The sequence below is a fragment of the Astyanax mexicanus genome, chromosome 3, assembly GCF_023375975.1.
Source record: "Astyanax mexicanus isolate ESR-SI-001 chromosome 3, AstMex3_surface, whole genome shotgun sequence".
In the NCBI taxonomy this organism is placed as follows: domain Eukaryota; kingdom Metazoa; phylum Chordata; class Actinopteri; order Characiformes; family Acestrorhamphidae; genus Astyanax; species Astyanax mexicanus.
Window position 1 is genome coordinate 60,418,339 of NC_064410.1, and position 248,264 is coordinate 60,666,602.

General features: G+C 37.9%; 5 protein-coding genes across 7 annotated transcripts; 2 read left to right on the forward strand and 3 right to left on the reverse strand.

Annotated features, from left to right (window-relative positions):
* Window positions 1-68,699: 68,699 nt before the first annotated feature.
* On the forward strand, window positions 68,700-168,989 carry mrtfbb (myocardin related transcription factor Bb). 3 transcript variants are annotated; one of them, XM_049475947.1, is made up of 17 exons: window positions 68,700-68,831; window positions 95,973-96,046; window positions 109,369-109,600; window positions 124,829-124,894; window positions 128,958-129,013; window positions 131,561-131,636; window positions 132,780-132,941; window positions 133,942-134,117; window positions 136,896-137,039; window positions 141,698-141,948; window positions 150,491-150,635; window positions 152,994-153,731; window positions 155,351-155,476; window positions 158,190-158,336; window positions 160,117-160,254; window positions 161,131-161,191; window positions 162,136-168,989. In XM_049475947.1, exons 3-17 carry the CDS (start codon window positions 109,456-109,458, stop codon window positions 162,579-162,581), a joined length of 2,877 nt encoding a protein of 958 aa, XP_049331904.1. In that variant the 5' UTR covers window positions 68,700-68,831; window positions 95,973-96,046; window positions 109,369-109,455; the 3' UTR covers window positions 162,582-168,989. The 3 variants fall into 3 exon arrangements, with proteins under 3 accessions (XP_049331904.1, XP_049331905.1, XP_049331906.1); XM_049475948.1 differs by having other exon boundaries at window positions 160,120-160,254; XM_049475949.1 differs by lacking the exons at window positions 68,700-68,831; window positions 95,973-96,046; window positions 109,369-109,600 and adding an exon at window positions 116,902-117,079.
* A 1,644-nt stretch (window positions 168,990-170,633) lies between these two features.
* On the reverse strand, window positions 170,634-183,459 carry LOC111191514 (cell death-inducing p53-target protein 1-like). The gene is made up of 5 exons (XM_022666665.2): window positions 181,632-183,459; window positions 177,044-177,166; window positions 175,801-175,890; window positions 174,904-175,051; window positions 170,634-172,181 (listed from the first exon to the last, which is right to left on the reverse strand). The coding sequence occupies exons 1-5, from the start codon at window positions 181,771-181,773 to the stop codon at window positions 172,073-172,075; spliced, it is 612 nt and encodes a 203-aa protein (XP_022522386.1). The 5' UTR covers window positions 181,774-183,459; the 3' UTR covers window positions 170,634-172,072.
* An 82-nt stretch (window positions 183,460-183,541) lies between these two features.
* On the reverse strand, window positions 183,542-192,590 carry snrnp25 (small nuclear ribonucleoprotein 25). The gene is made up of 7 exons (XM_022666667.2): window positions 192,488-192,590; window positions 190,958-191,202; window positions 189,969-190,059; window positions 189,728-189,833; window positions 188,739-188,813; window positions 186,108-186,180; window positions 183,542-183,995 (listed from the first exon to the last, which is right to left on the reverse strand). The coding sequence occupies exons 1-6, from the start codon at window positions 192,570-192,572 to the stop codon at window positions 186,123-186,125; spliced, it is 660 nt and encodes a 219-aa protein (XP_022522388.1). The 5' UTR covers window positions 192,573-192,590; the 3' UTR covers window positions 183,542-183,995; window positions 186,108-186,122.
* Window positions 192,591-192,718: 128 nt separating this feature from the next.
* polr3k (polymerase (RNA) III (DNA directed) polypeptide K) lies at window positions 192,719-195,924 on the forward strand. The gene is made up of 3 exons (XM_007238047.4): window positions 192,719-192,980; window positions 194,388-194,475; window positions 195,552-195,924. The coding sequence occupies exons 1-3, from the start codon at window positions 192,870-192,872 to the stop codon at window positions 195,677-195,679; spliced, it is 327 nt and encodes a 108-aa protein (XP_007238109.1). The 5' UTR covers window positions 192,719-192,869; the 3' UTR covers window positions 195,680-195,924.
* Window positions 195,925-200,278: 4,354 nt separating this feature from the next.
* On the reverse strand, window positions 200,279-227,844 carry cdip1 (cell death-inducing p53 target 1). Its single transcript, XM_022666674.2, has 6 exons — window positions 227,706-227,844; window positions 219,817-219,882; window positions 218,288-218,458; window positions 214,985-215,152; window positions 212,240-212,513; window positions 200,279-207,235 (listed from the first exon to the last, which is right to left on the reverse strand). The coding sequence occupies exons 3-6, from the start codon at window positions 218,370-218,372 to the stop codon at window positions 207,124-207,126; spliced, it is 639 nt and encodes a 212-aa protein (XP_022522395.1). The 5' UTR covers window positions 218,373-218,458; window positions 219,817-219,882; window positions 227,706-227,844; the 3' UTR covers window positions 200,279-207,123.
* Window positions 227,845-248,264: the final 20,420 nt, after the last annotated feature.

Consider the following 248,264-nt stretch of genomic DNA (forward strand, 5'->3'; position numbering starts at 1 on the left):
TACTGAAATCTGTTCTTTCATCAGAACCGTCTCTGTCATCTGCCCTTCTCTGAAGCGTGCAAAATTCTGCCAGCTCGTAAATAAAACTGTCTAAATGTTGTTATTCTCTTAAAGGTGACCTCGAATGTTAATTTGAAGGTGTTTATTTAGGTATTGTTCATTAATATGGTTCCAGTATGTGGCAAAGTGACAAACTGGGAACATCAAACAGAGGTCATTACCGTAATTTCCGGACTATAAGCTGCTACTTTTTAAAAAAATCTGCTGCTTATTCAGTTTCTGAATCAAATTATCTGATTTTGCTTTTTATATACACAGGAGTTGGACATTAAAACTGAAACACCTGGTTTTAGAGGACAATAATTTATTGTGGTGACGGACAGTTCTGGTGAAAACAGGAGAGTTGAGGTGCACATTGAATTCTGCGTGATTTGATCAGCCATGGTTTTATGTTTTTTGGATACAATCCGGGTTAGCACCCGAACATCCCTTTCAGACAGCTTCCTCTTACAGCGTCCACAGTTAATCCTGTTGGATGTGGTTGGTCCTTCTTGGTGGTAAGCTGACATTACCCTGGATACCGTGGCTCTTGATGCATCACAAAGACTTGCTGTCTTGGTCACAGATGCTCCAGCAAGACGTGCACCAACAATTTGTCCTCTTTTGAACTCTGGTATGTCACCCATAATGTTATAGTGTGCATAGCAATATTTAGAGCAGAACTGTGCTCTTACCCTGCTAATTGAACCTTCACACTCTTACTGCTCTTACTGGTGCAATAATGTGCAATTAATGAAGATTGATCACCAGGCTGCTCCAATTTAGACATGAAACCTCCCACACTAAAATGGCGACACGTGTTTCAGTTTCATCGTCCAACCCCTGTATATGATTGAATAAAATGGACATTGTTGTTTTATTCTATAAACTGCAGAACTATAAACTTCTCCTATATTCTAAATAAAAATGTCATTTAGAGCATGCATTTGCAGAAAATGAGAAATGGCTGGAATAACAAAAAAAGATGTAGAGCTTTCAGACCTTAAATAACGCAAAGAAAACAAGTTCATATTTATAAAGTTTTAAGAGTTCAGAAATCAATATTTGGTGGAATAACCCTGGTTGGTTTTTAATCACAGTTTTCATGCATCTTGGCATCATGTTCTCCTCCACCAGTTTTACACACTGCCCTTCCTGGTGCCAAAAATATGAGCCCTGAAATTTTTAGGAAAGTTATGCCAGACTTGGGGAGCTTATAACACTCAAATACTCAAATACAAACTTTTCATCTGGTAAAACATACTCCACATACTAAACCTTGAGGAAAGCCTTCCTAGAAGAGATGAAGCTGCTGTAACTGTAAAAGGTAGAACAATATCGTATTAAACCCTACGACACTCCCGCTCCCCCAGTTACTGATTGTTTTCACCTGGCCTGTCTAGTGTATATACCCCTCAGTTTTCTTTCCCTTTCCTTCTCTCTTTGCTGGATTTACAGTGTATATTCTGTGTATGTCTACTCTCTGCTATGTTCTTAATATTTGCTGTCCCACTGTTTCTGACCCTGCCTGTCCCTTACTACTCCTGTAAGCCTAGCTCCTTTGGTAATAAACTGTGTGATTGGTATCTGTGAGTGCGTGTCGTGTGTCTGGCCAGCCTGACACCTCTGGATTAAGACTGGAATGTCTCTTAATCTCACATGCTTGCAAAGCCAGACAAGCGAATACGTCAGGCAATATAGTGTAATACAGTATATATGGACAGTTATGGAGAGGGATGATGATGATATAGTGATATAATGTGATGTGGGGTAGCGCAGCTGTGTTTACAGTGTGTCATCTTTTCATGAGTGTGTGGATTTACAGTAGCTGGGTCAGATATTCACCCCCATCTGTCTTCCCTGTGGATCAGTAATGCAGACTGATGAATCCTCCTCACCACACAGCAGAGCAGTGACACATCTGATTCATTAGTGTGTCAGAAAGGTGAACTACAACACCGGTGCCTTATCATCTCCCTGTAGTGCTTTATAACCTTATAACAAGTATGTGTGTGTGTGTAAATACCGTATTTTTCAGACTATAAGGTGCACCGGATTATACAATGCATTAAGCGACACTGTTAAAGATGGCGAAATCAAAGTGAACAAGGGTGTAGCCATCTTTCTCTTATCATGGGGAAGCTGGGGGAAGTGTCTAAGTAAACAAAACTGTAATTCTTAAAAAAAATAAAAATGATTAATTGAGCGCTGGATGTTAATCTACACAGATTTCTCTCCTGAAAACTGTTTATTTGGGTGAGTAAAGCTCTTCTGTTTATTTACAGTAAGCTTAGATTTCCAATATTTTGTCTAAGGGTGAGTTTTCAGAGAAGTTTCTCCAGCACTAAGGCTGGGTGCAGCAGCATTAGCATTAGCTGCTAACCGCAGCGCTAGCTGCCTGATAGAGCTAGACTGAGGAAGTCTGAGTGTTCCAGTAACCCAGGGTGCTATCAGCTAGTGGTTCGTTCCATGTAGCTTGTAGCTACAGTCCAATATACTCGCTTCTGAATGAAAGGGTGAAAAGCTAGCGCTGTGGTTAGCGGCTTGGTGCTGGAGAAACTTCACTCAGAACTCTTATAACCTTTATAACTCAGTACTTTAGCTGAGTGGCTTTACTGCTCCTTAATGACTCCTAAACTGACTGGTACCAGATTATAAGACACACTGACCATTTTTGTGAAAATTAAAGGATTTTAAGTGCACCTATAGTCCAAAAAATACTAGACTCTCTAGACTGTCAGCTTTAACTCAACCAGCATGGCAAGCTGCATCATCTTGCCTCAATTTTACTAATCACCACAGTCTGTTATAACGGGTCAACATCAATATAATGTGCCTTTATTAGATAGATAGATAGATAGATAGATAGATAGATAGATAGATAGATAGATAGATAGATAGATAGATAGATAGATAGATAGATAGATAGATACTTTAACTTCTACAGACAAAACAGAATCTTAAAATAAATGAAAGTTTCAAGGCAATATTATTAGTTTTTTATTATTATTTATTCAGTCTTACTTTAAATTTTCATCTTCATACTTTATTTTAAGTAATCTGAATCAAAATAACCTTAGAAAGTAATGTTTCAAGTCATTTTGGGACTTTTATGACCACAACTTTTGGGACCACAACTGTCACGGAGTGACCCAGGCAGGTAGACGAGGAAAGCGGACACAAGTGCAGGTAAGGGCGAAATAAATAAATAATTTATTAAATAAATAACAAAGAAACAAGGAAACGAGGAACAAGTAAACATGAAACAAAGAAACACAAATAACCAATAACAAACGAGCGATGATAATAATAAACAAACAGGGAATATATATATATATATATATATATATATATATATATATATATATATATATAAGGGAAATAAACTAGAAAATAAATAAGGAAATAAACTATAAACGTGAAAACAAGAAATAAACGAGAATGACTAAGGAAAATGACTAAGGTTATATACAGGGAACATAGAGCTAAACAAGAAACTAAACTAGACAAGGAGAACTAAACTAAGCAGGGCAAAGGAGAAAACAATGGAAATAAACAGGAAACCAGAAATATACACGAGATAAACAGAGGTAAACACAGAGCAAGGACTTGGGCTATGAAACGCAGTGAAACAACAGAGAGACAAAACAACAGGGGAAGGTGCAAAGACCGACGGAGGACAAGGTGGCAGAGGAGGGCTATTTATAGTAACATAAAACACACTAGAATTGGAAACACCTGGGGAAGGGGCGGAGCTACAAATGAGAAACACATGGTGGAAATATACTGACAGGAGACACAGAGGAGTACAGGTCACGTGAGGAAAACACACAGAGACATGAGACAGGGCTAAGACATGACAACAACTTTTATGGAGATGTGGATTTCATTTTCCAGCAGGACTTGGCACGCTGCCCACACTGCCAAAAGTACCAATTGGTCTTATACAATATTCAAATTTTCTGAGACACTGATTTTTTGGGATTTCATTGGCTGTGATCCATAATCATCAATAGATCACTCTGTGTTTAATACATCTATATAATATGAGTTTCACATTTGGAACTGGATTACTGAAATAAAGTCACTTAAATGGTGTACCACTATTCTGTCTAGTTTTTTGCCAATGGATTTTTTTGTGGTATATCTGGCTCTGACTGGGTAGACATATAAATGACAGGAAATAAAATGTAAAATATGATTTCTGGGTAATCAGAAGTCTTCTAAATACTATGAATAGGCAAAAAAAATAAAAACCTGTACCTTTGTTAAGTTCTGAGTGAGTAAAATCCTGAAAGCACAGTATTCAGGGTATAATGACTCTGGTATGGAGCTGAGGCTGAATTGGCTCTGTAACCAGGGCCTCACTTTCTCTTCTTGCTTCTGATTGTAATTCACTGAGTGCAGCGTTTTAGTGGGATTGACTGGAACAGCCCCACTGTAGCCGAGTTTCGCTGTTACTCAGCAGCAGAAATGACAGTCGCATTAGTCGCCGGCAGTTTCAGCAGAAGCAGATGTTTTCATTCCCATTTTTTATAAGAAAAAGCCCTCTGCCGTGCTTTCCATGTTTTGCGACGGCCGCTGAGAGAGCGCTGGAACTGCATCAAGTGATTACTTCAATCTTGCTCTGATTAAAGTTGCCGTAATGCTGCTGCTGCCGCCATGCTAATTTTATTTAGCTGCAGCTAACAACTGAAGGACGCTGTGCTGCCCACTACTAAAGTTCTGCTCAGTTTATGAACATAAACCTGCAAATCACAGAATAAATTAACCTCTGACATCTGATATAAACTCCACAGTGAAACATATTGGAGTTCTTTGCCATAGTCAGAAATTACTGTCACTTTAAGACATTGTATTCCACAAATATCCTACAAAGAACTGCCAGTTATTTATGACCACCAAGTAAACTGTAAGTCTGAGCCCTAGAAGTCAAGAAGCATTTATGCATTATGCCCAGCTTTCCAGGGAGGACTCAGTTATGGGGGCGTGGCCAACTGAGCACAGGTACTTTCTTTTCTAACTGCCAGTCTAACTGCAGCATTCACAATTTCGGGCAACAAGAGGAGCAAGTGATTTTGTTTCTGGTAATACGGTAAAACGTATGACAGGGTTGAGTGTGACAAAGGATGCTTCTGGTGGTTTATTCTCAGTCTAGCAGTGACTTTTTATTATTTGATATTTGCTGAGTGTGACCGCATTGAGTGTGACATGGTTGAGTGTAACTGGGTTGAGTGTGACAGATTTGAAAGTGACTGGGTTGAGTATGACAGGGTTAAGTGTGCAGGGGTTGAGTGTTACTGGGTTGAATGTGGGGGGGTTGAGTGTGACGAGTTGACTGTGACAGGTTGAGAGTAACCGGGTTGAGTGTGACAGGGTTGAGTTGTTAAGAAACTCCAGCATCACTGCTGCATCTGATCCAATGTTTTTGAGCAGTTGAGTTTGATGGGATTGGGTGTGACTGGGTTAAATGTGGTACGGTTGAGTGTGACAGAGTTGAGTATGGCAGGGTTGAATGTGACAAGGTTGAGTGTGACAGGAATTGAATGTGACAGGGTTGAGTATGACAGCTTTGACTGTGACAAGGTTGAGTGTGACAGGAGTTGAATGTGACAGGGTTGAGTGTGACAGCTTTGACTGTGACAGGTTGAGTGTAACTGGTGCACTGCTGCATCTGATCCAATGATTTTGAGCAGTTGAGTTTAATGGGGTTGAATGTGACTGCGTTGAGTGTGACTGTGCTACAATATGACAGGATTGAATGTGTCAGGGGTTGAATGTGACAGGGTTGAGTGTGACAGCTTTGACTGTGACAGGTTGAGTGTAACTGGTGCACTGCTACATCTAATCCAATGTTTTTGAGCAGTTGAGTTTGATGGGATTGGGTGTGACTGGGTTAAATGTGGTACGGTTGAGTGTGACAGAGTTGAGTATGGCAGGGTTGAATGTGACAAGGTTGAGTGTGACAGGAATTGAATGTGACACGGTTGAGTATGACAGCTTTGACTGTGACAAGGTTGAGTGTGACAGGAGTTGAATGTGACAGGGTTGAGTGTGACAGCTTTGACTGTGACAGGTTGAGTGTAACTGGTGCACTGCTGCATCTGATCCAATGATTTTGAGCAGTTGAGTTTAATGGAGTTGAATGTGACTGCGTTGAGTGTGACTGTGCTACAATATGACAGGATTGAATGTGTCAGGGGTTGAATGTGACAGGGTTGAGTGTGACAGCTTTGACTGTGACAGGTTGAGTGTAACTGGTGCACTGCTACATCTAATCCAATGTTTTTGAGCAGTTGAGTTTGATGGGATTGGGTGTGACTGGGTTAAATGTGGTACGGTTGAGTGTGACAGAGTTGAGTATGGCAGGGTTGAATGTGACAAGGTTGAGTGTGACAGGAATTGAATGTGACAGGGTTGAGTATGACAGCTTTGACTGTGACAAGGTTGAGTGTGACAGGAGTTGAATGTGACAGGATTGAGTGTGACAGCTTTGACTGTGACAGGTTGAGTGTAACTGGTGCACTGCTGCATCTGATCCAATGATTTTGAGCAGTTGAGTTTAATGGGGTTGAATGTGACTGCGTTGAGTGTGACTGTGCTACAATATGACAGGATTGAATGTGTCAGGGGTTGAATGTGACAGGGTTGAGTGTGACAGCTTTGACTGTGACAGGTTGAGTGTAACTGGTGCACTGCTACATCTAATCCAATGTTTTTGAGCAGTTGAGTTTGATGGGATTGGGTGTGACTGGGTTAAATGTGGTACGGTTGAGTGTGACAGAGTTGAGTATGGCAGGGTTGAATGTGACAAGGTTGAGTGTGACAGGAATTGAATGTGACAGGGTTGAGTATGACAGCTTTGACTGTGACAAGGTTGAGTGTGACAGGAGTTGAATGTGACAGGGTTGAGTGTGACAGCTTTGACTGTGACAGGTTGAGTGTAACTGGTGCACTGCTGCATCTGATCCAATGATTTTGAGCAGTTGAGTTTTATGGGGTTGAATGTGACTGCGTTGAGTGTGACTGTGCTACAATATGACAGGATTGAATGTGTCAGGGGTTGAATGTGAGAGGGTTGAGTGTGACAAGGTTGAGTGTGGCAGAGTTGAGTGTGGCAGAGGATACTGTTGGTAGGCTATTCTTGGTCCAGCAGTAACACTAAGGTGTTTAAAAACTCCAGCAACACTGCTGCATCTGATCCACTCACTGTACCAGCACACAATCTTAGGGTGTTTTCACACCAGCACTATTTGGTCCGGTTAAAACGAACTCTGGTCCGTTTGTAACTTTAGTGCGGTTTGATTGAGCAGGTGTGAAAACAGTAATCACACTCGGGTTCAGATCAAAATAATCGAGACCAGCTAGAGGAGGTGATCTTGGTCACTTTCAAACACTGTGTTTGAAAGCGCAGCATTTCAGAGTTTAGTGTTAAAGCACAGATAAACAAACTGGAACACAGAATCTTCTCGCTATATTAACTTTTTTTGTATATTTATATTTACTCCCACCCCAGACAGCTCTGACCAATCAGAGGACACAGACTGCTCGAGTGGTTTATTGCTGCGCATTTTGGTGCATTTAGGTTTTTATGCCTGTGTGAAACCAAACCAAACAGAGGGAGAAACGCTTCAAATAAAGGACCATCAACTAATCAACTAATTCGGACCAGAAAAACAAACTACAGGTGTAAAAACACCCTTAATTTATATACTATCTGCTAGCAGTGCTGCTGCTGCTCTGCTGATGTTCTTCAGGATAAGGTTTCTTAACGTGTTAAAGAAACTCGCGGTAATGAGTGTTCTGAGGAGAGCAGGATGTCTGTAGAACAGCCAGGCCCTTTCCTGAAGAGCGTGTGATACAAACTTTAAGCAAACTCTTCAGCGCTTTGTTTCTTTTATTGCTGCACCTCGTAAATCCTTTGCTGCAGAGCCAGTTATTTTGTAAAAAGGCGTAATTGCTGTGTTCCTCTGCCGTAACTGGGTTTGTGCATGTTGAGTTTTTCCAGGGCAGAATTGAAAGGGATCAGTGGGCCCACGGGGATCTGGATGGTCCACCATCTGTCTGCAGCCAGTCCTTCATCGCTCTTAGTTTCCGGAGCCAGAACTCCAGGCAGCGGTTCTGAAAGACTCGGAGCTAATCCGGACCCATCCAGAGGACAGCGCTTCCCAGGTGCCGGGCCACTACTGACAGACACATCAGTCAGGGATTTGGCCCGATCCTCCGTCTCTCTCTCCTCCTGTCTGTCTTTGATTTGCTGCTTTATGTGGGAATTGTTCTCTGACATGTTGTTTCCTGAGTGTGTCTTCTCCAGACATGCATTTACATGCTTGGAAAAACTGAATGTAATGCATGTCAACCCTGGTGAATATATATATATATATATATATATATATATATATATATATATATATATATATATATATACTTAATTGTACTTAAAACATATTGAGAAATATATTTATGTATTTATGTACTTGTAATGTAATTCATTATACTTCTAAAATACTTATTAGTGTGTTAAAAAAACAACTGTTACAGTAGTTCACTTAAAATACAATGTATCATGTAATGTTTTAACTTTTTAGAAAGTAAATCAAATTACTACATTTAAAATGACCAAATTTAAAGTAAATTTGTAACACGCTAAAAATTGTATATTACAGTTATATAATATATATATATATATATTAAAATACATTTTTATACCCAACGAAATATACACTAGAAGTGTGCTACTTACAAAAAGACAGGAACAAGAAGCATATATATTTGTACTCGAATGTAAATAGATCACATATATTTAACATTCAAATTTCTAATCTAATATACCTGGTGTATAATAAATAGTGATACAGTTGTAATACTCATACATAGTAAATGTTTAAAATAAATTTTATATATATTTAAAATAGTTCCTTTTTAGTACAGTTAAGTACACTTAGCACAATTTAAGTCAGACTTTTGTACTATTTTTATACTGTAATTAAAGTATAATAAGTACAAAAAAGTTGTTCTATTTTATCACTCTTTAAATATACTAATTAATAATAATGTGGCTACAAGAACACCTTAGTGCACTATAGCATAATAATAATGCTTATTATAATTTAATCTACTTTTTTTACTAGGGCAAATTTGAATTAAACTGCAATTATTTACACATTTGTGACCTGCTAGGTTAAAAATCAAGCAGAAACAGAAACAGAAAGTTCTCCATGTCAGATCGCCCAGTTCTAAAAGGTCTCTCTTTAGCTGACAGCGTTTCTCTGAGTCAGGATTGAAATACACTACACTGATCTGCTGGTGAAATTCTCACGAGGTTTCCAGAGCTGCAGGAGAAACAGGTGAACAGCTCTGTTCCATCCAAGTTCATCCAAGTACAGCAGGTTACTTTAGGAAAGTATAAGAGTAAAGATATACGTCTTATTTTAGGTACTCTACGAATATAGATACATAGATAAGGAAAAAATGTAGTAACTTAAAAGTGTTAAACAACCAAAATACTCTGTGAAGCATTTAGATAACTCTCATGAACTTATCCTGTGCAACAGAGGAAACTCTTGCTCTCTCTCTCTCTCCAGGGGTGGTCCTGATGAGTGTCAGTTTCATCATAAAATCTTTGCGACTGCACCTGAGGATACAGTCAATGTTCTTTAAATGAAGTATTCAAAACATTACTCAAATATTCACTATTCACTGTATACCTGTAACTCTACCTCTTCACTACTTTACTTTAACTGATGCTCTCAAACACTTTATTAAGAGACAAGAAATTCAAGTAATTAACTCTGGATGAGTTCAGCACAGCTGTTAACTGAAAGCCTGAATTCCAGGAGACTCTACCTCATAAAACTGACTGAGAAAATCCAGCAGAGATGTTCAAAACTGTCTGTATCTAATCAAGAAGTGCTACTTTAAATAATCTAAAATATAAAACATATTCTGGTTTGTTTAACTCTTTTTTGTTAAACCCAATATTTCCATGGGCCTTTTTTAATGACCTATATGATCTGGTCAATTGCAAAAAAATATACCTTGCGTGGCTCAAAATGCGCAAAAGTGCACAACGTGAAACAAACCAACCATTCTGTCAGTTCTCATTCCCTTTAAGAGCCAGGAGCGCTCGGACTTTGGCGCGTTTGTATCTTAACAGCGTGGCACTTTTGTGCGTCTCAGTAAAGAATACTGACCTGGGCATTCTGGGAATAGACTCTGACTGTAGACTGTTGTCAGGGTTTTAATCAGTCAAAGGAGCTCCTGTTTTTTTCCACCAACAAAATATATAGAAACACACCAGAAATGTACCTGAACACACCTCACTTCCAGACCACCACACCACACCAATCAGTGTAGATTTATTGCTAAACTCTGGTGCTATTTTAATAGCGTAAACGCAAGGTGTGAAAATAGACTGTTAACGGGGCGTAAGATAACAACGAGCATCACGACGCCCTTGTGTAGGGTGTACAATAGGGCTTTTTGTGTTTTTCTTCATAGTATGGTTGCCTTTAGTAGTAATCTACAATGCAGAACATTTAAAAAAAAAAAGAATTTAAGGTGTATCCAAACTTTAGACTGGTACTATAGAGGAAACCTAGAGTCACTGAGAGTAATTTGTCAGTTTTTAACAAAGAACCTTCAAGTCCCATCAGTCTTTCCTCAATCAGAACAATAGGTAAAGCCCCTGGACTGTCCATCAGCTCATTTATCTTACAAGGTTGCATCAGACTCAAGCACTTCTGAGCTTTGCTTTAACAAGTCAAGGTTAGATGATTGACAGGGCACTGTCAGTTGGGAGGAGCATTATCTGTGTTAATCATAGATCAGTCAAGATCACCCCATATCTGCTGGTGACGCAGGAAAACTGTAGCAGGGTTAATTTTATCAGTAATAAAACCAGAATTATCAGTAGAAAACCATAATTGAGCGCACCTGAATGTAAGTCACACACACAAATTAAAAATATGCGTGCATGTACAGGCCATACCTGACTATAAGCCGCATTTTTTTATTAAGTAGGCTATGTACACAAATAATGTTACATATATAAAAAAATACAGTAGCCTACCAGGAAAGGTCACGAGAGTAATGTCGTAATATTAAAAAGGGAAAACTTCCAGTTTAAGAAGCTTGGAGGGAAAGGAGCATTTTTCGCTCATGATCTGTTACAGGGCTGCTGTGATTATCATCAGTTAAGGCAGTTCTATAAATGCCTCATATAAGACCTGCTTTATATCGCAAACCCAATACAGATGGATGTTTGACCCTCAGGTTCTCCTGTCTCCTGTCCAGCCAGAGTGATGGACGTTTGCCCATCACCCACCACATATCAGCTGCCCATCATCCAGTTTATTTTACCTGCCTTGACTAGCTCCTCACTCTCCACTACTGATTACATTACATTACATACAACTGCTTCTACTGCTGGTGTGGATATCCACTTGAATAGAAACTGGTAGTACAGGGTATACAGCTCTGGAAAAAATGAAGAGACCACTTACGTTTCTGAACCAGTTTCTCTGACTCATATCAGAGATATCATATCATATATTTGTTGCCTCCTTATTTCCACACCTCTACACCTTCATTCCACCTTCTTGAACTTCTTTTTCTCTCATTCTCTAGCCTCCTGGCTTTCTGAAGATGTTTCTGAAGATGTAATGTCCTGCTGTTTACCCTCACCTAACCTCACCTTTGCTTCCTGTCTTCACGCCAGGCGCTCCAAACTTCTAGTAGGAGGCGACCAAATAATGGGGGAGGTCACCAAACGCTGTCTCTGCTCATCTCTTTTCCACATGTCAGTGATATTTCCAACGGCCCAGAATTACTCCCCCATGCTGACACTTCACAGCTCCATTACTATCCACCCCCAACCCCCCATCCCCTCCTCCACCCCTCCGCCTCCCGAAGCCGCTCGCATTAGCTGACCTTTCCGGCTTCTCCAACTGCGACAATGGACCTGTCTTGTCTGGCAGGGCTCTTGATCTGGCGAGAAAGGACTGGCTGGTGACACCTCCCATTCAGTGTGCTGTTCCTGAGCTCATCTCAGGATTCCTGCTTTGTGACAGATTATTAACATCAGCAGGCGGTGATGGATTCGCTGTCTAGCGAGGGTCGGGTGCTTCTTTTTCATGGCCAAATCTCAGGCATCAATCAGGAAACTTGTTGAAAGGAAACACCTCCTACATTTTGTTTCCCCTGAGTGGATTCTGGAACGCGTCTCGATGCCCGGCGGCCGGTAATGCCAGGCGTGATGCGGCCGCGGCTGTGCGAGAGTGGAATTAGCCCCACTGAGCTAATTTCCTCACTGTAATGGAAGCCTCAGATTTCATTTAGCAGCGTGAGATCCCGTCTCTGACAGGAGCGCTGGATTTTATATAAGCCTGATGTGGGAGGATCATCCTCGCTCCAAACCCCGGGCCTGGAGGCGGCCATTTGTGAGCCTCTCCACTGGCTGTTATCGCGCAGGGGGGTGGTTGGGGCGTTGGGGGTGTGATGGAATTGCTTTCACCCGTGATCACCCGGTTCATATTCCAATTCTCTCGCGTGAAATTGTTTCCTGTTTCTCTTTGGGTTCACCTGACCTGCTTATCGCCGGCGCTCGGCGGATGGAGAGCGGTTGCTTTGAGTCGCATCGCTGAGCTCTTTCCTCCATTTGCGGAGGCCGTAAACTGCTTTATCACGACAACGCCGAGCTGTCTTTTCCCAAGAACTCGAAGCCTTAAGGGTTCATCTTCTTATAGCTGACTGCCTGGGACTGTGGAACGCTCAGGGTTTGGGATTTTAACAATAGAGCATCAGTAGAAACACAGATTTGGACCATTATGAACATTTTAACCATAATAACAACGTTTTCCCCTAGACCAACTGTTTGTCGGGGTGTAAAATAGCAATGAGCATCGTGATGGGACATGCCTTGCACTGGATGTAAGCTAGATGTAAAAAAAAAACTCCTTTACTTTTGATTTAAAAGAAATTAAGCATTCCTATGCTTAATTAATGTTAATGTTAATATTAATGTTTGCACTAAAATACAGCAAAGACTGCAGCTTCTTCGTAGGCTGAAGGTTTTTGGAGTTAATCAGAGAGTGCTGCTTCTTTTCTATAGCTCCGCAATTGAAAGCATCCTACGGTATGGCATCTCAACCTGGTTTGGAAAGCTGAGTGTACAGTTGAGAGCCCAGATCACTAGGCTAACACAGAGAGCTATGAAAATCATAGGAGTCGGGCAGCATATCTCACTTCAGTCTGTCTTTGATGAAACAGTCCTTAGGCAGGCTCAAAAAATCATCTCAGATCCATCACATATTCTCTACCCCAAGTATCAGCTTCTTCCTTCAGGTAGACGTTTTAGAGTCCCTAAGTGTAGGCGTAACCGCTTTAAGAACTCCTTCGTTCCTCTGTCCATTAGAGGTGGGCGGATCGATCCAAATATCGATAATATCGATACCAACGCTGGTATTGGTATTGAGCAATACTCGTGTAAAAATATCGATATTCATGCTTTTTTCTCTGCCGCACGCACTGACTGCTGCGCACAAGGATTCACCACAGTCTACTCTCCGGTCTCTTGTTGTTGCACATGCATCACATGGCTCAGCAAAGCCAGCCAAACCCCCACGCAGGTAGGCTCAGCCTGGCCCCGCCCACTCAGCGCTCTCCTCGAGTCGACAGGCCTCTACCTCAGGAGATTAGTGTTGAGTGATATTTTTTTACACTCTGTTTATTTAAGAAAACTTGCATTTGAATTGCACTGAAAGGAAGACAATTCCTTATTTTTTATTGTTTTTCCAAATGACAATTCTATTAAAAAAAAGAAACAAAGAAAGAAAGAACTAGAAAAGATGTCTAGTGAGGGGAGAATTTTTATTTTATTTTTTAATATTTTTTTACTTTATATTTAAACTTTGTTTTGTTACTGTTCCATTGTTTCTAAACAAAAAATGTTGATTGTGATACTAAAGTATTTTGTTATCACTTACAATGTTTGGTGAAATTATATCCTAGGTTTTTGGATCATTTGGATCTATAAAGCTTAAATATTAAAAAGTATCGGTATCAGTATCGATATCGGCAATACTAGCCCTGCGTTTACTTGGTATCGGATCGATACCAAAATTCCCGGTATCGCCCACCTCTACTGTCCATCAAAGCCTTCAATGATAATCATATTATAGGTCATTCTATGTAACTGTTCTGAATGTTGAGAGTTTATATTGTACTGTGAACTTAGTGTGTATATGTGTCAACTCTAAATTATATTTGTAACAGCAGATGTTTTGTGTCTGTCCAGGACAAATTTCCTTCTGGACAATAAAGTCTTATCGTATCGTCGTATCGTATCATATCGTATTGCTCGACTCATTATAAAATTGTGAGACAATACAAATAACTAATCGCTTAACATTATGTCCAGCAGGAAGTGGCAAAGATAATATGTAAGGCATCATTAAGGCATCATCGGAAATGCTACAAAATCCAGTGAACAAAATGTTGCCTAGCTAACTACCTTCCATTACCAGATCAGGAGAATCTCTCACTATCTTTAATAAACTCCTGAAGACAGAGCTCTTCAAAGAGCACTTACTCTCCTAACACCTCTAACTAACTACCTTCTACTACCAGATCAGGAGTATCTCTCACTATATTTAATAAACTCTTGAAGACAGAGCTCTTCAAAGATCACTTACTCTCCTAACACCTCTAACTAACTACCTTCTACTACCAGATCAGGAGTATCTCTCACTATATTTAATAAACTCTTGAAGACAGAGCTCTTCAAAGATCACTTACTCTCCTAACACCTCTAACTAACTACCTTCCACTACCAGATCAGGAGAATCTCTCACTATCTTTAATAAACTCCTGAAGACTGAACTCTTCAAAGAGCACCTACTCTCCTAACACCTCTAACTAACTACCTTCTACTACCAGATCAGGAGAATCTCTCACTATCTTTAATAAACTCCTGAAGACTGAGCTCTCCAAAGAGCTCTTACTCTCCTAACACCTCTAACTAACTACCTTCTACTACCAGATCAGGAGTATCTCTCACTATATTTAATAAACTCTTGAAGACAGAGCTCTTCAAAGATCACTTACTCTCCTAACACCTCTAACTAACTACCTTCCACTACCAGATCAGGAGAATCTCTCACTATCTTTAATAAACTCCTGAAGACAGAGCTCTTCAAAGAGCACTTACTCTCCTAACACCTCTAACACACTACCTTCTACTACCAGATCAGGAGAATCTCTCACTATCTTTAATAATAAACTCCTGAAGACAGAGCTCTTCAAAGAGCACTTACTCTCCTAACACCTCTAACTAACTACCTTCTACTACCAGATCAGGAGAATCTCTCACTATCTTTAAGAAACTCCTGAAGACAGAGCTCTTCAAAGAGCACTTACTCTCCTAACACCTCTAACTAACTACCTTCCACTACCAGATCAGGAGAATCTCTCACTATCTTTAATAAACTCCTGAAGACAGAGCTCTTCAAAGAGCACTTACTCTCCTAACACCTCTAACTAACTACCTTCTACTACCAGATCAGGAGAATCTCTCACTATCTTTAATAAACTCCTGAAGACTGAGCTCTTCAAAGAGCACTTACTCTCCTAACACCTCTAACTAACTACCTTCTACTACCAGATCAGGAGAATCTCTCACTATCTTTAATAAACTCCTGAAGACTGAGCTCTTCAAAGAGCACTTAGGCTGTGTTCACATTATCAGCCTATAGTGACTCAAATCAGAGTTTTTGCTCAGTGTGGCTCATATCTGATTTTTTATGGCTGTGTGAACGTGCCAAATCCGATTTTTTTCAAATCAGATTTGAGTCACTTTCATATGTGGTCCGATCCATGGACATGTGACATGAATGTGAACGGTCAAATCTGAATTCATGCGTCTTTTTGCTTTTACTCATTAGCATTAGCATTAGCGCTATGTGCTTCTCTCTCGTACCCACACTGCATCTCTTGGTGCAGCTGTGCAGCTATAGCTGCAAAAAAACAGCAAAAGCAAACCACCTGGCCTTTTTTCACCTCCTGGACCTGAGCTTCAGTACTTCGGAGCAGCTGTTTCCTGTTTCTCCACTCCAGCAAAAGATGCTCCACATATGAGCTGCTAACAAACTCATCCATTTCCCTTTATAAAGCTACAAGTCTCTCGTCTCTCTGATATGAGGGTTTTTGTTGTTGGTGAAGAAGGAGACGTTTATACAGGTATCAGTGTGCAGCATGTTCGTTCACATTACACACAGATACAGATCACTTACATTTACAGTGAATGTGAACCATCAAGATGCCTCTTAATGTGTTTGAGTAAAGTTGTGAAGAGGTAGAGTTACAGGTATACAGTGAATAGTGAATATTTGAGTAATGTTCTAATCCAGATTATGAGAAGCAAGAAGTATTCAGTGTGCACATGTGAGGCGTTTCAGGGACAATCTAAAAAGAAGAATTTCAGTAATGATGAAACTGGCTCTCATTAGGACCGGCGCAGCAAAGTAAGAGCAAGAGTTCCCTCTGTTGCACACACACTAAGAAAAGTGAGTACAGATTTGTACTTTAAAGAGTACAAAGCTTGTCGCTGGGGCTGTACCTTATATTGAGGTACAAAAAAGGACCTTACAGTGAAAGTCAATTTTTGTACCCATGGTTTTTGTGCCAATAAAGATTATAAACATTATCATCAACTGAATAAAGCTCAAAAACTTGATGATCCAAAATTGTCTGGCTTTCAAATAAAAAATGTGCAATTAAAATATATATTTTTTATTAGTGCAGTGAAACAGAATACTGAATATACCTGAATGTGTCTGGTTAAATGGTACAAATTTGTACTTATAGCTGTTAGAAATTACTTTGTACTTCAGAGGGAACAAATCTGACCCTGTAAAGACCAATATTGTACCTTTGAGGGAACAATTATGAAGAGTGTACCTTTGAGTACAAAAAAGTACTTATATTGTACCTCTGTTTTTTAGAGTGCAGGTAACAGCCCCCCAGATGATAGGAGAAAGACTATTACACTATTTTTAAGTTACTACATGATTCCTTATGTGTTCCTTTATAGTCTTCATAGTCACTTCAATATTTATTTACTATATAGGAAAAAAACAAAATAATAAATGTACATCTTCATCAATGCTTCCTATTTTAGCCCATTATCTTCTGTACGGATTCAACTCCCAGCATCTCATCGTTGTAAAATACATATCTATTAAAAAGTGCAGTGTAGTATCTAAATGTGTATTTACTACAATATATTTCCTGCCTGAATCGTTGTGTCAACAAGCTTTCTGTGAGGGAGCTGTTTTCTCCTTAATTTCATCGAGTGCAGAGTAATTAAAGACTATTAAATGATGAGGCAATCTGGATGCAGAAGCAGATGAACAGGTTTTGAAGCCTGTTTCCATGTGCACACAAGCTGTTCTATGAGCCGGGATCACCCGCTGTGAGAAATATGGAATATGTGTGTAGAATTCAGAGCTTTACTTTACTTCTGTTTCTACAGGGCATGAAGGAATTGCTTTATCGGTATGATTACTGAGCATTTCATTAGGAACACTGTTCACTGATTCCAGATCAGGCTTACATATATTCTTTATCATGGAAGCAGCATATGGACTATATTTGTAAAAAAACTAAACAAAGAATTTATTTTCTTCATCTTTTGGAGCTACTCGGCAGATACTCCTACTGTTCTATACTGCTGTTATTTTGAGTGTTCTGCAGTACTGTAATGCTGTGTGGTACAATTGCTTGTCCTTATCTGAAAAGTCTGGACTGAAACGCTTGATCAAAGTTTGCTCAAAAATTGTGGGTCAGCGTTTAGAAGGTCTGTATGAGACCGCTTATCATAACAACACAATGTGGTTAGCTAAAAACATTCTTTCTGATGCTAATCATGTTCTGAACAGCGAATATGTACTTCTCCCATCGGGACGACGATACAGTGTTCCGCGGTTTAATAAAGTCAGACTGAAGCACTCTTTCGTGCACCAGTCAATCCTTAAATTGAACCGGGAGCCTAATCTATAATCATACAAGATCTTTATGAAGCGAGATGATGCGAGCGAACTATGTATTTAATGTACCCCCTTTTCTTTTTTTTCCCCTTTTATAATGGTTGTTTGTGCCCTTATATGTTGTGTTGTTAATGTATGATGTTGTAACGGAGCTACTGTTTTTATGCAAAACAAATTTCAGATCATGGATCTGATAATAAAGTATTATCTAATCTATCTAATCTAATCTAATTTATACAGCTGGTTATATTTCAATCAACCTTTATTTTAAACTCGGAAGTACATTGAGGGTGACCCTCGTTTTCAATGTAGCCGAGCAAATACAATAGTGATTGAAAAAGCAAAATTAAAAGCAAATATTTCATATTTATGAAACAGAAGAATAAAACTGAAACTAAAAAAATAAAACTATTTAGTAATAAGAATAAAATTAAAATATATATATATATATATATATATATATATATATATATAACAGTATTACTGATAAAACATAATTTAAAAAATAAAATATTAAAATAAAATAATTATAAGAAAGTAAATACAAAAACAAAAATAATAAAATAAATAAAAATAAATAAATATATAAATAAATAAATTATAGAAAATAAATAAAAGGAATATAAATATATATATATATATATATATATATATATATATATATATATAAAATAAAAATAAAAATAAATAAGAGAACTAAAACATGTGAAGTAAAATAAATAATTAAGATTGAGTAAAACAGGTACAGGCTGTCTGAAGGTGGTTAGATATTAAAAGTTTAAAATGATTGAGTGACACCAGTGAGCTGAGTTTTAGTGTTTCCTGTAGTGAGTTCCAGCTCGCCGGTGCACTGTAGCTAAAAGCAGATTTTCCCAGTTCAGTAAAAACTCTCGGTACCTGGCAGCTGATCCAACCACTGGAGCGAGTCTGATAATTACTGTTATTAAAATTTATCAATGAAGTGATGTATTCTGGCATATGACCGGAGAGTGTTTTATAAATTAAAATTAACCAGTGCATTTCCCTTCGTGCAGCTAATGGAGGCCAACCAACTTTTCTGTACAGATCACAGTGATGAGTTCTATAAGGGTCGCCAGTGATGAACCTTAGAGCAGAGTGATATACTGGATCCAATAATTTGAGGGAACTGGCGGAGGCATATTTATAAATGACATCACCATAGTCTAGAACAGATAAAAGGGTTGCCTCAACAATTGTTTTCCTAGCGTGCATGGGGAAACAAGCTTTATTTCTATATAAATAACCCAGCTTCTGTCTACATTTACTGACTAGTTTATTAATGTGAGGTTTAAAAGTGAGTTTCTCATCCAGCCATATGCCGAGATATTTATATTCTGTAACTCTTTCAATGGTGGATCCTGCCAGGGTAGTAAAATTTACACAATTAACATCACTATTAATTAATTTATTTTACTCAACTCGTTCATTATTTATAGGGCATTCCCTTTACCTAGTAGTGTAGGAGGAAAGTGCCGGATCTTCAGCTCTGATACATCAACTATTAGATGCCTGTTCTGAGATTCTCTCAGACTCCGGCTGCTGATGGAAAGTACTATGATTTGGGATTTGAACCATTAATCCCTAGATCATAGTGCCAACGCCTTTTTCCAGCGTTTTTAAAGCTTTTTCACTGGTGCAGACTAAAATCATGAGAGTCTGTGACGATGGAAATGAACTGAGATTTATTGGAAATGAATTTTAAAAATTTCATTTTCCAAAGTCTTTCTCTATAGTAAAGCTGTAGTTTTGGAACAGATGGAGTTACTGCTGTTACTCTCTACTGCAGCAGCATTTACACACTTACACACTTACAGCACGTTCACACTTTCATCATCATAATAACTAGAAAAAGACACAGATAAAACACAGAGAACTCTGTAACTATTCAAAGTAGTGTCATGCAGCCCGACTCTCCTTCCACACCGCCGGACTCCATTTCCCAGAATCCTTTGGATTATGACGTTACCGTCAGTCGCTCTCCTTCGCCCAATCACGTTACGCTCCGACGCTCAGACTCACCTGTGTTCTGAGGAAGTTCCGGGTTATGCTGATCATGTTTATGTATTTAAGGCAGCACTATGTAAACATTCTTCGCGAGGTATTGTCGACTTTTGTTGCATACTAAGCGGTTCTTCTATGTTTTTCTTGTGTGATCTCTCGTTACGACCCTGGTTTTTGGTTTATTGGTTTATGTCTCTGGATTTGCCCCTTTTGGATTTAATGCTTGGCTGGACTGTCTTTTGGTTTCGAACACGGACTGTTTATACGACTACGTCTTTTGTATCTGGTGAGGTTATTGTTTGTTTGGCTCTATTGTTTATAACACCTGGTTATCAGCCTGTAAATAAACCAGTCTGTTCATTTTACTCGGTTCGCGTCTCTCCCCTCTATCAGGCGTTACAAGTAGAAGTTCTTTCTTTTCTTTAGAGAAATTACAGATGAAGTCAGAGAGCGGTGAGTACTGTTTCCTACACCTTCAAATAAAGACTCTTAGAAACTGGAGAAACAAAAATCTGCTACAGGAAGACGTCTGGCTGACCCACATGGAAACAGCAGCTTTAGACTTTAGCTCAGATTAACATGATTAAGAACTGAGACTCAGTTTCAGCAGAGAAGAGAAGAATTAGAATTACACTGAAAAAAATGATGAGTAAAATTTACTTAAAAAAAGTTTTGCAACTTTCTGCATTTGATTTATTTTTTTAATTTCATATAAATTTTAGTATCTTCAACTCAGATTCAAGACTTAAATGTTACACAGAGTAAATACATGAACTGAACTTCAGTCAAGCCTTTCTATTAGTAAACTTTACTTCATTTATTTTTACTGAATCAATCCTTTCTTTTAGTAAACTTTACTTCATTTATTTTTACTGAATCAAGCCTTTCTATTAGTAAACTTTACTTCATTTATTTTTACTGAATCAATCCTTTCTTTTATTAAACTTTACTTCATTTATTTTTACTGAATCAATCCTTCCTTTTAGTAAACTTTACTTCATTTATTTTTACTGGATCAATCCTTTCTTTTAGTAAACTTTACTTCATTTATTTTTACTGAATCAATCCTTTCTTTTATTAAACTTTACTTCATTTATTTTTACTGAATCAATCCTTCCTTTTAGTAAACTTTACTTCATTTATTTTTACTGAATCAATCCTTTCTTTTAGTAAACTTTACTTTATTTATTTTTATTGAATCAATCCTTTCTTTTAGTAAACTTTATTTAATTAATTTTTACTGAATCAATCCTTTCTTTTAGTAAACTTTATTTAATTAATTTTTACTGAATCAATCCTTTCTTTTAGTAAACTTTACTTTATTTATTTTTACTGAATCAATCCTTTCTTTTAGTAAACTTTACTTCATTTATTTTTACTGAATCAATCCTTTCTTTTAGTAAACTTTACTTCATTTCTACATACAATATTACCTAATTAAATTATTTAATTTATACAATTTTACTCAAATAATTTATGATACATATTATATTATAATTCCTGAAATGTAAATATTTTAGTTAAAACACACATATTACACTGTCTCAACACATGGATGGCAAGTAATACGTTCTTTATACTAGTAAACTAAACTATACTATACTATAATATACTTTGGTAAACTAATAATAATGTATTACATGCCATTCATGTGTTGAGACAGTGAGACTTGGTCTGTTTACAAAATAAGTCTTTGAGATTATGTAAATATTTGAATGTGTGTTTTAACTAAAATTATCTATAATTATTTTGTATCAATTAAGTAATTGTAATTAGGTAATATTGTATGCAGAAATTAAGTAAACGTTACTAAAAGAAAGGATTGATTCAGCAAAAATAAATTAAGTTTACGATAAGATTGATTAAAAGATTGACTGAAGTTCTGTTCACTTATTAACTTATTCTATGTAGCATTTAAGTCTTGAAACCGAACTTTTTTAAAGTCAATTTTATGCATTTTTTTGTTCAGTGTAGAGTTAGTCTGACAGGAGAAGCATTGCAGCACTGCAGCTACTGGACTACTAAACAATATGGGGGTGTTCTAAAACTTTTGACTGCTAGTGAATGTACATTTTTTTTTTTGTAAAGCCTCCAATATAATTTGATTTGTGACACTAAGCTTTAAATAGAGATATATAAGGCGTAACCAGAGGGTACTGTGATGTGTCATAGCAGTCCGACTAAACCCACCTTCCTGGATCCAGGCCAGATGAATCAGTTCTGGATCTTCTGCAGCTCTGTGCTCCCTCTATCTGTGGAGCTGAAAGAGTTAATATTCTTTAACAGACTTACAGTTAGTGCTCTACCGTACACTCTGCATAAGGTGCATTGTGATGCTCATTGCTATCTTACACCCTATTAACAGTCTTTTTTCTATTATTATTCTGGAAGTGAGGTGTGTTCAGGTAAATTTCTGGCATGTTTCTATCTTGGTGCGCCACTGACTGATTAAAACCCTGACAACAGTCAACAGTCAGCCGTTCAGTACTATCTTAGCCCTATCTTAACTTAACAGCAATAAATATACCTAAAGTTTACCTTCACTTGTCTCCTACTGAGACATGCAAAAACGCTGCGCTGTTAAGATACGAACGCGCCAAAGTCAGAGCTCATCTGCCTCTTAAAAGGAATGGTGAACAAGTGACACACTTATTGGTTTATTTCACATTACACCCAGAATTAACCACACCCATGATTAATTAAGAGAGAATTGAGTACATGACTTACATGCACTTTGTGTTTTGAGCCACGCAGGGTGTACTTTTCCTCTCGTTATGATAGCAAAGACACACTGCAAAGCACACAATGCTTATTAATTAGGTTATAAAGCACTAATAAGCAGTTATAACACACAAATTGTAAGGGCAACAGAGGCCTGCCATGTACAAAAGAGTGATTCCACATTCATTTATACTGTCTTTTCCATCAGTCATCATTAACATTTCTGTTTAATTTAATTATAATAATATATTAAATAACTAAACTGACTTTCTAGATTTTATATTTTATTAGATATGTTTAAAAAAGTCACTGTTGCTTTTTCTTTTTGTGTGCTTATTAATGCTTAAAAAATATTTACAACTTAATTTATAACCAATAATACATTTATAAATATGTATAAAATATTTATATTTATAAAGGAGCCTTATTTTAAAGTTAAAACCTTAACCCTCCTGTTATGTTGATTTGTCTGGAACATCAATGGTGTTTTCTGCGTCAATTTGATCAGTGCATGTTTAATTATCCAATTAATATCCAAATTAATAATTATCCAAAATAATAATTATTAAAAAAAATCCAAACAAGCAGTGTGAATATTTTATTACTCACTACATTGCAATGGTGTTCCTTACCGCTAACAGGTAATGATTCAATCAGGATAATTTACTCATTTTTCAAAAAAAAAGAAAAAAGAAAAAATGAATGTTTACATTTTTTAAATGTTTCACTATTTTATTACTTTTGAAAAAACAACATATTAGACACAAAAGCTTTACGTGACATTAAAACAGAACATTGATTTTTTTTTTTACTTTTTGTTTATTGCAGTTATATGTTATATGTTAATTACACTAATTATTCAAGCAGAAGAAGTTTTATACTGAAAAAAAAAAACTTTTAACTATTTTTCCTAGATCTTCAAACTTTAAAACAAGCCAATTTGACCCGTAACAGAACAGGAGAGTTAAAGGACCAAAAGATTAGATTCTGCTTTATTCTAACCTCAAGCGGACGTACAGCGAGTTACCAAACCTGCTTTAGAACAGATCCTGTTCATCGAGCTAATGCTGCCTGATGCTTTTCTCTTCAATTAAGACTGAGTGCTCTTTATGCACCGCAAACATGATTAGATCATCCTAATAACACAATGCATCACTGACACTACATGTACCTGATCATACAAAGCTGAAAAAACAGGCCTTTTTATTTTGCTGCCGTCAGAAACTCTTAGTTTGAAGAAGAGAAAAACACTTGAAAAGGAAAATGAATCACATCACTCACAACTGTATTGTTGCTCTGATTGAAAAAAAGAAAAGGAAAAAAATAAAATTTTAAGTGCTGACTGATCAGAGCTGGGACTCCCGAAGAATCTCCAAATCACAAAGATGATTCTGAAGGTCAGAACAATACAAAATAGAACATATAGAGATAATACAATAGAATATATACATAAAATATACACTACCTTTATTGTTTAGTAGCTGTGCTGTTTTTTATTTTATCTTCATCTTATCAATGTCTTTATTACTGCACTTTTTCTCCTGTCAGACTAACTCTAATTCTACCAATTCTAATTCTCTTCTCTGCTGAATCTGAGACTCAGTCCTTAATCATGTTAATCTGAGCTAAAGGCTAAAGCTGTTGCCATGTGGGTCAGCCAGACGTCTTCCTGTAGCAGTTTTCTCCAATAAATATATATATATATTTATATTTTAAGTTTTCAATTATTTTGTATTCTGTATTTTGTATCATTTTCACTAATTGACTGGCGATAAAGAGCTTAAATATAAATTATATTATGTTGCCAATGGTAAAATATGGCTTTATGACAAATATAAATGTTTATAATTTAACATAGTGTACTTTTTTAACATAGGCACTCTGATCGGGAGATCTCTGGTTCCAATCCCGGTCATGCAGCTTGCCCTCAGCTGGAGCCCTGAGAGAGCACAGTTGGCCTTGCTCTCTCTGGGTGGGTACAGTACAGTAGATGGCGCTCTTTCTTTCCCCTCATCACTCCTAGGGTGATGTGGATCAGCACAAGGCTGCGTCTGTGAGCTGATGTATCAGAACCTGAGTGATGCTACTCGACAATCAACAGTTGAACAGTTCAAAAAGAGGCGGAGTCTGACTTCACACGTGTCGGAGGAGGTTGCCAGGTTCGCGTTTTTCCTCCGAATTGGGCTTGTTTAAAAATCCAGTTGCGGGTGAAAATTCAGGGGTGGTGTGGTGCGTTTTTTTTGGGCTACTAAATGAAACATGGTCAAAAAAACACGGCGGGCAAACGTGTAGAAGTGAACCCTAAAATCCTCAATGTAACCAGAAATCACAAGGCGATAAAAAAATGATGTTAAAGAGGAGAGATTAGTGTTCAGGAGGGGCAAGAACAGAAATAAGTAAGTAAAAGTCAGTTATTTCTTTTTTGCTAATTATGTTGCTATTAAATGTTCTTGACTCGGATATGAAACTGTTATAAAATATCTAATAAAACACTAATGTTTACACAATATTATTAATTACTTATATAGATAAATAGTAATGATAATAAATCCCTTATAAACAAAATACTAAGTCATGCACTCATTTTTTGTTTTGCCATTTGTTTCAAACATGTGAGGACATATATTTAGTTTTATCTAGTTTAAGCGTCTAAGAGCGGGTTTTAGACTGACTTTAGGGTTGGATATTTTTGTTGGACCTGGCCACCCTGGTCCTGAGCCTTTATAACATCAAACAGATTGAACACATTTAATGATAATTTAGAAATAATAAGAAATAAAATAGTAAAAAAATAAATAAATTAATAATAAGGATAATAAAAATATATATGTAAAACAGAAAATTCTAAAAACCATAAAAAAAAATTTGACTTAAAAATAAAAAATGTAAAAAATATAAAATAAGTAAATAGATAGTAGTAGAAGTAAAGTAAAATATTAAAAATGATAAGTGATTAAATGAGTAATAGAACTAAGAACAAGAATGAAAATACAAAATATTAAAATGAAATAAAAAATAAAAGTAATAATAAATAAACAAAAAATAAATGAATAATATAAAAAAAAAAATATATATATATATATATATAAGAGAAAAGATAAACTAATAAAAAAATAAAAAAAAAAAAAAAAAAACTGGTGCTATACTGTAGCTAAAAGCAGATTTTCCCAGTTCACTAAAAACTCTTGGTACCTGACAGGTGATCCAGCCACTGGAGCGAGTCTGATATGCATTATTATGAAGTGAGATCAGTGAAGAGATATAAGATGGCAAATGGCCAGAGAGTGATTTATAGATAAAAATTAGCCAATGAGATTCTCTTCGTGCAGCTAGTGAGGACCAACCAACTCTATCGTCTATCATCATGAGCCATCACTCATGATGAGGTTACAGCATTGTTCTATAGGGGAATCTACTAAATGACTGTAACAGGGACTAACAGGGAGATCAGTCAGCCAATCAGATCATGCGAACCTCACGGCGCTGGCGTTTTTGTTGTGAAGTGTTTCTTTAACAATGCGAGGTGGCTGGCGTTGGAGGGCTGCTACGCTCTCGCGTGTTCTGCTGTTGCGCAACCCAAGGCTGTGAAGCAGTAGGAGGCTGGGCCGGGCGCGAGTGTAGGGGATGATTGAGATGACGACTGCTCTGTTTCGCTAAAGAGAGACGGGTGCTGAGAGACGGGTGCTCAGCGTGCGTGACACATCCTGGGCGTGAGTGGGTGTTCGGCCCACGTGGCCCCGTGAGTGGAGAGTCTCTGCAACAGGCTTTTGTTCCTCTGAGTGCCGGGATCTTTGATAACAACAGCACTCGCCCATTGTTTCCACAGGCTGAATTGTCTCCTCGCTGAAGCTGCAGTGAAGGCAGTTCCTTAACAGCGTCGGCGAGGTGTGGGTTTGGGTATTCAGGAGAGGCAGCGCAGCGGGAATTCGCCTGCAGACTAATCCTCACTCTGCTTCTGATCATTTAGAGATTCTGCTCCTGATTTTGTACCGTTTTTGGTCACGACCAGTGATGGTATAGTTAATTAAAAAAAGTAATCAGATTACTGATTACCGATTACTTAGTTACTTTTTAAATCAAGGAATCTGTAAAGTAGAGGGGGGGAGAGAGAGGGGGGGCTCGCTGTGTGTGTGTGTGTGTCTGTGTGTGAGGTGGAAAGAGAGGGAGGCTCACTGTGTGTGTGTGTGTGTGTGTGTGTGTGTGTGTGTGTGTGTGTGTGTGTGTGTGAGGTGGAGAGAGAGGGGGGGCTCGCTGTGTGTGTGTGTGTGTGTGTGTGTGTCTGTGTGTGAGGTGGAAAGAGAGGGAGGCTCGCTGTGTGTGTGTGTCTGTGAGGTGGAGAGAGAGGGGGGCTCACAGTTTCTGTTTGTGTGTGTGTGTGTGAGGTGGAGAGAGAGGGGGGGCTCGCTGTGTGTGTGTGTGTGTGAGAGTGGAAGTGAGAGAGGGGGGCTCGCTGTGTGTGTGTGTGTGTGTGTGTGTGAGGTGGAGAGAGAGGGGGGCTCACAGTTTGTGTTTGTGTGTGTGTGTGTGAGGTGTAAGTTTAGTGAGAGGGGGGTCACTGTGTGTGTGTGTGTGTGTGTGTGAGGTGGAGAGAGAGGGGGGCTCACAGTTTGTGTTTGTGTGTGTGTGTGTGTGAGGTGTAAGTTTAGTGAGAGGGGGGTCACTGTGTGTGTGTGTGTGTGTGTGTGTGTAAGGGGGGCATTGTGTGTGTATGTGAGGTGGAGAGAGAGGGGGGCTCACAGTTTGTGTTTGTGTGTGTGTGAGGTGTAAGTTTAGTGAGAGGGGGGTCACTGTGTGTGTGTGTGTGTGTGTAAGGGGGGCATTGTGTGTGTATGTGAGGTGGAGAGAGAGGGGGGCTCACAGGACTTTAAGTATTTAGCAAAAGTCTATATACTTTTATAATATACAATTTTTTTACTTTTTAACAATATTAAATTACTTTTTACAGTTTTTAGTTTATTTGTTTTCATTAAAGGCCCTGTACAATACAGTACAATATATATAATTTATCACAGCTATTTCAGGTTATATTAATTATGAACAAGAAATAACCTTAAAAATGGTACTGAAGAATTTACTTACCTACTGTTGTTGTTTTCTGTTATTTGATTGTACTGATCGGGTAAACCCGAGTGAGATGGGTTCCTCTGACTTGGTTTCAGAGTCTTGGTTTCTCTTGAAGTTTCTTCCTCTTAATATAAGGGAGTTTTTCCAAAATAATTGGCATCTCTGTGGTGCTGCTCATAAGAGGCGTGGACCTGTTATTCTCTGTAAAGCGGCTTTGTGACAATTTCTGTTGTAAAAAGCGCTATAGAAATAAAATTGAATTGAATCGAATAGCAGATGCCATCCCAAGCATAGGACACTGACAGTTTTGTACCACATGTTTGTAAGACTGCATGGATTTAATGTAAAAAATGAACTGTGTGATTGGAATATGCATTTTTATTGGCTCACACATTCTAACACTATATTTACTCCCCTTTCTCCAACATTATAATGACGCTTTGTAAGGCTGGTAGATGAGGCAGGGTTGTCATGGTGACGTCTGGAAATGGTCTAAAGGACCATCAAAGAGAAGGTCGAGCAGGGAAGCCCGTTGTGAAATGCACTTCATGAACAGCGTTCAGATAAAAACTCATTTGTGCTCCACTGAGACAAAGGGCCCTATCTTACACCCTGCACAATGCACGTCACCATGCTCATTGCTATCTTACACCCCACCAACAGTCTATTTTCAGCCTATTTTACAGCCTACCTTCAGCCTGTGTCTTTTAAATAGACACAGTACTTGTGAATACTGGGGTCCTAGCATTAATGTCATAAAAAAGACAAAACAAATTTAATGAGAAGAGGGATGTTTAAACTTTTAACTGGTACTGTACAGGTGCATCTTTAAAAATTAGAATATCATTGAAAAGTTACTTTATTGCAGTAATTAATTTAAAAATGTAAAACAAATATATTATATATAAGTGTTTAATTATTTTATTGTTGATGATGATTATGGCTTACAGCCAATAAAAACCCAAAAATCAGTGTCAGGTCTTTTGTCTGTCTGGTTCTCATGTCTGTGTTATTCTCAGGTCTGTGTTTCATTCCCAGTGTTTTTCCACTCACCTGTGTTCATTTTTAGCTCCGCCCCTTCGTCCCAGGTGTTTCCTGTTTCCTGTGTGTGTGCACCTCTATTTAAGGTCCGTGTTCCATTTCCCCGGTGTCGATCCTTGTACGTTTATCGTCTGTCAGTGCTCCATGTTTTCCCGAGTTTCCTCAGTCCTGTTTTTTCAATAAATCCCTTTTGTTTGCATATCCGCCTCTGCGTCCTCCCTGCACCCGCACCTGACAATCAGTGTCTCAGAAAATTTGAATATTATATGAGACCAACTGGTGCTTTTGGCAGTGTGGGCAGTGTACCAAGTCCTGCTAGAAAAAGAAATCTGCAAAGGTTGTCAGTAGCAGAGGGAAGCATGAAGTGCTGTAAGATTTTGTGGGAAAACAAAACTGCACTGAATTTAGACTTGATAATAAAACACAGTGGATCAACACCAGCAGATGACAGACATGTCTCTCCAAACCATCACTGATCATCAGTAAATTTTACATTTCATTTAAAGGAAATCAAGGGAGCAGAGTCTGGAGGAAGAGTGGTAGAAACTTTTCTAGTTAGTCTTTTGTTGTTTGTTTTCTTTATTGTCTTAGTATTTGACTGTTTCGTTGTGTATACATGTACTTCTGTATATGTGGCTTAGTTTTTTATTGCCCATATCAGTATAAATATATATACAGAGGTTGGACAATGAAACTGAAACACCTGTCATAATTTTAGTCTGGGGTTTTAGGTTTCCTGGCTAAATTGGAGCAGCCTGGTGGTCAATCTTCATTAATTGCACATTGCACCAGTGAGAGCAGTAAGAAGATGAAGGTTCAATTAGTAGAGTAAGAGCACAGTTTTTGAATTCAAAAGAGGACAAATTGTTGGTGCACGTCTTGCTGGAGCATCTGTGACCAAGACAGCAAGTCTTTGTGATTCATCAAGAGCCACAGTATCCAGGATAATGTCAGAATACCACCAAGAAGGACCAACCACATCCAACAGGATTAACTGTGGACGCTGTAAGAGGAAGCTGTCTGAAAGGGATGTTCGGGTGCTAACCGGGATTGTATCCATAAAATCTAAAACCACGGCTGCCCTCAATGCACCTCAACTCCACCAGAACTGTCCGTCAGGACAATAAATTATTGTGGTCTAAAACCAAGTGTATATGTATATATGGTTCTCCCTTGCTTATGAATAGCATTACTATCCAACACTTCCTTTCTTTGATGATAAGTGTAACTGCATTCTACTGTATTAAAATACTAAAAACCTCACTTCAGTAGTCCTTCAGCTCTAAAGGGCAAATTCCAAAAACTACAGCGTTACAGCATGATCACATCACAAAGCCAGTCTATCAGAGTGACCTATATTTCCTTAGCAACTGCCTGTTTCCCAGCATCCCGCAGAAAGTACCCATACTCCCCCTGTACTCCTCACACAGCGACCATTAGCAGAGAGAGTACTGCTAATCTGCGGTATTGCCATCTCAAAATGCTTCAAAATCCAGTCAAAACCAGGGTTTGACTTCAGGTCATAGAAGAGCTGTTCTTACAGCAACGATTCCCTGGATTTCAGACTCTCTGTGATGCTCTGAGTGATTCATCCTCTTATTACAACAGTTAGAGAGCGATCGCACGGGTTTATCCCACCCTAAACACCACAGCAGCCCCCCAGCACCCACAGAGAGGGCTGGATTTGGACTCGATTGCCAGTCAGGAAGGTAGTTCAGGGCTGGGAGGCTGTACGGGGTGTAGTTTCAGCCATTGTTTGAGCAGAAGATCCAGCTGAAAGCCTCCAAACTCTGAGTCAGAAATCTAATTCTGCTCTGAATCAGAAGAGCTTATAGATGATTAGATATCGCCCGTTATAATCAGTCCTCCATCAGATAGACTCATCAAGAGTTCAGGCCTTTTTTCGGCTTTGTACGTCACCGACAAGATAAAAAAACATTATGATATTAATTAAGAAAAGACATTAAGAAAGTTTAACCCGTAGTTTAACCCATGCTGAGTATAACATGGGAATACCCTGGTTACAATACGGGAAGATTCTGGTTGGCAGCCTTAGTTGCCATGTAGAATGTAGAAATTGGCCTAAACCTCCTGTGCCAGCAGGTATAATATGGCAATCAGACTGCATTATATGTGCCAACACTTGTTGGTTGCTGAGTATAATATGGCAATCCTTCCATCTTCCCAATCTTTCCAATTTTTTTATGGAAAGAAGTGGCCCAAACCACCTGTGTCAACTCTCTGATTGCTGAATATAATACAAGATTTGGTCCAAAACTCCTGTTCCAACACTCTGGTTGCTGAGTATAGTATGGAAAGAATTGGCCCAAACCACCTGTGCCAACACCCTGGTTGCCAAATAGAATATAGGAGTTGGCCCAAACCACCTGTGCCTACACCCTGGTTGCTTGGTATTATTAAGAAAGAAAAATTGCCCAAACCAAATGTGCCAACACTCTGGTTGGCGTGTTTGATATGGCAATCAGCCTGAAAACACTTTTGCCAACTCTCTGGTTGCCGAGAATAGCGTGGGTAGAATCGGTCCAAACCACCTGAGCCAACACCCTGGTTTTGAAGTAGAATATAGGTGTTTGCCCAAACCACCTGTGACAACATTCTGGTTGCCGAGTATAATATAGGAATTAGCCCAAACCACCTGTGCCAACACCCTGGTTGATGAGTATAATATGGGAATTGGCCCAAATCTTGCCAAATCTCTAGTTGCCATGGATAAAATGTGAAGAACTGGACCAAACCACGTGTGCCAGCTTTCTGGTTGCTGAGTATAATATGGCAATCAGCCTGCAACACTTTTGCTAAATCTCTGGTTGCAGTATATAACATGGGAAGAAATAGACAAACCACCTCAGCCAACACCCTGGTTGCCAAGTATTATTTGAGAAAGATTGGCCTGAACCAAATGTGCCAACACCCTGGTTACCAAGTAGATTATAAAAGTTGGCCCAAACCACCTGTGCCAACACTCTGGTTGCTGAGTATAGTACGGGAAGACCCTGGTTATAATACGGAAAATTCTGGTTGCCAGCCATGGTTGCCAAGTAGAATGTAGGAATTGGCTTAAACCACCGGGGTCTACAGGTATAATATGGCAATGGGCAATCTTTTGTGGGACGAAATGGCCCAAATCACCTGAGCCAACACTCTGGTTGCTGAGAATAGTATGGGAAGACACTGGTTACAATATGGAAGATCCTGGTTGCCAAGTAGAACGTAGGAATTGGCTTTAACCACCTGGGTCAACAGGTATAGTATGGCAATGGGCAATCTTTTGTGGGAAGAAATGGCCCAAATCACATGTGCCAACACTCTGGTTACTGAGTATAATATGGGATTTAGCCCAAACCACCTGTGCCAACACCCTGGTTGCTGAGTATTATTTGAGAAAGATTGGCCCAAACCAAATGTGCTAACACTCTAGTTGCTGAGTATAATAGGGGAATGGGCCCAAACCACCTGTGTCAACTCTCTGATTGCTGAGTATAATATAAAAATTGGCCCAAATCACCTGTGCCTACACTCTGGTTGATGAGTGTAATATGAGAATTGGCCCAAACCTTGCCAGATCTCTAGTTGCCATGGATAAAATGGGAAGAATTGGACCAAACCACGTGTGCCAACACTTCTGCATAGTATATTATAGGAATTGGCTCAAACCACCAATGCCAACACCTCAGTAACTGAGTATAATATAGAAATAATTGGCCTAAACTGCCTGTGCCACACTTCAGTATACTTGATAACACCCTGGATTTTTAATATCCTCTTTGGTTTAATATCCTGTAAGACACTGTACTGTATATTAAGTGTCCAGGTCAATAACGAAGGTTAGGACAGTGCTCTGAGGACTGGCTGTGTGAAATGATCCTGATTTCTCTTCTGGACAGAATGGAGCATACTGTGAGATGCTCATGGCGATGCTCACCTTCACTTGACCTGATCTGCCTAATATGTAGCTATTACCATTTTTCGTTTGGTCCAGAGGGGATGTCCAGGCCTATTTTTACAGCAGGTCTGGGTCAAGAGGGCTGAAAAAGCCACCTGCCTGAGAAAAAGGAACATTTACTGAGACTGAGATGTTCTGTTCCCTTTTACTTTTTTGTTCTTTATGTACTAGTGCATCTCAAAAAATCTGAATCTCATTAAAAAGTTACTTTATTTCAGGAACTATATATTATATAGATGTATTACACACAGTGATTTATTTTAAGAGTTTATTTCTTTTCTTGTTGATGATTATGTCCAATAAAAACTCAAAAATCAGTCTCAGAAAACGTAAGACCAATTGGTACTTTTGGCAGTGTGGGCAGTGTGCCAAGTGCTGCTGGAAAATGAAATCTGCATCTCTATAAAAGTTGTCAGATTTCCAGATTTCCACTGATGCTAGCCCGACAGCTCTACACTGAGGAACCCTGAGTGTTACAGTAACCCAATATACTTACCTGAATGGCAAAATAGATAACTAGCGCTTAGCGGAGTTAGCGGAGTTAATGCTAATTAGAGCTTAGATTCTCTGCCCGAACCCAACCTGAGGCCCGACCCGATTTCCTCCCCACTTTACTTTCCTCGGGCTGGTTTGGGCCAGGTTTAAGAAAATAGTCTGTGATGTAGAATCAACCTGTTTTTTTTTTTAAATACAGTAAACGTTGCACAAGTAAGAATATTATAATCATGCAGCTCTAGGGCAAAAGCACTTGACTTACAGCGCTGTGTGTATCTGTTCTTAATAAACATTTTTCTTGAATAACAGGTCTATGCTTCTTCAGTGTTGCAATGCTAATTAACACCATTCTGAACAGATTTTGGTCATTCAAACAGCCCCAAAATGTTTTTTTTTTTTTTTTAAAGCTATACTTACTAAACAAAAATGTGGGGTTTAAATCGGACTCAGGCTCATAATGAGAGTTTCTGACTCAGGCCGGATTGTTTGGGCCCGATCTAAGCTCTAATGCTAATGCTGCTCCAGCAGTGATACCCTGGGTTGGGAGCAAGCTACAGTCCAGTATACTCACCTCTGAGTGGTGAAAGAGCTAACTAGCTTAGCGAGGTTAGCAGCTAATGCTAACGCTACTCCAGGCTTAAGTCTCGGTGCTGCAGAACTAAACTGTAGAACTAAACTATAACGCCTTACAACCTGACTTGTAGAATTCACACATAAGATTTTTATGAAATTAAATAATAAATTAAGAAAAAATACGGTACATTATTTAAATAATCAACAAATGTATCCCAATACATTTTTTGCAAGTGGTGTTTTAATAAATTCACAGATGCCCACAGTAACCAGAGTGCATCGTGCCCGCGGGCGCTGTTCAGATTAAAAGCGTCACTTTGCTCTAAAACTTCTGAATCTGAGTTTCTGAAAGTGGAGCAGGTCACACTTAAGCATGCAGCTCTCACGTTCTCACATTCTCACGCTCTCGCGTGCTCTCAGCGTGTTCTGAGAGGGGAACTTGCAGCGACAGCGCTGCCATTCGCTTCTATATTGATAGACTTTCTTCTTGCTTGAAAAGAATGGCACCTGCAGGTGTTTCCTCACGTCTGTCAGTCAGGCCTCACCTGAGCTCCTCCCGGGGGGGCGGCACATCTGCACTGCATTAGAACAGGAGCAGAGCGAGACGCTGAGCGAGACGCTGAGCGAGACTCAGGAGACTCTGTGTTGGAGAGTGTGTGTGTGTTGTGGAGAGTGTGTGTGTTGTGGTGGAGAGTGTGTGTTGTGGCACAGCGCTGACACACAGGACAGGGTGCTGGCACCTCTCCCAGACTAATATGACTCACAGGAGCAGCAGATGCTTCAACAGGCTCCCGGTTCGACCAGCCCGAGACTAAAGACGAGTGGAGCGCTCCTCAGCGTGGGCTCACCTGCTAAACCTGGACCTCTGGACTGCTAACAGCTTGGGTGGGATGTTTAACCCTTAAAATGAGGGATAAGGGGTTAATATAAGGGTTAATAAAGGTTAATCGTAAGGGTTTTGAGTGGTCCAGTGGAATAAGACGATGAATCTGCTGGTTCGAATCCTAAGTCAGGCTGTTGCCATCAGCAGCCAGAGTCCGAGAGAGAACAAATCATGGGAGTGATTTTCACACGTGTATCGGTATACACTTTTCCTTCGCTTTCACTTCGCAAGTAAAGTAAATTTTTAGCTTATATATTCTCTTTATTTTTCTCCACTTATGTATGTAACCATTCTTCTAGGAAGACTCCTCCTATAGCTGTGTATGTCCACTAGAGGTGGGCAGATCGATCCAAATATCGATAATATCGATACCAACGCTGGTATTGGTATTGAGCATTACTCGTGTAAAAATATCGATATTCAAGCTTTTTTCTCTGCCGCACGCACTGACTGCTGCGCACGAGATTCACCACAGTCAACTCTCTGGTCTCTTGTTGCTGCACATGCGTCACATGACTCAGCAAAGCCATCCAAACCGCCACGCAGGTAGGCTCAGCCTGGCCCCGCCCACTCAGCGCTCTCCTCGAGTCGACAGGCCTCTACCTCAGGAGATTAGTGTTGGGTGATATTTTTTTACACTCTGTTTATTTAAGAAAAACTTGCATTTGAATTGCACTGAAAGGAAGACAATTCCTTATTTTTTATTGTTTTTCCAAATGACAATTCTATTAAAAAAAAGAAACAAAGAAACAAAGAACTAGAAAAGATGTCTAGTGAGGGGAGAATTTTTATTTCTTTTTTTTATATTTTTTTATTTTATTTTTAAACTTTGTTTTGTTACTGTTCCATTGTTTCTAAACAAAAAATGTTGATTGTGATACTAACGTATTTTGTTATCACTTACAATGTTTGGTGAAATTATATCCTAGGTTTTTGGATCATTTGGATCTATAAAGCTTAAATATTAAAAAGTATCGGTATCAGTATCGATATCGGCAATACTGGCCCTGCGTTTACTTGGTATCGGATCGATACCAAAATTCCCGCTATCGCCCACCTCTAATGTCCACCAATATTAACTTGTGTTATAATTCAGTCTTTTATTTTTACTGAAAAAGCCTATAGTAGTTCTGTCAGTGTTTTATCAACAACTGAAAGACAAAACAAATTACACATATTAGTATATTTCAACAATATGTATTGTTTTAAATAGGCCTGTCACAATAACTACATTATCAACCTATCATTAAATAAATGGAAACACCCTCAATAATTTAACATATCGAGTCTAATAATGTGAATCTGTATTTTCACCTTGTTTCAAAATGCTATATGTATTCTATTTTAATTTATTTATATTAGATTTATGCCTGCCTGTCATGATAATAATTACATAAATGATAAATCGTACAGTATATGGAGAAATGTTTGCTGAACTTGGCCAAAATATCAGCTTTTTTTAAAAACAGTAGTTTTATTTTATTTAATATTATTACTGTATCAGACTTTATTATGTTGGGGTAAAACTGATGGAGGAAGTTGCCAAAGCTTTTTGTCCTCTGGGGGTTGCCGTAGTTTGAGGTAGGGTTGTTTTGGGAGTAGTTTAGCGCGCCTGCGAGTGAGGGAGTTTTTTTCTTGCTGAGGAGTTCTGATCAGGTGGAGTAAAGTGGAATATTTTGCACTCTTGTCTCGGTTGTTTTTCTTTAATTAAAGTAATTTAAAGTAACACAGCTCGGTTACATTACTGTTAATATGTTTTATAACTGTAGTATTTTAATGTTTTTTTTTTCTGTTGCGCACCATCTGTATTAGCTTTTCTCGCTTTATTCTCTCACTTCTCAATGCCTGCTTCGTCTGCGTGGCTCCGCCCTCTCGCATCTGCACAGATCTGATTGGCTGAGGAGAGCGTTTGATCTTACAGCACACGTGATTGGTCTGTGAGTTTACTGCGCTGTAAAGCACGTAAACCATAAAGACTATAAACGTTCGGCCGCTTTAAATAAACACGGTCAGAATTAAATCCTCTCAGTAGTTTATCGGTTTGGGTCCGGATTGGACAACGTCTGGGTCCGGACCCGGACCGCGGTCCGCCTATTAGTGACCCCTGGTCTAGAATATGTTTAATTAAGTGTTTCAGATGTATACCATATCACCCTATATAAGCAGGTCCCCAAGCCTGAGGAGGGGGAGAGAGCAGGAACATTGAATGAGCAACTGGTATTACACTTAAAGCAGTGTCTGCGGTGTCTTCTTCCTCATCTTCAAACATCTTCACAGCAAAGAGACAGCGATAAACAACACAAGTAACAGGAGAGGTTCGTATTATTGGGGATAATTGGATAAGCAGCCTTCCAAATCGGGCAGAAATGGGCTAAATTATACATATTATATTAAACATACAGCATTATACAGCAAATATTTTAAAGTGTATGTTACCTTAATGTATGGTGTAAGTTCTCTGTATGAACCAGTGCATACAATTTATAATAAACCTTATGTATATATATATATATATATATATATATATATATATATATATATATATATATATTTAAACAACACTGTTTCCTTTTGTTTATGGCAGTTAGGTAGATTAGGGATTAATTATGCTTGTGTTGTATATTATTATGCTTGAGTATAATAAATAATAAAATTAGAATTAGTTTTATGCTAAATGGATGTCCAGAACTGCAGCAGCTCAAAACTAAAACTTCCCTTCAAAGCAGACAGTTAAAAGTCTTTTAATGTTATGAAACTACAAGGTAAATGTCAGAAAGTTACTTCACTGTTACTCTCTTGTTCCTGTTTCTCCTCAATTCTTTATTTGTTCCTACATTTAACCCAAAGAACCCTACAGACGGATTTTCCGTCCAAAAAATCGCACCTTGTGTTCTCAGCTTAATTACTCAGGAATCCCTTCACACATAAACATAATCCATATATGGTTAGAAAGGGCGGAGCTTACTCTTTCTAAAAAAAGTGATCACATCCCAGTGCAGTAAAGCTAAATCTACAAGAAACCCATTGAGAAAAAAACACCTAAAAAAGTGAAAAATCTCCTTCCCCAACCAATATTATTCACCTTTAGTGCTTCAAACATATTTATATGATGTTTCAAAACAAATAATATACATTTTTATTTATTTAGACTAAAAAGTTTACAGTGTTGTATATACTGTAGTTTTCATTGTGTATCCTGATTAATTAAAATACTGAAAGGCATAGGCTGCTCTGAGTGTCAGGTTTTTAGTATCTACATGTATCCTAGAGGTGTGATTATTGATTATCAAGAGAAATAAATCCGCCTGATGCTGTTTCTCCATGTATTTTATCAAAGTAATAATTAATAAGTCATGTAATGAACTCAATTCATCAATATTCTTACGCTTTCAACTCATATAAACTCTAGTCTAACCATTTTTGAAAAGAAATCTATTATATTTCATTTACATTTTAAATGATGATATTTTTGAGCAGCCGTGTGTCTTCTGGAGTAAAAGAGATCAGGGCATGTGTCTGTCTGATATAATTACTGTTAACGGAGAAAAAACACATCAAAACAGCCTAGAGTTCAAAGGGTTAAGTATTTTGCATGTACTTGTTCATACAAAAAAGTTAAATCATACGTTAAGAGACGTAAAAGATCTATAAAACGTGAGCTGTATTATAAAAGTGTTAAAGCATATTTAAAAGAATGGATGACACACAAAAAATAGTATCTTATCCCGGCCTTCCCATCACGAGTCCCCTCACTCAGACCTCTGCTGGATCTCCTCTGGGTCCGCTGGCTCTAAATAGCCCAGCGGATCGAACTCGCTGTGATTCGAGTTACACGCCAAAAGAGACCCGAGTCTTCTGGCACGCCGGCGTTACCCAGCAATGCCCTCGAAGGGCGGCTGAAGGCAGGGCTCGGATGTCGCGGGACCGTCTCTGGAGGAGCGCGACTGACAGCTATACTACCTAATAAACTATCGTCTGTTTTTTTTTTTTTTTTTAACTTTGCTCTGGATAAAAACAGCCGGAGGCGCCGTTTCAGAACATTCTGCCTGGATCCAATACTCACAATGACTCAATGCATTATGGTGCAAATGATGGTGCAAATGAGTGGGGGGGTCAGAGAGTGCAGCGTCGCTCTGAGAGCGTCGGGGGATTGGGGGGGTGCTTTTTATTTAGCAAATGTTTAATAGAAGAACAGAGTAATACAGAGGGCCTAGTGAAAGCTACACTGAAAAAAAATTGGAGTATGATTTACTTAAAAAAAGTTAGGAAACCTTTTACACGTAAAAACAGCAAGTAAATTTAAGAGCATATTGTGGTAGGCCCCTGGGGTTAGGGGCGTGACCACTGTGACCCGGAAGGAGGAAGCACACAGAGATACACAGACACGGGGAGTAAATGAACTCAAAACATACCTTTATTGGCTTTTAACGCCCTCCACCACACCCAAAAACAACTCAAAAGAACATACTATGGCCCAATGGGGCTCTAGAGTTTCATAGTCTCTTTTTAAAGTGCTGACTACGAGTCCGTGCAGCCTCAGCCCTCCGCTCCCCAGTCAAAAAGTCCCCAAATGAAGGCGGAGGCTGAGTATATATGCCTGTCTCAACTGGCGGCTCAATCAGCCCTCATGCGGGCCAGCTGAGACAGGCATGGCTTTGCGCTCTGGCGTGGGGCGGACCCACAACTCCCCCGCCTCCTCACGCCACAATATATTCAAGTAATATTCACTCATAATTCTAAGTGTATTTAACTACAAATTTTTCAGTAAATGTTACTTTGCAACAATTCAATATACAATTAGATTTTACTCAGTGTATCATAGGAGATTTTACTACAACAATGCAGCGCCACATTCTCCCATGACTTTTATGGTTTACTAAATAGTACTAAATAGCACTGAGTTAAAACTACTTAAGTGTTCAATTTGTCCTTTTTAAAAAATGATCTGTTTAGTCTAATAATTAATTTATTTATTCACATAACTTCATTTTAAGTTAACCATAGGTATTCTCAACATATTTAGTATATTATTATTTAACTGCCAATACTGACAGTACAATACTGGAGCAGTAAAGGAGTAAACTGGGTAAAGAGTGAACTCTGTAGCTCAGAGTCAGCATACTGTGATCACTAGAAACACAGAATAAAGTTAATGAGCTCTTACAGCCTATAACACTGAGGCCTGGCAATCAACATGTATATTATAATTACTGCACGCCCAGGATAAGGTAGATTTGGGCAACAGACAACACAAAGATGGTAAGTAAGGGAGAGGCCACGCCCAATATGCAAATTTATGGTTTTCAGTTTTGCTTCTCACAAAAAGAAAGAATTACAAAAACTTTGTACATTTTACTTTGGCATTTAGACTGAAATTTACAAATGTATTTGACGACAAACAATTACAAAGAAACCCCCAGTAGTGCATATAATTATATATGAAATTCTTAAGTAACGAGACCGTACTCGATTATTCTTGTAGATATTACTTAAATACACTTGATTAAATTTACAAAGTCAAAAAATCATTTTTTACAGTGTAGCATATGATTAATTATCTTGCTTTTTAACGATTCAATGGTTTTATTAAATAGATTTTTTTTGTATTGATTTTTAAATGCTTTAAAATACTTCTCAAACGTCAAGGTTTAAGGTCAGTAGCTTTATTAGTAACTAAATTAGCATTACTCTCATAAACAGTGCTAAGAGAAAACACAATATTTACATTAAAGCTTTAACTTTGTGAAATTCACAAGATCATATAATCATTATGCCGAGCACCCTAACTGAGGCTTAGGGCACTATTTTAGTGATCTATAGGGGAGTCATCAACCCTGTGCATCGTGGAGCTTGATTAAGGGCGGGTCAGTGTGTCTTTGCTATCGTAACGACGGGAAAAGTACACCTTGCATGGGTTGAAAACACACAAAAGGCAAGTAGTAATTTTGTTTAATACTAATTAATCTTGTGTGTGTTTTGGGCATAATGTGAAATAAACCATCATTGTGTTTAATCATTGTGTCTCCTGCCTCACATTCCCTTTAAGAGCCAGGTCCGCTCTCACTCTGACTTTGGCAAATTGCTATTTTAATGGCACACCTATCTGGACATGGTCAACGCTTTCTTTAGCAGAGGATACTGATCTGTTCGTTCACACTCATTCATTCTGTTTATTGTTGATGTAGCAGAAGTTGGGTTTGTGCACTGCTGCTGCATGTTTTATTGGGGATGCACTTGTGTTGAGAATTCACTGCCAAGATAGCAATGAACGTCTGACTGTTGACGTTGTCTGTCTAAGTTGTATTCAGTCAGTGGTGCACCTGAAATTTACCTGAACACTCTTCATCTCGAATATTGCTTCTCTTCAGCACGGACAAGATAAGAAAGTTGGTCAGAGTTGATGGGAAGATGGATGGAGATAAATACAGGGCAATCCTGGAAGAAGAAAAAAAAACCTGGTGGAGTCTGCAAAAAGACTTGGAAAAAGATTCACCTTCCAGTAAGACGATGACCCTTAACATACAGCCAGAGCTACAGAGCTACAGTGGAACAGTTTAAAACAAAACATATTCATGTGTTAAAATGGCTCAACCAAAGCTGATCATTCAATGCGTTTTCTTTATTTTCATGACTATTTACATTGTAGATTCTCACTGAAGCATCAAAACTATGAATGAACACATGGGGAGTTTTATGTACTTAATAAAAAATGAGCTGAACCTCCACAGTCACCGGACCTGAACCCAATCCAGATACAGGTTTGGGGTGAGCTGGAGCACAGAGTGAAGAAGGCAAAGGAGCAACAAGTGCTAATAAACACCTCTGGGAACTCCTTCCTTTCCTTCAAGACTGTTGGAAAACTATTCATTTCAGGTGGCCACCTGTTGAAGCTCATTGAGAGAATGATGCCATTGAGAGAGTGTGCAAAGCAGTAATCAGAGCAAAGGGAGGCTATAATATAGGCTAGAATATAAAACATGTTCTCAGTTATTTCACCTTTTTTTGTTAAGTACATAAAACTCCACATGTGTTCATTCATAGTTTTGATGCTTCAGTGAGAATCTACAATGTAAATAGTCATGAAAATAAAGAAAACGCATAGAAAAACTTTTGGCCTGTACTGTATATATGTTTGTGGTTGTAATGTGACAAAATATGGAAAAGTTTACAGGGTATGAACACTTTATATTCACAATCACTGTTGCTATTTAAACGATGCAGGCGGAAGGTGAGGAAATAGACTGTTGTATGGGTGTAAGATAGCAATGAGCATCACTATGTTATTTTCTTTTGGTCGTTCTCTTTTCTGGTTCCGTTTGATTATTTCCTTGCTCCATTTCCTTGTGTTACACTATACACATCATGCCTCATGGTGCCTCCATCTTGAATTCTGGATTCCACTTTTATCGTAGAACCGACAGCTTCCGCCCTGCCTCTCTCTCTCTCTCTCTCTCTCTCTCTCTCTCTCTCTCTCTCTCTCTCTCTCTCTCTCTCTCTCTTTCTCCGCAGCCAGAGTTGAAGATCAAGGCCAGGCCTCTCCTTTGGTCAGGGATCATCATTCACAGGTTTGTTTTGACTTTGAAATTCAGGTCTCGTAAAAAAAAAAAAAAAAAAAAAAAAGTCTGTGTTTGGTCTTGTTGGGCGTCTCGGGTGGCTTTAATGAGGTGGCGACACTACCACTACATTTCAGAACGGCGTTCCTGTCAGCCGCTGACAGCATAGTCAACCATTCCCCCATCTGTCTCCAGACTGGCAGTGCCCCTGATTTATATTTCCAGCCATTTTTTAGCCCTTATTTTGAACACGGCTGCCGTCTGCGCAGTATTTCACCTCGCCGTGCCTTGTCTATTTGTTTTCCTCCCATTTTCCGCTCCGTGTAAATTTACTTTCCCCGCTCATTTATCTCCCGGCTGCTGGCTGCGCACCGTATTTCTCACGTTGTGTTGGCCTGGTCTGACAAGCCTGTTATACTCGCCGAAACAATAGTCTATAGCTCCCTCATAAATTTCTTTTACAACGACCTAAAAAAAACTAAAAATGCTTGTGTGTTTTGCTGCGTTTATTTAACGTCGTGTATAATTTTCTTCGTATTCTAATGGCTCATCCTGCTGGAACGTGGGTATTGCAAATCAGCATAGCGGTTGAAGAGCGTTAAAGGAGAACTCTGGTGCCAAAAAAATACTTTTGCTGTAGTAAAACCTGATAAAAAAATACTTATCTTAGTTTAACAGCTCACCTCCGCTCTCCTACAGCTTTCTGAGATACAGTAATTTTGTGCTTTTTGCCCAGAACTCAGAACATTTTGGGGCATATTTTCCCCAATAAATCTTGCTATTTACACCGTTATCCAGTAGCTCAGAGTAGCTCTACACCTCTAGAATCTGGAGAGCCTTGGCATTTAAAACAAGGCATTAATAACTTTTTTTTATTTATTTTATTTCTAATTTTTCCCATTTTCTCCCCAATTTACACGGCCAATTACCCAACCCACTCATTAGGACTCCCCCTATCACTAGTGATGCCCCAACACACCAGGAGGGTGAAGACTAGCACATGCTTCCTCTGATACATGTGAAGTCAGCCACCGCTTCTTTTCAAGCTGCTGCTGATGCAGCATTACCGAGCAGCATCACAGCGCTAACGCTCAGAGGAAAGCGCAGCAACTCAGTTGTGATACATCAGCTCACAGACGCCCTGTGCTGCAGACATCACCATAGGAGTGATGTGGGGAGAGAGCGCCATCTACCCACCCGGAGGGAGCAGGGCCAATTGTGCTCCCTCTGAGCGCCGGCAGCTTGATGGTAAAGCTGCATGAGTGCGGGTTCAAACCTGCGACCTCCCGCTCATAGTGGCAGCGCTTTAGACCGCTGGACCACTCGGCGCCAGCATTAATAACTTTAAAAGTGCAGAAGAAGCTTATTATAAAACACTGATTACATCCCATAGTGCTAAAGTGACAGTAAAATTATAATACATTTAATGAGTATTAAAACTGTATCACTATTATATTGGGAATGTATTAAGAATTGACGTTAAATATATGTGATCTATTTACATCATAATTAATCATACAGAACAAATATGCTTCCTGTTCCTGTCTTTTGCAATTTGCACACTTCTAGTACACTTTGTTGACTATAAAAATATATTTTAATATACTGTACTACAATTTGTAGTGTATTACACATTTACTTTAAATGTAGTAATTTAATTTACTTTCTAAAACTTTTTGAAAAGTATGATCAAAGTTTACTTTTAAACATGTGATGAAACATAATATTAATCTACTTTTAATATATTTTAAGTAAGTAAATAAATATTTAGACATTTCTCAATATGTTTTAAGTACAATTAAGTTTATTTTGTTCAGTATGCAGCGTCTGGTTCTGCTGGACGGTGGGTACTGCAGATCAGTGGAGCGGTTGAGGAGCGTTTATAGCCGTTAGTGAGGAATAGCCGTTAAGTTGTATTAATCTCAGTAAGTCAGGCATGTCTGGGTTGTGGCCGCTGTTGCTCGATTGTTGCAACACCTCAAAGGTGAGCTTCAGCTCTGCCCGAGAGCTCTGAGCCCCGACCCAAAACCAACGTACACTGCTTCTGCTTCAGTCTGAATACTGAGTGATACAATAACGCTCATTAGAGATCCATCATTCACTGTTTCAATGTTTCTTCTGAAACAAAGGGTATTAAAAAGAGTTTATCTTTCTTTTGTTAGTAACACAAAAGTAACGCAATAGTTACTTTTACTGGTCACTAGTTACTTTTATAGTGGAGTAACTCAGTTAATAACTAGAGGTTAGATCGGGCCCAAAAAATCCGACCCGACTCAGCCCGAGCCTGTGCACGTTCCGCCAGAGCCCGACCCGACCCGAACCATAAACTGCCATTATGAGCCCCACCCGACCCGAACCATAAACTGCCATTATGAGCCCCACCCGACCCGAACCATAAACTGTCATTATGAGCCCCACCCGACCCGAACCATAAACTGCCATTATGAGCCCGACCCGACCCGAACCATAAACTGCCATTATGAGCCCCACCCGACCCGAACCATAAACTGCCATTATGAGCCCCACCCGACCCGAACCATAAACTGCCATTATGAGCCCCACCCGACCCGAACCATAAACTGCCATTATGAGCCCGACCCGACCCGAATCATAAACTGCCATTATGAGCCCGACCCGACCCGAATCATAAACTGTCTGTTTTCGGGCTGTTTGAATGAGCGAAATATGATCAGAATTATGTTAATTAACACTGTAACATAGAAGCATAGAACTATTATTTAATTAAAATGATTTTTAAGAACAGCTAAACACAGTGCTGCAGGTCAAACACGGAGGAGTTCACGTGCGAGAGAGAGAGAGAGACAGAGAGACACAGAGAGAGAGAGAGAGATTTGCGTGTTCTGATGTGAGCTACTCACAGGTAAAGGTTCTCTTTTATCTCCTCGTGCTCATATTCTAGTCCCATACATAATTCTGCAGCTCCCTCAGTGTTTCTGTCGTATTTTGCGGCTAGCGCGAGCGCTTACAACTAACACCACGGACCGCGAGGTGCCGCCGCGCTTGTGCCGAATTGTGCCGCTGCTGAATCCGACTCCCGCTTCGCGGACAAAATCGGCTGTACAACTGCGGGAGTGAAAACAGCACTTATAAATAAATTAGTTTAGTTTCACTTTCAGTTTTCGTTGTTTTATTTAAAAATTAAAATATAATTAAAAAACAGATGCCTACATCTCAGACAATTTTCTGGAGCCCGACCCGACCCGGCCCGAGGAATGTGGTGGGAAATCTCGGCCCAAATCGGGCCTCGGGTCAGGTCGGGTTCGGGCAGAGAATCTAAGCTCTATTAGTAACTCAGTTACTTTTTTGGAGAATTAACTAATATCTATAACTAATTACTTTTTCAAAGTAACGTGCCCAACACTGCACACATCAGATCACATGATAATTCACAAAATATCAGTTTTGATGTGTTTTATGTGGAGTTAAAAGTGCCCCAGCTTTTAAAACGCCTTATTTATATATATTTCTGTGTCAGTGCCAGTTGGTATTAAGAGGAATAAGTGCATTGAAATTGAAAAGCAAACTTTACTGTGAAAAAACGTAAATGCAGTCCACACAATGCATTGCTTTTCCTCAGTAACATGCAGAATAAGTGCCAAAATGAAACGCAAAACCACTATAACATTACATTTCACTGCACTTGATCTCTTTATTGAAAAACAAAACAGAAGAATTTACATTTTCAAAACCAAACGCTGAATTTGTGTCAGAATTGCACTTAAAATACTATTCCACTGTGTGGCGCTGCTACGAATGTTCAAAAGCAAATCACAGAGCACAGGATTGCAGTTCGTCTAGGACAGGGGTCAGCAACCCGCGGCTCCGGCTCATGTTGTTTTTTTTGTTATTATATTTTTCAAGAATTCAAAGGGCCGTATTGTACACCCTGGGCAAGTCGCGTTGTGATGCTTGTTGCTAACTTACACCCTGTTGACAGTCTTGCAGACACGTCGTTAAAATAGCTTCTGGTTTATCCACTGACTGATTAAAACCCTGACAACAGTCAACAAAATACCACATATCACCACCACCCCACTCCCACAACACGCAACACTTCTAGACCACAGAAAAAAAAAACCTCGCCCAGAGCCTTCAGGAAGCAAAAATAAAATATCAGAAATGTGCAGAGTAACAATTAATTACTATTAGTTATATTTTTTTCTGATATTTATAAGGATTTATAATAATAGAATGCTAAAATAGGGCCCAAAAAGTATTTGTGACTCCCAGTGTTTTCTTTTGCGTGGAAACGGGTCCAAATGGCTCTTTGGGTGTTAAAGGTTGCCGACCCTTGGTCTAGGAGCAGCACGGAATTTATGCCAAAATGAAATGTAGTCAATGTCTAATCAGAAGCCAATACTGAAATAGGGGCCGGGTGTAGGAACCATGAGTTTGAAACTAAGCTATGTTGGAGAAAGATTTCTAAAAGTTGCTGTATGTTCTCACTATTTGCATTGGTATGGTGTGCCATCAGTATCGACTCTCTCTCTCTAGTATCGACTCTCTCTCTCTCTCACCGACAAAGGTTGCTAGGAACCTGGGTGTTATGGTTGATGACCAACTCTCCTTCACGCACCATGTGGCCTCAGTTGCTCGGTCCTGCCGCTTTGCGCTCTATAACATCCGAAAAATTAGACCGTTCCTGACGCAACAGGCCACCCAACTCCTGGTGCAAGCGGTCGTCATCTCACGCCTCGACTACTGCAATGCCCTGCTAACTGGCCTCCCGGCCTGTGTAGTAAAACCACTCCAGATGATCCAGAATGCAGCAGCACGTCTGGTCTTCAACCAGCCAAAACGGGCACATGTCACCCCGCTGCTCATTGAGCTCCACTGGCTACCAGTTGATGCTCGCATCAAATTCAAAGCTCTTACAATCGCCTACAAGGTGATGTCAGAACAGGCTCCTTCCTACCTGCACTCACTCCTGAAGGCTTACGCTACCTCCCGGCCGCTGCGCTCCTCCAATGAACGTCGCCTCGCTTTGCCAAACATTCACACAAAGCAATCCAGACTGTTCTCATACAGAGTTCCCCAATGGTGGAACAAACTACCTTCCACTACCAGATCAGGAGAATCTCTCACTATCTTTAATAAACTCCTGAAGACAGAGCTCTTCAAAGAGCACTTACTCCCCTAACACCTCTAACTAACTACCTTCTACTACCAGATCAGGAGAATCTCTCGCTATCTTTAAGAAACTCCTGAAGACAGAGCTCTTCAAAGAGCACTTACTCTCCTAACACCTCTAACACACTAACTACTTCTAACCTCATTTCCTTCTTCCTCTCCTTCACTCCTCTATCCTATTATTCCCCTTTGTCCTCCTTTTATCCCTATCCAAAGATGTTTTTCCTTTAAACTTATTTTACATTGTACTTGACTATTGTAAGTCGCTTTGGACAAAAGCGTCTGCCAAATGTAATGTAATCTACAAGCTTGTTTCTGGTTGCAAATGAACCCCAAAGAATAAACCTTTTTTCTCATCTATATTTTGATTTTTAGTAGGAGAATTTTTTTTTTTTTTTTGCCATATCGCCTAGCTTTGGCTGGAGGAAGAAGTTAGGGTAAGTGATGAAGCTACATAACCCTTTAAACTGATATTTTTAGAGGAACACTGAAAACAGAGGATTATGAGAATCACTGGCAAGATGGCAGCGGCACAAGCCACCACAGAAACCCACAATTAAAGTATTTAACTTGTTAAACATTATGATAACCCCTAGCAAAATTACCATAGTTTAATGCGTAGTTTCAGTGTTTTATGAAAACATTCTTCATAACAAGCATCAAAAATAGCCTCAATACTCAATTAATTAATTAAAATAAAATATTTATAAAGGGCCATTGCTCCAATGGGTGTCATTTCTGTCCTTAGGAAATAACATGTATAAATGTGCACACAAAATAACTTTAAAATACATTTTATTATTAAGCATAGTGTGTATTGTACATTCACCTAATTGCAAAAGTAAGATATGTAATTAAAAACATAAATAAAAAGTATCTAAAACACTGAAAAGTTGCATTAGTTACCTGTCCCCACTCTCTAACTATAAACTTTACCGTTAAATATATTAATTACAATCCTTCAGATATGTATATATTTTTTTTGCATTGTTGTGTGACTCCAAATCTTATCTATGATTTAATATATATATATATTTTATAATAAATTCATAATATTTAAGTTAAAATATCCATTTTAGTTGTGTCTCTGGGTTTTACTCAGTCCTGTTTCCGTAAAACATTACCCTGATCATCTGAAACATGTGGAACATTCTACAACAGGAAGTCACATCTACAACAGGAAGTGACATCAGCTGGTTCTTCTAAAGATCAGGGGAAGACCAAAATTCCTAAAGTTCCCTCATTAGTTTTTAAGTATATTTGATCTTATTGTAACTTTGATTTAGGAATTCATTCTTATATCCTATTTGTTTTTTTGTTTTTTTTTTTATTTGGGGAAAATCACTGGAATTCGTCCTCACGCTATTAGCATATCTGCCTTTTATCTGTTTTTTAATTTTACATTACATTGGCAGACACTTTTGTCCAAAGCGACTCAAAATAGAGAAGTATATATTTTTTTAAATGTTTTTTTTTTTCATGTTTTTGCTAATTCTATGCTGAAAACGAATTCCTGTTACTTTCATTCCTGTTACTCAAAACATAAAAAAGTAACAGGACTGAGTGCCAGTAACAGGAGTGATTTTTTTTTTGTCATAAATATCAATTACTTGAACATGCAGTCAAACATTTCTTTAAAATAAAGACTTTCTTGAGAGAAAATCAAAGGAATCAGTGGAATTGCTTTTAAAAACATGTTTTTTAAACATCACATGAGTTTTGTAACCATATTCAGATTAGAAACGAAGATTAGATTAGAAATGAAGTACATGTTTTGAGTTAAATATATGTGTTATTAGATTCAGAGTTGAAAAAACATTTTATTTGCACTAGCCAGCCCCAGTTAGCAGCGCTAGCCAGGCGCAGTTAGCAGCGCTAGCCAGACGCAGTTAGCAGCACTAGCCAGACGCAGTTAGCAGTGCTAGCCAGACGCAGTTAGCAGTGCTAGCCAGACGCAATTAGCAGCACTAGCCAGACGCAGTTAGCAGGGCTAGCCAGCCCCAGTTAGCAGCGCTAGCCAGACGTAGTTAGCAGTGCTAGCCAGACGCAGTTAGCAGTGCTAGCCAGACGCAATTAGCAGCACTAGCCAGCCTCAGTTAGCAGTACTAGCCAGACGCAATTAGCAGCACTAGCCAGACGCAGTTAGCAGGGCTAGCCAGACGCAGTTAGCAGCACTAGCCAGACGCAGTTAGCAGGGCTAGCCAGACGCAGTTAGCAGCACTAGCCAGACGCAGTTAGCAGTGCTAGCCAGACGCAGTTAGCAGTGCTAGCCAGACACAATTAGCAGCACTAGCCAGACGCAGTTAGCAGCACTAGCCAGACGCAGTTAGCAGCACTAGCCAGACGCAGTTAGCAGCGCTAGCCAGACGCAGTTAGCAGCACTAGCCAGACGCAGTTAACATGTTTAAAAAACATTTTATTTGCACTAGCCAGCCCCAGTTAGCACCACTAGCCAGCCTCAGTTAGCAGTACTAGCCAGACACAGTTAGCAGCGCTAGCCAGACGCAGTTAGCAGGGCTAGCCAGCCCCAGTTAGCAGCGCTAGCCAGACGTAGTTAGCAGTGCTAGCCAGACGCAATTAACAGCACTAGCCAGACGCAGTTAGCAGGGCTAGCCAGACGCAGTTAGCAGCACTAGCCAGACGCAGTTAGCAGTGCTAGCCAGACACAATTAGCAGCACTAGCCAGACGCAGTTAGCAGCACTAGCCAGACGCAGTTAGCAGCACTAGCCAGACGCAGTTAGCAGCGCTAGCCAGACGCAGTTAGCAGCACCAGCCAGACGCAGTTAACATGTTTAAAAAACATTTTATTTGCACTAGCCAGCCCCAGTTAGCACCGCTAGCCAGCCTCAGTTAGCAGTACTAGCCAGACACAGTTAGCAGCGCTAGCCAGCCGCAGTTAGCAGCGCTAGCCAGACGCAGTTAGCAGCACTAGCCAGCCCCAGTTAGCAGCGCTAGCCAGCCTCAGTTAGCAGCGCTAGCCAGACGCAGTTAGCAGCGCTAGCCAGACGCAGTTAGCAGCACTAGCCAGAAGCAGTTAGCAGTACTAGCCAGACGCAGTTAGCAGCACTAGCCAGCCGCAGTTAGCAGCGCTAGCCAGACGCAGTTAGCAGCACTAGCCAGCCCCAGTTAGCAGCGCTAGCCAGCCTCAGTTAGCAGCGCTAGCCAGACGCAGTTAGCAGCGCTAGCCAGACGCAGTTAGCAGCGCTAGCCAGACGCAGTTAGCAGCGCTAGCCAGACGCAGTTAGCAGTACTAGCCAGACACAGTTAGCAGCACTAGCAAGCCCCAGTTAGCAGTGCTTGCCAGCCCCAGTTAGCAGCGCTAGCCAGCCCCAGTTAGCAGCGCTAGCCAGCCCCAGTTAGCAGCGCTAGCCAGCCCCAGTTAGCAGTGCTTGCCAGCCCCAGTTAGCAGCGCTAGCCAGCCCCAGTTAGCAGCGCTAGCCAGCCGCGGTTAGCAGCGCTAACTCCCTTATACACTTGAGTGGCTTTACTACTCCTTACAACCTGACCGGTAGAATTCATAGATAAGGCTCACTGATGATTTTTGGGCAAATTAAAGGATTTTAGATGCGCCTTATAGTCTGAAAAATACGGTAATATGAATAACCAATGAATTACTAACAAAAACTTGAATGTTTTTCACTGCTGTGGTACAGATTTGAGAACCACTGTTCTAGAACATCACAGATTCTGACGCTTGTCCGTTTTTTTCCTGTTTTAACGCATCACCTTCAAGAACTGACTGTTCACTCGCTGCCTAACATGTTCAGCTCTTGACAGGAGCCACTGTAGATTAGGGTAATCAGTGTTATTCACTCCACCTGTCAGTGGTGGTAATGTTATGGCTGGCTGGCGTTTATACTGTCAGAATAAGAAATGATATTAATTAGATCTGCTCTCGGAGAGGCAGCTGTGTTTCTGAGGCAGTGTGAACGCTAAGTCTCAGGTACTTGGTGAAAAATGCACCCTCACCTGTCATAGGAAGCGGAGCTAATTACCCACAGTAAGGGGGGAAGGAAGAAATGACATATCTGCGTTTGAGAAACTGGTAATTTACCTCTATGATTTAAAGGAAAATCTTCCAGAGATGAATTTGCCTGATTCAAATTGATGCTACAAGACCTGGGCTGATGGCGGGACCTATTCCAAAAACTTCAACTTCTATAGTTCAAAAATTTTGTCTACATTAAAAGCTCACTTCCTGGTTGAACTGGTGATTTTCCAGAGTTGTTTCTAGAGCCTAGAGCCTGAAGCCAGTATAAGGTACAGGTACATCTCAAAAAATATATCATTTAAAAGTGACTTTATTTCAGTAATTTAGTTTGAAAATGTGAAACTCATGAATTATATAGATGTATTACATACAGAGTGATCTATTTTAAGAGTTTATTTATTTTATTGTTGATTGTTGATAATGGCTTACAGCCAATGAAAACCCAAAATATTAGTACCTCAGAAAATTAGAATATTATTGGTACTTTTGACAGTGTGGGCTGTGTGTCAACTCCTGCTGGAAAATGAAACCCGTATCTTCATAAAAGTTGTCAGTAGCAGAGGGAAGCATGAAGTGCTGTAAGATTTTGTGGGAAAACAAAACTGCACTGACTTTAGACTTGATAATAAAACACAGTGGATCAACACCAGCAGATGACAGACATGACTCTCCAAACCATCACTGATCATCAGTAAATTTTACATTTCATTTAAAGTAAATCAAGGGAGCAGAGTCTGGAGGAAGAGTGTAGAGAGACACAGTCCAAACTGCTCGAGGTCTAGTGTGAAGTTTCCACCAATCAGTGATGGTTTGGAGAGACATGTCATCTGCTGGTGTTGATCCACTGTGTTTTATTATCAAGTCTAAAGAAATCTTACAACTGCTGTCAATTTTAAAGGAGATGCGTAATTCATTTTCATCTATCTATCTATCTATCTATCTATCTATCTATCTATCTATCTATCTATCTATCTATCTATCTATCTATCTATCTATCTATATATCTATCTATCTATCTATCTATCTATCTATCTATCTATCTATCTGAGTAGAACATTAAGCAAGCCAATTAAAAATGTACAGTAGCTTAGCCCCACCCACTCCATCAGAAAAAAAAACAGCAACTCAGACATTAGGGCATAGCAGCACTAGAGCCAACAAAGCAAAGTAAGAGCTAATTTTCACTATTTTTTTGTTAATGTTTAAACAATGTTAATGTTACTGTTTATGGATGATCAAATCCAAAGCAGGCATCCAAAGCAAGGGACATTAAAAATACAACTAAATATTTTAGATAAGTGGATTTTATTTTAATTTCTCCCTTAACTTCACTGGAACATAATTCAAGTCTGAAAGGGATAATGTTTGGCAATATTGTGTGATTAAGTTTCTGTCATTTAACTGTTAGTAAACATGATTCAGTAATCTGAATGAAATGAGAGATAACTGGTTGTGATCAAATACACACACTGCAAAACATCCATTGGCAAAAACTAGACAAAATATATATAAATTGATATATATATGCTTATATTAAGCAAATAAATCTGCCAATTGTTACGCCCTCGCTATGTTTTCCTGTGTTTTCCCCGTTTCCTAGTGTGTTTCTCTTGTACTTTTCCATTACATGTGTGTAATTTGTAGCTCCGCCCCTCGTTACCTGTTTCCCCAGGTGTTCATTGTTTCATGTTTAGTATAAATAGTACTTGTTAGTCTACGTTTGCTGTCGGTCTTTGCACCTTCCTCTGTCGTTTTGTCTCGCCACGTTAGCTATTGTTTATTCACGGTTTCGTCACGCTCTGCTTATTTCTTGTATATTTCTAGTCACGTTTAGTTCTTGTTTGTTTCTTTGTTTATTTTGTATATATTTACGTATTATTCCTTTGTATATATTCCCTTACCTTGTTTTGTTATTATCTGTTTAGTTTAGCTTAGTTCTTTGTTGGTTTTCCCTGTTTGTTTATGTATATAGATATTTTCGTTATTCCCCTGTTTTGTTTACTTGTTTATTTGTTATTTAATAAAGTTATGTCTTACCCGCTTAAACGTCCGCCTCCCGTCTCACCTCGCGTTACACCAATGGGGTAAGCAGATTTTGCTTAGTAAGATTTCTTTAAAAACAAGCAATCACAAAGTCTTACAATGAGTAAAGTAAGACTTAAATCACAATTAGACTCAGAACAAGCTTTAGAACAACTTGAATCCTGATTTTGTATGCTTATTTTCAGTTCAAATTACTTAAAATGAGGTGAAAATAACTAGATAAGACTGATTAGGATAATTATTCAAAATATAAGCAAAATAATCTAACACTTAAGACAAAAAGTCTTAACAGAGAAGGAAAAAATATTTATTGTGTTAAACTTAAAAAAAAAAAAAAACTCCTTTGCTAAGATGTAGTTTTTTTCAGTGCAGGCACATTACAGGTGGCATACGGGCACGTTGGCATCTCTCGGCACCCAGTGAAGTGTTGGGTGGAGCTGTTGGGTATCATGGTGAGCTTCTCTCAGGCTGTGGAGAACGGCTGGCTGCAGCATCAGTTCAGCTATAAACAGCTACACACTTCCGTCATGATGGGAGGGGCCATAAATTAGATGCAGATGTTCGGCATCCATCTATTGAAAAGGGGATCATTACGCTAGAAATAAGGCTTTTTTCCCCCAACCCCCCTAACACTCACCCACCCTCCCAACCACCCCCAGCACCCAGTACTCGCCCATTCTAATGTATGTTGTCAGGCAGCAGCTGCTCCTTCAGTCCATAAACCCTCTCCCACTAAAGTGTGTGTGTGTGTATAAGTGTGTATGAGTGTGTGTATGAGTGTATAAGTGTGAGCTCCTGAGTCACATCCATCTGTCATCATTAGGGGCCAGAGGTCTCGGGTCCTGCTGTAATTGTCTGCCACTGTCAAGGAATTTAATACACAGATCATTACATCCAGACCTGCTGCGGGAAAACAGATCCCCCAGTGTTTCTATGAAAAAACTGAACCTCTGATGCCATGAGGACGTTCTACATGGGATTTCTGCAGCTCATACTTAAGCAATAATACACTCGAAGTTTGTGCTACAAAGTGTAATTTTGGCAATGCTGTGTTGCGGTCTTAGATCAGCACAGCAGTGCCAATATTACACCTTATAGCACCAATCTTGAGTGTATTTTTGCGTGAATTATACCACAGTACCATTATCACTGTGAGAGCTTCGGTTTTCGGACATTACCGGCTGATAATGTCACTCATAAAATGCCTCTCAACCAATTAGATGCAGGGTCGGAATTAAGCAGTAATACACTCAAGATAGGTGTTATAACTTGTCATATTGGCACTGCTGTGATGCGGTTGTAGGCACGAGGCTGAAGGCCGAGTATAGAGTAGATCAGTACAGCAGTGCCGATATTACATGTTATAGCACCTATCTTGAGTGTATTATTGCTTAATTATACCACATTTCAATTAGCACTATTTATTACATGGAGAGCTTCGGTTACAGTACATTCCCGGCTGATAATGTCACTGATAAAACGCCTCTCAGCCAATCACATTGCAGGGTCGGAACTAACTGTGGTATAATTAAGCATTAATACATGAAAAGGAGTGCTATAATGTGTAATATTGGCGCTGCTGGGATGCAGTCGTAGGCACGAGGCTGAAGGATAAGTACTGTAGATCAGCACAGCAGTTCCAATATTACATGTTAGAGCATGAACCTCGAGTGTATTATTGCGTGTATTAAACCACAGTTCCATTATCACTGTTTACTACATGGAGAGCTTTGGTTTTCGGACATTACCGGTTGATAATGTCACTCATAAAATGCCTCTCAGCCAATCACATTGCAGGGTCGGAACTAACTGTGTATAATTAAGCAATAATACACGAGAGGGAGTGCTATAACGTGTAATATTGGCACTACTGTGATGCGATCGTAGGCACGAGGCCGTGTATAGAGTAGATCAGCACAGCAGTGCCAACCTTACACGTTATAGCACGAACCTCAAGTGTATTATTGCGTGTATTATATTACAGTTCCATTATCACTGTTTATTACATGCAGAGCTTCGGTTTTCGGACATTACCGGTTGATAATGTCACTCAAAAAATGCCTTTCAGCCAATCACATTGCAGGGTCGGAACTAACTGTGGTATAATTAAGCATTAATACATGAAAAGGAGTGCTATTATGTGTCATATTGGCACTGCTGTGATGCGGTCGTAGGCACGAGGCCGAAGGATAAGTACTGTAGATCAGCACATGTTATAGCACGAACCTCGAGTGTATTATTGAGATTATACCACAGTTCCATTATCGCTGTTTATGGAAAGATTTTAAGTTAAAGAGGAGGAGAAAATATAATCTGTTTAGCTATAAAATCTCCGCCAGTTAAAATAGTTTCATTGCTGCTCTGTTTGTAGCTGCGCTGTAAGCTCTGCATTATCGGTTATTCAGTCAAAATTTTGGGAATCTAATCTATCTATCTATCTATCTATCTATCTATCTATCTATCTATCTATCTATCTATCTATATATCTATCAGAGTAGCACATTAAGCAAGCCAATTTAAAATGTACAGTAGCTTGGCCCCGCCCACTGCATCGGAAAAAAACTCAGCCATTAGGACATGGCAGCGCAAGAGCCGACAAAGCAAAGTAAGAACTAATTTTCACTATTTTTTTGAGATTTAGAACACTTTAATCATGTTAATGTTACTATTTATGGATTATTGGTAAAGTAAAAAGATCAAATCTAAAATAAAAAAGCTACACACAGGCAGCCAAAGCAATGGACATTAAAAAAGCAAATATATATTTTAGATAATTGAAAAAAATAACAACGTAGTGTCTCAGAATAACGACTTACTATCTCATAATGATTCATACTTTCTCAAAATAATGAGATAGCAATTTACCTTTTTTTTTGTTTGTTTTTTGTTGCTTTCTTAAAACATTGTGTTCAATTCTGTGATATTAATAAGCTTTACTGTCTGATTTATTAATAGTGTAAGTTGATTTAGAGCGCTGTGTTGTGAACAGGGATCCGACCACAAAGCCCAGCTCTGCTTTCAGGGGACGTTTAAGACGTTTTGAGCCTATTAGAGAAAAACTGACAATGGCCAAGAAAAATGCCAACACACACACACATACACACACACACACACACACTGTCTCCCCTCATAGAGCAGCTGACCCAGTTCTGCAGACCCTGACAGTGTGTGTTCAGATTCAAAGACTCTTCCTCCCCTTGAAATCATTTAGCTCTGGGTATTTAATGGACCAAAACACAACCTCTAATTTTGTAATTTCACAGGAAATGCACTACTTTTCAGGACTGAGCAGCACAGAAATGTGATCCTGCCCCCTGCTGGAGTCCTGTAAATAGAGCTGACTACAGTGAGGACTTATTTAAAGTTAGCTTTTATCAGGATTTCTCCAAATGTTTAAAAAAAAAAGTAGTGGTGTCAAATGATTTAAATAGATTTTAAATTGATCACAACAATATTCTGTGATTTATTAAGTCTTTTTAGGATGGTTAGAAGTTTTTATAGTGAATACAAAAATATGAAAGAATGAATGTAAGAAATGCATAGTTAAAATACAACTATATTTAAATTAGTGGTGTCTAAAATCAATATACTAGTATATACCTGTTTGTATGTTTGAGGGGAGATAAAGCTGGAATAAAGGGGCTCTGGAATAAAGAATGTATGATATAAATTGTATAAAGGAAACTTTTTTTGTTACTTTATTATTTACTTTATTATTACTTATTATTATAAACATCTCAGCTTAATAGTAAGGATTTCTGAATTAGAATTTTCACAATTAGCTGAGTATAAAAGAGCGTTTTCACATTTTTTTTACACCTGTAGGTGTGAACGTCTATCTATCTATCTATCTATCTATCTATCTATCTATCTATCTATCTATCTATCTATCTATCTATCTATCTATCTATCTAGCTAGCTATCTTTCTAGCTATATGTCTGTCTATCTATCTATCTATCTATATGTCACCGGGGAAAGGACGCACACCAAATGACAAAATGACTTTTTTTGGGTGTTTTATTCTGATTAAATTTTACTCAAAACAATAAAAATAAGTGGTAGTGGCACTAATTACAGAAAATAGATAAATAACATTAATACCACATAAATACCATTAACAGAGCTCTTTTAATATTTGTTTTTAAGCTCACCTCGATTTACTCAGCTTTACTCAACCAGACTTGAGCATTTCATCAAGAGAACTTGGACAAACAGCTTCTGTAACCCAGAAAAATACAAGGCTTGAACACGAGGAGCACACTACCCCACAGAAACAATGCCATCTGCCCGCATCTGGTTGTGATTCATTCAAAATACATGTTTAGAAAGGCAAAATAGGCATCTACTACTGTTATAGGCCAACTAAACCTTATATTGTTCAGTATTTCCTGATTTTTACCTCTTATTTCATAAGGATGGCTCTGGATGAATCCTAAAATGGAGCACCACCATTCACTGCAGCTTGAGCCCCCTTCTCCACCATGCTCCCAGCTCCTCCCTTTCCTCTCTCTGGGTGACAACACTTCTGATTGTGTTTCTTAAAGTTACAGACACACATTTTAAAGGTGGATTCTCAATTCACCACCTGGCTACATATATACCTATCTATCTATCTATCTATCTATCTATCTATCTATCTATCTATCTATCTATCTATCTATCTCGAAACACCAAAAGTGTCTCCTTTTTCCTACCGATCCTCCTCCTCTCCTCCGTGACCCGGAAACTGATTTCATGACGCCATCTTGCTGCCTGTACAAATACTGGAGGAGATGAAAGAAGCCGCTTAAAATCCTCCTCTAGGAGGCTTCCAATGGAGGATACATAAAAGCATCCTACTCCGGAAGACTTTTAAGGATTTTTGAATGACATCACTGCATCCACGCCCACAAAGCACAACGCACAAATATACGTCATAAGCGTATTAATTAACTAGGTTCTTTTCTAATTAAACAGCCAGTAAATCAGTAATATAATTTATAGTTTAGATAAGCTGTATGTTCAGTAAAACTATATTAATGACCCTATTTGTAACATGTTATACATATACGTACATATATTATTTATAATATTTGTATATAATTTTAATTTATCTTTTTTTTTTTTTTTTTACTTAGGGACTGAAATGCAACCCCCGGAGATGCGGCCAAAAATGCGTCTGGGAGTAAGCAGGATTTTATTGGAATTTTGGAATTTTTTAGCTGTGTGTGATAGTAATGTTCTGAAACATGTGCTGAAAGTGAGCGCTGTGATTGACTCAGTTCATTGGTAGTCAACTTCCTATCTAAAAGGGATCAGCTGTCCCATTTCCCCAATTACAGCTCCTTCCCTCCATTCCTCCTCCTCCTCTCCTCTCCTCGATTCCTCCACCTTTATCCGGGGTAGGAGAGGAGGAGTAGGAAAGGAGGAGTAGCAAAAGTTCCTGGACACAGCCTCTGTGTTCCAGCGCAGCTCTGGCCAATCAGAGGAGAGACTATGTGCTTGTTTGGTTTATTGGTGCGCATTTTGGTGCCTTTAGGTTTATGCCTGTGTGAAACCAAACCAAATACTCAGCTAATTAAGTTCTAATTCAGAAATCCTTAAAACCAAGCTGAGATGTTTTTAATAAAGTAAAAAAGTTTCCTATATCCAATTTATCACGCATAAATATAATTGTATTTTAATTAATTTTTTAAAATTCATTATTTTATTTACTTTAAATATCCACTATAAAAACTTGCATCTTAAGAAGAACAAGTGTGATTAATCGCAGTTAATCAAAGAATAATTAAAAAATTAATCTGATTAATTTTTAACCGATTTTTTAATTTGGGACATACTGTAGTCCCTGATACAAAGAGAGAGAGAAAGAGCGAGAGAAGGACATCTCTCCTAATGACTCACTCTCTCTCTCTCTCTCTTTCTCTTTCTGAGAGCTCTTTAATACAGTATGAGCCTTTGTTTGCGGCGCTAGCTGAGCGTTTGTGCTGTGGAGGTGTGATGTGTGTACGTTAGCCATTAGCGCAGTAGCTACGTGCAGTAAAGACATGAGGTTAATTAGTCATAAGAGCTGCAGGTGTATTATATCATAGCTTTTATTATGTATTATTAAAAGAATAACTCACTGGTTCCCCTCTGCCTTATAGAATTGTATATCTGTGCAGTGTAAAGCTGCTTAAACACAGAGCGCTAAAAAAAATTGGCGCTGCGCTTTAAAATACAGTGTTTTCAATGACTGTGAGCAGTGAGTGCAGCACAGACTGTGCTCTTAGTGTGTAAACAGCATGGATCAGCAGAGACAGTGTTTCTTCATAGCAGTGTATTATCTGGCTGATATATCAGATTAAACTGCGCCTTATCAGCAGTTTAGCTCAATTAGTAAGAAAGGAATGTATTTGTTAGCTGGGTCAGATCGAAACCAGATCATGTTCCCACCACAAACGAGAAGCTCTAGATTACTACAGAAGTAGGGGTCAAACTTGGAGGCGTAATTTATTGGGTAAAAAAAAAAACGATTTCAATTTAATCGTGTGCATTAACAACAGTAAAAAAGTATCTTCATTCATTACTCTGTAATTAGAATTATAGATACTAGGGTTTATTAAAATACTTCTGTAGAAGTTGAAGAAGTATCAGCTCAAGCTTTTTACTCTTTAAGTAAAAGTAATGTATAAAAGTACTGGTTTCAAAACTACTTTAAGTATAAAAGTAAAAGTAATGTAAGATGAAAAAAATAAAGCCATTAATAACAAAAGCTTAGGCCACGCCCACAGAGTCCTATAGTGCACCATCCCTTTCCCACCATCTGCGGTCGAGCGGGAGAGAATCCTGGAAAAGCTGAGCATGCTGGGATGAGTCAGTTCGCAGCTCCTGCTCTCTGAAACAGAACTGGCAACCCGCCTGGAGTCTGCCTCCTCCATACCCACCCCTTACCCAATCACACGGCTCCGAGCTGCCACCAGGCCTCGCACCTCCAGCATCGTAGGAGCGGGGGTTAATGGGTATTACCATCAGGACCCAAACACATTGGTCCCTATTGTACACCCTATTTATGAGCATTGTTATTTATGCTCATTGCTATCTTACACCCCGTCAACAGTTTATTTTCACGCCTTGCACCTGCGCTGTTAAAATAGCATCAGAGTTTAGGAATAAATTTACACTGATGGTTTAGGGTGGTGGTCTGGAAGTGAGGTGTGTTCAGGTAAATTTCTGGTGTGTTTCTATATATTTTGTTGGTGGAAAACAAACAGGAGCTCCACTGACTGATTAAAACCCTGAAAACAGCCAACAGTCAGCCATCAGAGTCCATTACTATAGGTGCTCCCACAAATCTGACTTTTAACTCAACAATAAACAGAATAAAGAATAAAATAACATTGCTGTTCCCTTAATTGAGCTGCTGGTGTATCTTCACAGGTCAGTATCCTCTGCTGAGACGCACATGTGTGGCTCTGTTGAGACACGAATGCGCCAAAGTCAGAGCTCACCTGCCTCTTAAAGGTAATGACAACGGGTTGTTGATTGGTTAATATCATGATACGCCCAAAACAATGACACCCATGATTAATTAAGAGAATTATAACTTCAGCTGTAATCTGCCCCCCCCCTTGCCCAATGTGCCGTTTTTTTTTTCTTTTTTTTTTTCTATAGCTTGTGGTGAGATTGTGATCTAGTCCCAGTGATCAGAAATAGATAGAAAGATAAAAAGATAAAGAGAAAGAGATAGAGAAAAAGAGATAGAGAGAGAGACAGAGAAAAAGAGAGAGAGAGAGACAGAGAAAGAAAGAGATAGAGAAAAAGACAGAGAGAGAGACAGATTGAAAGAGATGTTACACCTTAGCCTGTGTCTGTCCAGTGTCTTTCCTTTTTTGGTTCCTTCCTGCTCCTGTCTTCTGTTCTCTTGTTTTGTTTACCTGTCATGTTTCCCAGCCATGTGCTACTGTGTTTCGGCCCTGTCTCCGCCTTAGCCCCGCCTTGTCATCTGTAACCCCTCCTGTCTCATTTGTAACTCCGCCCCCCTCATTACCTCCACATGTGTCACACAGACCTGCTGTGTTGTTTGTCCTCAGTGTTTCAGGTTTGCTTTATTTAGTTTGTTTCTTTGTTTGCTTAGTTTGCTTGTTTGGTTCAGTATTTTAGTTTATCCTCTGTTTCATAGTGTTTTGTTTTAGTTACCTTTTATTTTTATACTCCCTAGTGTTCTTTTCTTTGTTAGTTTAAATATGGATAGTAAAAAAGACTTGCATTTGCATCCTGCCTCCTCCTCTACGTTACAGAGAGACAGAGATAGAAAGATATAGAGAGAAAGAGAGAGAGAGAAATACATAGAAATAGAGACAGAGAAAGAGATACAGAGTCACCGCCTGAAGGACAGTGAGTAACTCCCCTAATAAAAAACTGTTAATATTATTATACTTGATCATTATAATCACTATAATTTTTATTATTACTATTGTTATTATTATTGTTGTTTTTAGTATTGTCATCATTGTTATTATTATTATTGTGATTTAAAGGTCACCTTCCGCGAAAATCCGATTTTTCTTGTTTTTTGTGGAATACAGTAGGTCTCTCCGAGTTGAATGTGTACACCTGCACATTAAACTGTTTTGCAGCCCCCATTGTCTGCAGGAGCTAAGCAAAGAAATCCCCCTCCCCCCCTCCGAAAAACGGGTGAATTTTGAATTATCTTTCTGCCTACGTAGGCAGAAACTCACAGACCAGCCCACCTTGGCTCGAGAAACTCCCAGAGGCGGAGCTGAAGCGACGCAACATCACCGCTCATCAGTTAGGAGGTGGGAGGCAGTGAGCGGCAGAGCGGTGGAGGGGCGTCGCAGTGCTCCTAGCCAATCAGAGGAGAGATATTTGCATGCTGTTTGCATGTATGAATATTCATGAGCAAAGCTGGAATCCGGTCATTTTGGACACACCCCTAAAACAGTCCATTAAAAAAGAGCTATACAGAGACACCTGAGCACTTTTTTTTTTACAAAAACGGCTCACATGTCATTCATTCATACTAGAGACCACAACTAGACATTTTAAAATGAAAGAAAAAACGACGGAAGGTGAGCTTTAAAAAAAATATTTTAATTAATTGATGTTTATGTTAACATTTTCATCGTTGTTTCACTATAGGTATATTTGTGTGCTTTGACAACATTGTTTTTTAAAACAGTCATGCTAATAAAGCCAATTTGAATTGAATTGAATTGATAGAGAGAGAGACAGAGAAAGAAAGAGATAGAGAGAGATAGGGAGAACGAGAGAGAGATAGGGAGAACGAGAGAGAGACAGAGATTGAAAGAGATAAAGAGAAAGAGAGAGAGAAATATATAGAAATAGAGACAGAGAAAGAGATACAGAGAAAGAGAGATAGAGAAAAAGAGATAGAGAGAGAGCCAGAGATAGAAAGAGACAGAAATATATAGAAAGAGAGACAGAGAAAAAGAGAGATAGGGAGAGAGAGAGAGAGAGAGAGAGAGAGAGAAAGAGAGAGAGAAAATCAAAGACCACTTAAAATTGATGAGTTTCTTTGATTTTACCAAATTGAAAACCTCTGGAATATAATCAAGAGGAGGATGGATGACCACAAGCCATCAAACCACCAAACTGAACTGCTTGAATTTTTTGCACCAGGAGTAAAGCAGCATAAAGTTATCCAAAAGCAGTGTGTAAGACTGCGGAGGAGAACATGATGCCAAGATGCATGAAAAAACTGTGATTAAACATCAGGGTTATTCCACCAAAAATTGATTTCTAAACTCTTAAAACTTTATGATTATGAACTTGTTTTCTTTGCATTATTTGAGGTCTGAAAGCTCTGAGTCATGTTTTTCTCATTTTCTGCAAATAAATGACTCATTCTCTCTCTCTCTCTCTCTCTCTCTCTTTCTCTTTCTGAGAGCTCTTTAATACAGTATGAGCTTTTGTTTGCGGCGCTAGCTGAGCGTTTGTGCTGTGGAGGTGTGATGTGTGTACGTTAGCCATTAGCGCAGTAGCTACGTGCAGTAAAGACATGAGGTTAATTAGTTATAAGAGCTGCAGGTGTATTATATCATAGCTTTTATTCTGTATTTTTAAATACAGAATAGCACACTGGTTCCCTTCCACTTTTATAGACTTTCACCTACAGCTAACACTTTATATCGCTGCTAATGCAGAAATATGGAGGACCAAGCCTTCCAGAACAAAACACAAATAAATCAATTATTAATATGGTATACAAAATCATAGACAAATGAATAAATTCAGCATTTATATGAATTAATAAAAAAAGTTCCATTGTTTGTATATTATGTACATAATATGTTTATTCATTACTTTTTTGCATTTATATAGTCCTCTATTTATTTATTTATTTATTTATTATTTTCTGTTTTAATAATGCCTATATTATGTATATAGTATATATATATTTTGAACTCAATATAATCCAAGATTATTGAATTTATAAGAATGTATTTACTTTTTATTTATTATTAAATGTATTAATTATTAATTAATTTACTAATAAATAAATTAAATAAAGCTGCCTGAGTTTGACCAGTACATATATATGTATTAAATATTATTAGTTAAATATACAGTGCCCTCCATAATTATTGGCACCCCTGGTTAAGATGTGTTCTTTAGCTTCTCATAAATTGAGTTTTGTTCAAAATAATATAGGACCACGATGGAAAAAAAGAGTAAAATACAACCTTTAACTCAAGTGAATTTATTCAGTAGGAAAAAAATCCCACATTAAGAAATAATTATTTAACATCAAATCATGTGTGCCACAATTATTAGCACCCCTGATGTTAATACTTTGTACAACCCCCTTTTGCCAACAAAACAGCACCTAATCTTCTCCTGTAATGTTTCACAAGATGGGAGAATACAGAAAGAGGGATCTTTGACCATTCCTCTTTGCACATTCTCTCTAAATCATCCAACGACCTGAGTCCTCTCCTCTGCACTCTCCTCTTCAGCTCACCCCACAGGTTTTCAATGGGGTTGAGGTCTGGGGACTGAGATGGCCATGGGAGGAGCTTGATTCTGTGTGCGGTGAACCATTTCTGTGTAGATTTGGCCACATGTTTAGGGTCATTATCTTGCTGAAAGACCCAGTGACGACCCATCTTCAGCTTTCGGGCAGAAGCCACCAGATTTTGTTTTAAAATGTCCTGGTATTTTAGAGCATTCATGATGCCATGCACCCTAACAAGGTTCCCAGGGCCTTTAGAAGAGAAACAGGCCCACAGCATCACTGATCCCCCGCCGTATTTCACAGTGGGCATGAGGTGCTTTTCTGCATACTCAGCTCTTGTGTTACGCCAGACCCACTTAGAGCATTTGTTGCCAAAAAGCTTTATCTTTGTTTCATCTGACCAAAGCACACGGTCCCAGTTGAAGTCCCAGTACCGCTTAGCAAACTCCAAACGTTTGCGTTTATGATTGTGAGTGAGAAATGGTTTCTTCCGTGCATGCCTCCCAAACAGCTTGTTGGCATGTAGATAGCGCCTGATGGTTGTTTTGGAGACTTTGTGACCCCAAGAAGCTACCATTTGTTGCAATTCTGTAACAGTGAGCTTTGGAGAACTTTTTATTTCTCTTATCATCCTCCTCACTGTGCGTGGTGGCAAAATAAACTTGCGTCCTCGTCCAGGCTTGTTTACCACTGTTCCAGTTGTTTTAAACTTCTTAATAATTCCTCTGACAGTAGATATGGACAGGTGTAGGCGAGTAGCGATTTTCTTGTAGCCATTGCCTGACTTGTGAAGGTCAACACACATCTGCCTCACTTGAATGGTATGTTCCTTTGTCTTTCCCATGTTGAAGATAAATGGCCTCTGTGTCACGTCATATTTATACCCCAGGGAAACAGGAAGTTGTGAATTACTAATTAAATGTTCCTACATACTCTGATCAACTTCGTAAACTACTGTAGAAGTGACAGAAATACTTTTATTACATTTATTTCCTAAGAATTGTTAGGGGTGCCAATAATTGTGGAACAGGTGATTTTATGAAGAATAATTATTTCTTAGTCAGGGATTTTATTTCCCCCTTAAAATTTATTTGAGTTAAAGGTTGGACTTTACTTTTTTTTCCCATCGTGGTCCTATATTATTTTGAACAAAACTCAATTTATGAGAAGCTAAAGAACACATCTTAACCAGGGGTGCCAATAATTATGGAGGGCACTGTATATGCTATAAGATTCAGAGTTCCATTGGTTGTATATTATGTACATTTTATTACTTACATTTCTGCATTTATATAGTCCTCTATTTATTTATTTATTTATTTATTATTTACTGTTTTAATAATGCCTATATTAAAGTGTTCACATTTTTCTATATGTATATTTTATTATTTATTATTTATTTATTACTCTTTTTATTTATTATTAAACAAATCGAACCAAATTTTGGATAATCCTCATCATTATTAGTATCATCATGATATTTTGTGATGAATATTCCACATATAAAGATGGTAATCTCAGTGTAGAATCATCAGGTGGACCTGTAGTGCACTCTAGTGAGCAGTTTAGTGAAGAAAGGTTTAAATCACAGCTTCAGGTAAGATTTCTTACTTTTACTGGTAAAATCTGCCAAAATTAGACTATTTTACACAAAGAATGCTAAGGGAATGCAACTGTACATCTACAGCTTTGGAAAATAATAAGAGATCAATTAAAAATTATGAGTTTCTTTGATTTTACATAATTATAAACCTCTGGAATATAATCAAGAGGAAGATGGATGATCACAAGCCATCAAACCACCAAACTGAACTGCTTGAATTTTTGCACCAGGATTATCCAAAAGCCAAGTTATCCAAAAGCAGTGTGTAAGACTGGTGGAGGAGAACATGATGCCAAGATGCATGAAAAAAAACTGTGCTGTGATTAAAAACCACCAGGGTTATTCCTACAAATATTGATTTCTGATCTCTTAAAACTTTATGAATATGAACTTGTTTTTTCTTTGCATTATTTGAGGTCTAAAAGCTCTTTTTTTGTTGTTATTTCAGACATTTCTCATTTTCTGCAAATACATGCTCTAAATGACTTAAATATTTGTATTTGGAATTTGGGAGAAATGTTGTCTGTAGTTTATAGAATAAAACAACAATGTTCATTTTACTCAAACATAAACCTATAAATAGCAAAATCAGAGAAACTGATTCTTAGAAACTCCTTCAGACCGAGAGAAGGAAACCTTGGGAGGAACCAAAACTCAGAAGAGGAAACGAGCGTTTGAGGTGGAAACTAATGTTTTACGAGAAAATCTTCAAACTTTTCTTGAGAAATTCTTTCACAATATTTAAGTACAAATATTGTTGACTTTGACTCAGTCCATCCTGCCCATAGAATACCAAACATTTTATATATTATATATTTTATATATGTATAAGTGCAATATGTGAGTTTACTATTCATTAACAGTCTTTTTTAATAAACGAATGAAGTTAGACTTACAGTACCAGTCAGTACCAAGTTTGGACACCCATTCTGATTAATATATGTTCTTTATTTGTACTATTTACTCTATTGTAGATTAATATTAAAGATTTAAAAACTATGAAGTAGACAATAAAGTGTTATTTCTCCACATTAATCCCCTGATCTAAACCTGATGAGCTGAGGTGGTGATTTGAGGGGATTTAATTGGGATGATCTGGAGCTTCACAGCAAAGTGAAGAAAAGAAAAGCAGCTACTATTGTTCAGCACCTCCAGAAACTCCTTCCTTCAAGACGCTGAGAAAACTATTCCAGGTGACTCTCCCTCATGAAGACACTGAGATTAAAATCTCACCAAGAGTCTGCAGATCCGTCCTCAAATATAAATCTAAAGTATAAATCGTATTCTGGTTTATTATTAAAAATAATTCTGCATCTGCTTCTGTATAGCTTTATTAAAGTATTAGAATTTCATTGAAAAGTTACTTTATGTCAGTAATTTAGTTCAAAATGTGAAACGTATATATTATATAGATGTATTACACACAGAGTGATCTATTTTAAGCATTTATTTATTTTATTGTTGATGATTATGGCTTAAACTCATGAAAACCCAAAAATCAGTGTCTTAGAAAATTGTAATATTATATAAGACCAATCGGTACTTTTGGCAGTGTGGGCAGTGTGCCAAGTCCTGCTGGAAAATGAAATCCACATCTCTAACCATCACTGATTTTGGAAACTTCACACTAGACCTCGAGCAGTTTGGACTGTGTGTCTCTCCACTCTTCCTCCAGACTCTGATCCCTTGATTTTTTAAATGAAATGTAAAATTTACTGATGATCAGTGATGGTTTGGAGAGACATGTCTGTCATCTGCTGGTGTTGATCCACTGTGTTTTATTATCAAGTCTAAATTCAGTGCAGTTTTGTTTTCCCACAAAATCTTACAGCACTTCATGCTTCTTCCCTCTGCTACTGACAACTTTTATGGAGATGTGGATTTCATTTTCCAGCAGGACTTGGCACACTGCCCACACTGATGCCAAAAGTACCAATTGGTCCTGAAAACACTGATTTTTTGGATTTTAAGCCATAATCATCAACAATAAAAGAAATAAACTCTTTAAATCTATATAATATATGAGTTTCCCCTTTTTGAACTGAATTACTGAAATAAAGTAACTTTTCAATGATATTCATTTTTGTATTTTTTTGAGATGCACTAGCATTTATTATCTTTGTGGTTGTGTGTGCAGTAATAATGTGAAACAGCAGATGGCAGTGTGGCTCAAATATAAGTTTACTATAATACAAAAGTGTCAAAAGTCGAAGATTTTATATTATTTATTAAATGTTTAATTATTTTATATATATTTATGTATTTTTTCTATTTGCTCCCACATATTTTAGTGTTATTAAATGTTACATAAAACATCATATTTACAATTATTATATAGTTTTCCTGTTACTGGCAAAATAACCAAAAACAAATCAAATTAAATTAAACAGTAAGAAAAGTTAAAGACTGTAGGTCCTAACAGGTATGTTCTGTAAACAGGAAGTGCTACACCTGAGTTCAGAGCAGGTGAGAGTAAAAGAAGAGCTCGGGTCAGCAGGTAAAGGGTTAATGATCTGATTACATCATCACAGCCAACCAGAGGAGGAGCAGCCATCTTTCTCCAAGAGCAACAACTTCAGCTCCAGCGGAGTGAACACAGGAGTCCTGCACGCGGCTCGGTTCTGATTCGGTTCTGTGTCAGTCAGAGTGGGTTTGAGCTCCGGATCCGCCGGGTCAGTGTGAACGGTAAGAGCGGTTTATTGTGTTACTTTGATCCTGTTTTATCTGCTGTTACAAAGTTACAGAGTCAGCTTAGTTTCAGTACTTTACTTCTGCTGCTGCTGGAGGTGCTGATGCTGAATGGAGTTGGAGGTTCTGGATGGAGGTTCTGAAGGTTCTGGAGGTATTGAGGCTGAATGAAGGAGGTGGTGCTGTTGGAGGTTCTGAAGTTATTGATGATGAATGAAGGTGGAGGTTCTGGAGGTATTGAGGCTGAATGGTGGAGGTTGAGCTGTTGGAGGTTCTGGAGGAGCTGATGATGAATGAAGGTGGAGGTTTTGGATGTGGTGCTAATGAATGAAAGTGGGGGTTCTGGAGGTGGGGCTGATGAATGAAGGTGGAGGTTCTGGAGGTGGTGCTGATGAATGAAGGTGGAGGTTTTGGAGGTGTTGATGCTGAATGAAGGTGGAGGTTCTGGTGGTGCTGATAAATGAAGGTGGAGTTTCTGGAGGTGGTGCTGATGAATGAAGGTGGAGGTTCTGGAGGTGGTGCTGATAAATGAAGGTGGAGTTTCTGGAGGTGGTGCTGATGAATGAAGGTGGAGGTTGTGAATGTGGTGCAGATGATGAATGAAGATGGAGGTTCTGGAGGTGGTGCTGATGAATGAAGGTGGAGGTTGTGAATGTGGTGCAGATGATGAATGAAGGTGGAGGTTCTGGAGGTGATGCTGATAAATGAAGGTGGAGTTTCTGGAGGTGGTGCAGATGAATGGAGGTTGTGGAGGTGGTGCTGATGAATGAAGGTGGAGGTTCTGGAGGTGGTGCTGATAAATGAAGGTGGAGGTTGTGGAGGTGGTGCTGATGAATGAAGGTGGAGATTCTGGAGGTGGTGCTGATGAATGAAGGTGTAGGTTGTGAATGTGGTGCAGATGATGAATGAAGATGGAGGTTCTGGAGGTGGTGCTGATGAATGAAGGTGGAGGTTCTGGAGGTGGTGCAGATGAATGGAGCTGCTGGATGGAGGTGTTCTGAGTCTGAAACTGTATCTGGCTGAGCTTCACTCTGAAGGTTGTGATGTAGAATTTTACTCAATTTGGAGTTTGGCCAGTTAATCAACTGGTGCATTGATAGTTTTATATTAAAGTTAGTGATTGGACAGTGATAGCGTGAGTAATTGGATCAGTGATGAATCCATTTATTGTATCATGTCCCATCAGTTATAGTGATGGTTGCATATCCCTGTCAGTGGTGGTGACAGTGATTGAGGTAGTGATGGTGTCAGTGATTGTTTAGTATTCACATCAGTGATCATGACAGTGTTGGTGTCACTGATGGTGTCAGTGATTGTGTAGTATCCACATCCGTGATAATATCAGTGTTGGTGTCAGTGATGGTGGTGGTGACAGTGATTGAGGTAGTGATGGTGTCTGTGATTGTTTAATATCCACATCAGTGATAATATCAGTGTTGGTGTCAGTTATGGTGATGGTGTCAGTTATTGTTTAATATCCACGTCAGTGATAATGACAGTGTTGGTGTCAGTGATGGTGATGGTGTCAGTGATTGAGTAAGTGATTGTTTCATGTTCACGTCAGTGATAATGACAGTGTTGGTGTCAGTGATGGTGATGGTGTCAGTGATTGTTTAATATCCACATCAGTGATAATATCAGTGTTGGTGTCAGTGATGGTGGTGGTGACAGTGATTGAGGTAGTGATGGTGTCAGTGATTGTTTAATATCCACATCAGTGATAATATCAGTGTTGGTGTCAGTTATGGTGATGGTGTCAGTTATTGTTTAATATCCACGTCAGTGATAATGACAGTGTTGGTGTCAGTGATGGTGATGGTGTCAGTGATTGTTTAATATCCACATCAGTGATAATATCAGTGTTGGTGTCAGTGATGGTGGTGGTGACAGTGATTGAGGTAGTGATGGTGTCAGTGATTGTTTAATATCCACATCAGTGATAATATCAGTGTTGGTGTCAGTTATGGTGATGGTGTCAGTTATTGTTTAATATCCACGTCAGTGATAATGACAGTGTTGGTGTCAGTGAAGTAACATTCAGTAATCTAACAATGATGGTGGTGCCAGTAACAGTATCCATGATCGTGCCATTAATGGTGTCATGTCCCATCAGTGAGTTTGTCAGTGATTCAGTCAGTAGTTCATATCTCTGTTTGTGGGGTGACAGTGTTCGTGATAGTGTCAGTGATGGTGTAGTTGATGTCGTCAGTGATGGTTACATATCCCAGGCAGTGTTGGGGGCAATGATTGTGTCAGTGGTGGGGTTAACAACAGTGTCAGTGTTGGTCTCAGTGTTGTTTGGAGTCGGTGATTGACAGTGTTGGTGTCAGTGTTCTGTGAAATGATGGAGCTCCATTCAATACCTTTGAATAAGATGAGTTGAGGAGTAGGAGATAAGGGGTGGTTATCATCTAACACCTTGATCTCACTAACACACCTGTTGCTGAATACTATAAAATCCACACAACTATAAATCAAAATTTAGTAGAAAGTCTTCTCTCTACAGTAGAAACAGTTACTCCAACAAAAGCAGAAAAAAAAAATATTTTTAATAGTGTTAGAGTGTGTGTGTGTGTTTGTGTGTGTGTGTGTGTGTGTGTGTGTGTGTGTGTGTGTGTGTGTGTGTGTGTAGGAAATGTATCAGAGGAAGACACAGTGTGATTTTCCCGCCCAGGTTGTTGAGGCTCATGTTGCTTTGATCTACCTAATTGAATTTTCATGCTTCATTTAAAAGCCTTCGTTCAATAATAACCTTGTTAAACACACACACACACACACACACACACACACATTACACTATTTTAAGCATTTATTTAATTTATTGTTGACGATTATGACTTACAGCCAATGAAAACCCAAAAATCAGTTATTAGAATATTATATAAGACCAGTTGGTACTTTTGGCAGTGTGGGCAGTGCGCCAAGTGCTGCTGGAAAATGAAATCCGCATCTCTATAAAAGTTGTCAGTAGCAGAGGTTCAGCATGAAGTGCTGCAAGATTTTGTGGGAAAACAAAACTGCACTGACTGCACCTGAAATGGTCACTGTTTTCCAGCAGTCTTGATGGAGGGAGTTCCCAGAGGTGTTTATTAGCACTTGTTGCTCCTTTGTCTTCTTCACTCTGTGCTCCAGCTCACCCCAAACCTGTATCTGGATTGGGTTCAGGTCCGGTGACTGTGGAGGTTCAGCTCATTTTTTTGTTTAGTACATAAAACTCCACATGTGTTCATTCATAGTTTTGATGCTTCAGTGAGAATCTACAATGCGCATTGAAAACGCATTGAAAAAGAGAAGGTGTGTCCAAACTTTTGGCGTGTACTGTATATCAGATTAAACTCTGCCTTATCAGCAGTTTAGCTCAATTAAAAGAAGTATATTTCATAGCTGGGTCAGATCAAGACCGAATCACATTGTTTTGATCTGAATCCGAGTGCAGTTACTGTTTTCACACCTGCTCAATCGAACCGTTTTAACTGGTTAACTGTAAAGTGTGAATGTAAAGAATACAGTGTAATAAACACAGAAAGCTTGATTCAGACTCTGGTTTAGATCTCTTTAGGTGTCAGAACAGTGTTCTGAATTGTGTTAAAGACCACCTCAGTCTCTACACAGACCCCTCATTCTTCTTCTGCAGCTCCTGGAGCTCCTGCTGCTGCTGCTGCTGGGTTTTACTGCAGTGTTCTGGTGCTGGGTTCTGGTGGAGGTGTTGGAGTAATGGAGTAATGGAGTAATAGAGCGAGGGATCAGACTGATGATGTAGAGGAGGAGCAGTAGAAGTGCAGGGCTGTAGATCTGAAGCTCTGTTTATCTCAGGGAGCTGCAGTTAGTCTGCTCAGTGTCGGCTGTCAGTGGGGTTTTACTGAACGCAGCGCTGCTCCTGTTTGTTTATTAGAGATACATGGTCGCGTCACACCTCCCGAGTCTCAGAGTCTGCAGAGGGTTCGAGCTGAAATGTCAGTGTCGGGTGTGGCAGAAGGTTTTCTGTAAAGCATTTAATCTACACTGCGCTTCTCTAACCGTAAATCACTGCTAGGGGTGGGCGATATGGCCCTAAAATAATATCATGATATTTCATGGTATTTTTGCGATAACGATAATCTTGGCGATATAAATTAATGATTTTTTTTTTTTTTTCAGGAATACACTACTTCGACAAAATGAAAATTTTATTTTATTATTGCATACAATTTACATCACACCCCTACCTGAGATATTAAAAAATACAAGAATTTGATCAGATTTGTAACAGAAGTCAATGATCCAGAATGTCATGATACTAATAATACTAATAATAATGCACTCCAAATATCTCCATATATCCAGGATTAAGATAAAATAAATGATACCGGACAGATATAATCTGTCTCTGGTAGATATATAAGGGGAAATGAGAACAGTGTAAATTTTTCTTTTGTTAAAAACATTAAAACAGAAGTACCTTGATGTAATAATTAGGGGTGGGTGATATGGTACCATATTTCAGGAATTGTTGGCGATACTATTGCGTACGATATGATATGGCACACCTCTAATCACTGCTGTGTAGAGCTAAACGTTTAGTCAACATAGTTGACAGTGCTGATTATAAAATGAAGTTTTGCTAAGTGCGGACCACGCCTAAAGAAGTAGAGAAAGAAGAAGGAAAAAGGGGAGGGAACTCAGGGAAATTTGGGCTGGAGTTCTGAACTGCGTGCTTGAAGAAGCGTGCAGTTATATCCCCCCCTTAATGAGAAGTGGAAGAGTAGAAAAAGGGAGGAGGTGGGTTGCGAACTTTCGTCACGAGAGATAGTTAGTTAGGGGAGGTATTTATAGGACGGTTGATTGATACGGGGTGGAGTTAGAACGTAGAGTTCGGGCGTGGTCCTTCTCCCAAACTTTTGTTATTACATAACATCATTTGTTGTTGATTTGTAACAGCACCGCAGGTAAAAGTCTCTCAGTTCACACTGAGCCTGGTCACCAAAAGTGATAGACACAACAAATTACACAATTTATAGAGCAGGGCATCACCACTGATTTACAGAATTGATCCAATATCCGATTTAGTTTGATTTAAAATCAACTCATTTAGGAGTAAATCACTAACAGTTAGAGCTTTTGTTCAGATGTACATGCAAACATACACTCAGCTGTAATTCTCACACACTTCCACACACAGGGGTGTGCGATATGACGATAACAGATCGTGAAGTATTATAAGGTGTCTACGATAAGCCACAGAAAAACGCTGGGTCGTTAAGCACATTCTATCCACTACAGCAGTTTTCTGCTCAGCCAAAGCGCACTGTTTGCTAGTTCCCTTTCACGCACCCTAGTGGCCAGCATATAAACCAATCAGCTCACCGGAACACCTTTGCTTACTTCCCCTCCCCTTTTCTCACAAGCGCAAAGCCATGAATGGAAACACAGCGGCAGAGTTAGTTCCTGAAAAAAGGTCGATTTCAGTAATATGGACCTGACGTTACAGAATCAACAGTAATATGTAAAATTTGCACAGAGGTCGGATGGAAACACGACAAATCTTTTTAACCACTTAAAGCGGCGACATCCCAAACAGTAGGGCTGAACGATTTTGGAAAATAATCTAATTGCAATTTTTTATCTATAAATTGCGATTGCGATTTAAAATGCGATTTTTTATTGTCTTCTCAAGTATTTTTCAACAAACAGAAGCAATAAATCAATCTGTTTAATAATAAACAATGTCAGATTTATTTAAAGCACAGATAACAATAAAGCAAACAAATCTATGCTTTTCCTTTTCACCATTTTTTTTTAATAGAAAAGTAAATATATAAATAGCTCTTCCTTTTCACCATTTTTTTATAGAAAAAATAGATATAAAAAATTTAAACTTACTGCTCTCCAGCTAGTAACATCATAAAAAAATAAAGTGCAAAAAACATAAAGAGAATCTGCTTTAACCAACTCGTTATGTTCTGTATTTGAAGATGCAGCACTGGTCGTTGGCATTTTAGCCTTGCAAATACCACCAAGGCTTTGTGATGTTTTTTTTGGGGCGTTTTCACACCTGTAGTTCATTTCTCTGGTCTGAATCAGTTAATGAGTTTGTTTACTTGGAGCGCTTTCTCGCTCTGTTCGGTGTGGTTTCACATAGGCATAAATGTGTCCTGCAGCCTGTGTCCTCTGATTGGTCAGAGCTGTCTGACACGGGAGTACGTTAAATATAAATATACGAAAAAAGTAAATACAGCGAGAAGATTTTGTGTTTCTACGTGCAGCGCAGATTTATACATAATAAACAGAGTCACGCGGCTGAGAGCGGTGAATACAGCGCAGACGGCACGAGCATGGAGACAGTGTTTGTTCACAGCTGTGGTAATTAGCGTTATCCACCTCCTCTAGCTGGTCTCGGTCCGGTTCTTTTGATCCGCACCCCAGTGCGATTACTGTTTTCACACCTGCTCAATCGAACCACACTAAAGTTACAAACGGACCAGAGTTCGTTTTAACCGGACCAAACAGTGCTGGTGTGAAAGTGCGCTGTGTTGACTTCACTTCTCCACCTCCCTGCCTCCTGCTCGGGTTTGCTCCTCTCGTCCTCGGCTCGGCTCGCTCCCAAGTCACGTGACCAGTCAAATCGCAGCCAGTGCGGTTAGAGAATCTCATTTTAAAATATCGCGAGATAATCGCAAATGCAATTAATCGTTCAGCCCTACCAAACAGTACGCTAAAAGTCAGGTAACCAGCAGATTAACCATACCGCAGCTAGCAGAGGCTAATGCTACAGCCGGACCAAAACAAACAACGCTAACGCGGTCATTCGAGAGAGGCACTCCTTACGAGAAGAGAAGTAAATGAGGGAGAGCTGTAACAGAAGCGTTTTTGAATCACTTTTTACCTGGCAAAGGACATGGTTCCTTTTAAAACAGTGGAAAACAAGCCAGAAATAATTTATTTTTTCTAAAAAAAAAAAAAAAAAAAGTTTTGTTCTTAATTACATTGTCAGCTAAGCAGTTAAGTCTTAAATCCTGTCAAAACATTCAATGCTAATAGTAATACTTAAATTACAGGAAGAGTTTTCTACAGCATTTTTTTTTATTTAACTGCTTTTATTAAATTGTTACTGTCTTGGTCTTGCCTTGTTGTTTTTGTGGTAGGCTGAATGGTGTTTTTGTGTACCATTTTAAACCAGTGTTAATAGATTAAAATCTGTTCAAAACGTGGCTTGGCCAAAATGGTTTGGTTTTTAGTGCTGTATTTAAGAATGGTTAGATTGTTTGATTGTACTCAATCAACATGAAAAGTATCGTGATAAAATCGTTATTGTGATTATGAAGAAAAAAAAAATCGTGATATGATAATTTTGCCATATCGCCCACCCCTACTTCCACATAATTTCAGAGTCCATAAAGATCTTGAAAAAGGCTTTGGATTTATTATTAAAAAGTCTGAAATGATTTTTTTTTTAATGTTTTTTACTTTGAATGTAACAGTACAGCCGATGTGGGATATAAATGTATTAAATTTAGGGCTGCGCGATATATCACGTCATGTTGCATTGGTATGATTCTTGACACAAGAAGTGGATACACAGCGCTGTCTCTGTGTCTGTGTGAGTGACAGGCTGCTGCTGCCTGAGAAGCGCAAGGGGGAGGAGGAGCGTGAGGGGGAGGAGTAAACAAGAGGTAACCACAGCATGGCCTCCATCCACATGGTTGGGCACGTGCTTGTAAACGTGAGCTCGTGTGGAAAGCTGTGCTCCTCAGTCCAGCACAGTTTTGCAGTGCAGATATTTCCAGTTACAGCTGAATTCATGCTTTTAATTCCAGAAAAACAAATGCTCTTATTTACCCTTTAAAAAGCCAATTTACCATTTAATTGCCTGATTAAAGGGCTGATTACTGTTGTTTTGCTGTTTTCCTCAGGTTTTAAGCGCTCGGCGCTGACTCAGCTCTTGATCGGTCCGGACGCAAGACTGCGTGCGGGTGGGGGCGGGGCTGGTGATGTCATGGACCCTGCATTCTTTAATATTGTGATATATATAATCAAAAAAACATCGTAAGGCTGCAGCTAATGATTATTTTGGTAGTGAAATAATCGGTAAATTATGTTTCAGACTAATTAAAATAATCACTGACTAATTGCCATTCTATCATCCCTGCTTTCTGTAGGTATAACTCCTACACATTCCTATCTCTCTCTATCGCTTTAAAACTGTACGTCACTGCCACTATGATATCAGAAGATCTGCTGGTTCGAATTCCGGTGATGCAGCTTGACAGTTGGTCTTGCTCTCTGGGTGGGTACAGTACAGTAGATGGCGCTCTTTCTTTCCCCTCATCCCTCCTAGGGTGATGTGGATCAGCGCAAGGCTGCGTCTGTGAGCTGATGTATCAGAACCGAGTCGCTGTGCTTTTTTCCGAGGGTTAACGCTGTGATGCTAATCGGCAATGCTAAAGCATCAGCAGCAGGCGGAGTCTGACTTCACACATATCGGAGGAGGCGTGCGCTAGTCTTCACCGTCCATGTGTTGGGGCATCACTAGTAATAGGAGAAAAGCGGGATAAGCAAAACAAAAAAAAAATAATAATAAAAATAGCGCAATGTGGAATTTATACTACCTTTAAATGGCCAGAAGAGGTTTACATGTAAAATGTTTTGATATTTAGTGAGACAAAATTAGGGGAGGGGTAAAAAAAAATATTTTTCTATTTAAATCGATCCTTATTTAAAGCGGAAAGTTTTCATTTTTCTGTAACTCAATGTTACGACCGCCTGCTAGAGTAGTTAAACAAGATGTTATTTGTAGCAATGCTCTAAAAGTATTTGGAATAAACCTATTTTACATTGACATTCTATTCACAGTTAAGAACATTTTGCCTTGTTATGTATAATCACTGTTTTGGAGATATATAAGTTGCATTTGTACAGTGATGTACAAGATGTATGTAATAAAAAAGTTTGCTTTTTTGTGCCAGTCCTAGTGGTCTTCTAATGTTCACTTTTTTAGACACACTTCCCCAAGTAAACTTATCATTTCCCCTGTCATTTCTTCCCTCATTTAAATGACAAGAATAGACAATACACTGACTATTAAAATGTGCAATGTGATTTTACAAGAAAATTTGATATAAGTGGAAAATACAATGTATCCTTTTTATGTAATTTTATACAGATTTGAAAAAAACGTACCTAAAAAGGAAATATTAGCATCTCATTGATTTTTATACAAAACTATTACTCTAGATTATATTATGTTATTATATATGCTGATATATCACTGTCCAGTACAGTTCATAACTGCCTAGAAATATGCAACCAATGATATTCCAATAAACAGTAAGTTTCTGGTAGCAGGGCTGCTAAAAACGTTTCACCTTTTTCTAGAAATTCTCTGGAAGCATTGCCGTGTTTATTTTAGGGTATAAGAGTGTGATTTGTGAGCCAGGCTGCTTATGTATTAAGGTGTGTCCCATTTCTCAAACACAGGAAATTACAGTGTGTGAAACCGCACTAAATACATGCTTCACTGCGTACCTCATCAAACTGCTATTGGGATAATAATCATATATCCCACAGTTCTCGTGTCTGAGCCACGCCGTCACGTAGTCCTCAAAAACCCAGTAACTACCAGTACCACAGAATCACAGGTTAACTCAGGTGAAGCACAAACACAAACTGAACCAAGGTAAACTTACTGTTGTCTGTAGTTTTCTCACTTTTTGTCTAAAAAACCTAATGGTACGTAGATGTTTAACATTTTGCCACATTCTCCTTGTTCTTGCAGTGAACAGCTGCACATTAACACACTGCAAAAACGAAATCTTAGCAAGTGATTTTTTTTATTTTTAAGGCAATAGATCTTATTTTCTTTTCTAATAAGACTTTTTGTCTTATTAAGCAATTTAAGTTTTAGACTATTTCGCTTATTTTTGGAATAATTATCTTATTCAGTCTAACTTAGAATTGTCATCTTATTTTACATAATTTGAACTAGAGCTTAGATTCTCTGCCCGAACCCGACCTGACCTGAGGCCCGACCCGAAATCGGGTTGGTTCGGGACGAGATTTCCCACCACATTCCTCGGGCCTGGTCGGGCTCCAGAAAATAGTCTGAGATGTAGGCATCTGTTTTTTATTTATATATATATATATATTTTTTTAAATAAAATAACGAAAACTGAAAGTGAAACTAAACTAATATATTCATAAGCGCTGTTTTCACTCCCGCAGTTGTACAGCGGGGGTGTTGTGCCGATTCTGTCCGCGAAGCGGGAGTCGGATTCAGCAGCGGATTCGGCACAAGTGCGGCGGCACCTCGCGGTCCGTGGTGTTAGTTGTAAGCGCTCGCGCTAGCCGCAAAATACGACAGAAACACTGAGGGAGCTGCAGGATTATGTGTGGGACTAGAATATGAGCACGAGGAGATAAAAGAGAACCTTTACCTGTGAGTAGCTCACATCAGAACACGCAAATCTCTCTCTCTCTCTCTCTCTCTCTCTCTCTCTCTCTCACGTGAACTCCTCCGCGTTTGACCTGCAGCACTGTGTTTAGCTGTTCTTAATTAAATAATAGTTCTATGCTTCTATGTTACAGTGTTATTTAACATAATTCGGATCATATTTCGCTCATTCAAACAGCCCGAAAACAGCCAGTTTATGGGGCGGATCGGGTCGGGCTCATAATGACAGTTTATGGTTCGGGTCGGATCGGGCTCGGACAGAACGTGCACGGGCTCGGGCTGGGTCGGGTCGGATTTTTTGGGCCCGATCTAAGCTCTAATTTGAACTCAAAAATAAGCACGAAAAGTCATCAATCAAGTTATTCTTATTCTTGTTTCCAAATTTAGGGCAAAAAATCAGTGATTTTTGCTTGATTTAAGTCTTATTTTACTTATTTTGAGAAAAAAAAATCTTAACAAGAAAAATAAGCTCACCCCATTGGCAGAGTTTTTTGCTTAAAGGTCACCTTCCGCGAAAATCCGATTTTTCTTGTTTTTTGTGGAATACAGTAGGTCTCTCCGAGTTGAATGTGTACACCTGCACATTAAACTGTTTTGCAGCCCCCATTGTCTGCAGGAGCTAAGCAAAGAAATCCCCCCTCCCCCCCTCCGAAAAACGGGTGAATTTTGAATTATCTTTCTGCCTACGTAGGCAGAAACTCACAGACCAGCCCACCTTGGCTCGAGAAACTCCCAGAGGCGGAGCTGAAGCGACGCAACATCACCGCTCATCAGTTAGGAGGTGGGAGGCAGTGAGCGGCAGAGCGGTGGAGGGCCGTCGCAGTGCTCCTAGCCAATCAGAGGAGAGATATTTGCATGCTGTTTGCATGTATGAATATTCATGAGCAAAGCTGGAATCCGGTCATTTTGGACACACCCCTAAAACAGTCCATTAAAAAAGAGCTATACAGAGACACCTGAGCACTTTTTTTTTACAAAAACGGCTCACATGTCATTCATTCATACTAGAGACCACAACTAGACATTTTAAAATGAAAGAAAAAACGACGGAAGGTGAGCTTTAATATAAGCATATATGTCTAAATGTACATATATTTTGTCTAGTTTTCACCAATGGATGTTTTTGCAGTTCACCGTTCACTTTATTTTTTTTAATTCCCAACATTGACTTCTAGTCACCAAGAATGGCTTTCAGTTAGTGCTGGGCGATTTTCACAGTTAACTCGATTCATTCGAATTACAATTTTAATGGCATTGATAAAATGGAGTAATCGCGATTTTGCAGAGAGATTTTTTTTTTTTTTGTTCACAAAAAATCTGATTTTCGATTATAATATTTTTTTCCCCTCTACTAAAAATCAAACTACAGATGTCAAAGCAATAGTTCAAAACTAGGTTTACCTGCAAAAAAAAATCGCTATCTGGTGAGGATCTATGATTAATTGTGAAAAAAATATTAATCGCTCTTTCAAAGTTTCTTCTTTGTCTCGTTTATTGCGTTATTTCTCAAATTTCACTCAGAAACCCGTATTCTGAATTATAAGCCAGCATCCATCAGTGTGTGAGTTTCTTTACATGTGTATCTTAATGTGTTTGAGAGCATCAGTTAAAGTAAAGTAGTGAAGAGGTAGAGTTACAGGTATACAGTGAATAGTGAATATTTGAGTAATGTTCTAATCCAGATTATGAGAAGCAACAACTACTCAACTAAATAATGAAAAAAATGCTTTAAGAATAAATTAAGGTCAGTTAATCTGAAAAGAAGAATTTCAAGAACTTTGAAAGTATCCTCAAGTGCAGTCACCACAATAAACAATCAAAAACATTATGATGATGAAACTGGCACTCATCAGGAACACCCCAGGAAAAGAAGAGCGAGAGTTTCCTCTGTTGTACAGGATAAGTTCATCAGAGTTACCAGCCTCAGAAACCACAAGTTAACATCTCCCTAGATAAGAGCATCTAAAAGCTTCTTCAGAGAGTATTTTAGTTTGTTTAACACGTTTAAGTTACTACATGATTCCTTATGTGTTCCTTCATAGTCTGGATTACTTTAATATTAATTTTATTAATTTGAAAATAATACAGTTTTAGACATGTATGTAATTTTATTTTGTTAATATTTTAGGAATGCAATTTACACTATGCTAAGTCTTTGTAATGACTTTCAATTATCTGTTAGCAACATTATCCTCATTGTTCAACTAACTTTAGGTCAGGGGTGTCCAAACTCTTTTTGTTGGGGGCCAGAAGGAGAAATATATTTGAAGTCACGGGCCACAGACTCTGTAATAAAACAAATAATGAAATATACCACTTTAAATAATACATTTTCCTGATTATTTCATTTACAGACCATTTTTACTTTGATCTTTATCTTTGACAGTGTTGTGTAAACTAAGATTTTTCAAATTGATGTTTAATTTCATGATGTCTCTTAATATTAAACTCCTTAATTACGCCAACTTTTAGACTTTTTGCCCCGTTTTTCTGCGCTAGAAATGCGCACTCTCTCCGCTTTTAGACTCTTTGCCCCATTTTTTTGGGCTAGAAATGCGCACTCTCTCTGCTTTTAGACTCTTTGGCCCGTTTTTCTGAGCTAGAAATGCGCACTCTCTACGCTTTTAGACTCTTTTGCCCCCTTTTTCTGCGCTAGAAATGCGCACCCTCTCCACTTTTAGACTCTTTGGCCCGTTTCTGACACCTAGCGTTAAAACTTTGAATCTCATATTATAAAAACCTGCTTAACAGCGGGCCAACTTTCATTCTATTTCTAAAATACCTCGCAAATGGCCCTCGGGCCGTAGTTTGGACACATCTGCTTTAGAGTCTAAATTTGTTTCAAGTGACAAAATATTACTTTAAAAGAACATTATGTAGCATTTTTCTTTAAATAGCAGCTTTAAATCATCTTGATAATCTACTAAAGAAAAAAACCCTGTATCAGTACTACTTTGGGCTCAACATGCTGCTACTGCATGGTGTACAATCCTTTATGCTCAACCACCTCTGTTCCACATGCTTCTCTCACTTCTTGAGTAACAGTTCTTTATTGATCAGCTTGTCCAGAAATGCATGTGTACAGTGTGTCCTAATTAAGGAGTTACCTAAAGCACAAATTCAACTTTCTTACTAGTATAGAGGATGCGCCAAGAGCAAGACATGCCAACTCTCCCAAAATACTGCTTTAATTTGCTGTGTTTTATTTACTGTGTTCTGAAGAAACACACAGAAACATGTGTGGCACAGATGCTCAGTCCCAAATGCAAGACCACGACACCACAAGGGTCATCAGACCCGGGTTCCTCGCCCCAGCCTCAGGCACAACACACATACATCACATCCAGCTCTGCAGAAATCCCAGCCGGCTACAGGGACGTACCATTAGGAGTGCTTCCTTCCTGTAGATCAGAGCAGCACTGAGGGAGGTTTAGTATTGACTTGATATTAAAGTATCGGTTTTTAAAACATTAATATAGTACAGTATACCCAAACTCAGGTTAAAGCAGCATTCTGTGACATTTTGTCTTAAAATAACAGCTTCAAAATCATCTTGAGGGTATTGACTTGGGATATGACTTGAGATTTGAGTGTCATACAGGAATTGAGTTAAAACTTAAGGGTATTGGCTTGAGACCGGAGTGTCATAACATGAGACTTGACTGTAGACTTGCCTATATTGACTTGGAAATTGAATTGTGACTTAAATGTCAAAGCTTGGGACTTGACTTGAAACCTGATTGCATTGAATTGGGACTTGACTTGAGATTTTAGTTAAGTATCATAACGTGACAATTGACTTGACACTTGAGTGTATTGACTTGGGACTTGACTTGAGATTTGAGTTGGGTGTCATAACGTGGGAATGGACTTGAGACTTGAGTGTATTGACTTGGAACTTGACTTGAGTCTTGAGTGTATTGACTTGATGCTTAGTATGAGTGTCATAGCTCGGAACTTGACTTAAGTGTTTTGTCTTAGGACTTTATATGAGACTTGAGTTTATTGACTTGACATATGTCTGTATTGACTTGAGACTTGAGTGTCATAACTTGGGACTTGAGACTTGTCTGTATTGACTTTAGACTTAACTTGAGATTTGAGTTAATTGTCATAACATGGCAATTGACTTGAGACCTGAGTGTATTGATTTGGGACTTGACTTGAGACTAAAGCACCATAGCGTGACGGTACGTGTCCACTGGCACTTTTCATCAACACATGTTGCCGGGCCGGATATCTCGCCTTGCCGCGTGTGGGGCGTGTCCGTGACGTTTTTGAACTCAAATGAAGCAACAGATGTAGTCAATCATAAGTTGTAAGATGTAGTCAAAATCATAAACATTTAAAATTTTTAGTAAACCTCACTGTAACCTATAGTTATATAAATCCTTATTCCGCCATTTTAGCCTCTCTTCTGTGTTTGAATGGCGGCTGTTCTGTGTGTGTGATGCTCGTATGTTTGTGGCGTGGCAGCCTGCTGTTCCCTGATTGGCTGGACGCAGCACGCTGGCCGGGTTCATTCGAATAAAGTTCAGATCTGTTGAACTTTTTTGTCGGAGGCCAGGGCTGCGCTCAACGCAACGCAACCCAGCATGCACCGCTGCATTTGGCGGCTCTCTCCATTGAAAACAATGGGATGCGTCAGGGCTTAAGTGCCAGTGGACGCACACCGTGAGATTTGACTTGGATCTTGAGTGTATTGATTTGGGAACTGATTCGAAACTTTAGTGTCATTACTTGGGTCTTGACTTAAGACTTAAGAGTTGGAATTGGGATTTGAGTGTATTGACGGGATTTGACTGAAGACCATAGTTGAGTATCAGAACTTGGGACTTTACTTGAAACTTGAGTGTCATAACATGTGATTGACTTGAGACTTCGGTTTATTCACTTGTTATTTGCAACTTTTTAGGTTGGTAGAGGTGCAAGTGAAAAATAGAATTGGGCCCAATTGTTGCATAGTGTTGCTTGCCTGTTTTATTTACTGGGTTATGAAATAACAAACACACTCGAGACTAGGGTTGCAGCGGTAACCGGTTTCACGGTATACCATGGTATCAAAATGCACGGTTATCATACCGTGTGTGTTTGCTTATTACCGGTAAAACGCAAGCCAGCGGAGAAACTCACCCGCGCATGCGCAACTCTGCTCCGCTTCAGCTACTCACAGCACACAGCGGTGAGAACAGCAGAAAGTGCATCTGACTAAACAAATCTCCGTCCGCCTAAAAAAAGGCTAAACTAAAATCAGCAGTGTGGGACTATTTCGGATACCCGCCGAACGCACCCGAGGATGGTTATCCGATTTGTAATCAATGTGGCTGTAAAGTCACAGCTAAAGGTGGACATCCGTCAAACCTGTTCTCCCGTCTCCGAGAACACCACCCCGCCGTGCAGCGCAAAGTATGTGTTTAGTTTATAATTTTAATCTGAACATAAATAAAACCTCTTTGTAGTCGTGCACAACCCATGCGGTAAGCGCCCGCAAAAGCGCTGAGAGCGCTGAGAAATTTGAGCACGCAGGTACAGGCGTGAAGTGCGTGCTACGATGGATTCACGTGTCCGTGTAAAGGTGCTCGCCGGACTGGATGTGAAAGACGCCATTCATTTACATGCGTTCATTTACGTGCCTGTTTTTCATATGTTAAAACCAGACTCGGTGTGAAATCCTTAAAATAGAAATCTCTATTGTGAGGATCATGTCAGAAATAAATCCCCTCTTTCTGCAGTATCTGGTTATATACCAACTTGGCAGTAAAACGGACGTTTACAACAGTTGTTGATCAGACACTGACCCAGGCTCAGTTTATTAAATAGTTTAAATAATATTTAAATAATTTAAACTTAAATAATTGTACTGAATATTTTAAATACAGATATTTACTTCTTAGAGGACATGTAATGTGTGTAATGTGTGTGTGTGTGTGTATGTGTGTATATATTTATATATATATATATATATATATATATATATATATATATATATATATATATATATATTTTTTTTTTTTTTATATACACTCTTAATGCCCTTAAGAGTAGTGGAAAAACCCGGTTTCCTTCACCTGATGGTGTACAGCTTATTTTTCTTTAAGGAGACATTATCTATATAATTGTTCCAGGTTTCTACAATAAATAGTTAATTGAACAAAAAACCTTTGTTGTAATTTCTTTAAGGGTCAGTTTAATAATATATGTAACAAACTGTGATACCGTGATAACCGTGATACCGCGGTATTTTCTGAGACGGTTATCATGCCGTGAAAATCTCATACCGTTGCAACCCTACTCGAGACTTGCCTGTTTTGACTTGGGACTGTCATAACTTGGAATTTGTCTTAAGTGTTTTGACTTAGGACTTTACATGAGATTTGATTTTATTGACTTGATATATGCCTGTATTGACTTGAGACTTGATTGAAGTATCATAACTTGAGACTTTAGACTTGACTTTAGACTTTAGGTGTTTTAACTTGGGACTTGACTTTAGACTTAGGTGTACTAACTTTGGGCTTGACTTAAGACTTAGACTTAGGTGTTTTGACTTGGGACTTGACTTAAGACTTGAGTGTATTGACTTGGAATTTGAACTGTGACTTGAGTATATTGACTTGAGACTTGAGTTAAGTGTCATAACTTGGGACTTTACTTAAGACTTCAGTGTATTTACTTGGGACCTGACTTTAGATGTGCTGTATTGACATGGAATTAGAATTGTAACTTGAGTGTCATAATTTAAGACTTGCCTTTATTGACTTAGGACCTGACTTGATGCTTGAGTTTCATATCTTGGGACTTGACTTGAAACTTGAGTTTCCTGACTTGAATCTTGACTGTCATGACTTGAGATTTACTTGCTATTTGCAACTTTGTCCCAGAAATGGGATTAGGCCAACTTTTTCTTTTTGCACAGTGTTGCTCTCTGTTTTATTTACTTGGTAATTAAATAACAAACATGTGTGCCACGGATGCTTGTTCAGGAAGAGCCTGTGATGATATACTCCAAATGTAGGATCAGGGTTCCTCGCCCTAGCCTTGGGCAAAACATGCATACACCACATGCAGCTCTGCAGAAATCACAGCCGGGCTGGAGGGATGTACGATAAGGACAGCTCCCTTCCTGTGGATCAGGGAACGGTTGAGGGAAATGGCCTCCTGATTTTTGTCTCCCATCGGCCGGTTCGTAGCCAGGCGTCCCCGGGGCCGGAGCTCTGGGTGAGGGGCATAGGCCACAGCTGTGCTCTGGAGGTCTCGGTATTTATAGCCTGTGTAAAAGCATGCTGAGTCCCTGGTGGTCTGGACTGTGTTTTGTCGGGCTGCTGTGTTGCCTGTTTGACGTGCAGTCGGGGGCTGGGAGGCTGTTATTGTTACCTGTTACTGTGCGGGTAAGAGCTGCCGAGCTGCTGATCTGCTGTGGGTGAACCGCACAGCGCTAAAACTCTGCTTCCTGGACAAGAACGCGAACAAAACAAGCCGGGTATGTTTTTCTACCATCATTAATGCAATGATGTCACCATATAAACATCCTCCCGCTTCCAGTGAAACGTCTGGCTGGAATTTCAGACGAGCGACGCGTTCCCGCTCCTCGCACCTCTGACTTTAACATTCCTGTGAGATTTTCTGAGCGGGGTCTCGCACGCCCCGATGCTCCTGAACCAGAGTCACCCTCCCTCTCCAGAATCTGCTCTGATCAAAGGAATCGCAGAGATAAGTAATGAGAGGGTGTCTCAGGCGGGGTGCCATAACAGCTTGTGTATAGAACTGCATATTACCATCTTAGCATGAGGAGTTCCTTAGAAACACTTAAAAAAACAGAAAGATTTATTCCAACCACAAAGAATCCTGAGGCGAGAAAACAAAAAACTCTTTAGGGTGATTCTCTAAGGCGGGTGCCTTTCGAATCGTATATTTTTAATATATATAAAAAAAAACATGTACCTTTTTATTTTTGATCATTCATCTGTTGCCTGAGAAAGCCTTTAAGAAAATACATTTTCCCACTTTAGGTATGATCACAATTAGTTTTTTCTTTCATATTTTATGCAAAATGATGCGTTATCATTAAGATTTTAGTAGGCTTTTAAATTTTTTCGGACAGTCCTTTAAATTATACATACAGTTCAACAGATACTTACCTCATATTTCTTCTTATTATCTAAACAGTAATAAAAAAATCAGATCAAAACATATAATAAAATACAACACATTCAAAATATAACAGTTTTGACTGGACAGATTGTGATAGGGTTGAATGTGGCAGGGTTGAGCCTGACAGGGATTTATTGTGATTGGGTTAAGTGTGGCAGGGTTGAGCCTGGCGGGGGTTGATTGTGACTGGACTGATTGTGATCGGGTTGAGTGTGGCAGGGATGAATGTGACAGTGTTCAATGTGACAGGGGTTCAATGTGACAGTGTTCAATGTGACAGTGTTCAATGTGACAGTGTTCAATGTGACAGGGGTTCAATGTGACTGGGGTTCAATGAGACAGGGGTTCAATGTGACAGTGTTCAATGTGACAGTGTTCAATGTGACAGTGTTCAATGTGACAGTGTTCAATGTGACTGGGGGTTCAATGTGACAGGGGTTCAATGTGACTGGGGTTCAATGTGACTGGGGTTCAATGTGACTGGGGTTCAATGTGACAGTGTTCAATGAGACAGGGGTTCAATGTGACAGGGGTTCAATGTGACAGTGTTCAATGTGACAGTGTTCAATGTGACAGGGGTTCAATGTGACAGTGTTCAATGTGACAGGGGTTCAATGTGACAGGGGTTCAATGTGACTGGGGTTCAATGTGACTGGGGTTCAATGTGATTAAATGTTACCGGGTTGAGTGTGACGAGTTTGGATGTGATGTGGTCAAGTAAGACCAGGTTGGGTGGGGCCAGAGATGAGTGTGATGGGGCTGAGTGTGACGGGGATGAATATGACTGGGTTTGAGTATGCCGGGGATAATGGTGACGGGGGTTGAACTATCTAGCTAACCTCTCTCAGACATCAGGGTTTTTATCCTCAATATTCTAGTTATTCAATAAGACACAGCTGTATTGAATTGTCTGAGAATCTGCGTATCTATACTAGAGATTAGCATAGCAAGTAAGCTTCAGAACAAACACCACAGGGTAAAAATACTCATCCTGTATGAGTCCTGTAGTCATATAGTTTAGTGTGTGACTGATTTAAACATGTGTACTGTGTTCACTTAGTTTGCAAAGAAACTAAACTTTGTATTTGATAATTTTACAGATTAAACATAGCCCTTTAACAAATTCCTACACTTGATGATAACATTACGGTATAAAAAATGGAAAAAACCCAACTCTGGTACAAATTGTAATTCTCAGTTTATGGCATTCAGCTTTGTTTTGTAGTGGTGGTCCATGGACTCTTAAAGAGAGAGGAATTATTAGTTCCCTCAAACATTCTGTTTATAAACTTTTGTTGTCCTTCCTGCATTGTGTGTGTGTGTGTGTGTGTGCACTATAAACAGCACTGGGTCATTGTTTACAGGGTTGTTTGTGTGTGATGTTGGAGGAACACGGCGTGGTGAGTAATGCTGATTGGCTGCAGATGTATAGTAATCAGTAACTGCAGGAAATGTTTCTGGAATGCGGTCTGAACACGTAGTTCCAGAGCATGATGGGAAAGACTGTGAGTGTGTGAACAGTGTGAACAGTGCGTGGTGCTGATGGTGAGGAACTCTCTCTCGGGGACAGACGTTTATCTTATGAATCATTACTACATCAATCTGTTTGCTTCATCCCGCTGCGGTGGTATTTTTACAAAACGTACAAAACAAAACTCGCATCCAAAAACATTTTCGCTGGTTCGAATCCCGGTCGTGCAGCTTACCATCAGCTGCTAAAGCCACAAGGGAGCACAGTTGGCCTTGCTCTCTCTGGGTGGGTACAGTAGATGGCGCTCTCTCTTTCCCCTCATCACTCCTAGGGTGATGTGGATCAGCACAAGGCTGCATCTGTGAGCTGATGTATCAGAACCGAGTCGCTGTGCTTTTCCCCGAGTGTTAGCGCTGTGATGCTACTCTGCAAAAAGAGTTTAAAAAGAGGCGGAGTCTGACTTCACATGTGTCGGAGAAGGCATGTGCTAGTCTTCACCAGTCTTACACACTGCTTTTGGATAACTCTATGCTGCTTTACTCCTGCTGCAAAAATTCAAGCAGTTCAGTTTGGTGGTTTGATGGCTTGTGATCATCCATCTTCCTCTTGATTATATTCCAGAGGTTTCCAATTTGGCAAAATTAAAGAAACTCGTCATTTTTAAGTGGTCTCTTTTTTCCATAGCTGTATATTCTATATTTTTGTATATTTGTTTATGCACACAGTAAAAATTGCTGCTCTTTAGTTTTGTGGTAGATTTTTGTTCTTGCTCTTCATTTTTTTATTCTTGTTACACTTTTTATGTTGTTGCACTATTATTATTTTGTGATATATTTTCCAATGATACCTTAAAATATATAAATATGTATTTTTTTTAAGCACTGATGATGCCGAATTAATGAAGTTAATGAATTCAACTAAGAGCTTTATTGGAGGAAATAAACCAGTTAGTCTAGATCCATATTCCACACGCAACTTAATTTCAGCTTAACATATGATAATAATGTTTTAGAAATTAAATAATTTTGTCATATTGCAAAAAAGAATATTGTTATTGCAAAAATGTCCTGAAATATTGTGATATTAATTAAGGGCAATATTATTGCTCCGCTCTAGAGGAAAGGCTATTTCAGGCCCCCATCATCATCACTAGTTACCATCCTTTTGAGTTCTGCCCACCATACACACCAGGGGGGAAGTGGGCGGGGCATGTGCACCCAGGGGAGTTTTCCAGCTTTCTGGGAAAGTTGTTTTAAAACGTAAGATCAGTTTTGGGAACGTTCAAAAATGACGCCCCCCCCACCAAACCTCATCTCTCACTCCACCTCAGTGCCTCAACACTGTTGACTTTGTGCTGACTCTCAATCTCTGTGTTTCCTACACTCACACACACTCACACTCACATGCTTACACAGAGTGAGAGGGGGTTTTTGTATGATCCAGCTGTTATTCTGGTCTGTCTGTGGGCTATATTTAGCCGCTCAGCTGACCCCCCGCTGCTCTGTAGGGGGCGGGGCAGTTAAATGTTTGTTATGGGGGGAATTTCAGAGCCGGTCGTGGTTCACTAATGCATGCATTCCACGTTCTAGATAAACACACTTCCTTTGTTGATAGTGAACACATGTTTACCAGAACTGCAGTTTAGGACACTATAGAAATGAAACTGTGCTGCCATGGAAGAAGATTCCAGTGACAATCTGTTGCAGCTCTTGTGAATTCTGGGCAGTGCTAGGTAATAATGCTGATCACTAGGGGTGTGCGATACTGACCAAAAATGACATCTCGCTAATTTCTGTCTTTTTGTCGATAACGACAAGAAACTATATTTTGCATTATAAAAAAGGTGTTTGTCACACCTTCTATTATTTTATTCCCTCTGCACCAGTGTCCACCAGTGATCTAGTAGTTATAGTAGTAGTACACGTAGTTGAAAAAGTAGTAGTAGTGATCCTAAAGTTTCTGTAGTAGTAGTAGTAGTAGTGATACTACAGTGATCTGTATTAGTGGTAGTAGTAGTGATCCTACAGTGATCTGTAGTAGTAGTAGTAGTAGTAGTAGTAGTAGCAGTGATCTATAGTAGTGATCCTACAGTGATATGTAGTAGTAGTAGTAGTAGCAGCAGTGATCTATTGTAATGATCCAACAGTGATCTGTAGTAGTAGTTGTAGTAGTAGCAGTGATCTATTGTAGTGGTCCTACAGTGATCTGTGGTAGTGATCCTACAGTGATCTGTGGTACTACCACATATCCTACAGTGATATGTGGTAGTGATCCTACAGTGATCTGTAGTAGTGATTCTACAGTGATCTGTGGTAGTGATCCTACAGTGATCTGTGGTAGTGATCCTACAGTGATCTGTGGTAATGATCCTACAGTGATCTGTAGTAGTGATCCTACAGTGATCTGTAGTTGTGATCCTACAGTGATCTGTGGTAGTGATCCTACAGTGATCTGTGGTACTACCACATATCCTACAGTGATATGTGGTAGTGATCCTACAGTGATCTGTAGTTGTGATCCTACAGTGATCTGTGGTAGTGATCCTACAGTGATCTGTAGTAGTGATCCTACAGTGATCTGTGGTAGTGATCCTACAGTGATCTGTGGTAGTGATCCTATAGTGATCTGTAGTAGTGATCCTACAGTGATCTGTAGTAGTGATCCTACAGTGATCTGTGGTAGTGATCCTACAGTGATCTGTGGTAGTGATCCTATAGTGATCTGTAGTAGTGATCCTACAGTGATCTGTGGTAGTGATCCTACAGTGATCTGTGGTAGTGATCCTACAGTGATCTGTGGTAATGATCCTACAGTGATCTGTAGTAGTGATCCTACAGTGATCTGTAGTAGTGATCCTATAGTGATCTGTAGTAGTGATCCTACAGTGATCTGTAGTAGTAGTGATCATACCAGTGATATGTAGTGTTAGTAGTAGTAGTAGTAGTAGTAGTAGTAGTACTGATCCTACAGTGATCTGTAGTAGTAGTAGTAGATGTGATCCTACCAGTGATCTGTAGTTGTAGTAATAGTAGTAGTAGTAGTAGTAGTAATTGTAGCAGTAATAGTGATCCTAACCAGTGATCTTCTGGCATCAGCCGAGTATTTGCTTTGGTTCTGTCCGTCAGTCGTGTTTCTGTTTATTCTGTTTATGATTTTTTTTTTGTATTTATGACTGTGATGTTACTGGTCTTGGTACAGTATCTTCAGGTATCTTAAAGATGAGCTCTTGAGACGGGAGCAGTGTGTGGATGAGCAGTGTCCTGTTGGAACTTTGCACCGAAGTTCCTGTAATTAAGACAAAAGGTGATTTTTACCATAACATCATGCACTTTGACCGTAACATCTGGGGACTGAACACAGTGCCTCGAAAGATGGATTTACTTGTTTTTAACATTTATAATGAAAATCTTTCACAAAATATGTTGTTTGTTTCTAAAATTAAATACAAATATCTCAATATTGCATCATGTTCTAGTGTTTTCTTCAGTCCCTCATTCAACCCTGTAATACTTCAGTTCCTCTCCGCCTGTCAAAATAATGGTGTGGTCTTTCTGAGTAATCTTTTTTAGGAAATGACTAAAACCCCCACGGTCTAAATAGCTGCTTCTGTTACATTTTAGTTTCAGATCAGACTTGTAAACTCACTGTTCCTCCTAAAAGTACAGAAATATCTAGTATAAAAAGTCCCTTTTTGTTCGATATATAAACAACTTTGTAACATTTTTAAAAACATGAAGTGGTTCTACATGTCTGGAGTATTTCCACTACACTGTTAAAAATAAAGGTGCATCAAAGTACTGATATAATCAAAATATTATAGCATCATTTTTAAAGGCATTTTCACTATATACTATATAACTCTGAAAAAAAATTAAGAGACCACTTAAAAACAATGAGTTTCTTTTATTTTACCAAATAGAAAACCTCTGGAATATAATCAAGAGGAAGATGGATGATCACAAGCCATCAAACCAAACTGAACTGCTTGAATTTTTGCACCAGGAGTAAAGCAGCATAAAGTTATCCAAAAGCAGTGTGTAAGACTGGTGGAGGAGAACATGATGCCAAGATGCATGAAAACTGAGATTAAAAAACAAATATTGAAACGGATTCAGAAACTGAGGTGGCCTTTTAACTTTTTGCAGAGCTGTATGTATTAAAATACAAGAATAATATAAGCAAAATTACAGGCAAAAAGGGGGAGAGAGTGAAAAAAAATACAAAAAATGGGAAAAAAAGACAAAAAACAGAACAAAAAAAGAGATGAATATTAAGGAACAACGACAAAGAAATCAAAACAGCTCTGAAAAAGTATAGTATATATTTATATTTTGTATAGTACATACTGTATAGTATCAAACGTATCTTTCTCTCTTGGGTGTTAAATATTCTGCACTTTTATTACAGGGGTAGATTTTTTTTGTTACATTACATTATATTTATGGTATATTATATTTGTTATGTACAATGTATATTTATTTAATTAAAGTAATTTATTATTTTAAAAATAATAAACTTTTTCACTGTTTTGACATCAGCAAAAATGTGGTTGATTACTGCAAAAGTATCCTGAAATATTTAAATATTATTTTAGGGCAATATCGCCCACTCCTGATCACTAGTATGTGTATGATGTCTGTAGATTATTGTAATCTTGAGTTATAAAGCTCAAAATGCCAGCATGTCGAACCCAAGCATTAATATTAATGTTAATAAATAGTGTTGATGTCTGTTTGGTGCATCCCTACTTTTTACATTGACTTTAATTTAAGTTGAAAAATTGACATTTTGGAGAAATTCCTTTTTTTTGTGCATTCAGTGATGAAATTCAGTGTTTTTAACATTTGTAAAAAAAAAAATCCTTACTAGAAATGATGTGCATCCCTAGTGCATAGTTTATTTAAGCTGGTGCAACTGATATAGGTGGATGGACAGCATTGGTGTAATAACAGTGTAATAACAGTGTAATAACAGTGTAATAACAGTGTAATAAATATTTAAGCCTGTGTGTGCTTCAGAGGGGCCAGAGCGTGGAGGATAGTCTCTGATCCGGCAGGCTGAGCTTCACTGGAGCTTGTTTTCCATATCTCTGAATGGGCTCTTCATTGGAGAGGCCCTCATCCATAAATATATCTGTCCACCATTGTTCAGCTGGGTTTATCAGAACAGGAGAAGATTACAGTTTCCACAGCAACTGCATCTGATTACACACAAACAGCTCGCCTCTTTACCAACCCTGTTTAAATACTGATTTACTGACCGAGCAGAGGAGCAGCTTCAGAACATCACGGCTGGAGGCGAGATGTGGAGCGTTATGAAGTACTCGGTGCTACAACTGTTAAACCAGGGGTGTCCAAACTTTTTTCGTTGGTGAGCCAGAAGGAGAAATATATTTGAAGTCACGGGCCACAGACTCTGTAATAAAACAAATAATGAAATATACCACTTTAAATAATACTTTTTCCTGATTACTTTCATTTACACACCTTTTTTTCCTAGAATTACTATCTGTATCTATATTTGGCAGTGTTGTGTAAACTAAGATTTTTCTAATTGATGTTTAATTTCATGATGTCTCTTAATATTAAACTCCTTAATTACGGCAACTTTTAGACTCTTTTGCCCTTTTTCTGCGCTAGAAATGCGCACTCTCTCCACTTTAAGACTCTTTGGCCCGTTTTTTTTTTTGCGCTAGAAATGCGCGCACTCTCCGCTTTTAGACTCTTTGGCCCGTTTTTTTTTTTTTCGCTAGAAATGCCACTCTCCGCTTTTAGACTCTTTGGCCCGTTTTTTTTTTTTTTTGCGCTAGAAATGCGCACTCTCTCCGCTTTTAGACTCTTTGGCCCGTTTTTTTTTTTTTTGCGCTAGAAATGCGCACTCTCTCCGCTTTTAGACTCTTTGGCCCGTTTTTTTTTTTTTGCGCTAGAAATGCGCACTCTCTCCGCTTTTAGACTCTTAGGTTCGTTTTTTTGGTGCTAGAAATGCGCACTCTCTCCGCTTTTAGACTCTTTGGCCCGTTTTTGACACCTAGCGTTCAAACTTTGAATCTCACATTATAAAAACCTGCTTAACAGCGGGCCAACTTTCATTCTATTTCTAAAATACCTCGCTGGCCGCTCCAAAAAAAGAAAATGGGCCGCGGCTGGCCCGCGGGCCGTAGTTTGGACACCCTTGTGTTCAACTTTCTGTTAGAATGATTAGAAGAGAAATAGTCTCCAGTTGGAACATTTTAACAAAACAGGCTCAGATTTGAGGACTAGCAATTTGATTATGAATCGATTATGAGTCTACAATGCGATTATCGTTTAATCTGGATGCATCTTTTTTAATATACAGTATTTATTTTCTTTTTTGCATGACTGGTTGATACTTCTATGTTCTTCTAATATTTGTAGACACAGTCTGCAGTCTGCCTAGGTGGTGCTTTTTTTTCTCAAAACATTTAATATCATTGAAAAGTTACTTTATTTCAGTAATTCAGTTCAAAATGTGAAACTCATATTTTATATACAGTACCGTGCAAAAATTTTAGGCACCGAAGCAAATAACACCTGAAAAAAGCCCCACATATGATTTAAACAGATGCACATAAACATGAATACAGTAAAACGTAACCAGGAATTCTCATTTTAACTAAAACTTTTTATATTATATTTAACTATAGAATAAAGTGTAGAGATATCAGATTTCTCCTGGATGATTTCCTTCAGCCAGCATGTGTGTATATATATCATAAATCATAAATGTGATTTACCACATTTACCAGTAATTTACCAAACCAGGTGTTGATTAATATGAAGAGAACTAGAAATAACTCTATTAAACTCAGATGATGAGGAGAGATTAGGAGAAATTCCACAGAGTGATCTATTTTAAGCGTTTATTCTTGATGATTATGAAGCTCACAGCCAATGAAAACCCAAAAATCAGACCAATTGGTGCTTTTGGCAGTGTGGGCAGTGTACCAAGTCCTGCTGGAAAATGAAATCTGCATCTCCATAAAAGTTGTCAACAGAGGGAAGCATGAAGTTGCTGTAGTTTTACTTTCATTTCTGTTAAAATCTCTTATATTTCTCTCTCTTTGTTTCAGACTCATCATGACCTAGTGATCTTCCACAGCATCAAACAGCTGGATCTGGAACGTCTGTGCTGTTTCTGAAACAGGTAATAATCACACCTGTTTTAATGGACTAATAGAGATGTATCAAACTGTAACCTTTTATAGGTGTTCAATAAATATACCACTTTTTTCCCCCATTGCATAAATGGAATAGCCTAAATGATTATTTAGCCCATTTCCTTTTAAAAGAAAAGCGATTACAAAATAACTATTATTAAAAATAGTTATGTATGACTTCTAAAAAAGTATTTTAAAAAGTTTGATTACTTAAAAAATTTTATTATTTTATATTAAAACAGTATTTAAAATTGTATATTATATTATGTTATATTATATTAAGTCTTATATTTAAACAGTTTTGATTATTTAAGCCTTTTAAAAAAGTATGTAAAAATTATATTATATTATATTATTTAAACAGTTTTGATTATTTAAGCCTTTTAAAAAAGTATGTAAAAATTATATTATATTATATTATTTAAACAGTTTTGATAATTTAAGCCTTTTAAAAGAAAAGCTATTACAAAACAACTATCTAAAAAAAAAAGGATTCAGCCCTGCCAAAAAAAAACATGCATCATCTATTTCTCCTTTTTTGAAATGAATCTTTTTTTAACTTGCATTAAAAAAATAAATTAGTCATTGTTTGGTGTATATATATATATATATATACATTATTTGGTGTTTTCTATTTTTTTAGTTATTTTTATATTTATATATATATTTTTTTTTTTTTTCAGCGGAGCAGTTTGGGTTGCCAGATATAGACTAGAGGTTCTGGATATTTAATCTAGAGTCATTGTAGAACCCCATTTTCCTGTTTTGAGGGAAACCCATAATGCCGTTTTGGGCTGAATGAGAACCGTCCTGATGTCAGGGTTACAGCGCCATCTGCTGGCCTTCATCACTCACTTATTCTATAGTGTAGGACTGTAGGGATATGTAAATATAGGTTTGTGATTTACTGTACTGGTTAGGCTTTAAATTAATGCTTTGATTAGTATTGGGTTTATTTTGTCCCACAAAATATATAAACAATATATGAAGAGAAATCAGACTTTATTATCAGAAAAAAAACCAGCTGAAGAATATAAACAATAGACCTTCCTCTAATAAACTAAATATATTAAATACTGTAGTTCCATAAACACTATAAATGGACCTATACTACTGAATGTTTAAGTATTTAAGTATTCAGAAATATATATCTTACTTGTGCAATAGAGCTTAATGAAATAAGTTTAACATCAATTTACAATATGTTATTATTGAAGCATTACAGAGGCATTACAGTATTAAAATCGGCCACAATTCCCTTCTTTTTAATTCTGTTCAGCACGGATTAAAAGGATCCTTCAATCTACAGAATTAAAATATTTAAAACAGTTAAAGTTACTGCTTGTGAAGTTTATTTTTACCTCGTATACAGAGTTTTATAATTTGAGCTGAATAAATGATTCTGTACTCAGAATTTAGAACTTTTCTCTGAGCTGTGGATTGATTGCATAAATCCATTACTTTCTTTTTCTCTGAGTGAATAATTGCAAAAGCTTTGGCTGTTTGCAATTGTTTTTCTATTTTACTTGGATAAATACACTCATACGGTGACAAACAGCAGCAGGAGCTCCTCAGATAAAGTGCTATTCTAATTTCCCTACAGGCAGAACAGAACGAGACGAGCATTTGACTCCACAGAGCTGAGCTACCATTACTCCAGTGTGTTAGCTTGTTATGCTAACTGGCTAGTGTAAGTTAGTGAGCTGTGTCTGCTTCTTTGGAGGTGCTGTTCAACACAATGCTCCGCAGCGCCTATGGTGGTATATGACGGTATATGAAAAATGCATACTGGTTTTACTTTCATCCAGTATACCACCCAGCACTAGTTAGCGGGTAAATATATAAATATATGGGAGAATCACAGTGTTTGGGGGAGAGGTGAGATGTTTGCTCTTAGTATTTTTGAAAGAAACTAGGTGACCCAGTACTTTTCCTATATATATGTTTCAGGGCATAAATCCATTACTTTCTTTTTCTCTGAGTGAATAATTGCAAAAGCTTTGGCTGTTTGCTGTTGTTTTTCTATTTTACTCAGATAAATAGACTCATACAGTGAGGAACAGCAGCAGGAGCTCCTCAGATAAAGTGCTATTCTAATTAGAAGTGCTATTCTAACTATTCTCTTAGTCATTTTTTTTGGTACTGGGATGTAAAATAATTACTCCAGCAGTTTGTACTGCAGAGTTTGCCCCTCCCACACTGAGTTAGCCACTCTGGGGCAGCTGTGGGCAGCGTAGCTTCAAAGAGTCGTGACCTACAGGGTTCTGCCTCTGCGTTTCCCACGTTTCCTCCTCCCCGTGAAGAACGAGAGCTGGGGGGCTGGTGGTGTTTGGGGTTTCCCTGTGTGAAGGAGAGGAACAGCACAGTGTTTAATGATCCCTATTACACAGTGCACTATTTTACTCTGTTTAAAGTCAAAAATATACAGTACAGGCCAAAAGTTTGGACACACCTTCCCTTTTTTATAATGAGTTTTCTTTATTTTCATGACTATTTACATTGTAGATTCTCACTGAAGCATCAAAACTATGAATGAACACATGTGGAGTTTTATGTACTTCACAAAAAAAGGTGAAATAACTAAAAAAAATGTTTTATATTCTAGTTTCTTCAAACAGCCACCCTTTGCTCTGATTACTGCTTTGCACACTCTTGGCATCATTCTCTCAACGAGCTTCAGGAGGTGGCCACCTGAAATTACAATTTTTCCAACAGTCTTGAAGGAAGGAGTTCCCAGAGGTGTTTATTAGCACTTGTTGCCCCTTTTTTCTGTTGAAGTCGTTCGGTTGATGATTTACTTCTATGTTTTGGGTCGTTGTTCTGTTGCATCATCCATCCTCTGTTGAGCTTCAGTTGGAGGACAGATGGTCTTACGTTTTTCTGCAAAATGTCTTGGTAAACTTGGGAATTCATTTTTCCGTTGATGACGGCAATCCATCCAGACCCTGAGGCAGCAAAGCAGCACCAAACCATGATGCTCCCTCCACCATGTTTCACAGTTGGGATGAGGTTTTGATGATGGTGTGCTGTGTCTTTTTTTTTTCTCCACACATAGCGTTGTGTTTTCCTTCCAAACTACTCAATTTTGGTTTCATCTGTCCACAGTATATTGAGCCAGCAGTGCTGTAGTGGAACATCCAGGTGCTCTTTTACAAACTTCAAACATGCCTTAATGCTTTTTGGACAGTTGTGGTCTTCTCCACATGAACTCCATTCTTGTTTAATGTTTTCCTTATTGTAGATTTGTAGATTTCTCAAAAAAAATGTTAGCATGTGCCAGAGATTTCTGTAAGTCTTCAGCTGACACTCTAGGATTCTTCCTCACCTCATTGATCATTCTGCGCTGTGCTCTTGCAGTCATCTTTACAGGACTTTACCATGCCTAGGGAGAGTAGCTTCAGCAACAGTGCTAAACTTTCTCCATTTGTAGACCATCTGTCTTGTAGTCCGTGGGCACATGAACATCAAGGCTTTTAGAGATACTTTTGTAACCCTTTTTTTCCAGCTTCATGCAAGTCAACAATGCTTGAACGTAAGTCTTCTGAGAGCTTGATCTTTTGTGCGAGGCATGATTCACATCAAGTATCATGCTTCTTAAGAACAGCAAACTCAAAACAGGTGTGTGTGTGTGTGTTTTTTTTTTATAGAGCAGGGCAGATTTAACCAACACATCATCACAATCAAATCACATCCTGACTCCAGTTAGCTCTTAGAAAAATCGTTAACCAAAGGGGTTCATATACTTTTTCCTCCCTCACTGTGAATGTTAACATGTGTTCAATAAAATCATGCAAACATATATAATTGTTTGTGTGGTTTTAGTTTAAGCAGACTGTGTTTGTCTATTGTTGTGACTTAGATGAAGATCAGAACTCTGAAGAATTTAATGCAGAACCAATTTATGCAGAAATCCAAGTAATCACATACTTTTTGCAACTAATAATCTTCATTAATTGTAATTAATGTAAGAGGTTAAAAAAAATCGTGATACTGAGATCATATCACCCAGCTCTGCTCTGAGAGCTTACTCCTAATCTCTCACATCAGCCCAATCCATCATCCAGATCCCAGTGCTGCCAGTTTCCGCAGAGAAAAACAGGCGGGCGATATAAAGATCATCACGTCTGAAGTATTGACTGCGCTACCAAGGCCGTCATAGATCTTGGTCAGGGGCGGATAAGCCGGCTTCTGGTGGTGCCAAAGCCCGGTCTCCCTGTCTTTAGCTTGGCAGGAAGGAGAGCTCTGCCCAGATGAAGGATAAATTCTGACAGGAATAAAGTACAGCCACGGATGCAGCTCCCGCCGACACGTCCGTCTCATCCCGACAGAGCAGCGCTCTGATTTCCAGCGCTTAATCCAGCGAGGTGAGGGGCGGCTTCTGTTTCACAGCCCACGTCAGGCTGGACGTCCTCCTCGCCTCAGTTCAGTTACACCATAATCCCAGGAGCTCAAACCATGCCAACCTGAACGCCACCATCTGAGGAGAAATCCAAAGGCCCGATTGGGTTCTGACTGGTTTTGAGTGGTTCTGGAGTTGTTGTTGCTGCTGGCAGGCTGTGGAATTTTTCTTGCCGCTTTGGCGAGTCGGTGAATTCACTATCAATTATTTGGTTGAGGTCTGAAAATTCGTATTTTTTGGGTTTTATATTAAGAAGTGTTTGGGTGTCACTTATCATAATTATATATTTAATAATACTTAGTGCTGGGAAGTATACCGGAGGGGAAATTAAAACCACTATGCCTTTTTCACATACTTCCATACCGCTAGGGGGAGCTGCAGAGCACCGCATAGAACAGCACCACCAAAGAAGCAGATACGGCTCGCTAGGTAACACTAACCAGTTAGCATAACAAGCGAACACAGTGGAGAATTAGTAGCTCAGCTCTGTCGAACCAAACGTTCGTCTCACTCTGTACTGCCTGGAGAAAAATGAGAACAACATCTAAGAACTTTATCTGAGGAGCTCCTGCTGCTGTTCCTCCCTGTATGAGTGTTTTTCTCCAAATAAAATAGAAAAACAACAGCAAACAGCTATTATTCACTAAGAAAATCCTGCAAATTGAAGGCTAATTTTAATGCACACTGAACTGAATGTATTTGTTAACTAGTGAATAAAGGGAATTGTGGCTTATTTGGCTTTAAAAACAACATATCATAAATTGATATTAAACTTGTCTCACTTGTGCAATATAGCTTTTTAAAAATATATTTCTGAATACTAAAACATTGAGTAATTTAGGACCATTTATAGTGTTTATGGAACTATTTATCTAAAATATTTAGTTTTGTAAAGGAAATTGTGTTAAAGTTGTTGGTGTATCTCGTTTTGAGGTCTGTTGTTTATATTCTTCAGCTGTTTTTCTGATAATAAAGTCTAATTACTAAATATATTGTATGATTTTGTGGGACAAAGTGAAAACCAATAGTAATCAAAGCCTTGATTTAAGTTAATTGCCTTAGAGTTTTATGTTATATGTAGTATTAACAGAAGAGTAAGTCACAAACCTGTACTAAAAGCCCAGTCATGCAAAAAATGATTAATAAATAATAATAAAATTACAGTGATATACATTTTTGGTCATACTGCCCAGAATTAATAATATTACTGTATTTTGTCACCCTTCATTTTTTCAGCTCCACTGATCATGTTGGACGCTTTGTACAGTTGCGATTGAATTTATTCAACCCCCAAAGCCAATTAGGTTTATTAGCAAAATGTGCAAACGTTCAACTGGTTGCAATAAACCAATTAAAAAAGAATGATTAATTTAAATAGCACAGCACAAATACTATAACAAATAAAACTAATTAAACAATTTCAACATGGCGTTCATCGTACAAGAGCAGCGTAGCCAGTCACCAGCAGTACTGATCAATCTTTAGCCTAGTCCCATTTCTCTTTTGTAGCCCTACCCCTTGTTTTTGAGTTTAACCCTTCTCCTTCTAACAGAGTTAACCACAATAGAAAGGGGTGAAATCCTCACTGTAAGAATTGGGAAAACCACCACTATGATAAGTAGATCGCTGGTTCGAATCCCACTCATGCAGCTTGACTTCAGCTGCCGGAGCCCTGAGAGAGCACAATTGGCCTTGCTCTCTCTGGGTGGGTAGATGGCGCTCTTTCCCCTCATCACTTCTAAAAAAAAAAAGAATTGCCAAAACTATTAAAGCACCTGATACAGATATAGCATTATAGCAATAGAGCTCAAAAGTTCAGCAACCTAACTGCTGCTGGTTACCTAGTTAACTTTAGGGCACATTTTATCGTATGTCTTAAGAAAGAGGGCAGGGGCTTCAGCAATAAACAATTATTAACTCCTCTATGTTGGGGAGCTAAAATGAGCTTTTATTAGCGTTTAATTTATTTCATGTTTCTATTCCACCTGGGTCAATTGAAAAAAAAAACCCTGATTGATTGATCTGATTGATTGCTTCCAAACCATCACTGATCATCAGTAAATTTTACATTTCATTTGTAAATCAAGGGATCAGAGTCTGGAGGAAGAGTGGAGAGACACACAGTCCAAACTGCTCGAGGTGTAGTGTGAAGTTTCCACCAATCAGTGATGGTTTAGATAAAGAGACATGTCATCTGCTGGTGTTGATCCACTGTGTTTTATTATCAAGTCTAAAGTCAGTGCAGTTTTGTTTTCTCACAAAATCTTACAGCACTTCCTGCTTCCCTCTGCTACTGACAACTTTTATAAAGATGCAGATTTCATTTTCAGGCAGGACTTGGCGCACTGCCCACACTGCCCACAATGCGTACCAAAAGTACCAATGGTCTTATTTTTGGGTTTTCATTGGCTGTAAGCCATAATCATCAACAATGAAAAAAAAAAGAAATAAGTGCTAGTGATATTCTAGCGCTACTCTTCTTTAGAGCATTTCAGAGCAGATTCCTCGGACATGTTGAACAAATGATAAATAAACCTCGACTCTGCTGAAGTGAGTCTCTGATTATGGATGTGTCGGTTGTGGCTCTTTGGAAAGCTGCAGAGCGTTTGTAGATATTTGTCATAAGCTGAGCTCACTGATCATAAATTCACGAAATAAATTCTGCTGAAGGACGGGGATGAGTGTGGTGCTGAATGACTTATGTTCAGTTTCTTTTCACATTGAAATTTCCTGGCACGCTCGGATCCGAACGAGCTGAACGCCGCGAGTCTGATGACCGAATGTGAATTTGAAACTTCCTTCAGAGGATCACGCAGCCAGTGGAAATAACTATTTGTTTTCTTGGTCGACGCAAGGTTAAATAAATCATTACAACTCCGCAACAACTCATTAACTCGGGTCACTCATTGAGCCAAAGCTCAAAGACAAAGAGTTTTATTCTTTCTGTTTGAGTGTAAAACTATTACCCTGAAGCATTACTTATCACCTAATTCATTTTCAGTGCTTCTCTCCGTCTCTAAAGTGAATTGGAACTGGATTTTTTACACATTGAACAGCAGTGCAGCTGAATTTAGCCTCTGTATTTAACCCATATGTGGAGGTAAACATGGTAAAGCACCCAGGGGGGCAGTTTCGGGTGGATTTCTTGCTCAAGGGCAACTCGACCATGAATTCTAATTTAGGTTGAAGCAATGTTACGTCCTTCTCTTGTGTTCTATGTGAAAATATTCAGTAAAACGAGTCGATCAGGAAAAGCACCATGTCTACATCAACCCGTGAATTACTGTAGTATTCATGCCCCAGCCCATCTCGGCTTGGGACCGCCCACAGAGAGCAGAGCTGAAGCTGGGCAGAGACACAGTCTTGTCAGATAGGAGCTAAATAACAGCGCTAGAAACAGCATGCAGTTCATTCCTGTGTTATTTGTGCGAATAACACATCAGTGCTCTATGCTTTACCCAGTAATTCAGAGCTAAGGAACAAATGGTTAGAATTAGTCTATGGAGGAACACCACCAGCCAAGTACAATTGAGATAGGTAGGTTTATGTTTAGAACAGTTCTGTTTACACTAGTTAAAAGTAAAAAATCACCCTGGGATTTGTTGTTCCAACTGCCTGGGCGGCTCTTCTGCGGCTCAGCCAACAAACCCCATAGTGGATTTTTACTTTCTGGACCTGGACTACCCACCTCTGTGTGTAACTATAGGTTTAAAAATATCTCCGGTGGGTTTAAAAATATCTCCGGTGTTTTACAGAGACTCTAAGACTAGATCAGTGTCTGAACTGTACTTAGCAGGGCATTATTACACATGTTGTAAAGTAACATATGACATTTTAAAGACATATGATGTTATTAGTGTAAAAATGTCTTGAGTTTAAAATGTTTTAACTGTTGTCTGTCTCTCTGCCTCCTGGTTTCGCAGTGCTGTTAGCCAATCAGAGGCAAAATATTTGCATGTATGAATATTCATGAGCAAGAGCCGAAATCCTTTCGTTTCTCCCCACCCACTCCTTCACAGGACTAAAGCAGCGTTGTACTGGAACCACAGAGCACAACTGGGCGGGTGTGATGCGGTCTTCTCCTTTCAGAGGGGATGAATCCGATTCCAGGTTATGTTCAGTCAGAGAGAGAGAGAAAGAGAAAGAGAGAGAGAGAGAGAGCACTCAGTCAGAAACTTTACTTCAACTACACACTCTGGTTTTACTATGGGTGAATGAGCCCTTCTGAAGTCTCCATTGCTCCACCAGCCGCTGTTCAGTTGTAGCCAAGAAAAAGTGCCAAAGAGTTGTGGCGGAATAAACTAACCAAAGAGTTGATAAGATGCGAAAGTGTGCAATTATAGCGGAATAAAAGAGTCAGAACACTTTATAAGTGGCAAGAGTGTGCAGTTGTAGCGCAGAAAACGAGCCAAAGAGTGGATAAGCGGCAAGAGTGTGCTGGCAGTAAAACTGAGCCGGATCCTCTTTTAGAGGCCGTACATGTGACGTAAGTACGTAAAGAAGCGTGAGTTTTTAAAAGCAATATATTAGGCTTAGCAGGGATGGTGGTTCCAGCACACTGGTACCATTTAACACCATATTTTATCATTTATCCACTCAGAAATGCTTCTGCTTTCAGTTTAGAAACAATATAATACAAACTGCCACTTTAATCTACAATGTAGAACATAAATTAGTTGAAATAAAGATAATGATATGATATGGGAGAATATGAATTTGTAAAGAGAGGATGGTGGATTGTGAAGATCTTGCTGTGAACATGTGAATAAAGTAGAGATCATATTTATAGACATTAGGTTGAGAAGAGGAGGGGTTATGTTACTTCTCTCAGGTTTGTGATTGGTTGTTTGTGGGTTTTGGAAATTTTAACTTGAACATATGTCTTATTCAACACCTTTACTTCCAGTTAAAGAGTAGGGGAAAGTTACTGGAACTGGAATTGCTTTCATTGGTACCTATCAGTACCAGACATATGCAAATATGATAGTTGTGTAATTTTACTGCTGTATCTCCTGCCTCCTCCTTCAGTACACACTCAGACACAGACTGGGCGGAGTCTGTTACTCACTGTTTGCAGACTTTCCCTGTTTTATTGCTGCAAGTTCATTACTTCTTTATTTCAGATTTTAGAGGCTTGTTCAGCTCAGAGGCTTCAGTATAGACTAAACCAGCGTTTCTCAACCTTTTTTCTGTCACGACACCCTTTAAATATATGCGAGGTGTCACGGCACCCCAGTTTACGGGGGGTGGGGGCGCAGTACTTCAGGTGAGAACGAGGGTTGTTGCTGGCGGAATATGAAATAAAATAGCGCGTGCATCGCGTGGGGGACAAAAACTTTACAGTGTTTCCCAATTTAGGGGCTGCATCCTTCAGAGGCTGTATTCGAAGACAGATTGCGTCACAGCTGCGCAGTAATACACCGCCTCTGTGGGTCGCATCCTTCAGAGTATGCTGCCTGTGAATTGGGACACACCGCGACACGAGCTGACTCTGCACGTGAGGCGCAATATTTTGACGGCACCCCCGATGAAGCCAGACGGCACCCCAGGGTGCCGCGGCACCCTGGTTGAGAAACACTGGACTAAACTGAAGCTCCTACTGATCCACATGCTCTGGGTTCTCTATATTCCCACTAATGTCTAGACTTTAAGGCTAAATGTTTGATGATATGGTGTTCAATAGTTAAATTAAAGCTCACCTTCCGCGAAAATCCGATTTTTCTTGTTTTTTGTGGAATACAGTAGGTCTCTCCGAGTTGAATGTGTACACCTGCACATTAAACTGTTTTGCAGCCCCCATTGTCTGCAGGAGGTAAGCAAAGAAATCCCCCCTCCCCCCCTCCGAAAAACGGGTGAATTTTGAATTATCTTTCTGCCTACGCTGGCAGAAACTCACAGACCAGCCCACCTTGGCTCGAGAAACTCCCAGAGGCGGAGCTGAAGCGACGCAACATCACCGCTCATCAGTTAGGAGGTGGGAGGCAGTGAGCGGCAGAGCGGTGGAGGGGCGTCGCAGTGCTCCTAGCCAATCAGAGGAGAGATATTTGCATGCTGTTTGCATGTATGAATATTCATGAGCAAAGCTGGAATCCGGTCATTTTGGACACACCCCTAAAACAGTCCATTAAAAAAGAGCTTTACAGAGACACCTGAGCACTTTTTTTTTTTTTACAAAAACGGCTCACATGTCATTCATTCATACTAGAGACCACAACTAGACATTTTAAAATGAAAGAAAAAACGACGGAAGGTGAGCTTTAACATCTTATCTTACTATACAATAGTCAAATTGCACTGTGCAAATGAATCAGCTTAACGTGACATTGACTTTGCATTACACAATTAGTTTTTTTTTATGGTCACCTTATGTAGCATTACTTATTTATCTTCAATTACATGCTATACAGTAGTGCTATGCGATGACATGATAACGGAATCAATAGAAAACTTTGATATAACTTGTTTCGGGGAATGTTTCTGACAGCCAATGGAAACAGCCAATGAGAATAGGTGTAGCACCACTCTGAACCAGTTATGTGGCTGGAATAGAGTTATGTTGGGTTAGGTTGACACCCATGCTTAGAGCCTGAACTAAAATACATAATTCTGCCAACTTAAACAGAGCACAAAATATATGATAGAATATTTACTTATATATCAATAGCAATTCTAGCCACTATGATCACAATTAAAGTTATAGGTAGAGTCCTAGTAAATGGGTGGGTTAATTAGCTCAGCTAAATTGGAGGAACATTTTGGTAAAAAAAAAAAAAAAAAAATCTGTTATAATCAAAGTAGAGAACTGTGTGGTTTGGGATTGACACATAGATCTGCACCAGTCAAAGTAGCTTTGTCGTATTTGGAAGCTTGCAAGTAAGTAAAGTATTTTGTTAAATGCATGTAAGTATTTAATTGGTAAGAGCCCCTTTTAAAGTGGTGCAGCAATACAAATAAATATTGAGGTTCAGCTTGATGGTATGAAGCCACTGGTGGAGGTTCCTGATGGGGGTCTGGGATTTCTTCATGCACACTTGCTTAGCTAACAGAATTAGCAGTGATGTTGCGTCAGTTCGAGTTTAAAAACATACTGTGGTTGATTTTATGCCTGAGAGGAAGCACATGTTAGCCTTTAGCCTCCCACAGCTGGAGGCGTTGGGTAATAAGGGAAGTCCTCGCTGGTGGGAGTGAGTGGGAATTAGCTGTGGTGAAACTGAGCAGAAAAGAAGAAAATACTAAGAGTGCACTTTTTTTATTAATAAAATGCAAATACAACCTCTATCTCCACTTCTTTACATGAAGGGAATCTGGCAGTTGTTCTTATATGGTGTCTAAATTGTATGATGGATGGACCAATAGAAATGGAGATGCCAGTTTTAATTTTTTTGGGAATTTTGCTTAAAAGTGATAAAATACTTTTTAATACAAAAAATACATTTTTAATTAAATATTCAAAGCACAAAGCATTTGTTACGAAGTTCAGTGCAGTTTTTATAGTGTTTTTTAAAACAAATATTTTTTATAGCAAATATAAATTATTTATTGTTTCTTCCTTATTATTATTATTATTATTATTATTATTATTATTATTATTATTATTGTGAAAATAGTATGCCTAAAATGTTGGTGCCAGACTACAATATATAAATATGACCTCAGTATAAAAAGATCCTTACACACAGTGTAAATAAACTCTATTATTTATTATTCTATCAATATGTAGTGCAGTGGTGTTCGTTTCCTCTAGCAGGTAATACTTCACTCGTTTTTCATTAAAAAAAATAAAATAAATCAAACTTTTTTAATGTTTGACTACTTTTATTATTTTTAAAAGACCAACATATAAAACAAAATAGTTTTACATTAAACATTAAAACAACATTGCGATTTTGTTTTAGTTTTAGTTTTTGCAGGGGGTGGTTGTTGCAAATATGTGAGATGAACCATTTTCATATTATATGTTAATTATAGTAATAAAGCTAAGCAGAAGAAGTTTTATACTGAAAAAAAAAAATACTTTTTTTCCTAGATCTTCAAACTTTAAAACATGCTGGAGTGTAATTAAAAGTGACTGTTTCTTACTCTTCTTAAAAATGTATTTATCTTGATCTTGACCCATGAAATATACAGTGCCTAAAAATATACAGTACTGTGCAAAAGTTTTAGGCACCAAAGCAAATTACACTAATCCATTTATCTCAGCAATATGAGTGTTTTTACCTAAAAAAAGTACCATATATGATTTAAACAGATGCAAATACATAAAACATACAGTAAAACCTAACAAGGAATAATCTTCGTTTTTAACTATAAGTATGTAACCAATTGTAGTTCCAGATTTCTGCTGGATGCTCCTCAGCCAGCATGTGTGTATATATATGTTCAGTTCCGTCAGCAGCTCACCTGATTTACCACATTTACCAGTAATTTACCAAACCAGGTGTTGATTAATATGAAGAGAACTAGAAATTAAACTCAGATGAGGAGGAGATATTAGGAGATTTTTTTTTTTTGCTTTTTGTAAAATTGTTAGTGTTAGTGTTTTACTGAGATAATAAACACTTACTGCACATATAAAAACTTTTTCTTTACTAAAATTCCCACAGGTGCCTAAAACTTTTGCACAATACTGTATATAAATAGGAATTTCCAAACATAGTTTCATAAAGGCAATTACCATTACCCTTCATTCATTCACAAAAAATAAAAAAAATAACAGTCCAGCAGTTTCCAGCTGTGTGTGTGTGTGTGTGTGTGTGTGTGTGTGTGTGTGTGTGTGTGTAATCCACATTCATGACTAGCCCTGCATGTTTGTGATCAGAGCTAAATGATTACTTCCCGCCTCCCGAGTCCAGACTGTAAGCGGCGGTAATGATTCCCAAACAATGCCGTATTTTCACTTCTCTTTTCCAGACCACGCTCTGAGGTTCCCACCGTCCGCCGGCTCCGCCCCCTGCTTGTTTCCAAGGATACCCTTGTTTCTCCCTCCCCTGAGGAAACATGGAGCCCCAGGGGAGTCTGGGAGCCGGGGAGGGACCGGGGGTCCTGGTTCCGAGCCCCAGGAGCGAAGCTGTGACCCACGACCTGGAGGAGCTGTCCCTGCAGCCCAGCCTGAGCCTTCCCCCCATCAGGGAGCGCAAGAACGGTGAGTCCTGCCGAGACCCTGCTGAGACCACCACACAACCACCCTGCGTTCACCATCACCACCATCCGTTAAACCCCAGCCCTGCTTCTGACACTGAGAAAATAAGCCCCTCCAGACGGGTAGAAATGTGTTTGTGGAGAGGGAAGTGGGGGAATTACGCTGGAATTGCAGCGTTGCAGACGCCAGCGTATAATCACGGCCTAAACGGCCCCTTTAGCTCCACTCCAGAGGTTCTTGGCTGGTTTCGGGGGTCCGCGACTGGTGAACTAATACACTGCAAAAAAATTTAACTCTCACCAACTTCAAATTTTGTAGTGACCCACTGCACGTATTATTTTTAAGTTGGTCTAATTTAAGTTCTGTGAGATGCCAATTTTCTTTAAAAAGGTCCAGTTAAAGAAAATAAGTTGAGTCAAATAAATGTTATCTGTGGAAAAAAAATAATTTGGACCTACATATCTACATATTTTGCGTTGTGCAGCTACATAAGTCACTTTGTCTTGTTAGTTGGCCTCGTTTAAGTTCCATGAAATGTGTTTTTTAAGTTCTGCTAAATATCCTTTAAGATCAACTAAAACAGTTAACTTTAGCACAACTATATATACTTTTTGTTAATTTAAGTTAAAAACTGAGAACTTATGACTATGAGGTATATGTCTTATTGTCAATCATATACAGGGGTCGGACAATGAAACTGAAATACCTGTCGTCATTTTAGTGTGGGAGGTTTCACGGCTAAATTGGAGCAGCCTGGTGTTCAATCTTCATTAATTGCACATTATTGCACCAGTAAGAGCAGTAAGAGTGTGAAGGTTCAATTAGCAGGGTAAGAGCACAGTTCTGCTCTAAATATTGCAATGCACACTATAACATTATGGGTGACATACCAGAGTTCAAAAGAGGACAAATTGTTGGTGCACGTCTTGCTGGAGCATCTGTGACCAAGACAGCAAGTCTTTGTGATGCATCAAGAGCCACGGTATCCAGGGTAATCCAGGCATACCACTAAGAAGGACCAACCACATCCAACAGGATTAACTGTGGACGCTGTAAGAGGAAGCTGTCTGAAAGGGATGTTTGGGTGCTAACCCGGATTGTATCCAATAAAAAACATAAAACCACGGCTGATCAAATCACGCAGAATTCAGTGTGCACCTCAACTCTCCTGTTTCCACCAGAACTGTCCGTCACCACAATCAATTATTGTGATCTAAAACCAGGTCTTTTAGTTTCATTGTCAACACAAAAACAACTAATAGCAACTTGCTCTTATAACCTACAACACTCAGAGCAGGCTATAGTTAACTATTATATAACACATAAAATATATAAACACCAAGAGAAGAAAGCAGCAGCAGCAGCCGGTGGGAAATGACTACACACTGATGGTGAGAGAGAGAGAGAGGTAGGAGGACATGCCCAATATGCAAATAGCATGACCAGCATCAGGTGAAAACCCCTGTATAATTTGCTTAGTAGACCCCGTTTAACTAAAGAGTCAAACTGAGCATGTGCAGTAGCGCAGAGTAGTTGGATTGGCCTCAACTAGAGTTCAACTACAATTTGTAGATTATTTAGTTAGAATTATGAAGAAGAATAATGTTAGTTGAGGTGATTAGGTTGGTATAAGAAGAACACTTTTAAGTTTTATTTTTTACAGTGTATGATCTATCTTGGTGTCAGCCTCCCTCGCCTGATCCTCGTCTATGCTTTAGCCTCCCTGGTTCTCGAGACCTCGGGTCACTGCGACTTTATGTTCCCTCGGTCGCCTCCGCAGCCGATTTCGCTCAGTTCTCACAATCGTGGCCAAAGATCCAGACTGGAAATGTTTTACTGGCATGTGAACAGTAATAAGAGGGCACAGAGGGGCAGGTCCAGGGGAAGGCTGGCACTAAACTGCGCTTCTTTAGATATTGACATTTTCACATAAAAACAGCCCCTGGGATCCACCGGCGACCATCGCTGCCCTGGACACAACCACATGAAGAGTAGGGAAACCTTGCTAAGGTCCTGCAAAGTGGATGCTGAGGTGTTGCTAGGTGGTTGCTTTGGTATCGCTGGTGTTTTGATAGCAGTTGACAGTCCTTAAGACAGTACACTGAAAAAAAATGACGAGTAATATTTACTTTCTGCATTTGCTTTTTTTAACTTTTTAATTTAATTTAATTTAAATTCCTTTTTTCTAATATTTATTTCAAATTTTTATCCCATTTTCTCCCCAATTTACAAGGCCCAAACATTAGGACTCTCCCTATCACATCAGGGGGGTGAAGACTAGCACATGCCTCCTCCAACATGTGTGAAGTCAGACTCCGCCTCTTTTTGAACTGCTGCTGATGCTGTAGCATTTCCGAGTAGCATCACAGTGCTAACGTTCGGAGGAAAGTGCAGCGACTCGGTTCTGATACATCAGCTCACAGATGCAGCCTTGTGCTGATCCACATCACCCTAGAAGTGATGAGGGGAAAGAGAGAGCGCCATCTACTGTACCCACCCAGAGAGAGAGCAAGACCAATTGTGCTCTCTCAGGGCTCTGGCAGCTGATGGCAAGCTGCATGACTGGGATTCGGACCCGCTGACCCACTCGGAGCCCCTTGTTTAACACTTGTTCTTAAAAAATGATTAAAAAAGATTTAATTTATGATTCGTTCTATTTTACATCAAATAATTAAAAGTAACTATGTAACCTTTACTCAACGTAATTTTTTTAATTGAGTGCTTTTTTTACTTTTACTCGAGTAGATTTTTAGCTGGGCACTTTTACTTAATTACAATTTTTTCAGTACTTTTTCCACCTCTGGTTCTTACCAATACCTGTAATTCAGGTCCATCACTTTCTGATTCTTCAATATTCAGAAACTCAAACCCACACCAGTCTCAGCCCCGTCCTGCTCTATAGAAATACAATCAGCAGCGTGACTCACTGAGGCCGTTATCTCAAAACCGAAAGAGGAATGTCTTTATTTGTTTTCGCTGGTTCATGTCTGACAAATCAGTACTGAAAAGACTCGACCTCTGGCTAAAGAACCGCTTCCAAATAACGCAGGGCATCATAATATTCACACGACACACAGGCCTTCAGAAGAGGAGAGCTGGAGTATCTCAAATCTGACATTCTGAGAGATTTTGAACTGTTGGGAAGATTATAACTGGAAGAGTGATAAGAAGATGGATGTGTCTTGTGATAGATAAGGTAACTGTGTTTTAGGAGCTGCTGAAAATGTTATTTAATATTATACTAAGCACTGTAAAGTAATATACAGCTCTGAAACAAATTAAGAGAGCACTTCAGTTTCTGAATCAGTTTCTCTGATTTTTCTATTTATAGATATATACTTGAGTAAAATAAACATTGTTGTTTTATTCTATAAGCTAGAGACAACATTTCTCCCAAATTCCAAATAAAAATATTGTCATTTTAAGTGTTTATTTGCAGAAAAATAACAAAAAATATGCAGAGCTTTCAGACCTCAAATAATGCAAAGAAAACAAAGAACTTAATATTCATAAAGTTTTAAGAGTTCAGAAATCAATATTGGGTGGAGTAACCCTGATTTTTAATCACAGTTTTTTTTCATGCATCTTGGCTTCATGTTCTCCTCCACCAGTCTTACACACTGCTTTATGCGTTTACTCCTTATGGCAAACACTTTTTTCACATAGGGCTAGATTGGTTTGGATAGTTTTTTTTTGCCTTAATAAATCATCAAAAAATCATCATTTAGAAAGTGTTTATATATATATATATATATATATATATATATATATATATATATATATATATATATATGTTTACTCAGGATATCTTTGACTGATATTTACGTTTTTTTTTTTTTTGATCATCTAAAACAAGTAAGAAAGACAGAAATGCAGAAAAAACAAAAGAAATCAATACCAAGAGGGGCAAATACTTTTTTTTCACTGTATAATACTGTATGTTTTGTGTTCTTACAGTGGTTTGAAATGTTTGTGCACCCCAGTTGAGTTTCATTTTTAATTTTCATTTTTTATTTCTTTATTTATTTTGTTGGTTGTTCGGATCAGCAATTTGAGTTAAATATATCATATCGCAGAAGAACACAGTGATATTTGAGAAGTGAAATTCAATTTATAGGATTTACAGAAAGAGTGCAACAATTGTTGAGAATCACATGGAAAAGTTGAAGCGCTGAGGCTGGATCCTTCAACAAGACAATGACCCTAAACACTAAACACTAATCACTGCTCAACATCTACTAAAGCACTAAATCCTTCATGCAGAGGAACAAGTACAACATTCTGGAATGATCATCTCAGATCATCTCAGTCCTCAATCCAGACCTGAATATTACTGAATTATTATCTGTGGTGTGATTTAAAGCAGCTGTTCATGATCAGAAACCTGAATCAAACCTGACTGAACTGGAGATGATTTATAAAGAAGAATGATTCAAAATCAAGAATAGACCTTCAACCAGAAACCAGACTCATTGGAAGCTACAGGAAGTGTTTAGAGGCTGTTATTTTTTCTGCAAAAGGAGGATCTACTACTATATAATATTGATGTGATTTTTCTATTAGGGCCCAAATGTATAAATTTTATACACCTGCTTAATTTAGTTTAAATAACCATTGCACACTTTCTGTAAATCCTATAAAGGTCTTAAACATTTAACTTCTCAAATATTACTGTGTTCGTCTACTATATATTATATTTAACTAAAATTAACTGCTGATCCCAACAACCAATGATTTATAAAGGAAACTTTTATATACCAGAACCTGGTCTATATTCAGTATATTCAGGTATTGAGGTCAGCTGACCTCATTATTTCAGCACATACTGTTGCTGAACCTAAACCTGCAGACCAACTGCAGCATCAACCAACCAACCTCACATTATTTACTTACTTAAATCCAGGTGGAGACTTTTTATTTTTTATTTTTTGGCCAGGCAGTGTATTTATTTCTTTTAAGGACAAAATAACAGTGTTGCTTTGCAGAAACTGAACATCTGATTAATTAACAGACTTCAGACTAGGGGTGGGCGATATGGCCCTAAAACAATATCATGATATTTCATGATATTTTCACAATAATGATACGCTTGGCGATATGACAAACCACTGAATTTCCTATAAACTTCTCAAACATTTCACTTCTCAAATATCACTGTGTTCATCTGCTATATAATATATTTAACTGAAATGAACTGCTGATCCCAACAACCAATGGTTTATGAAGGCAACTTTTATATACCATTGTATGTTCACTTGGAAATCAGATAACATTCTATGACGCATTTATGCAGAAAACCACTGAACTCTCAGAAAGCAGTCCTGATCTAAATATTGGGAAATATTAACACTGAAATATAGTCTATAGTCTGAGCTGTATTGGTTTGTGTAAGTCCTGAGGGCAGAGACAGTGCTGTAGACATTACAGCTTAATCGTGTCACCACTGACTCACAATCAGAAACCAGTAACTGACTGGAAATTTGAGCCGTTATCACTCTTTACACACTGACTGATTTTTTTATTCCCCCCAGTTTTCTTGATTGCCCTTCTGGAAGGTCCTGTTTTGTTTGGCCACATAATTTTTTCCCCATGGAAGCCTAAAAATGTGTTGCGTAAGTGTCATGCAGAAACGATTCCAGGACATTTTGTGTTTCTGCTATTTTTGGAGTAACAGTCTGTTCTACCAGCTGAAAACATTGAAATATGATGGCAGTTTTTTGTGATCCAATCTTACTCTGCTATCTTTTAAAAAACATTTGACATTTAAACTTAAAAAAAGCAGAATGGTTACATAGACAACATTATTGTTTTATTCTATAAACTACAGACAACATTTCTCCCAAATTTCTCAAATAATGCAAAGAAAACAAGTTTATATTCATAAAGATTTAAGAGTTCAGAAATCAATATTTGGTGGAATAACCCTGTTTTTTAATCACAGTTTTTTTTCATGCATCTTGGCATCATGCTCCCCTCCACCAGTCTTACTCACTGCTTTTGGATAACTTTATGCTGCTTTACTCCTGGTGTAAAAATTCAAGCAGTTCAGTTTGGTGGTTTGATGGCTTGTGATCATCCATCTTCCTCTTGATTATATTCCAGAGGTTTTCAATTTGGTAAAATCAAAGAAACTCATCATTTTTAAAGTGGTTTCTTTTTTTTCCAGAGCTGTATATTATAGGTGGTGGTTGCTAAGTTTCTGCAGAGTGGATGCTGATCATGAGGTGTTGCTAGGGGGTTGCTTTGGTATCCCTTTGGTGTCACTACTTCCACAAAATTAATATTTGTATAATTGTATTAATGCATACAATATGAAATGATATGGCACACCCCTAACTGAGATATTAAAAATTACAAGAATTTGATCAGATTTGTAACAGAAGTCAATGATCCAGAATATCAGGATACTAATCTCCATATATACAGGATTAAAGTAAAATAAATGATACTGGACAGATATAATCTGTCTTTAGTAGATATATAATGGGAAATGAGAACAGTGTGAATTTTTCTTTTGCTAAAACAGCAAAAAAATGATATTTGATGTGATAATTAGGGGTTTTCATGGTATAATATTGTTCACAATATTCAAAATTATATATAAATTATTGCGTACTAAGCGATATGGCGCACCCCTACTTAAGTCTTCAACCTTTCAAAACAGTGTGGATTTGAAACTGTTTCAATGGCTGGAAATCTATGAAATAAATTAGCTTAAGACGAATTTGACTGAATAATGACAATTAAACATCCAGAAGATGAGATGAATATTTATTCAGTATTATGAATCAGAATAACTGAAAAACATAACTTTTTAGCCTTCTTTTGTTAATATTTTTCCAACGTTTCCAACGTTTCCAGCGATAAACCCTGCAGTCCCGTGTGGCGCCGCTTGTTTGTTTTTTGTCGTTTTTGTTCATTTCTGCTCAGTGACATGTTTGGACGGGTCGAGCTCGTATGAGTGAGTCTATCTCTCGGGATGAGCTGGAACTCGTACAGAAAATACATAAAAAAAAAAGGGTGCAAGACTTGGCTGTTCCTTTATCTTTCGCATCAGGTTTCTCAGTATTGAAGTTCAATTGCAGTCATGGGGAACTGAGGGTTAACAGGGTTGACGGGCTCTGCTGTGGTGGCCACTCCCCCAGCTTCACCTGATTGGCTGAGCTGAGGCAGCAAGAGCTTGACTGAGAAGAAGAGAGAGAGAGTGTGGGAGGGAATGAGGGGAAGCGAGAGAGACTCTGAGAGAGGGAGTGAGGAAGTGAGTGAGTTAGCAGGGGAGGGAGGGAAGTAGAGAGAGGGAGGGAACGAAAGAACGAGTGGAGCTGGGTTTCTATCAACTCCACTCAGTCGCTGCTCCTGCTGAACCTCAGCACTCGCCAACGGTCCTCTCGCGCTCCATGGGACTCCAGACCCGGCCTCTGTCGGCCCCCTCGCTCGGCTCCATGGCCTGCCTCCAGGTTGAAGCCCCATCCGTCTGCAGGGGTAATGGTTCTTTTGCTAAGCTAATGCTAACCTGCTTCAGGGACTTATTTGAATTGAGCTGCTGGAGGGCATTAAAGCTAAAGCATGGTTTGACATGGGCTAATTTAAAAGAGTGAACAGGGGTTGACAATGAAACTGAAACACCTGGTTTTAGAGCACAATAATTGATTGTGGTGACGGACAGTTCTGGTGGAAACAGGAGAGTTGAGGTGCACAATGAATTCTGTCGTGATTTGACAGCCGTGTTTTTTATGTTTTTTTGGATACAATCCAGGTTAGCACCCAAACATCCCTTTCAGACAACTTCCTCTTACAGCATCCACAGTTAATCCTGTTGGATGTGGTTGGTCTTTCTTGGTGGTATGCTGACATTACCCTGGATACCGTGGCTCTTGATGCATCACAAAGACTTGCTGTCTTGGTCACAGATGCTCCAGCAAGATGTGCCCCAACAATTTGTCCTCTTTTGAACTCTGGTATGTCACCCATAATGTAATAGTGTGCATTGCAATATTTAGCACAGAACTGTGCTCTTACTCTGCTAATTGAACCTTCACACTTTTACTGCTCTTACTGGTGCAATGTGCAATTAATGAAGATTGGCCACCAGGCTGCTCCAATTTAGCCATGAAACCTCCCACACTAAAATGATGACAGGTGTTTCAGTTTCATTGTCTAACCACTGTAAGTGGGTGCATGAGTTTCTTACATTAGCGAGAATCTTTGGTACTTTTTTTAAGGATTCTTCAGTTTGAACCTATGGAGGAATATCTTAAGGTGCTTTGAAAAATGTGTTCAAACACCTTAAAGACCTTAAAGAGTTCAACCTCTAGAAGTTCCTCAATCGAACTAATTTTAACAGTGTAGGTGTTGGCGATAATGATGTTGATGATTTTTATCTCTATGATGATGGACCACTACATGATGTTTGGATTGGCTGAAGAGTTGTGTTGTGTATTTTTCCATTTCACTACACCCCGGATCTACTGTAGGTTATCAACGGTTTGATCTTGCATAGCCAACAAAGCATGAACCTCTATGTTATCTAAGGGTTTGACAAATGACTTGGCTGCTTTTTCAGTCTCCTAATGTGTGGCATCCATCTTCTTCAGAGCTTCTTTCAGGCTAGTTTTTTTTCCACTGCCATGCCTACCATGTTTGCCTGTAGACTCAAGCATATGGAGGATATTTCTGGATAGCACTCTTCTGTTGATGTACTGTATGGTGTGGCATGAAGTTCACAAACTCCACGAAGTCCGTCAAGCTAATGGTTGTTGGGATGTTGCCCACAGACATCACGAATACCATCCATCAGTTCCAGCAACAAGTGATAAACTTTATCACTTTTCCAAACTAACGCTCATAAAATAGCCTTCAGGCTCTACTACGAATTGTTTAAACCAGTCTAACGTCCACCTCTAACGTTCTTCTGTAAATCACTTACGCAGATCTTGCACAGAATCTCGAGTATTTATTATTTATTTCCGAAGGTAATGTCAACACAATTCTGTTTCTTAAACATACTCAATTCTGTCAGAGCCAGAAGGGCTCAGTAGCCATAACAAAGCCCGTTGGATTTAATTTATGTGCGGAACGTCCAGTACTCCAGCAGTGCTCTTCACTTGTTTCTCTTGACTCATTCCTCTCAAACAAGATTTGAGATTGAATCAGGCTGCACTGGTGAAAGTTTAGGTTCTTTGAGGGGATTTTAAGGGTTCTTCTATCTTTTAACTCCTTGAAGTGCTTTGAGGAACCTTTGAGAAAAGTTTTTTTTGAGAAGAAGTACCTTAAACTTTCCATCGTAGTTTTGCACTAAAGAAACTCTTTAAAAAAACGTTCTCCAGGTACTCCAGGTACTCCAGGTACGCATTTAACAGTGTAGAAGCAAGATGAACTGGTGGATACCATTTTTCTCCATTGTAGCCTGAATCAGAGTATGAACAGCCAAGCCATTTAGCTTGCTTGCATCATCCATGGGTCAACCAGGGTTCATGCATATACGAAAGCAAACCACCACCAGCAACACTACCAGCACTGACATCAGCCTCGAGAACATGAGGTGGACACCGGAAGACGATCAGATGATCAGATAAGGCTCCACATATTGCTCCACAGTTCTGGAGGGCTTGTAATCAGAAACTTTGCTTTCAGTGGGTAAAACCGGAGCATTGTTTAGTCCGTGGGGCACAACGTTGAATTCGAAAAGGCCTTTTTTCTTTGATATCGCAACCAAACAAAGGCACAACCCTTGCAATTTTCTTTCTGGACCCTCTCACAAGCCTCTGGCATGGGCCGTAATGGAAACATCTACAAGCACAGAGTGTTCTGATCTGAATGCAGTCCCCCATTACTGCCTTCCTGTCCCCCAGGCCTGAAGGGAGCTCAAGCCCATGTTGATCCTAGCCCCCCTGCACCGCCCTCACCCTCGCCTTCAGATTCGGCCTTTTCCCAGGCCTCGTTCTCACAGCGTTTGGGTTTATTTTCGCCAGGATGAGTCAGAGACCTACTCAGATGGAGTGGAAGATCTCCTGGGAACTGAGAAATAATTCTCAGTGGACCAGTCAAAAAAAAAGAAGAAAAATCAGCTCCTTCATCATCATGATCCTTGTGCAGGCTCAGCTAGGTGTTCCTGCACAATAAGGTCAGATCAGATCAAATAAAATTTATTTGTATAGTTCATTGTACAACTGGTGTTGTCACAAAGCAGCTTTACAGGACAACGAATCAAGCAAAACATTAAACATAGAAAAAACAGAATACAGAAACCCCAATGAGCGCGGATTGGTAAGGATTGGTGGTATGGTGAAATACTATTTTTTTAGACATTGTGGTTGAAGAATCTTTGTTGTAAGGTTGTTTGTACTGTAGATAAAATTGAGACATTTAGTTTAAAACAGCATTCAGCATCGTTATCATGCTCAGAAAGCACTTTACTGAGTTTACTACAGTTTACTAGATCTTTTCACTTTTCAACTGGCTTTAACTTTTCCAGCTAAAAGATGCAAGCTGTACAGGGCTAGGAAAGTAACGTTTGGTAACGTTAAGTTTGCAGCAATTATGTTTTTTTGGATTTGTCTGTCTCCATATGGTTTTAATTTAGTGTTAAATATATATTGCCTGAAGCATTGTGGCATGCTGAAGAATCTAAACGCATACCCAGAGTTTGTCAGGGTTTAAACTACAAGACCTAGCTTGCTGTATATAGCATATTGCTGTATGCAGGAACACCAAGTACAGCTCTGAAAAAATAGACTACTTACAATTATGAGTTTCTTTGATTTTACCAAATTGAAAACTTCTGGAATATAATCAAGAGGAAGATGGATGATCACAAGCCACCAAACCAAACTGAACTACTTGAATTTTTGCACCAGGAGTAAAGCAGCGTAAAGTTGTCCAAAAGCAGTGTGTAAGACTGGTGGAGGAGAACATGTCAAGGTGCATGAAAAAAACTGTGATTAATAACCAGGGTTATTCCACCAAATATTAATTTCTTAAAACTCATAAAACTTGTTTATGAATATAAACTTAAATAAATGCTCTAAACGACAGTATTTGTATTTCGAATTTGGGAGAAATGTTGTCTGTAGTTTATAGAATAAAACAACAATGTTCATTTTATTCAAACATAAACCTACAAATAGGAAAATTGGAAAAACTAATTCAGAAACTGAAGTGATCTCTTAATTTTTAATTAAGAGTGTACCAGAATACAAGTTATATACAGAACCAGTGACAAGTTTGGGCACACCTTACATTTTGTTGTTTTTAAAATGTATTGTATTGTAGATTAGAACTAAAGTTATTCAAAGTTATGAAAAAAAACATAATTATTTAGAATTTGTATTTTAGATTCTTCAAAAAGTAGCTTCTCTTGCTTACATACAGACAGTTTTGCTCATTTTAGCTGGATTTTCTCAGTCAGTTTTATGAGGTAGAATCACCTGGAATTCAGGCTTTCAGTTAACAGCTGTGCTGAACTCATCAAGAGTAAATTACTTGAATGTCTTGTCTCTTAATAAAGTGTTTGAGAGCATCAGTTAAAGTAAAGTAGTGAAGAGGTAGAGTTACAGGTATACAGTGAATAGTGAATATTTGAGTAATGTTCTAATCCAGGTTATGAGAAGCAAGAAATACTCAACTAAATAAAGAAATGAAGGTCAGTCAATCTGAAAACGAGCTTTTTTTAAGAACTTTGAATATATCGTGTATATATAAGTGGAGTCACTGCAAAGACCATAAATATGTTATAATGATGAAACTGGCACTCATCAGGACCACCCTAGGACAAGTTCATAAGTTTGTATTTTTTTGTTTGTTTAACACTTTTTTTTCTTTTAAGTTACTACATGATTCCTAATGTGTTCCTTCATAGTATGATAGATCGCTTTACTATTAATTTACTATGTAGGAAAAAAGATGAATGGTACTGTATATGTCTCACCTCTTACTGTACCTGTCTATTTATTGTTTAAGATTTAAGAGTTTAAACCTTTATATCTGATACTAAAGTGAGAAACACGGCCCACGTCATCATTTTCTACTCTAGCTCTACTCTACCACATTTCTCAGGGCATCACATCATCATCTGGCTCTTCGGACATGTTTACGGAGTTGTGGTTATAATGCTGAGTAACACGTTCTCGCACGAGTGTTTATAAATGTTTAAACTCAGCGCCTGTCCTCCGAGTTCTGATGACGGAAAAATAACTCTGAGCTCAGTCCAGGGATTTACAAGCCCTGCGTAATACTCCGTGTTTTGCTCTTGCGCCCAAAGCTTTTGCTCCTTTTTGATGTTCCAGAAGCTTAATGGATCAGCGTGTACCCATCCAGAGCAAGACTAAGCATCTCACTTTTTATGGCCGGCACTTTTTTTTCAGCCAGCGCTCGGCTGACGTCACGAGGAGCAGCTGATACCATCATCTACCATCATCACCGGGATGTTTTTTATAATAATAATAAACTTTATTTATATAGCACCTTTCATACATTAAAATGCAGCTCAAAGTGCTGTACATAGAAAAAGCAATCAAAACACTAATAAAAAAGGAAAAATGGAAAAGGAAAAAAATGTAAAATTAAAGATAAAAAGGAACATTCAAATAAGATGTAATAAAAAACGAAATAATATAAAATTAAAATGATAAAACTGTAAAAGGACAATAATACTAATACAATAAAAATTGTATTAAAAAAGATTGTGACTGTGAAATAAAACAATTAAAACACAAAACACATGGATTAATTATTAAAACAAGGTTTAAAGAAATATGTCTTAAGCTGCTTTTTGAAACTTTTTACTGATGATGCTTGTCTGATCTCAAGTGGTAAATTGTTCCATTTCTTTGGAGCATAAAAACAAAAAGCTGCTTCCCCACTTCTCTTCTCTTCTTATTAACTTTTGGTACTTTTGGTACTAAGAAGATTGGAGGAGCTAGATCTTAAGGAACGACTGGGAACATAAAGAGACAGACAATCTGTAATATACGATGGTGCCAATCCATTTAAGGCTTTAAAAACTAATAACAGGACTTTAAAATCAATTCTAAAAGATACTGGAAGCCAATGTAATGATGCCAGAACTGGTGTAATGTGTTCTCTCTTCCGTGTTTTTGTTAAAACCCTGGCTGCCGCATTCTGGACAAGTTGCACCTTATCAATCATCTTTTTTGGTAGACCAGTAAGTTGAGAATTGCAGTAATCAATTGGTGAAAACAAAAAAGCGTGCATGAGTTTCTGAGCATCAGAAATGCTAATGAAAGGTCTAACACGAGAAATGTTGCGTAGGTGAAAAAAGGCAGATTATTAGTCTTTCTTTCATCAGTACACTCTCGAAAATAGCCCGCCTCTCGCGCCAGCGTCTCACTGTAGCCGCAGCGTATGTCTGCTGTACGCGAGCTCTGAGGAAAACTGCTTCTTTCATTACTTTGGAATCAAAGTAATCCTCCAAAAACAGGAAAAAGAGATGAATAACCGTGTGAATAATCTTGGCTGTGGGTTTGCAAGCTATGGGTTAAATATATTTCAATGATAAACAGCCTGTTCTTCTGTTAGCTTTGGCCTCGGAGGGTTAATAAGTGATCTTGACATGCCTGGCTTGTGTTACTGCTTTAGAGAATCACTCTACCCGTGGTTTATTGGGAGGCACGGTGGCTTAGTGGTTCACATGTTCGCCTCCCAGCAGCACTGGGGTCTTGGGTCTTAAGTCCCTATCTGGGTGGAGTTTTCCATGTTTTCCCTGTGTCAGAAAAATTAACTACTTTAAATTGACCTTGTGGGAAGTTTGTAGTGCCTGGTGCAGTCCTCCAGGTGGACGGTTGTTTCCGGTTGAGAGTACGCTGTGCGCTATTGGCTGCCCCTTCTCACCAGTGTGTGGATGAGTGCTGAGTGTAAATAATTGTGTGTAAAAACGTGATTGTAAAGCATCCTTGGGTTTCGAGTAGCAGTGGGCGATATGGCCCTAAAATAATATTTTTGCGTATTTTTGCATTAACAGTACTCTTGGCGATATGATAAAACACTGAGTTTACATTTTTTTTCTATGTATTTTATTATAAATTATTTTATTATTGCATACAATATGAAATAACAAACCCCTAACTGAATATTAAAAAAATAAAATAATTTTATCAGATTTGTAACAGAAGTCAATGATCCAGAATGTCATGATACTAATAATAATACACTCCAAATATCTCCATATGTCCAGGATTAAAGTAAAATAAATGATACTGGACAAATATAATCTGTCTCTAGTAGATATTTAATGGGAAATGAGAACAGGGTACATTTTTCTTTTGCTAAAAACAGTAAAAAACTAAAAGTAGTACCCTGATGTGATAATTAGGGGAGGGTGATATGGCACGATATTTCAGGGTATAATATCGTTCACAATATTCAAAAATGTTGCAAATATTATTAATTAATTTATTGTTCCACCCACTTAGCTTTAGCAAAACTAAGGTCCAATCTCATTTCTCATTTGTACTCCAACCCCTTGTTTTCAAGAGTCTCACTTTCCTTCGGAATCGAGTTTCATGGGGAAGTGTTTGAAACCCTCCCCCTAAGAAACAGTACAATCTTTTTGTAACACATTGACACTACATTAAACTAAAGATAACAGTGGTTATCTTACATTTTATTAAGGAAATTAAGCAAAGGGAAGCATGAAGTGCTGTAAGATTTTGTGGGAAAACAAAACTGCACTGACTTTAGACTTGATAATAAAACACAGTGGATCAACACCAGCAGATGACATGTCTCTCCAAACCATCACTGATCATCAGTAAATTTTACATTTCATTTGTAAATCAAGGGATCAGAGTCTGGAGGAAGAGTGGAGAGACACACAGTCCAAACTGCTCGAGGTCTAGTGTGAAGTTTCCACCAATCAGTGATGGTTTGGAGAGACATGTCATCTGCTGGTGTTGATCCACTGTGTTTTATTATCAAGTCTAAAGTCAGAGCAGTGTTTTGTTTTTTTTTTCCGGAAAATCGTACAAAAATCTAAAGCTTTTACGGAGATGCAGATTTCATTTTCCAGCAGGACACTGCCAAAAGTATCAATTGGTCTTATATAATATTCTAATTTTCTGAGACACTGATTTTTGGGTTTTCATTGTCTTCATTGTCTAAAATAGATCATTCTAGTCAACAGGATGTTGGATGAAAAGAGTGAAAAGCGAGTGTTTAGTTGAGTTTAGTTGTGCAGGACTGAAAGCTGACCGTACTGTCTCTGCTCTCTTGCAGTCCTGCAGCTCCGACTCCAGCAGAGACGCACTCGGGAGCAGCTCGTGGAGCAGGGCATCATGCCACGTGAGTACCCGCTGCCCGCTCTGAATCCAAACAATCAGGTGCCACCCTGTTTAATGTGTACACACTCTATTAATCCTTCCTGAATCAGAGCCCTGGAGGCTAGAGGCTAGTAGAGAGGAACTGGCGGTTAGTTGAAGTCTAATGTGGCTTTGGGTTTCACACTCTGTCCTGGACTACACTTTTTAAAAATTAAGTTGTGAAAAAAGGTTCTTCAAGCCATGCCATAAACCATTTTGTGTGACAGCCAAGAAACGTGTATCTTCTACCTTAAAGGGGACATATCATACCTGTTTCTACACAAATTAGGTATTTTTCGCACTATAAGGCACACCGGGTTATAGGGACACTAGTAAGGAACAGGGGTGTCGCTATGTTTTACTTCTAATTCAGCCGGTCTCACTGCTGGGAAAAATTTTAAGTATGCCCTATAGTGCAAAAAATACAATAGATGGGCTATAAAAATGTGTTCATGAAGTACTTGCACAAGGACTTTGTCACTTTTATGCCAATAAGCTGTTGCTGGCCAGACCCCATGTTTACGCTGAGCGTTTGCACATGTTAGTGTCATCTTATGCTAAATGCCAAAACACTGCGATAGAAACACATTATTAAAACTCCTGTTATTTGAAATCTCTTACACCTTCATCAGCATCTAGATCCCTCCTTCAGACAAGGTCTGCTGACTAATCTATATATATATATATCATTAGCATTAGTATGTTACCGCTAGTAAATGCCACCAGACAGCGCTACACAGATTAACCTGGAGTGTTAAAACTAGTAAGCTAGGACAATATTAGCTAGTGGTTCGTCCCACATAGCTTGTTTTAACACGGTAAACACGCAGAACAATCCAATATACTCTGAACAGCAAAAGAGCTAGCACTTAGCGGCTAATGCAGTTAGCGACACATTATTAAAACTCTTGGTATTTTAAATCTCTTACACCTCCATCATCTGCTGACTTGCCACGGACAGTAGGTACAGATTCCTCCCTCAGAAGAAGTCTGCTGGCTAATCCTGCTGTGCACTGTCTCAAGTACCAGGTTCTCAAGTAGCATCACAACCAAACGTTAGTATTATAAAATTGGCATTCGCATTAGGACTCCCCTCATTAGGAAGAGCAAGAGTTTCCTCTGTTGTACAGGATAAGTTCATCAGAGTTACCAGCCTCAGAAACCGCAAGTTAACAAACAGATCCCCAGATGATAAGAGCATCTAAATGCTTCTTCAGAGAGTATTTTAGTTTGTTTAACACTGTTTTTAAGTTACTACATGATTCTTTATGTGTTCCCTCATAATCTGATAGATCACTTCTCAATTCATTTACTATGTAGGAGAGAAAAAAATATAAAGAATAACATTAAATAGGAAAAGAGTTCCAAACTTTGTATAGACGAATAAATGATTGTAATGAAGGGAAATTTAAAAATATATATATACATTTTTTGCCAGACTGTATCTTTAAGGCTCTCACTTAGTGCTAACTGGAGCACAGTACCCAGAGTGCAGTCCCAGTTCCCTGCTGGTGCGTCCCATGGCGAACAGAGCGTGTCGTGAGCGGTGTTAAGAGGAGCAGTTCTAATAAAAGAAGGTGTCTGTGGAGGATTCCTGCTGATAAGAAAGCTCACAGAGAGCAGCGGTGTGAGTGATGTCTGTCTGACTCGTCTGTCTGAGCTCGTCCAGCGCTGCTCTTCTGCAGAGCGTCCAGCTCCAGACACGCTCCAGTCCACTCCAGTCCACTACAACAACTGGGCCCTGTGTTTCAGACCAGTACCCAGACCAGACCTCCCACCCAGAGCCCAGAGGGCAGAACCAGGGCTGCAGACAATCCCAAAAAAAACCTGTCTCTGGTGCTTCTTTAGTGTCTGACTGCTCATTGGCTGCTCAGCAGAAATGCTCTGTCTGAGAGATGATGTTGTTTTAGTGGAATGACTAATACTGGACCATTACAACAAGACCGAGTAAACTGGTTCTAACTAAACCATTCTCTCAGTCCTACAGTCATCAATGCATGAACAGTCACTTTCTGTGAATATATACAAATATATATACAGCAGTGGCCACTTAAAAATGATGGGTTTCTTTGATTTTACCCAGTTGAACTGCTTAAATTTTTGCACCAGAAGTAAAGGCATAAAGTTATCCAGAAGCAGTGTGTAAGACTGGTGGAGGAGAACATGATGCCAAGATGCATGAAAAAAAACTGTGATTAAAAAACACCAGGGTTATTCCACCAAATATTGATTTCTGAACTCTTAAAACTTTATGAATATGAACTTGTTTTCTTTGCATTATTTGAGGTCTGAAAGCTCTGCATTTTTGTATGTTATTTCAGCCATTTCTCATTTTCTGCAAATAAATGCTCAAAATGACAACTATTTGTATTTGGAATTTGGGAGAAATGTTGTCTGTAGTTCATGGAACAAAACAGCAATGTTCATTTTACTCAAACATAAACCTATAAATAGCAAAATCAGAGAAACTGATTCAGAAACTGAAGTGGTCTCTTCATTCTTTCCGAAGCTGTAAATATATAGTTTTCCCTACATAGTAAATGGATATTGACCATAAAAGTGTTAAACAAACCAAAGAACCAATTTCATAACGTTTTTAAAGGTGTTTGCGAATGCACTTGAGGATACTTTCAAAGTTCACATTAGTTAAAGATTCACTCTGCTGGTTGAGAACCATGAACAGGTACACTGCAAGATTAGCCAGTAGACTTTGTCTGAGGGAGGAATCCGTATCTACTGTCCATGACAAGTCAGCAAATGACGAAGATGTAAGAACTAAGAACTTAAACATCTTTAAATTCATCCATTAACTTGTTATACTAGGGTGCTCAGTCAACCCCTCTGGAAATTGGATGGTGAGGACTAGTAATAGTGTGTTCATATGTGTTGCTGTTACCTTTTTTGATTTAAAAGTTACTTTATTTCAGTAAAGTGGTCTTTATTGTTGATGATTATGACTTACAGCCAAAGAAAACCCAAAAATGAGTGTCTGATTTGAGAAAATTTGAATATTATATATTATAAGACCAATTGGTTCTTTTGGCAGTGTGGGCAGTGTGCCAAATCCTGCTGGAAAATGAAATCCACTTCACACTAGACCTCAAGCAGTTTGGACTGTGTGTCTCTCCACTCTTCCTCCAGACTCTGCTCCCTTGATTTACAAATGAAATGTAAAATTTACTGATGATCAGTGATGGTTTGGAGAGTCATGTCTGTCATCTGCTGGTGTTGATCCACTGTGTTTTATTATCAAGTCTAAAGTCAGTGCAGTTTTGTTTTCCCACAAAATCTTACAGCACTTCATATCCTACAGCTTCCCTCTGCTGATAACAACTTTTAATAAGATATGGATTTCATTTTCCAGCAGGACTTGGCACACTGCCAACACTGATGCCAAAAGTACTTGATTTTTGGTTTTCTTTGGCAGTAAACCATAATCACCAACAATAAAAGAAAAAACTTTACATTTTGAACTACTTGAATTACTGAAATAAAGTAAAAATAAACTTTTCATTGATTTTCTATTTTTTTTTTTTTTTTTTTAGATGAACCTGTATGTCTCTAGTGTCTGATTGGCTCTGGTCTGAGAGCCTGAGAGCTGATTTTAGTTGGTTTTAGGCTCATGACTAATTTCAGTCCACCAAAAATAGGCTGAGTAAACTGGTTCTAACCCAAACCTGTTGCTCAGGCCTCCAGTCAGTCATGAATGGATGAAGAGTCACTTCCTGTGAAGCGTAGAGAGCAAATCAGGCTAACCAACCAGAGGAAGGAAACCTTTGATCTTGACAAAGTGTCTGTTCTCAGAAGAGCATCTCCGCACTCCGTAGAACCGCTGAGTGTCTGGTTTCACTTCTGCAGATACGCATCGATCTGAGGTTTCCCTCGGGTTCTGCCGCCTGCAGGGTTCTGCCTGATTGGCCCTGAAGATCAGCACAAAGCGTGGCCACATCATAATGTTTAGCTCTGAGGGATCAGAGTGAAAAGCTTCTGTAAGCAGATTGTACTTTCTGAGTGATGACTCCTGATTTATCTGTCTCTCTCTGCAGCTCTGAAGACTCCAGCTACGTTCCACGAGCAGATCCGAAGCCTGGAGAGAGCCAGGGTGAGGTTCCCACGGACAGATACTACTAAAATCATCCATCAGGATTTAGAATTAAAGTCTAACTGGAGTACTTTGGTTTATACTGAACACTTAGATTACTTAGAGTAGGGTAATAGTAAAAGTGCAATAGGGTTTAGTGGTCATTATTAAGCTATTAAAGGAGATCTCTGGTGTAAAATAGACTTTTGTTGTAGTAAAACATGATAAAAAGTTCTTATCTTTGATGAATAGCTCACCTCCGTTCTCCCACAGCGTTCTGAGATCCAGAAATTTTAACAGTTTGTCCAACAAACACTCTTCAGACTGCATGACACGGAGCATAATTTACCCTGATCACTTTTCACTTTTTACACCGTTATCCAGCTCAAAGTAGCTCCACACCTCCTTGCTAGAATCCGGAGAGCCCTGACATTTAAAACAAGGCATTAATAACTTAAAAAGTGAACAAGAAGCGTATTAAAAAACACTGTTTTCATCACATAACGCTACTAGCTTCAGCTCCGAGCGCCGCCATCACTGTACTGATAATGACTTATATATATAGGAATTATATACACAAACTTACTTTTACCTGATTTTCACACAGTTTGGTTTGTTACAAACAGCAGAGATGTAGTAATGACTCAGGACGATGTCACATATTACAAATACCTGCTTAATTCGTTTATACATTCATTAATATGCCATACCATATGTCTGTCTTTATTAAAGAAGTACAAAGTATTATGTGTTGTGATTATTATAGATGTGCTAAACACTTTTCTTAGTGTAAATAAATGCAATGGGCACAGGATGCTACGCCAGGAGGCAGTCTATGTGGAGTCTATGTATATATGTCTATGTTATTATCAGTACAGTGATGGCGGCGCTCGGAGCTGAAGCTTGCGTTATAGGATGTAAACTGCGTTTTTTTTAATAAGCTTTTTCTGCACTTTTTATTAAGTTATTAATGCCTCAATTTAAATGTCAGGGCTCTCCGGATTCTACGAATAAGGTGTGGAGCTACTTCGAGCTATTGGATAACGGTGTAAAAAGCAATTTATTGGGGCAAAATATGCCCCAAAGCGGCCGTTGTACAAAGTGCTGATACAAAAGAACATAATTGCTGGATCTCAGAAAGCTGTGGGAGAACGGAGGTGAGCTATTCATCAAAGGTAAGTACTTTTTATCATGTTTTACTACAACAAAAGTCCATTTTACACCGGAGTTTCTACTTTAAGTACAGTATTACAATGCTTTAAAACCAAACATTTATCGATCGAAACCAAGGGCCAGTTTCCTGTAGAGCTGCAACTATTGGCTTTTTTATAAAATGATAAAGTTAGGATGGGGAAAAGTAAGTGTCACTGATAAAAAAATAAAAAAACACCTGCAATAAGAGCAAACTGTGTTCACAGTAGAGCTTAAAATCTCTGCCTGGACCCAACCCGAGGCCCGACCCGAACTCGGGCTGGGTGGGGATGGTTCAGACCAAGATTTCCCACCACTTTCTTTGGGCTGGGTTGGGTCGAGCTCAAGAAAATATTCTGTGACATAGGCGTCTGTTTTTTTTTTATGTTATTTTTATTTTATATAAAGCTATGATAGGCATGATAATCACAATATAGCTAAGTAACGAGTCAAAATGTGTTTTAAATAAAACGCACCTGACATATTGACGTATTACGCATTTGACTTATGTGCATAGCCTTATTACTGTTTTTAGTGTTTTTGCACTTAGACTTTAAGCTAAATATATAAAAAGTTGTTCATTCTGACATCATTCTTGTAGCCTAACTTACTGAGGTTTAGGCCTGTGGATCCTTGTTTGCATTATTCATGTCCCTTGTGTGGTGTTCGGGTCTGTGGGACCCGTTTTCATCAAATGATTTTTTTTTTTTTTTCTAACTCAAACTCATTGGCATTGGCTCATTTTTTGTGAAAAACATTTATCAAAACACATTTTCCATAAACACACACTGTACCCCCCCCCCCTACACACACACACATTTATATTACATACAGTATGTTTGGCCAAGGGCTAATAAACATTGCTTCATTGGTAAATTTGAAACTAAACAAATGTTCTACTCATATCTTGAGTTTAATTCATTTTCTTTTACATTTTATCAAAAAACTAATAAAAAAAAGAGTAGCACTTTTTAAAAGAAATGTAACATAAGAAAGGTAAAGGGCAAATATTAACCATGTAAGCTGTTTATATTGCTTGTAATGTAGGTGAAGCGAGCATGTATAAAGCATTTTAATGTAAAATTGCTTAATTTTGCTGAATTAAATACAAGTAACAAAGTAAACGAGTAACAAAAATATGAACACCACACAAGGGTTAATCTTTTGGAGATTAATAAACCTTTCTTAATAAACCTTTTTTTTTAATAATAGGTCTATGCTTCTTCAGTGATGCAATGTTAATTAACATCATCCAAAAAATGTTTTTTAAAAGCTTAGTGTTAATGCTCTAAATTGGTGTAGGAATGTACAGTTCTGAATGCATTCACATCTTTTTTTTCCCCTCATTTACTTTTTACTTTCCTTTTCTCTGGTCAGACTGAAAACTTCCTGAAGCACAAGATTCGCAGCCGGCCTGAACGTGCAGAGCTGGTCCGCATGCACATCCTGCAAGGTAACCACACCGCCGAGCCTTATCTGTGCTCACAATCTGTGAGTTCTGAAGCTTTCTGAAGAGGAACAGGAAGATAAAATGAACTCTTATCAAATGCTTTCCTACAGAACACGTGTCTAAACTACGTCTACGTTTATACAGCTGGTAAAAGTGGCCAATATCCAATTTTTTTCGCTGTATGTGACAAAGATGTTGCTTTTTTGGAATTAACTTGACTTTTTACATCAAGGAGAAAGACAAAATGAATGACTGTACAGAGTGAGGGCTTCAGAAAATAGTTTAAAGAGATAATAGACACAAACTAAAGAAGTGGATGTGGCCAAATATCATGTTTTTTGTACAGCAAGTTCAATTTAACGCATTGTCAGTGATAAGCCCAGCTTCAGCTACTGGAATTCTTTTATAGTGCCTGCGATTGTGATGCTGGAGAAGATGAAACCGAAACTTCACGTGAAGCGCAGCTTTTTAGCACCTGAACATCAGTTTAGATGTGGGAACGGTTCAAACAAATGGCAGATATACAGCTCTGGAAAAAATTAAGAGAGCACTTCAGTTTCACTGATTTTGCTATATTTTATAGGTTTTTATAGGTTTATAGGTTTATGTTTGAGTAAAATAAACGTTGTTTTATTCTATAAACTACAGACAACATTTCTCCCAAATTCTAAATACAAATATTTAAGTCATTTAGAGCATTTATTTGCAAACAATGAGAAATGGCTGAAATAACAAACAAGATGCAGAGCTTTCAGACCTCAAATAATGCAAAGAAAACAAGTTCATAATCATAAAGTTTTAAGAGTTCAGAAATCAATATTTAGTGGAATAACCCTGATGGTTTTTAATCAGAGTTTTTTTTTTATGCATCTTGGCATCATGTTCTCCTCCACCAGTCTTACACACTGCTTTTGGATAACTTTATGCTGCTTTACTCCTTGTGCAAATACTCAAGCAGCTCAGTTTGGTGGTTTGATGGCTTGTGATCATCCATCTTCCTCTTGATTATATTCCAGAGGGTTTTTAATTTGGTAAAATCAAAGAAACTCGTCATTATAAGTGGTCTCTTATTTTTTTCCAAGTAAAAAGACTTTTACTTGCTGTATGAACATTTCCTAAGTGATCTATGCATCTCTTGTGTTTCAGAGACCCAGGCCGAGCCCTCTCTACAGGCGACTCAGATGAAGCTGAAGAGAGCTCGACTGGCCGACGACCTGAACGAGAAGATCGCCCAGAGGCCCGGCCCGATGGAGCTGGTGGAGAAGAACATCCTGCCTGTAGACTCCACTGTTACAGAGGCCATCAATGGTGAGAAGCTGTACTGTGAATTAGTGAATAAGCAGCGATCATCCTGAAACTTCTGTAAGGTTTCATGAGTTAGGCTTCAGTAGAGGATAACAATAGGTCAGGTTCTCCATTCAATCACACATTGTGCTATTTCTACAATAAACTCATCACCAACACACTCTACACACAGTCCTTACCGATAATAATCTCAATAATTGCTCAGTTATTAATTATCAATTAGTACTGATGTTACATGTAGTGTTTTTATTCACTGTTTTACTTAAACTTTTGAAGATTTTTTTTAGAATAGAATAAAATATCTTTATTTGTCATTATACCAAGTATAATGAAATGCCCACTGCACACTGCCCTGTTTAAAATTTAAAAAAAATATTGCACTTACTAAAAATGAGCAAATATAAAAAATATTTCACAGTCCCATGTTGTGATTTAAGTTCTATTTTGTCCTATTTTGTGCTCGTACTGTGGTGGGGTAAAAACTATTCTATTTTATATATAGAGAGAGAGATAGAGAGAGAGATAGAGAGAGAGAGAGAGAGAGAGAGAGAGAGAGAGAGATGGATGGATGGATGGATGGAAAAAATAAGAGGACACTTAAAAAATATGGTTTCTTTGATTTTACCAAATCGAAAACCTTTGAAATATAATCAAGAGGAAGATGGATGATCACAAACCATCAAACCAAGCTGAGCTAAAGTTATGCAAAAGCAGTGTGTAAGACTGGTGGAGGAGAACATGATGCCAAGATGAATGAAAACAAGGTTATTCCATCAAATATTGATGATTTCTGAACTCTTAAAACTTTATGAATATGAACTTGTTTTCTTTGCATTATTTGAGGTCTGAAAGCTCTGCTTCTTTTTTTTTGTTTGTTTTTTCAGCCATTTCTCATTTTCTGCAAATGACAATATTTTTATTTGGAATTTGGGTCCGTAGTTTTTAGAATTTTAGAAGTCAGTGAATGGAGTTTGTGATTGTGAGTGTGTGGTTTATTTTACAGGTGAGGAGGAGTATCAGGACAGGAAGGACGTGTATAACTTTGATGAGGACAGCAGTGAAGCTCTCTCTCCGGAGGATCCAGGCAGTCAGGAGTCTCAGTGCTCAGTCCCGTCCCCAAGAGAGGCTAAACTTCCTGAGATCTCCTCTGCGTCCCAAAGCCCTGCTTCTAATCTACAGGTGAGACCAATAATCTGTGCTTTATAAACACTTATTCAGTCTGACTTTGTTCCAGGTCTTTTCTCAGGAAGGAATTTAGCCTTTTATACCTTTTCTGATGTCAAGTGTTAGCATACCTGGGACTAGAGCTAATTTTACTGCTAAAAAAAATACTTGAAACAATTGACACCACTATATATGCAGCTCTGGAAAAAAATAAGAGAGCACATAAAAATGATTAGTTTCTTTGATTTTACTAAATTAAAAACCTCTGGAATATGATCAAGAGGAAGATGGATGATCACAAGCCATCAAACCACCAAACTGAACTGCTTGAATTTTTGCACCAGGAGTAAAGCAGCATAAAGTTATCCAAAAGCAGTGTGTAAGACTGGTGGAGGAGAACATGTCAAGGTGCATGAAAAAAACTGTGATTTAAAATTAGGGTTTTTCCACCAAATATTGATTTCTAAACTCTTAAAACTCAAAAAAGATTTCTGTGTTTTCCAGCTTGTAGTTCTGCTGGCTCTACATTAAAATACTTGATTATAAAGAGCCTGTTTTCTTCTTTAAAAGCTCAAATTCATCAGCTTAACAGGTCTGATCCAGAAAATGATCTTCTGGTATCTCTGTGCTGGTTGGTGTTATATAGATGTATCTCTGTGCTGGGTGGTGTTATATAGATGTATCTCTGTGCTGTGCGGTGTTATATAGATGTATCTCTGTGCTGGGTGGTGTTATATAGATGTATCTCTGTGCTGTGTGGTGTTATATAGATGTATCTCTGTGCTGTGTGGTGTTATATAGATGTATCTCTGTGCTGGGTGGTGTTATATAGATTTATCTCTGTGCTGTGTGGTGTATATAGATGTATCTCTGTGCTGTGTGGTGTATATAGATGTATCTCTGTGCTGTGTGGTGTTATATAGATGAATCTCTGTGGTGTTATATAGATGCATCTCAGTGCTGTGTGGTGTTATATAGATGAATCTCTGTGCAGTGTAGTGTTATATAGATGTATCTCTGTGCTGTGTGGTGTTATATAGATGTATCTCTGTGCTTTGTGGTGTTATATAGATGTATCTCTGTGCTGTGTGGTGTTATATAGATGTATCTCTGTGCTGTGTGGTGTTATATAGATGTATCTCTGTGCTGGGTGGTGTTATATAGATGTATCTCTGTGCTGTGTGGTGTTTTATAGATGTATCTCTGTGCTGGGTGGTGTTATATAGAGTTATCTCTGTGCTGTGTGGTGTATATAGATGTATCTCTGTGCTGTGTGGTGTTATATAGATGAATCTCTGTGGTGTTATATAGATGCATCTCAGTGCTGTGTGGTGTTATATAGATGAATCTCTGTGCAGTGTAGTGTTATATAGATGTATCTCTGTGCTGTCTGGTGTTATATAGATGTATCTCTGTGCTTTGTGGTGTTATATAGATGTATCTCTGTGCTGTGTGGTGTTATATAGATGTATCTCTGTGCTGGGTGGTGTTATATAGATGTATCTCTGTGCTGGGTGGTGTTATATAGATGTATCTCTGTGCTGTGTGGTGTTATATAGATGTATCTCTGTGCTGTGTGGTGTTATATAGATGTATCTCTGTGCTGGGTGGTGTTATATAGATTTATCTCTGTGCTGTGTGGTGTATATAGATGTATCTCTGTGCTGTGTGGTGTTATATAGATGAATCTCTGTGGTGTTATATAGATGCATCTCAGTGCTGTGTGGTGTTATATAGATGTATCTCTGTGCTGTGTGGTGTTATATAGATGTATCTCTGTGCTTTGTGGTGTTATATAGATGTATCTCTGTGCTGCGTGGTGTTATATAGATGTATCTCTGTGCTGTGTGGTGTTATATAGATGTATCTCTGTGCTGGGTGGTGTTATATAGATGTATCTCTGTGCTGTGTGGTGTTATATAGATGTATCTCTGTGCTGGGTGGTGTTATATAGAGTTATCTCTGTGCTGTGTGGTGTTATATAGATGTATCTCTGTGCTGTGTGGTGTTATATAGATGTATCTCTGTGATGTGTGGTGTTATATAGATGTATCTCTGTGCTGGGTGGTGTTATATAGATTTATCTCTGTGCTGTGTGGTGTATATAGATGTATCTCTGTGCTGTGTGGTGTTATATAGATGAATCTCTGTGGTGTTATATAGATGCATCTCAGTGCTGTGTGGTGTTATATAGATGAATCTCTGTGCTGTGTGGTGTTATATAGATGTATCTCTGTGCTTTGTGGTGTTATATAGATGTATCTCTGTGCTGTGTGGTGTTATATAGATGTATCTCTGTGCTGGGTGGTGTTATATAGATGTATCTCTGTGCTGTGTGGTGTTATATAGATGTATCTCTGTGCTGGGTGGTGTTATATAGATGTATCTCTGTGCTGTGTGGTGTTATATAGATGTATCTCTCTGCTGTGTGTTGTTATATAGATGTATCTCTGTGCTGTGTCGTGTTATATAGATGTATCTCTGTGCTGTGTCGTGTTATATAGATCTGTCTCTGTGCTGTGTCGTGTTATATAGATGTGTATCTGTGCTGTGTGGTGTTATATAGATGTATCTCTGTGCTGTGTGCTGTTATATAGATGTATCTCTGTGCTGTGTGGTGTTATATAGATGTATCTCTGTGCTGTGTGGTGTTATATAGATGTATCTCTGTGCTGGGTGGTGTTATATAGATGTATCTCTGTGCTGTGTGGTGTTATATAGATGTATTACTGCGTTCTCCTGCGCTGTGTTTGAAGTGATCTGGCCGTGTGCTTTCTGTCTGCTTTATCTCAGCTCTGTCCACCTACTGCCCTGAGTTCAGACTTCCCCTGCAGAACACCAGCGGAGGATCTCGCACACGCTCAGCCCGGAGCTGCCACTCCACCAGCCACAGCCACAGCCCCCGCCACCGCCAGGCCTGGCCCCACCCTGCTGAAGGTGAGCCATATGCTGTGCTGAGGTCATTTCCTGCCAGTGTTTGTGTATGCTCAGCCAGCGGTCAGTGACTCAACAGTGATACGTCTGTGTTATTGTTCTGCTGTAGGTCTACAGTAGATACGCCATATGGACAAAAGTATTTGGACACTTGCTCATTCATTTATTAGCTAGTTTTATCCAATATATCTGATTTTGGACGAATATTTAATTGAAATAACTGACTCTACTGTCAAGGGCAATGTGATTGGCTGAGAGGTGTTTTATGAGTGACATTATCAGCCGGTAATGCACTGTAACCGAAGCTCTACATGTATTACTCTGCCACATACTCTGCAACCTACTATTACACACATTATCAGCCACCAATATCAGGTTAAGAGCTATTATTATTGAAATAAAAGCTTAACTTCATATATTTTTTTTTTTTTTACCTGTACTTGCTGTAATTTTTGGGAAGGAGAGTAACATAATTTCAATTCTCTGTATGTCCTGTACATATGCAGTATTGACAATAAAACTACTTGACTTTCCAGTTAATATCGGGTATTTTAAGCTGAATGCAAGGTGGACTCTAGGTGTAATTCCACAGGTCTCGCCGTTGGGGGGCGCCGAAGTAAACACAATTTTTAATTCTTAAAAAAAAAACATTTTCTTTTAGTAAAATGAGCACTGAACTGAAAATCGTTTGTTTTGGGTGTTTATTTACAGTAAGATTAGATTTCCGCAATTTTGACTGAAACGGCCGATAATGCAGAGCTTACAGCACAGCTACAAACAGAGCAGCGATGGAACTATTTTAAACCGCAGAGTTTTTATAACCAAACAGATCGCACTTTCTCGTCCTGTTTAACTCAAAATCTTTTAATAAACAGTGATAACGGAACTGTAGTATAATCATATTAATACACTCGAGTTTCGTGCTGTAACGTGTAATATTAGCACTGCAGTGCCAATATGACACGTTTTATGTGTATTATTGCTTAATACCTTTGTTTTTTTTATAAGTCGTAAATGAGCCAGTGTCCCAATACTTCTGTCAGTATAAAGCATTTATTGTAGCTGATGCTCGTTTTCGTTCTCTTTTTTTTAGGACTTGAATCTTTCCTTTAGCTCTATTCGGACAGGATTAGTTTCTCAGGGGGTCATTTCTGGGGTAATTTTCTCCTTTATGGGGGTTTTTATCCTCTGTGATTTTATTCTCATCTGGAACGACCATGTATGTGTTTTTCTCAGATGCATCTAAGATAAAAAAATTACAGGCTGATTTATCTACTCTTTTTTTGTGGTCCTCAGGTAATTTTAATTCAATCCGGACGCACATTTCTAAGTTTCGTCACCTCGCGTTTAATAAAATTTAAAAAAGCTATTTGTCCACTGCAGTGCACCTTAATTACGTAATTACACTTTGGGCACTTGGGTGTTTCCACGGAGATACACATGAAAACACAACAGCGAGTGGAAATGGAGGAGCTACTGAACAATCAATGCCATCGTTGTCATGTGATCGAGAAAGCCCTGTTTTTTGTTTTTTTATTGCAGTCCGGATGCAGGAGTTTAATCACTGAGTAGAAGTGTGAAATATTTTTCACAGATGTATTTTGTCAGCTTTTGTCAGCTGAACAGTCGTTTTCCAGGAAATCTAAAGCATGAACTCACCTTTAGTGATTCACCTCCTCTTTGATCTGTCCTGCTCTCTGTAAATCTGTCTGAACCAGTACAAACAGTGGAGGGACGCACTGGGAGGACAGTGAATCAGGGGACGCTGATACTAAACAGCCCGTCACGCTGAGAGCAGCTTCACACTGAGATACTGTCGCTGTCGGGGACTGCAGGCCAAAGCCCGGGCTGAAGGCTCTCAGCCAATCAGGCGACAGCAGCAGCAGCTGCATCGCGTCTACTGGAGGTCAACTGAAATGCTCGGTCTCATTATACAGAGCAGAACTGATGAAAGCGCAGGTCCGCAAAACTCAGAGCGAGGCAATAACTTCTGCATTTATCATAATCCAAACCCTCAAAGCATATTCCACATATTATTTGTCCTGAGAATCCTCCCTCCCTCCCTCCCTCCATCTCTCCATCTCTCCCCCTCTCCCCGGGGAGCCGAGCGAATCCCAGCATCCCCGCTTGCCTAAACCAGCCTGAAATGACCTTATTACAGATCGGTGGCTTTCAAAACCCTCCCCCAGACACGTCAGAGACCTTAAATTCAGTATTTTTTCATTATTCTACAATGTTCTGCACTGTAGATTAATACTAAACAGTCTATTCAAACTATGAAGAAAAAACATATGAAATTATTTAGTAAAGTGTTACGACCCGGTCTAGGGTCAGGCCCTAACAGAAAATGAGAGTGGGCTCTCTCCCCAGACCCTCTGCCAGACCAAACACCAGACACTAAAACTGAATTAAAACAGGATGAATTTATTGATAAAAATAAGGGAATATGACTTCAGGAGTGAGCGTAGGCCAAAATAACAAATAAAACCAACTAACAAACAAAGAAAACTAACTGAACCTGCAAAATAAAGAAAACAAAATACATAAACTACCCTGACTCCCTGTCACCAAAACAGGAGAAAAAGGTAGCAAAACAAAATGGCAATCACCCCCTACTTTACCCAAATACTAATGTATATTGAAGCAAAAACTAAAGCAACTCACAAAATACAAAATGAAGGTGCCGGGTTGGTCTGAGCAGGAAGTTGTTCCAGGTCAGGAAAGGGGAGGAGCCCTGAACGTCTGTCTCAGGTCAGGTTTCCTCATGCCCTTTTATAGAGTGCGCCCCTGGTGGCCAATTATGGTCCTACAACCAAAAACCAAACACAAACAGCACAGAGGGCACAAAAGGAAAAACCAATACGACTAGGGGTTGTAACAAAAGAGTAAAAGTGTTTTATGTTTGTACACATCTTGAAACAACTTTAGAAAGTAGAGTCACCTGGAATCCAAGCTTTCAGTTAACAGCTGTGCTGAACTCATCAAGAGTTAATTACATGAATTTCTTGTCTCTTAATAAAGTGTTTGAGAGCATCAGTTAAAGTAAAGTAGTGAAGAGGTAGAGTTACAGGTATACAGTGAATAGTGAATATTTGAGTAATGTTCGAATCCAGATTATGAGAAGCAACAACTGCTCAACTAAATAAAGATAAATGTTAAGATCAGTCAATCTGAAACATTTCAAGATCTTTGATCAAAAAAACATTATAATGATGGAACTGGCATTCATCAGGACCACCCCAGAAAAGAAAGAGCCAGAGCTTCCTCTTTAGTTTGTACAGGATTTCCTAGAAGTTCCTAAGAGCCCCTAAAAGCTTCTTCACAGAGTATTTTGGTTTGTTTATCACTATTTTTAAGTTACTACATGATTCCTTATGTGTTCCTTCATAGACTGGATCACTTGACTGCTAATTTACTAAGTAGGAACAAAATAAATCAATTAAAACACAGAAGATGAGAAGGTGGTACTGTATAATAACATATAATAACATTTTATCTGAGAGTTTTTACACTGCAAAATATTGAACTAGCCCCTTAAATATACAGTAGTTTAAATATCTTTTTTACTCACTGCAGCCAGAAGAAAGTGTTAAAAGTGATACCAGGAAAAAGTTTCCAGCAACAATAAATAAATGATTTAGACATTTAGACTGATAATACCAACTCTTATTTAATTCTTAAAACTCCTATTTAGGCTCGCAGAGTGGTCCAGCGGTCTAAAACGCTGCCACTATGTTCGGGAGATCGTTGGTTCGAATCCCAGTCATGCAGCTTGCCATCAGCTGCCAGAGCCCTGAGAGAGCACAATTGGCACAATCGCTCTTTTCCCTCATCACTCATAGGGTGATGTGGATCAGCACAAGGCGTCTGTGTGCTGATGTATTAGAACCGAGTTGCTGCGAACCGAGCAATGCTCCATGCATCCAATGCATCCAGCTCATCGATGCTCAGTCCAGCAGTAACACCACCACCATGCTAATCAGTGCTAATCACTTTGCATTGTTTGAGGTCTGAAAGCTCTGCGTCTTTATTGTTATTTCAGATATTTCTCATTTTCTGCAAATAAATGCTCTAAATGACTTAAATATTTTTATTTGGAATTTGGGAGAAATGTTGTCTGTAGTTTATAGAATAAAACAACAATGTTCATTTTACTCAAACATAAACCTATAAATAGCAAAATCAGAGAAACTGATTCAGAAACTAAAGTGATCTCTTCATTTTTTTTCCAGAGCTGTATATGATCAGTGGAGCTGGATCATAATGTTATAGTTGAATGGTGTAAAATACTGTAAATCGAGCACCACTGTTCTCCTAAATCAGCCTCAGCGGCTCGGCTGCAACCCTCCCTCGGTTGCCAGAGCCATTTTTTTCATGTGTATCCTGTAGCTGAGCGTTCCCAAAACAATGAGGGTCACGTCCCAACACTTCCACACTTCCTGTTTCCCCATCCTGTCGTTTTAGATGGGCGTGGACTCGCGGCCCACCTATTCACCAACCAACCAGCGCTGCAGCAGTGCCACTTCGCCCACAAATCTCTCAGTGCGGGCACCAGGTCAGTGCCGACGGGGGCGTTGGCACTGGCTGATGATCAGTATGATGATAACGGTGTGATTTCAGGTGTACTGACCCCTGTCCCACCCTGCTCTTCCCTCTTTCAGCAAACCCAGCCCAAGCCTCCCAGCGAGAGGAGCCGCAGCAAGAAGAGCAAAGAGCCCAAACCCAGAGTGAGGAAGCTGAAATACCACCAGTACATCCCACCCGACCAAAAGCAGGAGCCCAACGAAGCCCCCATGGACTCAGCCTACGCTCGCCTTCTCCAGCAGCAGCAGCAGTTCCTCCACCTGCAGATCCTCAGCCAGCAGCAGCAGCAGCACTACAACTACCAGACCATCCTACCTGCACCTCTCAGGTGTGTGCTCCGTCCCCACAGACCCTGATAATCATGTGCCTTCTGTAGACCCGACAATACAGTTTTAACAAGCAATCGTTCAATTAGACTCTCTGTTTGTTGGTAAGGGAATCCCATATGCACAGCTAAAGGGCTGGAGGGGTGATTGACTAAGTAAACACTGCATTTTATATCTAATTAAACTATTTAATTACAGTGTACAATGTACAGGGGTTAGACAATGAAACTGAAACACCTGTCGTCATTTTAGTGTGGGAGGTTTCACGGCTAAATTGGAGCAGCCTGGTGATCAATCTTCATTAATTGCACATTATTGCACCAGTAAGAGCAGTAAGAGTGTGAAGGTTCAATTAGCAGGGTAAGAGCACAGTTCTGCTCTAAATATTGCAATGCACACTATAACATTATGGGTGACACACCAGAGTTCAAAAGAGGACAAATTGTTGGTGCACGTCTTGCTGGAGCATCTGTGACCAAGACAGCAAGTCTTTGTGATGCATCAAGAGCCACGGTATCCAGGGTAACGTCAGCATACCACCAAGAAGCACCAACCACATGCAACAGGATTAACTGTGGACGCTGTAAGAGGAAGCTGTCTGAAAGGGATGTTCGGGTGCTAACCCGGATTGTATCCAAAAAACATAACATAATCAATTATTGTGGTCTAAAACCAGGTGTTTCAGTTTCATTGTCCAACCCCTATACTTTGACCACGTTAATCACTACACACTGACGATAAATATCAGAAACTGAAGGACAAGTGCTGCCACTATGATCAGGAGATCACCGATTTGAATCCTGTTCATGCAGCTTGCCATCAGCTGCCACAGCTCTGAGAGAGCCCAATTGGTCTTGCTCTCTCTCTGGGTGGGTACAGTGCAGTAGATGGCGCTCTTTCTCCTCATCACTCCAAAGGGTGATTTGGATCAGCACAAGGCTGCGTCTGTGAGCTGATGTATCAGAACCGAGTTGCTGCGCTTTCCTCCGAGCGTTAGCGCTGTGGTGCTACTAGGTGATGCTGCATCATCAGCAGCAGTTCAAAAAGAGGCTTACTTCACATGTATCAGAGGAGGCGTATGCTAGTCTTCACCTTCCTGGTTCTTTTCCATTGGCTTCTGGCTTCTTGCACGCATCGTCAGTGTGTAGTCATTCCCCCGGGCTACTTTGGCTTAACTTGTAGATAAGATACAGTATATTTTATATATATTTTGATTAGTAGCTACCTGGCTTCTATGTTGTTGTAGGCTGTAAGAGCAAGCTTTTTTCTATTTTCTGATCTGCTTTATTCACTCTATAGCATTTTCTTTCTCCTTTTAAGTGTTGCAAATCTGTATTAGTATTCTTATATTTTTAAAAAGTATACAAAACTATGAACATGAATTTTCACATGAACATGAAAATTGAAGTAGAATTATTGGGCAAAGCACTTGATATAATGAAAAAAAACTAAGGATCGGAAGAAAGTCTAGTCCTGATGTACTAGCCCTTGTACAGGTATTTATATAATCAAGGCAATGTCAGGTTGGACACTAGGGTTTAAGGACCTTAAGGAAAGAGGTTATTCTGATATTTTGATTATTTCAGATTATTTACAGTCGTTTTGTGTCCCAGAGCCGAACGCAAACACCGGCGGTGCTGATTAATTCGTGTCTGAGTGCCACGGTTTACCCATCCATCTTACCGAACAGAAGGTGTCAGCGCCTGGGCTCGAGCGCTGCGGCAGTTCCTCACATTCTTGCGCTCTGTTAGGACTGTTTGTGCCAAAGGAAGTTCTGCAGCTATTGTGTGAGACGCAGCTTGTTGATTGTGAATGATGAGGATACAGGAAGTTCCCCTTCTGCTGCCCTCTCCCTGTTTCTACCAGTGGTGTGCAGTGAGACCTTCTGACAATAAGAGCATGTAAATCATTACCAGAGGATGAAAAAGTACTGAAAAGTTGTAATTAAGTCAAATTACCCAATACCTTTACTTTGCTAAAATTCTACTCAAGTAAAAGTAAAAGTACCCATCTAAAAATCTACTCAAGTAAAAGTACCCATCTAAAAATCTACTCGAGTAAAAGTAAAAGTACCCATCTAAAAATCTACTCGAGTAAAAGAAAAAGTACCCATCTAAAAATCTACTCGAGTAAAAGTAAAAGTACCCGAGTAAAAGTACCCATCTAAAAATCTACTCGAGTAAAAGTAAAAGTACCCGAGTAAAAGTAAAAGTACCCATCTAAAAATCTACTCGAGTAAAAGTAAATGTACCCATCTAAAAATCTACTCGAGTAAAAGTAAAAGTACCCATCTAAAAATCTACTCGAGTAAAAGTAAAAGTACCCATCTAAAAATCTACTCGAGTAAAAGTACCCATCTAAAAATCTACTCGAGTAAAAGTAAAAGTACCCATCTAAAAATCTACTCGAGTAAAAGTAAAAGTACCCATCTAAAAATCTACTCGAGTAAAAGTAAAAGTACCCATCTAAAAATCTACTCGAGTAAAAGTAAAAGTACCCATCTAAAAATCTACTCGAGTAAAAGAAAAAGTACCCATCTAAAAATCTACTCGAGTAAAAGTAAAAGTACCCGAGTAAAAGTAAAAGTACCCATCTAAAAATCTACTCGAGTAAAAGTAAAAGTACCCGAGTAAAAGTAAAAGTACCCATCTAAAAATCTACTCGAGTAAAAGTAAATGTACCCATCTAAAAATCTACTCGAGTAAAAGTAAAAGTACCCATCTAAAAATCTACTCGAGTAAAAGTACCCATCTAAAAATCTACTCGAGTAAAACTAAAAGTACCCATCTAAAAATCTACTCGAGTAAAAGTAAAAGTACCCATCTAAAAATCTACTCGAGTAAAAGTAAATGTACCCATCTAAAAATCTACTCGAGTAAAAGTAAAAGTACCCATCTAAAAATCTACTCGAGTAAAAGTAAAAGTACCCATCTAAAAATCTACTCGAGTAAAAGTAAAAGTACCCATCTAAAAATCTACTCAAGTAAAAGAAAAAAATACTCAATTTTACTCAAAAATACTTTGAGTAAAAGTTACATAGTTACTTTTAATTATTTGATGTTAAAAAGTAAAACAAATCCAATCAAATTAAATCACTTTTAATTAACTATTATTCCACATAATAATTTGGGCCTTTTCAGGCAGTATTTATATGTTCAGACCACCCCATAAAACATTTTTTTACGAACAAGTGTTATAGGCTTCTATGATCCATTTTTTTTTCTATGCTGTTAAAAATGTATGGTCATATAGGCGACTATAAACCGTATTTTCATAGTTTTACAGTTCATTATTATTTTAACTTACCATTACTATGATTTAACTGCTATTTACATGTTTTTTTAAACATTCAAGCAGATTGTTTAATGTTCTCAATAAAAACTTAAGGAATTATCATTAAAAACATGAAATCATACATAAAAAATGTTGGTCGGCGCATGCGCAGTGCCGTAAAGAAGCACATATCGATGGGTAGCATATCTGTTCGACAGAACACCGGTTCCCCCGCGCACAGCTGATTCACACAGCGTCTCTCCCACTAACCGTAATAGTGACCACTGCTGGGAAACGTTCAGCTGCGCTGCCATGGAGAACAAAACTCAGCGCAAACTATGTGTGATTAAATCAGCGGAACATAAACACAGCGAACGTTATGAGGCATTTCTCTCACCACCAAGACTTTCAGAAAGGTAAACTCAATTTGTGGACGCAGGTTTAGCACGTAACGTCGCGCAGCTCTGTTAGCTTGTTAGCTAACCTAGGCAGTTTGATATGTCTCCAGTTTAGTTCAGCGTTGTTTAATGTATAAAAGGGATCTATGTAATTTATGATCATTAGCTGAGGTATTTAGATTATATTCGTCTCAATCGCCTGTTAACAAAATTCATACAGCTTTCAGTGAATTTAATATACTATTAATTTAGGCATTAATTCACCTTAATTAATTAATTAACATACAGGATAACAAACACCTTTCGTCTCCATTAACCTTCACTGTTTTTAAGAAAACCATGAAGGCAGAATTCTGTTAAGGTTGTACAATTTTTAATAAAGGGATTATTGTACTGGATATTTTACTAAATACAGAAGATTGTTTAATCTGTGTAGCTGCACAGAAAACCAGTGAATTTAGAATATACATATAACTTACCACTTTAAAATAAGACTACCTTTATAAAGGGTTTATAAATGGTTTACAATTAGTTTATTAATGGTTACTAATTAGGTTGTAAATGCCTTAAAAATCATTAATAATCAGTTATAACACATACGTAGAAAGAGCAACAGTATAGAGGGTTGTGGGTTCACTATTTGACAAACAACAGGTCATTGTTGCCCTTTTTATATATGTGTAATAACTGATTATTAATTAATTAAATTAATTTTTAAGGCATTTACAACCTAATTAGTAACCATTAATAAACTAATTGTAAACCATTTATAAACCCTTTATAAGGGTAGTCTTATTTTAAAGTGGTACCCATATAACTCACCACCAGCACACTCCAACTCCTCTCAGCACAGCAAACTAAAGACTCTGTGAAACTTTTTCATTCCGGCCACTCTGGCCACACCATGGACACACCCCCAGCTATGGACACACCCTCAGACTTGCTGATGCCTAGAACACTTTTTATAGTTCTACCATATTTTGCACTAGTAGTTCATTCACTAGTTAATTCATCTACTGTTTACGTATCTTTTGCACTGCTTAATTTAATTTAAATTATTATATAACTGTGTATTTGCACTTTCTGTTTGGCTGACATCAGTTATCCTCACATTATGCACATCAACTTGTGTTCACTGTCTATTGTGTTCAACTGCACTACCTCCATTCTCCATCTCCATTACACACACACACACACAAAGACTGTACATTTACACTGTATATTCTATTTCTTATTTGATTGTATTTATATGTATCTTTATATTTTATATTTTATCTTTTTTAACTTTGTGTATTGTGTAACCTGCTGCTGGATGCCAAGAATTTCCCCCCGGGGATCAATAAAGTACCTACCTACCTACCTACCTACCTACCTACCTACCTACCTACCTACCTACCTACCTACCTACCTACCTACCTACCTACCTACCTACCTACCTACCTACCTACCTACCTACCTACCTACCTACCTACCTACCTACCTACCTACCTACCTACCTACCTACCTACCTACCTACCTACCTACCTACCTACCTACCTACCTACCTACCTACCTACCTACCTACCTACCTACCTACCTACCTACCTACCTACCTACCTACCTACCTACCTACCTACCTACCTACCTACCTACCTACCTACCTACCTACCTACCTACCTACCTACCTACCTACCTACCTACCTACCTACCTACCTACCTACCTACCTACCTACCTACCTACCTACCTACCTACCTACCTACCTACCTACCTACCTACCTACCTACCTACCTACCTACCTACCTACCTACCTACCTACCTACCTACCTACCTACCTACCTACCTACCTACCTACCTACCTACCTACCTACCTACCTACCTACCTACCTACCTACCTACCTACCTACCTACCTACCTACCTACCTACCTACCTACCTACCTACCTACCTACCTACCTACCTACCTACCTACCTACCTACCTACCTACCTACCTACCTACCTACCTACCTACCTACCTACCTACCTACCTACCTACCTACCTACCTACCTACCTACCTACCTACCTACCTACCTACCTACCTACCTACCTACCTACCTACCTACCTACCTACCTACCTACCTACCTACCTACCTACCTACCTACCTACCTACCTACCTACCTACCTACCTACCTACCTACCTACCTACCTACCTACCTACCTACCTACCTACCTACCCACCCACCTACCAACCAACCAACCAACCAACCAACCAACCAACCAACCAACCAACCAACCAACCAACGAACCAACCATCCAACCAACCAACCCCCAACAATCGAGCCACCCAACTATCAAACCAACCAACCAACCCATCACTGAATCAAACAACCATCCAACCAACCAACGAACAAACCAACCATCCAACCAACCAACCAACCCCCAACAATCGAGCCACCAAACCAACCAACCACCCAACCATCAAACAAACCAACCAACCATTGAACCAACCAACCAACCAACCAACCAACCACCCAACCAACCAACCAACCAACCAACCAACCAACCAACCAACCAACCAACCAACCAACCAACCTACCTACCTACCTACCTACCTACCTACCAACCAACCAACCAACCAACCAACCAACCAACCAACCAACCATCCAACCAACCAACCAACCCCCAACAATCGAGCCACCCAACTATCAAACCAACCAACCAACCCATCACTGAATCAAACAACCATCCAACCAACCAACGAACAAACCAACCATCCAACCAACCAACCAACCCCCAACAATCGAGCCACCAAACCAACCAACCACCCAACCATCAAACAAACCAACCAACCATTGAACCAACCAACCAACCAACCAACCAACCAACCAACCAACCAACCAACCAACCAACCAACAAACAAACAAACAAACAAACAAACAAACAAACCAACAAACCAACAAACCAACCAACAAACAAACCAACAAACCAACAAACCAACAAACCAACAGACCAACAGACCAACAGACAAACAGACAAACAGACAAACAGACAAACAGACAAACAGACAAACAGACAAACAGACAAACAGACAAACCGACAAACCGACAAACCGACAAACCGACCAACAAACCAACAAACCAACAAACAAACAAACAAACAAACAAACAAACAAAACAAAGCTGACAGCTCTGTCTGGCTCGCTATTTCACGCACCCGCATTTTATTTTTTACTCAGTAACGGGGAGTTTTCCAATGTAGCAAAGTAAATTACTTTTGTTTTAAAATGTACTTATGTAAAAGTTAAACTACCTATTTTAAAAGCTACTTTAAAAATGACAAATTACTCTTAAAATCTACTCAATTACGGTGACGTGAGTAAATGTAATTTGTTACTTTCCACCTCTGATCATTACATAATTTTTAAAAAGGAAATATATATATTATAGTTATTGTAAACTGTAAGCATATATTTTATAAGTTAACTAAAATAAAAAAGCTTCAAATAATTCAAAGAATTAGTCTTTAGTATTTTTCAGTTGCTACAGGACTCTTATCTGACTGACAGCAGTTCTAACCAATCAAAACTGCTTTTTAAAAAGGGCTTCTGCCCCCTTGTGTCTGCGTGGACCGTTCTCCTGATTTTGAGAAGGGTGTAGTAATGAGACTATTAGCAAAGTCGTAGGACATTCTAACCAATCAGATTCATGATTTTCACTCCGGGGGCGGGGCCATGACTGTCTAACCCCTTCTCAGCAGTGTTGCTTAGTGTAAAACGGAGCTCATGCTGGATTAGTTTGATAGTTAACTATTAGGGGTGTGACGAGATCTCGCAAGATTAAAACGGACGATATTTCTCGTCAGGCATAAACCTGTCTCGCGGGGCAAAAAAAACAGTTAAGTGTGGACTTTTTAAGAGGGATCTGGCAACCCAGTAGTGATAGCAGCGAGTGTGATGGCTGAGCAGTGAGAGCAGCTCTCAGCAGAAGAGGAAAATTCAGGTATTTGTATAGAAGAAGCTTCTGCTACTTTTAAGTTGTATGTCTGGCTGCATTTTGGCTCCAGTGGAAACAATAAACGTTAACAGAGTGACCAACAAGACACAAACCATATATAAATACTGTAAGTAAATCCTACAAGTGACTGTTTCATAGGCAGCTGTACTAATCCCTTAACTCTGTGCTGTATTAAAAACATGTTCTGTCTCTGTTTCACTTCAAGCATAGTCTTAATATGACTGGTTATGGTTCTGCATAGTTAAATTACAAGAGATTTAGGAGAAAAAAACACAAACCATAGACTTAATATGACTGGTTGTGGTTTGCACTTATTGTTTGCACTTTATAAGACCTAGAAAAGTTTTATTTTTATTTTTTATTCTTATTTATATTTCTTATAGAATCAATGTGTTAGAGAAACCAGTCTGTTAATTATGTGTTATATGATTTTGTCAAATAAAACTCTAGTTTTCAAGGCATTTTTCATTTTTGATGTTTTCTTTTAAATTGTTTAAATTTAAAAATTTTTAAGTCTCGTCTCGTTCTCGTGAACCCAGTATTGTGTCTCGTCTCGTCTCGTGATATTATTGTCTCGTCACACCCCTATTAGCTATAGCTAACTATCATGGAATTGCGACTGTAAATAAGACAGATATTGTGTCGTATTATATTAAAAAGCCTTTATAAAGGCTGTCCTTCAATGTGAAACTAATTCACAATAAAAAGCCATCTGACTGGTGGTACAAAGGTTTTGTGTGTACTTAATGTTTTGGTTGCTCTGTTGTACTGTAGGGAATCACACAAATGAGTGATATTTGTTGAACAGCTGTATTTGTAGGGAAATTAAGCACTGATTGTTATAGCAGAATATATACCCGCTGTATTAACTGCACGCCGCTGGTTTCTGCTGTGTACCGCAGGCCTGTGACCGAGCCTCAGAGCAGCAGCCAGACTCTGCCAGCTCCTGTCGTCCTGTCTCTACCCAGCGCCGCCCCGGCACGCCCCAACCACGCCGCCAACCACCGCAAACCCGGCCCTCTACCTGCCAACCTGGACGAGATGAAGGTGTGTTCTACTGTACTGTATACTGCACTTTCATACCATCAATTACAGCCATTTAATTACTCAATAAGGGGCTCACTAGAGTGTGTAAATAAAACTGTGGATATACAGCTCTGGAAAAAGAAAAAATAAGAGAGCACCTAAAAATGAGGAGTTTCTTTAATTTGACCAAATTGAAAATCTCTGGAATATAATCAAGAGGAAGATGGATGATCACAAGCCATCAAACCACCAAACTGAACTGCTTGAATTTCTGCACCAGGAGTGTAAAGCATAATCCTGTCCAAAAGCAGTGTGTAAGACTGGTGGAGGAGAATTGCACCAAATACTGATTTCTGAACTCTTAAAACTTGCTTTTTTTGGATTATTTGAGGGCTGAAAGCTCTGCATCTCTGCATTTTTTTTGTATTATTTCAGCCATTTCTCATTTTCTGCTAATAAATGACTTAAAATATTTCTATTTGGAATTTGGGAGAAATGTTGTCTGTAGTTTATAGAATAAAACAACAATGTTAATTTTTTTACTCAAACATAAACCTATAAATAGCAAAATCAGAGAAACTGATTCAGAAACTGAAGTGTTCTCTTTAAACAGAAATAAGTGCAAAATAAACTTTAGTGAAAAGAAAAAAGTAAGGAAATGTGTGTTTGGTAGATTACTGTATTTTTTCAGACTATAAGGTGCACTTAAAATTCTTTAATTTTCTCTAAAATCACCAGAGCTTCTACTGTCTGAATTCTGCCGCTCATCCTACAAATGCATGTTCTTTACAAATGTTCTCCATTTAAAAGAGAAAATAACAGGCTTTCCAACAGTATACGATTTATTACCAATGAGCAACAAAGAAACATCAAAGAAATACCAAATCTACCAAAAACTAATTTTCGTACTTTGCTATGTGTTTTTTTATTTTTTTTTATGAAAGCAAGCATTGTTTTTACTTCTAGACAAAAAAAAAAGCAGATAATAAAGGGTTAATCCACACAACGCATTCTTCCTCTTCCACCAAAATAACTCTGGTTCTTGAACCAGTTCCGTTCAGGCTTATAGAAACCGTGGTGCTCTTCAGTGAACCAGCCCACGTTACATTATACGTCATCAGCAGAGGACGTTACACAGTGGCGGTGAACACAGTTAATCCTAATAAAAAAACTGGTATTCTTCGGTTCCTGTTGCAAACTGCAAAATGTTCCTGGTTCCAGAACCTGCTTTTGTTGGTGGAAACAGGATGAACTGGTTCAAAATTAGGTGCCGGTTCCACATCCAAAAGAACTCTGGTTTTTCAACCAGTTCCATTCAGGCTTATAAGAACTGGGGTGCTTTTTAGTGAACCAGTCCGCGTCACATCATATGCCATCAACAGAGTGAACGCAGTTCACGCTAAAGTACCTAGTATTCTTCGGTTCTCACTGCGAATGAACATTCCTGGTTCAGGAACCTACTTTTGTTGGTGAAAACGAACTGGTTCAAAATTAGTTAGCAAACTAGAATGGTGCCGGTTCCACCTTGGCGCAAAAGCGCCAGCACTTGATTATTACTTTATTCAAATGTAATAAAACAGAACTTCTTTTGATTGGCAATAAATCAACACTAAGTAAACCTCATAATTGTAACATTCTGGTTGACAACTCCTCCATTTTTCCATCCCCTCAGGTCAAGAGTCTGGGTGTCATCCTCGATAGCACCCTCTCTCTCACCTCCCATGTCAATAATATCACTCGATCAGCTTATTTCCATCTTCGAAATATTAATCGTCTCCATCCTTCTCTCACTCCTCATTTCACTGCTATCCTGGTTCATAGTCTGGTTACCTCTCGTTTAGATTATTGTAATTCTCTTCTTTTTGGTCTACCACAGAAAACCATCCATAAAATGCAACTGGTTCAAAATTCAGCCGCCCGTATCATTACACGTACCCCTTCAATCCATCATATCACACCTTCTTTACAACAGCTCCACTGGCTTCCCATTTCATATCGCATTAACTATAAAATACTCCTCCTAACCTTCAGAGCTCTCCACAGTCTTGCTCCTCCTTATCTTTCCGACCAAATTCATGTTGCTAAACCTGCCCGTAATCTCAGATCCTCTTCTTCTGTACACCTTACTGTTCCCCCTGCTTCTTTCTTAACGCTATTTTGCACTGATTTTTATTGTATATTTTTATATTTAAATTTACTGTTTTATACTGCTTATTATTGTTTATTATTTACTGTGAATTCTATATTTCTATTATTGCGTTTTTTTGTTTGTTTGTTTCGTCCTATGATAATGTGTAAGGTGACCTTAAGTGCCAAGAAAGGCGCCCTCAAATAAAATGTATTATTATTATTATTATTAAATGTGCTGCATTTTTACAGGTGGCTGAGCTGAAGATGGAGCTGAAGCTTCGTGGTCTTCCCGTCTCTGGCACCAAAACAGACCTCATAGAGAGGCTTAAACCCTACCAGGATACTTCTAATTCCATCAGCCCCCATCCACCTACTGCAACCACGGACACCATCACTCCACCAACCAATCAGCAGCTTGAGAGCATGAGCACAACTCCTCCAGTGTCTCCCGTGCGGTCTGAGGTGTCCACTGCCCCCATGGAGGAATCTGTAGCAGGAGACACCACCTCCAAAGCAGGAAGTGCACCATCTCCATCATGGCCGACGGTCGGCACGTCACCCCTGAAGACAGAGGAGATGGAGACCAAAGTGTCGGAGAAGGATCAGCGCCTCCACGAGAAGGAGCGGCAGATCGAGGAGCTGATGCGTAAGCTGGAGCAGGAGCAGCGCCTGGTGGAGGAGCTGAAGATGCAGCTGGAGGTGGAGAAGAGGAGTCAGCAGGGGGCGGCGGTGGCCGAGCAGAACGAGTCCAGCCCCCCCGCCCGGGTCAAAGTGGAGCGTGATGCCTCCCCCCAGAGCTGCAGCTCCGCCCATGGACCAGCGGTGGTGTCTCCAGCTGTGATGAAGCAGGAGGAACCTCAGGTCCGGGTGCATCCAGTTCCACTGCAGCACTTCTACCTAAACCCTACACCCACCCAGCCTCAGGCAGGACCCCATATCCTGCTACCCACCACCATCCACCTGACCAGCACGTCCCCCTCACCACAGGTAACATCGCTACAACTGTGTATACTGACGTTAATTAGAGTTTATTTAAATAATCGTCCAATAATTAGACAACCAATTAAGCAATTATGAGGCATAGTGTTACAATCCACTAATTAGCATCCAATCAAGAAACCTTGGGTTGTAGCCTTAATAAAAAGTTTAATTAAACAATCATGAGTTATAGCCTTACTTTCCACTAATTAGACGCTCAATCAGAAATCATGGGTTATAGACTTACCTTCCATTAATTAGATAACCAATCAAAAATCATGGGATATAGCATTACCTTCCACTAATTAGATGACCAATCAAAAATCATGGGTTGTAGCCTTACTTTCCACTAATTGGACGACCAATCAAATAACTTCGGTTATTAGACACCCAATCAAAAATCATGGGTTATAGCCTTACCTTCCACTAATTAAATGACCAATCAAATAACTTCGGTTATTAGACACCCAATCAAAAATCATGGGTTGTAGCCTTACTTTCCACTAATTAAATGACCAATCAAATAACTTCGGTTATTAGACACCCAATCAAAAATCATGGGTTATAGTCTTACTTTCCACTAATTAGATGACCAATCAAAAATCATGGGTTGTAGCCTTACTTTCTACTAATTGGACGACCAATCAAATAACTTCGGTTATTAGACACCCAATCAAAAATCATGGGTTGTAGTCTTACCTTCCACTTCGGCGAGCATCCATCAAGATGAGCTTCAGGCATTTTCCTTCTCCCAAAATATATTTTTAATTTTTCTTAATGAATTGATCTATTTTGTTTTGCCACTATTCACTTTGGGTTGGTTATGTTGCTATTTAAATAAAGTTGACATAATCTGAAAGGGATGTTATAAAATATTGATATATTGAAGTATCACAGTAGTAAACACAGTGGTTAATTTAGTGTTGTATTTAAGCCCCGCCCACAAGATAACAGTGTTGTACTCTGACATGAGGTCCCAGTTGCGTGCAGCATCTCAATATGAGATACGGTACCAGTCAAAAGTTTGGACACACCTGTTCTCATTAAATGTCTTTCTTTATTTATTTAGTTAATTTATTTTCTACATTGTAGATTAACATTGAAAATAAAAATTATAAAGGGATATGGAATTATGTAGTAAACAGTAAGAAAAGATCTGAACTCAAAGATGAATGTGCTGCTTTATACTTTAGAAGAATCTAAATTATAAAACAATCTTTTTTTTTTTTTTTTTTTTTTTAATTCAGCATGTTTTCCTGTATAGATTTAATATAGTCTTCAATATTAAATTTATAATGTATAAAAAAAATCATAAAAAGAAAGAAATAAACACACTGCATCATGATGTGTAATGATTGTATTGTATTGTATTGTATATGTGAGGATGGCGTGCAGAACTACACTGTGGTTTAGAACAATAGAAATATTTATTTCTGTTCAGATTAAACCAAAATGGCTTAGAACAAACAAAGCAAACAAAAAAAAGGCCCTCTAACCGCGTTTAAAGTGGGTTAGCTCTGTTTTTCTGTTCCTGATCGCACAGTTTGTTCCCTAAACCGTTTTGTTTTTCATCTTTGATTGCTGCATGACTTTTATCTCCATCCTAATCCTTCCTTTTTTCTCCACAGACGCAGCCAGTCCTCCAAACCTCAGCGTCTGACTCGGCCCAAATCAAACCCGCTCCAGTGCAGCCGCTGAAAAGCGAGAGTCCGGCCTTTCAGCAGCTCGCCAGTCAGACTCGCGCTACGCCACAGGTGAGCAGCGCTGTCAGCAGCTGAAATTACTTTTATTTTATTTTATTTATTTATTTATGTATCTGGCACGCTCATCTCTGACATTTAGTTTCCTGGAATCAGAGGAACACAAAGCCCTCATCAAATCAGCGCTCGGGTATAATTCTCTATTGTAGCTTTATTTTCCCGACCTTTTCCTCCTGCGCCGCATTTCCACCACACTTCATAAATCAGCCCGGCGTGCGCTCCCAGTCACGTGGCCACGTCCCATTTCTCAGTGGCTTGGCCCGAGCTGATCTCCTGCTGAAAGCCTGTGTTCCTCACTTATCTCCCCCACTGCCAGAGCAATGGCAGCTAGTGTCAGCCTCCGAATTCCTTTCCCAACAGCATCAGAATCACTGGAGCTGCTGGACGCGTACAGCAGGAGCACGAGCAGGTGCAGAGAGATCAGTAGATGGTAGGTAGCAGAGGTGGATGGTAATGAATTACATTTACTCAAGTTACTGTAATTGAGTAGATTTTATGAGTAATTTGTCATTTTTAAAGTGGTTTTTAAAATAGGTGATTTTACTTTTACTCAAGTACATTTTGACACAAGTAATTTACTTTGCTACATTGGAAAACTCCCCGTTACTGAGTAAAAAATAAAATGCTGGGAAAAAAAAAAAAAAAATCTGAATTAAAAAAAAAAAAAAAAACGTTTGCACATGGAATAACGAGCCAATAACGTCCTCATGCAATACAGAAATGAGGTTAGAAGTAGTTAGAGGTGTTAGGAGAGTAAGAGCTCTTTGAAGAGCTCTGTCTTCAGGAGTTTATTATTAAAGATAGCGAGAGATTCTCCTGATCTGGTAGTAGAAGGTAGTTAGTTAGAGGTGTTAGGAGAGTAAGTGCTCTTTGAAGAGCTCAGTCTTCAGGAGTTTATTAAAGATAGTGAGAGATTCTCCTGATCTGGTAGTAGAAGGTAGTTAGTTAGAGGTGTTAGGAGAGTAAGAGCTCTTTGAAGAGCTCTGTCTTCAGGAGTTTATTAAAGATAGCGAGAGATTCTCCTGATCTGGTAGTGGAAGGTAGTTTGTTCCACCATTGGGGAACTCTGTATGAGAACAGTCTAGATTGCTTTGTGTGAATGTTTGTTTGGTAAAGCGAGGAGACGTTCATTGGAGGAGCGCAGCATAGCATAGCAATGGCAAGTTAAAAAATAATAATGAATTGTAAAACTATAGAATTACAGTTTATAGTCACCTATATGACCATAACTTTTTAATAGTAAAAAAAAAAATGGATAATAGAAACCTGTAACACTTGTTTTATGGGATGGTCTGAACTAATACTGCCTGAAAGGTCCAAATTATTATGTGGAATAATAGTTCTTTAAAAACGATTTAATTTATGATTTAATTTGACTTTTTTTACATCAAATAATTAAAAGTAACTATGTAACTTTTACTCAAAGTACATTTTAAATTGAGTACTTTTTACTTTTACTCGAGTAGATTTTTAGATGGGTACTTTTACTTTTACTCGAGTAGATTTTTAGATGGGTACTTTTACTTTTACTTGAGTAGAATTTTAGCAAAGTAAAGGTACTTTTACTTAATTACAATTTTTAAGTACTTTTTCCACCTCTGGGTAGGGGTGTCACGATTTTGATATTTGATATTTGATGTCATGGTCTCGAGCCCTTTCTCCAGAGAATGTGAAAATTCTCATCTTCTTAAAGAAAAACTTGAAAATATAAAAATAACAGTTGTTTTGTCTAGCCTCAAATATGTTAATAGTTTTGGTACCTTAAGGAGCATCTTTCTCTCAGATAAAGTTAATAATATATCTTTATTAAAGAAAAAAAACTCGTCATTCTCAGGGACCGAGACTTATTTTTCATGTTTAACTGTTATAGTAGGATAGAGTTCAGTTTCTTAAGGCTCTAATTGTTCTATTATTTTGTACATGACTGTTCCTGTATATTTTATTATTTATTTTATTATGTTGCACATTGCTGTTTTAATAGTGCACACTGCTGCTACCAAAAAAAAAGACAGTAGATGGAATTACATATATATCTTAATTGAATAATTTAAATTTAACCGTTAGTCCCTAATGTGGTGTATTACAGATCACTTGTATCACTTTGCATCACTTATATCAAGCCCACATATTGAAATAAGATATTGTAAATTTGATTAATCAAACCAATGACTGACCATAGACTAATCTAAAACTGGCATAAGCCTCTCTGCTGTAAAAAAAAAAAAAAGAAAATCAAGAATCGAATCGAATCGTGACCCTAAAATCGGAAATAAAATCGAATCGAGGATCGTGACACCCCTAGTAGATGGCATATGGTGATCTCTCAGAAGGCATGTGCCTTCCACACACACACAAAACAAATATACATATATACAGATTTGGAAAAAATTAAGAGAGCACTTCCGTTTCTGAATCAGTTTCTCTGATTTTGCTATTTATAGGTTTATGTTTGAGTAAAATTAACATAAATGTTTTATTCAATAAACTACAGACATTTCTCCCAAATTCCAAATAAAAATATTGTTATTTAGAGCATTTATTTGCAGAAAATGATGAGAAATAGACCTCAAATAATGCAAAGAAAACAAGTTCATATCAATATCTGGTTTCATGCATGTTTTCCCCCACCAGTCTTACATGCTGCTTTTGGATAACTTTATGCTGCTTTACTCCTGGTGCAAAAATCTAATCTAACTGTTGTTCTCAGGTGATGCCACTGTGCAGCAGTAGCTCAGGATTCCAGCAGAGCCAACCTGTGAGTGAAGTTCCCCAGTGTTACTTCAACAGCTCCCAGGAATCCAGCTCACCCAGAGTCTCGCCCAGACACTCCGCCCTAAACAGCCTCCCCGCCAAGGTAAAACACACTTCCTGATAACACCAGCGACCGAAATCTTTGTGACAAAAATATTTTAAAAATAAAATACACATTTTTTAATCATGCATATAGTAAATCTGGGTCTGTTTTATGAAGTCTCAAAAGTTAAACCTTTTAAAATATTTCGGTAACACTTTAATTGGATGGTCCATTTGATGGCCTCATTGATGCTCAACTGACATTCAACTAACATTCAACTTAATGTCTATTAACTGCAACTTAACCCTATGTTGAATATAAATGATTCAAAATAGAGCATAACCCTACTCTTAACCCTACCATTAACCCTTAATCAACCCTAAAATCTAACCCTACACTTAACCCTAACCCTTAATCAACCATAAAATCAAACCCTACACTTAACCCTAACCCTTAATCAACCATAAAATCAAACCCTACACCTAACCCTAACCTTACCCCTTAATCAACCATAAAATCTAAACCTACACCTAACCCTAACCTTAACCCTTAATCAACCATAAAATCTAACCCTACACCTAACCCTAACCTTAACCCTTAATCAACCCTAAAATCAAACCCTACACCTAACCTTAACCCTTAATCAACCCTAAAATCAAACCCTACACTTAACCCTAACCTTAACCCTTAATCAACCCTAAAATCAAACCCTACAACTACACCTAACCCTAACCTTAACCCTTAATCAACCATACAATCAAACCCTACACCTAACCCTAACCTTACCCCTTAATCAACCATAAAATCTAACCCTACACCTAACCGTAACCTTAACCCTTAATCAACCATACAATCAAACCCTACACCTAACCCTAACCTTACCCCTTAATCAACCATAAAATCTAACCCTACACCTAACCCTAACCTTAACCCTTAATCAACCCTAAAATCAAACCCTACACCTAACCCTAACCTTAACCCTTAATCACCCCTAAAATCAAACCCTACACCTAACCCTAACCTTAACCCTTAATCACCCCTAAAATCAAACCCTACACCTAACCCTAACCTTAACCCTTAATCACCCCTAAAATCTAACCCTACACCTAACCCTAAGCTTAACCCTTAATCAACCCTAAAATCAAACCCTACACCTAACCCTAACCTTAACCCTTAATCAACCATAAAATCAAACCCTACACCTAACCCTAACCTTAACCCTTAATCACCCCTAAAATCAAACCCTACACATAACCCTAACCTTAACCCTTAATCAACCATAAAATCAAACCCTACACCTAACCCTAACCTTAACCTAAGCTTAAAATCTAACCCTAAACCCAATCCTAAAATATTAAGCGTTTGGATTAGAGTTGAATGTAGGGTTTTATTCAATAGAGAATCATTTACTTTCACCTTTTAGTTCATTTGCATTAAATAGACATGCAGTTGAATGTTAGTTGAATGTCAGTTGAGCATCATCAAATGGACCATCCAAGTAAAGTGTTACCAATATTTCTTCTAAGTGTTGAAAGTTGGTTCTGTGATGAGCTACTTTACATATTTAAAGCGCCTTTTAAATATGATTTAAAAAAGGGAAAATAAAAAAAATCATAAGGAAAATGTGTTTTGTAATCTTAGGTTAACTGTAAAAATGTATATACTGACTCTTAACATTTTTTTGGCTTTTTTCTTTTTTCTTTTTTTTAAGCTCTCCAAACATTGCGACATGGTTTCCCACTCCAAATGGAGAATGATCCAGTAAATGATTTCATTGTTACAGAATGTTTCTTTGTTTTCGAGATTTTTGCACAGTTTCTTCTCTTTTCTTCCTCTTCAGCAGCCTCCATCTCCCTGCCAGCCCACCTACATCCTCCCACCATCCACATTCTCCAACCACCACAGCCCCAAGAGTAAAGACCCGCCGCGCTACGAGGAGGCAGTGAAACAGACCAGAGCGCTCCAGGCTACAGTTCAGGTACTGAGGAGATACAGCTCCAGCTCAAAAAATCAGATTAGCATTGAAAAGTTACTTTATTTCAGTAATTCAGTTCAATATGTACATCTAATATATATTATATATTAGAGGTAATACACACAGAGTGATGTCTTACAGCAAATGAAAACCCAAAAATCAGTGTCTCAGAAAATTAGAATATTATATAAGACCAATCGGTACTTTTGGCTACAGTGTGGGCAGTGTGCCAAGTCCTGCTGGAAAATGAAATCATCTCGCATCTCCATAAAAGTTGTCAGTAGCAGAGGGAAGCTGTAAGATATGAAGTGCTGTAAGATTTTGTGGGAAAACAAAACTGCACTGACTTGATAATAAAACACAGTGGATCAACACCAGCAGATGACATGTCTCTCCAAACCATCACTGATCATCAGTAAATTTTACATTTCATTTGTAAATCAAGGGAGCAGAGTCTGGAGGAAGAGTGGAGAGACACACAGTCCAAACTGCTCGAGGTCTAGTGTGAAGTTTCCACCAATCAGTGATGGTTTCCAACTTTTATAGAGATGAGGATTTTATTTTCTAGCAGGCACACTGCCCACACTGCCAAAAGAACCAATTGGTCTTGTATAGTATTCTATTTTTCTAAGAGACTCATTTTTTGGGTTTTCATTGGCTTTAAGACATAATCATCAACAATAAAATAAATAAATGCTTAAAATAGATCACTCTCTGTGTTTAATACATCTATATAATATATGATTTTTTAACATTTTGAACTGAATTACTGAAATAAAGTAAATTTTCAATGATATTCTAATTTAACACACAGCTGATGTTCACCCTTAGACTCACTATCTGATCTCTTACGCTCTTCTCAACTCTTCTTTCTTTAAGGCTCCCACTGCAACCAGTCAGCACATGGATGACCTGTTTGATGTACTGATTGAAAGTGGAGGTGAGTATGGTTTATTATGAAATTTGACTTTTTTTGTTTTCTTTCTTTAGTTGAGTACTTCTTTCTTCTCATAATCTGGATTCGAACATTACTCAAATATTCACTATTCACTGTATACCTGTAACTCTACCTCTACACTACTTTACTTTAACTGATGCTCTAAACATGGTCTTCTTTCTAAGCAAGAGGTGCTACTTTGAAGAATGTAAAATATAAAACATATTCTGATTTGTTAAACACTTTTTTTAGTTTACCAAATAATTCCATGTGTTTTTCTTCATAGTTTGGAAGAGTTTAGACATTTTAAAATAATGATTAAACACGGAACGTAAAGCATTTAATGTCCAAATATTCGACTGGTATTGTATATAACCAAAACATACTGAAATGCTTGGAAACGCTTTGGAAAAAATTAAGTGCAATTAAAAAAAATGATCAAAATTATTTTCTTTGATTTTACCAAATTGAAACCCTCTGGAATATAATCAAGAGGAAGATGGATGATCACAAGCCATCAAACCAAACTGAACTGCTTGATTTTTTGCACCAGGAGTAAAGCAGCATAAAGTTATCCAAAAGCAGTGTGTAAGACTGGTGGAGGAGAACATGATGCCAAGATGAATGAAAAAACTGTGATTAAAAACCAACCAGGGTTATTCCACCAAATATTGATTTCTGAACTCTTAAAACTTTAAACAAGTTCATATACATAAGGTCTTAAAGCTGTGCATTTTTGTTTGTTATTTCAGCCATTTTTTCATTTTCTAAATGACTAAATGACAATATATTTATTTGGAATTTGGGAAAAATGTTGTCAGTAGTTTATAGAATAAAACAACAATGTTCATTTTACTCAAACATAAACTTATAAATAGCAAAATCAGAGAAACTCTCTTAAGTTGCTTAGAAATTTACCTTTTCTCTTATCTTCTTGTCCTATTCAGAAATCTCGCCCCTGATTCGTCAGGATCCTCTCGCCCCGGAGAAGCTCCTGCCCGTGACGGCCAGCGTCACCATGCTTCCCATCAACACTGTACTCTCCCGGCCTCCTCCGCAGGTGCAGGTAGCCCACCCACCTGAGCCCCTGCCCAGCCTGGTGGCGCTGGCTACGGACCACCAGCTGGAGGCGCTGCTGGAGGGCACCCTGTCCGGCGAGGCAGAACCTCGGACCCTCCGCCTGATGGAGGAGCTGCACAGCCAGCTGCTGGATCAGCCCCATTCCCCCATGGACACGGACGAGCTGGCCTTCTCCGACTCGCCGCCTCACTCTCTTCACCTGGACAACATGGAGTGGCTGGACCTGACCGCACCTGGACCTGCCGGCATCTCCGCCACTGCTGGAGTCTTCTCCTCAGACTTCTTAGACTCCCATGACTTACACTGGGACTGAAATGAGGCTTCTGAAGGGAAACGTTGAGAACTATTGACGTCTCAAAACTGGCTCAAAGTTTCAAAACTATCCAGGGAACATTTGTGGGTGAGAAGAACCAAAAGAAGAGAACCACTGGCTTATGGAGAACAACGCAACCGAGGAGAAGAAATGACCATTGAGGCCATTAAAGCCACCGAAGCCATTGAGGCCATTGGCCTGGGCTCCAATGGTTAAAGCACTGGGAACGTAGTCTATGGTTGCTTTTCCACTGCAGGATCAAAAGGTTCTGAGCTTCAAACATAAAACTTTAGACACAATTCGGCGCAGAGCGCTTACCAGCCTGCCTGGGCTTAGCATGGTTTTCTTAGCATAGTTTGTGAACTGTTCTTGGGGCCACAGAATACCACATTCAGTGGTATTGGCAAGCCACGCCATGCTAACACAGGTTGCCAGCATGCCAATGCCACGATAGCCTTGTTGAACAATAGCATTTTTGAACCAAAGCTTTGTTTGGGAGATAGAGCTGTTGGACGATAGAGCTGTTGGACGATAGCCTTGTTGGACGATAGCCAGGTCGCCAGTATATAATGGTGTGGAAGCGATGTTGGATGAGCCTGGTTGCCATCATGCTAACACCTTGCTAGCTTATGGACAAGACTGGTTGCCAGCATGCTAATGTTGTGTTAATGATGTTGTACAAGCCTAGTCGCTGGCATGCTAACGTTGTGGTAGAGATGTTGTATGAGCCTGGTCGCCAGCATGCTAATGCTGTGTTAGCGATGTTGTACAAGCCTAGTGGCTGGCATGCTAACTCTGTGGTAGCGATGTTGTACGAGCCTAGGCACCAACATGCTAACGCTGTGTTAGTGACTTTGGATAAGCCTTGCCACCAGCAAGCTAATGCTGTGGTAGCGATGTTGTATGAGCCTGGTCACCGGCATGCTAATGCTGTGTTAGCGATATTGTACAAGCCTGGTCGCCAACATGCTAATGCTGTGGTAGCAATGTTGTATGAACCTGGTTGCCAGCAAGCTAATGCTGTGGTAGCGATGTTGTACGAGCCTAGTCGCCAGCAAGCTAACTCTGTGGTAGCGATGTTGTCAGAGCCTGGTTGCCAGCATGCTAATGCTGCATTAGCGATGTGCGACAAGCCTGGTCGTGGTACACTAATGTTGGCCGAGGCCTGTAGCTGGCAGGCTAAGGCTGGCCAGGCTGGTAGCTGGTGTGTGCTGGTAGCTTGTTGGAACAAGACTAGACACAATAGATGTCAGCCACTGATTAGACGATATGCTTTTTCTAAACCTGATTAATTAACACCGCAAATTAACTGAAAACTGAAAAAAAATAGCCATTTAGTCCTGCAGTGGAAAAGAGGCTTACCATTGGTCTATCAGTGCAATAATAATCATGGTTCTCTGAAGGTTTCGAAGGGAACTACTCCCTTTTTTTTCAAAACAAAGAAAGAATGTGGGACGTTTTGTACTTTAATTTCCAATCTGTCTGTCAGTTTGTCTGTTTTTCACGTGGCTTTGGCAGCTTTCTTACCATGTCTGAAGAGTTTTAGACTTCTAGAATGTTTTAAAAGTACGCCTTAGCATATTTCCTTTTTTACAATATCAGACGCTCTTACAGTATATCACACTTTTTTTTTATAAGGTGGAGGACATGAGATTAGAAGTAAACGCCACAAGATTTATTGTGCCTTTGTTTTTTTAACAAACTGTGCCAAAAAAAAGAAAAACTATTGTAAAAGATTGGTGAATGGCGTAGTCGGCAGACTTTTACATTAGTATTTATACCTTAGAATCTTCTAGTCCTACATTTGGCTTCTTTATTGTGTAGATCAAACTCTTGAATGTCCTTTTAAGCGACTGGATTATCTTCCTAGCCCTAAAAGCTAATATGGCTACACAATGCTGTCTCATACAGATCTAAAGCCTATCTGGATGGGATTAGTTTAGTTTTTGTGTTTTTATTCCTGTCCAGAACGACCATGTATGTGTTTTTTTTTTTTTTTCTCAGACGTCCTCTAAGAAAATTACAGGCTAAATTATCTCCTACTGTTTTTCGCTGAACTCTTTTTCGTGGTCCTCTGGTAATTTTAGTCCTGTTCGGATCCACACCTCTGAGTTTCGTCTCCTCACGTTTAATAAAATAGCTATTTGTCCACTGCCGCGCACCGTAATTACACTTTGGGCATGCGTTTCCACGGAGATCCACGTAAAAAAAAAACAACAGCGAGTGGAAATAGAGGAGCTACTGAACAATTGATGTGATGTCATGTGACTCGAGAAAGCCTAAAAACTCACTGGTCCTCCTGTTTTTTCAATTGCAGTCTGGGTACAAGAGTTTAAACACTGAGTAGCTGGACTGTAATTGAAAAAACAGGAGGACCAGTGAGTTTTTAGGCTTTCTCGGGTCACGTGACATCGCATCAATAGTTACGGTGCGCAGCAGTGGACAAATAGCTATTTTATTAAACGCGAGGAGACGAAATTCAGAGATGTGCGTCCGGACGGGACTAAAATTACCGGAGGACCACAAAAAAAAAAAAAGAGTTCAGCGAAAAACAGTAGGAGATAATTCAGTCTGTAATTTTCTTCTCAGAGGACGTCTGAGAAAAAAAAAAAACATACATGGTCGCTCTGGATGGGATTAAAATCACAGAGGACCCTAAATAAAAGAGAAAATTGCCCCAGAGCCCCCTGAGAAACTAAACTAATCCCATATGGATAGGGCTTAATTTGTAGTAATTCAGTAGAGAGAGAGCTAGAGCAGATAGACTGGCAGAGAAAGAGAGAGAGAGAGACAGGTAAATCTGTGCCAGAGTTATCCTCGATTTGTCATGCAGTTATACAGTGTTCCTGGCAGCCGTCGAGGACGTCCTTCTGGAAGTGGGGACAGGGGACGTGTGGACAGGGGGACGGGTCACAGTGAGTTTGTTTATCAGCATGGGGCCGAAATGGCTGCCTATTAACTGTTTAGGGCACTTTTAAGTACTTCGGCCATTTTTCTCTTAGTGTCTTTGGAACGTGATTTTGAGGGCACTATATAAACTCCCATAATGTACCGTGACTTATAATAGTAAACTTCGCTGCTTACTACATGAGCTAAATATGTCCCAAAATGCATTGCGAGTCTCACTACTAATCAACAGAGACATCCGAACAAACGGAAAGGACAGTGAGCTATCAGGGTTGCCAGATTGTTACAGATTGTTTCAGATAAAATCAAGATCACTGGGTAAAAGCGGTTTTAAATCGATCAAAATGCACAGAAAACCACGCAAACAGCTGCTGTTCAGCATATCAACAGTATTACAGGGTTTTATTCCAACATGTCCTTATATAAAATACTTTAAAATACCTTAAATATCACTAATTACAAAGAAAAGCAACATTTAAATAAGTTTAAATGATTTCTGCATGTGTGTATTATATACTAGTGCATATAAAAAAAGAGAATATTATTGAAAAGTTACTTTATTTCAGTAATTCAAAATGTGAAACTCATACATTATATAGATGTATTAAACACACAGAGTGATCTATTTTAAGTGTTTTTTTTTCTTTCTTTTATTGTTGATGATTTTTTTGGCTTACAGCCAATGAAAACTCAAAAATCAGTGTCTCAGAAAATTAGAATATTATATATAAGATCAATTGGTACTTTCGGCAGTGTGCCAAGTCCTGCTGGAAAATGAAATTTTCACCAGAAGTTGACATGTCTCTCCAAACCATCACTGTTTGTGGAAACGTCACACTAGACCTCCAGAAAATTTCTGAGAGACATAATCATCAACAATAAAAGAAATAAAAGCTTAAAATAGATCACTCTGTGTGTTTAATACATCTATATAATATATGAGTTTCATATGTTGAACTGAATTACTGAAATAAAGTCACTTTTCAATGGTGTTCTAATTTTTTGAGATGCACTAATGTGTAAAAATGTGTAAAGATATGGCGACACCTAGTGGCTGTAATGAGGACTGGGAGCTGAATGTGTTAAGAGTAGAGTTATGATGCTTTAATAACGTTTATAATTCAGGATTTAGCTTTAATTTGGATTGGCTGTGATCCAGGCAGATTTGCATCAAATAAATAAGCAAATAAGCTGTCATCTAAAAGTACCATTTTATCTTAGCGGTGCCAAAAATAGCACTTTACAAATAAACTTTCAGACAATCTGGGGTGAGTTTCCCAAACAAACGAATGAAGTACATGAGAAAAGAATGATAAATTCTGTAAAGCTTTTCTGAAAAGCTTAAAAATGAATTAAATACGGTGGCGATGCTGAAATGATATACTGTGATAACTGCTTTTGAGCTATTTAGATTAAAATATGGCCCACAGCCCTTAAATTAGTCTTTATACCTTACAATCTTCTAATCTTACATTGGACTATAAAGAGTAGATCCTGTAGGTCAGTTTGTTTCCCCTTATCTCAGTACTTTTGGGAAATTCACCCCTATATATAATACTTTACCACACGTTCAGACAGAGGAATGTAATGTACTGAATACAGTGTTGTAATGAGCTTTAGAACATGTAGCTTTTTTAACTGAATGTACATCAGTGAAAAAAAATATTTTTTTTGTGGAAGATATTAATATAGGTAATATTAATTAGGCAAAAATAAATGTAGGCATCTCAGTAATTCACCTACAGGGTTAATTACAGGATCTGATTTTTCTGCAGTAATCTGATTATTGAGCGCATGCAAAGATCTTGATTGAATTAGTGGTAAAATAAAATAAAAAATACGTTTTCCTCAGTTCAGCTCCAATTTTACCAAGTTCATGTGAATATGTTGATCAAAATTACTGACAGTATCTGATTTTCTGCAGATAATACATTTTAACAAGTTTGTGCAACGGCATTGATTGGATTAGTGGCAAAATATATATATTGATGGCAATTATCAGATTTTAACAAGTGCATGTAAATGCATTGATCGGATTAATAACAGAATCAGATTTTCTGCAGATATCAAATTTTAACATGTGACTATGTTGATTGAAATTACTGACAGTATCTGGTTTTTGCATATATTAGATTTTAACAAATTCATTGATCTGATTACTGTCAGAATTTAATTCTCTGCAGATATCAGATTACTTACTGTATGTTAACATATTGATAGGATTACTGACAGAATCTGATTTTCTGCAGTTATCAGATTTTAACAAGAACATGTAAATGCACTGATCAGATTACTGACGATTAGATTTTCTGCAGGTATCAGATTATTGACTCTATGTTAACATATTAATTGGAATTACTGAGAGAATCTGATTTTCTGCAGTTATTCGATTTTAAGTACATGTAAACATGTTAATTGGATTAGAGGCAAAATAACATTTTATGCAGTTATCAGATTTTAACAAGTGCATGTGAAGGCATTGATTGGATTAGTGGCAAAATAAAATTCTCTGCAGATGTCAGATCACTGACTGTATGTTAACACATTGATTGGATTAGTGACCGAATCAGATTTTGTGCATTTAGTAAACTTTAACAAGCACGTGTAAGTGCTTTGATGGCAGAAAATCAGACTCTGTTAGTAATTTCAGAGATACGATTGAGTGCATGCAAATGCATTGATTGGATTAGTGGCAAAATCTAATTTTCTGCAGTTATCAGATTTTTTTCATGGCTTACTGACTGTTTTTTTTACGAATTTATTGGATTAATGAGTGCAGGTTGATCAGATTACTGACAAAATGATTTCTGGCAGATATCAGATTAATAACTGCGTGTTCATATGTGGATCAGATTACTGACAGAATCTGATTTTATGCAGTGATTGGATTGTTTAGATTAATATAATTCCTAATCATTTTGGAGTATTTCTATTGGTCCGTTCCTCGTGAAATTTGGACACAATTTACATTGTGCCAAAAAGTAAAAAATATAAACTGGAGATACAAGATTTTTGCATGAAAGTGATAATAAACACTATGAACAGACAGATCTAGTCCCTGTGCAGTATTGCCAGTAGAATAGGAACACTCTGAGGCAGATAAACATTACTGTAGGACATTCCTTAAAAATAACCAAATGTCTTTGAGGCTTGAGGTATATTTGAACATTCTGCAATATACTGTATTGTATTTGTTATTATATGAGTGAATATTAAACCTGCCGTGCCGTTTATTACAAATAGGATCAGATTTAAAGCTCATTGAGAACCCAGTTGACCCAGTTCTGTAGAATCTAGTACCTTTATTTTGTATTTTGACTCTGTAGACTATGAGAGCACATCTTTCTGCACAATGTAAATATTTATTCCTTTTTTACGAGAGCGCAGCACGAGGAAATGTGCAGCTGTAAATAATGAAGTTTGGAGGTTTTTTTCTTTGTACAGATCATTACTGTATATATACAGCATTTTTGTGCCATTAAAATGTTTTTTGTTCTTAAATTTTGAGAATGCTTTCATTTATACACTTTTATATATAATATATATAATATAATTTGGCACCTGCACCTGCATGACTACCAACACTAGGGGGCATCAGGATGAACACACTAAACACATGCCTCCTCCCATACATGTGAAATCAGACTCCGCCTCTTTTTCTTCATGCAGCCACCAATCAATGCAGCATCATTGGGTAGCTTTGATACATCAGCCAACAGATGTCTATACCACCAGCATCACAATGAAAGTGATGAGGGGTGAGAGCGCAATCTACTGTACCCACCCCGATAGAAACATTATAGCCAACTGTACTATCTCGGACTCTGGCTGCTGATGCCGAAGTTAAGTCACTCAGAGCCCAGTGAATTCTGTGTTTGCTATGTTAGATGAAATAAGTGGCTTGTGATAAAAAAAAATATTTTTAGTATAGGATACATTTTTAGGGTTGTTAAGATATAATATTATGATATATTGTGATACTCAATATATCACAAGATAATTTTTTTATGATATTTAACAGTGTCTGTATTACTGAAGAGGATAAAATACTCCTAAATGATCAAATACCAGGAATTATTGATTCATTGGTAACTTCAGACAATATTCTTCACTTCAGGTTTAGCCTATTCATTTGATTATAGCGCCACCATGTGGAGTAATTAAGCAATTACTTCAGTAAGGATAATTGGAGGGGGCGCAAGTCTTAGGAAGTTTAGAGCTCCTATAAAATATAAATTAATAAATAATAATAAATTATTGCACACAAATACATTTAGGAGAAATAGAGATTTAGTTTATATAAAGTTCAGCCCACTCTAAAATAGAATATTAATGGTGTTTTACACCTAAAAGTCCAAACTAATAACTGTATATAAGCATGAGTAGTTTAACATTTTTCTAAACTGAAGCCACCGCATGTTTTTTTTTTTATCATGGCCGCCATTTGTTCTTTCTATTGGTAATGTTTATGACCTAACGCCTGTTTTACTGCACCTCAACAGATTTTTCAGGATATTTTGATAGTTTAATGTACCTATATTACCCTAAACATTACAAAGTATAGTATAGGAGACATTCACACTGGCAACTTATGATGTTATTTTTAGTAAATTATAGGATACCTAAATATGTCTTCATTGTAAATATAAACAGAAGTTACAGGTCCATTTAAAAGTCCATTACTTTATTTCAGTAATTCAGTTCAAAATGTGAAACTCGTATATTACATAAATATATTAAACACACAGAGTGATCTATTTTAAGCTTTTATTTATTTTATTGTCGATGATTATGAAGCTTACAGCCAATTAAAACCCCCAGAAAATTGGTGTTTCAGAAAATTTGAATATTACATAGGACCAATTGGTACTTTAGGCAGTGTGGGCAGTGTGCCAGGTCCTGCTGGAAAATGAAATCCGCATCCTTAAATGCAGATGAGATGTCTCTCCATACCATCACTGATTGGTGGAAACTTCACACTAGACTTTTGGGTTTTCATTGGCTGTAAGTCATAATCATCAACAATAAAATAAATAAAAGCTTAAAATAGATCACTCTGTGTGTTTAATACATCTATATAATGTATGAGTTTTACATTTTGAACCCTATTTAATAACAATCAACATAAATAAAAAAAACATTGAGTACTTTATTTGTGTTATTTGTTTATTTAGTAGTATTTACTTTATTTCATTTTTTTATTTAATCTGTACAGCTTACTGGTGTCTTCTGAAGTTTGCTCTCAAAAAAATCCAGTGTGGATGAGGAAAAGTTCTAGTCTCCATTAAAAATGATGTCAGCTTGCTCCCCACTTTAAAGTCTTGCATATAAAAAAACAAAAATCATCCATTATGTTGCTCTTACTTCAGCGCTTCGTTATTTGGTGATGTGCAATAGCTTTTACACAGTTTCTTAAAAGAGAGAGATCTCGTGCAGCTTCATCAAAGTTTCATAGTGCAGTAGCAGCGTTGAAGAGGGAGCTGGAGTGGGAATTACAGAGATTTCATTCTCCTCCCCCAGTAATATACAGGGGTTGGACGATGAAACTGAAACACGTGTCGCCATTTTAGTGTGGGAGGTTTCATGTCTAAATTGGAGCAGCCTGGTGTTCAATCTTCATTAATTGCACATTATTGCACCAGTAAGAGCAGTAAGAGTGTGAAGGTTCAATTAGCAGGGTAAGAGCACAGTTCTGCTCTAAATATTGCAATGCACACTATAACATTATGGGAGACATACCAGAGTTCAAAAGAGGACAAATTGTTGGTGCACGTCTTGCTGGAGCATCTGTGACCAAGACAGCAAGTCTTTGTGATGCATCAAGAGCCACGGTATCCAGGGTAATGTCAGCATACCACCAAGAAGGACCAACCACATCCAACAGGATTAACTGTGGACGCTGTAAGAGGAAGCTGTCTGAAAGGGATGTTCGGGTGCTAACCCGGATTGTATCCAAAAAAACATAAAACCACGGCTGATCAAATCACGCAGAATTCAATGTGCACCTCAACTCTCCTGTTTCCACCAGAACTGTCCATCACCACTATAAATTATTGTGCTCTAAAACCAGGTGTTTCAGTTTCATTGTCCAAACCCTGTATGTATGTATATATATATATATATATATATAAAACCCTTAAGCTGCTGTTTAAGTGATGCATACATTGCTTTCAAAAGTGATAGTTTTGCCACCAAAGTTCAGCTTTAAAAGTCTAGGAAAAGGCTGAAAGTCTAGTATTCCAGGTAAAAGAAGATCTCAGAAATGATAAAACCAACTTTTAAATGAACGTTAAATGTCTTTTCCACGATTATGCAGTTTTTGATATCAGAACTCACCACTGAATCCAGGAAGCAGCAGTAAATCCAGACTCTGCTTCCCTTCACTGAGGCTCTGATATCCTTCATATCAGGTCCTGCAGCTTCTCTCCTCAGCAGATCCAGGTCTTTCTGAAGTGTGCAGATGCTTGTGAGCAGCAGTGAAGTGCACTCAGAAGCCTGCAAATCAAGAGCTCACTAGTGTTCCTCTAACAGTTCCTCTAGGAGCATGTTGTCGTCTTCTTCTTCTTCTTCATCCTCTCAGTCTCTCACAGCTTCTTGCAGGTGTGAATCCGGCTGCGGCACTTGGGACACTTGTGCACGATGTCTTTGAAGGAGCTGATGCAGAACGGGATGAGACAGCAGCCGGCTATACAACTACACACAGAACAGCACAGAGATTAGTTTAAACACCTGTAAAGGTACACCACTCTCAACACCACAGCCAATCAGAAACATCTTCAGATAATGACCTTAAATGCCTTAAAGCAGGGGTGTCCAAACTACGGCCCGCGGGCCGCTCCAAAAAAGGAAACGGGCCGCAAATGGCCCGCGGGCCGTAGTTTGGAGGTTAGAAATAGAATGAAAGTTGGCCCGCTGTTAAGCAGGTTTTTATAATGTGAGATTCAAAGTTTGAACGCTAGGTGTCAGAAACGGACCAAAGAGTCTAAAAGCGGAGAGAGTGCGCATTTCTAGCTCAGAAAAACAGGCCAAAGAGTCTAAAAGCGGAGAGGGTGCGTATTTCTAGCGCAGAAAAACGGGCCAAAGAGTCTAAAAGCGGAGAGAGTGCGCATTTCTAGCGCAGAAAAACGGGCCAAAGAGTCTAAAAGCGGAGAGGGGGCGCATTTCTAGCGCAGAAAAACGGGCCAAAGAGTCTAAAAGCAGAGAGAGTGCGCATTTCTAGCGCAGAAAAACGGGCCAAAGAGTCTAAAAGCGGAGAGAGTGCGCATTTCTAGCGCAGAAAAACGGGCCAAAGAGTCTAAAAGCGGAGAGAGTGCGCATTTCTAGCGCAGAAAAACGGGCCAAAGAGTCTAAAAGCGGAGAGAGTGCGCATTTCTAGCGCAGAAAAACGGGCCAAAGAGTCTAAAAGCGGAGAGGGTGCGTATTTCTAGCGCAGAAAAACGGGCCAAAGAGTCTAAAAGTTGCCGTAATTAAGGAGTTTAATATTTAGAGACATCATGAAATGAAACATCAATTTGAAAAATCTTAGTTTACACAACACTGTCAAAGATAAAGATAAAGATAGTAAGTGAAGCAAAATGGTGTGTAAATGAAATAATCAGGAAAATGTATTATTTAAAGTGGTATATTTCATTATTTGTTTTATTATAGAGTCTGTGGCCCGTGACTTCAAATATATTTCTCCTTCTGGCCCCCAACTAAAAAAAAATTGGACACCCCTGGATTAAAGTGATATTTCACTAAAAAATCCAATTCATACTATTTTTTTCTCTTAGCCATAGGGGTGGGCAATATGGCCCTAAAATTTTTGTGATAATAATACTCTTGGAGATATGACAAAACACTGAATTAATTCAAAATATTTCAGTAATACACTACTGCAATAAAATGATGATAATATTACATTTTATTATTGCATATATGTATAATATAATATGACACACCCCTAACTGAGATATTAAAACATACAAGAATTTGATCAGATTTGTAACAAAAAAAAGTAAATGATCCAGAATATAGTCATAATACTAATAATAATGCGCTCCAAACATCTCCATATATCCAGGATAAAGTAAAATAAATTATATCTAGTAGATATATAATGGGAAATGAGAACAGTAAAACAGTAAAAAAGTAGTATCCTGATGTGATAATTAGGGGTGGGTGATATGGCACCATATTTCAGGGTATAAAATCGTTCACAATATTTAAAAATGTTGGCGATATTATTGCGAATGATATGATATGGCACACCACTACAAGGCAAATAAAATCCTTTAATCTAGATTCAAGATTCAAAGAGTTTGTGATGTGCACAGTAATGAAACAAGTTTCCTTTCCTTATACAAAGGCATTATTTCTTTGCTCCTCGCTACATATTTCACACAAAGAGAAAAGTAAAAAAAATACAATAAAGCACTAATTAATAAACTAACTAATATAAATATTAGATGGATATTATACACACATTAGAGCATGATTACATACAGCAATTAGATGTGACAAAAGTGCAAAAGGTTCAGTAGTGCAATTATAAACATTGCTGCAGGTTATTTTTGAGGTAGGTTGAGGAGTCTGATGGCAGTGGGGAAGAACCTGTTCTTGAACCTTTCTGTACCTCTGCTCTGATTACAGAAGTGTGAGCAGTCCATGCTGGGGTGAGAAAGAGTCTTTAAGGATGGTTTAGAGTGCGCTTATTGTTTTTTCATTATTTTAAAATGTTTTGCATTTTAATATTAAAGATTAATACTAAAGACATCCAAACTATGAAGAAAAAACTAAAATTATTTAGTAAATGTGTTAAACCAGAATATGTTTTATATTTAAGATTCTTCAAAGTAGCCCCTCTTGTTTAGATACAGACAGTTTTGCACATTTCTGCAGGATTTTCTCAGTCAGTTTTATGAGGCAGAGTCTCCTGGAATTCAGGCTTTCAGTTAACAGCTGTGCTGAACTCATCAAGAGTTAATAACTTGAATTTCTTGTCTCTTAATAAAGTGTTTGAGAGCATCAGTTAAAGTAAAGTAGTGAAGAGGTAGAGTTACAGGTATACAGTGAATAGTGAATATTTGAGTAATGTTCTAATCCAGATTATGAGAAGCAACAACTACTCAACTAAATAAAGACCATCAAAAACATTATAATGATGATGAAACTGGCACTCATCAAGAAAAGAAGAGCGAGAGTTTCCTCTGTTGTACAGGATAAGTTCATCGGAGTTACCAGCCTCAGAAACCACAAGTTAACAATCAGCTCCCCAGATAAGAGCATCTAAAAGCTTCTTCACAGAGTATTTTAGTTTGTTTAACACTGTTTTTAAGTTACTACATGATTCTTTATGTGTTCCTTCATAATCTGATAGATCACTTTACTATTCATTTACTATGTAGAAAAAAAAATAATAAAAAATTGAACTTACCAGATAAAAGTGCACATCATACACACCATCCAGGTGGTGTTTCCGACCACAGCGCAGATCTCTGTAGTAACGTACTGCTGACAGTGGGGGCACAGTGTCTGAGAGGGTTTGGGGGGCAGTTTACTTAAATCCAGAATCACCTGAGGAGCTGAAACACACACACACACACACACACACACACACACACACACACATTTCATTAATTCAGTTCAAAATGTGAAACTCATATATTATATAGATGTATTAAACACAGAGTGATCTATTTTAAGTGTTTATTTCTTTTATTGTTGATGATTATGGTTTACAGCCAATAAAAACCCAAAAATCAGTGTCTCAGAAAACTAGAATATTATATAAGGCCAATTGGTACTTTTTGTCAGCGTGGGCAGTGTGCCAAATCCTGCTGGAAAATGAAATCCACATCTCCATAAAAGTTGTCGGTATCAGAGGGAAGCAGGAAGTGCTGTAAGATTTTGTGGGAAAACAAAACTGCACTGACTTTAGACTTGATAATAAAACACAGTGGATCAACACCAGCAGATGACAGACATGACTCTCCAAACCATCACTGATCATCAGTAAATTTTACATTTCATTTAAAGTAAATCAAGGGAGCAGAGTCTGGAGGAAGAGTGGAGAGACACACAGTCCAAACTGCTTGAGGTCTAGTGTGAAGTTTCCACCAATCGGTAATGGTTTGGAGAGACATGTCATCTGCTGGAAAGTAAATTAAATAAAGAAATAAAGAAAAATACTGAATGAGGAGGTGTGCCCAAACTTTTGACTGGTGCTGTATTTGATCAGTGTAGTTATATATGCTGTAAGTAAAAGTTGTATACTGCTTTCCCTTGACATTATGCAAATATATTTGCATAATTAGGTGTCAGGTGTGCTGACCTGGGAAAGATGGGGGTTTATCCACAAAACATATTCCATTGGCTGCAGGGGCGGCAGATCCATCTGAGGGTGGAGAAACAGAAGCAGGACCTATAAAAACACATTAAAAGACAATATTATACACAACATACACTGTAAAATCACTGGAGAATTTGAGAATATGTGAGAAAACACATTGTGTGAGTTTAAATGCACTTTGTAATCCGATTACTGCAGAAAATCAGAGTTTATCAGTAATTTAACAACGCCTTTACAGTCAGCTTTATGAGGTGGAGTCACCTGGAATTCAGTTAACAGCTTTCAGTTAACAGCTGTGCTGAACTCATCAAGAGTTAATTACTTGAATTTCTTGTCTCTTAATAAAGTGTTTGAGAGCATCAGTTAAAGTAAAGTAGTGAAGAGGCAGAGTTACAGGTATACAGTGAATAGTGAATATTTGAGTAATGTTCTAATCCAGATTATGAGAAGCAACAACTACTTAATCGAAAGTCAATTTCAAGAGCTTTTAAGAAAGTGTCCTCAAGCGCAGTTGCTGCAAAGACCATCAAAAATATTATAATGATGAAACTGGCACTCATCAGGACCGCCCCAGGAAAAGAAGAGCATGAGTTAATAGCACCCCGGATAAGAGTGCCTAAATGCTTTACAGAGTATTTTGGTTTGTTTAACACTTAAATACTACTAAGATCTGATAAAAGCTTTTTTGTAGATGCAGATTTCATTTTCCAGCAGGACTTGGCACACTGTCCACACTGCCAAAAGTACCAATTTGTCTGACTGAACTGGAGATGTTTAGTCAAAAAGAATGATCCAAAATCAAGAATGGACCTTCAACCAGAAGCAAAAACAGACTCTCATAGGAAGCTATAGGAAGATTTAAAGGCTGTTATATTTTCCAATAAAAAAAAATTCTAATAAATATTTTATCTAATAAATATTGATGTAATTTTTCTATTGGGGCCCAAATTTATAAATATATGCACCTGCCTAATTATGTTTAAAGAATTATTGCACACTTTCTGTAAATCCTATAAACTCCTCAAACATTTCACTTCTCAAATATCACTGTGTTCTTCTGCTATATGATATATTTAACTGAAATTGATGCTCCAAATAAACAATTATTTATAAAGGAATATAATAAAAATTAGAAAGGGTGCCCAAACTTTTTCATACCACTGTACCTGTCATTATTTTTTTTTTTAATTTTAATTAAAAGCACAATAATCTGAAGTTGTAGTACCTGCAAACCGAACTCCACTGCGTTCCATTGAGTCTTTCCGTGCCTGCAGTTCTCTCTTCCTCTCGGAAAGCCTCCCGAGTTCCTCCTCTATCTGCTCACACTCATCGTTATGTCTGGAGCCCCCTGATCAGAACAAGCATCACACTTCAGATTACAGAGAACATCTGCACTGTATCTACTGTACCCTCCTCCAGTGACGGGAGTTACTTTGTTCAGTAAGGAGTAACCTAACTAATTACTCTGACTGTAACTATAACACCGTTACTTTTTTCAGTAAGGAGTAATCTAACTAATTACTCTGACTGTAACTAACAACGTTACTTTTTTCAGTAAGGAGTAATCTAACTAATTACTCTGACTGTAACTATAACACCGTTACTTTTTTCAGTAAGGAGTAATCTAACTAATTACTCTGACTGTAACTAACAGAGTTACTTTGTTCAGTAAGGAGTAATCTAACTAATTACTCTGACTGTTACTATAACACCGTTACTTTTTTCAGTAAGGAGTAATCTAACTAATTACTCTGACTGTAACTATAACACCGTTACTTTGTTCAGTAAGGAGTAATCTAACTAATTACTCTGACTGTAACTAACAGAGTTACTTTGTTCAGTAAGGAGTAATCTAACTAATTACTCTGACTGTAACTATAACACCGTTACTTTGTTCAGTAACGAGTAATCTAACTAATTACTCTGACTGTTACTATAACACCGTTACTTTTTCCAGTAAGGAGTAATCTAACTAATTACTCTGACTGTAACTATAACACCGTTACTTTGTTCAGTAAGGAGTAATCTAACTAATTACTCTGACTGTAACTATAACACCGTTACTTTGTTCAGTAACGAGTAATCTAACTAATTACTCTGACTGTTACTATAACACCGTTACTTTTTCCAGTAAGGAGTAATCTAACTAATTACTCTGACTGTAACTATAACACCGTTACTTTGTTCAGTAAGGAGTAATCTAACTAATTACTCTGACTGTAACTAACGACGTTACTTTGTTTAGTAAGGAGTAATCTAACTAATTACTCTGACTGTACTCTGGCTGCTACCAAAAAAAAGCCACTAGATGGCATTACATATATATCTTAATTAAATGATTTAAATTTGACCATTAGTGCCTACTGTGGTGTATTACAGATACAGATACACTTGTATCACTTTGCACCACTTATATCAAGCCCACCTTTTGACATAAGCCTCTATGCTGTAAAAAAAGGAAAAAAGAAAATCGAGAATCGTATCGATCATGACCCTAAAATCGAAAATAAAATTGAATCGAAGATTTAGAGAATCGTGACACACCTAATAAATGCCTAAGCAATAATTGGCTAAGGTATAGTAAGATTACGTCTTCAGCCAATCAGAGGAAATAGGTGGGTGGGTGTTTAGAGCGCATGCATAGTGGCGGGTGTTTAGAGCGCATAGTGAGAGATAGCGAGTGAGGAGGACTCCAGTGGCAAAACAGCCTTTTCCAGATGGAGATACCCACACTATTTCAAACTCACTGAGGTCAAAGGTTAAAATGTGCACGTCGAGTTCACATTATGTCCCCAAATGAAAAACCTCTATGCAGGTTCTTGTCTTTGCTGTCGTGCACTCTATTCATCTGGCTTATGAAACACGCTCTGAGAAGGTGGGGGCCGGGGAGGTTATGGGGGCGAGTAACACAAAAGTAACGCAATAGTTACTTTTACTGGTAACTAGTTACTTTTATAGTGGAGTAACTCAGTAACTTTTGGAACTAGTAACTACGTTACTTTAATTACTTTTTTAAAGTAACGTGCCCAACACTGCTCTCCTCACACCACACTCACACCAGCTACTGAACACACTCCTCACACTGCAAACACTCCTCCTCATATACCTCATATCGTCACTGTCCTATGAAAACCACTTCTCTATTTTTGTCGATTTTTAGTTTACTACATAATTTGAACAGACAAACTGTCCCTTACACTGTGCCAAAGTTTCTTGATGAACGGACCAATAGAAACTCTTCAAAATGACCTGAAATAAACTCCTTTTACATTGACTTCCGTTGAAAGTTTACAAGGTTTTTTCTCTCTCCTGTAAAGTTGCTGTTTTGGAGATAAGTGTTTTTCATTGGACAGCAACGATATACAATTATCCTGCAACGATTAGTCGGTATAATCGGCAATGTCGATTATTTATTTATTTGTAACTTTACTGCATTGCACAAAGTGCTGGGGACAGAAGCGCAATGGGAGATGGGTAGATGTCTCACTCACACAGTTTACACTCAGCTTAGTCTGTGTCTACAAAAGTGCCCAAACACAACAGATTATATATTTACTCACTAAATATCAGTACTTTCCACTTTTTAAATAACATCTAGACATTTAAATGCCTTTTAAATCTTATGCTCTGCTATTTCTATTGTATTTAGAGATGGAGGACATGGCAGAAATAATCGTTGACTAATCGACTAATCGAAAAAAAATAATCGTCAGATTATCGTTAGACTACCAAAATAATAATTAGTTGTTATAATCATTAGTAGTTAGCCCTATATACAGTTGTGGTCAAAAGTTTACATACACTTGTAAAAAAACATAATGTTATGGCTGTCTTGAGTTTTCAATAAGTTCTACAACTCTTATTTTTCTGTGATAGAGTGATCGGAACACATACATGTTTGTCACAAAAAACAGTCATAAAATTTGGTTCTTTCATAAATTTATTATGGGTCTGCTGAAAATGTCACCAAATCTGCTGGGTCAAAAATATACATACAGCAACATTAGTATTTGGTTACATGTCCCTTGGCCATTTTCACGGCAACTAGGCGCTTTTGGTAGCCATCCACAAGCTCCTGGCAAGCTTCAGGTCGAATGTTTGACCACTCTTCTTGACAGAATTGGTGCAGTTCAGCTAAATGTGATGGTTTTCTTGCATGAACCCGTTTCTTTAGCACTGTCCACATGTTCTCAATGGGGTTTAAGTCAGGACTTTGGGAAGGCCATTCTAAAACCTTAATTCTAGCCTGGTTTAGCCATTCCTTTACCACTTTTGATGTGTGTTTTGGGTCATTGTCTTGTTGGAACACCCAACTGCGCCCAAGACCCAACCTTCGGGCTGATGGTTTTAAGTTTTCCTGCAGAATTTGGAGGTAATCCTCCTTCTTCATTATCCCATTTACTTTCTGCAAAGAACCAGTTCCACTGGCAGCAAAACATCCCCAGAGCATAATACTACCACCACCATGCTTGACAGTAGGCATGGTGTTCCTGGGATTAAAGGCCTCACCTTTTCTCCTCCAAACATATTGCTGGGTGTTGTGGCCAAACAGCTCAATTTTTGTTTCGTCTGACCAGAGAACTTTCCTCCAGAAGGTTTTATCTTTGTCCATGTGATCAGCAGCAAACTTCAGCCGAGTCTTAAGGTGCCTTTTCTGGAGCAAGGGCTTCTTTCTTGCACGGCAGCCTCTCAGTCCATGGCGATGTAAAACACGCTTGACTGTGGAGACTGACACCTGTGTTCCATCAGCTTCCAAATCCTTGCAGACCTGCTTCTTGGTGATTCTTGGTTGACTCTTGACCATCCTGACCAATCTCCTCTCGGCAGCATGTGATAGCTTGCGTTTTCTTCCTGATCGTGGCAGTGACACAACTGTTCCATGCACTTTATACTTGCGTATAATTGTCTGCACAGTTGCTCTTGGGACCTGTAGCTGCTTTGAAATGGCTCCAAGTGACTTCCCTGACTTGTTCAAGTCAATAATTCGCTTTTTCAGATCCACACTGAGTTCCTTTGACTTTCCCATTGTAGCTTTTGTAGCTGAGTCTAATCACTGGGTCAAATGAGCCCTATTTAAATGGGCTCATGAGAAGTCAACAGCTGTAGTCAATCAGAATCACTTACAAGAAGTGAAGAGGCCATGACATGAAGCTAATTTGATTGACACAACTCGCTACATCACCAAAATTGACAAATTTTGTTGCTGTATGTATATTTTTGACCCAGCAGATTTGGTGACATTTTCAGCAGACCCATAATAAATTTATGAAAGAACCAAATTTTATGACTGTTTTTTGTGACAAACATGTATGTGTTCCGATCACTCTATCACAGAAAAATAAGAGTTGTAGAACTTATTGAAAACTCAAGACAGCCATAACATTATGTTTTTTTACAAGTGTATGTAAACTTTTGACCACAACTGTACAATGTACTCGAATTACTTTTCAAACCTTTTTAAATATTTATTTTCCTGTTTTTTTTAAATCACATTTACATTACATTTCGTACACAAGATTTTTATAATTTTATATTTTAATATTTGCCAATTTGCCACTTTTTCACTACTGCAAAAATTAGCCTAAATGTATTTTTGTCTTACATTTTAAAGAAAAAGCAATTACAGATCTACCATTTTTAGAGAATAAACCTGCCGTTTGTTGGCTCTCCCTGCCAGAGGCCGGAGAATACATAAATTAAAATAAATTAGCCATCGCTCTGAAGAAATGATTAGGTCTTTTTAATTTACCGCCCAAACTCTAAAGCCATTTTTCGTTTGCCAAATATTCGATGCCTGTCTACCCCATACTCACCTTCTTCGCGGAAGCCGGCATTGTTGCGGAAATCCTTCAGCATAGATAAGAGATTGAGCCGGTCGCTGAGCTGCTGTCTGCGGATCGTCAGCTCCTGCAGTTCACTGCAGACTTCCTCCAGATCCTGCACAGCCGACGGCATTCTGATTACTGACGGCCCAACGTATCCGCAGATCCTGAAGGTCCTGAGGGTAATCCGCTCTACTACACAACGGCCACACCCACAGACATTATCATTCCATTATTAAATCCATAAAGCTCACAAAGTCCATCAGCAAGAAGCTCGTCGACATAGCAGAGAAAAGAAGATGATCCTTAGGAAGAAGAAGAAGAAGATCTGATGTGTCTAATGCAGCGGATCACAACACTGTACAGCACTGATCCACTGATCCACATCAATCTAATAATACCTGGAAAAACAGAGGAAAGACATGCAAAAATACTTTACTGTGTGCACGATAGACACAACCAGAACTACAGTAACAGCCCACTCAATTTAACTCAACTTAACTCAAAATTATACTCAAAGTTGTTTTGTTTTACCTAAAATGTTTATTTGTCAGAAACAGCAATGTCTTTTTCAGGGTCAATTTGTTTAATTCATGTTTAATTATCCAAAAGATGTCTAAAACAAAAAAAAAATCCTAAAAAAAAACAAAAAACAGTGTGAATATTTAATTATTAATCCATTACTACATAATTATTCTATCAATATTTAGTGCAGTGGTGTTCCCTACCTCTAAGAGGTAATGGTTCAATCAGGATAATTCACTTGTTTTTCATAAAAAAAATAAATAAAATAAAATGTATTGTTCCACTACTTTTAAACCATCACATAAAAAACAATAGTTTTACATAACATTGAAACATATTTAAAATTTTGTTGCAGTTTTAGTTTTTGCAGGGGGTGGTTGTTGCAAATATGTGAGATGAACCATTTTCATATTATAATTTTATTACACTAATTAAGGCAAGCAGAAACAGTTTAATACTAAAAAAAAAAAATAATACTTTTTAAAATGAATAATATTTTTCACCCGTAACATAATAGCATTTTTTAAGATAATAATCCTTAATAGCTACAAAAAAGGCCATAAAAAGTGAATTCAGTCCATAATAAACCCTAAAATAATACACTCTCGATTGAAATTTGTACAATTATAGACTGTACTATTTTGTATAACAGTAATACTAAGAGAAAACATTATAACAGGCACACAATACAAGTGTGTAAATAAGAAATATAATTATTAATATAAAAAAGAACACAAAAATAAGTGTTAAATTTCAGTACAAAGAATACAACTAAATAAAACTAAAAAACATATTGTAAAATAAAAGCAGATTTGTTAAAATATATCAGAACACAGCAGCTTCAAACAAAGCCATGGCTTTTGGGGACTGAACTTATAAATAGATATACAGAATTATATTAATATTTATAAAAATAATCACACAAAAAGGAGAACTATAATCCGAAAGACCCCAATCTTAAATTGAGAATTAGTTTTAATATAAAAAATACAAAAAAAAACTCAAAAATATTTTAAATACATATGCACATGCATTTTAAAGATACCTGACCTCTTTAGAAGCTTCAATTAAGATTCAAAACGTCAGTTTAGTCCATAATTAGTCAAAAAAGACTCATTGATTGAAATATGTACTATCTATTTAATAATAATAATAATAATAATAATAATAATAATAATAATAATAATAATCACACAATAAAGAAGAAATATAGTCCAAAAAATGCTAATCTTAAATAGAACATTATATTAATACAAACTTAATTAAAACCATAAAATGTTCAATCCATAATAATCCAAAAAGACTCTATCTATTCAATAATAATACATAATAATTTCACAAAATAAAAGAAAAATACAATCCAAAAGAACTCAATCTTAAATAGAGCATCAGTTTTAATAGAATCAATACAAAAATAGACAAAATATTTTTAAATACAAATAAAAAGAGATTTTTAAACATACTTGACCTCTTCAGAAGCTTCAAACAAAGACGTAAAACAGCAGTTCAGTCCATAATAATCCAAAAATGACTCCACTCAGGAATGCTATATATACTATTAGTATGATTCTAATTAACAGTAATAATCAGATAATAAATGATAAATCGAATCTAAAGGGATGCTGAGGCTGTGTGCAGTCTGTAGTGAAACAGTAGAGTTTTATCTTCAGTAAGGAAATGAAGTGTAAGCGACTCCACCAGGAAACAGGTGGATTATTAAAAGTCTGTGGCTTCAGTGGCTGAATAACAGTCTGATTATTCCTGTATTCTCCTGCACGCCACCTTCTTCACTCCATCTTTACTCCATCTTTACTCCACCAGGAGCAGGATCTGAAAACACAACCCCAGACGGATCCTTATAGCACAGATAAACAGAGAGATTTTGAGCAGATAACAGAAAATCTAAAAAAATACATCAAATCTAACAAGAAAATCCATCTCTGGGCCGAGTCTGAAGGTCATGTTTGTTTCAGTTTGAACACAGTGCCGTTCTGGATTTGCATTCTCACGCAAATGTTACAGACAATAATTAGGTCATAAAAACTGAAATATCCTCCATATAGAATAAACACATACAGTTGCAAGAAAACGTGAACCCTAGGGGTGGGCAATATTATATCATAGACAATATATCGTGAAACAGAAATATCATGATATTAAAAATCCATATCGTGATAATAGAGATGTTCTGTCTTAAAAGTAGTCTATTATTTACTGTGAAGCTTTAGATGTATTTATTGTATAATTGTTTTAGTTTGCAGTTTATATGCATGCACTAAATATTCTGCAATATTTTTTGCTGCATTATATTATTTTATGCTGTATTATTTATTTTGCCACATTATGATTAAACTGTTATACTATTATACTATATTCCTGAAATTAATTAATTATTTTTCTGTTTTCCTGTATCGCCAAGTATATCGTTATCACAAAAATACCCTGAAATATCGTGATATTATTTTAGAGCCATATCGCCCACCCCTAGTGAACCCTTTGGGATTACTTGGTCATTACATTTATTTCTGCATAAATTGGTCATTAAATGTGTTCTAATCTTCATCTAAGTCACAACAATAGACAAACACAGTCTGCTTAAACTAATACCACACAAAATTAGATGTTTGCATGGTTATATTGAACAACATTCACAGTGCAGTGTCTAAAAAGAATGTGAACCCCTGGGCTAATGACTTTCTAAGAGCTAATTAGAGCCAGGACGTGATGAGATTGTGATAAGATGTGTTGGTCTTCAGTTGCTGTTCTTAAGAAGCATGATGCTTGATGTGAATCACGCCTCGCACAAAAGATCAAGCTCTCAGAAGACTTACGTTCAAGAATTGTTGACTTGAAGCATGAAGCTGGAAAGAAAGGGTTACAAAAGTATCTCTAAAAGCCTTGATGTTCATGTGTCCACGGTAAGATAGACGCTTTTTCTACAAATGGAGAAAGTTCAGCAGCACTGTTGCTACTCTCCCTAGGCGTGGTAAAGTCCTGTAAAGATGACTGCAAGAGCACAGCGCAGAATGATCAATGAGGTGAGGAAGAATCCTCTGAGTAAGCGTGTCAGTTAAAGACTTACAAAAATCTCTGGCATACATATAATTTGTTGTGTGGTATAAGACTGTGTTTGTCTATTGTTGTGACTTAGATGAAGATCAGAACACACTTAATGACCAATTTATGCAGAAATCCAAGTAATCCCAATTTCTTGCAACTGTATATATAGACTGCATGTCCAAATATTTGATATTTGAAACAGGGGCTGTGAAATATACAGTATTTCACAAAAGTGAGCACACCCCTCACATTTTAAAATGCTTAAATACTTTATTATATCTTTTTATGGGAAAACACTGAAGATATGACACTTTAATACTATGTAAAATAGTCAGCGTACAATTACAGTGTAACAGTGCAAATTAACTTTTTAGTCATTAATGTATAAACCTCTGGAAACAAAAGTGAGTACATCCCTAAATAAAAATGTCCAAATTGTGCCCAATTAGCCATTTTCCCTTCCTGGTGTCATGTGACTCATTAGTGTGTTCAATTAGTAGGGTTCATTTCTCTCATACTGATCACTGGGACTTAAACATGGCACCTCATGGCAAAGAACTCTCTGAGGATATGAGAAACAGAACAGTGTATATTCTGTATAGTGCATATCGTCGCTGTCCAATGAAAAACACTTATCTCCAAAACAGCAACTTTACAGGAGAGAGAAAAAACCTTGTAAACTTTTAATGGAAGTCAATGTAAAAAGAGTTTATTTCAGGTCATTTTGAAGAGTTTCTATTGGTTCGTTCATCAAGAAATTTTGGCACAGTGTAAAGAACAATTTGTCTGTTCAAATTATGTAGTCAACTAAAAATCGACAAAAATGGAGATAACAACTTTAGACAACTTTTATACAGCTTTAAACTGTTTTAATTTTCCTACCTGTTTGATAACTCCTCACTTCTTCAGCAGCTTCTTCATAAAAGTCACATCATCTCTGTTCCTGATCCCATAACTGAGGATAAAAACGTGTTAGAAATTCTATAGTACCAGTCAAAAGTTTGGACACACCTCTTCAATCTCATTCAATGTGTTTCTTTTTTTCTCTTTTAATGATTTTTTTTTACATTGCAAATGTAATACTGTAGACTAGAATTAACCAGAACATGTATCTTTGAGTTCTGATCTGAAGACTCTTGGTGAGATTTTAATCTCAGCGTCTTCATGAGGGAGAGTCACCTGGAATAGTTTTCTCAGCGTCTTGAAAGAAGGAGTTTCTGGAGGTGCTGAACAATAGTTGCTGCTTTTTCTTTAACGCTGTGAAGCTCCAGCTCATCCCAATTAAATCACCTTAAATCACCATCTCAGCTCATCAGGTTTAGATCAGGGGATTAATGTAGAGGAATAACACTATTTTACTCTTTTTTATGTAATTTCATACGCATCCTTTAATTGCCTTTATGTCTTTAATATTAATCGACAATAGGGGTGGGCGATATGGCTCTAAAATAATATCACGATATTTCAGGGTATTTTTGCGATAACGATATACTTGGCGATATAGGAAAACAGAAAAATAATTAATTAATTTCAGGAATATAGTATAATAGTATAACAGAATAATCATAATGTGGGAATATAAATAATATAGCATAAAATAATATAATGCAGCAAAAATATTGCAGAATATTTTCATGCATATAAACTGCAAACTAAAACTATAAACTAAAACAATTATACAATAAATACACTTAAAGCTTCACAGTAAATAATGGACTACTTTTAAGACAAACCATCCCTATTATCACAATATGGATTTTTAATATCATGATATTTCTGTTTCACGATATATTGTATAAGATATAATATTGCCCACCCCTAATCGACAACATAGAAAATAAATTAATAAAAAAAAATATATGAGAAAGTGTGTCCAAACTTTTGACTCGTACAGTAAATATGCCAAAATCTTAAAAAATGTTGTCCAGGCGAAACTAAACAAAACTAAATGGACTAAATGTATAGAATACAATGTAAAACTCACACATTAAGCTCATATGTCCAGTTAATCGGGACCAATGAATTATGAGACTTAATGAGAATTTTTAAATACTGTCAAAAACCCTTAGATTTTTGCAAAATTCCTGATTTTAAACAGATCTTGAATAAATGAATGACGTTACATATATATACAGTACAGGACACACCTTCTCATTCAATGCGTTTTCTTTATTTTCATGACTATTTCCATTGTAGATTCTCACTGAAGCATCAAAACTATGAATGAACACATGTGGAGTTTTATGTACTTAACAAAAAATGAGCTGAACCTCCACAGTCACCGGACCTGAACCCAATCCAGAGTTGAGGTTTGGGGTGAGCTGGAGCACAGAGTGAAGAAGGCAAAGGAGCAACAAATGCTAATAAACACCTCTGGGAACTCCTTCCTCCTTCAAGACTGTTGGAAAACAGTCACCATTTCAGGTGGCCACCTCTTAAAAGAAGCTCATTGAGAGAATGATGCCAAGAGTGTGCAAAGCAGAAATCAGAGCAAAGGGTGGCTATTTTGAAGAAACTAGAATATGTATTTTTTGTTTGTTAAGTACATAAAGCTCCACATGTGTTCATTCATAGTTTTGATGCTTCAGTGAGAATCTACAATGTAAATAGTCAGGAAAATGAAGAAAACTCATTGAAAAAGAGAAGGTGTGTCCAAACTTTTGGCCTGTACTGTGTATATAGCAGGTTTCTAGACACCCAAAGACACTTTACAATCACGTTTGTACAAACAACCATTTACAGTCAACACTCATCCACACACCGGTGAGAAGCAGCAGCCAATAGTGCACAGCATATTCTCAACCGGAAACAACCGCCCACCTGGAGGACTGCATCCAGCACTACAGCATTTACCCAGAACAGAGTGCCAATTTATATCTGGGCACACAGTCATATTACATACGTTCACACCTGGGCAATTTAGAGTATCCAATTTAAAGGGTTCATACACGTTTTAACCAATACATTTCCATATCTTTTCAATTCCTTCAAGAGAAATTTTCATGACCATACGATTTTTAAAATATTAGTGCAGACATGGACAATAAAACTAAAAATCAACTAAAACTATAATTAAAATGTATTATAGTAGGTCTAAAATGAATCTGAAAAAATGTTGACTCTGAGCTGACATATTTGTTAGCTCAAAATAGATTTTCTCCATCGATAAACTGAAACACAAAGATTTGTAGACCAAATTTCCATGACTTTTCCTAAACTTTCTGGATATTTTTATTTTTCCAAAACTCATCCAGGCCTGGAAATTTCTATTTTCAAATTCCATTACTTCTCCAGGTTTTTAATGATCGTATTAACCCTGAATTTACCTGATTTCCATATTTTTGGACTGAGGAATAAATCCCACACAGACACAAGGAGAACATGGAAGCTCCACCCAGATAGGGAACTGAACCCCAGACCCCAGCACTAGGAGGTGAACATGCTAACCACTAAAGCATGCTAACCACTAGGCCACCGTACCTGCCTGCATGGTGTGCATCAGTGTGTACTCACTCCTTCAGTTTCCATTTGTCCTCCTCTAGTCTTTCTCCATTAAATACCAAGTGAAACGTCCTCCACACATATTTCCTTCCACATAGAAATAAAAAAAATAGAAATAAACATTTCTGATACTGTAATTTACACAAGACATTAAACGAAAAGTCATTTTATTATTAAATTGATTAATTTTAATAAATACTAGTTTATCTAAAAAAAATAGAATATCACTGAAAAGTTACTTTATTTTAGTAATTTAGTTGAAAACGTGAAACTCATCTATATATATTATATAGATGTATTAAACACAGAGTGATCTATTTTAAGCTTTTATTTATTTTATTGTTGATGATTATGAGGATTACAGCCAATGAAAACCCAAAAATCAGTATCTCAGAAAATTAGAATATTATATAAGAACAACTGGTACTTTTGGCAGTACTGTGGGCAGTGTGCAAAGTCCTGCTGGAAAATGAAATCCGCACTTAATAAAACACAGTGCAGATGTCATGTCTCTTTATCCAAACCATCACTGATTGGTGGAAACTTCACACTAGACCTCGAGCAGTTTGGACTGTGTGTCTCTCCACTCTTCCTCCAGACTCTGCTCCCTTGATTTACTTTAAATGAAATGTAAAATTTACTGATGATCAGTGATGGTTTGGAGAGACATGTCTGTCATCTGCTGGTGTTGATCCACTGTGTTTTATTATCAAGTCTAAAGTCAGTGCAGTTTTGTTTTCCCACAAAATCTTACAGCACTTCATGCTTCCCTCTGCTACTGACAACTTTTATAGAGATGCAGATTTCATTTTCCAGCAGGACTTGGCACACTGCCCACACTGCCAAAAGTACCAAATGGTCTTATAATAATATTCTAATTTTCTGAGACACTGATTTTTGTTTTTTTATTGGCTGTAAGCCATAATCTTCAACAATAAAAGAAATAAACACTTAAAATAGATCACTCTGGATCACTAGATGAACTGGTATATCAGGTTTACCAGCTGATGTGTTTGATGCCTCCTTCGCGCTGCTGCTTCAGCTCCATGTAGCGCTGAATGGCCTTCTTCAGATCCAGCACTGTAGCAGACTGCACCACCACGATGGCTGATTGAAAATTAAACTCAATCCATTAATGATTTTTATTGTACACTTTAAATTTTACAGAATAAGACTTTATCATTCAAAGCATCCATTACAGTTTATTCCAGAAACAACACCTAAACACATAAATTAACTTACGCATGATCTCTCCATCAGCTTTACACACTCGAACAGTCATGGCCTGCCCGTACTCCAGAGCCACCTGAGAGTTCACCTCCTCCAGAGTCACCTACAGGAGAGAGAGGATACAATTAACATCAGATCATATTTATTAGATCAATTAAATATGGTTACAGAATGTTCTATTTAAATGGATTCTTTATTGTTACAGTACAGTGTGTGCCTTATTCACTAACCACAAATTTAGAACAATAGGTAGTGCTTTATGTGTCCTTTTATAACAACATTAAATACTGTAAAACATGGTGGCGGGTGCATCTGTCCATGTGACAGTGTCGCTTCACAAACCTCAGTAAATAGACCATTATATGTAACAATACAATTTGAAATCCCAGTGGCTTAATAGATAATTTTTTCCAGAATCTCACTAATGTCTCCTGGACATTTTTTCATTGCAATTCTATTCATTGACTTTAATATACACATATTGGAATCCTGACTGTTTTGCAACTTCTTGGCACTGTATTGCATTAAAGGTCTCATTCCATCGTTTTTTTTATTTTTTTATTTTAATATGTCTGTGGTCTCTAATATGAATGTAAGAGCTGTTTTTTGGGTAAATAAAAAAAAAATAAAAAAGTGCTCCACTGATCTGGTATAACGCTGCTTTAGTCCGGTGGAGGAGTGGGCGGGGAGAGGCTATAGGATTTCAGCTCTTGCTCATGAATATTCATACATGCAAACATATCGCGGCTGATTGGCTAACAGCACTGCGACACCAGGAGGCAGCAATACGGACAACATTTTAAAATAAAGAGATTTTTACACTAATAACAGTCTTTGCAATGTCAGATTTGGGAGAAATGTTGTCTGTAGTTTATAGAATAAAACAACAATGTTCATTTTACTCAAACATAAACCTATAAATAGCAAAATCAGAGAAACTGATTCAGAAACTGAAGTGATCTCTTCATTTTATCCAGAGCTGTATGTCCCCTTATACACACCTGTATAGGCAGATCACACAGTAGAGGGTCCTGCACCATCATAGCCAGCCCTTCCTCAAAGATGTCCAAAACTTCTGAATGAGGCAGCGCCTCCTCATCTTCCTCTTCCTCTTTTAAAACGTCTTCAGCACTCTTCTCCATCATTTCAGTCTCTAGCATGTTTTCTGTCTGTGGTTCTGTCTTTAGGTCTTCTTCTTCCATTGTGGTCAATACTTTAAGGGGATTGCTAATCTGATTCTGGTCACCTGTGGGCAAATACACAACAGATAATATTAGAGATTATAGATTATAATTATTTATTAAATGCTTTTATAAACGATTATACGGCACATTCTAGAATTAGGGCTACATTTTTCTGTTACCTCTACAAATACAGTACCAAAGTCTCAAAGTTCAAAATTTGAACACAGCTTCTGATTTAATGTTTTTTTAATTATTTTTTTAAAGAAAGAAAACACACAAGGAATCATGTAGTAACTTAAAAGTGTCAATCACACCAAAATACTCTGTGAACATTTAGGTGCTCTTATCTGGGGGGCTGTTAACTTGTAGTTTCTGAGACTCTCTTGCTCTTTCTTTATTGGGCGGTCCTGATGAGTGCCAGTTTCATCATTACGTTTTTTGTGATTAATGTGGTTACGTTTTTTCTTTATAAATCATTGGTTGTTCAGATCAGCATTTCTTTCTAATTTAGTTTAAATAATTATTGAGCACACTTTCTGTAAATCCTATAAACTTTATTTCACTTTTCAAATATCACTTTGTTTGTCTGCTATATGAAATATTTAACTGAAATTGCTGATCCGAACAACCAATGATTTATAAAGGAAATTCATGAAAATTATTAGGGGTGCCCAGGGCAACATTATGTCTTGCAACTTAACAAGTTAAGAAAAAAAAAAGAAATAAATAAAAATATTATATATATATATATATATATATATATATATATATATATATATATATATATATATATATATATATATATTTAGTCATAAAAGGAAAACAAAATAGTCACAATAATAATAAACACACTGAAATGATAATACAATAGTCAACAGCAAGCGTTTTGTTGCCTGAAAGCAATACCATGCCATAAAAAGGGGTTAAAACCTGCTTTTTGCATTTTTTTTAGTTCACATGTGTCTGATATTAAAGTTTGTACAAATTAAATATGCAAAAAAAAGCAAAAACGAAAGAAAAGCAAAAGTAGGTGGGTAAATAGTTTTTTCTCTGCACTGTATTCACACTGCATCATAACTGCAGCGTTAAAACACCTTCAGCAACTGATTTAAAATATTTTAATACACAGCAATTTTGGGATTACTGACCAAAATGTTTGTAAATGAGGAGAAAAGCAGATAAATGAGCTAAATTAACCACGTTAGAGAGGAAATATGAGTGTTTATTTTTACTCAGGCCTCACTGGGTGTCTATAATAGATTTATATTTCTTTATTATCCTTAATAAATCGCTTTATAAGTGAATTAAATCAGAATAAACTGCAGCACAAACAAACACAGCACTTACCGTGTCCCCGCGTTACAGCGCCGGCCGGCAACACGCAGCTATAATATCTGAACCTGGGTCCAAAAGAACAGAGAAACTGGATCATACAACAGATTAACAACACGTTTAAACAAGATAATGTATTAATACGTGTTAAAACTGTATTAAATACTGATAAACTGCTATAACTGGTATGATTTTACAGTAGTTTAATCTGTGCTGTTTTTCAGACTGTGTGTTAGTCTGTGTTGTTTCCAGTCGGACTCGTTACTGAGGAGCACTGCTGTAGTTAGCACAGATAGCAGGAGGAGCTAACCGTGAGAAATATCCAGCAATTCTGCTGGAATTAGAGCATTAAACTAATTTATAGAGTTATATAGAGTTAGTATAGAGTTATATAGAGATGCTGCTGTTCTGTCCGGCCTGTGGGAATGTGTTAATAGTAGAGGAAGGGCAGAAATGTTACCGGTTCGCCTGCAATACCTGCCCTTACATTCACAACATCACCAGGAAGGTAAATCTATATATTACTAATATTATTAATATTCAGCTCTATATTAGTAATAAAACCTGTTTAATAAGGATATTCTCTATTGTTAGATCCTGTTCATTTCTCTAATCACTGAATTTAACCTATTTAATCCTGAATTTACCCCAAACACGTGTTGATTTAGCAACCTGCAGTTAAGTTACTGTTTTGATAAATAGTATATAGTATATTATATAATAGTATAGTAAAGTATATAGTGTAGTATAGTGTATAGTATATAATAGTATGTTATGTAGTGTATTGTATAGTAAATAGTACTATAGTATTGTATATAGTAGTATAGTATATACGAGTATATTGTAATATAGTATATAATAGTATAGTATATAGTAGTATAGTATATAATATAGTATATATAGCAATATAGTATATAATAATACAGTATATAGTAGTATAGTGTATATAGTAGTGTAGTATATAAAAGTATATTGTAATATAGTATGTAATAGTATAGTATATAGTAGTATAGTATATAATATAGTAAAGTGTATATGTAGCAGTATAATGTATAATAATAACACAGTATTTATTAGTATAGTGTATATAGTAGTGTTGTATATAAGAGTATATTGTAATATAGTATGTAATAGTACAGTATATAGTAGTATAGTATATAATATAGTAAAGTATATATAGCAGTAAAATATATAATAATACAGTATATAGTAGTATAGTGTATATAGTAGTGTAGTATATGAGTATATTGTAATATAGTGTATAGTATATAGTATAGTAAATTATATATAGCAGTATAGTACATAGAAGTTTAGTATATAATAATACAATATTTAGTATAGTGTGTATAGTAGAATAGTATATAATAATACAGTATATAGTACAGTATATAGTAGTATAGTGTATAGAAGTACAGTATTTAGTAAGTGGAAAAAAACAAGTAAGGTAATTTGTGTTTAGTTGGTTATATAATATTCTTTGTCATGCAGCTGAAATTGATTAGCTGAAAATATAATATACAATAGATTTGTAACTGTATCTCAAACTTATTATCTTTTTTATTATTTTACCCCATTCAAATTTGCACTGCTAAATTATTACATACCTGTGTACCTGCACTGTCTGTATGGCTGACATCTGTCCTCTTCTCAATATGCACAGCAAGTGTCCCTTAAATGTTTAATCAACGTTCATTTTTCCATCACTAAAAGGTTGACCTCCGTCATCAGAACTGATTTGTTTGTGCACATTGATTTTATGTTGATTCAACATTGATTAAACTTTATGGTTTTATATGCATGCTTTGTATTAAAGTTCACATTTGCATTTAAATGTGTATATATCGTTTGTGTTATATTCTTTTTTTATTGATTACCATATTGATGTGGATGTTTGTATTTTATTTGTTGCTTTCAGGTGAATAACAGAAAATACCCCAAACTGAAGGAGGTGGACGATGTTCTCGGGGGAGCTGCTGCCTGGGAGAACGTGGATTCCACAGCAGGTAAATATTGATGATCAATAAATGATTAAATAAAGAATTAACATATGGAAGATATGGCCTGGATGTTTATGATGATGTCTAATTTGGGTGAGTTAAGCGCTTCTGTTTATTTACAGTAAGCTTAGATTTCCAGATCTCCACAAAGGCTGGGTGCAGCAGCATTAGCATTAGCAGCTAGCACTAGTAAATGCTGCCCGACAGCACTACACTGAGGAACCCTGAGTGTTCCGGTAGGCCCGTTTTAACACGGCAAACACGCTGACTACAGACTGATATACTCTGCTTTGAACTACAAAAGAGCTAGCGCTTAGCTTGGTTAGCAGCTAGTGCTAATACTGCTGGAGAACTAAACTGAAACTCCTGTATAACTCTGTACTTCAGCGGAGAGGCTTTACTGCTCCTTAATACCTGACTGATAGAATTCATACATAAGGAGCACTTTTAAGTGTTAAGGATTTTAAGCCTTACAGTGTGAACAGTATCAGTAACAGTATATTTGATTTTAAATATTATGTGTATTTTACTAGAATTTCTAATGATTTCTCTGTGATTCTGATCCAGTTTGCTCATGTTTATGATGAATATTCATATATATTTATTTATCAGAATGTTTAAATCGCTTCCGTTTATTTACAGTAAGCTTAGATTTCCAGATTTCCACTAAAGCTTGGTGCAGCAGCATTAGCATTTGTGGCTAACCACTAGCGCTAGCAAATGCCTCCTGACAGGGCTACACTGAGGAACCCTGATTGCTCACGTTTATGATGAATATTCATACCTATTTATTTATTAGAATATTTAAAGCGTTTCTGTTTATTTACAGTAAGCTTAGATTTCCAGATTTCCACTAAGGCTGGGTGCAGCAGCATTAGCATTAGCATTTGTGGCTAACCACTAGTGCTAGCAAATGCCTCCTGAAAGGGCTACACTGAGGAACCCTGATTGCTGACATTTATGATAAATATTAATACATAATTATTTATAAAAATATTTAGATTGAGGGCAGGAACAGTAATAAAGTAAGTTGCAGTAAATAAACTTTATCATATAACTTTTTCCTGTCTTTTAATCTTCAGAAACCTGTCCGAAGTGTGAGCACCCGAGAGCGTACTTCATGCAGATTCAGACCAGATCTGCTGATGAACCCATGACCACCTTCTACAAGTGCTGCAGTCCACAGTGTGGCCATCGCTGGAGAGACTGAGCCGGCTGTGGATCTGTATGGACTGACTATTTATGGATCCTGTATCTTTAAAAAATCTGATTTACAGAGGCTAAACTCTGAGATGGAGACTTCTCTGGATTTATTTATTTTTCCACCAAGTGAAAAGATGGTTTGAAGGCCTTTTGAAGACCCAAAAAACGCTTTAAAAGAGGTTGATGTGATTGTTTTCCGTTACTTCACAGCAATTTATTATTTTTAATTCAATAAAGAGTCAATTAAAGACATACAGTTTATTCACCTGTGATCATTCTTTAACAAGAAAGATTTTTATATTAATTACTCTGTAGGTAGAAGTATAGATACTAGGGTTTAAAATACTTCTGTAGAAGTTGAAAAAGTAAAACTCAAGCTTTTTACTCTTTAAGTAAAAGTGTTTAAAAAAGTACTGGTTTCAAAACTACTTAAAGTATAAAAGTAAAAGTAATGGAAGGAGAAAAAAATTAACACACCATTAAGAACAAAAGCTTAGGCCACGCCCACAGAGTCCTATAGTGCACTAACCCCCCTCCCCTCCCTAAAACACATTTTTCTAAAAGCTATAATAACTAGAGACCGACCGATATGGGTTTTTCTAAGGCCGATGCCGATACCGATCATTAGTGGTCAGAGTCAGCCGATGGCCGATGTGACCTGCCGATTTTTAGGGCCGATATGCTATCGTATTATACTAATTTGGCATGCTTAAAATCATACTAGTAAGAGGAGGCACAACAGTTGTAAACTTCACACAATTTATTGAAAATAAGGTTAGCATTTTATAGTGACTTTAATGTTACTATATCACTATATGTTAATAAAAAAAATATTAATTTTATTTAGATTGTATTATCCATAACATTTTATTTTATTCATTATATAACATATGTTCTATATACACTATATATTCATGTTTATAGTAGAAATATTATGTTGGCTATTATATAAAATTTACTGTAGGGGCCTACTAATTAACAAATGTATGACTTGTTGCAGTCTGTTAGTCTATTAATTATTCATTTTAATATGTTTAACAGAGTGCAAGAAGACTTCCATAATGTGACAACTTTAGATAGTTACTCCAAAACGGCAAAGCTCATTTCTTCTTCAACTCCATGCAGTTTAAAACGAATGGACATGGGAGGACAATTTTATAAAATGTTCACATTAGGGCTGCAGCTATTATTTTACAAAAATGGGTGACGTTTAAATTAAGAATAAAAGTATAAATAATGCAAAAACAGACAGGTGCTGTAATTTAAATATAGCTTTATCTGTTTTTTTTTCTTCTTCAAATGAGCTCCTTAGCCAGAGAAACGCGTCTCATCAGCTGTACTGGTGGTTCGGTGCGTGAGCGGAAAATGAGTTGAGAAAGCTGAAGAGCGCGGACTTTATAGGTTCAGGATAAAATGAGCTTTTATCAGAAAAGTCTGGAGGGGGTTCTAAAGTAGAACCCGACAAAACAGAAAATTCTGCTCATCGTTTCATTTAATATCTAACAGCGCAAACCGCTTTAAACGGGTGAGTTTTACAGCAGAACAGCAGGAGGCGGCATGATTTAAGGTCTGTTTGTAGCGAAGGAAAAAGAGATGTTTTATTTTAACTCCATAATTTTAGAAACTATTTGTTTTATTAATTCGTTTACAATAAAGCTTATAAGGAGAAGTACAGTCCTCTAATAATCCTGACTAACCAGTAATTATTATTTCAGCGCAGCTGATGCTGCGAATATCCTTAAACAGTTTTAGTCCTGCCCTTTTTCATTTCGTCTAAAAATAATTTAAATACTGAAAAAAGTACTGAAAAAGTGTTAATTTGATTTTATTTACTTAGATTTTCGTTTCTGAAGAAGAGACGTCAGTTATTTTATACTAGAGCTTATAGATAGGGCTTGCCTTGCATAGTCAGGGCACATTCCAAATGCACTCCTGCCATCAACGCTAAGCATAGTTTCGTTTGGAGAGAAATGCTACAACACCGATGCAGTTGAAATTCTATTCTTTTTCAGTAAATGAAGCAACATCACAGATTACTAATCATGAGAGAAAATATAGACTTTGGGACACTGGATTGTAAAAATGGATGCCTTACCCGTTGAAAGTCTTGCTCACTCTTGAAACCTTGCGCTGCGTTCCAAGTAGCTGCCCGCAGATGTGCCGGATTAAAATCGGCGCGGCCAAATAAGAAAATCGTCCGATGCCGATTGATAAAAAAATAACAAAAATCGGCCGATTAAATCGGCTGGCCGATCGATCGGTCGGCCTCTAATAATAACTATAGTGTTAAAATATTAAAATGTTAATGTTGATAATATAATTTGGGATTTTGCACTAGGCTGTTCCCTAGTGTTTCAGCTGCATATATGCTGATTGTAAATGAATGTATTTTAGTAGAAGGTAAATATATTAAAGTTAAAGTTTAGTTGGTCTGGAGTTTGTCTGGAGTTCTCTTGAGTCTCTGCAGGGATCATCTTCATACTAGATGATACCCCCGCTAGGAAAAGCACCCTCTCTCTAGAGCGTGCACGTACGTCTTCTTAATAAAAGCGCTTTAACTTTACTTAGAAATACGCTCCGAGAGAGGGTGCTTTTCCTGGCGGGGGTGCTGAATTCAGCACCATAGTAGTGCCAAAATCTGCTCCCCTGCCATGAAAAGCACCCCCTCTTGGCAGCACGTACGCATCGTCTTCTTAATAAAAGCACTATTCAGAAATACGCTCCGAGAGGGGGTGCTTTTCCTGGCGGGGGTGCTAAATTCAGAATGAAAAAGGAGTAATGAGGCTATTTTTAAAATGCAAGGAGTAGAAAGTTCAGATAATTGTGTAAAAATGTAAGGAGCAGCAATTAACGCTCTCTAATATCCAAGAAAGGCACCCTACCCTGCACATTTTAGTGCAATCCCTGCTCCCAATACTCCTGTTAAAGCAGGAAAACCATTATTAAAATGTGCCGTGTAGAAACTCTGGAATATGAGATGTGTGTGATCGTAATTTGATGCAAAGTAGAATTGTGATCAACTGATTAATATCAGGATATCTGACAGTGTTATCAAAACAAGTTCTTTTGAAGGTGTAGGAAACAGTACTCACCGCTTTCTGGCTTCTGTATCTGTAATTTCTCTGAAGAAAATACTTCTACATTTAATAGTTACAGAGTTCTCTGTGTTTTATCTGTGTCTTTTTCTAGTTATTATGATGATGAAAGTGTGAATGTATGGAGGACCAAAAAGGACATAAGTAAAAAAATAAATAAATGCACATATAAATGTAGAAATAAATTAATATATAAATAAATAAATGAATAAATAAATAAATGTTGAAATAAATATATAAATAAATTCCCATATAAATGAATAAATAAATAAATGCATAAATAATTGCATAAGTAAATAAATAAATGAATAAATACATTTCTTATTTATATATTTATTTATTTATTAATTCATATGTGCATTTATTTATTTCAACATTTATTTATTTATATATTTATTTATTTCTACATTTATATGTGCATTAATTTTTTTATACTTACGTCATTTTTGGTCCTCCACATGAATGTGCTGCAAGTGTTTAAGTGTGTAAATGCTGTTCCAGAACTACAGCTTTAACACAGACTAAGGTTTTAGAAATGTATATATTTTTAAATCCATTTACAATAAAGCTCAGTATATTTCTGTTTCTACTTACCAGCTGTAAACTATTAACCAATTAATTTTTCATAAAAAAAAATCACCCCTTTTTGTTCTATACAATATTTGACTTTATCATTTTTTTTTAGTTTTTATTTTGTTTTCCTTAAAGGCTCTGACAGTTTTTTTCTTTACTTTAAAACCTGGATTATATTATGTTCCAGTAATGGAAAAAACATCTAAATCTTAATTATATATAAATCTAATATGTATATGAAAATTACTGAACTGGTCTTGAGAGCAAAACCAGTTGTGCTCTCTCAGGGCTCCGGCAGCTGATGGCAAGCTGTATGACGGGGATTCGAACCAATGATCTCCCGATCACAGTGGCAGCACTTTAGACTACTGGACCACTCAGCGCTTAGAAACATATTTATCCACATATTGTCGCTGTCCAATGAAAAACAAGTATCTCCAAAACAGCAATTTCACAAAAATGTATAATTTTTTATTCAATAAAGACCCAATTAAAGACATAGAATTGATTTATCAGTGTTCATTTATTATTCAGGTAGAAGTTTAGATACTAGAGTTTAAAATACTTCTGTAGAAGTATTCATTACTTTACAGGAGAGAGATAAAACCTTCTTAAAATTCAATGGAAGTCAATGTAAAAACAGTTTATTTCAGGTCATTTTTTAAATATTTCTATTGGTCCGTTAATCAAGAAAATTTGATACAGTGTAAGGGACAGTTGGTTTGTTGAAATTATGTAGAAATCTAAAAATCTAAAAAATGTTTTTTTATTGGACAGCGACTATATTATTATATATATGATAAATTGAGAATGTAATTATAGAGACAGGCCTACTACTCCACAACCAGGAATAGGAAACACTGCATTTCTTCCTGTTTTGTCAGTTTTTGACAGTGAAATTGATGTTGAATAAATAAATAAATGAATAAAAACGCCACTCAGAAGATTGTTTTTTTTATTATTATCATCATTATTATTATTTTTAAAATAATAATTGTACACAGTCTGTTTTGCTTTACATACATATGACAAATCCGGTTTAGAATGGCGACGTAGATTTATGCCACAAACTACCTGCAGTCGTTGATCTAAAGTTGATGCATTCCTGTAACACAAAGCTTTACGTCTAGTCAGTCTATCTTCCACAGCGTCAAGCCACTTCACAAAGCACTGGAGGCCTACAGGGTTCAGAAGCAGGTCGGATTAAAGGGAGTCAGCTCAGATTGTGCAAGTATTCAGAAATCCAGAGGAGCATGCATACTAGGATTCGCTTCGGATTGTTTTTTGTTTGTTTTTTCTCTTCAGAGAGGCATCCGTGTGTTGGTTCGTTATGTACAGTAGGTTCATGCTGGCGTCTAAAGATGCGGAGAGTCGTCTTTAGAGAATCGAGTGAGGTTCAGTGCTGGAAATCCAGCAAATAATCAAATAAAAACTGACTTTATTACAAAATTCGCTCCATTCCCTTTTCTCTACGACGCTTTCAAGGTCTTTTTTTTGGTGCATATCAGAAGAACATGCATCGATTTTAAGAATAAAGCTTCAAAACCAGGTGTATCTTTTTTCTTGCATAAAAGAAAAACAGGATATTTGCGTGTTTTTGATGGAAAAAGACTGCGAAAAGAACTGCTATCACTTCTTATAAACCATCAGGGTCATCCTTTGAATTTGGGAGATTATTAACTGAAGAGTTAATCGAAACTGTCGAGGACTGGAATTGATGATCCCTGTGGTTTAAAGGAGTGATCTGATGAAAAACTGATCAATTGAACATGATTGATCTCTGACCCCAGATGCAGATATTGGATTGATTAGCCAATACGTCTGCGCTTCAGAAGTTTACAATGGAAGAAAGATGCTAGGCTAACATTGCTATCAAACACCCAACAATCCACTTAAGATGAATCCTTATCTCCATGTCCTACAGGAATGAAGCCCAAATTTTCCACCGTTAGGTCAAATTAGCAACCAGAGGCGGATCCTAAATCATTTTAAAACAATTTACTACTACTCCAAATTCTTAATTTTTTGCCATTATTTATTCGCCTGATTTAGTTTAGTTGTTTTTTGCTTCTTCCTTCATATTAAACATAAGCAGTTAATCGTGGGCCACCAAGGACCATGAAGGATACATCAGCTGCAGCCGACGTTCAGAGCAATTGTAACGGGCGCAGCTGATGTATCCTTCATGGTCCTTGGTCACCCACGATTCACTGCTCATGTCCGATACCTTTGATACAGCCTACTTATGGAACTAAATAAGAGTCACTAATACAAACAGACTTTTATTTTAAAGTCAGTATCTACCTTCCCAAAATTATTGAGCACAATGTAGGACTACCCAAAACTCAAACCTATGAGACAATTTAGGATACCAATAGGAAACCTGCACAGTGGTGACTTGCTAAGTGAATCGAACCCACAACCCCCATGACCACCTGGAGTTGTGCATCACATGACCTGCCTGCTGCACCACTTTCAAAATAAAAGTCACCAATACAAACAAAGCAATAACAAAATACTTTAAAAGTAAAAGTTTTAAATTCTCACATTTCTGTGAGAAAATGTGTCTCCCTTTTGGTAGGTTTTTTGGTTTGCTTTTTATTTAGTTTTGTGGTCTAATCCACCAGTAGATAGATAGATTGATAGATTTATAGACCTTCATTTCACTACTAGACACACGTCAGATATCAAACATGTTCTCGCTAATCAAACTGCATCTGGGTTCAGTAATAAATCATGTTCACTTGATTGTGCATGATTTCTACCTGAAATGTACAGTACCACGTTTGGACACACCTTCTTATTCAGTGTTTTTATTTTTTTCCTACATAGTAAATGAATAGTAAAGTGATCCAGACTATGAAGGAACGCATAAGGAATCATATAGTAACTTAAAAAAAAGTGTTAAACAAACCAAAATACTCTGTAAAGCACTTAAGAAAGCTGTTAACTTGTGGTTTCTGAGGCTGGTAACTTTGATGAACTGATCCTGTACAACAGAGGAGGTCCTGATTAGGGCCAGTTTCATCATTATCATTACGTTTTTGATGGTCTTTGCGAAGACTGCACTTAAGGATTTTTTCAAAGTTCTTGAAATGTTTCAGATTGTCTAAGTCTTGAAGTGACCATCATTTCCTTTTTCTTTTATTTTCTTTACATAGTTCATAATATGGATTAGAAAAATTAATAAAAAAGGGATATTCACATTAAAACACACATTAAAGGGACACTGTTGACTGATTGTAGCTGACTCCACCCTTAACACTTTTTGTCTTGTTTACTAAACAATTCCATATTCTGTTCTTCTTCATAGTTTGGATGATTTTAATTACTAGTATTAAGCTAAAATGCAAAAGAAAAATGTTAATGAATGAAAAAACACTGAATTAAAGTTGTCCAATCTTTTGACTGGTACTGTATGTTTTATGTTTAAGTGGTGCATATAAATGACCATCGACACAAACAGAAAAAACATAAATATAAATACTAATGATGTTCAGTTTGGGTAAAAAATGAGAAAGCTCTAAATTAAGACCTAAATTAAGAATTGTGGAGGTCCAGAAGATCAGCAGGTGGGGCTCTCCACCCTTCAATCCCTGTGAGCCGAGGCTCCGTGATGAGGAGCTCAGTGATTGGTTAATCTGCTCCCGGCACAGATGGGACATTTGGCCGGAGAGAGTCGGTCCGGCGCGAGATAAGAGTGAGGTCACGCAGTGCGCTGATCACCTCCTCTTACAAAGGAGATCAGCTCTGCTCTCGCGCCTGTACTGACTTTCTCACTCCTTTATTTACAGCCCAAGAACCAACCTGCTTATTCTGGAGATGTTCTGCTTAAATGGTTCTGATCAGAGTACCGTATTTTTCGCACTATAAGGTGCACCTAAAATCCCTTTAATTTTCTCAAAAATCATCAGTACGCCTTGTGGATAAATTCTACCAATCAGGTATTAAGGAGCAGTAAAGCCACTCTGCAGAAGTACAGAGTTATACAGGAGTTTAGTTCTCCAACACCAAAACTGAAGCAGTGTTAGCATTAGCCGCTAGCAACGCTAAGCACTAGCTCTTTTACCCATTCAAAGGGGAGTATTATCAGCCTGTAGCCTGCTGTAAACCCCTTCTAGCACTGCTGGAGCAGTATTAGCATTAGCCGCTAACCACAACGCTAAGGGCTAGCACTTTCACCATTCAGAGATGAGTATTATCAGCCTGTAGCCTACTGCTAACCCCGGCTATCACTGCTGGAGCAGCATTAGCATTACCACTAACCAAGCTTTTATTATCGGCCTGTAGCCTACTGCTAAGCCTGGCTAGCACTGCTAGAACAACATTAGCCGCAAACCTCTAGCTCTTTTCCCATTCAGAGGTGAGTATTATCAGCCTGTAGCCTGCTGCTAACGCCAGATAGCACTGCTGGAGCAGCATTAGCATTAGCCACTAACCACGGCACTAAGGGCTAGCACTTTCGTCATTCAGAGGTGAGTATTATCAGCCTGTAGCCTACTGCTAACCCCGGCTAGTACTGTTGGAGCAGCGTTAGCCGCTAACCACACTAATTGCTATCTCTTTTACCGTACAGAGATGAGTATTATCGGCCTGTATCCTGCTGCTAACCCTGGCTATCACTGTTGGAACAGCATTAGCTGCAAATCGCTAGCTCTTTCGTCGTTCAGAAGTAAGTATTATCGGCCTGTAGCCTGCTCCGAACGCCTTCTAGCACTGCTGGAGCAGTATTGGCATTAGCCGCTAACCACAACGCTAAGGGCTAGCACTTTCACCATTCAGAGATGAGTATTATCAGCCTGTAGCCTACTGCTAACCCCGGCTATCACTGCTGGAGAAGCATTAGTATTAGCCGCTAACCACGTAAAGCACTAGCTGTTTTGCCGTTCAGAGATAAGTATTATCAGACTGTAGCCTGCTGCTAACCCTGGCTATCACTGCTGGAAAAAGCATTAGCCACTAATCGCTAGCTCTTTCGCCCTGACTTTCTGGAACACTCAGGGTTCATTAGTGTATAAGTGGCTAATGATAATGCTCCAGCCTTAGTGCTGGAGAAATTTAGGAATCTAAGCTTCCTGTAAATAAACATAAGCGCTTTACTCACCCAAATGAACAGTTTTCAGGAGAGAAATCTGTGTAGAATAACTTTGACACTTCTTTTTTAAGAATTACATTTTTGTTTATTAGCTTAGCTTTACATTAGTTAAACCCCCACCACCACCCAGCAGCGAGACCTGCTAAATTAGAGGAAAAACATAGCGATACCCCTGTTCCTTACTAGTGTCGCATATTCGATGCGCCTTAGAATTTGATGCACCCTAAGTATGAAAATAGAACAGAAAATAGACGTTCACTGATTGAGTGCGTCTTACTGAAAAATACGGTACATTATTATTATTTTTTTTATTAAAAATGCATAAAAGTAATGGTTTTGTTCTTCCCTTGCTAGGCTCACTCATTTCTAGGTCCCTATTTTGACATTCATGAAATGGCTAAGCCTAAAAAACCCGAACGTCTTGCGGTAAGAGCCTGACGGAGCTCACGAATAAACGAACGAACGTACCAACGAACGGGCGGTACTGAAGAATGATCGACACTAATGGCTGAGGAGCTTTAGAGCTATCTGTATGATTCACAGTTTAATAAGACAGCAAATGCAGCGGCGGACGTACCACAAGTGCCACACACAGGCTCGGAAATGACGGACAGCCGTACACAGACGTAGAAAAAGATAAGATAAGATAAGATGCGGAACCCGTCTACTAATTTCTTCATTATTACAAAGGAGCGGATAAATATGGACATTTTAACATTTTGCATTACACTTGCTTTCAGCTTAAGAAACGGTTCATGAAAAATTGCACAAATCTACACACAGGAGAGTGTATAAGTGTGTAAGTGTATAAGTGTGTGTACGTGTGGGTGTATATATGTGTGTGTGGGTGGATATTTACAGGCATGTTTAAAAAAAAAAAATACTGGACACCCTCTAACAACTAACAATAAACAATAATTTGTTATAATATTCTCATAATGCAGGAAATGTAACTGCATGTAATGTGATTATACACATGTTAAAAACATTTTCCCTCATAGGGACGGGTTTGGGTTGACGTGCAGAACTTTACTGTGTGTACTGGGCAGAACTGAGTGATGCACTCTTGAGAGGGTTGTCCGGTTAGTGTTCAGATACTCTGGGCTAAACAATGTACAGTATTCTTGAGGGATATCCAGTTACTCTATTGGATTCAATGATACTCTCTTGAAAGGGTTATCTGGTTAGTGGGCTGATATTTTTATTAAACTGCGCCGAGTGATGCACTCTCGAGAGGAGCATCTCGTTAGTGGTCTGATACTCACTGTACTGGGCTGAGTGATGTACAGTACTCTCGATAAGGGGTTCCGGTTAGTGGTCTGATACTCACTGTACTGGACTAACTAGTGCACTCTTCACTGTGAACTCCTATATTATCTGTACTGGACGGAGTAATGCGCTCTTGAGAGAACAATCTGGTAAGTGGCCTGACAATCACTGAATTAGGCTGAATGATGCACTCTCGAGAGGGGAATCTAGTTAGTGGCCCGATACTCAAAGTACTGGACTAAATAATGCACTCTCAAGAAGGTATCCAATAAAGTTCTGATACTGTACTAGACTAAGTAAGTAGTGCAGAGAGGGGTATCTGGTTAGTGTCCTATATTCTCTGTATTGCACTCTCTAGATGACTATCCAGTTAGTGTTCTGATCTAAATCATTACCCACAAAGATTGCATATTTGGTGCTGAATACAATACATAGCCGATCAAACCTCCTTGCGTTTTGTTAATGATGTTTAAAAGACATTTTTTTTAGCTTTTGTTACTCGTTATATTATCTTCATCTTTCTATTCTGTTCATATGAAGCTCAAATGTCCAACTATTTCAAAATGTTAAAAAAACAAAAAAAAATTTCTCTATGTTTTCATGAGGTGTCCTATTTTTTATTTTATTTTTTTTCACATGACTGTATGTATGTGTGCGTGTGTTTCGGTTCTGATCAAGCGCACTGAAGTCTCGCAAATCCAAACCACCCAAGAGGACTATACATACATAAAATATACAGGCGTAAAAGTGTTCACATGTAAAAGGAACAGCATAAATCTGCGTGAGAAACAGTGAGTTACTGTAACTGGGTTGTAACTTGTTTCCAAAAACAGACACAGCCATCACAGGCTTTTCGTATTAACATGTTATAACGATAAAATAATAACGTTAAATAATTACAATTAAAAAATAACACTGACCCTGAAATGGACTTCATCGTTCGGTAATGCTACTCGGCAAAGTTCACACGAGAGACGTATAAAGTGACCGATTTCACAGACTCACCTTCCGCTAACCTACGCAGCTTCGTCAATACAAAACAGTCCTAATGGTACTTCCACTATTCACTATTTATAAATGCTTGTTTTGTGCATATACAAGGTACTGCCTCGTCATCCCTTCTTCTGCGAGGTTTGCTACCTTCCTCATTTTAATTATTTAATTATTTTATTAACACAACGCTTTGTTATGTCGAATTCTAAACTTGTCCCTGTACAGAGTTAAATAGAGAGTCAGTAGTTATATACAGTGAGCGATGGACACACAGCTAGTAAAAACAGAAACCTGGGAAACCAGCCGGGACTAAATGAAGCACGGCACACGGAGCGGAGAAAAGGAAGATGGGGGAAAGTATCAGGACCCACGCCAGTGAGCTATCAGGACAGGGCTGGGGTGGGGCTGCACGGCGGGGGGACGCTGTTAGCATATGCGCTTGTATGTGTAGATGTAGCCCTTGCAGTTGGGGCAGGTGTGAGTCACATCCTTCAGGTCGTCGATCAGACACGGGATCAAGCAGCAGCCCAGGTCACAGCTAAAAAAACAGACAAAAAAAGAAAGAGAGACAAAACATGAAAAACGGCATTAATTTCAGGACATAGCACCACTTTATACACTATAGCCATATAGAGTTCTCACTAGCAGTAAAAGATTCCCTTAAAACCCTACACTGGATACCAGTATGACTACTTTTTGTGAAAAATGTACTTATGAGACAAACTGTAAAATATGGTGGAAAAATAAGCTCCTTAGATATTATTCAAAAGACCGAATACCTTTGGACCACCTCAAAAAATGGCCCTTTTCTCTTGTCCCACTCATTGGGTGACCAACTCCTTTGGCAAATTTAACAATTAAAATAAGCTCTAAATAAATGACTGCCTCTTGTATATTGTTGATCTGCATCTCCTTTACTTATGAAAACAACTTCTTTGGTCTACATTGTTTTGCATGTTACAGTTTTTATGCTATTAAGCCGTGTCCCACAACATGCGCTCAACCCTGTTACCATAAGGAATTTTACCTGCAGAGAAAGAGTTAAAAATATTTGTCTACTGGCTCAAAGGAAGTGACATCACAAGGACATTTTCTGCCCACATGGCAAGACCAAGAGTAAGTGCTCTAACAATTTCACCATAAAAAAAAGTTTTTTTTTCCAAATATGTTTGTCCGAGTTGTGTGTGTCACTCAGTGAACGCAACCCTGTTACTCATATTGTAAGACTAATAATGAGTAGAGTCAAAATTTACTTTATATACTTATATAACCATGTTTGTCCTTGATCTTGTATACATAGCTAAATTTTACAGTTAGCATCTGTTCCTGGGGTAAACCTCAACTTAGCCTAGATTTGCAACCCTGTTACTCGCAACCCTGTTACTGTAATTTACCAATAAAAAAACTGCTTTGATACCTGAGCTTGACAAATCAAACTTTTTGATAGTCTATTACCTGTATTTAATAAATATATGACTAAAAATGATCAAATTGAAGATCAAATTTTCAGAAGTGACCACCCCTGAAATGTACCAACATCCTGGAATGTCCCATAAATGTCTTAATGGTGCAGGACAAGCATATTTATCTGATGTTCTCCATTAGTATGAGCCGAGCAGAACTCTCAGATCATCAGGAACTGGTCAGTTAGAGCCGCCTAAAGTAAAAACTAAACATGGAGACGAGCGTTTAGCTACTATGCTGCTCTTATATTGAACCAGCTGACTGAAAGTGTTAGAAGAGCCACAAAACTAAACACTTTAAATCCAGGCTTAAATCCTACATTTGATCAGGTCTTTAGCTCAGCTTAAAACACTGCAGCTCCACACACTTTTATTCTGTAACGGCCCTTTTATATCATTTTTTATTCATGCTTTATTCGTATTTTATTTTTATTTCCAATTCATTGTTGTTGTTTTTTTACATGTTTTTAATTTTACTTATCTTTGTTTTAATCATGTTTTAATCAATCATGCTTTATTCTTATTTTAGCTATTTCCATTTTTACTGTTATTCTTTTAAATGTTTTTTGATTTGATTTCTTTTTGTATTTTCTAGCTTGTAAAGCACTTTAAATGGCTGTTGTGTATGAAAGGTGCTATATAAATAAACTTTCTTTGCCTTGCCTTACCTATATAAACAAATTAAAAAGGTATTGGGACATCTGCTTATTTATATATTCTTCTCAAGGGTATTGAAGAGAGTTTATGGGCACTGAGTAGTCCAGCAGGCAAAAGCGCTGCTCGGGTATATAATTAATATATATATATATATATATATATATATATATATATATATATATATATATATATATATATATATATATATATATATACAGTGCCCTCCATAATTATTGGCACCCCTGGTTAAGATGTGTTCTTTAGCTTCTCATAAATTGAGTTTTGTTCAAAATAATATAGGACCACGATGGAAAAAAAGAGTAAAATACAACCTTTAACTCAAATAAATTTATTCAGTAGGAAAAAAATCCCACATTAAGAAATAATTATTTAACATCAAATCATGTGTGCCACAATTATTAGCACCCCTGATGTTAATACTTTGTACAACCCCCTTTTGCCAACAAAACAGCACCTAATCTTCTCCTGTAATGTTTCACAAGATGGGAGAATACAGAAAGAGGGATCTTTGACCATTCCGCTTTGCACATTCTCTCTAAATCATCCAACGACCTGTGTCCTCTCCTCTGCACTCTCCTCTTCAGCTCACCCCACAGGTTTTCAATGGGGTTGAGGTCTGGGGACTGAGATGGCCATGGGAGGAGCTTGACTCAAAACATTTCTATTTGCTCAAGCTTTTGAGTAATGTCTCATTACAATTTTCTTCCTCTTACAGCTTATCCAGCAAATATAAACCCTGTCCTAATCATCTGCTTTCTCTTTCTCTCCCCATGTCCTGAGCTGCTGCTACCAGTGCCCATCCCACTCCAGAAGAGTTTTATAAAACCATTCTAACCCCTTTTTCTTCCCTCCCCTCTCTGTTCTCTCTCTCTATCTTTCTCACATGTGCTGAGACGCCTGGCCGGCCGGTCTTCCTGGATGTGTCCGTCTGTGGTTCCAGCTTTCCGGAATCAGCCCTGTCCTTCTATTCATCAGAGTTATTACACAGCCCTTCTAACTCCTGCTTTTTTTTTCTCTTCCTTTCCTTTCTGTTTTCTCTATCTATCTCTTTTACATGTATGGAGATGCTGTTCCTGATGTTCCCAGCCTGGCTCTCCACTGCCCGCTGTGTCGTTCTCCGGCTCTGCAACCCTGCACTGATTACCATTAACACACTCAGTATCTGTTTCTGTATTAGCCATAGCTCTATAGTTTGTGCCCATCACATTCTTATATTCATAAATTAGTACCTGTTATATTAGCCATAGTTCACATTAATTCTCTGTACTGTTTTTGTTCTGTTATTTGTTTGTTGTTTGTTTGTACTGAGCGGGTCGACCCGAGTAGGATGGGTTCCTCGGACTGAGTCTTGGTTCCTTCCAAGGTTTCTTCCTCTTAAAGGGAGTTTTTCCTTGCCACTGTGTCACCATAAAATTGGCATCTCTGTGGTGCTGCTCATAAGAGGCGTGGACCTGTTTTTCCTGTAAAGCTGCTTTGTGACAACCTTTGTTGTAAAAAGCGCTATATAAATAAAATTGAATTGAATTGAATTGAATTGATTCTGTGTGCGGTGAACCATTTCTGTGTAGATTTGGCCACATGTTTAGGGTCATTATCTTGCTGAAAGACCCAGTGATGACCCATCTTCAGCTTTCGGGCAGAAGCCACCAGATTTTGTTTTAAAATGTCCAGGTATTTTAGAGCATTCATGATGCCATGCACCCTAACAAGTTTCCCAGGGCCTTCAGAAGAGAAACAGGCCCACAGCATCACTGATCCCCCGCCGTATTTCACAGTGGGCATGAGGTGCTTTTCTGCATACTCAGCTCTTGTGTTACGCCAGACCCACTTAGAGCATTTGTTGCCAAAAAGCTCTATCTTTGTTTCATCTGACCAAAGCACACGGTCCCAGTTGAAGTCCCAGTACCGCTTAGCAAACTCCAAACGTTTGCGTTTATGATTGTGAGTGAGAAATGGTTTCTTCCGTGCATGCCTCCCAAACAGCTTGTTGGCATGTAGATAGCGCCTGATGGTTGTTTTGGAGACTTTGTGACCCCAAGAAGCTACCATTTGTTGCAATTCTGTAACAGTGAGCTTTGGAGAACTTTTTATTTCTCTTATCATCCTCCTCACTGTGCGTGGTGGCAAAATAAACTTGCGTCCTCGTCCAGGCTTGTTTACCACTGTTCCAGTTGTTTTAAACTTCTTAATAATTCCTCTGACAGTAGATATGGACAGGTGTAGGCGAGTAGCAATTTTCTTGTAGCCATTGCCTGACTTGTGAAGGTCAACACACATCTGCCTCACTTGAATGGTATGTTCCTTTGTCTTTCCCATGTTGAAGATAAATGGCCTCTGTGTCACGTCATATTTATACCCCAGGGAAACAGGAAGTTGTGAATTACTAATTAAATGTTCCTACATACTCTGATCAACTTCGTAAACTACTGTAGAAGTGACAGAAATACTTTTATTAAATTTATTTCCTAAGAATTGTTAGGGGTGCCAATAATTGTGGAACAGGTGATTTTATGAAGAATAATTATTTCTTAGTCAGGGATTTTATTTCCCCCTTAAAATTTATTTGAGTTAAAGGTTGGACTTTACTTTTTTTTCCCCATTGTGGTCCTATATTATTTTGAACAAAACTCAATTTATGAGAAGCTAAAGAACACATCTTAACCAGGGGTGCCAATAATTATGGAGGGCACTGTATATATATATATACACACACAGCTCTGAAAAAAAATGAAGAGAGCACTTCAGTTTCTGAATCAGTCTCTCTGATTTTGCTATCTATAGGTTTATGTTTGAGTAAAATGAACATTGTTGTTTTATTCTATAAACTACAGACAACATTTCCCAAATGTTTCCCAAATTCCAAATAAAATATTGTCATTTAGAGCATTTATTTACAGAAAATGAGAAATGGCTGAAATAATAAAAAAAAGATGCAGAGCTTTCAGACCTCAAATAATGCAAAGAAAAGAACTTTTAAAAAGTTTTAAAAGTTCAGAAATCAATATTTGGTGGAATAACCCTGGTTTTTAATCACAGTTTTCATGCACATTTCATTAAGGAAACATGCCATCAGCTGAGTATGTGAAAGAGAGAAAAAGAGAGAGAGAGAGAATAAACTAGAGCATAAATAAAAGCTAATCTACCTTCTGAACTTAACAGTAAACATTGCTATATTATATCGCTAAATAAAACTGCTAAAGCATCAGCAGGCTCTGTCAATTTTGTCACATGATTTAAACAAAAAAACAATGATGTTGACAAAAAAAAAATTGTGTGTGTTGTGCTTATGTTCTATAAATCCCCACACGCACACACACAGCTGATGACACGTTTCCTCTTTTTTCTAGCTGATGAGTGTGGAATATGGAGCTACACTAGCGTGTGGCTAGTTAAGCGCTTACCCAACAAAGAAGCAGAAGAGACAGAAGAGCGTGTTCATGAGCCCCACGTCGTGACTGATGCGGGTGATGATGGCCTGCTGGCAGTGTGGACAGACCGTCTGCACCGGCGCCGACTGGAACATCTCGCCCTGCAGCACCGTCACTGTGGTGGCAGCCCCTGGAGGGGCAATCACTGTCGCCGTGTGACCCGGAGCTGGGCCGTAGTGACTGGGCCCCGGTCCAAACTGCCCTGGCATGTGGTGAGGAAAGTGACCAGGAGGAGGGTAGTAGCCACCTGTAAGAAAGTCCTCATCAGCTCGAGTTCGACCTTGCTTCTGTTTTTGTGGCAGCATCACACTCAGTACATTAATATTCACTGCAGAAGATCCTTATTAAAACAGAGGGCGTTTCACACCTGAACGTCTGGACCAGAGTCTGAACCAAGGTTGAAGTGTTTGTTACATTATATTCTGTACATATTTAGTCCATTTATTTAGTCAAGTTTCACAGTTTACTATGGCTGGGTATTGTTTGAAAATTTTCTATACCAATACAATAATTTAAATTTGATAGAATACCCAAACAATATTTTTTTAATACCTTTTTCTAAATTATAACCATAAAAATAACAGTAATAACAGAGACAGTAATAACAGTGTAGTGTGGTTTACTTATGCAAGAGACAGTGCAAAAGAGAGGAGGGACGGTGTGAGAGAGAAAGACACAGGGCAAAAGAGCAAGAGACAGCGTGAGAGAGCAAGAAAGAAAGCGAGAGAGAGTGAGAGACAGCGTGAGAGAGAGCGAGAGACAGTGTGAGAGAGAGCGAGAGACAGCGTGAGAGAGAGCGAGAGACAGCATGAAAGAGCAAGAAAGAGAGCGAGAGAGAGTGAGAGACAGCGTAAGAGAGAGCGAGAGACAGCGTGAGAGAGAGTGAGAGACAGCGTGAGAGACAGCGAGAGACAGCATGAAAGAGCAAGAAAGAGAGCGAGAGAGAGTGAGAGACAGCGTGAGAGAGAGCGAGAGACAGCGTGAGAGAGAGCGAGAGACAGCGTGAGAGAGAGAGAGACAGCGTGAGAGAGAGTGAGAGACAGCAAGAGTGAGTGAGAGACAGCTTGAGAGAGAGACAGCATGAGAGAGAGCGAGAGACAGCGTGAGAGAGAGCGAGAGACAGCGTGAAAGAGCAAGAAAGAGAGCGAGAGAGAGTGAGAGACAGCGTGAGAGAGAGCGAGAGACAGCGTGAGAGAGAGCGAGAGACAGCGTGAGAGAGAGTGAGAGACAGCAAGAGTGAGCGAGAGACAGCTTGAGAGAGAGACAGCGTGAGAGAGAGCGAGAGACAGCGTGAGAGAGAGCGAGAGACAGCGTGAGAGAGAGAGAGACAGCGTGAGAGAGAGTGAGAGACAGCAAGAGTGAGCGAGAGACAGCTTGAGAGAGACAGCGTGATAGAGAGAGAGAGACAGCGTGAGAGAGAGCGAGAGACAGCGTGAGAGAGAGCGAGAGACAGCATGAAAGAGCAAGAAAGAGAGCGAGAGAGAGTGAGAGACAGCGTGAGAGAGAGCGAGAGACAGCGTGAGAGTGAGCGAGAGACAGCGTGAGAGAGAGTGAGAGACAGCGTGAGAGAGAGTGAGAGACAGCGTGAGAGAGAGTGAGTGACAGCATGAGAGAGCGAGAGACAGCAAGAGTGAACGAGAGACAGCTTGAGAGAGAGACAGCGAGAGAGAGCGAGAGACAGCGTGAGAGAGCGAGAGACAGCGTGAGAGAGAGACACCGAGAGAGAGCGAGAAACTGCAGAAGTAAGCAAGACTGTGTGAGTAAGCAAGAGACAGCATTAGAGAGTAAAAGACAGCATGAGTAAGCGAGAACAGTGTGAAAAATTAAGACAGCATAAGAGACAACGTGAGAGAGCGAGAGACAGCTAGAGGGCGTGTGAGACAGAGGGAGAGAGAGAGAGAGAGAGAGAGAGAGACAGCATGAGAGAGTGAAAGAGAGTATAAGAGAAAACGTAAGACAGCGAGAGACTGCAGGAGTGAGCGAGAGACAGTGTGAGAGAGGGAGAGACACCATGAGAGAGTGAAAGATAGCATGAGAGACAGTGTGAGAGAGAGCTGGAGAAAGCGCAAGAGAGTGAAAGACAATGTGAGACAGCGGAAGAGAGCGAGAGACAGCGCGAGTGAGCAAGAGACAGCGAGAGTGAGCGTGAGAGACAGCACAAGTGACAAAGAGAAAGCCTCACGGTGCACACTCTCCGCTGTATTTGGTTTCTATGATCTGGATCAGTTGATGAGTTTGTTTATTTGGAGAGTTTCTCCCTCTGTTTGGTTTGTTTTCACACAGGCATAAAAACCTAAACGCACCAAAATGTGCACCAATAAACCACACGAGCACATCGTCTCCTCTGATTGGTCAGAGCTGTCTGGTGCAAGAGCAAGAAAGTAAATATAGTGAGAAGATTCTGTGTTTCAGTGTGTTTATCTGTATATCTGTGCAGTGTGAAGCTGCTTTAACACACAACACTGAAAATTTGCTGCTGCGCTTTTAAAAACAGTGTTTTTAATGTGACAGTGTTTGTTCATTGCAGTATATTATTATCTGGCTAATATATCAGATTAAACTGCACCTTATCAGCAGTTTAGCTCAATTATAAAGAAGTATATTTGATAGAGGAGTCGGATCGAGACCAGATTACGTTCACGCTTCTGGTGGAATTTATTGATCACACACCTGCTATTTTGGTTTGGACTTGAAACAAAAAAATTCTGAAGGTCGTACCATGTGGGTGGTGCATGGGCATAGGCATAGGACCCTCCCCTGGGACGTGCGGTGGAACGAAGCCAGGCTGCATTGTGGCTTCGTAAGGTGGAGGACCGTACTCTGGTGGCATGGGATGTCCTACAGGAGGTCCGGTCGTTACCGGAGCTGGTCCTGCTGGAGCTGGAGCTGGAGCAGGATGAGATAAAGGTATTGAAACCATAAAATAATCAAGTTTATTTGATAGCAGATAGAATTAACCCAATAAAGCTTTTCTTTTTTGCTCTGTTCTTCATTTCATCTTTTTAATATACAGTACCAGTTAAAGCAGCACTAGGCAGGATTTCCATGATTTTTTATCTTTTTAAACAAGTAAAATTACAGCTTGAAACTCACTGCAGCGCTGTATTGAGGTGTAATAGGAGGAATAGCGGTGTTCTGTAGACTCTGTAAGTTTTCCGAGGCGGCCACGACCAACGCTCGCGAGAACTGCGACCTGCTTTCCACCCTTTAGTTCTAACAGTTCTACAAGGACTACTGGTTCATTCTTTACAAACTAACATACAGACACTCCGGCAGAAGCTGGAAAGAGACTGAATATGCCTGTGAAAGCCAGAAAACGAGAAAGAGAAACTAATCCGCCTGAAACATTTATTACACTCTGCAACTGTAGGAGGAGCCCACGAGCACAAAATCTCAATCCTACCTAGTGGAGCTTTAATGTTCTGCCTGGTAGATTAATACTAAGGTCATCCAAACGATGAAAAACAGAAAAACATATGGAATTATTAAGTAAAACAAACTATTTAATCCTCAAAGTATCCTCAAGTACACCCACAAAGACCATCAAAATTCTTATATTGATTAAACTGGCACTCATCAGGAAAGGGTAAGAGGAAGAGCAAGAGTTTCCTCTGTTGTACAGGATAAGTGTATTTCTTTTAAGATACTACATGATGATTGTGATACATGATGTGTGATATTTAGAGCAGAAATGTTTCTGAACTTGAGGACACAGTGCTGTTTGAGACATTAGTAAAGCACTAACCAGTAAAAATATGCCATTCCTCCTTTTTGTTTTAGACCTGAAAGCTTAGGACATAAACAATGCTCATTAACAAGCATGTCTGTCTTTCTTTCCTGGTCTCCTTGGTTTCCTGCTGGCTTTAGCCAACCCTGTAATTCAGCACCGGCAGACTGCTAATGACCGTTTCTACAGAGAGTTAAACAGAGAGGCTGTCTCTGGACGAACAGCTATTCTGCGTTATGTACAGTGCCTTGCAAAAGTTTTCAGTATTAACTTTTCAACCTTTTGCCACATTTCAGGCTTTAAATATAAAAATATGAAATTTTATTTTTTTGGGAAGAATCAACAACAAGTGGGACACAATCGTGAAGTGGAACGAAATTTATTGGCTATTTTAAACCTTTTTTAGAAATAAAAAACTGAAAAGTGGGGTGTGCAATATTATTCAGCCCCTTTACTTTCAGTGCAGCTAAAACTCACTCCAGAAGTTCAGTGAGGATCTCTGAATGATCCAATGTTGAATAAATAGAATCCAAATGTGTGTAATCAAGTCTCTGTATAAATACTCCTGCTCTGTTTAAAGCAGGGGTGGGCAATATGGCTCTAAAATAATATCACGATATTTCATGGTATTTTCACGATAACGATACTTTTGCCGATATGACAAAACACTAAATTAGAATTAGAATTATTTAATGCAATTAAATAATGCATAATGCAATTAATTATTCATGCAATATGATATGGCTAACTGAGATATTTAAAAAAAAATAATTTTGTCAGATTTGTAACAGAATCTAGAATTATTAATACCCATGATTAAAGTAAAAATAAATTATACTGGACAAATAGAATCTGTCTCTAGTAGATAAATAATGGGTAATTAGAACAGTGTGAATTTTTCTGTTGCTAAAAACAGCAAAAAAAGTAGTACCTTGATGTGATAATTAGTTAATTAGGGGTGGGTGATATGGCACGATATTTCAGAGTATAATATCGTTCACGATATTCAATGTTTTTAGCGATACCATCACGTACGATACGATATGGCACACCCCTAGTTTAAAGCTATGCAGAGAGCATCATGAAGATCAAGGAAAAACACACCAGGCAGGTCCGAGATAGAGATACTGTTTAAGCCGGATTTGGATCCAAAAAGATTTCCTAAACTTTTACAGGAGCACTGTGTGCAAGCGATCATATTGAAATGGACTCAGTATCAAACCACTGCAAATCTACTAACCAAGACCCGGCCGTCCCTCTATACTTTCAGCTCAAACAAGGAGAAGACTGATGAGAGATGCAGCCAAGAGGCCCATGATCACTCTGGATGAACTGCAGAGATCTACAGCTGAGGTGGAAGAATCTGTCGACAGGTGAGCTATAAGTCGTGCACTCAACAAATGTTGAAAGAAAGACATAAGAAGTGCTGTTTGTAAAACAGAAGCAAACATGTGGAAGAAGGTTCTGTCTTCAGATGAGAAGTTGAAATTTTTGGCCTAAATATAAAGTGCTTTGTGTAGCAGAAGAGTAACACAGCTCATCACCCTGAACACACCCCACATCCCCACTGTGCAACATGGTGGTGGCAGCATCATGGTTTGGACCTGCTTTTCTTCAGCAGGGACAGATTTGGGAAGATGGTTAAAATTAATGGGAAGTTGGATGGAGCCAAATACAGGATAATTCTGGAAGAAAACCTGTTTGAGTCTGCAAAAGACCTGAGACTGGGACGGAGATTTATCTTCCAACAAGACAATGATCCAAAACATAAAGCAAAATCTACAGTGGAACGGTTCACAAATAAACATATCCAGGTGCTCGAATGGCCGAGTCAAAGTACAGACCTGAATCTACTGGAGAATCTGGGGAAAGAGCTGAAAACGCTCTCCATCCAACCTCACTGAGCTCCAGCTGTTTTACAAGGAAGAATGGGCAAAAATTTCAGTCTCTCGATGTGCAAAACTCTGACAGAGACAAACCCCAAGCGACTTGCAGCTGTAATCACAGCAAAAGGTGGCGCTACAAAGTATTAACGCAAGGGGGCCGAATAATATTGCACGTCCCACTCTTCAGTTTTTTTTAATAATAAAAAAAAAAAATGTTAAAAATATGCAATACATTTAATTTCACCTCACAATTGTGTCCCACTTGTTGTTGATTCTTCACAAAAAATTACAATTTTATATCTTTATGTTTGAAGCCTAAAATGTTGCAAAAGATTGAAAAGTTTAAGGGGGCCAAATACTTGTGCAAGGCAAGTAACGGCTGTAAACAAAATGAAGTTATAGATGTACCAGAGACTGGAGGCTGCCCGTTCTTCTCCTCGATGAGCGGGGCGCTGGGGCCCCCTGGGTAGGGAGGAGGAGGGTCGCTGGACATGGTGCTGCTTCTTCTTCTTCTCTGGAAGGAGGCCTCGGACGGGTTCTCCGCTCACAGCCCTCCTACAGACTCTCTCAGTGGTGTCTCTGAGAACACAAACAGCGCTGCTTCAGCCCACACGCCACCCTGAGACACTGAGAGGCTACATTCCATCAAATTATCTCAAATATATATTTAAAATACAGAGTTAAGGTCAGCTTTGGGTTCTAAAAATAAAAGCTTATTCATGAAGTACAAACAGAACAGTGCTCCAAATTATATGTCCAAATGTTTTCTGAACCAAGCTTGGTGTCTGGTTAGTTTAAGGACTTACACCTTATCGTACCCTGCACAAGGCGTGTCGTGATGCTCGTTGCCATCTTACACACAGTCAACAGTCTATTTTCACGCCTTCTGCCCATGCTGGTAAAATATCGACAGAGCTTAGGAATACGTTTACGCCCTGGAAGTGAGGTGTGTTCAGGTAAAAGTAAGAAATGTTTGTATTTTACAAAAAATACAGGTGCGCCACTGACTCATTAAAACCCTGACAACATTCAACCAAAACTCCCATCTTATTCATGCAGAAGAAACCCGACTTTTACATCAACAATATACAGAATAAAGGATAAAATAATATTATAAAATAATATGATCAGTATCCTCTGCTGAGACGTGCAAAAGCGCCGCGATGTTAAGATACGAACGCACAAAAGTCAGAGCTCACCTGCCTCTTAAAGGGAATGACAACTGGCACTCTGATTGTTTTATTTCACGTTACACCCAAAACACACACACATGATTAATTAAGAGAATTAGTGCATGCCTTTTGAGCATTTTGAGGTGTGCAAGGCGTATTTCTTGCACCCTCACGATACCAAGGACATACAGACACGCCCTAAAACCAGCTGCATGATGCACAATTGACAGGTGTGCTATAGATTGCTAAAATAGGGCCCTTGGTTTGCTTTCACACTTCAACTTAGTTCTGTCAGCATCTCCTATGTGGGCGGAATCTCATCATATTCAACACTGATTGGTTTCTAAAATTTACTTGTCAGTTTGGCAGGTGATGTGTGAATTTGATTCTGTTTTAAGGGGAGATGCATCCCGCAGCAGAAAGAGTAACAGATTCTAAATACTTTCATATTTGTTGTGAATGCTGAACTGAGCGACTCGTAAGCATTGTTCACTCTTGCGCGAGGGAACGCACAGCCAAGCCAGAGCTTGGAGACGTATTTTCCTAATAAAGCAAAGAAAACTTACCTGTATATTTCAGTTTTTCTACAGTACACAGTTTTTAGGCTGACAAGATACTAGCATTACTGCTACTGTGAGCTGATTGGTTGGTGAGCTGATGCTGAGTTACAGCTAGTGCATTGAATTTAAAAGCTTTATAAACTGGAGTTTAAACACTTGTCAAAAATTGTCAGCAGAATTGAAAGTATTCTTGAAAATACATTACCTGGAAGTTCAAATGAGTTTCCCAACAAACTTGGTAGCTTCTTCTTTTACCCAATACCAGAAAAACCTAAATGAGAAGAAAATGATAAAGGTTATACGATATAAAATACTTCTCACAAGTTAGCACACACCATACATTTTTGTAAATATTTATTAAATGTTTTCACGGGACAACACTGAAGATATGACACTTTGATACTGTGAAAAGTATTTAGTGTACAGCTTATATAAAAGTGTAAGTTTACTGTTTCCTTAAAGTAACTCAATATTAGGGGTGGGCAATATTATATCGTATACAATATATCGTGACACAGAAATATCATGATATTAAAAGTCCATATCGTGATAATAGGGATGTTCTGTCTTAAAAGTAGTCTATTATTTACTGTGAAGCTTTAAGTGTATTTATTGTATAATTATTTTAGTTTGCAGTTTATATGCATGCACTAAATATTCTGCAATATTATTTGCTGCATTATATTATTTTATGCTATATTATTTATTTTGCCACATTATGATTATTCTGTTATACTATTATACTATATTCCTGAAATGAATTAATTATTTTAGTTTTCCTGTATCGCCAAGTATATCGTTATCGCAAAAATACCCTGAAATATCGTAATATTATTTTAGAGCCTTATCGTCAACCCCTACTCAATATACAGCCATTAATGTCTAAACCACCAACCAGCACTGCCTTATCTCTTTATGACATTGAGTTCACAAGAGCTTCACAGGTTGCCACTAGAATCCTCTTCCACTCCTCCACAATGACATCACAAAGCTATTTGAGGTGGATGTTAGAGACCTTGTGCTCCTCCACCTTCCGTTTGAGGACGCCCCACAGATGCTCAACAGGGTTTAAGTTTTGACACATGTTCGGTCAGTCAAGAAGCTTTGCTTCAGTAAGTCACCGTACATGTTGCTATTCATGGTTCCCAATGAACAATGAACTGTAGCCACAACACAGGCTTTCCACCATCTTAACCAAATAGGTTCATCTTGGTCTCATCAGACCACAAAACATGGTTCCCGTAATACATGCCTAAAGTAAACTGTTTGCAAACTTTTTTGTGCATCGGCTTTAGAAGAGGCTACCTTCTAGAACAGTGCCTTGCAGACTAATTTGATGCAGCGTGCACCAGCAACCCCTTTAACCTCTGCAGCAATGCTGGCAGCACTAATACATCTATTTTTAAGAGCAAACCTTTGGATATGACGCTGAACAAGTGAACTCAACTTTTTGGCTGATCTGAGTGGAACCTGTATTGTTAAACCACTGTATGGTCTTGGCCATCATGCTGGATCTTATAGTTTATAGTTTCAGAGTGATGGCAATCTACTTATAGCCTATGCCTTGTTCTATTTCTCACATTTTCAGAGAGTTCTTTGCTATGAGGTGCCATGTTGAACTTCCAGTGACCAGTATGTGAGCAGTAACACCAAATTTAACACACCTGTTCCATATTCACACCTGAGACCTTGTAACACATAGGAGTCACATGACACCAGGGAGGGAAAATGGCTAATTGGGCACAATTTGGCCTTGTTCATTTAGTGGTGTGCTCACTAATGTTCCCAGTGGTTTAGACATTAATAGCTGTGTGTTGAGTTATTTTTACACTGTTATACTTTAGCCGTACACAAGACTACTTTACACTGTATGAACGTGTCATATCCTGTTGTTGTCCCTTGGAAATACATAATAATATATTTATAAAATGTGAGGAGTGAACTCAAGTTTAAGAGATACTGTATAATTCTGTATATGCACAATATTAGAAAGTAACTTTTGCAATGCAAAACAACATTCCTCCATGGAACAGGAAACAGACTGGATTGTTACGAAAAGCCCCAAATGCAAAACAGCCAAAAAACACCCTTTGAATATTCAAATACAAACTCATGATGTCATCACACACATCAGATATATACCACATTGTCTCCAATTATAGTCTTTTAGGGCCACAAAGCTCAGGTCGAGTGCGGCCATGGCCTGACCCACACATTCAAATGACAGACTGTATAGAAGGTGTAAGATGTTATCTTGTGAGTGAGGTTTAATTCTGGCCAGAATCTTTATTTATTACACTGGCCATTATTAATGACATTAGGCTAATTAAATAGAAAGTAATAAACCTGGTATTGATTTTAGGGATGTACCGATGTGTGAATTCTGGGCCGATACTATATCCGATATTATTATACACATGTAACTATCAGCCGATGCCAAAATACACATTTATAACTTACAAAGAAACTAGACACCCCGGTACAACTAATGCTGGTTTTTCTAAAAAAACAATTATCAGGGGTGCGAGCGGTCTAGCAGGCTAAACGCTGCCACTCTGTTTGGGAGATCACTGATTCGAATCCCGGTCATGTAGCTTGCCATCAGCTGCCAGAGCCCTGAGAGAGCAAAATTGGCCTTGCTCTCTCTTCCCCTCATGTCAGTCAGAACAAGGCATATTGGAGGGGGCAAGTCTTAGAGAATCTAGAGCACCTATATCCAGATGCTTTTTAATTAATGAGAAGACCGTATCAATGGGATTTCTCATAACAATAATAAATATTAATAATTACACATTTTATTTATATAGCGCTTTTCAAAATTCTCAAATAACGCTAATCATGGCGCCAGTTTATGGCTAAGGTCCCACTCTTTAACCAAAAAAGACAATTAGCTTGCTGCTTGCTTGTGCAGAAAGCTTGTGCAAGAAAGAAAAGTGAGAATGCTAATAAGGGACCTTTTCCTTGCTTTGGAGATCTGTGCAGGCGCAGTAGACATATGTCGAAAAATATGTTTTTTGTGCATTTCAGAGCCAAACTTTACAAACCGATTTTATCAGTAATGTAAAATATGTTTTTCAAATGGTAATTAGACATTTAGTTTAGAGTATTTTAGTCTCTCTTCCTTTCAAACAGATGGCAAGCTGGTCTTGCATGAGGGGATATAAGCGTCCGGCCATGTTGCCAACAAGTGCATGGAGTAGGAGTGCAACAAAGCATTGGCACATGCATTTTGATAGAAAAATGTGAAGATGTGCATCATGGAAACATACAATTCCATATTCTGTTTATGAACTGCTATTCAGTTGCATAGTTTGAACCACAGGGGTCGCAATCCCACTAGTGCAGGCAAAAGAACCAGTGGGCGTAAGCAAAGGGCGGAAGTCGTTTTTTTGGGGGGACGACAGATTTCCAATAATGTAGTGGAGTGAAAAGTAAGATGTTTGCATTTTAACTAGGGGTGTAAGAAAATATCGATACACTTGAATATCGCGATGTTAAGTTTCGCGATACTGTATCGATTCTCATAAAGTCTGTATCGATTTTTTTATTAAGTGTGTTTTTATTAAACTCCCGGCAGCTAGATGGCAGACAGTAGCTACTTTTGTGTTGTTTATTCACCCGACTGCGAGGTGGCAGTGCTGTGATCTATCTTGATCCATTCTGTGCCTCCAGTACACTGCAAGTAAGTACAGCACTGCATTAGCATTAGCACCCCGCTGGCGATGGCAGAATCTAAACACGTTAGGCTGGCTCCTGGGGTGTACAGAGCTGAAGTGTGGGCTCATTTTGGCTTCCACAATGAAGAAGGCAGAGTGTTTAAAACTGTTGAAAAAAGTGGCATCATATTAGATGCTACAGGACCTGTTAATAAGTCTAATGGAGCTCCCACCATTCTGACACCATTTACAAATTAAACTTTTTCCACTTAGATTAAATTAGGTTGTATGAGTTTTTTTTTAAGGTATCGTGATATATCGCATCGTGAGCCCTGTATCGTATCACCAGGTTGGTGCCAATACACAGCCCTAATTTTAACTGTAGCTAAACTAAAGTAAAAAGTCACAAAAAGCTGAAATACTTTAGTAAGGACACACAAAAACCTATTTAAATAGAGTAATGAATTATATTTCCTTTGTAACTGTCCGCTAATACAATATTATTGACTCTAGATTGTCTAAAGAAACAAGTGATTAATTGATTTTAAAAAACAGTGCAGTAGTTGGTTTAAGCTTAAAACAGTACAGGGAGCATTTAAACAAGATGAAAAAAAAATCTAATCGTAAGGAGAGTGCATCATTACACACTTACCACCAAGTGAACTGACTATCGCCTATCGACTATCGCCTATGAAGACTGCGATGTCTCAATACATTTTTGATAATGCAAATATTAATAATGCATTGCAAACAAAAAAAAAACATGATATATTGCGTTATTGATATGTCCTATCCCTATTAGTTTATGTGAAACTATAAAAAAAATATATAGAACCATATAAATATGGTACCCAATAGTCTGGGCTTTCGGTGGACACAGTTGCGGGTGACGTAATACACCTACATACTGCATAGATTTGTATAAAAATTTGTATAAACTCAATTCATGAATTAGTTGGAATTTCCCCAAAATCCAGGGAAATTAAGCTGAATAGTCCAGAAGCCTGTGATCTATATCACCCCACCACTACACAAGACCATATCTCACTCTGAACTCAAACACTGAGATGAACAGTCTGCTGACAGTCCCTGCAGCTCACCCGGCATGACTACACAAATATTTACACAATTCAAATAGTGCTGATATGATCTGCAGTCCTGGTTTTCCTGCTTACGTAAGACAGACTGAGTGAGTGAGTGTGTGAGGCTGGACTGGGCTGGACTGGACTTCGTCTCTGTGTCTCATGTTTGTTAATGATCCAAACATGAAGTGAGAAAATCAATCAACTGTCGGGTTGAGTCTCGGGGCATCTGGCTGTGGTCATAACAAACAGCCAATGAGAACAGAGCTCAGGTTCTGGAAAAAATTATGAATAATTATACTACAATAAAAAATCTGGTGTGTTCCTACAGCATAATAAAGAAATAAAGAATGTTTGAAATGTTTTAATACATGATTATTCATTAAATATCAACAGATTTTAAAGTTTAAATTGCTTGACGACCAAACTGATTTTTTCAGGGGTTTTTTTTTTTTCCCTGGCTTCTAGATTTTTTGGTCTCTTTTCTTTCAGACAGCTCACAGACAAAGTATCAAAATATCAAAGAAATTACATTAAATTATTTGAAAAGAAGCATAATATGAAAATAATATTAAATATTTTTTCCTTCCTTCTATTTTTATTAATAGAAATTTATTTCAGGTTGGATTTTTTTTTATTCTATTAATTATAAAACTATAAAGTTTTATTTTTTTGCTGTGTGAAATGTTTTAATACACTAAAATGCCAAATATCTGTAATATAAAACAATAAAAATAAATTGAAAAATAATTTAGTTATGTTATAGACTTTATTTGCTACTTAATTCAGTTATATTTTCTATTCTGTTTTTTTCTGATTGTACGAAATTGGTGTGTTTCTACTCTGAATGTTTGAAACAGTCATATTCATACTAAATAACAATGTATGAGCAGGAATCTATATAATGTGTTTTGCACTAGTAAGACATTTTCAAAAAGCATGTCAAAGTAAACCAAAGAAAAGTAATAATATTTAAAGATAAGTTTTTTTTATTTCTGCTGTGGTATCATTTCAGTATCGGCATTGAGATGTTTAGGCAGGTATCATATTGAAAGTCATACTTGTGAACCTAGGTATAAAGCCCACAACCTCATCATCAATATCCCAGAGCTGTAACCACTGAGACGCCACTGTCTCATTAGACTATATGAGGGAAAAGACAGCTACACACATCAGAGCAACATCAGAAATGATCAACATAAACCATCTCTGTTCTAAGATCTTATAATGATATAAATCACCTCCATCTCTTAATATTGCTCAGATAAAGACCAAATGTCTACATTTCTATAGACCTAAAAAAGGGTTTTTATCTTACATATAAGTACTTTTATTGCACATGACAGCATAGCCAGAATTCAACAGGTAGCAATAACAGCTCTAGCTACGTAAACACCTGTTTCCAGGGCATGAATCCTTTGGGTATTGGAGTGTATGTTATCTGTTTTCTGCTCTTACAGCACTTACATTATGTTATGTTAATGTGCTAAAATAAAAAATGATCTAAATTACCCCTATCATTTCTATTGATTAGAAAATGTGTTATTAATGAAAAACATAAAATACAGGTGCATCTCAAAAATTAGAATAACATTAAAAAGTTACTTTAGACTTTAGATAATAAAACATAGTGGATCAACACCAGCAGATGACATGTCTCTCCAAACCATCACTGATTGGTGGAAACTTCACACTAGACCTCGAGCAGTTTGGACTGTGTGTCTCTCCACTCTTCCTCCAAACTGATTTACAAATGAAATGTAACATTTACTGATGATCAGTGATGGTTTGGAGAGACATGTCATCTGCTGGTGTTGATCCACTGTGTTTCATCAATGCCAAAGTCAGTGCAGTGTTTTCCCGCTTACAGCATCTTCCCTATTGTTTGGCATTTTTTAAATTTGAGCTGAGGATGGAGTCAGCTAAAAGCAGGTGGTTTTATGATTTTATGCCATATATTATTTTAAAAATGCACCTAGAAGTGATCTAGATTACATGTGCTGGTGTAAACAGACCAAAACTCAACAGCTAGTTAAGCTAAACTAAGTTACCTGACTAATGTAGCAGCTAGCTACTGATTCAACAGTAGGATAGATAGTTAGCTTATTAGCTTAGCCATCTTAAATGACATACACCCACCTCCACACACAAACCTACACCCCCACCAACACACATCTGTACACACACCCCCAAACCTAAACCCCACACACACTAACACACACACTAACACACACAAACACACACAAACACACATACACCTACAACTCCACACACTAACACACACCTATACACACTAACACACACCTATACACACCAACACCTACACTCCCACACACAAACACACACCTATACACACAAACACACACCTATACACACAAACACACACCTATACACACTAACACACACCTATACACACTAACACACACACCTACAACTCCACACACCAACACCTACACTCCCACACACTAACACATACACACCTACACGCACCTATACACACCAACACCTACACCCCCACACACTAGCACAGAACGATACACACTAACACACACACGTACAACTCCACACACCAACACACACCTATACACAATAACACCTACACCCCCACACACTAACACGCACCTATACACACTAACACACACTTTGACACGCCCCCAACACACACTAACACACCCACCAACACCTACACCTACATCTCCAATCCACCAACACACCCACCTACACGCACCTACATCGCCACACACACCCCAACACACACCTCGACACGCCCCCAACACACACGAACACACTAGCGCACACACACCTCCACACACATCCCCTCACTCTCACTGGTGTGACAGTGGCTATTTGTGGCAGATATCTTCATTAGCAGGGCTAAAGTTAGCTCACTGTCCGCTCTAATAATAAACAGCTTATACAGTTAGCCTAGCTAGGTTAGCTACGTTAGCTTGTTTGCTCGTTAGCAACAAAGCTAGTTAGCTTAGCTAAGCTGGCAATCAAAATCTAACGGCAGCTATGTTACAGAGGAGCCGAGTCCCGAAATACTGTACATTTAACGCTAAAACACAACAGCCCTGCCCTAAATCCTGATTATTAGTTAAGAGTTGTAACAGTTATATGGCGCGGATATTTGCTGGGTAAAGCGGGTATATGAGGGGGTATTTGCGGTATATAGCCGGGCAAGCTGAACCCGGACCCGCGCTGATTCTGCTGCTGCTGCCCCGAAGCCTCCGCTCTCCTACCCGAGCTCAGGCCCCGCAGCCCCGCAGCCCCGCCGCCCTGCCCGCCCTACAGACCCTGCAGACCCGGGAAATGCCCCGGTATCCCCGGTCGGAGCGGCGGGCGGTGTGTGTTACCTGTTAAACGGGGATATTCCGGAGAGAAGGTGCTGGAAGAACTGCGGGAAGTTACCGGGTTAAGCTCAGGCTAGCTCCGCTACTCAGCTCCTCCAATAACATCCGCTGACGGGAAGGATTTGACGTAACGGTGTGGCGAGGGGCTTACTTTCCCCAGTGTGTGTGTGTGTGTGTGTGTGTTAATTAAAGCTACAGTAGTATGTAGTTAATGTAAGCCCCTAAGGTGACATTATGTAAAAAAAAAAATAATAATAATAATAATGCGTGGCCACGAATTATTAAGGCATGGGAACGAGATATTTAAAAGGGCCACTAAAGCCTAAACCATTTTTTTTTTCATTAAGAGCTGAAATGTACGGAGCCCCTAAGGTGACATCATGTTATAAAAAAGAAAGTGTGGCCACGGCTTATTAAGGCGTGGGAATGAGATCCTAAGGTATGGTCACAACTTATTAAAGAGTGTGAACGAGATCCCAAAGCATGGGAATGAGAATAATTAATTAATAGCTGAAATGTACAGTGCCCCTAAGGTGACATAATAAAAAAAAACCACATGGCCACAACTTATTAAGGTGTGGTAACGAGATCCGAAGGCATGGCCACAACTTGTTAAGGCATGGGAACAAGATCCTAATGAATGGGGATGAGATAATTAAGTCATGGTCACAACAGGTGACATCATGTTATAAAAAATAAAGTGTGGCCATGGCTTATTAAGGCGTGGGAATGAGATCCTAAGGTATGGCCACAACTTATTAAGGAGCGGGAATGAGATCCTAAAGCATGGGAATGAGATTAATTCATTAATAGCTAAAATGTACAGAGCCCCTAAGGTGAAATAATAAAAAAAAAAACACACACACACTTGGCCACGACTTATTAAGGTGTGGGAACGAGATCCTAAGGCATGGCCCCAACTTGTTAAGGCATGGGAACAAGATCATAATGCCTGGGGATGAGATTAATTAATTAATAGCTGAAATGTACGGACCCCCAATGGTGACATAATGTTTAAAACAAAATAACGCGTGGCCATGACTTATTTAGGTGTGAGAACGAGATTCTATTGTGTGGCCATGACTTATTAAGGTGTGGGAATAAGATCCTAAGGCATGGTCACAACTTGTTAAGGCATAGGTATGAGATCCTAATGCATGGAAACTAGATAATTAAGTCATGGCCATGACTTATAAAGGTGTGGGAACGAGATACTTAAAGGGGCACTAAACCCTGAACCATAATTTTTTGCGTTATGTACGGAACCCTTCACTTGACATCACGTTTAAAAAAAAATAATACATGGCCCTGACTTCTTACGGCGTGGAAATGAGATCCTAATGTGTGGGAATGAGATAATTAAGTTATGGCCAGAACTTATTATGGTGGGGAAATGAGATCCTAAAGCGTGGCCATGATTTATTAAAGCATGGGAATGAGATCCTAATGCAGGGGATTGAGATAATTAGGGCTAGTCAGTGTGGGAATGATATCATAAGGCATTGCCATGATTTAATAAGGTGTGGGAAGAGATTCTAATGTATGGCCACAACTTATTAAGGTGTGGGAATGAGATCCTAATGTGTGTGAATGAGATAATTAAGTCATGGCCACAGCTTTAAATTGTTACACTTATTTTTCACGCTTTTTTTATGATTGTTAAGTTTGTTACACCTTTTACGCTCATAACACTTGTTATGTTTTTTACACTTGCTATGCTTGTAACATTTGTTACGCTTGTTTTTTTTTTAATTTTGCTTCATTTATTTGTTTCTTTTAGTCTTTCAGCTTGTGTTTGCTTTGTATCCAGTTTTTGCTTATTTTAGTTTCTAGTTCTTCTTGTTCTGTTTTTTCTTTATTAATTGTTACTTGAATATATGTCCAGCTCTGCCTCCTAGCACTAGATGATGACATTGAGGTGAAAGCTTTCTATATAGCTGTAAAGATCAAGTTTAGTCTAGTAACATAATGTTATAAGTTATCTTTTTAAATTATGAAGACTATTGTATTAAACATGGTACATCACAGCTCTGTGTACGCTGGCAGAGCCCTGTGTCGTGCAGTAGGAGCCTCTGAAACCTGCATTACTACTCTTATTATATGTTGGGTAGAAAATTGAAGCCTTGAAATCGATTTAGTTCCTCCAGAAACGTTAATAAACCATATTAAACTCCATCTGTTAGCCTTTTAGCTTCCCCACAGAGAGCAGGCCATGCTTTATTCATGAGTGTTGATGCAATTTCTCAATAATAAGCGTCCTCTCTAGAGATAGAGAGCGTAATGCAGGAGGACACACCCTGTATCATCCCTGAGAGATGAAATATGATTTAGGTGTGTGTGTGTGTGTGTGTGTGTGTGCAAACTGTAATAACTGTAATAATTGTATTAATACACCCTCTGCTGGCTGTGAAAGTGTATTGAGAACACAACTACACATTGTAAGTCAATTTAAAGGAGAACTCTGGTGTAAAATAGACTTTTGTTGTAGTAAAACATGATTAAAAGTTCTTATCTTTGATGAATAGCTCACCTCTGTTCTCCCACAGTGTTCACAGATCCAGAAATTTTAACAGTTTATCCAAACACCCTTCAGACTGGGTGATACGGGCCATAATTTACCCTGATAAATCACTTTTTACACCGTTATCCAGTAGCTCAAAGTAACTCCACACCTCTTTACTAGAATCCGGAGAGCCCTGACATTTAAAATGAGGCATTAATAACTTAAAAAGTGCACAAGAAGCTTATTATTAAGGTGTTGTAATGAGATCCTAAGGCATGGCCACAACTTGTTAAGACATGGGAACAAGATCCTAATGCATGGGAATGAGATAATTAAGTCATGGTCACAACTTATTAAGGTGTGGAAACAAGATCCTTATGAGATCCTTATGTGTGGTCACAATTTAAGGCGTGGGAACGAGATATTTAAAGGAGCACTCAATCTGAATCAGTTTCTCTGATTTTGCTATTTATAGGTTTATGTTTGAGTAAAATGAACATTGTTGTTTTATTCTATAAACTACAGACAACATTTCTCCCAAATTACAAATAAAAATATTTAAGTCATTTAGAGCATTTATTTGCAAACTTGAAAATGAGAAATATCTAAAATAACAAAGGCAGAGCTTTTAGATCTCAAATAATGCAAAGAAAACAAGTTCATATTCATAAAGTTTTAAGAGTTCAGAAATCAATATTTGGTGGAATAACCCTGGTGGTTTTTAATCACAGTTTTCATGCATCTTGGCATGTTCTCCTCCACCAGTCTTACACACTGCTTTTGGATAACTTTATGCTGCTTTACTCCTGGTGCAAAAATTCAAGCAGTTCAGTTTGGTGGTTTGATGGCTTGTGATCATCCATCTTCCTCTTGATTATATTCCAGAGGTTTTCAATTTGGTAAAATCAAAGAAACTCATCATTTTTAAGTGGTCTCTCTCTATATATATATAGCTGCTGCTTTTATACATCAATTACAATATCCTAATGTGTGGCCACAACTTACTAAGACGTGGGAACTAGATATTTAAAGGGGCACTCAATCCTAAACCATATTTTTCATATATTTTCATATATTCCTTAATAGCTGAAATGAACAGAGCCCCTAAGGTGACATAATGTTAAAAAATAATAATAATGTGTGGCCACGACTTATTAAGTTGTGGGAACAAGATCATAATGCATGGGAATGTGTCACCCAGTCTGAAGGGTGTTTTGGACAAACTGTTAAAATTTCTGGATCTCTGAAAGCTGTAGGAGAACGGATGGGTGCTATTTATCAAAGATAAGAACTTTTAATCATGTTTTAGTACAACAAAAGTCCATTTTATACCAGAGTTCTCCTTTAAGTTTATTATATTTGACATAGAAAATAACATTTAAAATCTGTATTAATATTATTATATGTTAAAAATGTGTTTATATTCTGTTTACAGCTGATTCTTCATTTTCTTAACCACCTTAACCTTAATAAAAGTTAAATATTAATTATATTGTTATATTTAATTATGTCCATAAAATTGTACACAAACATATGTATTTGTGTATAATTAAAATAAAGCTATTAGTACTATTCTTGCAAGTATTTCTTAGTTATTTTGTATTATATATTTGTATTACATTTTTATTTTTTTATTTTATTTTAAGTAAAATTAAGTAAGCAGTGCTTTAGAAAGCCAGTTTATTCCAAAGAATTCACATAATTCATCTTTTTCCTTATAAAAAAAACTGTGAAACCTATTTTAACAAAGTTTACTTTGCATTTAATTGATTTCATTTTTAAACCATTAAAATAATACTAGTGGTGAAAACTAAAAACCTTCATTTTCACCATTAGGTGTCATTATTTCTGTCACAACCAGTTACAGTACCAGTCAAAAGTTTGGACACACTTTCTCACACCTTCTTTTTGAATTGTTTTTCCCTGTATAGTAAATGAATAGTAAAGTGATCTATCAGACTATGAAGGAACACATAATGAATCATGTAGTAACTGAAAAATAAATGTTAAAAAAAAATAAAAAATACTCTGTGAAGAAGAATTTAGATGCTCTTATCTGATGAGCTGTTAACTTGCGGTTTCTGAGGCTGGTAACTCAGATGAACTTATCCTGTACAACAGAGGAAACTCTCGCTCTTCCTTTCCTGGGGTAGTCCTGATGAGTGCCAGTTTCATCATTATAACATTTTTAATGGTCTTTGTGATGACTGCACTTCAGTTGAGGATTCTTTCCTTAAAAGTCCTTGAAATGTTTTAGATTGACTGACCTTCATTTTTTCTTAAAGTATTTTATCTTTATTTAGTTGAGTAGTTGTTGCTTCTCATAACCTGGATTAGAACATTACTCAAATATTCACTATTCACTGTATACCTGTAACTCTACCTCTTCACTACTTTACTTTAACTGATGCTCTCAAACACTTTATTAAGAGACAAGAAATTCAAAAGAATTAACTCTTGATTAGATGTTATAGCCAGAAAATCTCATTGAAAAAACTTACTAGAAACAATGAATTGGAATATATATATTTAGTTTCCTTCCCACTCAGAGATACTACTGCTATTAATGCTATTAAGAGAACTGCTGCTTTAAACTTTTGAATATTTGTTCTTATTGTCAGTGTAAAGTGTACAAGTAGAGGTCACATGACTGTACATATATTTAAGGTTAAAATCCCAATGTAACAAAAATGGTACAAAAACTTAACATTTTTAACATATATTAACATTTGTTGTGGAAATGGTGTCAGAAAAAGTTGCATTGAAGGTAAACTTTTAATGAATGTGGTTGGAACAGAGTTTAGAAGTTAAAAATCAGCTTTTGCATAATTAAGTGTGTAACCTATTATTTAGACATGTCTATTGGCATAAAAAAATATATATATATTATACATTATATTTTATATATATGTTAAGAAATATTAATTATTAATATTTAATATGAAATTAAATGAGAGATACTACTGCTATCAATTTAAGAGAAATGCTGCTTTAAACTTTAGAATATTTGATTACATGACTGTACATTTATTTTAAGGTTAAAATCCCAATGTAACATAAAAGGTACAACAACTCAGAATTTTTCATAACTTAACATTTTTTAACATTTATTAACATTTATTGCAGAAATGGTGTCAGAACAAATTATATTACAGGTAATCCTTCAATTAAAGCATCTGAAATGTTAAAATGATTGGAACAGAGTTTTAGAAATTAAAAATCAGCTTTTGTATAATTAAGTGTGTAACCTATTATTCAGACATGTGTATTGGCATTTAAAAATGTAAATTATAAATTATAAATGATATTATATGTATATATATATATATATATATTTAAAAAATATTAATTATAAATATTTAATATGAAAGTAAAATGAGAGATACTATTGCTATTAATGCTATTAAGAGAACTGCTGCTTTAAACTTTAGAATATTTGTTTTTAATGTGATTGTAAAGAGGTCACATGACTGTACATTTATTTTAACATTAAAATCCCAATGTAACATAAAAGGTACAACAACTTAACATTTTTCATAACTTAACATTTTTCAACATTTATTAACATTTGTTCCAGAAATGGTGTCAGAAAAAAATTACATTACAGGTAATCCTTCAATTAAAGCATCTGAATTGTTAAAATGGTCAGAACAGAGTTTTTCAAGTTAAAAATCCACTTTTAAAAGGTGTTTAAAAAGGGTTATCTTCAGCTCTAACCCAACAATTGTATAATTAGGTGTGTAACCTATAGTTCAGACTCTTGTATTGACATTTGTTTAAATATTTAATATGAAAGTAAATTATGGGCTCTCACCAAGGGCTCTTATGGGTAAAGACAGCTTCTCTATTTGCCACTGGGTGGCGTAATATACACTATAGTGCCTATAGAAGATGGTAAGAAACTGAGAGTGTAGAATGTAATTTTATTCCTCAGAGATTCTTTATGTTTATTATATAGATGTATTAAACACAGAGTGATCCATTTTATGCATTTATTTCTTTTATTGTTGATAATTATGCAAATCCCCCCAAAAAAACAAAATATTACATAAGACAAATAAAATAGATCATTCTGTGTGTTTTATCGATCTATATAATATATGAGTTTCACATTTTGAACTGAATTACTAAAATAAAGTAACTTGTCAGTGATCTTTAATTTTGAGATACTATATATGTATATATATACAACTCTGGAAAAAAATGAAGAGAGCACTTCAGTTTCTGAATCAGTTTCTCTGATTTTTCTATTTATAGGTTTACGTTTGAGTAAAATGAACATTGTTGTTTTATTCTATAAACTACAGACAGCATTTCTCCCAAATTCCAAATAAAAATATTTAAGTCATTTAGAGCATTTATTTACAGAAAATGAGAAATGACTAAAAAAAATGCAGAGCTTTCAGACCTCAAATAATGCAAAGAAAAAACAAGTTTAAATTCATAACAAAAAGTTTTAAAAGTACAGAAATCAATATTTGGTGGAATAACCCTGGTGTTTTTTAATCACAGTTTTTTTCATGCATCTTGGCATCATGTTCTCCTCCACCAGTCTTACACACTGCTTTTGGATAACTTTATGCTGCTTTACTCCTGGTGCAAAAATTCAAGCAGTTCAGTTTGGTGGTTTGATGGCTTGTGATCATCCATCTTCCTCTTGATTATATTCCAGAGGTTTTCAATTTGGTAAAATCAAAGAAACTCTGACTTATAATTCAGTGTATTTGGTTATATTATGTAATTCCAGCTCATCTTGGCTCACAGTTTTCCTGAACAGTGTGACTCAGGGAGCAGCAGATTGTAGGCCTGTTTTTTATCCAAAAGCAGCAGCAGTGGTTACATAAACCTGCTGATGCTGAGCCCCCTCCCTCCTCCCAGCGGCCATATGTGTATCAGTTCAGTGTAGAGTAGTGTAACTGTAGTAAATCTCACACCTCACATCATTACTTCAGTGAGGAGGGGTCAGAGAGGAGCTACAGCTTCTGTTACGTAATAAAAACCAGAGGGACTCCCTCACTATTACACTGTCTCTATCAGTTTCCCTTATTTTATTAATTTTTGGAATATTACAAGGAAATTAAATGAGATAATAACATTTTAGAGGCTTAAATAAACTGATAAACATGAGAAAGATAACAAAATAAATGGCAAAAATGTCCAAAACCATGACTAAGATAACCGTGACTTTTGGCCACGTATTTCTAAGTAAGTTAAAAGCGGATTATCTTCACTTTTATCAAGAAGACGATAGATACACACTCCTGAGAGAGGGTGCTTTTCATGGTGGGGATGCTGAATTCTGTTGAATTCTGTTATATAATAAAGACCAGAGGGACTCCCTCTCTCTCAGACTGTCTCTCTCAGTTTCTCTCATTTTATTAATTTTGGAAATATTAAATGGAAATTAAATGATAATACAATTTTAGAAGATTAAATAAACTAATAATCATGAAAAAAGATAAAAAATAAATGGCAAAAATGTCCAAAACCATGACTAAGATAACCGTGATTTTTGGCCACGTATTTCTAAGTAAGTTAAAAGCAGATTATCTCCACTTTTATCAAGAAGACGGTACATACACACTCCTGAGAGAGGGTGCTTTTCATGGCGGGGATGCTGAATTCTGTTGAATTCTGTTATATAATAAAGACAAAAGGGACTCCCTCTCTCTCAGACTGTCTCTCTCAAATTCTCTCATTTTATTCATTTTGGGAATATTAAAAGGAAATGAAATGAGAAAAAAAATGTTTAGAGGCTTAAATAAACTAATAAACATGAGAAAGATAACAAAATAAATGGCAAAAATGTCCAAAACCGTGACTGAGATAGCCGTGACTTTTGGCACGTATTTCTAAGTAAGTTAAAAGTGGATTATCTTCACTTTTATCAAGAAGAACATAAATCCTTTAAATTTGTCATGTTATGTGTTACACCTCAGCCCATGTCTGTCCTGTGTTTTTCCCTCTTTTGGTTTTCTGTGCTCCTGCCCTGTTTTCCTGTCTTGTGTTTCCAGCCATGTGCTTTTTTGAGCACATGGCATTGTTTTGTTATTGTTCTGTCTCCGCCCTAGCCCCGCCCTAGCCCTGCCCAAGCCATTAGTGTTGTCACCTTGTGTCTCATTTGTAACTCCGCCCCCTCATTACCTCCCATTACCTCCACAGGTGTCAATAGTGTGTGCCTGTGTATATATACCTCATGTTATCCTTTGTTCTCGGTCGCGCTTTTTGTTTGACCTTGTCCCGTGTGTTTGTTATTTTGGTCTACAGTTCTGGTTTGTTATCTTTATAGTGTTTTGTTCCTTGCTTCTCAAGACCTACTTTATCTTTTGTTTTATAGTCTTTAAGTGTTTACTTTAAGTGTTTTCTTTGTCTCAGTTTTTGGTTTGCTTTTTTGTTATGTCTAAAAATAAATATGACTTGCATTTGTATCCGGCCTCCTCCTCCTTGTTACATTATGAAATCCACAAACTCCATCAATCCAAGAATCAAACTATTCAAGTGAATAAAAAATAACATCAAACATGTTAGTTACAAATTAATAATATTAACTTTGATCAAACCTTTGACATACCGAAAAGAGGCTTAGTTAGTATAAAATCAAAAATTGTGAGCTGCTAAAACATTGAGCTGCTAAAAAAAATACTGCAACAGCCTTGCACAAAACTAATGAAATACATTGATTACAATTGATTACAAACATTTGTCTGCAAAATTACGACAGCATTTCCATATCAATGACTTTGCGGGAAAGACAAATCAACATGCATTGTGGGAAATGTAGTTTTAGGTCAAAGCACGTACGTGCTCCTGAGAGAGGGTGCTTTTCTTGGCGGGGGTGCTTACTTCGGCACAATACACAGTTTGTCTCATTTTGTTCATTTTGGGAATATTAAAAGAAAATGAAATGAGAGAATATAATTTTAGAGGCTTAAATAAACTAATAAACATGAGAAAGATAACAAAATAAATGGCAAAAATGTCCAAAACCCTGACTGAGATAACAGTGACTTTTGGCCGCGTATTTCTAAGTAAAGTTAAAAGCAGATTATCTCCACTTTTATCAAGAAGAACATAAATCCTTTTTTAAATTTGTCATGTTATGAAATCCACAAACTCCATCAATCCAAGGATCAAACTATTCAAGTGAATACGACATGTTAATTACAGGTTAATAATATTAACTTTGATAAAAACCTTTGACATACTGAAAAGAGGCTTAATTAGTATAAAATCAAAAATTGTGAGCTGCTAAAAACATGTGACAAAAAATTACTGCAACAGCCTTGCACAAAACTAATGAGATGCTCTGATTACAATAAACATTTGTCTGCAAAATTACGACAGCGTTTACACGCCAATGACTACACTGCTGTGTAGTGGCGGTAAGACGTATCTTTGCGGGAAACTCTAATCGACATGGATTGTGGGAAATGTAGTTTTTGATGTCGTCAATGATGCGACATTCCTGTAAAGAAACATGGCAGTGTTGTACCGAATTCAGCACCACCACCAGGATAATCACCCCCACACACTTTGTTGCGATGTATGTAACCATGATGAGATAACCGTGACTTTTGGCGCATATTTCTAAGTAAGTTAAAGTGGATTATCTCCTCTTATCTTATCTTTTATCAACAAGACGGTGCGTACGTGCTCCCAAAAGAGAGGGTGCTTTTCTTGGCGGGGGTGCTTACTTCGGCACAATACACAGTTTGTCTCATTTTATTCATTTTGGGAATATTAAAAGGAAATGAAATGAGATAATATAATATTTTAGAGGCTTTAATAAACTAATAATCATAAGAAAGATAACAAAATAAATGGAAAAAATGTCCCAAATAAAATTTTCTTTAAAGGCTCTGTTACCCTCTCGTGTAAGGGCTTGTTTTGTTTTTCTAACCTTGATTTCTTGGCATCATGTTCTCCTCCACCAGTCTTACACACTGCTTTTGGATAACTTTATGCTGCTTTACTCCTGGTGCAAAAATTCAAGCAGTTCAGTTTGGTGGTTTGATGGCTTGTGATCATCCATGTTCCTCTTGATTATATTCCTGAGGTTTTCAATTTGGTAAAATCAAAGAAACTCATCATTTTTAAGTGGTCTCTCTCTATATATATATAGCTGCTGCTTTTATACATCAATTACAATATCCTAATGTGTGGCCACAACTTACTAAGACGTGGGAACTAGATATTTAAAGGGGCACTCAATCCTAAACCATATTTTTCATATATTTTCATATATTCCTTAATAGCTGAAATGAACAGAGCCCCTAAGGTGACATAATGTTAAAAAATAATAATAATGTGTGGCCACGACTTATTAAGTTGTGGGAACAAGATCATAATGCATGGGAATGTGTCACCCAGTCTGAAGGGTGTTTTGGACAAACTGTTAAAATTTCTGGATCTCTGAAAGCTGTAGGAGAACGGATGGGTGCTATTTATCAAAGATAAGAACGTTTAATCATGTTTTAGTACAACAAAAGTCCATTTTATACCAGAGTTCTCCTTTAAGTTTATTATATTTGACATAGAAAATAACATTTAAAATCTGTATTAATATTATTATATGTTAAAAATGTGTTTATATTCTGTTTACAGCTGATTCTTCATTTTCTTAACCACCTTAACCTTAATAAAAGTTAAATATTAATTATATTGTTATATTTAATTATGTCCATAAAATTGTACACAAACATATGTATTTGTGTATAATTAAAATAAAGCTATTAGTACTATTCTTGCAAGTATTTCTTAGTTATTTTGTATTATATATTTGTATTACATTTTTATTTTTTTATTTTATTTTAAGTAAAATTAAGTAAGCAGTGCTTTAGAAAGCCAGTTTATTCCAAAGAATTCACATAATTCATCTTTTTCCTTATAAAAAAAACTGTGAAACCTATTTTAACAAAGTTTACTTTGCATTTAATTGATTTCATTTTTAAACCATTAAAATAATACTAGTGGTGAAAACTAAAAACCTTCATTTTCACCATTAGGTGTCATTATTTCTGTCACAACCAGTTACAGTACCAGTCAAAAGTTTGGACACACTTTCTCACACCTTCTTTTTGAATTGTTTTTCCCTGTATAGTAAATGAATAGTAAAGTGATCTATCAGACTATGAAGGAACACATAATGAATCATGTAGTAACTGAAAAATAAATGTTAAAAAAAAATAAAAAATACTCTGTGAAGAAGAATTTAGATGCTCTTATCTGATGAGCTGTTAACTTGCGGTTTCTGAGGCTGGTAACTCAGATGAACTCATCCTGTACAACAGAGGAAACTCTCGCTCTTCCTTTCCTGGGGTAGTCCTGATGAGTGCCAGTTTCATCATTATAACATTTTTTATGGTCTTTGTGATGACTGCACTTCAGTTGAGGATTCTTTCCTTAAAAGTCCTTGAAATGTTTTAGATTGACTGACCTTCATTTTTTCTTAAAGTATTTTTTCTGTATTTAGTTGAGTAGTTGTTGCTTCTCATAACCTGGATTAGAACATTACTCAAATATTCACTATTCACTGTATACCTGTAACTCTACCTCTTCACTACTTTACTTTAACTGATGCTCTCAAACACTTTATTAAGAGACAAGAAATGCAAAAGAATTAACTCTTGATTAGATGTTATAGCCAGAAAATCTCATTGAAAAAACTTACTAGAAACAATGAATTGGAATATATATATTTAGTTTCCTTCCCACTCAGAGATACTACTGCTATTAATGCTATTAAGAGAACTGCTGCTTTAAACTTTTGAATATTTGTTCTTATTGTCAGTGTAAAGTGTACAAGTAGAGGTCACATGACTGTACATATATTTAAGGTTAAAATCCCAATGTAACAAAAATGGTACAAAAACTTAACATTTTTAACATATATTAACATTTGTTGTGGAAATGGTGTCAGAAAAAGTTGCATTGAAGGTAAACTTTTAATGAATGTGGTTGGAACAGAGTTTAGAAGTTAAAAATCAGCTTTTGCATAATTAAGTGTGTAACCTATTATTTAGACATGTCTATTGGCATAAAAAATATATATATATATTATACATTATATTTTATATATATTTTAAGAAATATTAATTATTAATATTTAATATGAAATTAAATGAGAGATACTACTGCTATCAATTTAAGAGAAATGCTGCTTTAAACTTTAGAATATTTGATTACATGACTGTACATTTATTTTAAGGTTAAAATCCCAATGTAACATAAAAGGTACAACAACTCAGAATTTTTCATAACTTAACATTTTTTAACATTTATTAACATTTATTGCAGAAATGGTGTCAGAACAAATTATATTACAGGTAATCCTTCAATTAAAGCATCTGAATTGTTAAAATGATTGGAACAGAGTTTTAGAAATTAAAAATCAGCTTTTGTATAATTAAGTGTGTAACCTATTATTCAGACATGTGTATTGGCATTTAAAAATGTAAATTATAAATTATAAATGATATTTTATATATATATATATATATATATATATATATATATATATATATATATATATATATATATATATATATATATATATATATTTAAAAAATATTAATTATAAATATTTAATATGAAAGTAAAATGAGAGATACTATTGCTATTAATGCTATTAAGAGAACTGCTGCTTTAAACTTTAGAATATTTGTTTTTAATGTGATTGTAAAGAGGTCACATGACTGTACATTTATTTTAACATTAAAATCCCAATGTAACATAAAAGGTACAACAACTCAACATTTTTCATAACTTAACATTTTTCAACATTTATTAACATTTGTTCCAGAAATGGTGTCAGAAAAAAATTACATTACAGGTAATCCTTCAATTAAAGCATCTGAATTGTTAAAATGGTCAGAACAGAGTTTTTCAAGTTAAAAATCCACTTTTAAAAGGTGTTTAAAAAGGGTTATCTTCAGCTCTAACCCAACAATTGTATAATTAGGTGTGTAACCTATAGTTCAGACTCTTGTATTGACATTTGTTTAAATATTTAATATGAAAGTAAATTATGGGCTCTCACCAAGGGCTCTTATGGGTAAAGACAGCTTCTCTATTTGCCACTGGGTGGCGTAATATACACTATAGTGCCTATAGAAGATGGTAAGAAACTGAGAGTGTAGAATGTAATTTTATTCCTCAGAGATTCTTTATGTTTATTATATAGATGTATTAAACACAGAGTGATCCATTTTATGCATTTATTTCTTTTATTGTTGATAATTATGCAAATCCCCCCAAAAAAACAAAATATTACATAAGACAAATAAAATAGATCATTCTGTGTGTTTTATCGATCTATATAATATATGAGTTTCACATTTTGAACTGAATTACTAAAATAAAGTAACTTGTCAGTGATCTTTAATTTTGAGATACTATATATGTATATATACAACTCTGGAAAAAAATGAAGAGAGCACTTCAGTTTCTGAATCAGTTTCTCTGATTTTGCTATTTATAGGTTTATGTTTGAGTAAAATGAACATTGTTGTTTTATTCTATAAACTACAGACAACATTTCTCCCAAATTCCAAATAAAAATATTCTCATTTAGAGCATTTATTTACAGAAAATGAGAAATGACTAAAAAAAATGCAGAGCTTTCAGACCTCAAATAATGCAAAAAAAAAAAAAACAAGTTTAAATTCATAAACAAGTTTTAAAAGTACAGAAATCAATATTTGGTGGAATAACCCTGGTTTTTAATCACAGTTTTTTTTCCACCAGTCTTACACACTGCTTTTGGATAACTTTATGCTGCTTTACTCCTGGTGCAAAAATTCAAGCAGTTCAGTTTGGTGGTTTGATGGCTTGTGATCATCCATCTTCCTCTTGATCATATTCCAGAGGTTTTCAATTTGGTAAAATCAAAGAAACTCTGACTTATAATTCAGTGTATTTGGTTATATTATGTAATTCCAGCTCATCTTGGCTCACAGTTTTCCTGAACAGTGTGACTCAGGGAGCAGCAGATTGTAGGCCTGTTTTTTATCCAAAAGCAGCAGCAGTGGTTACATAAACCTGCTGATGCTGAGCCCCCTCCCTCCTCCCAGCGGCCATATGTGTATCAGTTCAGTGTAGAGTAGTGTAACTGTAGTAAATCTCACACCTCACATCATTACTTCAGTGAGGAGGGGTCAGAGAGGAGCTACAGCTTCTGTTACGTAATAAAAACCAGAGGGACTCCCTCACTATTACACTGTCTCTATCAGTTTCCCTTATTTTATTAATTTTTGGAATATTACAAGGAAATTAAATGAGATAATAACATTTTAGAGGCTTAAATAAACTGATAAACATGAGAAAGATAACAAAATAAATGGCAAAAATGTCCAAAACCATGACTAAGATAACCGTGACTTTTGGCCACGTATTTCTAAGTAAGTTAAAAGCGGATTATCTTCACTTTTATCAAGAAGACGATAGATACACACTCCTGAGAGAGGGTGCTTTTCATGGTGGGGATGCTGAATTCTGTTGAATTCTGTTATATAATAAAGACCAGAGGGACTCCCTCTCTCTCAGACTGTCTCTCTCAGTTTCTCTCATTTTATTAATTTTGGAAATATTAAATGGAAATTAAATGATAATACAATTTTAGAAGATTAAATAAACTAATAATCATGAAAAAAGATAAAAAATAAATGGCAAAAATGTCCAAAACCATGACTAAGATAACCGTGATTTTTGGCCACGTATTTCTAAGTAAGTTAAAAGCAGATTATCTCCACTTTTATCAAGAAGACGGTACATACACACTCCTGAGAGAGGGTGCTTTTCATGGCGGGGATGCTGAATTCTGTTGAATTCTGTTATATAATAAAGACAAAAGGGACTCCCTCTCTCTCAGACTGTCTCTCTCAAATTCTCTCATTTTATTCATTTTGGGAATATTAAAAGGAAATGAAATGAGAAAAAAAATGTTTAGAGGCTTAAATAAACTAATAAACATGAGAAAGATAACAAAATAAATGGCAAAAATGTCCAAAACCGTGACTGAGATAGCCGTGACTTTTGGCACGTATTTCTAAGTAAGTTAAAAGTGGATTATCTTCACTTTTATCAAGAAGAACATAAATCCTTTAAATTTGTCATGTTATGTGTTACACCTCAGCCCATGTCTGTCCTGTGTTTTTCCCTCTTTTGGTTTTCTGTGCTCCTGCCCTGTTTTCCTGTCTTGTGTTTCCAGCCATGTGCTTTTTTGAGCACATGGCATTGTTTTGTTATTGTTCTGTCTCCGCCCTAGCCCCGCCCTAGCCCTGCCCAAGCCATTAGTGTTGTCACCTTGTGTCTCATTTGTAACTCCGCCCCCTCATTACCTCCACAGGTGTCAATAGTGTGTGCCTGTGTATATATACCTCATGTTATCCTTTGTTCTCGGTCGCGCTTTTTGTTTGACCTTGTCCCGTGTGTTTGTTATTTTGGTCTACAGTTCTGGTTTGTTATCTTTATAGTGTTTTGTTCCTTGCTTCTCAAGACCTACTTTATCTTTTGTTTTATAGTCTTTAAGTGTTTACTTTAAGTGTTTTCTTTGTCTCAGTTTTTGGTTTGCTTTTTTGTTATGTCTAAAAATAAATTTGACTTGCATTTGCATCCGGCCTCCTCCTCCTTGTTACATTATGAAATCCACAAACTCCATCAAAGAACTCCACCAAGAATCAAACTATTCAAGTGAATAAAAAATAACATCAAACATGTTAGTTACAAATTAATAATATTAACTTTGATCAAACCTTTGACATACCGAAAAGAGGCTTAGTTAGTATAAAATCAAAAATTGTGAGCTGCTAAAAACATTGAGCTGCTAAAAAAAATACTGCAACAGCCTTGCACAAAACTAATGAAATACATTGATTACAATTGATTACAAACATTTGTCTGCAAAATTACGACAGCATTTCCATATCAATGACTTTGCGGGAAAGACAAATCAACATGCATTGTGGGAAATGTAGTTTTAGGTCAAAGCACGTACGTGCTCCTGAGAGAGGGTGCTTTTCTTGGCGGGGGTGCTTACTTCGGCACAATACACAGTTTGTCTCATTTTGTTCATTTTGGGAATATTAAAAGAAAATGAAATGAGAGAATATAATTTTAGAGGCTTAAATAAACTAATAAACATGAGAAAGATAACAAAATAAATGGCAAAAATGTCCAAAACCCTGACTGAGATAACAGTGACTTTTGGCCGCGTATTTCTAAGTAAAGTTAAAAGCAGATTATCTCCACTTTTATCAAGAAGAACATAAATCCTTTTTTAAATTTGTCATGTTATGAAATCCACAAACTCCATCAATCCAAGGATCAAACTATTCAAGTGAATACGACATGTTAATTACAGGTTAATAATATTAACTTTGATAAAAACCTTTGACATACTGAAAAGAGGCTTAATTAGTATAAAATCAAAAATTGTGAGCTGCTAAAAACATGTGACAAAAAATTACTGCAACAGCCTTGCACAAAACTAATGAGATGCTCTGATTACAATAAACATTTGTCTGCAAAATTACGACAGCGTTTACACGCCGATGACTACACTGCTGTGTAGTGGCGGTAAGACGTATCTTTGCGGGAAACTCTAATCGACATGGATTGTGGGAAATGTAGTTTTTGATGTCGTCAATGATGCGACATTCCTGTAAAGAAACATGGCAGTGTTGTACCGAATTCAGCACCACCACCAGGATAATCACCCCCACACACTTTGTTGCGATGTATGTAACCATGATGAGATAACCGTGACTTTTGGCGCATATTTCTAAGTAAGTTAAAGTGGATTATCTCCTCTTATCTTATCTTTTATCAACAAGACGGTGCGTACGTGCTCCCAAAAGAGAGGGTGCTTTTCTTGGCGGGGGTGCTTACTTCGGCACAATACACAGTTTGTCTCATTTTATTCATTTTGGGAATATTAAAAGGAAATGAAATGAGATAATATAATATTTTAGAGGCTTTAATAAACTAATAATCATAAGAAAGATAACAAAATAAATGGAAAAAATGTCCCAAATAAAATTTTCTTTAAAGGCTCTGTTACCCTCTCGTGTAAGGGCTTGTTTTGTTTTTCTAACCTTGATTTCTGCCTATCGTCTGATATCTCCTGCCTGTATATAACTCTATATAACTCTGGATTAAATAAATGTTTATGGTATGCTTGCTCTCCATTGTTTCTCTATAATGGTATTGACCCATTATATGATGTTTTGACTACTCCCTGTCTTGATACTTCCTTTAATAAAGTGTCTTAAGTGTCTTATTTGTATCTGCATGTGTCTTGAGTCCTATACAGCCATGACATAATGTCCAAAATGATTAGAAAGATAAAAATATTGGACAAAGTGTTGTCTTAATGTAGCACAGCTGTGTGGGCATGTCAAATTTACACGTTTCATATCAGATTTGAGTCATTTTCTTATGTAGTCCCAGATTAAATTCATACTGATTTGTATGTATGCATGTAGCATGAATGTAAACGGTCAGATTACTTTAAATTTCAGATTAGACTATAATATGAAGATGATCAGAATATCTGCATCATATAGAGCTACTCTGTAGGGTTTCACTATAACAGGGTGCACAAATGCTGCAGTATTGACTGTGAGACTGTGCTTCGGTTTAGACTGGTTTTGCATGTAGTGTTACGTGAGAAAAACTCTCCACAGACGACTTTCTGTTCTGTCTGCTTCTCACAGTTTGACCACTTCCTTTTTAAACTGTGTAAAAGGCTGCATAAAAACAACCCCCAGTGTGTATTTAAATTCAGCTTTATCTAAACTAGATAACCCGACACTCCAGTTTTTAGTTTTTAGAATGAATATATTATTAGGCTAAGCAGGGATGGTGGTTTCAGCACACTGGTACCATTAAACACAATATTTTATCCAGATTCTTCTCCACTCAGAAATGCTTCTGCTTTCAGCTTAGAAATAAAATAATACAGACTGACACTTTAAGGTTGGGAGGTTGCTGCTTCTTTATCTCTCTCCGTCTCCACCTTGTGTTTAAGGCCAGTTAACATCTGCGGCTCTAGCAATGAGCACTGCGACACGCCTATATCTACACTGATGGGCGTGGTGGTCTGGAAATGAGGTGTGTTCAGGTACATTTCTGGAGGATTGCTCTGTATCTTGGCAACAGAAAACACTACAGGTGCACCACTGACTGAATACAACCAAGACAGACGTCAGCAGTCAGACGTTCATTGCTGTCTTGGCAGCACAGTCAGCATGTTCAGCTTCTCTGATCTCTGCTGGAAGGCTGGAAATCCACATACTTGGCTAAAGCAGCCTGCTGCTCATACTCATCAGGTGTTGATACATATACGTCAATAAACAACACACACCTCGTACGGCTTCCATGGCTAAGCGTTTTTTCCCTATGAGAAAAATGAATAGGGTTTTTAAAACCCGCCTCTATCACATTCTGTGGTAAATAAATCTGTTCAGACCTCTGTACGTTTTATTCTGTGTACAATTTACTCCTGAACATCACTGGATCCTCTAACTTATGAAATCGTTTAAGAGTCGTAATGAGAAAAATGCTAACTTTAAGCTAATGCTACAGCGGAGTGAACTGAACTCCCGGCGCCGCTGCAGAGATTAGCAGGGGACTGTTTTTGGCGCAACACCAGAGAACTCCAGCCGTAAGTTAGGAGCATTTTACACACAGCTGAGCCTAATAATGAACTAACTGCCCCTACTGAGGAGAGCTGAGAGTGTCACAGCATAAAATCACTAATTTCTGGTTGGTTGTCGCCTCAGTGAGGGCGGGTAGTTAGTTGATTATTTGGGTCAGGTGTTGTAATTAGTATTAATTAACTAATGACCATAATTAAATAGTAAACCTGCAGAGACAGCCTACTCATTTGAATAACAGTCTATGGTCCCGCCCATACAGTCATTGGTCCCACCCCGGCTAGGGGTAACCCAGCCCTTTTACACACCTATAACCAATAACCACAGCTTTTTTGAATAGAGCTGAATAATGTTTTAAAAAACGAATTCTGTGGAGATAAAAAAATACAATATAAGCAGAGGTTACACTAGCTGCTGCATTTAAATAATGAAGGTAGAATTGCAGTATATTGGAAAAAAAAAACGTGATTGAAAGTTGTCTGTTTTGCCATTGAAACCTATGGGGATGGGTGGAGTTACACAGCTTTCTGAAACCGAACAGCAGGGGGCGCCCGACCTGCAGTGGCGTCACTTTTGAGAGACGATGCTCTGTCCAGCTATATACAGTCTATGACCTAAACAAAATATATAGTGCACTTTCACATACATCTCTTAAAGGGGCATGAACCTCAGTCTTGTAACACTTGTCAAAAAAAAAAAAAAAACTTTGGGTTCCCGAACTTTTGCATGAGCACCTCTGTTTTTTTTTTTGTTTTTTTTTTTTACATTGTAAAGACAAAGCAACTCTATGAGTCAGTGTTTATTTCACAGGATGCGTAAACCCCAGAGGTTAGTGAGGGCAGCTGCAGGACATGATATCCAGGAAACGTAGCTCTAAATTCCTTTCTTTATTCTGACCAGTAAAAGAAAAACATGCTGGAGGATCTGCAGTGCGTTTGTGCCAAACCTCAGGGGCTAAGAACCGAGTCAGAACACGCTACAGTCACTTCCTCCCAGCATGCTGTGTTTCACCAGCACCGCCTGCTTTCTGAAATAGTTTAAATAATCATTTAATTCAACTTTCTTTCTAATTTATCTGTCCTAAAACAACTTCCCATCATCGGACTTCTTTTTTTAAACCAGTAACATAAAAATACAATAATACAAACATAATAATATAGATTGATATAGATCAAATAGGACTTTTTTTTTAGGCTAGCCATCAATCGTGCACCGTGCAGCTTAATTTAGGGCGTGTCAGTGTGTTTTTGCTATCGTAACGACGGGAAAAGTACACCTTATGCGGATCAAACTTAACCAATCATGGTGTTTTTTGGGCGTAACATGCAATAAACCAATCAGCGGGTCATTTGCTCATCACTCGCTTTAAGAGCTAGGTGCGCTCTGACTTTGGTGGATTGCTAT

Coding starts and splice junctions, on each gene's coding strand:
- mrtfbb (XM_049475947.1), top strand. CDS start 109,456: ATGGAGCCCCAGGGGAGTCTGGGAGCCGGGGAGGGACCGGGGGTCCTG. Junction 150,636..152,993: donor CCAACCTGGACGAGATGAAG/GTGTGTTCTACT, acceptor GCATTTTTACAG/GTGGCTGAGCTGAAGATGGA. Junction 153,732..155,350: donor GCACGTCCCCCTCACCACAG/GTAACATCGCTA, acceptor TTTTCTCCACAG/ACGCAGCCAGTCCTCCAAAC.
- polr3k (XM_007238047.4), top strand. CDS start 192,870: ATGCTGCTGTTCTGTCCGGCCTGTGGGAATGTGTTAATAGTAGAGGAA. Junction 192,981..194,387: donor TTCACAACATCACCAGGAAG/GTAAATCTATAT, acceptor TGTTGCTTTCAG/GTGAATAACAGAAAATACCC. Junction 194,476..195,551: donor GAACGTGGATTCCACAGCAG/GTAAATATTGAT, acceptor TTTAATCTTCAG/AAACCTGTCCGAAGTGTGAG.
- cdip1 (XM_022666674.2), bottom strand. CDS start 218,372: ATGTCCAGCGACCCTCCTCCTCCCTACCCAGGGGGCCCCAGCGCCCCG. Junction 212,514..214,984: donor GCCCATGCACCACCCACATG/GTACGACCTTCA, acceptor ACTTTCTTACAG/GTGGCTACTACCCTCCTCCT. Junction 207,236..212,239: donor CTCTTCTGCTTCTTTGTTGG/GTAAGCGCTTAA, acceptor CTGTTTTTTTAG/CTGTGACCTGGGCTGCTGCT.
- snrnp25 (XM_022666667.2), bottom strand. CDS start 192,572: ATGATCCAGTTTCTCTGTTCTTTTGGACCCAGGTTCAGATATTATAGC. Junction 191,203..192,487: donor CGCTGTAACGCGGGGACACG/GTAAGTGCTGTG, acceptor ATTTGCCCACAG/GTGACCAGAATCAGATTAGC. Junction 190,060..190,957: donor TGTGTGATCTGCCTATACAG/GTGTGTATAAGG, acceptor TCTCTCCTGTAG/GTGACTCTGGAGGAGGTGAA.
- LOC111191514 (XM_022666665.2), bottom strand. CDS start 181,773: ATGCCGTCGGCTGTGCAGGATCTGGAGGAAGTCTGCAGTGAACTGCAG. Junction 175,891..177,043: donor CAGTGGAGTTCGGTTTGCAG/GTACTACAACTT, acceptor GTGTTTTTATAG/GTCCTGCTTCTGTTTCTCCA. Junction 175,052..175,800: donor TAAACCCCCATCTTTCCCAG/GTCAGCACACCT, acceptor TGTGTGTTTCAG/CTCCTCAGGTGATTCTGGAT.